Genomic DNA, 288,358 nt, shown 5'->3' on the forward strand with positions numbered 1-288,358 from the left:
CATTGGTGCCAGGACCGGCAGGTCAACCCGCTGTCGTGCCCCTTGGCCAACGTGTTGTCATTTTTACAGATGTTGATGGACAGGAGCCTGGCCTTCAGTACTGTTAAATCCTATGTGGCAGCTGTTTCTTCTGGTCACCAGGGGTTCGGGGATTGGTCTGTTTTCAGCCACCCCCTTACCAAGCGGTTTCTGTAAGGAGTGAAACGCCTCAGACCGGTGCAGCGTTCACTAGTCCCTCAGTGGGATTTGGGAGTGGTCTTACGCGACCTCGCGTTGGCCCCGTTTGATCCACTGGATCAGGCTTCTCTGAGATTTTTGTCTCTTAAAACAGCCCTCTTGTTGGCGCTTACGTCTTTTAAGAGGGTGAGCGACCTGGCTGCCCCATCTGTGGTCCCATCCTGCCTCAGGATCCGGGATGACGGGGTTTGGCTGTTTTGTGTCCCAAACCAGCTCCTTTAGGTCCAGATCCATCACATTGGAGGGATTCTTTCCCCCTCCTCACAGCTTGCAGAAGGAAGCGGCATCTCATTTGTTATGCCTGATACGAGCTCTCAGACATTATGTTCCTGCACCGCTGCCCTTCGCCACACGGATCACTTGTTTGTGCACTATAGGGAGAGTTCCCTTGGCCAGCCCCTGCCTTCACAGTGTCTTTCTCATTGGTTATGTGATGCCATCTCGCTCACGTATGTCTCTTCAGGATTGGACCAACCGGAAAAGCTGAAGGCTCACTCGACGAGAAACGTATCGTCTTCTGTGCCGCTCCAAGGAGGAATGTATGTCTCTGACATCTGTTTAGCGGCTTCATGGGCTTCACCCTGCTCCTTCGTGAGGTTCTACCTGAAAGACATGTCCAGCACCTCTGCTTCCAGCGCAGTGCTTGGTAATGTTTATGTTTATTTATTCATTTAGCAGTCGCTTTTATCCAAAGCGACTTACAATTTATAACCTATAGGGTATGTTGTTGTGATGTGATTGTGATCAGTATGATTTCGATCTGCAGGTGTCATCGATTTGGCAAATGCCTCCTTTCTCACACGTGCTGCTGCCATGGTCAGGGTTAGAGTCCTGCACTGAAGCCCTAGGCCCTCCGGTCAGGTTGGCCCAATGGCCCTTGGGCCGGGCTTCGTGCCAATGACTGAGTAATTAGCTCGGACACGGGCCGGGCGCCTTTATTTTTAATCAAATTCATAAAAAAAATTGAAACACTAAACCACTCAAGAAAAGATTCACATCTGAACAACTGAGCTGGACACTGCTCAGCACAGCTCACTGTCAGCGTGTACTACATAAGGTGCACAGCGAGCTGAAGATGTGGAGAGGGGCTTGGAGCGCGTCGCAGAACCAGAGCGCATGCGGGAAGATTCCTCCGACTGAAGCGAGTGTTTTCCAAACCCTGTCTTTCAGAGAGACTTGTCACTTAGAAAATGTTCCCTGATTATGAAACTTTGGCTGAATAGTGCTTGTTCCTGTCTCCAATGTGGCGACACATCCAGGAGCTGTCTGAGGAGAAGCCCAGAATCTCACATCCTCTTCAGCTACGGAAGCGCCTATGATTACGCACAAGCGTGACGCGTCAACCCGGTCTCACAGTAAGACTGGGTTGGACCTGTTCAGGTTTACGCAGACAATCTTTACATTTAGAATTGGCATACAGATATAAAATTAATGCAGTAAAATATAAAGCCTTTTATTTAAATATCCATTCATTATTTTACAAGCACAGAGAGCCGCGTCAGATGGATGGAAGAGCCGCATGCGGCTCCAGAGCCGCGGATTGCCAACCCCTGACTGAAACGCAGCAGTAGAGCCCTGCGCGGGACTGTTTTCTTCATCCCGCTCCTGCCCGCTCCCGCTGAATTTCTGACAATTACCGCCCACAACTGCAACATGTGTCTTACACTCCCGCCCGCAACCGCACAACTCGGAGAAATTATTACCTCACAATAAAAGAGATGTATTGAGTTTGCGTCCTCTCTGTTCCTGGAGAAAACATGTCATTTTATAGGCTATACCAGGGGTCGGCAACCCGCGGCTCTTCCATCCATCTGATGCGGCTCTCTGTGCTTGTAAAATAATGAATGGATATTTAAATAAAATGCTTTATATTTTACTGCATTAATTTTATATCTGTAAGTCAATTCTATGTAAAGATTGTCTGCGTAAACCTGAACAGGCCCAACCCGGTCTTACTGTGAGACCGGGTTGACGGGTCACGCTTGTGCGTAATCATAGGCGCTTCCTTAGCTGAAGATGTGAGATTCTGGGCTTCTCCTCAGACGGCTCCTGGATGTGTCGCCACATTGGAGACAGGAACAAGCACTTTTCAGCCAAAGTTTCATAATCAAGGAACATTTTCTAAGTGACAAGTCTCTCTGAGAGACCGGGTTTGGAAAACACTCGCTTCAGTGGGAGGAACCTTCCCGCATGCGTTCTGGTTCTGCGACGCGCTCCAAGCCAATCTCCACAACTTCAGCTCGCTGTGCACATATGCACTGAGCAGTGTCCAGCTCAGATGTTCAGATGGGATGTCACGATCTGCCCCCTCCCTCTTGACTGTGTCTCTCTCCTGCCCCGATTAGTCCATATTGTTTTCACCTGTCCCTCGTTAACCTGCCCATGTGTTCCCAATCAGCCTTGTGTATTTATACCACATGTTTTGTTCCTGTCCTTCGTGAGATCATTGTTGTTTGTTGTCACCGTTGTGTTTGTTCCTGCCGTTCCCGTTCTGTGATTAAATTCGTTTTTACGTTCTCCGTGCCTGCTCTTCTGCCTCCGGAACCCACCACCACACATGGTCCACCATCTCCAGCCACACATCGCGACATGGGAATCTTTTCTTGGGTGATTTAGCTACATCTGTGATGTGCGTAGAATAAAATATCAGTTTGTCTGCATGCGTCAGGGTAATTATTTCTATTCTTTCTCCGTCAAAATAAACGGTCAAATACGGGAACTGTCCGGTCAACACAAGCCCTGCTTTTAACTGTTCTGTTTTCTTGTGAAAACTGTTGGAAAGAGATAAAAGCGTCTTTGGGTGTCTAGAAAAGCGCTATATGAGTTCAATGCATTATTATTATTATGAAAATTTAACTTGATTACCACCAGAGCCAGTGTGCCGTTATCTCCGTGACGGTAAACGAGGGAAAAACAAATTGATCGGATCCTGCACGTCTTTTAACACATTGGTCAGGATTGACACACTTTGTTTTAATTTAGTTGGTTAAAAAAAGTCGGGCTAGGGTCGGGCCAGAGAATCCTGAAAAACTTTTCGGACCGGGTCGGGCTGGGGCTCCACCCCCTCGGGCCGGGCCTGACACGGGCTCAGATTTTAGGCCCGTTGAGGGCTCTAGTCAGGGTTATGTTAATGTGTTCCCGTTATCCCCCGTTGTTATCACATGTTGCTATTAGCAGCTTATGTTACCACCCGTTGCGCTGCGGGGGTCAGCGAGATGTTATTGAACCTTTTCCTCAATGAACCTTGCTGTTCTCCACCTATTGTATGTGGTGTTGATTCTTCATCCCATTGTTCTCTGGCTCATTACCAGATGACCTCTGGATAACCCCACCCTCCCCCACGCAGTCTTCCCTCACAGCTGCTCATCTTATCTTACGCCCGCCGGCAGCTGTGTTAGGATGTTGGGGGCTTTTTATTAACCAGTGGGCATTACTACATCATGCTCCGCCTTTAACCCAATAGGCGAGGCTTAAAGGGCGGAGCCATACGACACAGAACGTTGGTTACCTTTGTAACCCCAGATTCTATAAGTATGGCAGAGCCCTTTAAGCATCTGGGCCCACTGGTTCTGGGGTTCTTTGAATTTTTGGAGACGATCCTTGGTCCTCATACCCCTTTAGGGCCAGGGCTCACCTGATAGGCGGGCGTACATTAAAGCTCTTCAGTCATTGGTTGTTGTCGGGGACTAACTCCCAATAGGTGAGACTTAAAGGGCTCCGCCATACTCAGAATCTGGGGTTACAAAGGTAACCAGCGGTCTATTTGCTGCATCGTGTCGAGCCGCGCAACGCTCGGTGCAGACTACTTGCTGGTGAGTTTGAACTTAGTTTGCCCACGAGGGCTTTCTTCATACAATTTACGAATAAAATGCTCCTTCTTAAACTGAAAACAGCCAGTTAGTTTGAACAAAGGGCGTTCCCGCGAGGTCTTAAAAAGTCTAAAAGGTCTAAAATTCATATATTCAAATTTAATGTCTTAAAAAGTCTTAAAAATGACTGTATTTTTACCCAAACGTCTTCAATTTTATTAGATCAAGTCTTTAATTTTTAGGTTGTTTAATCTCGGGAAGCGTTTGCCATATAAAATAATAATATTCGGTTATCTAGTGTCTGCTTTTTTCTTAAGGGGCTGTGTTGGTACGTTGTGAATGAATTACAAGTCTCGCGACAACTGCAGGTTATAAGAGTTTGTAGCTTGCTGCTAGCTAAAATCTGATGAGTTAAATCGACTGCTTGTCCCCAAAAGTATGTTCAAGGAGAGCTCGCTGTGAATCAATGCGAAGCTCGCTGTTAACTTTACAAGAGGACCATCCAGTTAGGGACCTTGGGTGTGAAGACACTCGAGTCTCACTCGCTCGTATTTTGTCTGACGAACGTTAAAGTAAGAATGCTCATTCTGGCATGTGAGAATGGGTTTATTAACGATGTTCTCTCTCCATTCAAACTCCAGTTCTCCAATCCAAGGAGCTAAAGCCTTAGCGAAAACATCCTGTTAACCACAGACTTAATAAAAAGTAGACCCTGACATTGCAGCCGCCTGAGGCAGTAGCTGGCAGTGTGACATCTACTTTTCTATGTCTATGCAGTGTGGAGGACGGTCGTCGTGGTGAGTGCCACATACCTCGGAAAATATACAACTGCACGTAATATTGATTTTAGATGCATTTTATAATATATATATGAAAAAAAAGAACTACGAACTGTTCATGTTTGGAACAGTGAACTTAGTTCTAACATTTTTAAATTATGAACTAAGGAATAGTTAATTACCTATTTAACTAGTTAATAAAAAAAAACTGTCCTGCGTGTTTCCACACCATGGCGATACATTGACCATATGCAGTTATTGCTCCTACATACAGTCCTTCCTCTCTACGTTTTAGCTCAAGCAGGAAACGTGCAATTGTTTTTATAAAGGCTAAGCAGCATATGTGTGACACACTACAAAGCTTTCTGCTTGATATGTGAATTAGCCATGTTACACACCATATTCATGTTGAATTTAATGAGAGCTTTATCAGTCAGAGAAGGAAACTATTTCTATTCTAAATTTACTGTAATAGTTTTCTAATAAAAAAAAAGTCGTCTAGGAAACCTGGGGCAACAAAAGAATCTACTCTCTGTGGTTCAGAATGTAACGCAAAGTTTTTAACAGAACAGGGCCCAAAACACGAATACTAAACACAATGCGATCGGCGACAAAAAAACATTGAAACAACTATTTAACCTCTAATTAGCCAAATTAATACAAAATACCGAAAGATCATCGGTGGGATTCTGCCACCTGTGATTAACCTTAATTATAAAAGATTAGAGTGTAGGGCTGTCCCTGCACAAAAAAAGCAAAGCGGCTAAAAGAGATTCACAAGTGCTGAGCTTCCCCAGCACAGAATTAATTTTATTTATTTATAAGTTTATTTATATAGCGTTAAATCACGACAAGAGTCGTCTCAAGGCACTTCACATAATAAACATTCCAATTCAGGTCAGTTCATTAAGCCAATCAGAAATAATGTTTCCCATTTAAGGAACCCAGCAAATTGCATCAAGTCACTGACTAGTGTCAGTGACTTGATGCAATCCTCATACTAAGCGAGCATAAAGCGACAGTGGAGAGGAAAACTCCCTTTGAACAGGAAGAAACCTCCTGAGGATCCTGGCTCAGTATAAGCAGCCATCCTCCACCACTCACTGGGGATCGAGAAGACAGAGCAGGCACACACACACACACACACGCACAAAGACAAAGTAATGTGTCTATAGGTACATTGTGATTTCTTAGTAAATATTCTATTTGGTGAAAGATAAACTTTATTGTATTTATCCTAGTGCAGGGATTCCCAAAGTGTGGTGCAGGGGTGCGCGAGCTGCCGCTAGGGGGTGCGCGAGGTGAAAAGTGTAATGGCTGCGGAGCTCAGAGAAGTCTGTCATATGTCACCATTAGCGTAGAAACTCATTTGTGGGTGGGCCAAAGAAAAAGTAAGTGAGCCCAATAAATGTAATTGAAAACAAGTATATTTTTGCGCGCGAGCGCGTGTCCTCCACATGTGCCCTAGCTTCATAATAACAATGCGCCGAGCTTCAGCACTCTGGCCTGCGCACGCAGATATGTTCCGTCGCGCTCGTGCGTATCCTCCACATGTGCCCTAACTTAATAATAATAATAATGCGCCGAGCTTCAGCACTCTGGCCTGCGCACGCTGATATGTTCCGTATTTGATCATTTTTAACGATGTTGGAGGAATCTGAAGGTGGTGAGTCATTCTGGCAGATTGTAATTAACACCTGTCTCATGCAGGTGTTCTGACATTGTAAACCTCACACACAGGACATTGTGGACGTAACAAAATAACAAGAAATGATTCCCATTCAGGCTATTAACAGCGCGCTGAAGATCTGAAGTTCAGAGTGCGTCTGTCAGAGGTCAGACGCGTTCCGGCTGAACCACGGTTCACGGGTGCACAAGTGAGCACATCTGGGCTGGGCAGAAGTCATTTTACAACATTGGTTTAAATAGCGCGAGACGCGGTGACTTGAGCGGCTGTGCCGCGCGCGCATGCGCGCGCACACACACACACACAGATTCAATAAGCGCACACGCTGCTTTAACTCCGGCGCGCCGTCAGACTGAAGGCAGAAATGAACGCTGCCTCCTCCGTGATAAAAACTTTTAAGAGGTTATTTTTCATTCAAGGTCAAATTAAGATATTAGCTTCTGGGATGAGTCGGGTCCACTACAGCCAGTGACTCCTCATGAACCTGACCACATCTCATGTTACTGCAGCATGTGTTATTCCAGTCCGCATGACAGCGGATCACAGATTCAGCCACACCATAAAACAGCAATAAGTCGGTCTGAGGTAAAAGTGAACATCATGGCTATATCTTGTCCCCTATTGACATTTGATTACGCACAAGTAGGTGATCAGCTCAGGTTTACGCAGAACAGAAGGCAGGAGAGCGCTCTGGCCGCACAGGTTAAACGTTCCTACTTTAAGAAAACCGTTAAATTGCATTGTTTATGTGCTACCTGGGCACTCTAAATATTTATTTAAAATGAAATCAAAGGAAATTGTAATGTATCGAATGTTTATTAATTACTATTTAAAAAATGAAAGTGATGGGGAATTTTTTTAACCCTGTCTGTTTAGCTTGACATCTGATATATATATATATATATAGCCATGCCCTGATGTGGGGGCCGAGTGGGGGGGGGTTGGGGGGGGGATGCGTCGACATGGTCGGGACATAGAAGGGGGTGCGCGGCTAAATAAGTTTGGGAACCACTGTCCTAGTGGATCTATAATTAAATGGATAAACTAGTAGTAGCACATCCAATGTCAAGGAAAGCAAAATGTTATCAGGAGAGAGTGAATGTTTAAGTGGTTAGCAGCATTGTGCTAGACGATGGCCCCCTCCATGAGGCCACCACAGCTCAGCAGAACATCGTTGTAGCTTCTTCTGGGGAGAAAAACACTTAGAGAAAAAATAAAGTTAACAGCTGAAATAGCAGGAAATAGAACAGTTAAAGAGCAGATTGTAGAAGAAAGCAGTAGAGTGTGAAAAGTGGTCAGTGTATCCTCCAGCAGTCTAAGCCTATAGCAGCATAACTACAGAGATAACTCTGGATAATCTATCCTATTTAGATGGAGGCATGTTGGAGTCAGGGCAAGGGAGAGCCGTCTTTACCGACTGTACACTCCACCTCCCTCTACTCCCCCACTTGTCCAGATTTAGGCTAACATCAGATTTTAACCATAGGCCCTATCAAATAAAAATGTTTTAAGCCTATTCTTAAAAGTAGACAAAGTGTCTGCCTCACGGACTAAAGCTGGGAGCTGGTTCCACAGGAGAGGAGCCTGATAACTAAAAGATCTGCCTCCCATCCTACTTTTAGATAATCTGAGAATTACACAAAGTTGTTACACAAAAGGTGACTTTAAGTGACTAAATCAAAGCTCGCCGAGGAGACAACAGATCAGAGACAACACCTCTGGTCTACTGCTCCCTGAAAATGTGAGCCAGGAGGGTTTTATGCCTCCAGTCCTCAATCAGCAGGTGATCTCCCAACAGCTTGGTGCTTCAGGGTGGAGCAGGGCAGGGTGGAGAGAGCCAGGTGCTGCAAATCAGCTCCTCAGGTACAATACAAGGAGGAGAAATATTAAACACAAAAGCCAAGCAGCGGTGAACGTAACAAAAAAGAACAAAATCAAATAGATTGATAATGAAATACAGACATTGGATATTTTTATTACACTTTGTCAGATCATTTTAGCGTGCTGCCAGTTTTGTTTCTCCAAAATGTTTTGCTTTAACTGAAAATGTTTTCCACAAAATTGAAGTGTTGAAACCTAATGAATCTGTTATGCACATACAGAGGGCTTTTTATAACTAAATATATATTTGAAATTGTTTCAAATATTGCTTAATGTGTTATTTACTGTTGTGCTGATAGCTTTCTCTTTCTATTATCACTAGTTCTATTAAACATGATATTCTGACATGTTCTGAGTGAGTAACATTTTCTGATTTCTCCCATTTATTTTGTGTTTTTGACTCTTGCAGACTTTTACCTACTTCTGTTGTAAACTGCAGTCTGGCTGTTAGTTGGTAAGTACACATATTCCAATTTATCATATTTAACACACAGATATTATAAATTATTTATAACTGCTTTTGATTTGATTTACAATGGTGCAGTGCAGTAATTTGAAATTATGTGTTTTTTTTATGTTTGTCCAGTTGTCTCTGTCTAGTTTATGTGGCAATGTAAAGACTGTGGTAGTGAGGTAGCTAGGCGCTCAGATCTTCTTAAACATTATAGGTTAAAACATCACCATGTTGGACGTGGTCATCATATTAAGTGCTATTATTCAGAGTATCCATGCACCTTTAAGACTTGGAATGCACTTCGGACACATTTGTCAAGAAAACATTACCAAAAATCCTCAGACAAAGTTGAAGGCTTTCGATGTCATTTATGCGGTTGCCTTGGCCTTGGAACATAAGATGATTATTTTGTACATCTAAGCCATCATTTAAAAAACAATGAGACTGTAACATGCATGTTTAAAGGATGTGATTACAAATCAAATGTTTACAGTAGTTTCAGATCACACAAGAGTCGAAAGCACAGCTCACATTTGTTGTTAGACTTTAAAGATGGCATTGTCCAAAGAACTTTGGTAGCTGAAACAGAAGAATTGGAAAACTTAAATATTACTGAAGAGCTTGATTTAGAACTGCCTGATGGTTTTTATTGTGAAACATCAAATGATGATGAAGATATAGTTGAAAAAATACTTGCAGCCATCTTGTTAAAATTGGAAAATATTTTTCACGTGCCTAGTGCTGCAGTTGATGAATTTCTTGAGGAGCTTCAGTATTTGCTCAGTACAGGTTATTTGTCTAGTACAGAGAAAATAATTAAAGAGTCACTACATAATAATAAGCTACAAGTTGATGACTCAGTCATTACAGAGTTAATCTGCCCCGTGTACAAACAGTCCAGTGTAAAGGTGGTTCCCTGGCTACATCGTTTAAACGCAAACAGTTCTACAAATACAATTTTAAATTTGTGGAACCCACAGAATATAAATTGGATGAAAAGGCTAAGAAAACCTTTCAGTATGTTCCAGCTTTAAAGGTTTTACAGCAACTGTTTACAGACTGTGGTCTGCTTAATAAAGTTTTGGATAATAGTTTACCATCAGAGCAAAGTGAAAAACAGGAAATATATAGGTCTTTTAGAGATGGTTCATTTTTCAAGGAATACACCTTTTCATCAGGAGATGAACTGCGTGTGTTACTTAATTTGTACATTGATGATTTTGAAATTTGCAATCCACTTTGTACATCTCGTAAGAAACACAAGATTTCTGCTGTGTATTGGACGCTTGGCAATTTACCACCTGGTTGCCATTCATCGTTATCTTCTATTCACCTAGCTATACTCAGCAAATCAGATGATGTCAAAAGTTGTGGATATAAACAAATTTTGATGCCATTGTTGCAGGACCTTGTGACTTTGGAAAGTCAGGGGCTTTTTATTGCACAACTCGGAAATTCTGTCAAGGGCAAAATACAGTGTGTCATTGCAGACAACTTGGCAACACATAGTTTTTCTGGATATACTGAGAGCTTTTCTGGTGAATACATCTGCAGATTTTGTGATGCCAAAAAATGTGATATACAAGAAAAATAAGTAAGCTCAGGAGCATTTACTCTTCCAAGCAAACAGCTGCACGAGATGCATGTGAGCACTGCAACAAGCAATGCAAAACCACGCTATGGTGTTAAAAGAGCATGTGTTCTCTCTGAAAATCTTTCCCATTTTAATGTTTGTACTGGCTATCCGCCAGATGTTGCACGTGGCATCCTTGAAGGCATGTTACCTGTTGAGTTGGCACATTGCCTGAGTTTGTTAATTTCCAAAACGTATTTCACCTTTGAGAACCTCAAAGAAATGTACAATAGACCCCTTGGATGTTACTGTTTAAGTCTGGGTAATTTCAAAAGCGCACTACGGTGGGGAGCAAAAAGGCTGTCTCCAGTTGTGTCCAGAGCTGTATCTGCAGGATTTAAGCTAACAAAATAAAACCTATGGACTTTGATTTTACAAATTTAGATCTACATGCCACACTGGTGTTATCAGGTTCACACACATTTATTTCTCAGGAATGATCTGCAACAGGATCATCTCTCTGATAGGTTCCCTCAGTCAATGCTTTCTCCCAAGGCTACTTGTGCCCTTGAGCTGTGCATAATTTCACAAGAAAAGATCTAAATAATTAGATGGCTATTACTTGTTTATGTTTGGATGTGAGAGGCAAATAGTTTACTTTCTTATTTAGATATTAGACTTAGGCCCCACGGTGTGGATCGATCATCCACTAGAACTCCAATACTGTGATATGTTATAGTTTTTCCCTGGCATGGTTTTCCCCCAGTGCTTTATTGCATGGTCACCCACAAGGCTAAGCAAACATAGACAAACTTGTGTAACTTGAGATAGAGAACTATGGAGCCGACGAGTCTGGCAATAGAAATCACTCAACCTTCGACTTGCTAGCTGAAGACGCTGGAGGTGCAGGTGGAGGAGGAGGATGAGGAGGACCGGCTGGCTCAGGCGGAGGCACCTGGGCAGCCGGTGCTTCACGAACCGGTGCAATGGCTCGAGTTAGGTGCCCCCCGACATTGTGGACTGAGTCCCCTAGAAAGGTCAACCATGCGGAGAAGTGACGGAACAGGAAAAATGACAAACCCCACGACGAGCAGAGGTTTAGGCATGCAGTGAATATCACGACAGAATCAGTGGAGGACCAGGAGTAAGACACTGGTTGAAAACTGAGACTGGGATCTGCCGACAACTAATGCAGCACTCTGTTCACCACACCCACCCGAACCATGGTTGGACCATCGAATGTAACACGATCAACCGTAGCTGGAGAAAGAGCAAAGGAGATGTTATCATAAAAAGGAGAAAACTCCACTTCAAACTTATGCTCACCAGGATCCAAGTAATATAGAGAGACCTCACCTACATGAACCGTAGCACCACGTGGAACTGTTACCCATAGGGTTTGAGAGGGAAGCACAACTCGTGTAGACACACCATGATGCTCATAGAAAACATCAGCTTCTCCAGCAGGGTTATTAAGTAACCAACGGTTACCAACAACAACAGCTGTACTATGAACAACATGTGAACGTGGAGTCACAGTCATAGGACATTTAGAATCACCTGACAACTCATCAATGCCACATACACCACCGGCACCGCCACGCAGAAAAGGTGTACCTGGACACAAGAAGTGTAGGCCATGTGTGAGAGAACACACGCACAGGTCCGGGGCTAACCTGACGTGCGGCGTGTCCTCATGGTACACGACGACCGGAGGCGTATGCAACTTGACATGAGTGTCGTCAACCCAGTTACCTACATTCACCACATCTCTTAATCTATAGATGTTATTTGGGGACACAATAGGTAAGTTGATGATGAAGGCTCGCTCTCTAGCATCTGGATTGACATCTAACAGGATAACACTGCCCAATGAGAAAGCCAGGTGAGTCTGAAGAGCTATTGGGACCTTTGAGGTCACCCGAGCAATCGCAGACCTGACCATGTCCAGGGACACGAGGTATGGAGGGATCCTCCTCCCCATGAGGAGGATATCGATCGAGGGGCTCACGTCACGACCATAGTCGGACAGGCAAGTGGTCAGCATCTGTGTATGAGCACAATCAACATTCACAAAGGAACGCAACTCATTCACAGTGGAAGTTGTTTTACGCAAAATGTCGCTATGAGTGTTGAGTACCACCGTAGTCTGTTTTTCAGACATGCCCAGCTGTCTCAGGGCGTGCCGCTGCTGTAGTACCTGCTTACGCAGAGCCGGATATTCTCTGTTAAACTCATCAACATGTCGACGAACTGTGTTAATCTCATTCGAGTTGACTGAAGAGAATCCGAAATTTAAAATATTGCCAATTGTATTAGCAACTGAGAAAAATCCATCCAGGAAAAGCTTTGGCCTAATGCTGGTACTGGAAAGGTTACTGTTTGAAACTGTGAATTTAAGTGCCTGCATTAGAATGTGACTGATATCAGCTCCTGCATGCTGTGTCAGGGTACTAGTCCAGTGGGCCCCCGTTTCCGAGAGGTTGCCGAAGGCATTCGTCATCTTATCAGTACACGCCATTGCGGGGTCCAATTTGACGAAAATCTTTTGTGTAAATAGACGATAGTTAGTCATTAGTAGACCTGGGCGGTCTCGGAGTGTGATACCCGAAGAGGGCCCAGGTTCATACAGACGCGTTAGAGGTGGCTGAGGATGAATCTCAACTGCAGTTGATAGCAGACTGAAACAGGCAGCTAACAAAATGTATTTTATCAGACCTGAAAATGGGAACCAGGAACGTTGTAGGTTGTAGACTGATGCAACCTTGTGAGGGTTCGGTGGGGGTGGGCGCTCCGGAGGGCCCTCGGTTGACGCTTAGGTGCAGTCAGAGAGATCGGGGTCAATCAGTAGTGGTACAGGGCACCGGTCAACCTCGTCTTCGGTAGGTGAGCCACCAACCTCTGGGCTAAAGGTCACCAGTGCCTGCTGTAGTGCAGTAGTGTCAGCGAAATCATCAGCCTGTCCTTCGGCAGGAGGAGTTCCAACCGCAAGGTTCTGGGCTTCAGCCGGAGTATCAGCGCCACCATCAGTCCCCCCTTTGGTAGGTGGTGTCCCCACCGTAGGGTGCGGAGTCTCAGGTGGTGTGTCACTGCAACCGCCAACTCCCACTAGGGTAGGCGGTTTCCCCACCACGGTGTGGAGTGATGATGCAGAGACGACGCAGACTCTCTGGATGTCACTAACCTTACTGTTACTGGATTGACCGACCAGGTTGGCGGCACTGTTAACACTGCCTGAAAAGTTAATGAGGTGCTCAAGGGACGCCAAGGGCATCGTTTGAGTCAACAGAGTTTGGAGTGTCCAATCACGGAGTGAAATGACAGCTTTTAAGCATTGGAGCAGGTCCCTTCCCAACACGAAAGGAAACGCTTCAACGTTAGTCACAAACACTGGATGGCTCACAAACATGTCTCCCACTGTGAAGTTGATGGACATCACATTTGACAAGGGAATTTGGCCTGAAGAGTACGGATGGATGTCCATAGCGCAGGGAGTGAGTCCCAAGACGCGACCCTGTGCAGCTGCAGCCATGCGGACCAGCTCCCAGAGAGAACTGGACATGATGGTGAAATCTGAACCGGAGTCCAGGACACCCTCACAGTCCAGCGCCCACTCCAGGGTCACCGGAATGTGAGGTTTATCCATGGGACCATGACAGATGATACTGCAGAGAACCCTTCGTGGAAGTCTCATCGGTGAGCTAGGTTGGCCAGGTCCGGTTGCAGGTTCTGTGGGTGGTAGAGGACTAGCACTGACAGAAGCGACCATAGCAGGTCTCACCGAGACCTCGGGTGTCGGTGAATGCACCGTTGTGGCAGGTTCCGCCTCTGCAGGACCTGCTTCTACAACCGAGCCACAGGCAGGTTGAGAAGGTTCTACTGCAGAGATGCACAGAACCGACTCACGTTCTGTCGAATCTTTTAACAGGTCAAGAAGTGCGGCTCCCAGGGCATGAATTTTTCCAGGAGATCAGCTCCCAGAATCAATTCTCTGCCTTGGGGCAGGACTGTAGTCCTTGCAAGCACTACGCAGTGACTTTTGGCCAGAAGGAGTGCGTCTCTCGCCTGGGCGAGGTGACTTTCTCCTGTAGGAGCCTGGCGAACCCCCTTTCTCTTTGAAAGAAACACGACGTTTATCGCGGCCTGGTCATGGTGACTTAGGGTCCCCTCCAAGGGGTCCGTGGTCTGTTTGGATTTTAAGGCTTGTTATTTGGAAAGCCTTTTGGCTTGAAGTTGTTATTAGATTTCTGGGCCTGTTGTTTAGATCAATTGTTTCAGTTTTTATTTTTATAAGTCCCTGATGCAGTCCCCTCGAGTCGCAGCGAGGAGGGTTTTGCCTCCACCGCCAAAACTGATGGACTGTGCGAACTCTTACTGGATTTTCCAAATCGTGTAAAGATACAACTCGCCATTCTTCTGAGCTCATCCATGGGTGTGGTTTTAAGGTCTACGGTACCCATGTATGGGCTACACTGGCCATGTAGATTCTCAAGGAAGAGTCCCTTGAAACCTTTTTCCTCTGCCATCCCATCCTTACATTCCAAACCAAAGTACGCGTTGAAGAGGCGTAGATCGAAGACTTGTGGGTCTTTAGTAGGACCCTGTTTGACTGACAAAGCCAACTGTATATCAGCCTCCTGAGCACTATGAATGTACTCTTTCCGAATCGCAGCTTCCAGCTTTTCATAGTCATTTGCGATCAAATTATGCTTGCGATCAATAAGCGAGCCCACGGCATCGGAGGTCAACCTCATCACAAAGATGTTGTCCTCCAGGGTCATTCCCGGACATCGCTGAAAGTGATGTCAGAGGTCACTCAGATATATGCAAACCGGGTACGAATTACCTGGTTGAGGGTTGAATTTCTTGATGCTCCGAGACATCCTGTAGATGTCAGATATGGGCACAGGTGCATTCAGTTGGACTGGCTGCGAAGCTGGCACACCCATTGCAGCAGCACCAGTAGGTGCAGCAGAAGGGTATTGTTGCTGTGCAACCAGAAGGTGTGTAAGAGCATCAGTGCCATGTGTATGGGCTGGAGGTGGCAACGGATGAGCTGGAGGAAGGAACGGATGAGCTGGAGGTGGGTGAAAGTGGCCTTGTTGAGGAGCCAGGTAGCCAGGATGAGAGACTGGAGTCGGAGCAAACTGGCTTGGCTGAAGAGCTGGGTGTAACTTGAGGTGCTGGGCTCACTCCAGCTGCAGCAGGTGCAACCCCACAAGCAGCACTAGCAGCCGGTGGAGCAGCAACCATAGCCACAGCCGGAGGTGGAGGGGGTGATGGAGAAGGAGGAGGAGATCGTTGGAGCGAGGGGTTTTCCCTTTCTCCTCTGAGTGCAGAAATCTGTTATTTTAAATCATCAATTTCAATTTCTCAGTTGCATACCCGAGATGTAAGGTTAATGCCATCAACCCTTAAAGCATATTTCTCATTCTCCAAGATGGTAATTTTACCTTCCAGCTGAATCTTGTCGTGTAGCAATTTTGCAACTTCGGTCTGAGCTTCTGTCAGCTGTTCCTGGGCTTCCGTCAGCTTCTCCTCTGAATCAGAACCACAGGCTTCATCATTTTGCTGTTGTTCAGAAAGTGTACGCCTTTTATTTTGTGTTTCAATATGAGCAGTTACTTCTCTGTCCCAGAGGTGAGCTAACAGGACCGCAAACTCCACCCGGTTGTCTGTGTGGGCTGCTGGCTTAGGTTTACCTCCTCTGGGCAGTTTTCCAATATGGGTTTGTAGCATATTCATCAGCTCATTAGCTGGACAGTTCTGCAAACCTTCACCATAACCATGGTTAGTCAAGCTCTCCTGACCTACACAAGATTCTACAGCATCAATAACCTGTCTTCCTACTGAGGGAAGGCTTAACTGTTCCCCTTCTGACATGTTGTAAAATCAGAAATTAGGCTTTTCACCAAAGTGAATGTGATGAACAGAAATGTTCGCTAGATGGCAGCAGAACACCAATGGTGGGTACGGGCGGGGGTGCTGACGTCACCCGTGTATCTGCTCTGCTCCCAAAATGGCGGTGAGTTGATGACGTCACCGGAAAGTTTTGAACACCAAAGTGAATAAAAACACTGCTTAAACTGCTCGAATAAGGTCGGAGTTTTACCCGTAGGCGTAGTGGATTTAGAGACACAGAAACGCTGCGTCAAACGGCTTGACAGGTTGTCGGAACGCGTTTACCGACTGTCTAAAGCCGGGTCCACTAGTTATCCGCTGGTTGTGCTAAGCTAGTGGGGCCTGTCACTAACAGGCTCTGTAGGTCCAATTCTGTTAGAATTGGACCAGTCCGAGTAACTCAAACATTTGTGTGTGTTCGTGTTTATATTTCGGACTGATAGTGCATGCAATTCGTGTTTGCAACGATGCTCTTCCATGTTAAAAGCTTAGCTATTAGCAGCTAGTGCTAGTAAACTCAAACGGGCTGATAACCGGTGATCAAGCGGCTATCGGAGAAAGCTAACTTCCAGTGGGGATATTTCTGTATCTCCGTTACACAAGAAATAGTAACACAGTGCCACAAACACTCAAAAAAGGACATAAAAATATACAGTATTCACCTTAAAGACGTGGTAATGCCCCCCTCAGAGTCTTACTCCACCCACGTATCAATTTTAAAAAATGCAACATTAGTAGGCGTTGCCTGGAGGACCGAGAGGGTGGAGCCGCGGCAGTGACGAAGACGATGGCTAACTAGACGATGCTAGCTCCCTTCATTCTGAGCAGTTATTAGAAGTGGAGGACATTTCTCCCCCTCCTTACCCAGACACTCGAGAAGAAAGGGACCAAGTCTATTTGGAGGAGACAAGCAGACCTGAGGCTTATTGTTTTGAGCTTGTGAGTTGCCTGAAATTACCGGAACCGACCCAACTGAACCAGCTCTGAATGGTAAGTAGCCGTTAGCCATAGCATCAGATTAGCTACAGGGTTTGTCTCCACGACCCTAGAGCTAGTATTTAGCATGTTTTAGAGGTTTATCTGCTTCAACACACCTGGTTTTAATCAGCAACAAATAGCTGAGCTGCTTAACAGCTAATCTAACCTGTTAAAGCAGGAAAATCCACTGAAACGTGCTGGATAGCAGCTCTCAAGGAGCCCTGGGCTCAAGCTACAATCTGCTGCATAAAGTTATGAAAATATCCCATGAGAAAGTTATTCTGTAATGTGTTCAGCCCACTAAAACTTCCCTGATTTCATTATTTATTTACTGATACTAGCTGCTCTCTTGGTTGCAGGTGATCCTCTGGTGTCTGCAGCTGATCTCCCGCTGGTGTCGTCAGGATCAGGAGCTTCCGGAAGAATGTGCTTTTCAATGACTCTTTCCCCCTTATTTGTTATATTAATTAAATAAATCTCAATTTATATATTTCCTGTTTTTGTTCATGTCCATAAATACTTAAACATGCTTGAAATTAAAACGAGCTTTAACAGTGAGGTGCTAGTTTAATTAATCACAATAGAGCTAGTTAAACGTGCAACAATGTGATAATTCAATTAATGTAATTTATAAATATTCATTAAAATATCAAAACTGGAATCTAAATGAGATATTTGGCAGCACAAAAAACTTCTCAAACACAATATTTATTATAATAATTGTAGGCAGACAGGAGACAGAGCTGATGGAGGTTCTCAGTCATCGAAGGATGGCTAAAGGCTTTCCAGGAACAGGAGATGTGGTGTTGTCTCCTCTCTCTATTCTGCCAGATGAGCTGATAGGTTACAGGTGTGTGAGGACATCCTCATGCTGTCATAACCAGATGACAGGAGTTATCAGGTGATCAGCCAGACTAATGATGAGATGCACAAAGAAAACAAATCCAGGACAGTGTACAATAATATGTGGTGTTGCTCACCTTATGTGCTCTTATAGAGTATTAACGTGTGCCTGCCTCATGGTGTAGAGTCCATATTTTGCTGAGTGTCCTGCAATAATGCAGGTTATTAGTTAATTTACTTTTGATAGCAAAAACAAAATATTTAATGTAAAAGTTATTTACCAGGTGAATCAGCTCACACGTCACCACCAAGTGTCACAGGGCCAGAATCAGTAGCCTCCTTCATGATGTCATGATGTAATCACATACTTGTTTAATTGTTAATATCTTAAAAATTCAGAAATGTTTTAAATTTTTTTACCTTGAACAGTTCACTGAGCTTGCACTGTCACTGAGGTGGAAGCTGGATTCGACAGCAGACACCTCACATCTTGGTCTTGTCAGGGGTGTGGACGCTGCTCTGGGTTTCTCTGGAAGATGAATTTCTGTTATGGTCCCTGTGTCACCAGACACACTGAGGCTATGAGCTCTAATCTGGCTGGCTATGTAAAAACAAAGAAGCAGCACATTTATAAATGTTTAAAAGAGCATAAAATCACGTGTAACAATAATCTGTAAAACAAATTAAAACTAGAAGGTGATGATAAAATGTTTACATAGAAGATCATTAAAAATAATTCACCTTTGCTACGGGTAAGGCTTCACATCAGCCTCGACAAGTACATTCTTGCAGCTAAATCAGTATGACAGCCAGTGTCTTGGGTAGATTTAGCCTGAAAAAAAAAAATAGAAGCACATTGTTGTTGGGAGTTTATAAAGTCAGATAATATACAAAAGAAACTGTCAGATATAAGCGCTTTATAACATTCCTAGTGTGTGATCGTTGTTATAACGTAAAAGTCAGTCACACATGATGTGGAGAGCCTGAAATGCGACCTCCTGAACAGAATTCCTCACAGAACCGGATCACAAGCTGGATTTCATGCTCTAATGCTGTCTGTCTAGTGCTGCATCAGTTAGAGCCACTGTTGCAGAATTACCGACTGACTAGCTAAAGGAAGTGAACCACATCTCTCAGACTTTGCATTTAGGTAGGGAATTGTCTTTAGAAGATGTTAAACGATTTATTTAGCTGACTCACCTCAGACTGGAGCCCGCCCTGGTGGGGGAGCAGAGTCGTGGGCTGCATCTAAATCGCGGAAGAGCCACGGTGGGCACAGCCTCCCTCTTCAAACGGAGATGTGCAGAAATGCCCACAGAGCCACCGCAACCATACTACACTACACCTACTCACCATACTAACACGATATGGAGCACTAAACCCGAACTACTTTCCCAATTACACTAACAGCCAAACACTAACTAAACTACAATATCCAACAACCAAACTAACACTAAATAAGTATTTATAACACTAAAAGTTATGCTAAAGACTAGGATATGCTAATGCTATATGCTGAACTACCGCTAACCACCTAGCGTAGTGGTTTTATGCTCTTTTGTGAAAGAGGAACCATGCTACGTATTAATTCGGAATATTAATTTTTAATAAATCAATAACCAAATTTCATATTGCTCAGAAGACTCAAATGTTGTTTTCATCGATAAACTGCCGATAATATCTGAGTGTCTGTGTTTCAGTTCAATGAGGAAACCAGTTTGAAGGATTAAAAGTTTTAATTCTTCAAATTAAACTAATGATTTTGAAAATTGACAAACAGGAAATAACAATCACATTGGCAACTTTGTGGGACAATCTTTTAACAGTTTATATGCTGTTCTTGCTCAAATAGACCTTCTGGTGAATTTATGAAGATTGAGAATGTTGTGAGTTGTGAGAGTGATATGAGGTGAGATGGATGCGTGTGTGCATCTGATTTTGCTTCAGGAAGAAACAGGTGTCTGAGTGAAAAGTGATGGTTTGAATAAACTTAGGTTAGTTGGAAAAGATGCATCCAAACGCTAGACACCGTGTTCTGTCTCACCGAATTCTTGTGGACCCTCTTTCGGATCCGGGCCGTGGAGGATGTTGTGATTCATCCAGATGACACCGGCGGCTGACAGGAGACGTAGGTGTCGAACGGAACCGGTCCAGAGTTGCCCTCTGTACACGTTGATGGTAAAGCGTTTTGTCGACGCGCTTTCTTAAGTTAATTCACTCAGAAATCAAAAGACTCGGTAATGAGTCTGCGTTAGAAGTTGCGATTCAGCTATTCTGTCTGGCTGACAGAAACAGCGTGAAAGGGGGGGAGAACGAGCCAGCCGGCTCTGCCCCCCCTTTGGTTTTCAGGTCCACTCTCTTCCGTAGTCCAACACGAACTGAATCAAAAACTGAAAACTTACCAAAAACCTTTCTCTTCTCAAAGCAAACATGTGCGTCATCAAATGTGTCTGGAGTTTACTGTGGGAAGATGTGTGTGGGTGTGTGTGAATGTTTGTGTGCTTGAGTGTGAAGGTCAGTACCACACATTCTCAACATTATTTAAGAATGGATTCATTAATCCATTATAATTACCCCAAAGCATAATAGTCATTCATTTGATTAAAACACATTTATAATGAGCAAAATGATAATGGTTACTTTAACATTAAAATCAAGAAAAAGAAGTTTAAACTTTATGTTTTGACTTGGTCTGGGTACAACTCAAGTAAACACATCTTCTGGTAGACTGCAGGTGGCTGATGTTATGGTTTCCTCCCAGACTCGCTGGCGTTCAGGTCTTAATCTGTGGGTGAAAGTTCTCAATGACCCAGCTTTGACCCAGCTGAGTCCAGGACCACCATTGTGCCAGAAAACCCATATTTCCTCACGTTACATTCCCCCCTTTTGTGACGACATGGTGGTCAACAGAGGCCACCTGACGTCACAACCTCAATAACGTGATGCACTCGTGAAGGTAGACATCCCAGATGAAGGCAGGAATGATGAAGCGTCACCACAGGTCTCGTGTAGAAGGTAGTCTATCCTGATCAGATGATCAAGGCCAAAACTGTTGCAATCATTGTAAAGTAATCCACTTAGGAAATCTTGAAAGCAGAGCTATGCCAATAGCAGTTAATTTCATCAGCAATAATGCAAAGGTATTCAAAGGATAAGCAGCTCGTGTGCCACACGGAGCTGGGCAGGTGATGTGTTCCTCAGGCGTAGTCCAGGCGAAGTCCAGCGCAGACCTCGACCCATCTCGAACCACGACCGAAGCCCCATGCGACAGGAAACCAGCTGAAGGATGGTGAAGACGACCCCTCTGATGGGATGTAGTCCATACGAGCTCGGAGAAGGAGACAAAGTGAGACAGCCCACACGATATATAGCATTTGATGCAAATCAAAGAAATCAATCAAAACCTATCTATGGGTGCCTCTGGGAAAATGTGGATGCCTTTTGTGAATTATCTAAAGAAGAAATGTTCTGCACCCTGCTCTACATGTCATGTAAAAACGTGATGCAGTGAAAACACAAATAAAAGAAAGTAAATCCTAACTGATATGTGAAACTCAGCAGGCTGCACTAATTAAAGGCATATATATAAAAGAAATAATCATGAAAATGAAGGGCAAATTGGCTTGTGGCCCTTTAAGGGAAATAGTAACAAAATAAAATTAACTTTGTAATCAAATATAATCATGCTACACAAAGCACTAATAAAAAAAATAGAGATGTAAATCAGTTCTAAAAATGTAAATCAGTAGGTTAGTAATCCCTAAAGATGTGAGTTAGTAACAGGACCCTGGCTGGAGGCAGGTAACCTGAAAAAAAAATTCAAAGGATATCACATTTGTTAAAAATTCATCCCACAAATGAGAGAATTTGTAACGGTCCACCAGATAGCGGAAAAGAATCCGGTCAGAATAGAGTTGGTCAGAATAGATTTGGTCAGAATAGAGTTGTTCAGTAAGCGTTTTGAATCTGGTATTGCGGACCCACAGAGACACGAGTTTGGACGTATCTTTGGGAGCAGGCTCATAAGCGATTTGGTTATCAAACTGTTTGTATCTTGTGTTACGAACCCACAGGGAAACTTGTTTGAATTTACCTGAGGGTTCCGTTTGGAACTGGAGCGAAGCTGATGGTTTAGCTGTTAGATCAGAACCTGATTTTACCTGCTCAAAGTTGGGTGGCAGCTTTACAGAGGCGACTTTGTTGTGATCAGAAATAGTAGTGAACTGGAAATGTGAAAATGATGCTCGCAAAGCAGGAGGAGGCTCCCCACCCCCCTTTTGTTGCTCAAACTTAAGCCGTGTCTGTGAGACAGGAGAAGCATAACAAAGAACAGTTCTTAAGCTTTTAAAAGCCCTATTACCAAGAAGATGCACATTGTCACCTGAATCGTGCTGAAAGAGTAGGTGTTCAGATGTCCAAAGACCTGGAGGTGTTGGACTTGGAGGTTCTGAAAAGGAGTGATCCAAGGATGGTTGTGTCACGGGTGTCAAAGCAAACGTAGCCATGTTTAGAATCAGATACAGACATGACACTAGCTTTAGGAACATGGTCTGTCCTGAAAACTGAAGCCAAGAATACTTTATTCCCAAGAATGATGGAGGTGCCCACACAGAATCAGAAAAACCCGGTTTAACCAGAGAAGTCACAGACTGACTAGACCGCCGCCCCGTAGAAGGTGCCACACCTATCTCCGGGTCGGAGGTCAATGTTGTCAGCTGAATTGGTGGAAGGTCAGTGTCGATTTCTGCAATGACCCGCCCGCTCGGAGGAGGCGTTCCCCCGAACTGGTTGAAGTCCGCAATGGAAAACTCAGTGCCACTCGGCACCCCCCTTTTGTCAGGAGGGGCCCCGAGCAGAGCATCACTGCACGCACCTACTGCTCGCGGGCCGGGTGGCCTTCCCGAGCCCGTGAGAGAGGTGTGCGCAGCAACCACCGAGCCACCTTCAATATCGCCACTGACCACTTGACTACTGGAACCCGCAGGGTTTTCTGCATCGTCGTGGTCACCTGTAAGAGAAATCACAGGAAAGAGAACACAGAGGCCAGAGACTAAGTCACACCCCTGTGAAAGGAGAAAGGAATTGGCCACCGTATTAGCAGAGGTCACAAACTGAAAAGTGACAAGGTCATTCACATAAAGGTCAAGATGTCCGGGCACAAACCCCTTAAATGGCATGGTAGCTCCGTCCGGAGACCACAAGTGTTTCACGGCGGCTGACGTTTCCATCACGCCCCGATAAAGAAGCTGGTTTGTGCATGAGGCGGACTGACGAGTAAAGCAGACCCCTGACTGAAGCGGTGGATCACAGCCTGAAGATTTCACACCCATGCTGGAGAGATGTTCAGCCTCTAACATGGATGACAGAGAAGAAGCATCAGGAACCAAAGGGTTAAGCACAACCTGTTTGTCAGAGAGGTTAACCATAGGCTCAAGAGATTTATTCAGCTTAAAAGCAGCAGAGAAAGTGTTGTTTATTTCAAACCTTGATATTGATGGTGGGTTTTTGACCCCCTGGAAGAAATAAATGTAAAGAAAAAGCGTTATGACTGTAAACAGCATGTTGCTTGAATTCACGTCATGAATTGCAGACCAGAACCACCTCCGACCCAGTGCAGCTGGCACCGAACCGCTGCCACTAGTCCCCACCGTCCCCGACCGGCGGCACCAGCGTAATGCGGGCCCGTTCGGGCGGGTGGAGGGACCATCGAGGCTCGGCCGGTAAGCAGTCTCCTGCGTCTTGGCATGTTCTGGAAGCAGAACGTCAGAGAACCTTACATCAGGTGTAACAGTGCAAGAAAGATTTTGTCGTGTCTCGTCCATCTCTCATTAAGTTCAGAGCAACTCGCGTTTTCACCTTCTGAGCCGACGTAAAACTCCGGGCAGATTCCTTAATTTGTCTCACAAACAAGGACTGTCCGTAGCTTACTTAACTTTATGACACAGGGTAAAACAAGGAATTGTTGATAGAGAAATGAATACACACAACTTCACAAGATGGAAGAAAAAGGCATGGATCCGAGCAACGGGCTGCGAAAGCCGACCCGCTCACCGGTCCAAAATAAAAAAAAATAATAATAATAAACCCTACGCTGCCGAGATGTTATCAGACGGACAAACGTAGCAAACTGTAGATTCTACACACCGTAGTGAATTACAAGAATCACCGCCAATGCGGGTTTTGTGAGGACACAGACTAACTGTGTCAGAAATGGTTTGACAATTTAACGGGACGCGTTCCCTTTTTTGTCCAACTGTGGCCTGCTAGCTTAGCTCTCCGGCTAGGTCTAGCGTCCTTTGTCTGTAGCGACCAGACTTAAATTTTCCCGATTAACAAGCAGGCATCTCGCTCCGCTTGTAAAAACGGACTTTTAAAGCGTACGCAATCTGAATGCAGTAACGCGTGACGGCCATGCTTCGCCTTACGAAGTTTACCGAGCGATCCAAGCTACGGTAGGTGTCACCGAGCATTCCGTTTAGATTCGGCTGTGATCAGTCGCCCATGCAATGGAAATACTTTCCACAATAGCTCGCCCACAGTGTCAACACACTGAGACGAAAGGTGTCTGAGAATTTAGTTTCGGTTCGGAGAATTTAGTTTTAATGTTAGGACTGAGGATAAGCTGCTCACGGTAGCTCACCCAGCAAGTTCAGAGCGGAAATGTCGCTTTCCGACCTGAAGAGGTTAGAGACGCGGCGCGCGTCAAAATGGACAGAATTTAGTCAAAAGCACAACTCACACGTTCGCTCCGAAGGCGAAGATGGGATAAATCAAAGTTAGGTCTGTAATTTGCGGTCAATTTGAGATCGGAGATCTTCCCCGTCAAGTTTCCACCAGTACGTCTCCCGGAAGAGTGACTTCAGCGGAATAATTTCCGGTGTTTTTCAAAATAAGACATCAAAGTGAAACACAGAGAAAAGCGCTGTTCGTAGCTTTTAGATGTTAGAAATCAGATAAATCGCAGATATAGAAGTCTGGATATGCTCGCCATTAATGTAGCGTAGTGGTTTTATGCTCTTTTGTGAAAGAGGAACCATGCTACGTATTAATTCGGAATATTAATTTTTAATAAATCAATAACCAAATTTCATATTGTTCAGAAGACTCAAAGGTTGTTTTCATCGATAAACTGCCGATAATATCTGAGTGTCTGTGTTTCAGTTCAATGAGGAAACCAGTTTGAAGGATTAAAAGTTTTATTTCTTCAAATTAAACTAATGATTTTGAAAATTGACAAACAGGAAATAACAATCACATTGGCAACTTTGTGGGACAATCTTTTAACAGTTTATATGCTGTTCTTGCTCAAATAGACCTTCTGGTGAATTTATGAAGATTGAGAATGTTGTGAGTTGTGAGAGTGATATGAGGTGAGATGGATGCGTGTGTGCATCTGATTTTGCTTCAGGAAGAAACAGGTGTCTGAGTGAAAAGTGATGGTTTGAATAAACTTAGGTTAGTTGGAAAAGATGCATCCAAACGCTAGACACCGTGTTCTGTCTCACCGAATTCTTGTGGACCCTCTTTCGGATCCGGGCCGTGGAGGATGTTGTGATTCATCCAGATGACACCGGCGGCTGACAGGAGACGTAGGTGTCGAACGGAACCGGTCCAGAGTTGCCCTCGGTACACGTTGATGGTAAAGCGTTTTGTCGACGCGCTTTCTTAAGTTAATTCACTCAGAAATCAAAAGACTCGGTAATGAGTCTGCGTTAGAAGTTGCGATTCAGCTATTCTGTCTGGCTGACAGAAACAGCGTGAAAGGGGGGGAGAACGAGCCAGCCGGCTCTGCCCCCCCTTTGGTTTTCAGGTCCACTCTCTTCCGTAGTCCAACACGAACTGAATCAAAAACTGAAAACTTACCAAAAACCTTTCTCTTCTCAAAGCAAACATGTGCGTCATCAAATGTGTCTGGAGTTTACTGTGGGAAGATGTGTGTGGGTGTGTGTGAATGTTTGTGTGCTTGAGTGTGAAGGTCAGTACCACACATTCTCAACATTATTTAAGAATGGATTCATTAATCCATTATAATTACCCCAAAGCATAATAGTCATTCATTTGATTAAAACACATTTATAATGAGCAAAATGATAATGGTTACTTTAACATTAAAATCAAGAAAAAGAAGTTTAAACTTTATGTGGTACCACTTTACAATAAGGCTCCCTTATAAATGGCTAATAAATGGTTTGTAAATGTCTTATTAATCAATCTATAATGCCTTATATATGACTAATAAACATTTATTATGCATTAATTAAGGGTGAAAAAGACACTAAACTTACTAGTTTCTTGCCAAATAGTGAACCAAATCTGTTGACTTATGTACTTTATCAAGACTTCATATATTAAACATTTCAAACTAAGAAACTACCTTTTAAGCACTATTAGCATTTGTAAACAAGGTTTTGGGCAACTAATAATGTACCTTATAACTGCATTATAAATACAATGATTAAAGGGAGGCTTATTGTAAAGTGTAAAATATGTCTTTATTCATTAATAGTTAATAAACATTTATAAATACAAACTGGAGCCTTATTGTAAAGTGTAAAACATGTCTTTATTTATTAATGATTAATAAACATTTATAAATACAAACTGGAGCCTTATTGTAAAGTGTAAAACATGTCTTTATTTATTAATGATTAATAAACATTTATAAATACAAACTGGAGCCTTATTGTAAAGTGTAAAATATGTCTTTATTTATTAATAGTTAATAAACATTTATAATTACAAAAGGGAGCCTTATTGTAAAGTATAAAACATGTCTTTATTTATTAATGATTAATAAACATTTATAAATACAAACTGGAGCCTTATTGTAAAGTGTAAAATATGTCTTTATTTATTAATAGTTAATAAACATTTATAATTACAAAAGGGAGCCTTATTGTAAAGTATAAAACATATCAGTGTTTATTAATGACTCTTAAACATTTTTAAATGTAAAATGAAACTTTTTTAGTATGAAACTAGTTAACATTTATTTATAACCAGTAAACTTTTTGAAGACTAGGGGCCTTACTATGAAAAGTATAACAAGCTGCCTTATAACATTAGACAATACTCTATCTTAACATGTGCAGTTGTTTTGGTTACACTTAGGACACACAAAACCTTCTAAACAAAAATGACAAGAAAAATCTTTGTTGTGTGGAAACTGAACACATAACTGAACAGATCGTTAAAAAATTACCAGTTTCACACACATTTGTTCTATAGCTAAATATGCTGAAACAGAACAAGTCAGATAACTGAGTAGGCTTTCAGACAGACTTGCCTCTTCGAATTGGAAGCAAAGATCCATCAGCCTTCATGCTTTCTATTTTGTTTTTCACTTCATCATTGCTTTGAATCTCTTCCTCACATCGCTTAGCAAAATGGAGTACCGTCTCTCCACTGGGCTTGTTGGAGATCAGCTCCTGGTAAACAAGAGGAGCTGCGATAGCGAGCTCAGCAACTGATGCCGTGGACACAACTGTGTTTCTGTCAATCCCATGCTTCTGAAAAGCTTTGGACAAGGTCTTCATCTTTGGAAATGTCTTGAGGAGGGACTTGTATCTCTGCACAATCTCACTTGGTGTTCGGACTGAGAATCAAATTAAAACTAAGAAAACTGTTAGAAACAAATGCTCATGGCACACAATACAATCTGTTACTATAATTTACACACACACATGCATATACGTGTGTGTGTGTATGCATTTCTAAAAATGCGCATCAGTCCAAACCTTATATTCAAGTTTGGTGTCAAATACAATGTAGTTTGAAGAAAATGTTTAAATGGTAATTTTATCTCCAAAGAACATATCTTCTAGCCTGGCCTGCCAGACTAGACTTCTGCACAGAGAGTCTGGTAACTCACAGGCAGAGAGGCACATGAGGGGCGGGATTAGCCAGCTCAAAAATGACCAATCAAAAAAAAAAAAAGTGGAAATGCCAACTGTACCATGTGACGCAGTAGTTTTTTTAGCTGTAGTAAAAAATGGAGCCTGGTAATGGCGCAAACATCTTTCTTTAGAAGAAAGATTTTTAGCGGTTCTTGTTGTGGTTTCAAAGACATGTCCAAGTCATTTACAACAGAGGAAAGAGCCGCGGTGAACTCCGCTTCAGACATAATTGTTTATGAGAATTTGAGCTTCACTGTGTGTGTGACATACGCTGCTCAGTGATGATTGGTTTGGTTAGCATTTTCATTTGGGTGGGGTTATTTACATAGGAGAGTTACCAGACTCTTTCTCTGTGCAGAATTCAACAGAGGAGGAGTCTGGCAGGCCAGGCTACATATCTTCTGAATATAAGTATTTTGCTCACCACGCTGCCGGAACTTCTTTTCCTCCTTCTTGTATTTCTTGGCTTTTGAATGCTTGTTTTTGAATTTGCGCTTTTGCTTCTTTGGGGGTGAAGATGAGGATGAGGATGACCACTCAGATGATGCAGATGAAGATGTGGAAGATGAATCCAAGTTTTCAGAAGGATTGTTGATAAACGTATCATTTAATGGTTCGTCTTTAGGTTGCGCTGCAGAAAAAAATGGATGAATTTAGAATTTTTTTTAACACATATCAGGTAACACAGAGTGAAACAAACATGCAAAGTAGCTGCCAATTTCATTTCATTACACAATGGATGATTTTGTCAGCTTATGTGCTTTGACAGAATGAGAATGATGCACCCTTCTGAGTGAAATAATATACATGTGGCTGGGCAAATCTAATTTTTGTAGACTATAGAATAATAAAACAGTATAATGACTGAGTGTTGTTGTCCAATACAACATTAAATGTCAATAATTGGCAGTAATTACCTATTACCGTGGTGTTTAAAGGAGAAAAAGGGGAAAACTAAGTTGCTGGTACTAAGAGATAAAGTGGCACAACTACAAACCATCTAAATGAACACTTTGATGTCGAAATGTGTATTTTAAATTAATTATTAAAGTATGTAAATGAAAATGTATTTATTCGTGAGAGCACAGACAACTGTAAGAAAACAGATAATAAACAGATAATAGGTAATGGCATAATACATGCCAATTAATTAATCAATAGGTTTAAACCCAATTAGAACAAGTTATTTTTAAGAGTTAACTGGCATAACACCAAAGAGTAACTATTTTTTTATCAACACAGTGACAATAAGGGATCTTCATGTATATTTATAAATTATCTGATTTTTATCACAATAATCTAAAATTAAACAATGTTTATGAAACTAGTTTAATGTCATACTTGACAGAGATGATAGCTGACTTCGGAGGAAATCCCTCTCTCCTTCCAGTTCTTCAAGTCTCATCTTTTGCCACTCCAGCTTCTCCTTAAGAAAAGCAACTTCCTGTCTCTCCTTATTAAGAAGCACAGTTGCAGTAGGGGCAAGGCCAGAAGAAGTATCTAAAAAAAACAAAATTTAGACACACATTAACAACAGTAGCAGAATCTCTAATCTAAACTAGGCAAACTAAATGACAGCAGAAACAAAAATATCTACTTTAAATGGTAACAATACAAATGTAAAAAAAGTTCTGAGACAAACACCTGTTGTAGAGCAGACACTTCCAGAACAAAATAAATTACTCCTCCATGTTACCACACTGGGGTTATTCATAATGATATAAATGTATATACATAAACTATTAAAAAATATAAAACTTTGTGAGGTTTCACTTTCGTAATAATTAATAGTACCAGAGATAGCTAGGCACTGTAGCAGCCAAATGGTTCATTGTTAGCATTAAAACATTCCTCACCATCACGTTTCTCTGTTGACAGCGTTGGTTTAGTGTTAACGTTATCCACTCGCTGCTTTTTGTTTTTCTTTGAACGCGTGCTGACCGCAGGTGTCGCAGTGGAACAGGAATCTTTCTCTTCAGGTCCATCCATGGCGCTGCCGTAGCTAGCTAGCGTCAGTCCGTGTCGGTTTGACTGGTGGATCCACCTCAGCTCCGACGCACACCGATGGGAGGGACTTCCGTATTAAGATTCACTGTGATTGGATGTTTGCACTAAGCTCATCTCTGTATGGCTAATTTTCGTTTTATTCCCTTTGGCGCGACGATGGCTAGTTTTCATATGCAACCTAAAAATCCAGCGGGAAACGCTTCATAACTGAGTCCAATGCACTATAAGAGGTGAGCAAATTGTTTTATTTTTTGTATGCAGGGTTGTTCTTTTAATTATAATTCACTTTTAAATATTACTTTAGCTGATGAAGAAAAATCATTTTTAAGAATGAAAATGTTTTGTGTAAATGTAGCATGTTTTGTATTAACTTAACTAAATATTCTTGTTCCTGTTGTGTTAGCCATTTTTACATTTTTCTTTGAAAATTATCAGCATTTACAAGTTCGCTTGAAGGGAAGAGTAGTCATAAATAATGATAATTAACATATTTATTAAAAACCCATTTATCTTTCTTTTTTTGGTCATTCTTAGTAAGTCAACATAATTATAAATTCAGGTTTTTATTTAGCAAGTGTTACTTCCTGTTGAGCTGTGTATTGTAAAAAGAAAAAAAAACAACACAAATAGATTGCAGAGGCAATACAGTTTGTAACTGTATGTGCTGTGTTTTTTAAGTAAGTAAAATAAACTGGAACTAGAAATGTTTATATCTTGATTTTTTTTTGTGTGTTGAATTTTTTGGTCAAATTAATGGTTTTACATTTTTCCTTGACTTTTCAAAGAATGCTTCAAGAATTATACAAAGACTTGATCTGTTGCTATATCAGTGACCTTTTTTTACCTATGACATTCTGAAGATACCAGTATTTCAATGTAATAATATAATTAAATACATCTATAATTTTTCCTACTAGAATGCCTCTTGGGATGAAGTTGTGCACTCATACAGAGCGAAAACAAACTAAAAAGAAGACTCTGAGGCTGATTAAATGGCTGCAAAAGAAACACCTTCTAAAGAAGAAGCTGAGATGCCCTGTTTGCCACCATAAGATGAAAATGATATCTGTGGTGAAGAAAGACCAATTTATGTGGTATGAATGCATGATAATGTAGAACATTTAACATCACATTCTGATATTAAAGGCAGGGTACGTAAGTTGGAATTGTTAAAATAATTTTGACCATCTGACCTTGTTCTATGAGAAAAAGTGTGATCTTTCATATTTTATTTTTCTCCTAAGTCCCTCCCCTGGCTTTACAGCTAAACTAATAATTTCTGCAAGCCTACCACACTGGCTAATAGCACTGCATTTCAGATGTTCTCTCACTTGACTCGGCTTTCCCTGCGTGTGCACGTTAGGAGGCGTGGCTTTCGGCTCATTCAGGAAGGTCGGGGATAGAGCAACAGCCCTTCAAATTTTAAAAGCAAGACACAGTGCTAACTTTATCTCAATATTTATTTATTTTTTAATATAATTTTGTGATAATGTTTATAGGTTCATTTATTTACCTCACTTTTTGGTTTGTTCTCAGGTGCTGCAAAAGAGCAAGTCATAGAAAAGTCTCCAGAACAATTAGAACTGGCTCCCTCTTTGAGAAATCAAAATCTTCTCTTTTCAGTTGGATGAAGTTCATCTACAGGTAGCCTGTGTGTATGAATGTCAACAGGAATAGCAGTTAATAATAGGGCCTCAGTGAGTTTTGATTGGTTTTCATTTCTGTCGCAGATTTTCACAAGGGCTCAGGCTCAGGCAGATAGATATGATTGATGATGATGTGGCTGGCAGCTCCAAAACATTAAGTGCCATGGCAAAGCGTATTCGACAAGTCTGCATCAGTGCAATGGAAAGACACGGAGTAAATAAAGGGCACTGTCTTGGTGGTCACAAAGAATTTGTGGTTATGGATGAAAGCTGTCTCCGTCATCAGCGAAAGGTTGTAAACTCTCAGACCCCTTTGTTATTATCAGTCCAGATCTGAACATGTCCCCTAAACATATAAGTTTTAAGTTTTTACCATTACATTTAAGAATCAATATAGTAAAACTGTTACAACCAAACAAAAACAATCTGTTAATAAACATATTATTATATCAATTACTATGATGATTTGAATCACTTGAGTCAGAATTTAACAAAATTAAAGTTTGTAAAAGTAGTCAATTAATCCATAAAGGAAATGAATGACAGAAAACAGCTTTTTTATTCAACATCTTTGTCATGCTGTTAATAAAGTTAAAATACAATTTACTTTAATAACAGCAATACAATTAAAATGTTAAGATGCAAACTGCATTTAAGAATATACTTTGTAAATATTCTGTTTAACCTTAATCTTTTTTTATTTTCAGTATGCACGTGGACGCTTCGGAAATGCTTGGAAAAGAAAGAAATGGGTCTTTGGACTGATGGGTGTGAAAGACAAAAGGCGAAGGCTCGTGTTAAAACTTGTAGAGAAACGAACAAGGCGTCACCTTGTTCCTCTGATCAGACAGCATGTTAAGTCGGGTAGTGCCATTATCAGTGATGAGTGGAGAGCCTACAAGAATGTCTTGACAAACATGGGGTACAAACATTACACAGTAAATCACAGCAGGTGGTTTGTTGATCCTCACTCGGGCAGTCATACACAACATATTGAAAGAGCTTGGATGACAATTAAAGGACATATTCGCAGACTAAGAGGAAATCGTACAGAGATGTTGTTGGAGGAACATCTTAAAGTTCTCGAATGGTCATCTTGGCTTGGTTCAAAACATCCTGATGGACCACTGGGACGCTTATTCAAGGACATATGGAAATCATTCCCAGTTTAACCTGAATCTCTTCTACAACAGTTTTTTTTAGGGAGGGGGTATTTGGTGTGTTTGATGAGTTTGGATGTTAAATGTGCTACACTTACAATACATGACCATTTTTGACAGTAGTTAACATAGTTTGTACAAATATTTTAAGCATTTAGTGTAACTCTGAAGTTTAACAAATTTAAACATTTAAGACTAATTTTTGGTATTTATAAATGTTTGTTAGTCATTAATAAATAAAGATATGTTTTATACTTTACAATAAGGCTCCAGTTTGTATTTACAAATGTTTATTAATCATTAATAAATAAAAACATGCTTTGCACTTTATAATAAGGCTCCCTTTTGTATTTATAAATGTTTATTAATCATTAATAAATAAAGAAATGTTTTACACTTTACAATAAGGCTCCAGTTTGTATTTATAAATGTTTATTAATCATTAATAATCATTAATAAATAAAGACATGTTTTACACTTTATAAGAAGGCTCCAGTTTGTATTTATAAATGTTAATTAATCATTAATAAATAAAGACATGTTTTACACTTTACAATAGCGCTCCCTTTAATCATTGTAAGTATTTATAATGCAATTATAAGGTACATTAATTATTTGCCCAAAACTGTGTTTACAAATGCTAATAGTGCTTAAAAGATAGGTTCTTAGTTTGAAATGTTTAATATATGAAGTCTAGATAAAGTACATAAGTCAACAGATTTGGTTCACTATTTGGCAAAAAACTAGTAGGTTTAGTCTCTTTCTCACCCTTAATTAATGCATAATAAACATTAATTAGTCATATATAAGGCATTATAGATGGATTAATAATACATTTATAAACCATTTATTAGCCATTTATAAGGGAGCCTTATTGTAAAGTGGTACCCTTTATGTTTTGACTTGGTCTGGGTACAACTCAAGTAAACACATCTTCTGGTAGACTGCAGGTGGCTGATGTTATGGTTTCCTCCCAGACTCGCTGGCGTTCAGGTCTTAATCTGTGGGTGAAAGTTCTCAATGACCCAGCTTTGACCCAGCTGAGTCCAGGACCACCATTGTGCCAGAAAACCCATATTTCCTCACGTTACAGCTCGCTTGCAAATCCAACTCCCAACTCGCCACAAGGCGTGGCCGAGACGCTCGTTGCTTTTATAACTTTGACACAGAGCTGCTACGTAGTACTCTACTGGTTTACGTAGTATCTTAGTCTTTAGCCATTGGCTAAAATTTATTCAAAATAAGTCAAATTCTATGTTTTAAGCTGAAGGTGGAGCTATACTGTGGCATTTAGGCAGAATTTTTAATTTTTAAAGAAAATGCACCAAAATGCTAAAATAATGAATACACACATTTAAAACACTATTAGACACTCATTTATACAGTTCATCAGCAAAAAAAAGTTAATTTAGATGTTACTTGCTCTTTAAAGAAGCAGGAAATATCCTTCCAGATATGAGTGTGCTATGAAACTCAAAAAGGGCACCGTGACAAGTCAGCCTTAAGATGATTTGAGATGAAACAGTGCCTCCTGTGGAGGATGACTGGTGTCAAACCCCTTTTATCTAAATGGAGATGCTGCTCTCTAGTGGTGGATTACGAGATAGTCTCGTTTTCAACCAGAAGCATCAAATTTTTAATTTCAGAGTGTTTTTAAATGTTTAATATGTCTCAGACGTAGCACAAAGTGTCAAGAATGTGCAAATACTGGGCAATGGCTCACCATTATGTAAAAGAAGTTAATTTTTGTCTAATTAATGACCCGTGAGACATTAAGATTCCATAGTGGATATGAAATCAATCTTTCGAACCGCTGAGTTATTTAACCAGAAGATTGGAACTTTTTATTGCAGGGATTTTGTAACACTTTGTATTAACTGAGAGACAAGAGAAGAATCAGACCTTTAAAACGTTTAAGATGATTTATTTCTAAGACTGACTCTAACTCTAATGATGGATGGATCTGGTGTGAATGAGATGTGAGATGGATGGTGTGTGTGAGAGTGGTGTTATTATCAGAACTCTCGTATCCGGAGAAGCAAGTCTGAATGATGTAATGATGTTTTGCTCCTAGCTACGATCAGAGTTTGACCGGAGTGTCATAAAAACATGAGACGCCATTTTTGTCGCTCCACACATACCCTTGATGAGACCTCCGTACAGATCCAGATTGCCAGGTCCTTGGACCCTCCTTTGGTACTGGAGCCGATGGAACAGCGTCAGCAGTACGGCAAACTAGTCTTTGGATCGTCTCCAGGTAAAAAGTGACAGGTGGTTCACAGCATCAAAAGGGACCCTCCTTGGGTCAGTGAGTTCAGCTTTTATTCTGAAAGGAACCATTGCTTGGTTGGTAAAATGCAACGGATTTTATCCAGCTTGGTGGTTCTCAGCTTAAAAAGGGAAGTCCAGATGGCCGGTCCGTTACTTCGCTTAGCACGCGGTGAACTCCAGTGAGAGCTTGAGAACTCAACTAAGATGGCATTGGAACTGGTTTAATTAATTAATTATTAATTTGAATTCTGGTCGAATCAAAGCTGGCAGATTTATAAACACCACAGAGACTATGCCACGCTTCAGAAAGGAAGGTTCTGATTGGATCAGTAACAGCAATGTGTCCTGCATTTACATTATGTGTATCAGTGTGTCTAGTAAACTAGATTAAAGTAATTTACTTATTAAAGCATATTAATCATAACATTGTTATTTCACAGATCGGTCAACATTGTATTATTGACTAACACTTTGTTTTGATTAGCTTTATTAAAAATAGAGTTCTCTGATTTATTAAAAGAAAAGAGTCTATCTTCATTCTTCTTTTGCTGTAAAGAAAACAGCTTTAGAAGCAAATGCATGACCTTGAGGCAGTCTCATGCACCCTGGTACTGTGTCAGAGGCGTCTGTGGAGAGAGGTTAAAAAAGCTTTGAGGAATAGCTCCTTCATCACGTTACAACACCGTCGTCGTCATCTTTCTCCGCTTATCCGGGTCCGGGTCGCGGGGGCAGCATCTCAACCAGGAGCTCCAGACCGTCCTCTCCCCGGCCTTCTCCACCAGCTCCTCCGGCAGGACCCCAAGGCGTTCCTGGACCAGATTGGAGATGTAACCTCTCCAACGTGTTTTGGTCGACCCGGGGGCCTCCTGCCGGCAGGACATGCCCGAAACACCTCCCCAGGGAGGAGTCCAGGAGGCATACTGACCAGATGCCCAAACCACCTCAACTGACTACTTTCGATCCGGAGGAGCAGCGGTCCTACTCCGAGTCCCTCACGAATGTTCGAGCTCCTCACCCTATCTCTAAGGCTGAGCCCGGCCACCCTATGGAGGAAACTCATTTCGGCCGCTTGTATCCGCGATCTCGTTCTTTCGGTCATTACCCAAAGCTCATGACCATAGGTGAGGATTGGGACGTAGATCGACCGGTAAATCGAGAGCCTGGCTTTCTGGCTCAGCTCCCTCTTCACCACGACAGATCGGCTCAGCGTCCGTATCACTGCAGATGCTGAACCAATCCGCCTGTCGATCTCCAAATCCCTCCTACCCTCACTCGTGAACAAGACCCCGAGATACTTAAACTCCTCCACTTGAGGTAGGACCTCTCCCCCGACCCGGAGTTTGCAAGCCACCCTTTTCCGGTCGAGAACCATGGTCTCAGATTTGGAGGTGCTGATCCTCATCCCAGCCGCTTCACACTCGGCCACGAACCTACGCAGCAAGAGCTGAAGGTTCTGAGCTGGATGAAGGTAGGAGGACCACATCATCCGCAAAAAGCAGAGACGAGATTCTCCTGCCACCAAACTCGACACACGCCACACCACGGCTGCACCTAGAAATTCTGTCCACAAAGGTAATGGACAGAACCGGTGACAAAGGGCAGCCTGGCGGAGTCCAACCCTCACCGGGAACAGGTCCGACTTACTACCGGCTATGCGGACCAAACTCACGCTCCTCTGGTAAAGGGACTGAAAGGCCCTTAACAGAAAGCCACCCACCCTATACTCCTGGAGCATCCCCCACAGGGTGCCCCTGGGGACACGGTCATAAGCCTTCTCCAAATCCACAAAACACATGTGGATTGGTTGGGCAAACTCCCATGCCCCCTCCATCACCCTTGCAAGGGTATAGAGCTGGTCCACAGTTCCACGGCCAGGACGAAAACCACATTGCTCCTCCTCAATCTGCGATTCAACTATTGATCGGACCCTCCTCTCCAGTACCTTGGAGTAGACCTTTCCAGGGAGGCTGAGGAGTGTGATCCCCCTATAGTTGGAACACACCCACAGGTCACCCTTCTTAAAGATGGGGACCACCACCCCGGTCTGTCACTCCACAGTAACTGCCCCCGATGACCACGCAATGTTGCAGAGACGTGTCAACCATGACAGCCCTACGACATCCATAGCCTTGAGATACCCAGGACGAACCTCATCCGTTCTCGGGGCTCCGCCGCTGTGTAGTTGTTTGACTACCTCAGCAACTTTTGCCCCCGAGATTGGACAGTCCATCCCCAGGTCTCCCGGCACTGGTTCCTCCTCGGAATGCGCATAGGTGGGATTGAGGAGCTCCTCAAAGTATTCCTTCCACCGTCCGACTATAGCCCCTGTTGACGTCAGCAGCTCCCCATCCCTACTGTAAACAGTGTGAGCAAGTTGCTGCCTTCCTCTCATGAGGCGCCGGATGTTACAACAGCAGTTGTTTTAACCATAGGCTGTACAGAAACTGACATAGTTGCTCACTCTACATTGACTTTGTAGACTGAAGAGACCCGTTTAATATGGTAGCGGTGCTGTTACGCTGTCCAGAGCCCAATGGGGCGTCTACGTATTACATTACATACGTCTATGGAGGAACCCCTGGGATTGACGCAAATTTGATGACGACTTATTTTCATATCTATTTGGGTGGTGGCTCTGTCCGAGGCTCAAAAGTTGCAATTTATTTCAGAGACCCTCGATCATAGGCAGAAATCCCAAGGGGACAGCATAAAGTTGTCCCCCAGAATACAAACGATCAAATACTAAACCGCTAAACGTGTTTTTAATCATTCAAAGATCATGATCCCGCTCTCCTAATCCTCCAATTGGTACAGTCCACACAAGCTTTTCTGATCATGCGTTGCTGTCTGCTCTGCTTCTCCCAAAGCTGTTCAGCAGGAGGATAGAATAACAAAACTGTGTCTAATTCCATTTTTGGCTCTTTTTAAAACACAGGAAAGTTTTTCTTTACCTTTGCTAACGTTTCGTTTGCGGCTGCAAACATCCTCAGAGCTGACGCTGATGGTGGCAACACTTCCTGCTCCGTTTATCCATGGGCAGCCTGTCTTTTAAAAAGAACCAAAAATGGAATTAGAAACGAAACACAGAAAGAACACACCAAAGATGAACAAAGCGGTGTGCTGCTGAAGTAGTGTTGCCACATTAGTGCCAGCACAGTCGGTGCTTGTTGGGGCTGAATGGCATGAATTCGATGTCAAACAGGTGGTGTAGGGTTCTCATATGAATCTTAAGGACTTCTCAGGAATGTGGAAATCCCAGAGTCCGTGGGCGGCGTCTAATACGCGTGGGAAAGTCTGCGGTGTCCTCCATAATAAGATAAATAAAGGCGGGGCTTTTGGAGACCTAACGACATTTTTTTATTAATTTGTTGTGTGTCCTTCTCATAATCTTGTCCTCAGGCTGCTACTGTGGGCCACACACACTGCTCTCTCCTCTGAGCATCTGTCTGTCGGCTCGCTGGGAGAAGAGCTCCGATGCAGAGGACAAGAAGACACACACGCATGGCTCTCTCTCTTCTCCTGTTCCCACTGAGTGGCAGCTTCGTGCTACAGACAGAAGGTTGCTCAACAGCATCCAGCATGAAAATGAATCACGCATGCGGAGCTGGTTGGTGCAATTTCAGCCAGCCAATCAGTCAGTAGTGTCTACTCATTCGCAGTCTGACCGCTGGCGAGGTCTGAAAAAGAGTGTCCTCGGAAACGAAAATGCATATCTGACCTGTGTGTGAAGCCAAATTCCAGTCCCGTATGGTACTTTAATGTCACTTACACATTAGAGTCAATACAGTCTTTTAAGGTGCCAGACGGGATTTTGGTTCCAAGGCAACACTTTTTTTTCAGACCTACTCCTCAGCGGTCGGAGTGGGACCGAGGTGACACTATGGACTGATTGGCTGGCTGAAATTATGCCTACTGCCTCCTATTAGTGAGTAGAATCAGCCAGCGAGGGGGTTCCCGCATGCGCAATTCATTTTCATGCTGGATGCTGTTGAGTAAACCTGTCTGTGGCACAGAGCTGCTGCTCAGTGGGAACGAGAGAAGACAGAGGTATGTGTGTGTCCCTGTCCTCTGCATCGGAGCTCTTGTCCAAGCGAGCTGACAGACAGCTCAGAGGAGAAAGCAGTGTGTGGGTGTGTGGCCTGCAGCAGCAGCCTGTGGACAAGATTATGAGGACACAGAAAATAAATAAAACAATGTGATTCGGTCTCCAAATGCTACACCGCACATGCCCGCCTTTGTTTATCTTATTATGGAGGACACCGCAAACTTTCCTGCATGTATTAAACGCCGCCCACAGTCTTGGGGATTTCCACAGTACTGAGAAGTTAGGGCTGGGTTATGTATTTAAAATATATTATTGAGGCGCATGCGCTGACGGCCGATCACCGGATACACGGCAGCGTTTGAAGCTGATGGCAGCTCGTTAACAAACATCCACAAACAATTAAGACACATTTTCGCCTAATTTATTTACTGACAACGCAAAAAATAATCTGGTAAGTATAACTCACTCAATCTGGAGGTAAGTGAAGAAAATTCAGAAAGTTTTCTAAATTATATTGACGAAGTTTTTGAGTTATTCGTCATGGGTCCGAAGAAATCAGCAGCTGAGGCTGAAACACCTGCTGGGACCAAGAGGAGCCGTCCTCAGGACTCGCCTGAGGCCTCATCTCCCCGTAAGGACATATTAGAATTATTAGATTCTATTGATAACATAGGCGTCATTTTAACCGGGGACGCCGGGGACATGTCCCCAGCAAAATTTGTGATTGGCAGCTGTGTCCTCCCCACTTTAAAAAAGCCTGCTGATGAGGATTTTTGTTTTACCAGCTCAGATCTTATACCAGGGGTCGGCAACCTGTTCCCATCAAAGAGCCATTATTACCCGTTTCCCACAGTAAAGAAAACACTGGGAGCCACAGCGGCCGCAGCGTTGTGGGCGGGGCCTACCCTCAGACAGCAGAGCGCTGCTCACAACATGACAGCAGCTGGTGTTGTGCCATAAATCGACTCACTGCCAAAAAATGATTAGCTTAGTTTTGTCCAGTTCGGAAGTTGTTTTAAGTGTTGCTATTTGTCTTAAACGTTCACAATGAGGATATGTTAATCCTTTTTGCAATATTTGCGATTGAAAGATGGTTTGTGGTAAGAACTGGCTTTCTTTATGTTACAGCCTTGATACTAAAAAATAAATAAACAATGTAAAATGGCGCCGTGTATTGAATGTAAACGTTGTATAAATGTAAATAAACAATTCTCCAGCGATTTGATTTTTTCCCCTTCCTTTCTTTAGTGGCTAATCATTTTTTGGCAGCGAGTCGATTTATGGCACAACACCGGTACCGGTCGCTCGCATGGGCGTCGCACCCGTGGGGGATTCAACACCCACACTTTTCCAGCTGTTTTGCTCACCTCCACACCAGTCTGGTTTCTTTAGGTCACACTCACTCTGTTTGCCTCATCTCCTTCTTCACCTCCGCTTCTGACAGCCGATGTCGGGTTTCCAGGAGAGCAGGAGAGGGAGGGACGGAAGAGCTCGACTGAATTCATAATTTTACATCTTGACATTAGCTGTACAAAGTCTGAGTTTGATAAAGTGAAGAACAACAATTTGCAGAGGTTTATAACAGGCGCGGCGCCAGGTTTTCATTTTTGGGTGGGCCACGGTAATTCTGGACGGACCTTAATAAGCAGCGACTTCAGTGAAGCAGGCAGGTCGCGCTAGAAAATTTAGTTTAAAAAGACGTCATAAATGTTTTCCCCCGTCATTTTTATTTCTAAAATATGAAGTAAAAACTCACAATTTAATTTTCATTCATTTGTCATTAATATGTAGTCTACACCCGTGCGTTAAGTGGACCATCTTCCAGTAAAAACAAAGCTTCCAGCCCACCTCTCCAAATGCGTAAAATGTGCATCAGCCTCTAGTTAGGTGCGCCGCGTGCACCGTCAGCCCAGTCAAGAGCAGAGCAACTAGAGACAGAATAGAGGATAATTGTGTCTGGATGTGGATGGAGATTACATTTTACAGCAGCCTGATCATCATTTAAATACGTAAACCATCACCTGTCTTCTAGTCCATGCTATCAGCATTATTTTAATTGGTTTGTGTGTGTGTGTGTGTGTGTGTGTGTGTGTGTGTGTGTGTGTGTGTGTGTGTGTGTGTGTGTTTTCCACTTCAAACACTGGTCTAACCAACCAGACCAGCGTGTCCAGTAACACATTAATGTTAGAATTAAACAGTTTCACTTCATGTAGGCTAGGAACGTTTCACCTGCCGTGGCCCGGCCGCTTCTGCTCCACATAAACTTTGTGCGTGATCAAATGTCTCTACGCGTCATGCGTCTCCATATTAGAGACGGGAACAAGCGCTGTTCTGCCAAAGTTTCATAATTTCATAAAAAGAACATTTTTCCAGGTGACACATCCCTCAGAGAGACCGGGTTTCCAGAACGCTTCAGTGGGAGGAAATCGTATCGCATGCACCGGGGTTCTGCGCTGCGAATCCCTCTACAGATCTTCAGCCCACTGTCCACCGTGGGCGCGCCGAGCCGCACTGAACACAGTGTCCAGTATAAAGCTCTGATGTTCTGATGGGAATCAAGTTACCTCTGTGATGTGCATATTAAAATGTCAGCTCATGCATGCGCATCAGTGTGCGTCGGGGTAATTCTTTCAAAACAACCAACATCCTTGAGTTTATCCGTCAATATGTGGCAAGATGGAGAAATGAGGGCCCGGGCGGGATTCGATCCCCAAACTACCGGGTGAGAGTCATATGCTCTAACCAGTCAGCCAAAGAGATATTCCGTTGGCTAAGTAGCCAGGGCGCATGATCTATCGGGACACTGTGACAGGACACTCACACTGCCACACCTGATTATGAAACTTTGGCTGAATAGCGCTTGTTCCTGTCTCCAATGTGGCGACGCATCCAGGAACCTGTCTGAGGAGAAGCCCAGAATCTGACATCCTTCAGCTCAGGAAGCGCATATGATTACGCACAAGCGTGACGCGTCAACCCAGTCTCACAGTAAGACTGGGTTGGACCTGTTCAGGTTTACGCAGACAATCTTTACATTTAGAATTGGCATACAGATGTAAAATTGATGCAGTAAAATATAAAGCTTTTTATTTAAATATCCATTCATTATTTTACAAGCAAAGAGAGCGCATCAGATGGATGGAAGAGCCGCATGCGGCTACAGAGCCGCCGACACCTACTTTATTGTCCCCAGCAATTTTTAAACCCCACTCAAGTGTATGGTTATTGTCCCCAGCAATTCTGAAAACAAACTGACGCCCTTGATTGATAAACGGCTTCTGGGATTTGAGGGGCGACTTCATCTGCTCGAGGTTCTTCACCAGGAGTTTCAGAACCTCCGAACATCTCTGGAGTTCAGCCAGGAGCAGGTTGAGCGGCTCGCTGCTGAGAACGCGTCTCTGCGGGAGTCCGTTTCTTCCCTGGAAGAGGGAATGACGCGGATCACCCAGGACAACAAGACTCTGAAGGAGATGGTTTTGGACCTTCAGGCCCGCAGCATGAGGGATGATCTGGTGTTCGCAGGTCTGCCGGAGCAGACGGGAGGGGCGGAGAACTGCGAACATACAATCAAGAACTTTCTCCAGACAGAAATGAAGATTCCAGAAGAAACGATAAAAAACATCACATTTCACCGGGTACATCGCCTTGGAGCTAGACGAGTGGAAAGCAGAAGACCTCGTCCCATCGTGGCTAAATTTGAACATTTTAAGCAGAAAGAGCTTGTTAAAAATCACGGAAGAGAGCTCAAAGGAAAAGATTTCAGCGTGAATGATCAGTTCCCGAAGGAGATTCTGGATCGACGCCGGGTCCTCTTTCCGCTGCGTAAAAAGTTTATCCAGGATGGGAAGAGAGCTGTCATCGCGGTGGATAAGCTTTATGTGGACAATAAACTTTACAAGGAGCGAGGAGTGACTGACTGGCTGTATTAGCCCAACATCAGGTCAGACATTTATTATTCTTATCAGGATTCACTGGGTTTGATCACGTCAGGATTAAACAGCTGCTAAATCCGTTTTCTAGATGATAAGATCACCTGTTCTCTACCACTTCACACCCCATCACCCCTTCTTTTTAGTTCTTTCTTCTTTTTTAACCTGTATCTGTACTTTCCCTTCCTCTTTACTTGGTTCTGTTCCTTTACACCTGTATGGCAAAACCAAACAACTTTCCAACACTGCGTCAGACTCGACACACACACACACACACACACACACACACACACACGCACACACACACACGCGCACACACACAACACACGCACACGCACAGCACACGCACACATGCAAACACACATGCACACACACATGCACACGCACGCACACACACACACACACACACACACACACACACACACACACACACACACACACACACACACACACACACACACACACACACACACACAGATATATTAAATTCATAGCACAATATCATAATTTATGCGTCAAATAATACAACCACAAACACTGTTGGATCTTCATTATTATTATTATTATTATTATTATTATTTACTTTTTTTGTTATTTATTAACATACTATTTATACATTTATATACTTATTCCATCCTATTCACATGAAGGCGTCATATTTTAGCTACTCACACACACATCTATGGGTGCAGTAAGGTTTGTCTCATGGAACGTACATGGGACTGGCTCTAGAGAGAAGAGATTAAAAATCTTTGATCAGTTAAAGAGAGTGCAAGCAGACGTAATATTGTTACAAGAGACTCATAGATCTGCCACATCCGCAGATGAACTTAAGACACCTGAGTTTCCCAGCATGTTCTCTGCCTGCTATAACTCTAGGCAAAGAGGTGTAGCTATTTTAATACACAAAAACATCAATTTCATAGTATTGGACACAGTTTCTGATCCAGAGGGTAGATTTATAATGTTAAAAATATCTATACAGAACCAACGCCTATGTATCGTCAGCATATACTGTCCAAATATTGATGACCCTCCATTCTTTCATAATTTTTTCTCTGTACTCTCCGAACACTTGGACTGTTCACTTATACTTGGAGGTGATTTTAATTTTTGGATGAATGCCTTAACAGACTGGCTCAGTACAGCTGGGACTCAGCGCAATTGGCAATCCACTAACATAGTTAAACAGTACATGAGTGATTATGGGCTTTGTGATGCATGGCGATCTCTTCATCCTAACCGTAGAGAGTATACTTTTTTTTTCGCACGTCCATCACTCTCACTCACGTTTGGATTATTTTCTAGTCAGCAACTCATTGTTGGCTGACATTTCAGACACTGAGATACACCCCATAGTTGTCAGCGACCATGCTCCGGTTTCTTTAACTCTGGTAAATAAGAAGACAATCCCACCAAACAAAAACTGGAGGTTTAATACATAACTGCTTAAAGACGAAGGTTTTATAGATTTTTTTTAAAAAGGAGTGGGCTTTATATTTAGAACATAATGACCTGCCTGGAACATCAGCATCTATTCTTTGGGAGGCAGGAAAGGCAGTGATGAGAGGTAAAATAATCTCTTTCTCATCACATAGGAAAAAAACAGAAAACAAACGTATTCAGGAGTTAGAGGAAATCATCAAGTCTTTAGAGGCATCCACAGAAGAAGAGTCAATGAGCAAATTACGTAAAGCTAAATTAGAACTTCATGGAATTATTGACAAAAAGACACAATTTTTAGCACAAAGACTACGAATAGAAAACTTCGAACATAGTAATAAATCAGGTAAATTCTTAGCTAGCCAATTAAAAATTAATAAAGAGAAAACTACCATATCTGCTGTTAAAGACTCAACCGGGAATATAGTTAATGACCCTGAAAGAATAAACAACACCTTCAGAGACTTTTACCAAACTTTGTACTCACCACAGATAAACCCATCAGATAATGAGATCAATGAGTTCCTTGACAGGATAACACTTCCTAAATTATCAGACAGCCAAGTTACAGTCCTGGACTCACCACTAACATCAGCGGAGCTCCAGGAAGCCCTTAAATCCATGACTAATAGGAAAGCTCCAGGTCCAGACGGGTTCCCAGTAGAATTCTACAAAGAATTCTGGATCATTCTGGCTCCAACATTTTTCAGAATGGTGAGGGAAATCGAAGAGAGCGGCAGATTACAGCCAAACATGAATTCAGCCAATATTAGTCTCTTGTTAAAACCAGGCAAAGACCCAGCATTTCCAACCAGCTATCGCCCAATTTCTCTTATTAATGTTGATCTCAAAATAATTTGTAAAGCCCTGGCCAAAAGATTAGAGAAGTTAACCCCCTTCATAATACACCCTGACCAAACTGGTTTCATTAAAGGTAGACAGTCATCCACAAACTCACGTAGATTACTTAATTTGATAGATTTCTCTTACAGTAGAAACATAGAAACTAGTATATTATCTCTAGATGCAGAAAAGGCTTTTGATAGAGTTAACTGGAAGTTCTTATTTGCAACTTTACATAAATTTGGCTTTGGGAACTTCTTCATAAACTGGCTAGAAACATTATACAGTTCACCAACAGCACGTGTCAGGACGAACGACCAAATATCAGCTAGCTTCTGTCTTCAGAGGGGGACCAGGCAGGGATGCCCACTCTCCCCCTCACTGTTTGCTATCTTTATCGAACCACTAGCAGCAGCAATTAGGCACACAACAGATATTAAAGGGATAAAGTGTAAGAAAATAGAACATAAGATCAGTCTTCATGCAGATGATGTTTTACTCTTTCTCCAGAATTCTCAATCCTCTCTCTCCCAAGCAATAGAACTGATAAACTCTTTTTCAAGAGTTTCAGATTACTCTATAAACTGGTTAAAATCCACAGTTCTACCAATTAATTTCTCATTTGTCAATTTGCTTAATACACAATTGGAGTCAGGGAATATATCACATACCTGGGAATTAATATCTCTCCCAAGTTAGCAGATCTAATCAAACTAAACTACATCCCACTTTTAAGGAAAGTGGAAGATGATCTTGCAAGATGGAAATCCTTACCAATATCACTCATGGGGAGAGTGGCTACAATTAAAATTATGGTCTTACCCAGAATAAATTACTTATTCTCGATGATCCCAAACAAACCACCAGCTGACTGGTTTAAATCTCTGGACTCCTCAATTACTAAATTCCTTTGGCAGGATAAACCTCCACAAATTAGCTTAAAAACGCTTCAGAAGACCAAAGACAGAGGAGGACTGGATTTACCCAACTTTTATTATTATTTCTTAGCCAACAGGCTGCAATATATACCAAGATGGTTGCAAGATAACCCATTAGACGAGTCCTGGTTAGATATAGAACAGACACTTTGCAATACGATAGAGCTTTCAGACTTACCATTTATTAGCTCAAGCATAAGAAAACATGAAAGCTTCAAAAGTATTAGTATCAGCACCTCTCTGACAGCATGGTGGGAGTATCTTAAAATGACAGAGTCTTCACTAGTACCATGCAGACGCACACCTATCTGGAACAATCCTGACATTTTGCAAAACAACAAAATGATGAACCTTCCGGACTGGAAAAATAAAGGAATCCTATACCTGGAACACATATATGAAGGATTGGACTTCATCCCATTTAATCAAATAGTCTCCCAATTTGGAATGGATAAGAATAGCTTTTTAGAATATCACCAAATTAAATCTGTAGTCAAACAAAAATTTAAGCTCAATAAAATAGAATTACAACACCACCAAGGGTGTATTAGACTTTTATAATCTCAAACCCCCCAAACTACTGTCTAAAGTATATAAGACACTGTCCAAAATAGACGATAAAATTGCAATCCCTATTGAAAAATGGGAGGTGGATCTATCAGTTAGCTTTGACCAGGATTTTTGGTCCCAAACTTGTTTAAAAACTTTTAAAATGATCAGACACCCCAATTTACAATTAATTCAGTACAAAATTCTACACAGAGTACACTATACAGGTCATTGGATGTTCAAGATGGGGTTTGTGTCGTCTGACACCTGTACACACTGCATAAAACAACATTCCTGACAATTACATTCATGCACTGTGGTCCTGCCCACCTGTCCAGGAATTTTGGGGTAGAGTATGTGAGGATCTGTCAAAATGTCTGAAATGTCATATCCCAACTTCCCCCTCTCTTTGTTTACTGGGGAAGCTGGACGATGTCCCGATTGCAACATCTTTGGTTCACGTGGTTCTGACTGCCATATGCATCACTAAGAAAACTATCCTCTTGAATTGGAAAAATAGAGAAAGTCTCTGCATTAACCAGTATAGAAATCTTTTGTTAGATCATATTGCACTTGATATAGCCTCTGCTTCCACTTCAGATGGATCTCTCTGGGCTCCTTTGATCGGTTCCATCACATAGCGAGGGTGGGGGGCCGTTGATGTTGTCCTGTGGGATGGTGTGGGTGGGGGGGTGTGGGGTCTGAGTTTGGAGTATCCGGATGTTCCCTGGAGGTGGGTTCACTGGGGGTGTCTGGGACTGGGGGGCCGTTGCCCCCCTCTGGAGGTGCTTGGGTTGCCTCGGGGGGTGGACTGCTGGCGGTTGTGAGTGGGGCCTCTTGGGGATCTTGGCGGCAGCCATGGGTCACTGCCTGGCGGCTGCAATGCCCCTGGGCGGGTCTGGGTGGGGGCCTGGGGGCTCGGGGTTTGGGGGTGGCCGGCCCCGTGTGGGGATCTGGGCGGGGCCTTGGGGGTCGGGTCCTGACATGTATGCTGCCGGGAAGAAGGCAGGGACACCCAGCAGTGCCTGGCCCGGGTTCGGGGGCCTCAGGTAGACCTTGGCTCCTCTGCCGTTCCATCACAGGGGAGGGGGAGGTCCAGGAGGGGGAGGACCCAACCTTACCTGGATATCCCATGTCTTATATATTCTGGAAGTTGTGCAAATGCAGGGGTGGGCATAGATATTCTGCTGGGGTGGGGCTGGGTTGGTGCCCTCGGACTCCGTGAGGCTCTGTAATGCTGCTGCTTTGGGCCCTGGCAGGATGGGCTGGGGTCTCCATGCCCTGGGTGTCGGTTGGACAACAGAGGTGCCTATTGGGGCCAGTAGGGGAGCTGGCTCCCTGGAGGGCTAAGCCCAACCAGCCATTCCTCCCCATCCCCGCATATTTCTCTCCTCCTGCTCCCTCACATCATCACACAAACATACACATAGGACCTTGGGGGGTGGGCAAGTCAGGGAGTGCGGGTATGGACCCCATTTCCGCATTCCTGTGGAAACCTGCCCCCCAATTTTATTTGCACCTTATACACTTCCACTGACGACATTCCACACAAACACACACTTAGGGCCTTGGGAGTGAGCACATTCAACGGCATTTGGCAGGGGGATATTTCAGCCTCCTCCCGAGTGCCGGTGCCCACTTCCAATTTTAAACCGCACTTAGACACTGATGGCTGAGGGTGTAAGTGGGGTGGTGCGGTGGCATCAGCTGGCATATGCTGGATGATGCCCGCACTGCCCACTCACCACAGCCATGGAATACACCTCTTGATCACACAACACTATATTGGAGCAGGCGGAGGGAGACTAGGGGTCTTAGCCACCTCTGTTGTTGCTGGGCTTCCTGGGGCTGGAGGCTAGGAGGGAGATTTGGCCGTCTGGTTGGGGTCTGGGGTGGTGGGTTGCTGTGCTCAGCGTTGGGCGGGGGAGCCTGCTCATCAGCACCCCAGCAGAAAGGGTCATACTCTGGTTACCGGTGATGGTTGTACCCAATGTGCAGCAGTACCGGGACCAGAGTGAATAGGGTGTGTATGGGGAGCATGAGTGGGTGTCCGGCGTGCATTTTTGTAAGTCTTGGGTTGTATGTGCATGTGTGAGCATGAGGGAGGGAGCGTGTGACTGTGTTTGTGTATGACTGTATATGTCAGGTGGGGCCTTTGGGTCCTCCCCTCTCCTGGAACTTCTCTTGATGATATAGATCTCTGTCCCCCCTCCCCCTGCCACACCTGGTGTGGGGGCTTGTGCCTTGGTCTGCCTGAGTGTTCGTGGCAACCGGGTCTGGGGGTTTAAAGATTTTGGCATCTGCCTGTTAGATCCCGGTGGCTGCCTGGTGGGGTCTGGGTCCCTGGGCTCTGCTGGGTCCCCGGCGGGGGTGGTCGCCCCTGGGTCCCGGGTCGCTGGGTCCCGGGCTCGGCCGGCTAGGGGGTGGGAGGCTGCGGGCGGGCCTGTGGGCTTGCCACTGATATCTCCGGGGACTCTGCCGGCTGCTGGTTGTGGTCCCCCGGGGCGATCCTCTGTGCCTCTCGAGGGGGGTGGGGGCCTTCCTGGTTGCAGTCTCCTTGGGGTTCCTGCGTTCTGGGGCAGCGCCTGGATCTCTGGGACTTGGAGCTCCCCCCGTCTCCTGCGCATCTTTGGGGGGCAGATCTATGGTCCCTCACACTCTCTGTTGGGCGCTCCTATAGAAAAACCTTAAATAAACAAGCGTGTGTACACACACAGGTGCTCACATGGTGCTCTCAAAAGAATTGACTTGGGCACGTTAAACACAGGTCTTAAGACTATGGTGGGCACTTAATATGTTGTGATTTATTATCGTGATTCTTCAGTTAAGCAATGTTGATTATATATATATATATTTTTTCTTTTCATCAAGTTGACGCAGTGAGAGGTAGATCTTGTTGTATTGTTGTTGTGTCCCTTTGTTTTTTTTGTCTTTTTTCTGCAGGTCTAGAAGCAGACTCTTGTTCATTATTGTTTATTTTTGTGGAAACCCCCCCCCCCCCCCCCCCCCTCTCTCCCCACCTTTTCTTTTCCTTTCTCTGTCACCTCTGTCTCCATGTCTGGTCGGAATTACAAAGCATTCAGCAACAATAACAATAAAGTTTTAAGTATCAGGCGTGACATTAAAAGCAAACGCTTTGATGCTCCACCTGAGAATAAATCTGTAAGGCTTGTCACCAGCATTCAGACATCAATTCTGCTTGCTTCACAGCCAGACAGGACACAGTAAAAAAAATAAATAAAATAAAATAATAAAATAAAATATATTATTGAAATTTCTGACATTTATCAATATTGTTTTCCGATGTCAATAAATTAGATATTATAAAACATAAAAAGATGTGTGGAGGATGGTGAAATTCATGTCTCTTTAAGAAGCAGTACCACCTCCAGTCTCATGACGTGACTACACGTAATTCACATGACAGCCGCATCTAGTGGACAACTTATTTTTTGCACATACATGTAGTTATCATCAGTGATGCCAGTAACGCGTTACTTAGTAGCGAAAATGGCTTTTCTCTGTAACGAGTAATCTAACGCATTACTATTCTCATATCAGTACTTAGATTAAAGTTACTTTTCCAAGACACAGTGCATTCTCTCAGCAGAGAACGGACGGAGGACGGAGCATGCGCTGACGGCCGATCACCGGATACACGGCAGCGTTTGAAGCTGATGGCAGCTCGTTAACAAACATCCACAAAAAATTAAGATGCATTTTTGCCTAATTTATCGAATGACAATGCAAAAAATAATCTGGTAAGTATAACTCTCTCAATCGGGAGGTAAGTGAAGAAAATTTAGAACGTTTACATAACTATATTGACGGAGTTTTTGAGTTTTTCACCATGGGTCCGAAGAAATCAGCAGCTGAGCCTGAAACACCTGGGACCAAGAGGAGCCGTACTCAGGACTCGCCTGAGGCCTCATCTCCCCGTAAGGACATATTAGAATTATTGGATTCTATAGATAAACGGCTTCTGGGATTTGAGGGACGACTTCATCTACTAGAAGTTCTAGACCAGGAGTTTCAGAACCTCCGAACATCTTTGGAGTTCAGCCAAGGGCAGGTTGAGCGGCTCGCTGCTGAGAACGCGTCTCTGCGGGAATCCGTTTCTTCCCTGGAAGAGGGAATGACGCGGATCACCCTGGACAACAAGATTCTGAAGGAAACGGTTTTGGACCTTCAGGCCCGTAGCATGAGGGATAATTTGGTGTTCGCAGGCCTGCCGGAGCAGGCGGGAGGGGCGGAGAACTGCAAGAATACAATCAAGAACTTTCTCCAGACCCAAATGAAGATACCCGAAGAAACGGTAAAAAACATCACCTTTCACCGGGTACACCGCCTTGGAGCTAAAAGAGGGGACAGCAGAAGATCTCGTCCCATTGTGGCTAAATTTGAACATTTTAAGCAGAAGGATCTTGTTAAAAGTCACGGAAGAGAGCTCAAAGAGAAAGACTTCAGCGTAAATGACCAGTTCCCTAAGGAAATCCTGGATCGGCGCCGAGTCCTCTTTCCGCTGCGCAAAAAGTTTATCCAGGATGGGAAGAGGGCTGTCATCTCGGTGGATAAGCTTTATGAGGACAATAAACTTTACAAGGAGCGAGGAGTGACTGACTGGCTGTATTAGCCCAACATCAGGTCAGACATTTATTATTCTTACCAAGATTCACTGGGTTTGATCACGTCATGATTAAACAGCTGCTAAATCCGTATTCTAGATGAAAAGATCACCTGTTCATCACCACCTCACACCCCTATCACCTTTTCTTTTTAGTTCTTTCTTCTTTTTTAACCTGTATCTGTATTTTCCTTTCCTCTTTACCTGCTTCTGTACCTTTACACCTGTACGGCACAACCACACAACTTTCCAACACTGCGTCAGACTCAACACACGCACACACACACATGCACACACACACACACACACACACAAATATATATATTAAATCCGCAGCTCAATATCATAATTTATGCGTCAAATAATACAACCACAAACACTGTTGGATCTTTATTATTATTTATGTTAGGTATTTTATATGCGCCACCTGAAATAACACACCTTACACAATTAGAAACAGAGGGGAGAGAGAGAAGGCCCAAACCCCCTCCGGAGTTTTCCACCGTCTCTCTCCCATATTACCTCTCCTCTTTTACCTTAAAGAAAGTCAAAGCACATACAGATAATTTGGTAAATTGTAACAAACCTCAAAATACATTACAAACCTCCCTTTGCAACGGGTGAGGGAAAGGCACAGAGACACACCAAAGTCAGAAGCCATGTTTCCTCTCACAAAGAGCCGAAGCTTGTGAAGAGCTTTTATTTGAACATACACACCCACAAATTCCACAAACACCCTCCTTGTCCTCAGAAAACAAATAGCGTGAAACCCCTGTCTGACTAGTTTGGCTTCAACTAATGGAGCAAAACACCTCGAGCAGAAAGGAGTTTTCTGAAAACACCCAAACGTAAACAAGTACCAAGGGTGAGTGAACTCTGCTTGATAATTAGGTCAGGGTTTTTCCTAACAATTTACTTTTCTGTTATTTATTAACATACTATTTTATACATTTAGTTACTTATTCCATCTAATTCACATGAAGGCGTGATATTTTAGCTACTCACACACACATCTATGGGTGCACTAAGGTTTGTCTCATGGAACGTACATGGAGCTGGCTCCATAGAGAAAAGATTAAAGATATTTGATCAGCTAAAGAGAGTGCAAGCAAATGTAATATTATTACAAGAGACTCATAGATCTGCCACATCCGCAGTTAAACTTAAAACACCTGAGTTTCCCAGCATGTTCTCTGCCTGCTATAACTCTAGGCAAAGAGGTGTAGCTATTTTAATACACAAAAACATCAATTTCACAGTATTGGACACAGTCTCTGATCCAGAGGGTAGATTTATTATGTTAAAAATATCTCTACAGAACGAAAGCTTATGTATTGTCAGCATATACTGTCCAAATATTTATGACCCTTCATTCTTTCATAATTTTTTCTCTGTACTCTCCGAACACTTGGACTGTCCACTTATACTTGGAGGCGATTTTAATTTTTGGATGAACACTTTAACAGACAGGCTCAGTACAGCTGGGACTCAGCGCAATTTGCAACCCACTAATATAGTTAAACAGTACATGAGTTATTATGGGCTTTGTGATGCATGGCAATCTCTTCATCCTAACCGTAGAGAATATACGTTTTTCTCACACGTCCATCACTCTCATTCACATTTGGATTATTTTCTAGTCTGCAGCTCATTGTTGGCTGACATTTCTGACACTGAGATACACCCCATAGTTGTCAGCGACCATGCTCCGGTTTCTTTAACTCTGGTAAATAAGAAGACAATCCCACCAAACAAAAACTGGAGGTTTAATACATAACTGCTTAAAGACGAAAGTTTTATTGGATTTTTTTTAAAGGAGTGGGCTTTATATTTAGAACATAATGACCTGCCTGGAACATCAGCATCTATTCTCTGGGAGGCAGGAAAGGCAGTGATGAGAGGTAAAACAATCTATTTCTCATCACATAAGAAAAAAAAACAGAAAACAAACGTATTCAGGAGTTAGAGGAAATCATTAAGTCTTTAGAGGCATCCACAGAAGAAGAGTTACTGAGCAAATTATGTAAAGCTAAATTAGAACTTCATGGAATTATTGACAAAAAGACACAATTTTTAGCAGAAAGACTACGAATAGAAAACTTTGAGCATAGTCATAAATCAGGTAAATTTTTAGCTAGCCAGTTAAAAATTAATAAAGAGAAAACTACCATATCTGCTGTTAAAGACTCAACCGGGAATATAGTTTATGACCCTGAAAGAATAAACAACACTTTCAGAGACTTTTACCTAACTTTGTACTCACCACAGATAAAGCCTTCAGATAATGAGATCAATGAGTTCCTTGACAGGATAACACTTCCTAAATTATCAGACAGCCAAGCTACAGTCTTGGACTCGCCACTAACATCAGCTGAGCTCCAGGAAGCCATTAAATCCATGACTAATAGAAAAGCTCCAGGTCCAGACAGGTTTGCAGCAGAGTTCTACAAATAATTCTGGATCATTCTGGCTCCAACATTTTTCAGAATGGTGAGGGAAATCGAAGAGAGCGGCAGTTTACATCCAAACATGAACTCAGCCAATATTAGTCTCTTGTTAAAACCAGGCAAAGACCCTGCATTTCCTACCAGCTATCGCCCAATTTCTCTTATTAATGTTGATCTCAAAATAATTTGTAAAGCCCTGGCAAAAAGAGTAGAGAAGGTAACCCCCTTCATAATACACCCTGACCAACCTGGTTTCATTAAGGGTAGACAGTCATCCACAAACTTGCGTAGATTACTTGATTTGATAGATTTCTCTTACAGTAGAAACTAGTATATTATCTCTAGCTGCAGAAAAGGCTTTTGATGGAGTTAACTGGAAGTTCTTATTTGCAACTTTACATAAATTTGGCTTTAGGAACTTCTTCATAAACTGGCTACAAACATTATACAGTTCACCAACAGCACGTGTCAGGACAACCGACCAAATATCAGCTAGCTTCTGTCTTCAGAGGGGGGGGGGCAGGCAGGGATGCCCACTCTCCCCTCACTGTTTGCTATTTTTATCGAACCACTTGCGGCAGCAATTAGGCAAGAAACAAATATTAAAGGGATCGAGTGTAAGAAAATAGAACATAAGATCATTCTTTATGCAGATGATGTTTTACTATTTCTCCAGAATTCTCAATCCTCTCTCTCCCATGCAATAGAATTGATAAACTCTTTTTCAAGAGTTTCAGATTACTCAATAAACTGGTTAAAATCCACAGTTCTACCAACTAATTTCTCTTTTGTCAATTTGCTTAATACACAATTGAAGTCAGGGAATATCACATACCTGGGAATTAATGTCTCTCCCAAGCTGGCAGATCTAACCAAACTAAACTACATCCCACTTTTAAAGAAAGTGGAAGATGATCTTGAAAGATGGAAATCCTTACCGATATCACTCATGGGGAGGGTTGCTACAATTAAGATGATGGTCTTACCCAGAATAAATTACTTATTCTCGATGATCCCAAACAAACCACCAGCTGACTGGTTTAAATCTCTGGACTCCTCAATTACTAAATTCCTTTGGCAGGATAAACCTCCCCGAATTAGCTTCAAAACGCTTCAGAAGACCAAAGACAGAGGAGGACTGGATCTACCCAACTTGTATTATTATTTCTTAGCCAACAGGCTGCAATATATACCAAGATGGTTGCAAGATAACCCACTAGATGAGTCCTGGTTAGATATAGAACAGACACTGCAATATGATAGAGCTTTCAGAATTACCATTTATTAGCTCAAGCATAAGAAAACATGAAAGCTTCAAAAGTATTAGTATCAGCATGGTGGGAGCATCTAAAAATGACAGAGTCTTCACTAGTACCATGCAGACGCACACATATCTGGAATAATCCTGACATTTTGCAAAATAACCAAATGATGAACCTTCCGGACTGGAAAAATAAAGGAATCCTATACCTGGAACACATATATGAAGGATTGGACTTCATCCCATTTAATCAAATAGTCTCCCAATTTGGAATAGATAAGAATAGCTTTTTAGAATATCACCAAATTAAATCTGTAGTCAAACAAAAATTCAAGCTCAATAAAATAGAATTACAAACACCACCAAGGGTATTAGACTTCTACAATCTCAAACCCCCCAAACTACTGTCTAAAGTACATAAGACACTGTCCAAAATAGACGATAAAATTGCAATCCCTATTGAAAAATGGGAAGTGGATCTATCAGTTAGCTTTGACCAAAACTTCTGGTCCTAAACTTGTTTAAAAACTTTCAAAATGATCAGGTACCCCAATTTACAATTAATTCAGTACAAAATTCTACACAGAGTACACTATACAGGTCATTGGATGTTCAAGATGGGGTTTGTGTCATCTGACACCTGTAAATACTGCACAAACAATGTTCCTGACAATTACATTCATGCACTGTGGTCCTGTCCACCTGTCCAGGAATTTTGGGGTAGAGCATGTGAAGACCTGTCAAAGTCTCTGAAATGTCATATCCCAACCACCCCCTCTCTTTGTTTACTGGGAAACCTGGACGATGTCCCGATTGAAACATCTTTGGTTCACGTGGTTCTAACTGCCATATGCATCGCTAAGAAAACTATCCTCTTGAATTGGAAAAATAGAGAAACTCTCTGCATTAACCAGCACAGCAAGTCGGAGATTGTAAACAGTGGGAGTGCTTTTGCTGTTTCATCAGCCCGACCTGGCGGTACCGGGCCCGGCAGCGCCGAACCCGGTGTGGTAACGCCGGCCCAGCCCAGCGGCACCGAGCCTGACGTTGTTCTACCGGCCCGACCCAGTGGAACCGGGCCCAGCGTGGTTCCATCCGCCTGGCAAGGCAGCGCTACACCCGGCGCCGGCCCAGCCGAGCGGCACCGAGCTTGACGTGGTTCTATCGGCCCAACCCAGTGGCACCGGGCCCGGCGTGGTTCCATCTGCCTGGCCCGGCAGCGCCGAACCCAGCGTGGTTACGCCGGCCCAACCCAGCGGCACAGAGCCTGACGTGGTTCTACCGGCCCGGCCCAGCGGTACCGGGCCCAGCGGTACCGGGCCCGGCGCGGTTCCATCGGCCCAGCCCGGTTCCACCGACGGGGCCTAACAACACCGACTCCGGAGGGGTCCTGCTGAGCCAGGCCCAACAACATTCATCGCGTCGCGGTGAGCATGGGACCAGAGGACGAGGGTTGCAGATGAGAGGAAGAGATGCCAGGAGGAAGAGTTTAGTGTTCTATAGTGTATTATTTACATGCAGAGTGTATTCGGATTGCTACCGCATTGTCTGGGTGCTTCAGCTTGATTAGAACCATTTTGCCTTCAGCCAAACTAACACGTTTACATGCAATTAAAAAACAATGTGAGTCTTTTTAGGGCAATACTTCGGTTTTCTGGTGTACATGTAAACCCACTGAATGATCAAGCAAGTACTTCTCTCCACTCACAACTCCAACACAGGCTGTAAAATATTAAATCCTATATACCCTTTTTATGAGTCATTTGGTAGAAAAAATATAAATGAATATTTATTTAATATTTTGTGTTTCATCCATAGGACAGCCAGTGTGACGACATCCAGAGGGACATGGAGAAGCATACCATCGGCATTTATCTCATTGAAAGGGAAGGTGGTGATGACGGACAACTTGCAGATATTGGAATATTTGTTGAAGGTGTGACCATGGTAGACAACACTGAAACTCAAGCCAAAGCATGTTTTGCCATGCTTGGAGTCATCCATGCCAGTGGTTCCCAAACTTATTTAGCCGCACACCCCCTTCTATGTCCCGACCAAGTTGACGCACCCCCCAGCCCCACATCAGGGCATGGCTTTATGTATATATATATATATCAGACGTCACGCTAAACCAGGTGTCGGCAATCTGTTCCCATCAAAGAGCCATTATTACCCGTTTCCCACAGTAAAGAAAACACCGCAGCAGCCGCGGCGTTGTGGGCGGGGCCTACCCTCAGACAGCAGAGCGCTGCTCACAACAGGTGACAGCAGCCGGTACCGGTCGCTCGTGTACGTCAAAGCTATCTTTCATAAGAAAATAATCAATAAAACGATTTATATAAAGTGGATCCAGAAGTTGTAGCCCGTCTCTGCCTACAATATTTAGATATTTTTCACCCTGTTGATGGTTTTACTGAGCAGGTGCCACTTTTGTCATACGTTTCTTTTTAAAACATGTTTAGACTGTTCAGAATACAAATCCAGGCTCTGTCATGTTTGATTGTTGTAATTAAACTTTGTAGGTGGGGAAGGTCAGAAAAGGATCCGATCAATTAGTTTTTCCCTCATTTACAGTGACGGAGATAACGGCGCAGTTAAACAGAAAAGTTAAAAGCAGGGCTTGTGTTTACCGGACAGTTCCCGTATTTGGCCGTTTATTTTGACGGAGAAAGAATAGAAAGAATTACCCCGACGCATGCAGACGAACTGACATTTTATTCGTTTCGCAAATCGCAGATGTAGCTAAATCACTCAAGAAAAGATTTCCTTCTGAACATCTGAGCTTGACATCGCTCAGCGCAGCTCACTGTCAGCGCGTACATAAGGTGCACAGCGAGCTGAAGATGTGGAGAGGGGCTTGGAGCGCATCGCAGAACCAGAGCGCATGCGGGAAGATTCCTTCCACTGAAGCGAGAGTTTGCCAAACCCGGTCTCTCAGAGAGACTTGTCACTTAGAAAATGTTCCCTGATGATGAAACTTTGGCTGAATAGTGCTTGTTCCTGTCTCCAATGTGGTGACACATCCATGAGCCTGTCTGAGGAGAATCCCAGAATCTCACATCGTCTTCAGCTCAGACAGCGCCTATATGATTACGCACAAGCGTGACGCATCAACCCAGTCACACAGTAGACCGGGTTGGACCTGTTCAGGTTTACGCAGACAATCTTTACATTTAGAATTAGCTTACAGATGTAAAATATATGCAGTAAAATATAAAGCATTTTATTTAAATATCCATTCATTATTTTACAAGCACAGAGAGCCGCATCAGATGGATGGAAGAGCCGCATGCGGCTCCAGAGCCGCGGATTGCCGACCCCTGAGCTAGGGCATGTGCGGAGGGGACACACACACACACACACACACACACACACACACACACACACACACACACACACACACACACACACACACACACACACACACACACACAAGCAAAATATACTTGTTTTCAATTACATTTATTGTGCGCACTTACATTTTCTTAGGCCCACCCAGAAATGAGTTTCTGGCTACGTTAATGGTGACTTTTGACAGACTTCTCTGAGCTCCGCAGCCATTACACTTTTCACCTCGCGCACCCCCTAGTGGCAGCTCGCGCGCACCACACTTTGGGAATCCCTGATCTATGCCATCAATCTGGTTTATCCCAAGGAGCTGCGGTACTTTTATGAATTCATTCAGAAAGTTGTAATGCGAATGAATGGGGATAAGATTTCACCAAAGGTCCTTGGGCTCAAGAATAAAATAAGCACAGGACATTAAGAGTAGGGCCCGACCGATATGCTTTTTTTTGGGACCGATACCGATATAAAACTTTTAACAAAGGCCGATAGCCGATATAATGGCCGATAAATCTCCCTCTCAAAAAAATAAATACAAATGTTCTTAAGATTAAACCCTTCATTCTCTGCCTTTTTGATGCTAACTTGTTTCTATATTGCACACCAAAGAACTGTCTCAATAACTCACTAGGGTTTCCAAGTAATGCAAATAAGATTTATTTTGCAATCTCAAAAACAACAGAACACACAAACTACTACTGAAGATGAGCAGATGCTGCAGATGACATCACCGGATGGATCTTTAGTGAAGTAGGCCCACACCTTACTACGACCCTCTTTTTCCATCTGTAATAAAATAATCAGCATAAAAGTACAGTTATATATCTGTTGATACCAAGACAAAGTAAAATACATTAAATGTGGCATGTTTATACTTAAGTTTAAAAATTATCATGTAAATAAATGATATCAGGCATTGTGGCTCAAAACCAATGGCTCTGTTTTTGTTTGGTTCCCCAGCTGTTAAGGTTTTCTCATTTAGTATTCAAGTCTTTTTTTTTCCTTCCACTGAATTTTCTACTCCGTTTGTTGTCAGGTTTTTATTTCTAAATATTCTTCTTTCCCTTTTAGGATTCTTTCTTCTTTAAAAATATTTTCATTTATAGTTCCTCCCATGTTCCCCTGCTGTCCTCTGCTCCCACTCACAGCTCCTCCTCATAACTAGTCCTCTGTCATCTCTCACTCCTCAGTGCATACGGTTCAGTCATACTCTGCTGGTTTCAGCGTCCTAGCTACCTGTTTTTATTTCTGTCACCTGATTTTTGGCATTAAAATACTTTTGAGTTTTACACTTTTACACAAAGCCGACAGTATTAGGAAAATACAAATAAGATACTTTAAATGACTAGTATGTGGCAATGTATAAGCCTTATGTAAAATATAAGGCTGAAAAATACAATAGATTTATTCTATTGTAGAGAGGGATGTTTATTTTCTCGTATTACCGCCCCTACTCCTCTCCCAGCTAGGGAGAGGTGGGGGGACTGCCTGCACAGCGTTTCATTGCTTTTTTGCCAACCCCCTCTCGCCCGTCCTCAGCTGCGATAACGGTCGTGTGCCGCCGAAGCGACGCGAAAAGGGGACCACGGCCGCCTTCATTCGTCGGCCACATGGGCCACTGAAGCGCTGCACGCCGGCGTTCCAGCCCGCACCATGCAGAGCTAGTTTTGGCGTCTGCACATTTTTTTTCGCAAGCCGCGGGTGAACCGAACCGCGTGAATTTGAAAAGACTGCTGAAGAAGAGCGGAGGAAATTGTCTGAGAATATTCCAGAATGTCTTCAAGAAAAAGGCCAATGTTACTTACTTACTGCCCAGCATGACTAAAGGGGAAGCAGCGTGAGCTCTGCATAGAGCTTAATGCTGCGGCAGTTTTTATTTTTTCAGGTTAACTTTTCAATACGAGGCCACGAGGCACACAATAAACTTAGGAAGCATGATGAGGGGAAACATACTTTTATCATTGCTTATTTTACCGTTCAACTTACCACTGACACAACAAATATGCTTAAAACTGAAGACTTACCCCTACTTCCTCATCACCGTCTCGTCTCTGCTTGACTCTGCTGCTCCGCCTCCGCTGCATGTGTGCTGTGACGGTGGCTCCACCCCCCGAGGAGTGGAGCCCACAACATGAGTTCATAAAGCTGGCGCCATCTGCTGGATAGGTAGCGCTATATCAGCCATATCGGCCGTCTTTTTGGCCGATAGCCGATAGAGTTAATGACCCCTATATCGGCCGATAATATCGGTCGGCCGATATATCGGTCGGGCCCTAATTAGGAGCACTGAAGCACAGCTTCTGGACATGACTGAACTGTGTCATACCATTCAGAAACCCATGTTGGGAACAAAATAAAACAAACAATGAAAGACTTAAAACTTACAGTTCAAGACCCGGATGTGATGTAATATACTGTAGTGGGTTTGATGTCCTTTATTTTTGAAAGTCGCCCCTGGGTCCCGGGTTGCTGGGTCCCGGGCTCGGCCGGCTAGGGGGTGGGAGGCTGTGGGCGGGCCTGAGGGCTTGCCGCTGATATCTCCCAGGACTCTGCCGGCTGCTGGTTGTGGCCCCCCGGGGTGATCCTCTGTGCCTCTCGAGGGGGGCAGGGGCCTTTCTGGTTGCAGTCTCCTTGGGGTTTCTGTGTTCTGGGGCAGCGCCTGGATCTCTGGGACTTGGAGCTCCCCCCGTCTCCTGCGCATCTTTGGGGGGCGGATCTGTGGTCCCTCACACTCTCTGTTGGACGCTCCTATAGAGAAACCTTAAATAGAAAAGCGCATGTACACACACAGGTACTCACATGGTGCTCTCAAAAGTATGGGCTTGGGCACTTTAAACACAGGTCTTAAGACTATGGTGGGCACTTAACGCACTGTGATTTATTATCGTGATTCTTCAGTTAAGCAATGTTGATTATATATTTCCTCATCAAGTTGACGCAGTGATAGCTAGATCTTTTTGCATTGTTGTTGTGTCCCTTTTTTTGTCCTTTTGCTTTTTTTTGTCTTTTTCTGCAGGTCTAGAAGCAGACTCTTGTTCATTGTTTATTTTTGTGGACCCCCCCCCCCCCCCCCCCCCTCCCCACCTTTTCTTTTCCTTTCTCTTTCACCTCTGTCTCCGTGTCTGGTCGGAATTACCAAGCATTCAACAACAATAACAATTAAAGCTGCAAGCAGCGTCGTTCGGCCCTCGCAGCTCCGCGCCGCTCCGGCCTGGCTGGCAGTCCGGGGCACCAGGGCACGTCTGGCAGAACAGAAACGTCAACCACCCCGACACCAGAAACCGCAAAAGGCCTCCTAGTCCGCACCTCACACTGACTCAGCATCCCCTCTGAGCTCACCATTAAATTGAATTGTAAGGTTACGGCGTTACGCCAGAATTCGCCATGGCATCAAAGCCCCTCCCTTTCTGGAAAGCTATCAGATCTGAATGGTCATTACAGCATCATGAAGACAGTGCATGACCTTGGTGTCATGTTGACTAAATTAGAGGGGACAAATATGGGCATTTCAGCATAAAAAATAACTTCCTGTAGTCAGGGGGCGGGGCTTAGGTGATGTCAGCTGTCCACATTGTCATTGTTTACAGATATGGTCAATGATCACACAGACAAAGTTCGAAAAAGATCTGATCATGCACATGGGAGTTATTAAGTCAAGTAAAGTAATGGCGAAAGGTCAAAGTTTGAGGCTTACCCACGCCCACACCTTTCAACTTTTGAAAAATCCGACGGTTGAATTTTTTCCCCTACGTCTTAAGAGTAAATTGCAGAAGCTTGAAGGCGACTGGTGAAAAGGGCGACGGAGCATCACTCTCCAAACAATGTGTGCGAAAACCACTAAATCACGTACTTGGACCAAAATGGCCGACTTCCTGTGCAACTTTGCGCTTGGCTCCAAGAGACTTTTTTGTAGGTCCTGAGACCCCACATTAGTGTACCAAATTTCGTAATCCTCAGTCAAAGCATGGCTTGGGGCTATTAGTTTAAATGGTCCTAGGGGGCGCTATTTAAGAAAATAGGCCACGCCCACAAATTTCAGCTGTGTATATCTCTTGGGGGTCAGACTAGGATCACTCACAAGAAGTTTCATAGCGATATCACGATAACTGAAGAAATGAGAGGCAAACGTATTTCCATGGCGTGATGGCGATTTTCGCCATGCTGCCAAAGCCCCGCCTTTACTCGAAACCTGCCAGTACTGGATACCAAGTGACCTCACGTTGTCTACTGCTATTTGCCAGAGATTATTGGTGATTGGGTAAAAGGAGTCCAATAGGAAGCTGTGAAAACAAGAGTGGCGTGGCAAAAGGGCAAAGTTTGAGGCTTAGCCACGCCCACACCTTTCAACTTTTGAAAAATCTGACAGTTGAATTTTTCCCCCTATGTCTTAAGAGTATATAGCAGAAGTTTGAAGGCAATTGGTGAAAAGGGCGATGGAGCATCACTCTCCAAACAACGTGTGCGAAAACCACTAAATCGCGTACTTGTACCAAAATGGCCGACTTCCTGTGTGACTTTGCTCTTGGCTCCAGGAGACTTTTTTGTAGGTCATGAGACACCACATTAGTGTACCAAATTCCGTAATCCTCAGTCAAAGCATGGCTTGGGGCTGACAGTTTTAATGGTCCTAGGGGGCGCTATTTCAGAAAATAGGCCACGCCCACCAGATGTTCACATCAGATCTTTTGGGGGGCCGGACTAGGATCACTCACAAGAAGCTTCGTGGCGATATCTTTAGAAATGATGAAATGGGAGGCAAACGTAAGGCCACGGCGGTACGCCTGACTTCGCTGCGCCGCCACAGCCCCGCCCTCTGCCGAAAACTCCCATAAAGTGACGCCAAGCAACCCCCACTTGTCTTGAGTTACCAGCTACAAATTTGTGGTGATTGAGTGAAATGGGGCTATTTGGGACCTTTCACAGTAAAACTTGACCTTTTTGGTCCTGAGGGGGCGGGGCTTCTGTGATGTCATCATCCGACCATTCAATTTACTTTGTGGGTGGATGACAAATGACCACAGATAGTTTGGTAACTCTATTCCATACAGATATGAAGTTAAAGCAGTTTAAATTTTTTCGGCGAGTAGTCAAACTTTGAGGCCTGGCCCCGCCCCATCATCATATACAAAAAGTCAGAATCCTTGTCTCATTTTGTTTGCCCATCCCTTCTGAGCAATTTTACACAGTTTTTGAGACGATCGTGCGAAAAATGATCGAGCAATCCAACCAGAAACGGACCCTAAAAACGGCAAAACGGCTAAAAATCGCCATTTCAATCCAAAATGGCTGACTTCCTGTTTGATATTGACCATGCTTGCAAGAGACTTTTCTGTGCGGACTGTGGAGTACTACAAGTGTACCAAATTTCATAACTGTACGATAAACTAAGTTTTATGGAGAGGTTTTTTTTCACCTTCTAGGGGGCGCTGTTCAGCCATTTTCTTTGCGATTTTTTTGGGACCTTTAAAATATCAAATTTTTCACCAGGCCTGACAAGTTTGCAAAATATTGTGAGTTTTGGGGTATGTTAAGGTCCCCAAAAAGCCATTCATTTCGCGCACGGAATAATAAAGAAAGAATTAAAGCTGCAAGCAGCGTCGTTCGGCCCTCGCAGCGAAGCTGCTCGCCGTCCTTCCGCACCCCCTCCGCTCCATCCCCGACGCTCTCCAAACCCATCTCCGCGCTTCTCCATCCTGGCCGACAGCCGAGGGCACCAGGGCACGTCTGGCGGAACAGAAAGTCAAGCACCCCGACACCAGAAACCGTGAACGGCCTCCTCGTCCACACCTCACCCTGACTCAGCATCCCTTCTGAGCCCACCATTACACGTCTCACCACTAGGAGATACTCTATCGTTACCACACTGGTGATGTGATGTTCAGTCTCGGGCAAATCGGAGGCTGTTTGTGGAAGTTACAGTCAAACGTAAGGTCACAGCGTCACAACAGAAATCGCCATGGCATCAAAGCCCCTCCTTTTCTGAAAAGCTATCAGATCTGAATGGTCATTACAACATCATGAAGACAGTGCATGACCTTAGTGTCATCTTGACTAAATTAGAGGGGACAAATATGGGCATTTCACCATAAAACAGTAGACTTCCTGTATTCAGGGGGCGGGGCTTAGGTGATGTCAGCTGTCCACATTGTCACTGTCTTCAGATGTGGTCAGTGATAACACAGACAAAGTTTGAAATTGATCTGATCATGCACATGGGAGTTATTAAGTCAAATAACGTAATGGCGACTGGTCAAAGTTTGAGGCTTAGCCACGCCCACACCTTTATACTTATTTAAAATCCAACGGTTGAATTTTTTCCTCTATGTCTTAAGAGTATATAGCAGGAGTTTGAAGGTGATCGGTGGAAAGGGCGACGAGACATCATTCTCCTAATAACGTGTGCGAAAACCACTAAATCGCGTACTTGGACCAAAATGGCCGACCTCCTGTGCGACATTGCACTTGGCTCCAAGAGACTTTTTTGTAGGTCCTGAGACACCACATTAGTGTGCCAAATTTCGTGATCCTCAGTCAAAGCATGGCTTGGGGCTGACAGTTTTAATGGTCCTAGGGGGCGCTATTTCAGAAAATAGGCCACGCCCACAAACTTCAGCTGTCCAATTCTATTAGGGGTCAGAGTAGGATCACTCATCAGAAATTGTGAGGCGATGTCACAATGATTGAAGAAATGAGAGACAAACGTATTTCCATGGCGTGATGGCGAATTTCGCCATGCTCCCAAAGCCCCGCCTTTATTCGAAACCTGCAAGTACTATAGACCAAGTGACCTCAACTTGTCTGCTGCTATTAGCCAGTGATTGCTGGTGATTGGTTAAAAGGAGGCCAATAGGGAGCTGTGAAAAAAAGAGTGGCGTGGCGACAGGTCAAAGTTTGAGGCTTAGCCACGCCCACACCTTTATACTTATTTAAAATCCGACGGTTGAATTTTTTCATCTATGTCTTAAGAGTGTATAACAGATGTTTGAAGGTGATTGGTGAAAAGGGTGATGGAGCATCCTTCTCCAAACAACGTGTGCGAAAACCACTAAATCGAGTACTTGGAGCAAAATGGCCGACTTCCTGTGCGACTTCGCACTTGGCTCCAAGAGACTTTTTTGTAGGTCCTGAGACACCACATTAGTGTACCAAATTTCGTACTTCTCAGTCAAAGCATGGCTTGGGGCTGACAGTTTTAATGGTCCTAGGGGGCGCTATTTCAGAGAATAGGCCACGCCCACCGGATTTTCACATCAGATTCTTTTGGGGGCCGGACTAGGATCACTCCCAAGAAGTGTCGTGGCGATATCTCTAGAAATGACGAAATGGGAGGCAAACGTAAGGCCACGTCGGTACGCCTGATTTCGCCGCGCCGCCACTGCCCCGCCTTCTGCAGAAAACTCCCATAAAGTGACGCCAAGAAACCCCAACTTGTCTTCAGTTACCTGCTACAAATTTGGGATGATTATTTGAAAGGGCAAATTTTGGAAAATTTCCCAGTAAAACTTGACCTTTTAAGACCTGAGGGGGCGGGGCTTATGTGACATCATCAATCGACCATTCATTTGTCTTCGGGGGTGATGACGATTGTCCTTAGAACATTAATTTAACTGTAATTCTTTCATTTATGAAATTATAGCAATTTTAATTTTCTTGGCGAGTGCTCGAAGTTTGAGGCCTGGCCCCGCCCCTTCAGTATTTACGAAAAGTCAATTTTATTTTCTCATTTGAATTGTCCATTGCTTCTGTTCGATTGCACACTATTTTTGAGACGATCGCGCGAAAAATGACGAAACTGTTCAACCAAATATAGACCCTAGAAATGGCCAAAATGGCTAAAAATCGCCATTTCAACCCAAAATGGCCGACTTCCTGTTTGATATTGACCATTGTTGCAAGAGACTTTTCTGTGCGGACTGTTGAGTACTACAAGTAAACCAAATTTCATAACTGTACGATAAACAAAGCTTTATGGAGAGGGGTATTTTTCACTTTCTAGGGGGCGCTGTTCAGCAACTTTTTTCGAACTTTCACATCGCCAGTGAAATACGTAAATTTCACGCACTTTCTATATTGGGCCAGATTTTGGTGACTTTTTGGATATGCTAAGACCCCCTAAAGGCCATTCAAAGACGCGGAAGAAAAAAGAATAATTAAAGCTGCAAGCAGCGTCGTTCGGCCCTCGCAGCTTTGCGCCGCTCCGGCCTGGCCGGCAGCCCGGGGCACCAGGCTACATCTGCGAAACAGAAACGTCGACCACCCCGACACCAGAAACTGCTAACGGTCACCTCGTTCACACCTCTCCCTGTCTCAGCATCCCCTTTGAGCCCACCATTATATTTTAGCTCTCACCACTAGGGAATCTTCTATCTTTACCACACTGGTGGTGTTATGACAGTGACCAACTTTATTGCTATTCTGACCATGTTTTTTAAAGTTATCGAAGGATAACGTTATCTAGGGGGCCCTGTGACCAACTACAGAAAATGTCCCATTGAGGTCAGCTTTGGTGACATTATACAACATTCACCAACCATTTGTGCCTCATTGGCTAAAGGGCATGATTGTTCATTGCCATGTTCAGTTTCGGGCAAATCGGAGGCCGTTTGTGGAAGTTACAGTCAAATGTAAGGTCATGGCATCACACCAGCATTCACCATGGCATCAAAACCCCTCCCTTTCTGGAAAGCTATCAAGTCTGAATGGTCATTACAACATCATGAAGACAGTGTATGACCTTAGTGTCATGTTCACTAAATTAGAGGGGACAAATATGGGCATTTCACCATAAAACAATAGACTTCCTGTTGTAAGGGGCGGGGCTTAGGTGATGTCAGCTGTCCACATTGTCGTTGTCTTGAGATGTGGTCAGTGATCACACAGACAAAGTTTCAAATAGATCTGATCATGCACTTGGGAGTTATTAAGCCAAGTAATCTAATGGTGAAAGGTTAAAGTTTGAGGCTTAGCCACGCCCACACCTTTCAACTTTTGAAAAATCCGACGGTTGAATTTTTTCCTCTGTGTCTTAAGAGTATATAGCAGAAGTTTGAAGGAGATTGGTGAAAAGGACGATGGAGCATCACTGTCCAAACAACGTGTGCGAAAACCACTAAATCAAGTACTTGGACCAAAATAGCTGACTTCCTGTGCGACTTTGCGCTTGGCTCCAAGAGACTTTTTTGTAGGTCCTGAGACACCACATTAGTGTACAAAATTTCGTAATCCTCAGTCAAAGCATAGCTTGGGGCTGACAGTTTTAATGGCTCTAGGGGGCGCTATTGAAGAAAATAGGCCACGCCCACAAATTTCAGCTATCTATTTCTCTTGGGGATCAGACTAGTATCACTCACCAGACGTTTAGTAGCAATATCAAGATAACTGAAGAAATTAGAGGCAAACGTATTTCCATGGCGTGATGGCGATTTTCTCCATGCTCCCAAAGCCCCGCCTTTTTTCAAAACATACCAGTACTGGATACCAAGTGATCTCAAGTTGTCTACTGCTATTTGCCAGAGATTCCTGGTTATTGGGTAAAAGGAGTCCAATAGGGAGCTGTGAAAATAAGAGTGATGTGGCGAAAGGTCAAAGTTTGAGGCTTAGCCACGCCCACACCTTTCAACTTTTGAAAAATCCGACGGTTGAATTTTTTCCCCTACGTCTTAAGAGTATAAAGCAGAAGTTTGAAGGTGATTGGTGAAAAGGGCGACGGAGCATCACTCTCCAAACAACGTGTACGAAAACCACTAAATTGCGTGTTTGGACCAAAATGGCCGACTTCCTGTGCGACTTTACGCCTTGCTCCAAGAGACTTTTTTGTAGGTCCTGAGACACCACATTAGTGTACCAAATTTCGTAATCCTCAGTGAAAGCATGGCTTGGGGCTATTAGTTTAAATTGTCCTAGGGGGCGCTATTTCAAAAATTAGGCCACGCCCACATTATTCAGCTGTCTATGTCTCTTGGGGGTCAAACTAGGATCACTCACCAGAAGTTCCGTAGCGATATCACGATAACTGAAGAAATGAGAGGCAAACGTATTTCCATGGCGTGATAGCGATTTTCGCCATGCTCCCAAAGCCCCGCCTTTTTTTTTAACCTACCAGTACTGGAGACCAAGTGACCTCAAGTTGTCTACTGCTATTTACCAGAGATTCCTAATGATTAGGTAAAAGGAGTCCAGTTGGGAGCTGTGAAAAAAAGAGTGGTGTGCCGACAGGTCAAAGTTTGAGGCTTAGCCACGCCCACACCTTTCAACTTTTGAAAAATCCGACGGTTGAATTTTTTTCCCCTACGTCTTAAGAGTATATAGCAGAAGTTTGAAGGCGATTGGTGAAAAGGGCGACGGAGCATCACTCTCCAAACAACGTGTGCGAAAACCCCTAAATCGAGTACTTGGACCAAAATGGCCGACTTCCTGTTCGAATTTGCACTTGGCTCCAAGAGACTTTTTTGTAGGTCCTGAGACACCACATTAGTGTACCAAATTTTGTAATCGTCAGTCAAAGCATGGCTTGGGGCTGAAAGTTTTAATGGTCCTAGGGGGCGCTATTTCAGAAAATAGGCCACGCCCACCGGATGTTCACATCAGATCTTTTGGGGGGCCAGACTAGGATCACTCACAAGAAGTTTCGTGACGATATCTTTAGAAATGACGAAATGGGAGGCAAACGTAAGGCCACGGCGGTACGCCAGACTTCGCCGCGCCGCCACAGCCCCGCCCTCTGCTGAAAACTCCCATAAAGTGATGCCAAGAAACCCCCATTTGTCTTGAGTTACCAGCTACAAATTTGTGGTGATTAAGTGTAATGGGGAAATTTGGGACCTTTCACAGTAAAACTTGACCTTTTTGGTCCTGAGGGGGAGGGGCTTGTGTGATGTCATCATCGGACCATTCAATTTACTTTGTGGGTGGATGACAAATGACCACAGAACGTTTGGTAACTCTATTCCATTCAGTTATGAAGTTATAGCAATTTATATTTTTTTGGCGAGTAGTCAAACTTCGAGGCCTGGCCCCGCCCCTTCATCATATACAAAAAGTCAGAATCCTTGTCTCATTTTCTTCGCCCATCCCTTCTGAGCAATTTTACACAAGTTTTGAGTCGATCGTGCGAAAAATGATCGAGCAATCCAATCAGAAACGGACCCTAAAAACGGCAAAAACGGCTAAAAATCGCCATTTCAACCCAAAATGGCCGACTTCCTGTTTGATATTGACCATGCTTGCAAGAGACTTTTCTGTGCGGACTGTTGAGTACTACAAGTGTACCAAATTTCATAACTGTACGATAAACTAAGCTTTATGGAGAGGGGTATTTTTCACCTTCTAGGGGGCGCTGTTCAGCCATTTTCTTTGCGATTTTTTGGGACCTTTAAAATATCAAATTTTTCACCAGGCCTGACAAGTTTGCAAAGGGGCACGAGAATAATAAAAAATTAAAGCTGCAAGCAGCGTCGTTCGGCCCTCGCAGCTCCGCGCCGCTCCGGCCTGGCCGGCAGCCCGGGGCACCAGGGCATGTCTGGCAGAACAGAAACGTCAATCATCCCGTCACCGGAAACAGCAAATGGCCTCCTAGTCCGCACCTCACCCTGACTAAGCATCCCCTCTGAGCTCACCATTAAATTGAATTGTAAGGTTACGGCATACGCAAGAATTCGCCATGGCATCAAAGCCCCTCCCTTTCTGGAAAGCTATCAGATTTGAATGGCCATTACAGCTTCATGAAGACAGTGCATGACCTAGGTGTCATGTTGACTAAATTAGAGGGGACAAATATGGGCATTTCAGCATAAAATAATAACTTCCTTTAGTCAGGGGGCGGGGCTTAGATGATGTCAGCTGTCCACATTGTCATTGTTTACAGATATGGTCAATGATCACACAGACAAAGTTCGAAAAAGATCTGATCATGCACATGGGAGTTATTAAGTCAAGTAATGGCGAAAGGTCAAAGTTTGAGGCTTAGCCACGCCCACACCTTTCAACTTTTGAAAAATCCGACGGTTGAATTTTTTCCCCTATGCCTTAAGAGTATATAGCAGAAGTTTGAAGGCGATTGGTGAAAAGGGCGACGGAGCATCACTCTCCAAACAACGTGTGCGAAAACCACTAAATCGCGTACTTGGACCAAAATGGCCGACTTCCTGTGCAATTTTGTGCTTGGCTCCAAGAGACTTTTTTGTAGGTCCTGGGACACCACATTAGTGTACCAAATTTCGTAATCCTCAGTGAAAGCATGGCTTGGGGCTATTAGTTTAAATGGTCCTAGGGGGCGCTATTTCAGAAATTAGGCCACGCCCACATATTTCAGCTGTCTATGTCTCTTTGGGGTCAGACTAGGATCACTCACCAGAAGTTTCGTAACGATATCACGATAAATGAAGAAATGAGAGGCAAACGTATTTCCATGGCGTGATGGCGATTTTCGCCATGCTCCTGAAGCCCCGCCTTTTTTTGAAACCTGCCAGTACTGGAGACCAAGTGACCTCAAGTTGTCTACTGCTGTTTGCCAGAGATTCCTGCTGATTGGGTAAAAGGAGTCCAGTAGGGAGCTGTGAAAAAATGAGTGGCGTGGCGACAGGTCAAAGTTTGAGGCTTAGCCACGCCCACACCGTTTAACTTTTGAAAAATCCGACGGTTGAATTTTTTCCTCTTTGTCTTAAGAGTATATAGCAGACGTTTCAAGGAGATTGGTGAAAAGGGCGACGGAGCATCACTCTCCAAACAAGGTGTGCGAAAACCAGTAAATCGCGTACTTGGACCAAAATGGCCGACTTCCTGTGCGACTTTGCACTTGGGTCCAAGAGACTTTTGTGTAGGTCCTGAGACACCACATTAGTGTACCAAATTTTGTAATCCTCAGTCAAAGCATGGCTTGGGGCTGACAGTTTTAATGGTCCTAGGGGGCGCTATTTCAGAAAATAGGCCACGCCCACCAGATGTTCACATCAGATCTTTTGGGGGGCCAGACTAGGATCACTCACAAGAAGTTTCGTGATGATATCTTTAGAAATGACGAAATGGGAGGCAAACGTAATGCCACGGCGGTACGCCTGACTTCGCCGCGCCGCCACAGCCCCGCCCTCTGCCGAAAACTCACATAATGTGACGCCAAGCAACCCCCACTTGTCTTGAGTTACCAGCTACAAATTTGTGGTGATTTAGTGAAATGGGGCAATTTGGGACCTTTCACAGTAAAACTTAACCTTTTTGGTCCTGAGGGGGCGGGGCTTGTGTGATGTCATCATGCGACCATTCAATTTACTTTGTGAGGTGATGACGAATAACCACAGAAAGTTTGGTAACTCTATTCCATTCAGTTATGAAGTTATAGCAATTTAAAAATTTTTGGCGAGTAGTCAAACTTCGAGGCCTGGCCCCGCCCCTTCAGTATTTACGAAAAGTCAATTTTATTGTCTCATTTTGTTCGCCCATCTCTTCTGAGCAATTTTACACAATTTTTGAGATGATCGTGCAAAAAATGATCGAGCAATCCAATCAGAAACGGACCCTAAAAACGGCCAAAACTGCAAAAAATCGCCATTTCAACCCAAAATGGCCGACTTCCTGTTTGATATTGACCATGCTTGCAAGAGACTTTTCTGTGCGGACTATTGAGTACTATAAGTGTACCAAATTTCATAACGGTACGATAAACTAAGCTTTATGGAGAGGGTTTTTTTTCATTTTCTAGGGGGCGCTGTTCAGCCATTTTCTTTGCGATTTTTTTGGGACCTTTAAAATATCAAATTTTTCACCAGGCCTGACAAGTGTGCAAAATATTGTGAGTTTTGGGGTATGTTAAGATCCCCAAAAAGCCATTCAAAGCGGCACCGGAATAATAAATAAAAAAAATAATAAACGGAGCAAAAACAAGAGGCCTTCACAGCGCTTTCGCTGCTCGGGCCTAATTAAAGCTGCAAGCAGCGTCGTTCGGCCCTCGCAGCGAAGCTGCTCGCCCTCCTTCCGCACCCCCTCCGCTCCATCCCCGACGCTCTCCAAACCCAGCTCCGCGCTTGTCCATCCTGGACGGCAGCCGGGGGCACCAGGGCACGTCTGGCAGAACAGGAAGTCAACCACCCCGACACCAGAAACCGTGAACGGCCTCCTCGTCCACACCTCACCCTGATTCAGCATCCCCTCTGAGCCCAGCATTACACGTCTCACCACTAGGAGATACTCTATCTTTACCACACTGGTGATGTGATGTTCAGTCTCTGGCAAATCGGAGGCTGTTTGTGGAAGTTACAGTCAAACGTAAGGTCACAGCGTCACGCCAGAAATCGCCATGGCATCAAAGCTCCTCCCTTTCTGAAAAGCTATCAGATCTGAATAGTCATTAGAACATCATGAAGACAGTGCATGACCTTAGTGTCATGTTGACTAAATTAGAGGGGACAAATATGGGCATTTCACCATAAAACAGAAGACTTCCTGTAGTCAGGGGGCGGGGCTTAGGTGATGCCAGCTGTCCACATTGTCACTGTCTTCAGATGTGGTCAGTGATCACACGGACAAAGTTTGAAATTGATCTGATCATGCACAAGGGAGTTATTGAGTCAAGTAACGTAATGGCGACTGGTCAAAGTTTGAGGCTTAGCCACGCCCACACCTTTATACTTATTTAAAATCCGACGGTTGAATCTTTTCCTCTATGTCTTAAGAGTATATAGCAAGAGTTTGAAGGTGATCGGTGGAAAGGGCGACGAGACATCATTCTCCTAATAACGTGTGCGAAAACCACTAAATCGAGTACTTGGACCAAAATGGCCGACCTCCTGTGCGACATTGCGCTTGGCTCCAAGAGACTTTTTTGTAGGTCCTGAGACACTACATTAGTGTGCCAAATTTCGTGATCCTCAGTCAAAGCACGGCTTGGGGCTGACAGTTTTAATGGTCCTAGGGGGCGCTATTTCAGAAAATAGGCCACGCCCACAAACTTCAGCTGTCCAATTCTATTAGGGGTCAGAGTAGGATCACTCATCAGAAATTGTGTGGCGATGTCACAATGATTGAAGAAATGAGAGACAAACGTATTTCCATGGCGTGATGGCGAATTTCGCCATGCTCCCAAAGCCCCGCCTTTATTCGAAAGCTGCCAGTACTATAGACCAAGTGACCTCAACTTGTCTGCTGCTATTTGCCAGTGAATGCTGGTGATTGGTTAAAAGGAGTCCAATAGGGAGCTGTGAAAAAAAGAGTAGCGTGGCGACAGGTCAAAGTTTGAGGCTTAGCCACGCCCACACCTTTGTACTTATTTAAAATCCGTAGGTTGAATTTTTTCCCCTTTGTCTTAAGAGTCTATAGCAGAAGTTTGAAGGTGATTGGTGAAAAGGGCAATGGTGTAACAGTCTCCAAACAACGTGTGCGAAAACCACTAAATCGACTACTTGGACCAAAATGGCCGACTTCCTGTGCGACTTTGCACTTGGCTCCAAGAGACTTTTTTGTAGGACCGGAGACACCACATTAGTGTACCAGATTTCGTACTCCTCAGTCAAAGCATGGCTAGGGGCTGACAGTTTTAATGGTCCTAGAGGGCGCCATTTCAGAAAATAGGCCACGCCCACAAACTACAGCTGTCCAAATCTATTGGGGGTCAGACTAGGATCACTCACCAGACATTTTGTGGTGATGGCACGATAATTGAAGAAATGAGAGGCAAACGTATTGCCATGGCGTGATGGTGAATTTTGCCATGCTCCCAAAGCCCCGCCTTTTTTCAAAACCTGCCAGTACTGGAGACTAAGTGACCTCAACTTGTCAGCTGCTATTCGCCAGAGATTGCTGGCGATTGGGTAAAAGGAGTCCAATAGGTAACTGTGAAAAAAAGAGTGGCGTGGTGACAGGTCAAAGTTTGAGGCTTAGCCACGCCCACACCTTTATACTTATTTAAAATCCGACGGTTTAATTTTTTCCTTTAGGTCTTAAGAGTCTATAGCAGAAGTTTGAAGGCGATTGGTGAAAAGGGCGATGGAGCATCACTCTCCAAACAACGTGTGCGAAAACCACTAAATCGAGTACTTGGACCAAAATGGCCGACTTCCTGTGCGACTTTGCACTTGGCTCCAAGAGACTTTTTTGTAGGTCCTGAGACACCACATTAGTGTGCCAAATTTCATAATCCTCAGTCAAAGCATGACTTGGGGCTGACAGTTTTAATGGTCCTAGGGGGCGCTATTTCAGAAAATAGGCCACGCCCACCGGATGTTCACATCACATTTTGTGGGGGGCTGAACTAGGATCACTCCCAAGAGGTTTCGTGGCGATATCTCTAGAAATGACGAAATGGGAGGCAAACGTAAGGCCTAAGCGGTACGCCTGACTTCGCCGCGCCGCCACAGCCCCGCCTTCTGGAGAAAACTCCCATAAAGTGACGCCAAGCAACCCCAACTTGTCTTCAGTTACCCGCTACAAATTTGGGGTGGTTATTGGAAAGGGCGAATTTTGGAAAATTTCCCAGTAAATCTTGACCTTTTAAGTCCTGAGGGGGCGGGGCTTATGTGACATCAACAATCGACCATTCATTTGTCTTCGGAGGTCGATGACGATTGTCCTTAGAACATTTCTTTAACTGTGATTCTTTCATTTATGACATTATAGCGATTTGAATTTTTTTGGCGAGTGCTCGAAATTTGAGGCCTGGCCCCGCCCCTTCAGTATTTACGAAAAGTCAATTTTATTTTCTCATTTGAATCGTCCATCGCTTCTGTTCGATTGCACACTGTTTTTGAGACGATCGCGCGAAAAATGACCAAACTGTTTAACCAAATATAGACCCTAGAAATGGCCAAAACGGGGTCAAAATCGCCACTTTAGTCCAAAATGGCCGACTTCCTGTTTGATATTGACCATGGGTGCAAGAGGCTTTTCTGTGCATATTGTTGACTTCTACAAGTGTACCAAATTTCATCACTCTACTATGAAAAAAGGTCAAAGCGGAGGGGTATTTTTAATTTTCCAGGGGGCGCTGTTGAAACATTTTTTTACCAACTTTCACGTTGCCAGTGAAATATGTAAATTTCACTCACTTTCTATATTGGGCCAAAGTTTAGTGAGTTTTTGGATATGCTAAGACCCCCTAAAGGCCATCCAAAGACGCGGAAGAAAAAGAAAGAAAGAAATAATTAAAGCTGCAAGCAGCGTCGTTCGGCCCTCGCAGCTCCGCACCGCTCCTGCCTGGCCGGCAGCCCGGGGCACCAGGGCACGTCCGCAGAACACAAACGTCGACCACCCCAACACCAGAAACTGCTAACGGCCACCTTGTCCGCAACTCACCCTGACTCAGCATCCCCTTTGAGCCCACCATTATATTTTATGTCTCACCATTAGGGAATCCTCTATCTTTACCACACTGGTGGTGTGATGACAGTGACCAACTTTAATGCTATTCTGACCATGTTTTTTAAAGTTATCGAAGGATAACGTTATCTAGGTGGCGCTGTGACCAACTACAGAAAAGTCCCATTGAGGTCAGCTTTGGTGACATTATATAACATTCACCAACCGTTTGTGCCTCATTGGCTAAAGGGCATGATTGTTCATTGCCATATTCAGTTTCGGGCAAATCGGAGGCCGTTTGTGGAAGTTACAGTCAAATGTAAGGTCATGGCGTCACGCCAGCATTCACCATGGCATCAAAGCCCCTCCCTTTCTGGAAAGCTATCAGATCTGAATGGTCTTTAAAACATCATGAAGACACTGTATGACCTGAGTGTCATTTTCACTAAATTAGAGGGGACAAATATGGGCATTTCACCATAAAACAATAGACTTCCTGTTGTCAGGGGGCGGGGCTTAGGTGATGTCAGCTGTCCACATTGTCGTTGTCTTGAGATGTGGTCAGTGATCACACAGACAAAGTTTGAATTAGATCTGATCATGCACATGGGAGTTATTAAGTCAAGTAATGTCATGGCGAAAGGTCAAAGTTTGAGGCTTAGCCACGCCCACACCTTGATACTTATTTAAAATCCGACGGTTGAATTTTTTCCCCTTTGTCTTCAGAGTACATAGCATAAGTTTGAAGGTGATCGGTGTAAAGGGCAACGGGCCATCAATGTCCAAACAACGTGTGCGAAAACCACTAAATCGAGTACTTGGACCAAAATGGCCGACCTCCTGTGCGAAATTGCGCTTGGCTCCAAGATACTTTTCTGTAGGTCCAGAGACCCTACATGAGTGTACCAATTTTCGTAATCCTCAGTCAAACCTTGTCTTGGGGCTGACAGTTTTAATGGTCCTAGGGGGCGCTATTTCAGAATATAGGCCACGCCCACAAATCTCAGATGCCCATTTCTATTGGGGGTCAGACTAGGATCACTCACCAGACATTTTGTGGCGATGTCACGATAATTGAAGAAATGAGAGGCAAACGTATTGCCATGGCGTGATGGAGAATTTCGCCATGCTCCCAAAGCCCCACCTTTTTTCAAAACCTGCCAGTACTGTAGACCAAGTGACCTCAACTTGTCAGCTGCTATTTACCAGAGATTCCAGGTGATTGGGTAAAAGGAGTCCAATAGGGAGCTGTGAAAAAAAGAGTGGCGTGGCGAAAGGTCAAAGTTTGAGGCTTAGCCACGCCCACACCTTTATACTTATTTAAAATCCGACGGTTGAATTTTTTCCTCTATGTCTTAAGAGTATATAGCAGAAGCTCGAAGGCGATTGGTGAAAAGGGCGACGGAGCATCACTCTCCAAACAACGTGTGTGAAAACCACTAAATCGCGCACTTGGACCAAAATGGCCGACTTTCTGTGCGACTTTGCACTTGGCTCCAAGAGACTTTTTTGTAGGTCCTGAGACACCACATTAGTGTACCAAATTTTGTAATCCTCAGTCAAAGCATGGCTTGGGGCTGACAGTTTTAATGGTCCTAGGGGGCGCTAATACAGAAAATAGGCCACGCCCACAAACTTAAGCTGACCTTTTCTATTGGGGGTCAGACTAGGATCACTCACAACAATGGTCGAGGTGATATCACGATAAATGAAGAAATGAGAGGCAAACGTATTTCCATGGCGTGATGGCGAATTTCGCCATGCTCCCAAAGCCCCGCCTTTTTTCAAAACCTTCCAGTACTGGAGACCAAGTGACCTCAACTTGCCTGCTGCTATTTACCAGAGATTCCTGGTGATTGGGTAAAAGGAGTCCAATAGGGAGCTGTGAAAAAAAGAGTGGCGTGGCGAAAGGTCAAAGTTTGAGGCTTAGCCACGCCCACACCTTTATACTTATTTAAAATCCGACGGTTGAATTTTTTCCTCTATGTCGTAAGACTATATAGCAGAAGTTTGAAAGTGATTGGTGAAAAGGGCGACGGAGTATCACTCTCCAAACAACGTGTGTGAAAACCACTAAATCGCGCACTTGGACCAAAATGGCCGACTTCCTGTGCGACTTTGCACTTGGCTCCAAGAGACTTTTTTGTAGGTCCTGAGACACCACATTAGTGTACCAAATTTCGTAATCCTCAGTCAAAGCATGGCTTGGGGCTGACAGTTTTAATGGTCCTAGGGGGCGCTATTTCAGAAAATAGGCCACGCCCACCAGATCTTCACATCAGATCTTTCTGGGGGCTGGACTAGGATCACTCACAAGAAGTTTCGTGACGATATCTTTGAAAATGACGAAATGGGAGGCAAACGTAAGGCCACGGCGGTACGCCTGAATTCGCCGCGCCGCCACAGCCCCGCCCTCTGCCGAAAACTCCCATAACGTGACGCCAAGCAACCCCCACTTGTCTTGAGTTACCAGCTACAAATTTGTGGTGATTAAGTGAAATGGGGCAATTTGGGACCTTTCACAGTAAAACTTGATCTTTTTGGTCCTGAGGGGGCGGGGCTTGTGTGATGTCATCATCCGACCATTCAATTTACTTTGTGAGTGGATGACGAATGACCACAGAAAGTTTGGTAACTCTATTCCATTCATTTATGAAGTTATAGCAATTTAATTTTTTTTGGCGAGTAGTCAAACTTCGAGGCCTGGCCCCGCCCATTCAGCATTTACGAAAAGTCAATTTTATTGTCTCATTTTGTTCGCCCATCTCTTCTGAGCAATTTTATACCATTTTTAAGAGGATTGTGCAAAAAATGATCGAGCAATCCAATCAGAAACGGACCCTAAAAACGGCAAAAACGGCAAAAAATCGCCATTTCAACCCAAAATGGCCGACTTCCTGTTTGATATTGACCATGCTTGCAAGAGACTTTTCTGTGCGGACTGTTGAGTACTATAAGTGTACCAAATTTCCAAACTGTACGGTAAACTAAGCTTTATGGAGAGGGTTTTTTTTCATTTTGTAGGGGGCGCTGTTCAGCCATTTTCTTTGCGATTTTTTTGGGACCTTTAAAATATTAAATTTTTCACCAGGCTTGATAAGTGTGCAAAATATTGTGAGTTTTGGGGTATGTTAAGGTCCCCAAAAAGCCATTCAAAGCCGCACCGGAATAATAAATAAAGAAAAATAATAATTAAAGCTGCAAGCAGCGTCGTTCGGCCCTCGCAGCTCCGCGCCGCTCCGGCCTGACCGGCAGCCCGGGGCACCAAGGCACGTCTGGCAGAACAGAAACGTCAACCACCCCGACACTAGAATCCGCGAATGGCCTCCTAGTCCGCACCTCACCCTGACTCAGCATCCCCTCTGAGCTCACCATTAAAATGATTTGTAAGGTTACGGCGTTACGCCAGAATTCACCAAGGCATCAAAGCCCCTCCCTTTCTGGAAAGCTATCAGATCTGAATGGTCAATACAGCATCATGAAGACAGTGCATGACCTTGGTGTCTTGTTGACTAAATTAGAGGGGACAAATATGGGCATTTCAGCATAAAAAAATAGAATTCCTGTAGTCAGGGGGCGGGGCTTAGGTGATGTCAGCTGTCCACATTGTCATTTTTTACAGATATGGTCAATTATCACACAGACAAAGTTTGAAAAAGATCTGATCATGCTCATGGGAGTTATTAAGTCAAGTAAAGTAATGGCGAAAGGTCAAAGTTTGAGGCTTAGCCACGCCCACACCTTTCAACTTTTGAAAAATCCGACAGTTGAATTTTTTACCCTACGTCTTAAGAGTATACAGCAGAAGTTTGAAAGTGATTGGTGAAAAGGGCGACGGAGCATCACTCTCCAAACAACGTGTGCGAAAACCACTAAATCGCGTACTTGGACCAAAATGGCCGACTTCCTGTGCGACTTTGCGCTTGGCTCCAAGAGGCTTTTTTGTAGGTCCTGAGACACCACATTAGTGTACCAAATTTCGTAATCCTCAATCAAAGCATGGCTTGGGGCTATTAGTTTAAATGGTCCTAGGGGGCGCTATTTAAGAGAATAGGCCACGCCCACAAACTTCAGCTGTCTATTTCTCTTGGGGGTCAGACTAGGATCACTCACCAGAAGTTTCGTAGCGATATCACGATAACTGAAGAAATGAGAGGCAAACGTATTTCCATGGCGTGATGGCGATTTTCGCCATGCTCCCAAAGCCCCGCCTTTTTTCAAAACCTGCCAGTACTGGAGACTAAGTAACCTCAAGTTGTCTACTGCTGTTTCCCACAGAATCCTGGTGATTGGGTAAAAGGAGTCCAGTAGGGAGCTGTGAAAAAAAGAGTGGCGTGGCGACAGGTCAAAGTTTGAGGCTTAGGCACGCCCACACCTTTCAACTTTTGAAAAATCCGACGGTTGAATTTTTTCCCCTATGTCTTAAGAGTATATAGCAGAAGTTTGAAGGAGATTGGTGAAAAGGGCGACGAAGCATCACTCTCCAAACAACGTGTGCGAAAACCACTAAATCGCGTACGTGGACCAAAATGGCCGACTTCCTGTGCGACTTTGCACTTGGCTCCAAGAGGCTTTTTTGTAGGTCCTGAGACACCACATTAGTGTACCAAATTTCGTAATCCTCACTCAAAGCATGGCTTGGGGCTGACAGTTTTAATGGTCCTAGGGGGCGCTATTTCAGAAAATAGGCCACGCCCACCGGATGTTGACATCAGATTGTTTGAGGGGCCAGACTAGGATTACTCACAAAAAGTTTCATGACGACATCTTTAGAAATGACGAAATGGGAGGCAAACGTAAGGCCACGGCGGTACGCCTGTCTTCTTCGCGCCGCCACAGCCCCGCCCTATGCCGAAAACTCCCATAAAGTGATACCAAGCAACCCCCACTTGTCTTGAGTTACCAGCTACAAATTTGTGGTGATTAAGTGAAATGGGGCAATTTGGGACCTTTCACAGTAAAACTTGACCTTTTTGCTCCTGAGGGGGCGGGGCTTGTGTGATGTCATCATCCGACTATTCAATTTACTTTGTGGGTGGATGACAAACGACCATAGAAAGTTTGGTAACTCTGTTCCATTCAGTTATGAAGTTATAGCAATTTAAATTTTTTTGGCGAGTAGTCAAACTTCGAGGCCTGGCCCCGCCCCTTCAATATATACGAAAAGTCAGAATCCTTGTCTCATTTTGTTTGCCCATCCCTTCTGAGCAATTTTACACAATTTTTGAGTTGATCGTGCGAAAAATGATCGAGCAATCCAATCAGAAACAGACCCTAAAAACGGCAAAAACGGCTAAAAATCGCCATTTCAACCCAAAATGGCCGACTTCCTGTTTGATATTGACCATGCTTGCAAGAGACTTTTCTGTGCGGACTGTTGAGTACTACAAGTGTACCAAATTTCATAACTGTACGATAAACTAAGCTTTATGGAGAGGGTTTTTTTTCACTTTCTAGGGGGCGCTGTTCAGCCATTTTCTTTGCGATTTTTTTGGGACCTTTAAAATATCAAATTTTTCACCAGGCCTGACATGTCTGCAAAATATTGTGAGTTTTGGGGTATGGTAAGGTCCCCAAAAAGCCATTCAAAGCGGGCTAAGAATAATAAATAAAAAGAAAGAATAAACAGAGCAAAAACAAGAGGCCTTCGCAGCGCTTTCGCTGCTCGGGCCTAATAAACAGAGCAAAAACAAGAGGCCTTCGCAGCGCTTTCGCTGCTCGGGCCTAATTAAAGCTGCAAGCAGCGTCGTTCGGCCCTCGCAGCTCCGCGCCGCTCCGGCCTAGCCGGCAGCCCGGGGCACCAGGGCACATCTGCGGAACAGAAACGTCAGCCACCCCGACACCAGAAACCGCAAACGATCACCTCATCCGCACCTCACCCTGACTCAGCATCACCTCTTATCCCGCCATTATATTACACGTCCCACAACTAGGGCATACTCTACCTTTACGACTCTGGTGGTGTGATGACACAGACCAACTGTAATGCTTTTCTGACCACGTTTTTTGAAGTTATTGTAGGTTAAACTTATCTAGGGGCTCTGGAAAGCTTTCAGATCATGACAAACATCGGCATTTCACCATAAAACAATAGACTTCCTGGAGTAGGGGGCGGGACTTAGGGGATGTCAGCTGTCCACATTGTCATTGTCTTCAGATGTGGTCAGTGATCACACAGACAAAGTTTGATATAGATCTGATCGTGTACATGGGAGTTATCAGGTCAAGTAATGTTATGGCGACAGGTTAAAGTTTGAGGCTTAGCCACGCCCACACCTTTCTACTTATTTAAAATCTGACGGTTGAATTTTTCCTCTATGTCTTAAGAGTGTATAGCAGAAGCTTGAAGGTGATTGGTGAAAAGGGAGATGGAGCATCACTCTCCAAACAACGTGTGCGAAAACCACTAAATCGAGTACTTGGACCAAAATGGCCGACTTCCTGTGCTACTTTGCACGTGGCTCCAAGAGACTTTTTTGTAGGTCCTGAGACACCACATTAGTGTACCAAATTTCGTAATCCTCAGTAAAAGCATGGCTTGGGGTTGACAGTTTTAATGGTCCTAGGGGGCGCTATTTCAGAAAGTAGGCCACGCCCACAAACTTAAGCTGACCATTTCTATTGGGGTTGAGACTAGGATCACTCACAACAAATTTCGAGGTGATATCACGATAAATGAAGAAATGAGAGGCAAACGTATTTCCATGGCGTGATGGCGAATTTCGCCATGCTCCCAAAGCCCCGCCTTTTTTCAAAACCTTACAGTACTGGAGACCAAGTGACCTCAACTTGTCTGCTGCTATTTACCAGAGATTCCTGGTGATTGGGTAAAAGGAGTCCAATAGGGAGCTGTGAAAAAAAGAGTGGCGTGGCGAAAGGTCAAAGTTTGAGGCTTAGCCACGCCCACACCTTTATACTTATTTAAAATCCGACGGTTGAATTTTTTACCCTATGTCTTAAGAGTATATAGCACAAGTTTGAAGGAGATTGGTGAAAAGGGCGACGGAGCATCACTCTCCAAACAACGTGTGCGAAAACCACTAAATCGCGTACTTGGACCAAAATGGCTGACTTCCTGTGCAACTTTGCACGTGGTTCCAAGAGACTTTTTTGTAGGTCTTGAGACACCACATTAGTGTACCAAATTTCGTAATCCTCAGTAAAAGCATGGCTTGGGGCTGACAGTTTTAATGGTCCTAGGGGGCGCTATTTCAGAAAGTAGGCCACGCCCACAAACTTAAGCTGACCATTCCTATTGGGGGTGAGACTAGGATCACTCACAACAAATTTCGAGGTGATATCATGATAAATGAAGAAATGAGAGGCAAACGTATTTCCATGGCGTGATGGCGAATTTCGCCATGCTCCCAAAGCCCTGCCTTTTTTCAAAACCTTACAGTACTGGAGACCAAGTGACCTCAACTTGTCTGCTGCTATTTACCAGAGATTCCTGGTGATTGGGTAAAACGAGTCCAATAGGGAGCTGTGAAAAAAAGAGTGGCGTGGCGAAAGGTCAAAGTTTGAGGCTTAGCCACGCCCACACCTTTATACTTATTTAAAATCCGACGGTTGAATTTTTTCCCCTATGTCTTAAGAGTATATAGCACAAGTTTGAAGGAGATTGGTGAAAAGGGCGACGGAGCATCACTCTCTAAACAACGTGTGCGAAAACCACTAAATCACGTACTTGGACCAAAATGGCCGACTTCCTGTGCGACTTTGCACTTGGCTCCAAGAGACTTTTTTGTAGGTCCTGAGACACCACATTAGTGTACCAAATTTCGTAATCCTCAGTCAAAGCATGGCTTGGGGCTGACAGTTTTAATGGTCCTAGGTGGCGCTATTTCAGAAAATAGGCCACGCCCACCGGATGTTCACATCAGATCTTTTGGGGAGGCGGACTAGGATCACTCACAAGACGTTTCGTGGCGATATCTTTAGAAATGACGAAATGGGAGGCAAACGTAAGGCCACGGCGGTACGCCTGACTTCGCCGCGCCGCCACAGCCCCGCCCTCTGCCGAAAACTCCCATAAAGTGACGCAAACCAACCCCCACTTGTCTTGAGTTACCAGCTACAAATGTGTGGTGATTGAGTGAAATGGGGCCATTTGGGACCTTTCACAGTAAAACTTGTCCTTTTTGGTCCTGAGGGGGCGGGGCTTGTGTGATGTCATCATCCGACCATTTAATTTACTTTGTGGGTCGATGACGAATCACCACAGAAAGTTTGGCAACTCTATTCCATTCAGTTATGAAGTTAAAGCAGTTTAAATTTTTTTGGCGAGTAGTCAAACTTCGAGGCCTGGCCCCACCCCTTCAACATATACGAAAACTCAGAATTTTTGTCTCATTTTGTTCGCCCATCCCTTCTGAGCAATTTTACACCATTTTTGAGACGATCGTGCAAAAAATGATCGAGCAATCCAATCAGAAACGGACCCTAAAAACGGCAAAAACGGCTAAAAATCGTCATTTCAACCCAAAATGGCCGACTTCCTGTTTGATATTGACCATGCTTGCAAGAGACTTTTCTGTGCGGACTGTTGAGTACAACAAGTGTACCAAATTTCATAACTGTACGATAAACTAAGTTTTATGGAGAGGGTTTTTTTTCACTTTGTAGGGGGCGCTGTTCAGCTATTTTCTTTGCGATTTTTTTGGGACCTTTAAAATATCAAATTTTTCACCAGGCCTGACAAGTGTGCAAAATATTGTGAGTTTTGGGGTATGTTAAGGTCCCCAAAAAGCCGTTCAAAGGGGCACCGGAATAATAAATAATAATAAACAGAGCAAAAACAAGAGGCCTTCGCAGCGCTTTCGCTGCTCGGGCCTAATAATAAACAGAGCAAAAACAAGAGGCCTTCGCAGCGCTTTCGCTGCTCGGGCCTAATTAAAGCTGCAAGCAGCGTCGTTCGGCCCTCGCAGCGAAGATGCTCACCCTCCTTCCGCACCCCCTCCGTTCCATCCCCGACGCTCTCCAAACCCAGCTCCCCGCCGCTCCATCCTGGCCGGCAGCCCGGGGCACCAGGGCACGTCCACGGACTGAAACGTCCACCACCCCGACACCAAGAAAAGCTAACAGTCACCTCGTCCACACCGCACCCTGAATCAGCATCCCCTCCGAGCCTACCATTATATTACATGTCTCACCACTAGGGCATACTTTATCTTAAGCACACTGTTGGTGTGATGACACAGACCAACTTTAGTGCTTTTCTGCCCATATTTATTAAAGTTATCGAAAGTTAAAATTATCTAGGGGGCGCTGTGATCAACTACCGAAAAATCCCATTGAGGTCAGCTTTGGTTGACAAAGACAGTTTTCTGTTATTTTGGCATCAAACGGACGTTGTGTGTGTTATCTAAAGCCAGTGAGCTGAAAGGGGCGGAGCTACAGGGATTTGAACCAACAACCACATCAATGTGTTTGGTGCAGTCACGTGATGTCACAAGCCAAGTATAATGCCATTCTGACTTTGACTTTAGAAGTTAATAAAGTTTGAACCCATCTAGGGGGCGTTGTGACCATTTACAAGTAAATGCCATAGAGGTCATCTTTGGTCATCAAAGACGGTTTTCTGTTAGTTTGGAATCAATCAAACGTTGCATGGGTCATCTAGAGACAAAAAGCTGTAAGTGGGTGGAGTTAAAGTGAATTGAACAAGTGATCACATACATGTGTGTATTGCAGATGTGTGATGACTCCCACAATGTTTGATGTAGTTTGGAGCTTTTTTGCAGAAGTTACAAAGGTTTTTTGTATCTAGGGGGCGCTGTCCCAAATTTAAGAATTATTCCATGAAGAAGTTTGTAGGTTGATGACAGTCATTTGTGTGCAGTTTGGTGTGAATTGCATCATGCATGTGTTATTCAGGGCCTAATATCTGTCAGGGGGCGGAGCTAAAGCAATATCAACAACTTACCACAGGATTGTGGTGGGTGCCATTGTGTGAGTACACATAGCAAGTTTGGTGCAGTTACGACCTCGTCTGTAGGAGTTATTACAGTTTTAATGGTGTGTAGGGGGCGCTGTGGTGACATTACACAACGTTCACCAACCGTGTGTGCCTCGTTGAATAAAGGGCATGATTGTTGATTGCCATGTTCAGTCTCGGGCAGATCGGAGGTTGTTAGTGGAAGTTACAGTCAAACGTAAGGTCACGGCGTCACGCCAGAATTCGCCGTGGCATCAAAGCCCTTCCCTTTCTGAAAAGCTATCAGATCTGAATGGTCATTACAACATCATGAAGACAGTGCATGACCTTAGTGTCATGTTGACTAAAGTAGAGGGGACAAATATGGGCATTTCACCATAAAAAAATAGACTTCCTGTAGTCAGGGGGCGGGGCATAGGTGATGTCAGCTGTCCACATTGTCATTGTCTTGAGATGTGGTCAATGATCACACAGACAGAGTTTGATATAGATCTGATCATGCACATGGGAGTTGTTAAGTCAAGTAATGTAATGGCGAAAGGTCAAAGTTTGAGGCTTAGCCACGCCCACACCTTTATACTTGTATAAAATCCGACGGTTGAATTTTTTCCTCTATGTCTTAAGATTATATAGTAGGAGTTTGAAGGTGATAGGTGGAAAGGACAACGAGACATCATTCTCCTAATAACGTGTGTGAAAACCACTAAATCGAGTACTTGGACCAAAATGGCCGACTTCCTGTGCGACTTTGCACTTGGCTCAAAGAGACTTTTTTGTAGGCCCTGAGACCCCACATTAGTGTACCAAATTTCGTACTCCTCAGTCAAAGCATGGCTTGGGGCTGACAGTTTTAATGGACCTAGGGGGCGCTATTTCAGAAAATAGGTTACGCCCATTTGATGTTCACGTGAGATCTTTTGGGGGGCCGGACTAGGATCACTCACAAGACGTTTCGTGACTGTATCTATAGAAATGACGACATGGGAGGACAATGTATGGCCACGGCGGTACGCCTGACTTCGCCGCGTCGCCACAGCCCCGCCTTCTGCAGAAAACACCCATAAAGTGACGCCAAGCAACACCAACTTCTCTTCAGTTACCTGCTACAAATTCGGGCTGATTATTCGACAGGGCAAATTTTGGAAAATTTCCCAGTAAAACTTGACGTTTTAAGTCCTGAGGGGGCGGGGCTTGTGTGACATCATCCAGCGACCATTCATTTATCTTCGGGGGGCGATGACGATTATTCATAGAAAGTTACTTTAACTGTAATTCTTTCATTTATGAAATTATAGCAATTTGAATTTTTTTGGCGAGTGCTCGAACTTTGAGGCCTGGCCCCGCCCCTTCAGTATTTACGAAAAGTCAATTTTATTTTCTCATTTGAATCGTCCATCGCTTCTGTTCGATGGCACACTATTTTTGAGACTATGGTACGAAAAATGACGAAACTGTTCAACCAAATATAGACCCTAGAAATGGCCAAAACGGCTAAAAATCGCCATTTCAACCCAAAATGGCCGACTTCCTGTTTTATATTGACCATGGTTGCAAGAGGCTTTTCTGTGCGGACTGTTGAGTAGTACCAGTATACCAAATTTCATAACTGTACGATAAACTAGGCTTTATGGAGAGGGGTATTTTTCACTCCTTAGGGGGCGCTGTCGAGCCACTTTTTTATCAACTTTCACATCGCCAGTGAAATACGTAAATTTCACGCACTTTCTATATTGGGCCAGAATTTGGTGAGTTTTTGGATATGCTAAGACCCCCTAAAGGCCACCCAAAGACGCGGAAGAAAAAAGAAAGCGTAATAATAATTAAAGCTGCAAGCAGCGTCGTTCGGCCCTCGCAGCGAAGCTGCTCGCCCTCCTTCCGCACCCCCTCCGCTCCATCCCCGACCCTCTCCAAACCCAGCTCCGCGCTTCTCCATCCTGTCCGGCAGCCGGGGGCACCAGGGCACGTCTGGCAGAACAGAAAGTCAACCACCCCGACACCAGAAACCGTGAACGGCCTCCTCGTCCACACCTCACCCTGACTCAGCATCCCCTCTGAGCCCACCATTACACGTCTCACCACTAGGAGATACTCTATCTTTACCACACTGGTGATGTGATGTTCAGTCTCGGTCAAATCGGAGGCTGTTTGTGGAAGTTACAGTCAAACGTAAGGTCACAGCGTCACGCCAGAATTCGCCATTTTATCAAATCCCCTCCCTTCCTGAAAAGCTAGCAGATCTGAATTGTCATTACAACATCATGAAGACAGTGCATGACCTTAGTGTCATGTTCACTAAATTAGAGGGGACAAATATGGGCATTTCACCATGAAAAAATCGACTTCCTGTAGTCAGGGGGCGGGGCTTAGGTGATGTCAGCTGTCCACATTGTCATTGTCTTGAGATGTGGTCAATGATCACACAGACACAGTTTGATATAGATCTAATCATGCACATGGGAGTTGTTAAGTCAAGGAATGTAATGGCGAAAGGTCAAAGTTTGAGGCTTAGCCACGCCCACACCTTTATACTTATTTGAAATCCGATGGTTGAATTTTTTCCCCTTTGTCTTAAGAGTATGTAGCAGAAGTTTGAAGGCGATTGGTGAAAAGGGCGATGGTGCAACACTCTCCAAACAACGTGTGCGAAAACCACTAAATCGAGTACTTGGACCAAAATGGCCGACTTCCTGTGCGACTTTGCACTTTGCTCCAAGAGACTTTTTTGTAGGTCCTGAGACACCACATTAGTGTGCCAAATTTCGTGTTCCTCAGTGAAAGCATGGCTTGGGGCTGACAGTTTTAATGGTCCTAGGGGGCGTTATTTCAGAAAATAGGCCACGCCCACAAACTTCAGCTGTCCATTTCTATTAGGGGTCAGAGTAGGATCACTCATCAGAAATTGTGTGGCGATGTCACAATGATTGAAGAAATGAGAGACAAACGTATTTCCATGGCATGATGGCAAACTTCGCCATACTCCCAAAGCCCTGCCTTTATTCGAAACCTGCCAGTACTATAGACCAAGTGACCTCAACTTGTCTGCTGCTATTTGCCAGTGATTGCTGGTGATTGAGTAAAAGGAGTCCAATAGGGAGCTGTGAAAAAAAGAGTGGCGTGGCGACAAGTCAAAGTTTGAGGCTTAGCCACGCCCACACCTTTATACTTATTTAAAATCCGATGGTTGAATTTTTTCTTCTATGTCTTAAGAGTGTATAGCAGATGTTTGAAGGTGATTGGTGAAAAGGGTGATGGAGCATCACTCTCCAAACTACGTGTGCGAAAACCACTAAATCGAGTACTTGGACCAAAATGGCCGACTTCCTGTGCGACTTTGCACTTGGCTCCAAGAGACTTTTTTGTAGGACCTGAGACACCACATTAGTGTACCAAATCTCGTACTCCTCAGTCAAAGCATGGCTTGGGGCTGACAGTTTTAATGGTCCTAGGGGGCGCTATTTCAGAAAATAGGCCACGCCCACCAGATGTTCACATCAGATTCTTTTGGGGGCCGGACTAGGATCACTCCCAAGAAGTGTCGTGGCGATATCTCTAGAAATGACGAAATGGGAGGCAAACGTAAGGCCACGTCGGTACGCCTGACTTCGCCGCGCCGCCACAGCCCCGCCTTCTGCAGAAAACTCCCATAAAGTGACGCCAAGAAACCCCAACTTGTCTTCAGTTACCTGCTACAAATTTGGGATGATTATTTGAAAGGGCGATTTTTTGAAAATTTCCCAGTAAAACTTGACCTTTTAAGTCCTGAGGGGGCGGGGCTTATGTGACATCATCAATCGAACATTCATTTGTCTTCGGGGGGCGATGCCGATTGTCTATAGAAAGTTACTTTAACTGTAATTCTTTCATTTATGAAATTATAGCAATTTGAATTTTTTTGGCGAGTGCTCGAACTTTGAGGCCTGGCCCCGCCCCTTCAGTATTTACGAAAAGTCAATTTTATTGTCTCATTTTAATCGTCCATCGCTTCTGTTCGATAGCACACTATTTTTGAGACGATCGTGCGAAAAATGACCAAACTGTTCAACCAAATATAGACCCTAGAAATGGCCAAAACGTCTAAAAATCGCCATTTCAACCCAAAATGGCCGACTTCCTGTTTGATATTGACCATGGCTGCAAGAGACTTTTCTGTGCGGACTGTTGAGTACTACAAGTAAACCAAATTTCATAACTGTACGATAAATTAAGCTTAATGGAGAGGGGTATTTTTCACTTTCTAGAGGGCGCTGTTCAGCCACTTTTTTATGAACTTTCACATTGCCACTGAAATACGTAAATTTCACGCACTTTCTATATTGGGCCAGAATTTGGTGAGTTTTTGGATATGCTAAGACCCCCTAAAGGCCACCCAAAGACGCGGAAGAAAAAAAAAATAATAATAATAATAAATAATAATAATAAACGGAGCAGATACAATAGGCCTTCGCAGCTTCACTGCTCGGGCCTAATTAAAGCTGCAAGCAGCGTCGTTCGGCCCTCGCAGCGAAGCTGCTCGCCCTCCTTCAGCACCCCCTCCGCTCCATCCCCGACGCTCTCCAAACCCGGCTCCGCGCTTCTCCATCCTGGCCGGCAGCCGAGGGCATCAGGGCATGCCTGTCGGAACAGAAAGTCAGCCACCCCAACACCGGAAACCGTGAAAGGCCTCCTCGTCCACACCTCACCCTGACTCAGCATCCCTTCTGAGCCCACCATTACATGTCTCACCCCTAGGAGATACTCTATCTTTACCACACTGGTGATGTGATGTTCAGTCTCGGGCAAATCGGAGGCTGTTTGTGGAAGTTACAGTCAAACGTAAGGTCACAGCGTCACGCCAGAAATCGCCATGGCATCAAAGCCCCTCACTTTCTGAAAAGCTATCAGATCTAAATGGTCATTACAACATCATGAAGACAGTGCATGACCTTAGTGTCATCTTGACTAAATTAGAGGGGACAAATATGGGCAGTTCACCATAAAACAATAGACTTCCTTTAGTCAGGGGGCGGGGCTTAGGTGATGTCAGCTGTCCACATTGTCACTGTCTTCAGATGTGGTCAGTGATCACACAGACAAAGTATGAAATTGATCTGATCATGCACATGGGAGTTATTAAGTCAAATAAAGTAATGGCGACTGGTCAAAGTTTGAGGCTTAGCCACGCCCATACCTTTATACTTATTTAAAATCCGACGGTTGAATTTTTTCCTCTATGTCTTAAGAGTATATAGCAGGAGTTTGAAGGTGATCGGTGGAAAGGGCGAGGAGATATCATTCTCCTAATAACGTGTGCGAAAAACACTAAATTGAGTACTTGGACCAAAATGGCCGACCTCCTGTAGGACATTGCTCTTGGCTCCAAGAGACTTTTTTGTAGGTCCTGATACACTACATTAGTGTGCCAAATTTTGTGATCCTCAGTCAAAGCATGGCTTGGGGCTGACTGTTTTAATGGTCCTAGGGGGCGGTGTTTCAGAAAATAGGTCACGCCCACAAACTTCAGCTGTCCAATTCTATTAGGGGTCAGAGTAGGATCACTCTTCAGAACTTGTGTGGCGATGTCACAATGACTGAAGAAATGAGAGACAAACGTATTTCCATGGCGTGATGGCAAATTTCGCCATGCTCCCAAAGCCCCGCCTTTATTCGAAACCTGCCAGTACTATAAACCAAGTGACCTCAACTTGTCTGCTGCTATTTGCCAGTGTTTGCTGGTGATTGGTTAAAAGGAGTCCAATAGGGAGCTGTGAAAATAAGAGTGGCGTGGCGACAGGTCAAAGTTTGAGGCTTAGCCACGCCCACATCTTTATACTTATTTAAAATCCGACGGTTGAATTTTTTCATCTATGTCTTAAGAGTGTATAGCAGATGTTTGAAGGTGATTGTTGAAAAGGGTGATGGGGAATCCTTATCCAAACAATGTGTGCGAAAACCACTAAATCGAGTACTTGGACCAAAATGGCCGACTTCCTGTGCGACTTTGCTCTTGGCTCCAAGAGACTTTTTTGTAGGGCCTGAGACACCACATTAGTGTACCAATTTTCTTACTCCTCAGTCAAAGCATGGCTTGTGGCTGGCAGTTTTATTGTTCCTAGGGGGCGCTATTTCAGAAAATAGGCCACGCCCACAAATTACAGCTGTCCAGTTCTATTGGGGGTCAGACTAGGATCACTCACCAGACATTTTGTGGCAATGGCACGATAATTGAAGAAATGAGAGGCAAACTTATTGCCATGGCGTGATGGCGAATTTCGCCATGCTCCCAAAGCCCCGCCTTTATTCGAAACCTGCCAGGACTAAAGACCAAGTGTCCTCAACTTGTCTGCTGCTATTTGCCAGTGATTGCTGGCGATTGGTTAAAAGGAGTCCAATAGGGAGCTGTGAAAAACAGAGTGGCGTGGCGACAGGTCAAAGTTTGAGGCTTAGCCACGGCCACACCTTTATACTTATTTAAAATCCGACGGTTGAATTTTTTCCTTTATGTCTTAAGAGTGTATAGCAGAAGTTTGAAGGCGATTGGTGAAAAGGGCGATGGAGCATCACTCTCCAAACAACGTGTGCAAAAACCACTAAATCGAGTACTTGGACCAAAATGGCCGACTTCCTGTGCGACTTTGCACTTGGCTCCAAGAGACTTTTTTGTAGGTCCTGAGACACCACATTAGGAAACCAAATTTCGTACTCCTCAGTCAAAGCATGACTTGGGGCTGACAGTTTTAATGGTCCTAGGGGGCGCTATTTCAGAAAATAGGCCACGCCCACTGGATGTTCACATCACATTTTGTGGGGGGCCGAACTAGGATCACTCCCAAGAGGTTTTGTGGCGATACCTCTAGAAATGACGAAATGGGAGGCAAACGTAAGGCCACATCGGTACGCCTGACTTCGCCGCGCCGCCACAGCCCCGCCTTCTGCAGAAAACTCCCATAAAGTGATGCCAAGCAACCCCAACTTGTCTTCAGTTACCTGCTACAAATTTGGGGTGATTAGTTGAAAGGGCGAATTTTGGAAAATTTCCCAGTAAAACTTGACCTTTTAAGGCCTGAGGGGGCGGTGCTTATGTGACATCATCAATCGACCATTCATTTGTCTTTGGGGGGCGATGCCGATTGTCCATAGATAATTACTTTAACTGTAATTCTTTCATTTATGAAATTAAAGCAATTTGAATTTTTTTGGCGAGTGCTTGAACTTTGAGGCTTGGCCCCGCCCCTTCAGTATTTACGAAAAGTCAATTTTATTTGCTCATTTGATTCATCCATCGCTTCTGTTCGATCGCACACTATTTTTGAGACAATCGTGCGAAAAATGACCAAACTGTTCAACCAAATGTAGACCCTAGAAATGGCCAAAACGGGGTCAAAATGGCCACTTTAGTCCAAAATGGCCGACTTCCTGTTTGATATTGACCATGGGTGCAAGAGGCTTTTCTGTGCGTATTGTTGAGTTCTACAAGTGTACCAAATTTCATCGTTCTACTATGAAAAAAGGTCAAAGCAGAGGGGTATTTTTAATTTTCTAGGGGGCGCTGTCGAAACATTTTTGTACCAACGTTCACGTTGCCAGTGAAATACGTAAATTTCACGCACTTTCTATATTGGGCCAGAATTTGGTGAGTTTTTGGATATGCTAAGACCCCCTAAAGGCCACCCAAAGACGCGGAAGAAAAAGAAAAAAAAAAAAGAAAAAAAAAAAAGAATAAACGGAGCAGATACAATAGGCCTTCGCAGCTTCACTGCTCGGGCCTAATTAAAGCTGCAAGCAGCGTCGTTCGGCCCTCGCAGCGAAGCTGCTCATCCTCCGTCCGCACCCCCTCTGCTCCATCCCCGATGCTGTCCAAAACCAGCTCCCCACCGCTCCTTCCTGTCCGGCAGCCCGGGACACCAGGGCACGTCAGCGGAACAGAAACGTCCACCAGAACAGAATTCGCCATGGCATGAAAGCCCATCCCTTTCTGAAAAGCTATCAGATCTGAATGGTCATTACAACATCCTGAAGACAGTGAATTACCTTAGTGTCATGTTGACTAAATTAGAGGGGACAAATATGGGCATTTCACCATAAAAAATAGACTTCCTGTAGTCAGGGGGCGGGGCTTAGGTGATGTGAGCTGTCCACATTGTCATTGTCTTGAGATGTGGTCAATGATCACACAAAGTTTGATTTAGATCTGATCATGCACATGGGAGTTGTTAAGTCAAGTAATGTAATGGCGAAAGGTAAAAGTTTGAGGCTTAGCCACGCCCACACCTTTATACTTATTTAAAATCCGACGGTTGATTTTCCCCCCTTTGTCTTAAGAGTATATAGCAGAAGTTTGAAGGCGATTGGTGAAAAGGGCGATGGTGCAACACTCTCCAAACAACGTGTGCGAAAACCACTAAATCGAGTACTTGGACAAAAATGGCCGACTTGCTGTGCGACTTTGCACTTGGCTCCAAGAGACTTTTTTGTAGGTCCGGAGACACCACATTAGTGTACCAGATTTCGTACTCCTCAGTCAAAGCATGGCTAGGGGCTGACAGTTTTAATGGTCCTAGGGGGCGCCATTTCAGAAAATAGGCCACGCCCACAAACTACAGCTGTCCAAATCTATTGGGGTTCAGACTAGGATCACGCACCAGACATTTTGTGGCGATTGCACGATAATTGAAGAAATGAGAGGCAAACGTATTGCCATGGCGTGATGGTGAATTTTGCCATGCTCCCAAAGCCCCGCCTTTTTTCAAAACCTGCCAGTACTGGAGACTAAGTGACCTCAACTTGTCAGCTGCTACTCGCCAGAGATTGCTGGCGATTGGGTAAAAGGAGTCCAATAGGTAGCTGTGAAAAAAAGAGTGGCGTGGTGACAGGTCAAAGTTTGAGCTTTAGCCACGCCCACACCTTTATACTTATTTAAAATCCGACGGTTGAATTTTTTCATCTATGTCTTAAGAGTATATAGCAGAAGTTTGAAGGCGATTGGTGAAAAGGGCGATGGAGCATCACTCTCCAAACAACGTGTGCGAAAACCACTAAATCGAGTACTTGGACCAAAATGGCCGACTTCCTGTGCGACATTGCACTTGGCTCCAAGAGACTTTTTTGTAGGTCCTGAGACACCACATTAGTATGCCAAATTTCATAATCCTCAGTCAAAGCATGACTTGGGGCTGACAGTTTTAATGGACCTAGGGGGCGCTATTTCAGAAAATAGGCCACGCCCACCGGATGTTCATATGAGATCTTTTGGGGGGCCGGACTAGGATCACTCACAAGAAGTGTCGTGGTGATATCTTTAGAAATGACTAAATGGGAGGCAAATGTAAGGCCTAAGCAGTACGCCTGAATTCGCCGCGCCGCCACAGCTCCGCCTTCTGCAGAAAACACCCATAAAGTGACGGCATGCAACCCCCACTTCCCTTCAGTTATCTGCTACAAATTTGGGGTGATTATTTGAAAGGGCGAATTTTGGAAAATTTCCCAGTAAAACTTGACCTTTTAAGTCCTGAGGGGGCGGGGCTTGTGTGACATCATCTATCGACATTTCATTTGTCTTCGGGGGGCGATGACGATTGTCCTTAGAAATTGTTTTAACTGTAATTCTTTCATTTGTGAAATTATAGCAATTTGAATTTTTTTGGCGAGTGCTCGAACTTTGAGGCCTGGCCCCGCCCCTTCAGTATTTACGAAAAGTCAATTTTATTGTCTCATTTTAATCGTCCATCGCTTCTGTTCGATCGCACACTATTTTTGAGACGATCGTGCGAAAAATGACCAAACTGTTCAACCAAATATAGACCCTAGAAATGGCCAAAACGGCTAAAAATCCTCATTTCAACCCAAAATGGCCGACTTCCTGTTTTATATTTACAGTGGTTGCAAGAGGCTTTTCTGTGCGGACTGTTGAGTATTACCAGTATACCAAATTTCATAACTGTACGATAAACTAAGCTTTATGGAGAGGGGTATTTTTCACTTTCTAGGGGGCACTGTCGAGCCACTTTTTTATGAACTTTCACATCGCCAGTGAAATACGTAAATTTCACGCACTTTCTATATTGAGCCAGAATTTGGTGACTTTTTGGATATGCTAAGACCCCCTAAAGGCCACCCAAAGACGCGGAAGAAAAAAAATAATAATAATTAAAGCTGCAAGCAGCGTCGTTCGGCCCTCGCAGCGAAGCTGCTCGCCCTCCTTCCACACCCCCTCCGCTCCATCCCCGACGCTCTCCAAACCCGGCTCCGCGCTTTTCCATCCTGGCCGGCAGCCGAGGGCACCAGGGCATGCCTGGCGGAACAGAAAGTCAGCCACCCCAACACCGGAAACCGTGAAAGGCCTCCTCGTCCACACCTCACCCTGACTCAGCATCCCTTCTGAGCCCACCATTACATGTCTCACCCCTAGGAGATACTCTATCTTTACCACACTGGTGATGTGATGTTCAGTCTCGGGCAAATCGGAGGCTGTTTGTGGAAGTTACAGTCAAACGTAAGGTCACAGTGTCACGCCAGAAATCGCCATGGCATCAAAGCCCCTCACTTTCTGAAAAGCTATCAGATCTGAATGGTCATTACAACATCATGAAGACAGTGCATGACCTTAGTGTCATCTTGACTAAATTAGAGGGGACAAATATGGGCATTTCACCATAAAACAATAGACTTCCTGTAGTCAGGGGGCGGGGCTTAGGTGATGTCAGCTGTCCACATTGTCACTGTCTTCAGATGTGGTCAGTGATCACACAGACAAAGTATGAAATTGATCTGATCATGCACATGGGAGTTGTTAAGTCAAATAAAGTAATGGCGACTGGTCAAAGTTTGAGGCTTAGCAACGCCCATACCTTTATACTTATTTAAAATCCGACGGTTGAATTTTTTCCTCTATGTCTTAAGAGTATATAGCAGAAGTTTGAAGGTGATCGGTGGAAAGGGCGAGGAGATATAATTCTCCTAATAACGTGTGCGAAAACCACTAAATTGAGTAATTGCACCAAAATGGCCGACCTCCTGTGCGACATTGCGCTTGGCTCCAAGAGACTTTTTTGTAGGGCCTGAGACACTACATTAGTGTGCCAAATTTTGTGATCCTCAGTCAAAGCATGGCTTGGGGCTGACTGTTTTAATGGTCCTAGGGGGCACTGTTTCGGAAAATAGGCCACGCCCACAAACTTCAGCTGTCCAGTTATATTAGGGGTCAGAGTAGGATCACTCATCAGAAACTGTGTGGCAATGTCACAATGATTGAAGAAATGAGAGACAAACGTATTTCCATGGCGTGATGGTGAATTTCGCCATGCTCCCAAAGCTCCACCTTTATTCGAAACCTGCCAGTACTATAGACCAAGTGACCTTAACTTGTCTGCTGCTATTTGCCACTGTTTGGTGGTGATTGGATAAAAGGAGTCCAATAGGGAGCTGTGAAAAAAAGAGTGGCGTGGCGACAGGTCAGAGTTTGAGGCTTAGCCACGCCCACACCTTTATACTTATTTAAAATCCGACGGTTGAATTTTTTCATCTATGTCTTAAGAGTATATAGCAGAAGTGTGAAGGCGATTGGTGAAAAGGGCGACGGAGCATCACTCTCCAAACAACGTGTGCGAAAACCACTAAATCGCGCACTTGGACCAAAATGGCCGACTTCCTGTGCGACTTTGCACTTGGCTCCAAGAGACTTTTTTGTAGGTCCTGAGACACCACATTAGTGTACCACATTTCGTAATCCTCAGTCAAAGCATGGCTTGGGGCTGTCAGTTTTAATGGTCCTAGGGGGCGCTATTTCAGAAAATAGACCACGCCCACCGGAATTTCACATCAGATTTTTTTGGGGGCCGGACTAGGATCACTCACAAGAAGTTTCGTGGCGATATCTCTAGAAATGACGAAATGGGAGGCAAACGTAAGGCCTAAGCGGTACGCCTGAGTTCGCCGCGCCGCCACAGCCCCGCCTTCTCCAGAAAACTCCCATAAAGTGACGCCAAGCAACCCCAACTTGTCTTCAGTTACCTGATACAAATTTGGGATGATTATTCGAAAGGGCGAATTTTGGAAAATTTCCTAGTAAAACTTGACCTTTTAAGTCCTGAAGGGGCGGGGCTTATGTGACATCATCAATCGACCATTCATTTGTCTTCGGGGGGCGATGATGATTGTCCATAGAAAGTTACTTTATCTGTAATTCTTTCATTTATGAAATTATAGCAATTTGAATTTTTTTGGCGAGTGCTCGAACTTTGAGGCCTGGTCCCGCCCCTTCAATATTTACGAAAAGTCAATTTTATTGCCTCATTTTAATTGTCCATCGCTTCTGTTCGATCGCACACTATTTTTGAGACGATCGTGCGAAAAATGACCAAACTGTTCAACCAAATATAGACCCAAGAAATGGCCGAAACAGGGTCAAAATGGCCACTTTAGTCCAAAATGGCCGACTTCCTGTTTGATATTGACCATGGATGCAAGAGGCTTTTCTGTGCGTATTGTTGAGATCTACAAGTGTACCAAATTTCATAACTGTACGATAAACTAAGCTTTATGGAGAGGGGTGTTTTTCACTTTCTAGGGGGCGCTGTTCAGCCATTTTTTTATGAACTTTCACATCGCCAGTGAAATACGTAAATTTCACGCACTTTCTATATTGGGCCAGAATTTGGTGACTTTTTGTATATGCTAAGACCCCCTAAAGGCCAGTCAAAGACGCGGAAGAAAAAAGAAAGAAAGAAAGAAAGCGTAATAATAAACGGAGCAGATACAATAGGCCTTCGCAGCTTCACTGCTCGGGCCTAATTAAAGCTGCAAGCAGCGTCGTTCGGCCCTCGCAGCGAAGCTGCTCGCCCTCCGTCCTTACCCCCTCCGCTCCATCCCCAATGCTCTCAAAACCCAGCACCCCGCCGCTCCTTCCTGACCAGCAGCCCGGGACAACAGGGCGCGTCAGCAGAACAGAAACGTCCACCAGAACAGAATTCACCATGGCATCAAAGCCCCTCCCTTTCTGAAAAGCTATCAGATCTGAATGGTCATTACAACATCATGAAGACAGTGCATGACCTTTGTGTCATGTTGACTAAATTAGAGGGGACAAATATGGGCATTTCACCATAAAACAGTAAACTTCCTGTAGTCAGGGGGTGGGGCTTAGGTGATGCCAGCTGTCCACATTGTCACTGTCTTCAGATGTGGTCAGTGATAACACAGACAAAGTTTGAAATTGATCTGATCATGCACATGAGAGTTACTAAGTCAAGTAACGTAATGGCGACTGGTCAAAGTTTGAGGCTTAGCCACGCCCACATCTTTATACTTATTTGAAATCCGACGGTTGAATTTTTTCCTCTATGTCTTAAGAGTATATAGCAGGAGTTTGAAGGTGATCGGTGGAAAGGTCGACGAGACATCATTCTCCTAATAACGTGTGCGAAAACCACTAAATCGCGTACTTGGACCAAAATGGCCGACCTCCTGTGTGACATTGTGCTTGGCTCCAAGAGACTTTTTTGTAGGTCCTGAGACACTACATTAGTGTGCCAAATTTCGTGATCCTCAGTCAAAGCAAGGCTTGGGGCTGACAGTTTTAATGGTCCTAGGGGGTGCTATTTCAGAAAATAGGCCACGCCCACAAACTTCAGCTGTCCAAATCTATTAGGGGTCAGAGTAGGATCACTCATCAGAAATTGTGTGGCGATGTCACAGTGATAGAAGAAATGAGAGACAAACGTATTTCCATGGCGTGATGGCGAATTTCGCCATGCTCCAAAAGCCCCGCCTTTATTCGAAACCTGCCAGTATTATAGACCAATTGACCTCAACTTGTCTGCTGCTATTAGCCAGTGATTGCTGGTGATTGGTTAAAAGGAGGCCAATAGGGAGCTGTGAAAAAAAGAGTGGCGTGGCGACAGGTCAAAGTTTGAGGCTTAGCCACGCCCACACCTTTATACTTATTTAAAATCCGACGGTTGAATTTTTTCATCTATGTCTTAAGAGTGTATGACAGAGGTTTGAAGGTGATTGGTGAAAAGAGTGATGGAGCATCCTTCTCCAAACAACGTGTGCGAAAACCACTAAATCCAGTACTTGGACCAAAATGGCCGACTTCCTGTGTGACTTCGCACTTGGCTCCAAGAGACTTTTTTGTAGGTCCTGAGACACCACATTAGTGTACCAAATTTCGTACTCCTCAGTCAAAGCATGGCTTGGGGCTGACAGTTTTAATGGTCCTAGGGGGCGCTATTTCAGAAAATAGGCCACGCCCACCGGATGTTCACATCAGATTCTTTTGGGGGCCAGACTAGGATCACTCCCAAGAAGTGTCGTGGCGATATCTCTAGAAATGACGAAATGGGAGGCAAACGTAAGGCCACGTCGGTACGCCTGATTTCGCCGTGCCGCCACTGCCCCGCCTTCTGCAGAAAACTCCCATAAAGTGACGCCAAGAAACCCCAACTTGTCTTCAGTTACCAGCTACAAATTTGGGATGATTATTTGAAAGGGCGAATTTTGGAAAATTTCCCAGTAAAACTTGACCTTTTAAGTACTGAGGGGGCGGGGCTTATGTGACATCACCAATCAACCATTCATTTGTCTTCGGGGGGCGATGACGATTGTCCATAGAATGTTACTTTAACTGTAATTCTTTCATTTATGAAATTATAGCAATTTGAATTTTCTTGGCGAGTGCTCGAACTTTGAGGCCTGGCCCCGCCCCTTCAGTATTTACGAAAAGTCAATTTTATTTTCTCATTTGAATCGGCCATCGCTTCTGTTCGATCGCACACAATTTTTGAGACGATCGTGCGAAAAATGACCAAACTGTTCAACCAAATATAGACCCTAGAAATGGCCAAAATGGCTAAAAATCGCCATTTCAACCTAAAATGGCCGACTTCCTGTGTGATATAGACCATGGTTGCAAGAGACTTTTCTGTGCGGACTGTTGAGTACTACAAGTGTACCAAATTTCATAACTGTACGATAAACTAAGCTTTATGGAGAGGGGTATTTTTCACTTTCTAGGGGGCGCTGTTCAGCCAATTTTTTACGAACTTTCACATCGCCAGTGAAATACGTAAATTTCACGCACTTTCTATATTGGGCCAGAATTTGGTGACTTTTTGGATATGCTAAGACCCCCTAAAGGCCATTCAAAGACGCGGAAGAAAAAAGAATAATAATAATTAAAGCTGCAAGCAGCGTCGTTCGGCCCTCGCAGCGAAGATGCTCACCCTCCTTCCGCACCCCCTCCGTTCCATCCCCGACGCTCTCCAAACCCAGCTGCCCGCCGCTCCATCCTGGTCGGCAGCCCGGGGCACCAGGGCACGTCCACGGACTGAAACGTCCACCACCCCGACACCAAGAAAAGCTAACAGTCACCTCGTCCACACCGCACCCTGAATCAGCATCCCCTCCGAGCCTACCATTATATTACATGTCTCACCACTAGGGCATACTTTATCTTAAGCACACTGTTGGTGTGATGACACAGACCAACTTTAGTGCTTTTCTGCCCATATTTATTAAAGTTATTGAAAGTTAAAATTATCTAGGGGGCGCTGTGATCAACTACAGAAAAATCCCATTGAGGTCAGCTTTGGTTGACAAAGACAGTTTTCTGTTATTTTGGCATCAAACGGACATTGTGTGTGTTATCTAAAGCCAGTGAGCTGAAAGGGGCGGAGCTACAGGGATTTGAACCAACAACCACATCAATGTGTTTGGTGCAGTCACGTGATGTCACAAGCCAAGTATAATGCCATTCTGACTTTGACTTTAGAAGTTAATAAAGTTTGAACCCATCTAGGGGGCGTTGTGACCATTTACAAGTAAATGCCATAGAGGTCATCTTTGGTAATCAAAGACGGTTTTCTGTTAATTTGGAATCAATCAAACGTTGCATGGGTCATCTAGAGACACAAAGCTGTAAGTGGGTGGAGTTAAAGTGAATTGAACAAGTGATCACATACATGTGTTGATTGCAGATGTGTGATGACTCCCACAATGTTTGATGTAGTTTGGAGCTTTTTTGCAGAAGTTACAAAGGTTTTTTGTATCTAGGGGGTGCTGTCCCAAATTTAAGAATTATTCCATGAAGAAGTTTGTAGGTTGATGACAGTCATTTGTGTGCAGTTTGGTGTGAATTGCATCATGCATGTGTTATTCAGGGCCTAATATCTGTCAGGGGGCGGAGCTAAAGCAATATCAACAACTTACCACAGGATTGTGGTGGGTGCCATTGTGTGAGTACACATAGCAAGTTTGGTGCAGTTACGACCTCGTCTGTAGGAGTTATTACAGTTTTAATGGTGTGTAGGGGGCGCTGTGGTGACATTACACAACGTTCACCAACCGTGTGTGCCTCGTTGAATAAAGGGCATGATTGTTGATTGCCATGTTCAGTCTCGGGCAGATCGGAGGTTGTTAGTGGAAGTTACAGTCAAACGTAAGGTCACGGCGTCACGCCAGAATTCGCCGTGGCATCAAAGCCCTTCCCTTTCTGAAAAGCTATCAGATCTGAATGGTCATTACAACATCATGAAGACAGTGGATGACCTTAGTGTCATGTTGACTAAAGTAGAGGGGACAAATATGGGCATTTCACCATAAAAAAATAGACTTCCTGTAGTCAGGGGGCGGGGCATAGGTGATGTCAGCTGTCCACATTGTCTTTGTCTTGAGATGTGGTCAGTGATCACACAGACAAAGTTTGAATTAGATCTGATCATGCACATGGGAGTTATTAAGTCAAGTAATGTCATGGCGAAAGGTCAAAGTTTGAGGCTTAGCCACGCCCACACCTTTATACTTATTTAAAATCCGACGGTTGAATTTTTTCCCCTTTGACTTAAAAGTACATAGCATAAGTTTGAAGGTGATCGGTGTAAAGGGCAACGGGCCATCAATGTCCAAACAACGTGTGCGAAAACCACTAAATCGAGTACTTGGACCAAAATGGCCGACCTCCTGTGCGAAATTGCGCTTGGCTCCAAGAGACTTTTTTGTAGGGCCAGAGACCCTACATGAGTGTACCAATTTTCGTAATCCTCAGTCAAACCTTGTCTTGGGGCTGACAGTTTTAATGGTCCTAGGGGGCGCTATTTCAGAATATAGGCCACGCCCACAAATCTCAGATGCCCATTTCTATTGGGGGTCAGACTAGGATCACTCACCAGACATTTTGTGGCGATGTCACGATAATTGAAGAAATGAGAGGCAAACGTATTGCCATGGCGTGATGGCGAATTTCGCCATGCTCCCAAAGCCCCGCCTTTTTTCAAAACCTGCCAGTACTGTAGACCAAGTGACCTCAACTTGTCAGCTGCTATTTACCAGAGATTCCAGGTGATTGGGTAAAAGGAGTCCAATAGGGAGCTGTGAAAAAAAGAGTGGCGTGGCGAAAGGTCAAAGTTTGAGGCTTAGCCACGCCCACACCTTTCAACTTTTGAAAAATCCGACGGTTGAATTTTTTCCCCTATGTCTTAACAGTATAAAGCAGAAGTTTGAAGGAGATCGGTGAAAAGGGCGACGGAGCATCACTCTCCAAACAACGTGTGCGAAAACCACTAAATCGCGTACTTGGACCAAAATGGCCGACTTCCTGTGCGACTTTGCACTTGGCTCCAAGAGACTTTTTTGTAGGTCCTGAGACACCACATTAGTGTACCAAATTTCGTAATCCTCAGTCAAAGCATGGCTTGGGGCTGACAGTTTTAATGGTCCTAGGGGGCGCTATTTCAGAAAATTGGCCACGCCCACCGGATGTTCACGTCAGATTTTTTGGGGGGCCAGACTAGGATCACTCACAAGAAGTTTCGTGACGACATCTTTAGAAATAAAGAAATGGGAGGCAAACGTAATGCCACGGCGGTACGCCTTACTTCGCCGCGCCGCCACAGCCCCGCCCTCTGCCGAAAACTCCCATAAAGTGACGCCAAGCAACCCCCACTTGCCTTGAGTTACCAGCTCCAAATTTGTGGTGATTAAGTGAAATGGGGCAATTTGGGACCTTTCACAGTAAAACTTGACCTTTTTGGTCCTGAGGGGGCGGGGCTTGTGTGATGTCATCAACCGACCATTCAATTTACTTTGTGGGTCGATGACAAATGACCACAGAAAGTTTGGTAACTCTATTCCATTCAATTATGAAGTTATAGCAATTTAAATTTTTTTGGCGAGTAGTCAAACTTTGAGGCCTGGCTCCGCCCCTTCAACATATACGAAAACTCAGAATCCTTATCTCATTTTGTTCGCCCATCCCTTCTGAGCAATTTTACACAATTTTTGAGACGATCGTGCGAAAAATGATCGAGCAATCCAATCAGAGACGGACCCTAAAAACGGCAAAAACGGCAAAAAATCGCCATTTCAACCCAAAATGGCCGACTTCCTGTTTGATATTGACCATGGTTGCAAGAGACTTTTCTGTGCGGACTGTTGAGTACTACAAGTGTACCAAATTTCATAACTGTACGATAAACTAAGCTTTATGGAGAGGGTTTTTTTTCACTTTGTAGGGGGCGCTCTTCAGCCATTTTCTTTGCGATTTTTTTGGGACCTTTAAAATATCAAAATTTTCACCAGGCCTGACAAGTGTGCAAAATATTGTGAGTTTTGGGGTATGTTAAGGTCCCCAAAAAGCTGTTCAAAGGGGGCACGGAATAACAAAAAATAATAATAATCAGAGCAAAAACAAGAGGCCTTCGCAGCGCTTTCGCTGCTCGGGCCTAATAAGAAGACGAAACGGAGCAGATACAATAGGCCTTCGCAGCTTCACTGCTCGGGCCTAATTAAAGCTGCAAGCAGCGTCGTTCGGCCCTCGCAGCGAAGCTGCTCGCCCTCCTTCCGCACCCCCTCCGCTCCATCCCCGACGCTCTCCAAACCCAGCTCCGCGCTTGTCCATCCTGGCCGGCAGCCGGGGGCACCAGGGCACGTCTGGCAGAACAGAAAGTCAACCACCCCGACACCAGAAACCGTGAACGGCCTCCTCGTCCACACCTCACCCTGATTCAGCATCCCCTCTGAGCCCAGCATTACACGTCTCACCACTAGGAGATACTCTATCTTTACCACACTGGTGATGTGATGTTCAGTCTCTGGCAAATCGGAGGCTGTTTGTGGAAGTTACAGTCAAACGTAAGGTCACAGCGTCACGCCAGAAATCGCCATGGCATCAAAGCTCCTCCCTTTCTGAAAAGCTATCAGATCTGAATAGTCATTACAACATCATGAAGACAGTGCATGACCTTAGTGTCATGTTGACTAAATTAGAGGGGACAAATATGGGCATTTCACCATAAAACAGAAGACTTCCTGTAGTCAGGGGGCGGGGCTTAGGTGATGCCAGCTGTCCACATTGTCACTGTCTTCAGATGTGGTCAGTGATCACACGGACAAAGTTTGAAATTGATCTGATCATGCACAAGGGAGTTATTGAGTCAAGTAACGTAATGGCGACTGGTCAAAGTTTGAGGCTTAGCCACGCCCACACCTTTATACTTATTTAAAATCCGACGGTTGAATCTTTTCCTCTATGTCTTAAGAGTATATAGCAAGAGTTTGAAGGTGATCGGTGGAAAGGGCGACGAGACATCATTCTCCTAATAACGTGTGCGAAAACCACTAAATCGAGTACTTGGACCAAAATGGCCGACCTCCTGTGCGACATTGCGCTTGGCTCCAAGAGACTTTTTTGTAGGTCCTGAGACACTACATTAGTGTGCCAAATTTCGTGATCCTCAGTCAAAGCACGGCTTGGGGCTGACAGTTTTAATGGTCCTAGGGGGCGCTATTTCAGAAAATAGGCCACGCCCACAAACTTCAGCTGTCCAATTCTATTAGGGGTCAGAGTAGGATCACTCATCAGAAATTGTGTGGCGATGTCACAATGATTGAAGAAATGAGAGACAAACGTATTTCCATGGCGTGATGGCGAATTTCGCCATGCTCCCAAAGCCCCGACTTTATTCGAAACCTGCAAGTACTATAGACCAAGTGACCTCAACTTGTCTGCTGCTATTTGCCAGTGATTGCTGGTGATTGGTTAAAAGGAGTCCAATAGGGAGCTGTGAAAAAAAGAGTGGCGTGGCGACAGGTCAAAGTTTGAGGCTTAGCCACGCCCACACCTTTATACTTATTTAAAATCCGTAGGTTGAATTTTTTCCCCTTTGTCTTAAGAGTCTATAGCAGAAGTTTGAAGGTGATTGGTGAAAAGGGCAATGGTGTAACACTCTCCAAACAACGTGTGCGAAAACCACTAAATCGACTACTTGGACCAAAATGGCCGACTTCCTGTGCGACTTTGCACTTGGCTCCAAGAGACTTTTTTGTAGGACCGGAGACACCACATTAGTGTACCAGATTTCGTACTCCTCAGTCAAAGCATGGCTAGGGGCTGACAGTTTTAATGGTCCTAGAGGGCGCCATTTCAGAAAATAGGCCACGCCCACAAACTACAGCTGTCCAAATCTATTGGGGGTCAGACTAGGATCACTCACCAGACATTTTGTGGTGATGGCACGATAATTGAAGAAATGAGAGGCAAACGTATTGCCATGGCGTGATGGTGAATTTTGCCATGCTCCCAAAGCCCCGCCTTTTTTCAAAACCTGCCAGTACTGGAGACTAAGTGACCTCAACTTGTCAGCTGCTATTCGCCAGAGATTGCTGGCGATTGGGTAAAAGGAGTCCAATAGGTAGCTGTGAAAAAAAGAGTGGCGTGGTGACAGGTCAAAGTTTGAGGCTTAGCCACGCCCACACCTTTATACTTATTTAAAATCCGACGGTTGAATTTTTTCCTTTATGTCTTAAGAGTCTATAGCAGAAGTTTGAAGGCGATTGGTGAAAAGGGCGATGGAGCATCACTCTCCAAACAACGTGTGCGAAAACCACTAAATCGAGTACTTGGACCAAAATGGCCGACTTCCTGTGCGACTTTGCACTTGGCTCCAAGAGACTTTTTTGTAGGTCCTGAGACACCACATTAGTGTGCCAAATTTCATAATCCTCAGTCAAAGCATGACTTGGGGCTGACAGTTTTAATGGTCCTAGGGGGCGCTATTTCAGAAAATAGGCCACGCCCACCGGATGTTCACATCACATTTTGTGGGGGGCTGAACTAGGATCACTCCCAAGAGGTTTTGTGGCGATATCTCTAGAAATGACGAAATGGGAGGCAAACGTAAGGCCTAAGCGGTACGCCTGACTTCGCCGCGCCGCCACAGCCCCGCCTTCTGGAGAAAACTCCCATAAAGTGACGCCAAGCAACCCCAACTTGTCTTCAGTTACCCGCTACAAATTTGGGGTGATTATTGGAAAGGGCGAATTTTGGAAAATTTCCCAGTAAATCTTGAACTTTTAAGTCCTGAGGGGGCGGGGCTTATGTGACATCATCAATCGACCATTCATTTGTCTTCGGAGGGCGACGACGATTGTCCTTAGACCATTTCTTTAACTGTAATTCTTTCATTTATGAATCTATAGCAATTTGAATTTTTTTGGCGAGTGCTCGAACTTTGAGGCCTGGTCCCGCCCCTTCAGTATTTACGAAAAGTCAATTTTATTGTCTCATTTTAATCGTCCATCGCTTCTGTTCGATCGCACACTATTTTTGAGACGATGGTGCGAAAAATGACCAAACTGTTAAACCAAATATAGACCCTAGAAATGGCCAAAACGGGGTCAAAATGGCCACTTTAGTCCAAAATGGCCGACTTCCTGTTTGATATTGACCATGGGTGCAAGAGGCTTTTCTGTGCGTATTGTTGAGTTCTACAAGTGTACCAAATTTCATCACTCTACTATGAAAAAAGGTCAAAGCGGAGGGGTATTTTTAATTTTCCAGGGGGCGCTGTTGAAACATTTTTTTACCAACTTTCAGGTTGCCAGTGAAATACGTAAATTTCACGCACTTTCTATATTGGGCCAGAATTTGGTGACTTTTTGGATATGCTAAGACCCCCTAAAGGCCATCCAAAGACGCGGAAGAAAAAAAAAGAAAGAAAGAAAAAAAAAATAATAATAAACGGAGCAGATACAATAGGCCTTCGCAGCTTCACTGCTCGGGCCTAATTAAAGCTGCAAGCAGCGTCGTTCGGCCCTCGCAGAGAAGCTGCTCGCCCTCCTTCCGCACCCCCTCCGCTCCATCCCCGACACTTTCCAAACCCAGCTCCGCGCCGCTCCGTCCTGGCCGACAGCCGTGGGCACCAGGGCACGTCTGGCAGAACAGAAAGTCAACCACCCCGACACCAGAAACCTTGAACGGCCTCCTCGTCCACACCTCACCCTGACTCAGCATGCCCTCTGAGCCCAGCATTACACGTCTCACCACTAGGAGATACTCTATCTTTACCACACTGGTGATGTGATGTTCAGTCTCGGGCAAATCGGAGGCTGTTTGTGGAAGTTACAGTCAAACGTAAGGTCACAGCGTCACGCCAGAAATCGCCATGGCATCAAAGCCCCTCCCTTTCTGAAAAGCTATCAGATCTGAATGGTCATTACAACATCATGAAGACAGTGCATGACCTTAGTGTCATGTTCACTAATTTAGAGGGGACAAATATGGGCATTTCACCATAAAACAGTAGACTTCCTGTAGTCAGGGGGCGGGGCTTAGGTGATGTCAGCTGTCCACATAGTCACTGTCTTCAGATGTGGTCAGTGATCACACAGACAATGTTTGAAATTGATCTGATCATGCACATGGGAGTTATTAAGTCAAGTAACGTAATGGCGACTGGTCAAAGTTTGAGGCTTAGCCACGCCCACACATTTATACTTATTTAAAATCCGACGGTTGAATTTTTTCCTCTATGTCTTAAGAGTATATAGCAGGAGTTTGAAGGTGATCGGTGGAAAGGACGACGAGACATCATTCTCCTAATAACGTGTGCGAAAACCACTAAATCGAGTACTTGGACCAAAATGGCCGACCTCCTGTGCGACATTGTGCTTGGCTCCAAGAGACTTTTTTGTAGGTCCTGAGACACTACATTAGTGTGCCAAACTTTGTGATCCTCAGTCAAAGCATTGCTTGGGGCTCATAGTTTTAATGGTCCTAGGGGGAGCTATTTCAGAAAATAGGCCACGCCCACAAACTTCAGCTGTCCAATTCTATTAGGGGTCAGAGTAAGATCACTCATCAGAAATTGTGAGGCGATGTCACAATGATTGAAGAAATGAGAGACAAATGTATTTCCATGGCGTGATGGCGAATTTCGCCATGCTCCCAAAGCCCCGCCTTTATTCGAAACCTTCCAGTACTATAGACCAAGTGACCTCAACTTGTCTGCTGCTATTTGCCAGTGATTGCTGGTGATTGGTTAAAAGGAGTCCAATAGGGAGCTGTGAAAAAAAGAGTGGCGTGGCGACAGGTCAAAGTTTGAGGCTTAGCCACGCCCACACCTTTATACTTATTTAAAATCCGACGGTTGAATTTTTTCATCTATGTCTTAAGAGTGTATAGCAGATGTTTGAAGGTGATTGTTGAAAAGGGTGATGGAGAATACTTCTCCAAACAACGTGTGCGAAAACCACTAAATGGAGTACTTGGACCAAAATGGCCGACTTCCTGTGCGACTTTGCACTTGGCTCCAAGAGACTTTTTTGTAGGTCCTGAGACACCACATTAGTGCACCAAATTTCGTACTCCTCAGTCAAAGCATGGCTTGGGGCTGACAGTTTTAATGGTCCTAGGGGGCGCTATTTCAGAAAATAGGCCACGCCCACCGGATGTTCACATCACATTTTTGGGGGGGCCGGACTAGGATCACCCCCAAGAAGTTTCGTGGCGATATCTCTAGAAATGATGAAATGGGAGGCAAACGTATGGCCACGTCGGTACACCTGACTTCGCCGCGCCGCCACAGCCCCGCCTTCTGCAGAAAACTCCCATAAAGTGACGCCAAGCAAACCCAACTTGTCTTCAGTTACTTGCTACAAATTTGGGGTGATTATTAAAAAGGGCGAATTTTGAAAAATTTCCCAGTAAAACTTGACCTTTTAAGTCCTGAGGGGGCGGGGCTTATGTGACATCATCAATCAACCATTCATTTTTCTTCAGGGGGCGATGTCGATTGTCCATAGATTGTTACTTTAACTGTAATTCTTTCATTTATGAAATTATAGCAATTTGAATTTTCTTGGCGAGTGCTCGAAATTTGAGGCCTGGCCCCGCCCCTCCAGTATTTACGAAAAGTCAATTTTATTGTCTCATTTGAATCGTCCATCGCTTCTGTTCGATCGCACACTATTTTTGAGACGATCGTGCGACAAATGACCAAACTGTTCAACCAAATGTAGACCCTAGAAATGGCCAAAATGATTAAAAATCGCCATTTCAACCCAAAATGGCTGACTTCCTGTTTGATATTGACCAGGGTTGCAAGAGACTTTTCTGTGCGGACTGTTGAGTACTACAAGTATACCAAATTTCATCACTGTACGATAAACTAAGCTTTATGGAGAGGGGTATTTTTCACTTTCTAGGGGGCGCTGTTCAGCCACTTTTTTACGAACTTTCACATCGCCAGTGAAATACGTAAATTTCACGCACTTTCTATATTGAGCCAGAATTTGGTGACTTTTTGGATATGCTAAGACCCCCTAAAGGCCATTCAAAGACGCGGAAGAAAAAAGAAAGAAAGCGTAATAATAATAAGAAACGGAGCAGATACAATAGGCCTTCGCAGCTTCACTGCTCGGGCCTAATTAAAGCTGCAAGCAGCGTCGTTCGGCCCTCGCAGCGAAGCTGCTCGCCCTCCTTCCACACCCCCTCCGCTCCATCCCCGACGCTCTCCAAACCCGGCTCCGCGCTTTTCCATCCTGGCCGGCAGCCGAGGGCACCAGGGCATGCCTGGCGGAACAGAAAGTCAGCCACCCCAACACCGGAAACCGTGAAAGGCCTCCTCGTCCACACCTCACCCTGACTCAGCATCCCTTCTGAGCCCACCATTACATGTCTCACCCCTAGGAGATACTCTATCTTTACCACACTGGTGATGTGATGTTCAGTCTCGGGCAAATCGGAGGCTGTTTGTGGAAGTTACAGTCAAACGTAAGGTCACAGCGTCACGCCAGAAATCGCCATGGCATCAAAGCCCCTCACTTTCTGAAAAGCTATCAGATCTGAATGGTCATTACAACATCATGAAGACAGTGCATGACCTTAGTGTCATCTTGACTAAATTAGAGGGGACAAATATGGGCATTTCACCATAAAACAATAGACTTCCTGTAGTCAGGGGGCGGGGCTTAGGTGATGTCAGCTGTCCACATTGTCACTGTCTTCAGATGTGGTCAGTGATCACACAGACAAAGTATGAAATTGATCTGATCATGCACATGGGAGTTGTTAAGTCAAATAAAGTAATGGCGACTGGTCAAAGTTTGAGGCTTAGCAACGCCCATACCTTTATACTTATTTAAAATCCGACGGTTGAATTTTTTCCTCTATGTCTTAAGAGTATATAGCAGAAGTTTGAAGGTGATCGGTGGAAAGGGCGAGGAGATATAATTCTCCTAATAACGTGTGCGAAAACCACTAAATTGAGTAATTGCACCAAAATGGCCGACCTCCTGTGCGACATTGCGCTTGGCTCCAAGAGACTTTTTTGTAGGGCCTGAGACACTACATTAGTGTGCCAAATTTTGTGATCCTCAGTCAAAGCATGGCTTGGGGCTGACTGTTTTAATGGTCCTAGGGGGCACTGTTTCGGAAAATAGGCCACGCCCACAAACTTCAGCTGTCCAGTTATATTAGGGGTCAGAGTAGGATCACTCATCAGAAACTGTGTGGCAATGTCACAATGATTGAAGAAATGAGAGACAAACGTATTTCCATGGCGTGATGGTGAATTTCGCCATGCTCCCAAAGCTCCACCTTTATTCGAAACCTGCCAGTACTATAGACCAAGTGACCTTAACTTGTCTGCTGCTATTTGCCACTGTTTGGTGGTGATTGGATAAAAGGAGTCCAATAGGGAGCTGTGAAAAAAAGAGTGGCGTGGCGACAGGTCAGAGTTTGAGGCTTAGCCACGCCCACACCTTTATACTTATTTAAAATCCGACGGTTGAATTTTTTCATCTATGTCTTAAGAGTATATAGCAGAAGTGTGAAGGCGATTGGTGAAAAGGGCGACGGAGCATCACTCTCCAAACAACGTGTGCGAAAACCACTAAATCGCGCACTTGGACCAAAATGGCCGACTTCCTGTGCGACTTTGCACTTGGCTCCAAGAGACTTTTTTGTAGGTCCTGAGACACCACATTAGTGTACCACATTTCGTAATCCTCAGTCAAAGCATGGCTTGGGGCTGTCAGTTTTAATGGTCCTAGGGGGCGCTATTTCAGAAAATAGACCACGCCCACCGGAATTTCACATCAGATTTTTTTGGGGGCCGGACTAGGATCACTCACAAGAAGTTTCGTGGCGATATCTCTAGAAATGACGAAATGGGAGGCAAACGTAAGGCCTAAGCGGTACGCCTGAGTTCGCCGCGCCGCCACAGCCCCGCCTTCTCCAGAAAACTCCCATAAAGTGACGCCAAGCAACCCCAACTTGTCTTCAGTTACCTGATACAAATTTGGGATGATTATTCGAAAGGGCGAATTTTGGAAAATTTCCTAGTAAAACTTGACCTTTTAAGTCCTGAAGGGGCGGGGCTTATGTGACATCATCAATCGACCATTCATTTGTCTTCGGGGGGCGATGATGATTGTCCATAGAAAGTTACTTTATCTGTAATTCTTTCATTTATGAAATTATAGCAATTTGAATTTTTTTGGCGAGTGCTCGAACTTTGAGGCCTGGTCCCGCCCCTTCAATATTTACGAAAAGTCAATTTTATTGCCTCATTTTAATTGTCCATCGCTTCTGTTCGATCGCACACTATTTTTGAGACGATCGTGCGAAAAATGACCAAACTGTTCAACCAAATATAGACCCAAGAAATGGCCGAAACAGGGTCAAAATGGCCACTTTAGTCCAAAATGGCCGACTTCCTGTTTGATATTGACCATGGATGCAAGAGGCTTTTCTGTGCGTATTGTTGAGATCTACAAGTGTACCAAATTTCATAACTGTACGATAAACTAAGCTTTATGGAGAGGGGTGTTTTTCACTTTCTAGGGGGCGCTGTTCAGCCATTTTTTTATGAACTTTCACATCGCCAGTGAAATACGTAAATTTCACGCACTTTCTATATTGGGCCAGAATTTGGTGACTTTTTGTATATGCTAAGACCCCCTAAAGGCCAGTCAAAGACGCGGAAGAAAAAAGAAAGAAAGAAAGAAAGCGTAATTAAAGCTGCAAGCAGCGTCGTTCGGCCCTCGCAGCGAAGCTGCTCGCCCTCCTTCCGCGCCCCCTCCGCTCCATCCCCGACGCTGTCCAAACCCAGCTCCGCGCTTCTCCATCCTGGCAGGCAGCCGGGGGCACCAGGGCAAGTCTGGCGGAACAGAAAGTCAACCACCCCGACACCAGAAACCGTGAACGGTCTCCTCGTCCACACCTCACCCTGACTCAGCATCCCATCTGAGCCCACCATTACATGTCTCACCACTAGGAGATACTCTATCTTTACCACACTGGTGATGTGATGTTCAGTCTCGGGCAAATCGGAGGCTGTTTGTGGAAGGTACAGTCAAACGTAAGGTCACAGCGTCACGCCAGAAATTGCCATGGCATCAAAGCCCCTCCCTTTCTGAAAAGCTATCAGATCTGAATGGTCATTACAACATCATGAAGACAGTGCATGACCTTAGTGTCATCTTGACTAAATTAGAGGGGACAAATATGGGCATTTCACCATAAAACAGTAGACTTCCTGTAGTCAGGGGGCGGGGCTTAGGTGATGTCAGCTGTCCACATTGTCACTGTCTTCAGATGTGGTCAGTGATCACACAGACAAAGTTTGAAATTGATCTGATCATGCACATGGGAGTATTTAAGTCAAGTAACGTAATGGCGACTGGTCAAAGTTTGAGGCTTAGCCACGCCCACACCTTTATACTTATGTAAAATCCGACGGTTGATGTTTTTCCTCTATGTCTTAAGAGTATATAGCAGGAGTTTGAAGGTGATCAGTGGGAAGGACGACGAGACATCATTCTCCTAATAATGTGTGCGAAAACCACTAAATTGCGTACTTGGACCAAAATGGCCGACCTCCTGTGCGATATTGCACTTGGCTCCAAGAGACTTTTTTGTAGGCCCTGAGACACCACATTAGTGTGCCAAATTTCGTGATCCTCAGTCAAAGCAAGGCTTGGGGCTGACAGTTTTAATGGTCCTAAGGGGCGCTATTTCAGAAAATAGGCCACGCCCACAAACTTCAGCTGTCCATTTCTATTAGGGGTCAGAGTAAGATCACTCATCAGAAATTGTGTGGTGATGTCACAATGACTGAAGAAATGAGAGACAAACGTATTTCCATGGCGTGATGGCGAATTTTGCCATGCTCCCAAAGCCCCGCCTTTATTTGAAACCTGCCAGTACTATAGATCAAGTGACCTGAACTTGTCTGCTGCTATTTGCCAGTGATAGCTGGTGATTGGTTAAAAGGACTCCAATAGGGAGCTGTGAAAAAAAGAGTGGCGTGGCAACAGGTCAAAGTTTGAGGCTTAGCCACGCCCACACCTTTATACTTATTTAAAATCCAACGGTTGAATTTTTTCATCTATGTCTTAAGAGTGTATAGCAGAAGTTAGAAGGTGATTGGTGAAAAGGGCGATGGTGCAACACTCTCCAAACAACGTGTGCAAAAACCACTAAATCGAGTACTTGGACCAAAATGGCCGACTTCCTGTGCAACTTTGCACTTGGCTCCAAGAGACTTTTTTGTAGGTCCTGAGATACCACATTGGTGTACCAAATTTCGTAATCCTCAGTCAAAGCATGGCTTGGGGCTGACAGTTGTTATGGTCCTAGGGGGCGCTATTTCAGAAAATAGGCCACGCCCACCCGATGTTCACATCAAATTTTTTGGGGGGCCGGACTAGGATCACTCACAAGAAGTTTCGTGGCGATATCTTTAGAATTGACGAAATGGGAGGTAAACGTAAGGCCACGTCAGTACGCCTGACTTCGCCGCGCCGCCACAGCCCCGCCTTCTGCAGAAAACTCCCATAAAGTGACGCCAAGCAACCCCAACTTGTCTTCAGTTACCTGCTACAAATTTGGGAAGATTATTTGAAAGGGCGAATTTTTGAAAATTTCCCAGTAAAACTTGAACTTTTAAGTACTGAGGGGGCGGGGCTTATGTGACATCATCAAACGACGATTCATTTGTCTTCGGGGGGCGATGACGATTGTCCATAGAAAGTTAAGTTACCTGTGATTCTTTCATTTATGAAATTATAGCAATTTGAATTTTTTTGGCGAGTGCCGAACTTTGAGGCCTGGTCCCGCCCCTTCAGTACTTACGAAAAGTCAATTTTATTGTCTCATTTTAATCGACCATCGCTTCTGTTCGATCGCACACTATATTTGAGATGATCGTGCGAAAAATAACCAAACTGTTCAACCAAATATAGACCCTAGAAATGGCCAAAACGGGGTCAAAATGGCCACTTTAGTCCAAAATGGCCGACTTCCTGTTTGATATTGACCACGGGTGCAAGAGGCTTTTCTGTGCGTATTGTTGAGTTCTACAAGTGTACCAAATTTCATAACTCTACTATGAAAAAAGGTCAAAGCGGAGGGGTATTTTTAATTTTCCAGGGGGCGCTGTCGAAACATTTTTTTACCAAATTTCACGTTGCCAGTGAAATACGTAAATTTCACGCACTTTCTATATTGGGCCAGAATTTGGTGAGTTTTTGGATATGCTAAGACCCCCTAAAGGCCACCCAAAGACGCGGAAGAAAAAGAAAAAATAATTAAAGCTGCAAGCAGCGTCGTTCGGCCCTCGCAGTGAAGCTGCTCGCCCTCCGTCCGCACCCCCTCCGCTCCATCCCCGATGCTCTCCAAACCCAGCTCCGCGCCGCTCCGTCCTGGCCGGCAGCCGGGGGCACCAGGGCACGTCTGGCAGAACAGAAACGTCAACCACCCCGACACCAGAAACCGTGAACGGCCTCCTCGTCCACACCTCACCCTGACTCAGCATCCCCCTCTGAGCCCAGCATTACACGTCTCACCACTAGGAGATACTCTTTCTTTACCACACTGGTGATGTGATGTTCAGTCTCGGCTAAATCGGAGGCTGTTTGTGGAAGTTACAGTCAAACGTAAGGTCACAGTGACACGCCAGAATTCGCCATGGCATCAAAGCCCCTCCCTTTCTGAAAAGCTAGCAGATCTGAATGGTCATTAAAACCTCATGAAGACAGTGCATGACCTTAGTGTCATGTTGACTAAATTAGAGGGGACAAATATGGGCATTTCACCATAAAAATAGACTTCCTGTAGTCAGGGGGCGGGGCTTAGGTGATGTCAGCTGTCCACATTGTTATTGTCTTGAGATGTGGTCAATGATCACACAGACACAGTTTGATATAGATCTGATCATGCACATGGGAGTTGTTAAGTCAAGTAATGTAATGGCGAAAGGTCAAAGTTTGAGGCTTAGCCACGCCCACACCTTTATACTTATTTAAAATCCGACGGTTGAATTTTTTCCTCTATGTCTTAAGAATATATAGCAGGAGTTTGAAGGTGATCGGTGGAAAGGGCGACGAGACATCATTCTCCTAATAACGTGTGCGAAAACCACTAAATCGAGTACTTGGACCAAAATGGCCGACCTCCTGTGCGACATTGCGCTTGGCTCCAAGAGACTTTTTTGTAGGTCCTGAGACACTACATTAGTGTGCCAAATTTCGTTATCCTCAGTCAAAGCATGGCTTGGGGCTGACAGTTTTAATGGTCCTAGGGGGCGCTATTTCAGAAAATAGGCCACGCCCACAAACTTCAGCTGTCCAATTCTATTAGGGGTCAGAGTAAGATCACTCATCAGAAATTGTGTGGCGATGTCACAATAATTGAAGAAATGAGAGACAAACATATTTCCATGGCGTGATGGCGAATTTCGCCATGCTCCCAAAGCCCCGCCTTTATTCGAAACCTGCCAGTACTATAGACCAAGTGACCTCAACTTGTCTGCTGCTATTAGCCAGTGATTGCTGGTGATTGGTTAAAAAGAGCCCAATAGGGAGCTGTGAAAAAAAGAGTGGCGTGGCGACAAGTCAAAGTTTGAGGCTTAGCCACGCCCACACCTTTATACTTATTTAAAATCCGACGGTTGAATTTTTTTCTCTATGTCTTAAGAGTATATAGCAGAAGTTTGAAGGCGATTGGTGAAAAGGGCAACGGAGCATCACTCTCCAAACAACGTGTGCGAAAACCACTAAATCGCGCACTTGGACCAAAATGGCCGACTTCCTGTGCGACTTTGCACTTGTCTCCAAGAGACTTTTTTGAAGGTCCTGAGACACCACATTAGTATACCAAATTTCGTAATGCTCAGTCAAAGCATGGCTTGGGGCTGTCAGTTTTAATGGTCCTAGGGGGCGCTATTTCAGAAAATAGACCACGCCCACCGGAATTCCACATCAGATTTTTTGGGGGGACAGACTAGGATCACTCACAAGAAGTTTCGTGGCGATATCTTTAGAAATGACGAAATGGGAGGCAAACGTAAGGCCTAAGCGGTACACCTGACTTCGCCACGCCGCCACAGCCCCGCCTTCTACAGAAAACACCCATAAAGTGACGCCAAGCAACCCCAACTTGTCTTCAGTTACCCGCTACAAATTTGGGGTGATTATTGGAAAGGGCGAATTTTGGAAAATTTCCCAGTAAAACTTGACCTTTTAAGTCCTGAGGGGGCGGGGCTTATGTGACATCATCAATCGACCATTCATTTGTCTTCGGAGGGCGATGACGATTGTCCTTAGAACATTTCTTTAACTGTGATTCTTTCATTTATGACATTATAGCGATTTGAATTTTTTTGGCGAGTGCTCGAACTTTGAGGCCTGGCCCCGCCCCTTCAGTATTTACGAAAAGTCAATTTTATTTTCTCATTTGAATCGTCCATCGCTTCTGTTCGATTGCACACTGTTTTTGAGACGATCGTGCGAAAAATGACCAAACTGTTTAACCAAATATAGACCCTAGAAATGGCCAAAACGGGGTCAAAATCGCCACTTTAGTCCAAAATGGCCGACTTCCTGTTTGATATTGACCATGGGTGCAAGAGGCTTTTCTGTGCATATTGTTGACTTCTACAAGTGTACCAAATTTCATCACTCTACTATGAAAAAAGGTCAAAGCGGAGGGGTATTTTTAATTTTCCAGGGGGTGCTGTTGAAACATTTTTTTACCAACTTTCACGTTGCCAGTGAAATATGTAAATTTCACGCACTTTCTATATTGGGCCAAAGTTTGGTGAGTTTTTGGATATGCTAAGACCCCCTAAAGGCCATCCAAAGACGCGGAAGAAAAAGAAAGAAAGAAATAATAAGAAACGAAGCAGATACAATAGGCCTTCGCAGCTTCACTGCTCGGGCCTAATAAACGGAGCAGATACAATAGGCCTTCGCAGCTTCACTGCTCGGGCCTAATAATAAACGGAGCAGATACAATAGGCCTTCGCAGCTTCACTGCTCGGGCCTAATAAATAATAATAAACGGAGCAGATACAATAGGCCTTCGCAGCTTCACTGCTCGGGCCTAATTAAAGCTGCAAGCAGCGTCGTTCGGCCCTCGCAGCTCCGCACCGCTCCTGCCTGGCCGGCAGCCCGGGGCACCAGGGCACGTCCGCAGAACACAAACGTCGACCACCCCAACACCAGAAACTGCTAACGGCCACCTTGTCCGCAACTCACCCTGACTCAGCATCCCCTTTGAGCCCACCATTATATTTTATGTCTCACCACTAGGGAATCCTCTATCTTTACCACACTGGTGGTGTGATGACAGTGACCAACTTTAATGCTATTCTGACCATGTTTTTTAAAGTTATCGAAGGATAACGTTATCTAGGTGGCGCTGTGACCAACTACAGAAAAGTCCCATTGAGGTCAGCTTTGGTGACATTATATAACATTCACCAACCGTTTGTGCCTCATTGGCTAAAGGGCATGATTGTTCATTGCCATATTCAGTTTCAGGCAAATCGGAGGCCGTTTGTGGAAGTTACAGTCAAATGTAAGGTCATGGCGTCACGCCAGCATTCACCATGGCATCAAAGCCCCTCCCTTTCTGGAAAGCTATCAGATCTGAATGGTCTTTAAAACATCATGAAGACACTGTATGACCTGAGTGTCATTTTCACTAAATTAGAGGGGACAAATATGGGCATTTCACCATAAAACAATAGACTTCCTGTTGTCAGGGGGCGGGGCTTAGGTGATGTCAGCTGTCCACATTGTCGTTGTCTTGAGATGTGGTCAGTGATCACACAGACAAAGTTTGAATTAGATCTGATCATGCACATGGGAGTTATTAAGTCAAGTAATGTCATGGCGAAAGGTCAAAGTTTGAGGCTTAGCCACGCCCACACCTTTATACTTATTTAAAATCCGACGGTTGAATTTTTTCCCCTTTGACTTAAAAGTATATAGCATAAGTTTGAAGGTGATCGGTGTAAAGGGCAACGGGCCATCAATGTCCAAACAACGTGTGCGAAAACCACTAAATCGAGTACTTGGACCAAAATGGCCGACCTCCTGTGCGAAATTGCGCTTGGCTCCAAGATACTTTTTTGTAGGTCCAGAGACCCTACATGAGTGTACCAATTTTCGTAATCCTCAGTCAAACCTTGTCTTGGGGCTGACAGTTTTAATGGTCCTAGGGGGCGCTATTTCAGAATATAGGCCACGCCCACAAATCTCAGATGCCCATTTCTATTGGGGTCAGACTAGGATCACTCACCAGACATTTTGTGGCGATGTCACGATAATTGAAGAAATGAGAGGCAAACGTATTGCCATGGCGTGATGGAGAATTTCGCCATGCTCCCAAAGCCCCACCTTTTTTCAAAACCTGCCAGTACTGTAGACCAAGTGACCTCAACTTGTCAGCTGCTATTTACCAGAGATTCCAGGTGATTGGGTAAAAGGAGTCCAATAGGGAGCTGTGAAAAAAAGAGTGGCGTGGCGAAAGGTCAAAGTTTGAGGCTTAGCCACGCCCACACCTTTATACTTATTTAAAATCCGACGGTTGAATTTTTTCCTCTATGTCTTAAGAGTATATAGCAGAAGCTCGAAGGCGATTGGTGAAAAGGGCGACGGAGCATCACTCTCCAAACAACGTGTGTGAAAACCACTAAATCGCGCACTTGGACCAAAATGGCCGACTTCCTGTGCGACTTTGCACTTGGCTCCAAGAGACTTTTTTGTAGGTCCTGAGACACCACATTAGTGTACCAAATTTTGTAATCCTCAGTCAAAGCATGGCTTGGGGCTGACAGTTTTAATGGTCCTAGGGGGCGCTAATACAGAAAATAGGCCACGCCCACAAACTTAAGCTGACCTTTTCTATTGGGGGTCAGACTAGGATCACTCACAACAATGGTCGAGGTGATATCACGATAAATGAAGAAATGAGAGGCAAACGTATTTCCATGGCGTGATGGCGAATTTCGCCATGCTCCCAAAGCCCCGCCTTTTTTCAAAACCTTCCAGTACTGGAGACCAAGTGACCTCAACTTGCCTGCTGCTATTTACCAGAGATTCCTGGTGATTGGGTAAAAGGAGTCCAATAGGGAGCTGTGAAAAAAAGAGTGGCGTGGCGAAAGGTCAAAGTTTGAGGCTTAGCCACGCCCACACCTTTATACTTATTTAAAATCCGAAGGTTGAATTTTTTACTCTATGTCTTAAGACTATATAGCAGAAGTTTGAAAGTGATTGGTGAAAAGGGCGACGGAGTATCACTCTCCAAACAACGTGTGTGAAAACCACTAAATCACGCACTTGGACCAAAATGGCCGACTTCCTGTGCGACTTTGCACTTGGCTCCAAGAGACTTTTTTGTAGGTCCTGAGACACCACATTAGTGTACCAAATTTCGTAATCCTCAGTCAAAGCATGGCTTGGGGCTGACAGTTTTAATGGTCCTAGGGGGCGCTATTTCAGAAAATAGGCCACGCCCACCAGATGTTCACATCAGATCTTTTGGGGGGCTGGACTAGGATCACTCACAAGAAGTTTCGTGACGATATCTTTGGAAATGACGAAATGGGAGGCAAACGTAAGGCCACGGCGGTACGCCTGAATTCGCCGCGCCGCCACAGCCCCGCCCTCTGCCGAAAACTCCCATAAAGTGACGCCAAGCAACCCCCACTTGTCTTGAGTTACCAGCTACAAATTTGTGGTGATTAAGTGAAATGGGGCAATTTGGGACCTTTCACAGTAAAACTTGATCTTTTTGGTCCTGAGGGGGCGGGGCTTGTGTGATGTCATCATCCGACCATTCAATTTACTTTGTGAGTATATGACGAATGACCACAGAAAGTTTGGTAACTCTATTCCATTCATTTATGAAGTTATAGCAATTTAATTTTTTTTGGCGAGTAGTCAAACTTCGAGGCCTGGCCCCGCCCATTTAGCATTTACGAAAAGTCAATTTTATTGTCTCATTTTGTTCGCCCATCTCTTCTGAGCAATTTTATACCATTTTTAAGAGGATTGTGCAAAAAATGATCGAGCAATCCAATCAGAAACGGACCCTAAAAACGGCAAAAACGGCAAAAAATCGCCATTTCAACCCAAAATGGCCGACTTCCTGTTTGATATTGACCATGCTTGCAAGAGACTTTTCTGTGCGGACTGTTGAGTACTATAAGTGTACCAAATTTCCAAACTGTACGGTAAACTAAGCTTTATGGAGAGGGTTTTTTTTTCATTTTGTAGGGGGCGCTGTTCAGCCATTTTCTTTGCGATTTTTTTGGGACCTTTAAAATATTAAATTTTTCACCAGGCTTGACAAGTGTGCAAAATATTGTGAGTTTTGGGGTATGTTAAGGTCCCCAAAAAGCCATTCAAAGCGGCACCGGAATAATAAATAAAGAAAAATAATAATAAACAGAGCAAAAACAAGAGGCCTTCGCAGCGCTTTCGCTGCTCGGGCCTAATAATTAAAGCTGCAAGCAGCGTCGTTCGGCCCTCGCAGCGAAGCTGCTCGCCCTCCTTCCGCACCCCCTCCGCTCCATCCCCGACGCTCTCCAAACCCAGCTCCACGCTTCTCCATCCTGGCCGGCAGCCGGGGGCACCAGGGCACGTCTGGCAGAACAGAAAGTCAACCACCCCGACACCAGAAACCGTGAACGGCCTCCTCGTCCACACCTCACCCTGACTCAGCATCCCCTCTTAGCCCACCATTACACGTCTCACCACTAGGATACACTCTATCTTTACCACACTGGTGATGTGATGTTCAGTCTCGGGCAAATCGGAGGCTGTTTGTGGAAGTTACAGTCAAACGTAAGGTCACAGCGTCACGCCAGAAATTGCCATGGCATCAAAGCCCCTCCCTTTCTGAAAAGCTATCAGATCTGAATGGTCATTACAACATCATGAAGACAGTGCATGACCTTAGTGTCATCTTGACTAAATTAGAGGGGACAAATATGGGCATTTCACCATAAAACAGTAGACTTCCTGTAGTCAGGGGGCGGGGCTTAGGTGGTGTCAGCTGTCCACATTGTCACTGTCTTCAGATGTGGTCAGTGATCACACAGACAAAGTTTGAAATTGATCTGATCATGCACATGGGAGTTATTAAGTCAAGTAACGTAATGGCGACTGGTCAAAGTTTGAGGCTTAGCCACGCCCACACCTTTATACTTATTTAAAATCCGACGGTGGAATTTTTTCCTCTATGTCTTAAGAGTATATAGCAGGAGTTTGAAGGTGATCGGTGGAAAGGACGACGAGACATCATTCTCCTAATAACGTGTGCGAAAACCACTAAATCGAGTACTTGGACCAAAATGGCCGACCTCCTGTGCGACATTGTACTTGGCTCCAAGAGACTTTTTTGTAGGTCCTGAGACACTACATTAGTGTGCCAAATTTCGTGATCCTCAGTCAAAGCATGGCTTGGGGCTGATAGTTTTAATGGTCCTAGGGGGCGCTATTTCAGAAAATAGGCCACGCCCACAAACTTCAGCTGTCCAATTCTATTAGGGGTCAGAGTAAGATCACTCATCAGAAATTGTGTGGTGATGTCACAATGATTGAAGAAATGAGAGACAAACGTATTTCCATGGCGTGATGGTGAATTTCGCCATGCTCCCAAAGCCCCGCCTTTATTCGAAACCTGCCAGTACTATAAAGCAAGTGACCTCAACTTGTCTGCTGCTATTTGCCAGTGATTGCTGGTGATTGGTTAAAAGGAGTCCAATAGGGAGCTGTGAAAAAAAGAGTGGCGTGGCGACAGGTCAAAGTTTGAGGCTTAGCCACGCCCACACCTTTATACTTATTTAAAATCCGTAGGTTGCATTTTTTCCCCTTTGTCTTAAGAGTCTATAGCAGAAGTTTGAAGGTGATTGGTGAAAAGGGCGATGGTGCAACACTCTCCAAACAACGTGTGCGAAAACCACTAAATCGAGTACTTGGACCAAAATGGCCGACTTCCTGTGCGACTTGGTGCTTGGCTCCAAGAGACTTTTTTGTAGGTCCTGAGACACCACATTAGTGTACCAAATTTCGTAATCCTCAGTCAAAGCATGGCTTGGGGCTGACAGTTTTAATGGTCCTAGGGGGCGCTATTTCAGAAAATAGGCCACGCCCACCAGATTTTCACATCATATTGTTTGGGGGGCAGGACTAGGATCACTCACAAGAAGTTTCGTGGCGATATCTTTAGAAATGATGAAATGGAAGGCAAATGTAAGGCCTAAGCGGTACGCCTGACTTCGCCGCGCCGCCACAGCCCCGCCTTCTGCAGAAAACTCCCATAAAGTGACGCCAAGAAACCCCAACTTGTCTTCAGTTAACTGCTACAAATTTGGGGTGATTATTTGAAAGGGCGAATTTTGGAAAATTTCCCAGTAAAACTTGACCTTTTAAGTCCTGAGGGGGCGGGGCTTATGTGACATCATCAATCGACCATTCATTTGTCTTCGGAGGGTGATGACGATTGTCCATAGAACATTTCTTTAACTGTAATTCTTTCATTTATGAAATTATAGCAATTTGAATTTTTTGGGCGAGTGCTCGAACTTTGAGGCCTGGTCCCGCCCCTTCAGTATTTACGAAAAGTCACTTTTATTGTCTCATTTGATTCGTCCATCGCTTCTGTTCGATCGCACACTATTTTTGAGACGATCGTGCGAAAAATGACCAAACTGTTGAACCAAATATAGACCCTAGAAATGGTCAAAACGGGGTCAAAATGGCCACTTTAGTCCAAAATGGCCAACTTCCTGTTTAATATTGACCATGGGTGCAAGAGACTTTTCTGTGCGGACTGTTGAGTACTACAAGTGTACCAAATTTCATAACTGTACGATAAACTAAGCTTTATGGAGAGGGGTATTTTTCCCTTTTTAGGGGGCGCTGTCGAGCCACTTTTTTATCAACTTAAAATGACCAAACTGTTGAACCAAATATAGACCCTAGAAATGGTCAAAATGGGGTCAAAATGGCCACTTTAGTCCAAAATGGCCAACTTCCTGTTTGATATTGACCATGGGTGCAAGAGACTTTTCTGTGCGGACTGTTGAGTACTACAAGTGTACCAAATTTCATAACTGTACGATAAACTAAGCTTTATGGAGAGGGGTATTTTTCACTTTTTAGGGGGCGCTGTCGAGCCACTTTTTTATCAACTTTCACATCGCCAAGGAAATACGTAAATTTCACGCACTTTCTATATTGGGCCAGATTTTGGTGACTTTTTGGATATGCTAAGACCCCCTAAGGGCCAGTCAAAGACGCGGAAGAAAAATAATAATAATAATAATAATAAATAATAATAATAAACGGAGCAGATACAATAGGCCTTCGCAGCTTCACTGCTCGGGCCTAATTAAAGCTGCAAGCAGCGTCGTTCGGCCCTCGCAGCTCCGCGCCGCTCCGGCCTGGCCGGCAGCCCGGGGCACTAGGGCACGTCCGCGGAACAGAAACGTCGACCACCCCGACACAGGAAACCGCAAACGATCAACTCGTCCGCACCTCACCCTGACTCAGGATCCCCTCTGAGGACACCATTATATTACACGTCTCACAACTAGGGCATACTCTACCTTTACGACTCTTGTGGATCTGATGACACAGACCAACTGTAATGCTTTTCTGACCACGTTGTTTGAAGTTATTGTAGGTTAAACTTACCTAGGGCCGCTGGAAAGCTTTCAGATCATGACAAATATGGGCATTTCACCATAAAACAATAGACTTCCTGTAGTAGAGGGCGGGACTTAGGGGATGTCAGCTGTCCACATTGTCATTGTCTTCAGATGTGGTCAGTGATCACACAGACAAAGTTCTATATAGATTAGATCATGCACATGGGAGTTATTAAGCCAAGAAATGTAATGGCGAAAGGTCAAAGTTTGAGGGTTAGCCACGCCCACACCTTTCAACTTTTGAAAAATCCGACGGTTGAATTTTTTCCCCTATGTCTTAAGAGGATACAGCAGGAGTTTGAAGGCAATTGGTGAAAAGGACGATGGGGCATAATACTCCAAACAATGTCTGCGAAAACCACTAAATTGAGTACTTGGACCAAAATGGCTGACTTCCTGTACGACTTTGCACTTGGCTCCAAGAGACTTTTTTTCCTGAGACAACACATTAGTGTACCAAATTTCGTAATCCTCAGTCAAAGCATGGCTTGGGGCTATTAGTTTAAAAGGTCCTAGGGGGCGCTATTTAAGGAAATAGGCCACGCCCACAAACTTCAGCGGTCTATTTCTCTTGGGGTCAGACTAGGATCACTCACCAGAAGTTTCGTAGTGATATCACGATAACTGAAGAAATGAGAGGCAAACGTATTTCCATGGCGTGATGGCGATTTTAGCCATGCTCCCAAAGCCCCGCCTTTTTTTGAAACCTGCCAGTACTGGAGACCAAGTGACCTCACGTTGTCTACTGCTATTTGCCAGAGATTCCTGCTGATTGGGTAAAAGGAGTCCAGTAGGGAGCTGTGAAAAAAAGAGTGGCGTGGCGACAGGTCAAAGTTTGAGGCTTAGCCACGCCTGCACCTTTCAACTTTTGAAAAATCCGACGGTTGAATTTTTTCCCTTACGTCTTAAGAGTATATAGCAGAAGTGTGAAAGCGATTGGTGAAAAGAGCAACGGAGCATCACTCTCCAAACAACGTGTACCAAAACAACTAAATCGCGTACTTGGACCAAAATGGCTGACTTCCTGTGCGACTTTGGACTTGGCTCCAAGAGACTTTTTTGTAGGTCCTGAGACTCCACATTAGTGTACCAAATTTCGTAATCCTCAGTCAAAGCTTGGCTAGGGGCTGGCAGTTTTAATGTTCCTAGAGGGCGCTATTTCAGAAAATTGGCCACGCCCACAAATTTTAGCTGTCCATTTCTATTGGGGGTCAGACTAGGATCACTCACAACAAATTTCGAGGTGATATCTCGATAACTTAAGGAATGAGAGGCAAACGTATTTCCATGGCGTGATGGCGATTTTCGCCATGCTCCCAAAGCCCTGCCTTTTTTCAAAACCTGCCAGTACTGGAGACCAAGTAACCTCAAGTTGTCTACTGCTGTTTGCCACAGAATCCTGGTGTTTGGGTAAAAGGAGTCCAGTAGGGAGCTGTGAAAAAAAGAGTGGCGTGGCGACAGTTCAAAGTTTGAGGCTTAGCCACGCCCACACCTTTCAACTTTTGAAAAATCCGACGGTTGAAATTTTTCCCCTATGTCTTAAGAGTATATAGCAGAAGTTTGAAGGAGATTGGTGAAAAGGGCGACGGAGCATCACTCTCCAAACAATGTGTGCGAAAACAACTAAATCGCGCACTTGGACCAAAATGGCCGACTTCCTGTGCGACTTTGCACTGGCTCCAAGAGACTTTTTTGTAGGTCCTGAGACACCACATTAGTGTACCAAATGTCGTAATCCTCAGTCAAAGCATGGCTTGGGGCTGACAGTTTTAATGTTCCTAGGGGGCGCTATTTCAGAAAATTGGCCACGCCCACAAATTTTAGCTGTCCATTTCTATTGGGGGTCAGACTAGGATCACTCACAACAAATTTCGAGGTGATATCTCGATAACTTAAGAAATGAGAGGCAAACGTATTTCCATGGCGTGATGGCGATTTTCGCCATACTCCCAAAGCCCCGCCTTTTTTCGAAACCTGCCAGTACTGGAGACGAAGTAACCTCAAGTTGTCTACTGCTGTTTGCCACAGAATCCTGGTGTTTGGGTAAAAGGAGTCCAGTAGGGAGCTGTGAAAAAAAGAGTGGCGTGGCGACAGGTCAAAGTTTGAGACTTAGCCACGCCCACATCTTTCAACTTTTGAAAAATCCGACGGTTGAATTTTTTCCCCTGTGTCTTAAGAGTATATAGCAGAAGTTTGAAGGAGATTGGTGAAAAGGGCGACGGAGCATCACTCTCCAAACAACGTGTGCGAAAACCACTAAATCGCGCACTTGGACAAAAATGGCCGACTTCCTGTGCGACTTTGCACTGTCTCCAAGAGACTTTTTTGTAGGTCCTGAGACACCACATTAGTGTACCAAATTTCGTAATCCTCAGTCAAAGCATGGCTTGGGGCTGACAGTTTTAATGGTCCTAGGGGGCGCTATTTCAGAAAATAGGCCACGCCCACCTGATGTTCACATCAGATTTTTTGAGGGGCAAGACTAGGATCACTCACAAGAGGTTTCGTGACGATATCTTTAGAAATGACGAAATGGGAGGCAAACGTAAGGCCATGGCGGTACGCCTGACTTCGCCGTGCCGCCACAGCCCCGACCTTTGCCGAAAACTCCCATAAAGTGACGCCAAGCAACCCCAACTTGTCCTGAGTTACCAGCTACAAATTTGTGGTGATTAAGTTAAATGTGGCAATTTGGGACCTTTCACAGTAAAACTTGACCTTTTTGCTCCTGAGGGGGCGGGGCTTGTGTGTTGTCATCATCCGACCACTCAGTTTCCTTTGTCGGCCAATGACGAATGACCACAGCATTTTTTGTAACTCTGTTACATTCAGTTATGAAGTTAAAGCAATTTATATTTTTTTGGCAAGTAGTCAAACTTTGAGGCCTGGCCCCGCCCCTTCATCATATACGAAAAGTCAGAATCCTTGTCTCATTTTGTTCGCCCATCCCTTCTGAGGAATTTTACACAAGTTTTGAGTCGATCGTGCGAAAAATGATCGAGCAATCCAATCAGAAACGGACCCTAAAAACGGCAAAAACGGCTAAAAATCGCCATTTCAACCCAAAATGGCCGACTTCCTGTTTGATATTGACCATGCTTGCAAGGGACTTTTCTGTGCGGACTGTTGAGTACTACAAGTGTACCAAATTTCATAACTGTACGATAAACTAAGCTTTATGGAGAGGGGTATTTTTCACCTTCTAGGGGGCGCTGTTCAGCCATTTTCTTTGCGATTTTTTTGGGACCTTTAAAATATCAAATTTTTCACCAGGCCTGACAAGTTTGCAAAATATTGTGAGTTTTGGGGTATGTTAAGGTCCCCAAAAAGCCGTTCAAAGGGGCACGAGAATAATAAAAAATTAAAGCTGCAAGCAGCGTCGTTCGGCCCTCGCAGCTCTGCGCCGCTCCGGCCTGGCCAGCAGCCCGGGGCACCAGGGCACATCTGGCAGAACAGAATCGTCAACCACCCCGACGCCAGAATCCGCAAATGGCCTCCTAGTCCGCACCTCACCCTGACTCAGCATCCCCTCTGAGCTCACCATTAAATTGAATTGTAAGGTTACGGCGTTACGCCAGAATTCGCCATGGCATAAAAGCCCCTCCCTTTCTGGAAAGCTATCAGATCTGAATGGTCATTACAACATCATGAAGACAGTGTATGACCTTAGTGTCATGTTCACTAAATTAGAGGGGACAAATATGGGTATTTCAGCATAAAAAATAGACTTCCTGTAGTCAGGGGGCGGGGCTTAGGTGATGTCAGCTGTCCACATTGTCATTTTTTACAGATATGGTCAATGATCACACAGACAAAGTTTGAAAAAGATCTGATCATGCACATGGGAGTTATTAAGTCAAGTAAAGTAATGGCGAAAGGTCAAAGTTTGAGGCTTAGCCACGCCCACACCTTTCAACTTTTGAAAAATCCGACGGTTGAATTTTTTCCCCTACGTCGTAAGAGTATACAGCAGAAGTTTGAAAGTGATTGGTGAAAACGGCGACAGAGCATCACTCTCCAAACAACGTGTGCGAAAACCACTAAATCGCGTACTTGGACCAAAATGGCCGACTTCCTGTGCGACTTTGTCTTTGGCTCCAAGAGACTTTTTTGTAGGTCCTGAGACACCACATTAGTGTACCAAATTTCGTAATCCTCAGTCAAAGCATGGCTTGGGGCTATTAGTTTAAATGGTCCTAGGGGGCGCTATTTAAGAGAATAGGCCACGCCCACAAACTTCAGCTGTCTATTTCTCTTGGGGGTCAGACTAGGATCACTCACCAGAAGTTTCGTAGCGATATCACGATAACTGAAGAAATGAGAGGCAAACGTATTTCCATGGCGTGATGGCGATTTTCGCCATGCTCCCAAAGCCCCGCCTTTTTTCAAAACCTGCCAGTACTGGAGACTAAGTAACCTCAAGTTGTCTACTGCTGTTTCCCACAGAATCCTGGTGATTGGGTAAAAGGAGTCCAGTAGGGAGCTGTGAAAAAAAGAGTGGCGTGGCGACAGGTCAAAGTTTGAGGCTTAGCCACGCCCACACCTTTCAACTTTTGAAAAATCCAACGGTTGAATTTTTTCCCCTATGTCTTAAGAGTATATAGCAGAAGTTTGAAGGAGATTGGTGAAAAGGGCGACGGAGCATCACTCTCCAAACAACGTGTGCGAAAACCACTAAATCGCGTACTTGGACCAAAATGGCCGACTTCCTGTGCGACTTTGCACTTGGCTCCAAGAGACTTTTTTGTAGGTCCTGAGACACCACATTAGTGTACCAAATTTCGCAATCCTCAGTCAAAGCCTGGCTTGGGGCTATTAGTTTAAATGGTCCTAGGGGGCGCTATTTAAGAGAATAGGCCACGCCCACAAACTTCAGCTGTCTATTTCTCTTGGGGGTCAGACTAGGATCACTCACCAGAAGTGTCGGAGCGATATCACGATAACTGAAGAAATGAGAGGCAAACGTATTTCCATGGCGTGATGGCGATTTTCGCCATGCTCCCAAAGCCCCGCCTTTTTTCAAAACCTGCCAGTACTGGAGACCAAGTAACCTCAAGTTGTCTACTGCTGTTTCCCACAGAATCCTGGTGATTGGGTAAAAGGAGTCCAGTAGGGAGCTGTGAAAAAAAGATTGGCGTGGCGGCAGGTCAAAGTTTGAGGCTTAGCCACGCCCACACCTTTCAACTTTTGAAAAATCCGACGGTTGAATTTTTTTCCCTATGTCTTACGAGTACATAGCAGAAGTTTGAAGGAGAATGGTGAAAAGGGCGACGGAGCATCACTCTCCAAACAACGTAAGCGAAAACCACTAAATCGCGTACTTGGACCAAAATGGCCGACTTCCTGTGCGACTTTGCACTTGGCTCCAAGAGACTTTTTTGTAGGTCCTGAGACAGCACATTAGTGTACCATATTTCGTAATCCTCAGTCAAAGCATGGCTTGGGGCTGACAGTTTTAATGGTCCTAGGGGGCGCTATTTCAGAAAATAGGCCACGCCCACCGGATGTTCACATCAGATCTTTTGATGGGCCGGACTAGGATCACTCACAAGAAGTTTCGTGACTATATCTTTAGAAATGACGAAATGGGAGGCAAACGTAAGGCCACGGCGGTACGCCTGACTTCGCCGCGCCGCCACAGCCCCGCCCTCTGTCGAAAACTCCCATAAAGTGACGCAAAGCAAACCGCACTTGTCTTGAGTTACCAGCTACAAATTTGTGGTGATTAAGTGACATGGGGCAATTTGGGACCTTTCACAGTAAAACTGGACCTTTTTGGTCCTGAGGGGGCGGGGCTTGTGTGACGTCATCATCCGACCATTCAATTTACTTTGTGGGTGGATGACGAATGACCACAGAACGTTTGGTAACTCTATTCCATTCATTTATGAAGTTATAGCAATTTAAATTTTTTTGGCGAGTAGTGAAACTTCGAGGCCTGGCCCCGCCCCTTCAGTATTTGCGAAAAGTCAATTTTATTGTCTCATTTTGTTCCTCCATCTCTTCTGAGCAATTTTACACAATTTTTGAGACGATCGTGCGAAAAATGATCGAGCAATCCAATCAGAAACGGACCCTAAAAACGGCAAAAACGCCAAAAAATCGCCATTTCAACCCAAAATGGCCGACTTCCTGTTTGATATTGACCATGCTTGCAAGAGACTTTTCTGTGCGGACTGTTGAGTACTATAAGTGTACCAAATTTCAAAACTGTACGATAAACTAAGCTTTATGGAGAGGGGTTTTTTTCATTTTGTAGGGGGCGCTGTTCAGCCATTTTCTTTGCGATTTTTTTGGGACCTTTAAAATATCAAATTTTTCACCAGGCCTGACAAGTGTGCAAAATATTGTGAGTTTTGGGGTATGTTAAGGTCCCCAAAAAGCCGTTCAAAGCGGGCTAAGAATAACAAAAAAGAAAGAATAATCAGAGCAAAAACAAGAGGCCTTCGCAGCGCTTTCGCTGCTCGGGCCTAATAATTAAAGCTGCAAGCAGCGTCGTTCGGCCCTCGCAGCTCCGCGCCGCTCCGGCCTGGCCAGCAGCCCGGGGCACCAGGGCACGTCTGGCAGAACAGAAACGTCAACCACCCCGACACCAGAAACCGCAAATGGCCTCCTAGTCCGCACCTCACCCTGACTCAGCATCCCCTCTGAGCTCACCATTAAATTGAATTGTAAGGTTACGGCGTTACGCCAGAATTCGCCATGGCATCAAAGCCCCTCCCTATCTGGAAAGCTATCAGATCTGAATGGTCATTACAGCATCATGAAGACCGTGCATGACCTTAGTGTCATGTTGACTAAATTAGAGGGGACAAATATGGGCATTTCAGCATAAAACAATAGACTTCCTGTATTCAGGGGGCGGGGCTTAGGTGATGTCAGCTGTCCACATTGTCATTGTTTAAAGATATGGTCAATGATCACACAGACAAAGTTCGAAAAAGATCTGATCATGCACATGGGAGTTATTAAGTCAAGTAAAGTAATGGCGAAAGGTCAAAGTTTGAGACTTAGCCACGCCCACACCTTTCAACTTTTGAAAAATCCGACGGTTGAATTTTTTCTCCTAAGTCTTAAGAGTAAATAGCAGAAGTTTGAAGGCGATTGGTGAAAAGGGCAACGGAGCATCACTCTCCAAACAACGTGTGCCAAAACAACTAAATCGCGTACTTGGACCAAAATGGCCGACTTCCTGTGCGACTTTGCACTTGGCTCCAAGAGACTTTTTTGTAGGTCCGGAGACACCACATTAGTGTACCAAATTTCGTAATCCTCAGTCAAAGCATGGCTAGGGGCTGACAGTTTTAATGGTCCTAGGGGGCGCCATTTCCGAAAATAGGCCACGCCCACAAATTTTAGCTCTCCATTTCTATTGCAGGTCAGACTAGGTTCACTCACAACAAATGTCGAGGTGATATCTCGATAACTGAAGAAATGAGAGGCAAACGTATTTCCATGGCGTGATGGCGATTTTCGCCATGCTCCCAAAGCCCCGCCTTTTTTCGAAACCTGCCAGTACTGGAGACCAAGTAACCTCAAGTTGTCTGCTGCTATTTGCCAGAGAATCCTGGTGATTGGGTAAAAGGAGTCCAATAGGGAGCTGTGAAAAAAAGAGTGGCATGGCAAAAGGTCAAAGTTTGAGGCTTAGCCACGCCCACAACTTTCAACTTTTGAAAAATCCGACGGTTGATTTTTTTCCCCTATGTCTTAAGAGTATAAAGCAGAAGTTTGAAGGAGATTGGTGAAAAGGGCGACGGAGCATCACTCTCCAAACAACGTGTGTGAAAACCACTAAATCGCGTACTTGGACCAAAATGGCCGACTTCCTGTGCGACTTTGCACTTGGCTCCAAGAGACTTTTTTGTAGGTCCTGAGACACCGCATTAGTGTACCAAATTTCGTAATCCTCAGTCAAAGCATGGCTTGGGGCTGAGAGTTTTAATGGTCCTAGGGGGCGCTATTTCAGAAAATAGGCCACGCCCACCGGATGTTCACATCAGATATTTTGTGGGGGAGGACTAGGATCACTCACAAGAAGTTTCGTGGCGATATCTTTAGAAGTGATGAAATGGGAGGCAAACGTAAGGCCACGGCAGTACGCCTGACTTCGCCGCGCCGCCACAGCCCCGCCCTCTGCCGAAAACTCCCATGAAGTGACACAAAGCAACCCCCACTTGTCTTGAGTTACCAGCTACAAATTTGTGGTGATTGAGTGAAATGGGGCCATTTGGGACCTTTCACAGTAAAACTTGACCTTTTTGGTCCTGAGGGGGCGGGGCTTGTGTGATGTCATCATCCGACTATTCAACTTACTTTGTGGGTGGATGACAAATGACCACAGAAAGTTTGGTAACTCTACTCCATTCAGTTATGAAGTTATAGCAATTTAAATTTTTTTGGCGAGTAGTCAAACTTCGAGGCCTTGCCCCGCCCCTTCAACATATACGAAAAGTCAGAATCCTTGTCTCATTTTGTTTGCCCATCCCTTCTGAGCAATTTTACACAATTTTTGAGTTGATCGTGCGAAAAATGATCGAGCAATCCAATCAGAAACGGACCCTAAAAACGGCAAAAACGGCAAAAAATCACCATTTCAACCCAAAATGGCCGACTTCCTGTTTGATATTGACCATGCTTGCAAGAGACTTTTCTGTGCGGACTGTTGAGTACTACAAGTGTACCAAATTTCATAACTGTACGATAAACTAAGCCTTATGGAGAGGGTTTTTTTTCACTTTCTAGGGGGCGCTGTTCAGCCATTTTCTTTGCGATTTTTTTGGGACCTTTAAAATATCAAATTTTTCACCAGGCCTGACAAGTGTGCAAAATATTGTGAGTTTTGGGGTATGTTAAGGTCTCCAAAAAGCCGTTCAAAGCGGACACGGAATAATAAAAAATAATAATTAAAGCTGCAAGCAGCGTCGTTCGGCCCTCGCAGCTCCGCGCCGCTCCGGCCTGGCCGGCAGCCCGGGGCACCAGGGCACGTCCGCAGAACACAAACGTCGACCACCCCAACACCAGAAACTGCTAACGGCCACCTTGTCCGCAACTCACCCTGACTCAGCATCCCCTTTGAGCCCACCATTATATTTTATGTCTCACCACTAGGGAATCCTCTATCTTTACCACACTGGTGGTGTGATGACAGTGACCAACTTTAATGCTATTCTGACCATGTTTTTTAAAGTTATCGAAGGATAACGTTATCTAGGTGGCGCTGTGACCAACTACAGAAAAGTCCCATTGAGGTCAGCTTTGGTGACATTATATAACATTCACCAACCGTTTGTGCCTCATTGGCTAAAGGGCATGATTGTTCATTGCCATATTCAGTTTCGGGCAAATCGGAGGCCGTTTGTGGAAGTTACAGTCAAATGTAAGGTCATGGCGTCACGCCAGCATTCACCATGACATCAAAGCCCCTCCCTTTCTGGAAAGCTATCAGATCTGAATGGTCTTTAAAACATCATGAAGACACTGTATGACCTGAGTGTCATTTTCATTAAATTAGAGGGGACAAATATGGGCATTTCACCATAAAACAATAGACTTCCTGTTGTCAGGGGGCGGGGCTTAGGTGATGTCAGCTGTCCACATTGTCTTTGTCTTGAGATGTGGTCAGTGATCACACAGACAAAGTTTGAATTAGATCTGATCATGCACATGGGAGTTATTAAGTCAAGTAATGTCATGGCGAAAGGTCAAAGTTTGAGGCTTAGCCACGCCCACACCTTTATACTTATTTAAAATCCGACGGTTGAATTTTTTCCCCTTTGACTTAAAAGTACATAGCATAAGTTTGAAGGTGATCGGTGTAAAGGGCAACGGGCCATCAATGTCCAAACAACGTGTGCGAAAACCACTAAATCGAGTACTTGGACCAAAATGGCCGACCTCCTGTGCGAAATTGCACTTGGCTCCAAGAGACTTTTTTGTAGGTCCTGAGACACCACATTAGTGTACCAAATTTCGTAATCCTCAGTCAAAGCATGGCTTGGGGCTGACAGTTTTAATGGTCCTAGGGGGCGCTATTTCAGAAAATAGGCCACGCCCACCAGATGTTCACATCAGATCTTTTGGGGGGCCGGACTAGGATCACTCACAAGAAGTTTCGTGACGATATCTTTGGAAATGACGAAATGGGAGGCAAAAATAAGGCCACGGCGGTACGCCTGAATTCGCCGCGCCGCCACAGCCCCGCCCTCTGCCGAAAACTCCCATAAAGTGACGCCAAGCAACCCCCACTTGTCTTGAGTTACCAGCTACAAATTTGTGGTGATTAAGTGAAATGGGGCAATTTGGGACCTTTCACAGTAAAACTTGATCTTTTTGGTCCTGAGGGGGCGGGGCTTTTGTGATGTCATCATCCGACCATTCAATTTACTTTGTGGGTGGATGACGAATGACCACAGAAAGTTTGGTAACTCTATTCCATTCAGTTATGAAGTTATAGCAATTTAAATATTTTTGGCGAGTAGTCAAACTTCGAGGCCTGGCCCCGCCCCTTCAACATATACGAAAACTCAGAATTCTCATCTCATTTTGTTCGCCCATCCCTTCTTAGAAATTTTACAGAATTTTTGAGACGATCGTGCGAAAAATGATCGAGCAATCAAATCAGGAACGGACCCTAAAAACGGCAAAAACTGCAAAAAATCTCCATTTCAACCCAAAATGGCCGACTTCCTGTTTGATATTGACCATGGTTGCAAGAGACTTTTCTGTGCGGACTGTTGAGTACTACAAGTGTACCAAATTTCATAACTGTACGATAAACTAAGCTTTATGGAGAGGGCTTTTTTTCACTTTCTAGGGGGCGCTGTTCAGCCAATTTTTTTGGGACCTTTAAAATATCAAATTTTTCACCAGGCCTGACAAGTTTGCAAAATATTGTGAGTTTTGGGGTATGTTAAGGTCCCCAAAAAGCCGTTCAAAGCGGGCTAAGAATAATAAAAAATAATTAAAGCTGCAAGCAGCGTCGTTCGGCCCTCGCAGCTCCGCGCCGCTCCGGCCTGGCCGGCAGCCCGGGGCACCAGGGCACGTCCGCAGAACACAAACGTCGACCACCCCAACACCAGAAACTGCTAACGGCCACCTTGTCCGCAACTCACCCTGACTCAGCATCCCCTTTGAGCCCACCATTATATTTTATGTCTCACCACTAGGGAATCCTCTATCTTTACCACACTGGTGGTGTGATGACAGTGACCAACTTTAATGCTATTCTGACCATGTTTTTTAAAGTTATCGAAGGATAACGTTATCTAGGTGGCGCTGTGACCAACTACAGAAAAGTCCCATTGAGGTCAGCTTTGGTGACATTATATAACATTCACCAACCGTTTGTGCCTCATTGGCTAAAGGGCATGATTGTTCATTGCCATATTCAGTTTCGGGCAAATCGGAGGCCGTTTGTGGAAGTTACAGTCAAATGTAAGGTCATGGCGTCACGCCAGCATTCACCATGGCATCAAAGCCCCTCCCTTTCTGGAAAGCTATCAGATCTGAATGGTCTTTAAAACATCATGAAGACACTGTATGACCTGAGTGTCATTTTCATTAAATTAGAGGGGACAAATATAGGCATTTCACCATAAAACAATAGACTTCCTGTTGTCAGGGGGCGGGGCTTAGGTGATGTCAGCTGTCCACATTGTCGTTATCTTGAGATGTGGTCAGTGATCACACAGACAAAGTTTGAATTAGATCTGATCATGCACATGGGAGTTATTAAGTCAAGTAATGTCATGGCGAAAGGTCAAAGTTTGAGGCTTAGCCACGCCCACACCTTTATACTTATTTAAAATCCGACGGTTGAATTTTTTCCCCTTTGACTTAAAAGTACATAGCATAAGTTTGAAGGTGATCGGTGTAAAGGGCAACGGGCCATCAATGTCCAAACAACGTGTGCGAAAACCACTAAATCGAGTACTTGGACCAAAATGGCCGACCTCCTGTGCGAAATTGCGCTTGGCTCCAAGAGACTTTTTTGTAGGGCCAGAGACCCTACATGAGTGTACCAATTTTCGTAATCCTCAGTCAAACCTTGTCTTGGGGCTGACAGTTTTAATGGTCCTAGGGGGCGCTATTTCAGAATATAGGCAACGCCCACAAATCTCAGATGCCCATTTCTATTGGGGGTTAGACTAGGATCACTCACCAGACATTTTGTGGCGATGTCACGATAATTGAAGAAATGAGAGGCAAACATATTGCCATGACGTGATGGCGAATTTCGCCATGCTCCCAAAGCCTCGCCTTTTTTCAAAACCTGCCAGTACTGTAGACCAAGTGACCTCAACTTGTCAGCTGCTATTTACCAGAGATTCCAGGTGATTGGGTAAAAGGAGTCCAATAGGGAGCTGTGAAAAAAAGAGTGGCGTGGCGAAAGGTCAAAGTTTGAGGCTTAGCCACACCCACACCTTTATACTTATTTAAAATCCGACGGTTGAATTTTTTCCTCTATGTCTTAAGAGTATATAGCAGAAGCTCGAAGGCGATTGGTGAAAAGGGCGACGGAGCATCACTCTCCAAACAACGTGTGTGAAAACCACTAAATCGCGCACTTGGACCAAAATGGCCGACTTCCTGTGCGACTTTGCACTTGGCTCCAAGAGACTTTTTTGTAGGTCCTGAGACACCACATTAGTGTACCAAATTTCGTAATCCTCAGTCAAAGCATGGCTTGGGGCTGACAGTTTTAATGGTCCTAGGGGGCGCTAATACAGAAAATAGGCCACGCCCACAAACTTAAGCTGACCTTTTCTATTGGGGGTCAGACTAGGATCACTCACAACAATGGTCGAGGTGATATCACGATAAATGAAGAAATGAGAGGCAAACGTATTTCCATGGCGTGATGGCGAATTTCGCCATGCTCCCAAAGCCCCGCCTTTTTTCAAAACCTTCCAGTACTGGAGACCAAGTGACCTCAACTTGCCTGCTGCTATTTACCAGAGATTCCTGGTGATTGGGTAAAAGGAGTCCAATAAGGAGCTGTGAAAAAAAGAGTGGCGTGGCGAAAGGTCAAAGTTTGAGGCTTAGCCACGCCCACACCTTTATACTTATTTAAAATCCGACGGTTGAATTTTTTCCTCTATGTCTTAAGACTATATAGCAGAAGTTTGAAAGTGATTGGTGAAAAGGGCGACGGAGTATCACTCTCCAAACAACGTGTGTGAAAACCACTAAATCGCGCACTTGGACCAAAATGGCCGACTTCCTGTGCGACTTTGCACTTGGCTCCAAGAGACTTTTTTGTAGGTCCTGAGACACCACATTAGTGTACCAAATTTCGTAATCCTCAGTCAAAGCATGGCTTGGGGCTGACAGTTTTAATGGTCCAAGGGGGCGCTATTTCAGAAAATAGGCCACGCCCACCAGATGTTCACATCAGATCTTTTGGGGGGCCGGACTAGGATCACTCACAAGAAGTTTCGTGACGATATCTTTGGAAATGACGAAATGGGAGGCAAACGTAAGGCCACGGCGGTACGCCTGAATTCGCCGCGCCGCCACAGCCCCGCCCTCTGCCGAAAACTCCCATAAAGTGACGCCAAGCAACCCCCACTTGTCTTGAGTTACCAGCTACAAATTTGTGGTGATTAAGTGAAATGGGGCAATTTGGGACCTTTCACAGTAAAACTTGATCTTTTTGGTCCTGAGGGGGCGGGGCTTGTGTGATGTCATCATCCGACCATTCAATTTACTTTGTGGGTGGATGACGAATGACCACAGAAAGTTTGGTAACTCTATTCCATTCAGTTATGAAGTTATAGCAATTTAAATATTTTTGGCGAGTAGTCAAACTTCGAGGCCTGGCCCCGCCCCTTCAACATATACGAAAACTCAGAATTCTCATCTCATTTTGTTCGCCCATCCCTTCTTAGCAATTTTACACAATTTTTGAGACGATCGTGCGAAAAATGATCGAGCAATCCAATCAGGAACGGACCCTAAAAACGGCAAAAACTGCAAAAAATCGCCATTTCAACCCAAAATGGCCGACTTCCTGTTTGATATTGACCATGGTTGCAAGAGACTTTTCTGTGCGGACTGTTGAGTACTACAAGTGTACCAAATTTCATAACTGTATGATAAACTAAGCTTTATGGAGAGGGGTTTTTTTCACTTTCTAGGGGGCGCTGTTCAGCCATTTTCTTTGTGATTTTTTTGGGACCTTTAAAATATCAAATTTTTCACCAGGCCTGACAAGTTTGCAAAATATTGTGAGTTTTGGGGTATGTTAAGGTCCCCAAAACGCCGTTCAAAGCGGGCTAAGAATAATAAAAAATAATAATTAAAGCTGCAAGCAGCGTCGTTCGGCCCTCGCAGCTCCGCGCCGCTCCGGCCTGGCCGGCAGCCCGGGGCACCAGGGCACGTCTGGCAGAACAGAAACGTCAACCACCCCGACACCAGAAACCGCAAATGGCCTCCTCGTCCGCACCTCACCCTGACTCAGCATCCCCTCTGAGCTCACCATTAAATTGAATTGTAAGGTTACGGCGTTACGCCAGAATTCGCCATGGCATCAAAGCCCCTCCCTATCTGGAAAGCTATCAGATCTGAATGGTCATTACAGCATCATGAAGACCGTGCATGACCTTCGTGTCATGTTGACTAAATTAGAGGGGACAAATATGGGCATTTCAGCATAAAACAATAGACTTCCTGTATTCAGGGGGCGGGGCTTAGGTGATGTCAGCTGTCCACATTGTCATTGTTTAAAGATATGGTCAATGATCACACAGACAAAGTTCGAAAAAGATCTGATCATGCACATGGGAGTTATTAAGTCAAGTAAAGTAATGGCGAAAGGTCAAAGTTTGAGACTTAGCCACGCCCACACCTTTCAACTTTTGAAAAATCCGACGGTTGAATTTTTTCTCCTATGTCTTAAGAGTAAATAGCAGAAGTTTGAAGGCGATTGGTGAAAAGGGCAACGGAGCATCACTCTCCAAACAACGTGTGCCAAAACAACTAAATCGCGTACTTGGACCAAAATGCCCGACTTCCTGTGCGACTTTGCACTTGGCTCCAAGAGACTTTTTTGTAGGTCCGGAGACACCTCATTAGTGTACCAAATTTCGTAATCCTCAGTCAAAGAATGGCTAGGGGCTGACAGTTTTAATGGTCCTAGGGGGCGCTATTTCAGAAAAATGGCCACGCCCACAAATTTTAGCTGTCCATTTCTATTGGGGGTCAGACTAGGATCACTCACAACAAATTTCGAGGTGATATCTCGATAACTTAAGAAATGAGAGGCAAACGTATTTCCATGGCGTGATGGCGATTTTCGCCATGCTCCCAAAGCCCCGCCTTTTTTCAAAACCTTCCAGTACTGGAGACAAAGTAACCTCAACTTGTCTACTGCTGTTTGCCACAGAATCCTGGTGTTTGGGTAAAAGGAGTCCAGTAGGGAGCTGTGAAAAAAAGAGTGGCGTGGCGACAGGTCAAAGTTTGAGGCTTAGCCACGCCCACATCTTTCAACTTTTGAAAAATCCGACGGTTGAATTTTTTCCCCTATGTCTTAAGAGTATATAGCAGAAGTTTGAAGGAGATTGGTGAAAAGGGCGACGGAGCATCACTCTCCAAACAACGTGTGCGAAAACCACTAAATCGCGCACTTGGACCAAAATGGCCGACTTCCTGTGCGACTTTGCGCTTGGCTCCAAGAGACTTTTTTGTAGGTCCTGAGACACCACATTAGTGTACCAAATTTCGTAATCCTCAGTCAAAGCATAGCTTGGGGCTATTAGTTTAAATGGTCCTAGGGGGCGCTATTTAAGAAAATAGGCCACGCCCACTAAATTCAGATATCTATGTCGCTTGGGGGTCAGACTAGGATCACACACCAGAAGTTTCGTAGCAATATCACGATAACTGAAGAAATGAGAGGCAAACATACTTCCACGGCGTGATGGCGATTTTCGCCATGCTCCTGAAGCCCCGCCTTTTTTTGAAACCTGCCAGTACTGGATACCAAGTGACCTCAAGTTGTCTACTGCTGTTTGCCAGAGATTCCTGCTGATTGGGTAAAAGGAGTCCAGTAGGGAGCTGTGAAAAAATGAGTGGCGTGGCGACAGGTCAAAGTTTGAGGCTTAGCCACGCCCACACCGTTAAACTTTTGAAAAATCCGACGGTTGAATTTTTTCCTCTTTGTCTTAAGAGTATATAGCAGACGTTTCAAGGAGATTGGTGAAAAGGGCGACGGAGCATCACTCTCCAAACAAGGTGTGCGAAAACCAGTAAATCGCGTACTTGGACCAAAATGGCCGACTTCCTGTGCGACTTTGCACTTGGGTCCAAGAGACTTTTTTGTAGGTCCTGAGACACCACATTAGTGTACCAAATTTCGTAATCTTCAGTCAAAGCATGGCTTGGGGCTGACAGTTTTAATGGTCCTAGGGGGCGCTATTTCAGAAAATAGGCCACGCCCACCGGATATTGACATCAGATCTTTTGGGGGGCCGGACTAGGATCACTCACAAGAAGTTTCGTGACGATATCTTTGGAAATGACGAAATGGGAGGCAAACGTAAGGCCAAGGCGGTACGCCTGAATTCGCCGCGCCGCCACAGCCCCGCCCTCTGCCGAAAACTCCCATAAAGTGACGCCAAGCAACCCCCACTTGTCTTGAGTTACCAGCTACAATTTTGTGGTGATTAAGTGAAATGGGGCAATTTGGGACCTTTCACAGTAAAACTTGATCTTTTTGGTCCTGAGGGGGCGGGGCTTGTGTGATGTCACCATCCGACCATTCAATTTACTTTGTGGGGGGATGACGAATGACCACAGAAAGTTTAGTAACTCTATTCCATTCAGTTATGAAGTTATAGCAATTTAAATATTTTTGGCGAGTAGTCAAACTTCGAGGCCTGGCTCCGCCCCTTCAACATATACGAAAACTCAGAATCCTTATCTCATTTTGTTCGCCCATCCCTTCTGAGAAATTTTACACAATTTTTGAGACGATCGTGCGAAAAATGATCGAGCAATCCAATCAGAAACGGACCCTAAAAACGGCAAAAACGGCAAAAAATCGCCATTTCAACCCAAAATGGCCGACTTCCTGTTTGATATTGACCATGGTTGCAAGAGACTTTTCTGTGCGGACTGTTGAGTACTACAAGTGTACCAAATTTCATAACTGTACGATAAACTAAGCTTTATGGAGAGGGGTTTTTTTCACTTTGTAGGGGGCGCTGTTCAGCCATTTTCTTTGCGATTTTTTTGGGACCTTTAAAATATCAAATTTTTCACCAGGCCTGACAAGTGTGCAAAATATTGTGAGTTTTGGGGTATGTTAAGGTCCCCAAAAAGCTGGTCAAAGGGGGCACGGAATAACAAAAAATAATAATAATCAGAGCAAAAACAAGAGGCCTTCGCAGCGCTTTCGCTGCTCGGGCCTAATAAACAGAGCAAAAACAAGAGGCCTTCGCAGCGCTTTGCTGCTCGGGCCTAATTAAAGCTGCAAGCAGCGTCGTTCGGCCCTCGCAGCTCCGCACCGCTCCTGCCTGGCCAGCAGCCCGGGGCACCAGGGCACGTCCGCAGAACACAAACGTCGACCACCCCAACACCAGAAACTGCTAACGGCCACCTTGTCCGCAACTCACCCTGACTCAGCATCCCCTTTGAGCCCACCATTATATTTTATGTCTCACCACTAGGGAATCCTCTATCTTTACCACACTGGTGGTGTGATGACAGTGACCAACTTTAATGCTATTCTGACCATGTTTTTTAAAGTTATCGAAGGATAACGTTATCTAGGTGGCGCTGTGACCAACTACAGAAAAGTCCCATTGAGGTCAGCTTTGGTGACATTATATAACATTCACCAACCGTTTGTGCCTCATTGGCTAAAGGGCATGATTGTTCATTGCCATATTCAGTTTCGGGCAAATCGGAGGCCGTTTGTGGAAGTTACAGTCAAATGTAAGGTCATGGCGTCACGCCAGCATTCACCATGGCATCAAAGCCCCTCCCTTTCTGGAAAGCTATCAGATCTGAATGGTCTTTAAAACATCATGAAGACACTGTATGACCTGAGTGTCATTTTCACTAAATTAGAGGGGACAAATATGGGCATTTCACCATAAAACAATAGACTTCCTGTTGTCAGGGGGCGGGGCTTAGGTGATGTCAGCTGTCCACATTGTCGTTGTCTTGAGATGTGGTCAGTGATCACACAGACAAAGTTTGAATTAGATCTGATCATGCACATGGGAGTTATTAAGTCAAGTAATGTCATGGCGAAAGGTCAAAGTTTGAGGCTTAGCCACGCCCACACCTTTATACTTATTTAAAATCCGAAGGTTGAATTTTTTCCCCTTTGACTTAAAAGTACATAGCATAAGTTTGAAGGTGATCGGTGTAAAGGGCAACGGGCCATCAATGTCCAAACAACGTGTGCGAAAACCACTAAATCGAGTACTTGGACCAAAATGGCCGACCTCCTGTGCGAAATTGCGCTTGGCTCCAAGAGACTTTTTTGTAGGGCCAGAGACCCTACATGAGTGTACCAATTTTCGTAATCCTCAGTCAAACCTTGTCTTGGGGCTGACAGTTTTAATGGTCCTAGGGGGCGCTATTTCAGAATATAGGCCACGCCCACAAATCTCAGATGCCCATTTCTATTGGGGGTCAGACTAGGATCACTCACCAGACATTTTGTGGCGATGTCACGATAATTGAAGAAATGAGAGGCAAACGTATTGCCATGGCGTGATGGCGAATTTCGCCATGCTCCCAAAGCCCCGCCTTTTTTCAAAACCTGCCAGTACTGTAGACCAAGTGACCTCAACTTGTCAGCTGCTATTTACCAGAGATTCCAGGTGATTGGGTAAAAGGAGTCCAATAGGGAGCTGTGAAAAAAAGAGTGGCGTGGCGAAAGGTCAAAGTTTGAGGCTTAGCCACGCCCACACCTTTATACTTATTTAAAATCCGACGGTTGAATTTTTTCCTCTATGTCTTAAGAGTATATAGCAGAAGCTCGAAGGCGATTGGTGAAAAGGGCGACGGAGCATCACTCTCCAAACAACGTGTGTGAAAACCACTAAATCGAGTACTTGGACCAAAATGGCCGACTTCCTGTGCGACTTTGCACTTGGCTCCAAGAGACTTTTTTGTAGGTCCTGAGACACCACATTAGTGTACCAAATTTCGTAATCCTCAGTCAAAGCATGGCTTGGGGCTGACAGTTTTAATGGTCCTAGGGGGCGCTAATACAGAAAATAGGCCACGCCCACAAACTTAAGCTGACCTTTTCTATTGGGGGTCAGACTAGGATCACTCACAACAATGGTCGAGGTGATATCACGATAAATGAAGAAATGAGAGGCAAACGTATTTCCATGGCGTGATGGCGAATTTCGCCATGCTCCCAAAGCCCCGCCTTTTTTCAAAACCTTCCAGTACTGGAGACCAAGTGACCTCAACTTGCCTGCTGCTATTTACCAGAGATTCCTGGTGATTGGGTAAAAGGAGTCCAATAAGGAGCTGTGAAAAAAAGAGTGGCGTGGCGAAAGGTCAAAGTTTGAGGCTTAGCCACGCCCACACCTTTATACTTATTTAAAATCCGACGGTTGAATTTTTTCCTCTATGTCTTAAGACTATATAGCAGAAGTTTGAAAGTGATTGGTGAAAAGGGCGACGGAGTATCACTCTCCAAACAACGTGTGTGAAAACCACTAAATCGCGCACTTGGACCAAAATGGCCGACTTCCTGTGCGACTTTGCACTTGGCTTCAAGAGACTTTTTTGTAGGTCCTGAGACACCACATTAGTGTACCAAATTTCGTAATCCTCAGTCAAAGCATGGCTTGGGGCTGACAGTTTTAATGGTCCTAGGGGGCGCTATTTCAGAAAATAGGCCACGCCCACCAGATGTTCACATCAGATCTTTTGGGGGGCCGGACTAGGATCACTCACAAGAAGTTTCGTGACGATATCTTTGGAAATGACGAAATGGGAGGCAAACGTAAGGCCAAGGCGGTACGCCTGAATTCGCCGCGCCGCCACAGCCCCGCCCTCTGCCGAAAACTCCCATAAAGTGACGCCAAGCAACCCCCACTTGTCTTGAGTTACCAGCTATAAATTTGTGGTGATTAAGTGAAATGGGGCAATTTGGGACCTTTCACAGTAAAACTTGATCTTTTTGGTCCTGAGGGGGCGGGGCTTGTGTGATGTCATCATCCGACCATTCAATTTACTTTGTGGGTGGATGACGAATGACCACAGAAAGTTTGGTAACTCTATTCCATTCAGTTATGAAGTTATAGCAATTTAAATATTTTTGGCGAGTAGTCAAACTTCGAGGCCTGGCTCCGCCCCTTCAACATATACGAAAACTCAGAATCCTTATCTCATTTTGTTCGCCCATCCCTTCTGAGCAATTTTACACAATTTTTGAGACGATCGTGCGAAAAATGATCGAGCAATCCAATCAGAAACGGACCCTAAAAACGGCAAAAACGGCAAAAAATCGCCATTTCAACCCAAAATGGCCGACTTCCTGTTTGATATTGACCATGGTTGCAAGAGACTTTTCTGTGCGGACTGTTGAGTACTACAAGTGTACCAAATTTCATAACTGTACGATAAACTAAGCTTTATGGAGAGGGTTTTTTTTCACTTTGTAGGGGGCGCTGTTCAGCCATTTTCTTTGCGATTTTTTTGGGACCTTTAAAATATCAAATTTTTCACCAGGCCTGACAAGTGTGCAAAATATTGTGAGTTTTGGGGTATGTTAAGGTCCCCAAAAAGCCGTTCAAAGGGGCACGAGAATAATAAAAAAAAAGAAAGAATAATAAACAGAGCAAAAACAAGAGGCCTTCGCAGCGCTTTCGCTGCTCGGGCCTAATTAAAGCTGCAAGCAGCGTCGTTCGGCCCTCGCAGCTCCGCGCCGCTCCGGCCTGGCCGGCAGCCCGGGGCACCAGGGCACGTCCGCAGAACACAAACGTCGACCACCCCAACACCAGAAACTGCTAACGGCCACCTTGTCCGCAACTCACCCTGACTCAGCATCCCCTTTGAGCCCACCATTATATTTTATGTCTCACCACTAGGGAATCCTCTATCTTTACCACACTGGTGGTGTGATGACAGTGACCAACTTTAATGCTATTCTGACCATGTTTTTTAAAGTTATCGAAGGATAACGTTATCTATTCATTTTGTAGGGGGCGCTGTTCAGCCATTTTCTTTGCGATTTTTTTGGGACCTTTAAAATATTAAATTTTTCACCAGGCTTGACAAGTGTGCAAAATATTGTGAGTTTTGGGGTATGTTAAGGTCCCCAAAAAGCCATTCAAAGCGGCACCGGAATAATAAATAAAGAAAAATAATAATAAACAGAGCAAAAACAAGAGGCCTTCGCAGCGCTTTCGCTGCTCGGGCCTAATAAACAGAGCAAAAACAAGAGGCCTTCGCAGCGCTTTCGCTGCTCGGGCCTAATAAACAGAGCAAAAACAAGAGGCCTTCGCAGCGCTTTCGCTGCTCGGGCCTAAAAAATAATAAACGGAGCAGATACAATAGGCCTTCGCAGCTTCACTGCTCGGGCCTAATAAACAGAGCAAAAACAAGAGGCCTTCGCAGCGCTTTCGCTGCTCGGGCCTAATAATAAACAGAGCAAAAAAACAAGAGGCCTTCGCAGCGCTTTCGCTGCTCGGGCCTAATAAACAGAGCAAAAACAAGAGGCCTTCGCAGCGCTTTCGCTGCTCGGGCCTAATAATCAGAGCAAAAACAAGAGGCCTTCGCAGCGCTTTCGCTGCTCGGGCCTAATCAGAGCAAAAACAAGAGGCCTTCGCAGCGCTTTCGCTGCTCGGGCCTAATAATAAACAGAGCAAAAACAAGAGGCCTTCGCAGCGCTTTGCTGCTCGGGCCTAATAAACGGAGCAAAAACAAGAGGCCTTTGCAGCGCTTTCGCTGCTCGGGCCTAATAAGAAGAAGAAACGGAGCAGATACAATAGGCCTTCGCAGCTTCACTGCTCGGGCCTAATAATCAGAGCAAAAACAAGAGGCCTTTGCAGCGCTTTCGCTGCTCGGGCCTAATAAAGTTTTAAGTATCAGGCGTGACAGTAAAAGCAGACGCTTTGATGCTCCACCTGAGAGTAAATCTGTAGGGCTTGTCACCAGCATTCAGACATCAATTCTGTTTGCTTCACAGCCAGACAGGACACGGTAAAAAAAAAAAAAAAAAAAAAGTCATTTGACTTCTTTGTATAGTTTCTTAGTGAAAATGTATACTAGAGTATATTATTTTTACTTTTGACCCAGAGGTACTGCTTTGATGTTTTAAGTCAGCACTCTATTTGAGCAATTTCAGTTAGTTAACTTTTCATTCCGACGGTTTATAGTTGTGGCTTGGATTTGGTTTAAGTTATAATCTGTATAAGTCCTGTATTATTACAAATCATAGTATAAAAGTTATAACAGACAAGAATTTTAATGTTAGATATAAACTTTAATTATTTTACGTATACTCAACGCATGTCCAATGTATTAATACATACAAGCTGCTTTATTTTTTATTTTAATTTTTTTTTCAGCAGACCAGTGCAACTTGATTTGCCGGTATTTTTGAGTGAATATTAATATGTTAACTGGTGCTGGTAACTGTTTTTTGTTTACAATAGATTATTTGCAGTAATGAGAACAGCACTATTATGGAGACAATGCACATGCATTTCCAGGCGCACTTTTTTGTGTAGTTCAGTCGTTTGTTCAATTTTGAAGTTAAGGTTTGTTTTACATAAGCCTTTTCTGTACTTTGTAAAACAAAGTTAAGTAAACCTTCCTGTCTGCTTTTTAAAGGAGATGAAGAGGATTGTTGAAAAATTTCTAATTTGTATATTTGAGAAAAAATATACTTCATCCGAGTTAAGATTTTGACAAAAACTGTTGTAAAACAATTTTATAACTCAGTTTATGTTTATGTATTTAGCAGACGCTTTTGTCCAAAGCGACATACAAGTGATAATCGGCATATTGCCCTTGAGGCTAACAACAACAATAACAACTTGACATCAATCATGGAGAGGAGGGAACAAAGGAGTGGTTGGTAGAGAGGGGGGGCGGGTGCAGGGAAGGTGCTAGTTAAGAAGATGCTCTCTGAAGAGCAGGGTCTTCAGGAGTTTCTTGAAAATTGAAAAGGAGGCCGCTGTTCTGGTAGTGCTTGGTAGGTCATTCCACATTTGTGGAACGATGCATGAGAAGAGTCTGGATTGCCCTGAGCGTGGTGTAGGCACTGATATCCGACGATCCTGTGATGACCGGAGCGGCCGGGCCGAGACGTAAGCCTTTGCAAGAGGATTCAGGTAGATGGGAGCCAACGCCGGGACACACCGGCCGCAGAAGCGCCGCGGAGCACCGAGAAGCAAGTTGCTCACGAAATTCGGCCGCTGCTCGCCGCTCCTCAGTTCAGATCAGACGCGTCCCAGTCGAGGCGCGCCTCGACTCTGCTGTAGTTTTTCTTTTAAACACTTGGTGTCCTCCATTTCCTCTCTGCCTTTTCTCAACTCTTTTCCTCTACGTTTGGGTGTACGTGTGTGTGTGTGTGTGTGTGTGTGTGTGTGTGTGTGTGTGTGTGTGTGTGTGTTGTGTGTGAGGTATGAGTTGTTTCTGCCAGTTGAATCTCTTGGAACCCGCTCCAATTCTGCTGCTGTATCCTAGCAGTTTCTTCCGACATGGGAACGTAAATAACCATGTTTTTCGGGGATCGTACAGCTCCTTGTGTTTCTCAACTTCCATAATTAATTTAAAGTCATCCATCTTAACTGCTTGCCTCAGACTTTCTGCCTCTCTGTCCTGTCTCCGGTGAAAAGACACCCAAAACCACACACCCCTTCACGCGCTCACACACTCACACAAGTTCGATGTGTGTGTATGTCTGTGTGTGTTCGTGTGGTTTCTCTGCAGTGTCTGATTACGAACACATTTGCTTATTACGGAATTTTAATTTGAAATGCTTTATTTTGTCAACGTTACCGGCCTGCCTCTTATGTCTAGGTTTGACTTCCTGCCAGAATTGACGCGACTCACCCGCGGCTCGCGAAAAAAATGGAGCAGACGCCGAAATGATCACTGCACGGCGCGGGCTGGAGCGCCGGCGCGAGGCGATTCGCGGCACTTTGGCGGCCCATGTGGTCTATAGAATAGCTTAACAAGGGCGCCAAATGAAGGCGGTCCCATTTTCGTGGCGCTTCCACGGCCGGTGTGTCCCCAGCGTTACCATCTTGGACTTTGTATGCTAGTGTTAGCAATTTGAATTTGATGCGTGCTGCTAGCGGTAGTCAGTGGAGCTCAATGAACAGAGGGGTGGCGTGTGCTCTTTTTGGCTGATTGAAGACCAGACGCGCCGCTGCGTTCTGGACCATTTGAAGAGGTCTCACAGTACTGCTTGGAAGACCAGTTAGAAGGGCATTGCAGTAATCGAGGCGGGAGGTGACAGTAGATTGCACCAGGAGCTGGGTGGCATGTTGTGCTAGGTATGGTCTGATCTTTCGTATGTTATACAGCGCAAAGCGGCATGAACAAGCAACAGAGGAAACATGATCTTTAAAGGTCAGGTGTTCATCAACCACAACAACCAGATTTCGAACTGCCTTTGAAGGAGCCAGAGATAGGAAGTCATTTTGGATTGAGATATTGTGCTGTATGGATGGTTTTGCTGGGATGACAAGTAGTTCAGTTTTAGAGAGGTTGAGTTGGAGATGGTGGGATTTCATCCATTTTGATATGTCAGAGAGACAGTTTGATATTCGTGCAGAGACAGTGTGGTCGTCCGGTGGAAATGACAGATAGAGCTGGGTGTTGTCTGCATAGCAGTGGTAGGAGAAGCCATGTGATCGGATGATCTCACCCAGTGAGGTGGTGTATATGGCAAAGAGAAGAGGTCCTAGTATAGAGCCCTGGGGGACTCCTGTGGCAAGATGGTGCACGGTAGAGGATTGTCCAAGCCAAGATACACTGAATGATCTTCCTGTGAGGTACGATTCAAACCAGGCGTGTGCTTTCTCTGTGATGCCCATGCTAGAGAGTGTGGACAAAAGGAAGCCATGGTTGACAGTGTCAAATGCAGCCGATAAGTCGAGCAGGATAAGCACTGAGGATTTGGCAGTCGCTCTAGCTTCTTTTAAGGATTCCGTCACTGCTAACAGAGCAGTTTCAGTGGAGTGGCCCTTTTTGAACCCAGATTGGTAAGGGTCAACCAGACAGTTTTGTGAGAGGTATTCTGCGATCTGCTTGAAAGCCACCCTTTCAATGATTTTGGACAGAAAAGGGAGGAGAGAGATAGGTCGGTAGTTCTCCACATGATTTGGAGGAAGAAATGTTTTTTTAGCAGCGGTTTAACCTGAGCATGCTTGAGAGAGGTGGGAAATGTACAAGATGTCAGTGAAGCGTTGATCAAATGTGTGACTGCTGCGGCTACTGTAGGAGCAATAGCTTGGAGCAGCTTAGTCGGAATGGGGTCCAGTGGGCATGTAGTAGGGCGGCTGCACGTGAGATGCTTGGACACACAGTTCTCAGTGACAGGGGCAAAAGAGGAAAATTAAGCAGTAGGGCTTGAGATGGTTGGGCTGGAAGGGGTTTGTGATAGCGAATGTTCAGGAGTGGCCAGTTGAGTAAACTGTTTGCTTATAGCTGCCACTTTGTCAGTGAAGAATGAGGCAAAGGTGTCAGCTGATAGATTGTTGGTCGGAGGTGGAGATGGAGGGTTGAGCAGAGTTTTGAATGTTGAAAATAGTTTCTGAGAGTCAGTAGAGCACAGCATTTTGTCAGTGTAGAAAGCTTTCTTTGCATCAGTGATGCTGGCAGAGAATGAGGACAGTAATTCATGAAATTTCAGTTGATCACCAGGATCTTTTGTTTTGCGCCATTTCCGTTCCACAGCTCTAAGATTGGTGCGTAGAGACCGGAGGGTATCATTTAGCCAAGGGTGCGACTGAGAGGATCTAACTGGTCTAGTGGCTAAAGGGCACAAGTTATTAAGACAAGAGCAGAGTGTGGAGCAGAGTGATTCGGTGGCTTCATTCACTTCATGAGCAGAGAATGTGCTGGGAGATGGAAGCGTGGAGGCAACAAGAGAGGAGAAGTGGTTGGGTACCAGATTACAGAGGTTGCGGCGGAATTAGACCATTGGGGAGGAAACTGTGGACCTTCCATGTAGAGTCATGCTGAAACGAATGAAGTAATGATTGGAAAGATGCAGCGGTGTGACAGAGATTGTGTCTATGACACAGTTTCTGGTGAAAACGAGGTCAAGTGCTTTTCCAGCTTTGTGAGTTGGATGACTTTGTACTAGTTTTAGATCAAATGATGACATTAGTGATAGGAAGCCTGATGAGCTGGGATTGTCCAGGTGAATATTCATGTCTCCAAGGACCATTGTGGGACAGTCGTGCTCAGGAATGGAGGAGAGCAGGGTGTTGAGTTCATCAAGAAAGTCTACGAGTTGACCTGGTTGGCGATATATGACAACCAAAAAGAATTTTTTCGGTACAGTTACCTGGATGGCATGGTATTCCAAGGAGTTGTATTTAGTGATGGGTAGCAATTGACTGTATATCCATTTGTTGGAAATTAACATATAATCAGTTGTTGTAGAGTATTGTAATGAAAGTCATTTAAAAATGTTTTGTGTGTGTAACTGCGAACATCAAAGTGTTGACCATTTTCATTGGGGGAAAAATGTATTTCATCTAATAGTAGAAATTTTAAATATACGATTAAATAATACGTATGTTGGATAAGATTAAAAAAACAAATACTTTCAGGGAAATCTAGTCAGATTTCAATAATTAAAGCAAATTTAAAGTTATTTTGGATTTACAGCATTTAGTTATTTAAAAAAATTATGTTAGACTTAATTAAATTAACTACAATAACTTTGAAATAATTAATTTGGAATTGTTTAATTAAATTATTTGCAACACTCTTATATTTTATACTTAATATATATACTTAAGATATACTTAATTAATTAAGTCCAATACTTTTAAAATATTCAAGTTGGATTTAGTTAATGTTATTATGTGCAACATTCATAATATTTTAGTTGAATTTACTTAGTTAAATTACGTGCAACACTGTTGCCATAAAAAAATTAAGCAAATTCAACTAATCATTATTTTCAGTGTGCAGACCCTGCGTTGCATCTCATGGCCGGGGAAGCTGAACTGTGAGGAAGTTACTAATCTCTGAGGATCGTGGTCTCAACGTCTGGTGACCTCACCACTCTGACAGCAACCCTCCGGACCGCCGGTAGCAACTCATACAAGGGTATGGTAGACCTGCATATGGTGTCTGATGCTGTTTTATTAATAATCAACTCTCTAGCTTATAGCAGACCAAAAAATTCTTTACACCCATAATTCACAATCTCTGTCATACGAAGGTTCTGATCATACATCACCACATTCCATACTCACACATCACTACTTGACGCATCAACACACATCACCATTCCATCACATAAATGTTAGTCATAGCTTGTCATGTATATAATCAGTCTAGAAAATAAAGTTTATTTATCATTATATCCTTGACTCTGTCTGAAATAATATGAAGTGTGTTATGGTCCCTGATTAAGCAAAGAATCCTAAATTCTTCTCGTTAAAAATTCAAAGATCAATCAGGGTGATATCCTGTGTTTATATAGAATCATCACATCTTATTGGTCATAGTTTAACCCCAAATCTCACATTGTAATCCCTAACAGCTGCAAGTTTTATTCTGCCTGCATTATGTCAGCTGGCTGGATTTTAATATCAGAGCTTTAGCTTACATAAACATTTATGTGTGTGTGTGTGTGTGTGTGTGTGTGTGTGTCAGAGTCAGGTAGCAGCTGTCTAAGACAGAAAAGTGGACATGAGAGGCTTCAGAAATAAAGTCAGAGAAACTCACAAAAAGAATCACATATGTTAATATTTCCCCACTCTAGATTCTCTGAGTCATAACTTCTGAATGCCTGATCGAAATGTAATTCCAACGGTTTCTAAAAGTGCATTAAACAAGCTTTCAAACAAGCTATTGCATGATGTAATTCATGTAACGCCAAATATCGCTAGAGGGAAACCAGCTTTTCATCACAGAAAGAAACAGAGCAAACCGTGACGGGAGAGCAGAGAATGAAACAGAGGAGATAGTCTGATCATCTGCATCAGCAGCTTTTATAAAATTATGTAAATGTCACAAAGAAAATCTACCTGGTTGATCAGGTGTTCCAGACGGCTGTTTCTGTAGATGGTGACATGAGGAGGGACAGATTAGTCACACTAGTTTTTATATGAACAACACTTTGGGGTGCTGAACGGTAGGGCTGGGCGATATGACGATTTTAGACCGTTTTACGATCTACACATCTGACGGTCTGTCATTTTTGAGAGACCGTTTTATCACGATTCACAGCTCTGCTGTTGAATTTCTGCCTCTGAATGAAAAGGGAACTTACCCCAGGCGAATGACACGCCTTTGTTTGACCCTTAACCAATCAGAGTGAGTCAGTAATATATTAGTGCCCCGCTTGTTTTCACCTTCACCTGTGTGTGAACAAACATGGCTTCGCCGCGGCTGAGCGACAACGAGGTTTTCGTTCCGACGAGGAACGCAGGGTTTCCTTAGCGCGCGGCGCTAACAACTTAGCGACGTGACATGTCTCGGAGAAAGCGTAAAAACACGTTGGACGCTTCTTCTGAAGCAGGAAAATAACACAGCTTCTTAAGCAGAGCACGACGTCGCCTCGGCTCGTTCACCCTCTGCCGAGCCGGTGTCGGTACCGACTGAGCTCGGTCACTGGGTCGATGGAGCTGCCCCGTGACTGCCTGATGGAAAACCAGCGGGTTTCATCAGACTCGTAAAGTTTCTTGTTTTTGTTAGGGACCTCTGTATTTTACCGCTCCCTCCTGCAGTCTTCCCCTATTACAATTTAAAATGATTCTGTAAATTCCGTGTATCAATAGAAACAATCTCTGCCTCTGCCAGCTGCAGTAAATGTAGTCTCTAAATAATAAGAGGTGCATTCATCTGTGTATCTCCTTTGATCCGCATTAGTGATATTCTCAGCACCAGAACAGGGAAGCAAAGAAAGATTCCTGAGTTTGTTAGTAATTTTATTTATTAGGTGCATCTAACCTGTTCTATTTTTCTCTGAAATGAGATCAAATCAGTGCTTCTATGGGTTGTCTCCAATCTGCACTGGAAAATTTTACTTTATTTAGAGACTTGTTGCAGAAAATATTCAGAATGCGCAGTTATTTGCTACCACAAGTGATCTCTGGTCCAGCCGCACATCAGAGCCGTATTTGAGCTTAACTATCCACTACATGAGCAACTGGGAGCTACATAGTATTTTGAACAAGTTAATGTTTGCACAATACGTTTGCAATTGACATGTTTGCACTTTAAATATGTTTATGATTTTAATTTATGTTAAGTTACTTGAAAAATGAGAAAAACTGATTTTTGTAATTGTTTCTCTCAGGGCTTTTATCATCTCTGGTGTGAGTTTAAAATATAAGTGTGTTAGCACTGTGCTGATTATCCCTAATATGAATAAATGTCTATTTATTCAATGTTTCTCTTCTTTAATACGCAATTGAAGTTATGCTATTCATGGATAAAAAAATCGTGATAAAATCGAAATCATGATAAAATATTGGAAAAATCGTGATATTCTATTTTTGCCATATTGCCCAGCCCTATTGAACGGACACAACACCCTCAGATGGTTTGGAGGTGGACGCATTAGCAGCCTGAGCTCGAGTCACGACACACACACGGGGTGGGTCAGACCGAGAAGACACATCCTCAGGGAGCCACAAGGGGTTGAAGACCCATGGGGTACCCTCGGCCGCACCTTGTTTGGCAAGAGAGTCTGCAAGATCGTTCAAATCCTTATCAGTTCCGGGTGCACGAGAATATCCTTTGACTTTACGCCAATTGACGAGCATGTCATGTGACGTCGCTAGGGCGTCACAAGCCTTGAAGAGGTCCTGATGTTTAACGGGCTTCTGGTTTGAGGTCAGGAACCTGTTACTCTTCCAAGAAGGTAGATGACAAATGAAACTGAGGCGTGCATAGTCCGAGTCGGTGCAAATCACCAGCTCACAGACTCCACGGTCCACAGGAAGTTGTAGTACTATCAAGATCCCAGCCACTTCTGCAAACTGTGAGGTCTTAGGACCCAACCAGTAACACCGGGAGTCCTTCCGGCCAAAATGCAGCCAGACGACACCCACTCCTGAACCTGGTGCATCACCGTGTCGAAAAGAACTGCCATCAACGTACACGGTCGGGAAGTCCACACAAAGAGACTGGTCAAAGTAGTGGTGGTTGGGGTTTAGAAGAGTCTGAGGAGGGCTAGCTGGCAGGACTGACGTGACAGCGTCGTCCGAGCAGTGTTGGCACGCAGCCAAACCCATGCCAAGAGGGCTACGGCGGTTCTGGGCGTAGCGTACTTTGATGTCGAAGCTTTGAAGAGACAGCAGCCATGACACAATTTGTGCATTGGTCATCACACCATCTCTGATGTGCTGACTGTTAAGGAAGGTCACTGGCTGATGTTGAGTTTCAATGATGATTTTCTGTCCACCGATGTAGCTAGAAAAGTGTTTAACTGTCCACATGGTGGAAAGCAAAGCTTTTTCACAGCCAGAGTGCTTTAACTCAGGACCGGACAAGAGCTTACCAGCATAGGCTACGACACGCTTGTCACAGTTATATATTTGGTAGAGACCGGCACTCAAACAGTGAGATGAAAAACCGACCTCAAGGTGGAACTCCTTGTCACAGTCGGGGAGCGCCAAGCATGGAGCTGAGCATAACACGGCCTTCAGACCATCCATGGCCTGTTGCTGCTGCTCAGTCTACTCGAAAGGCACACCCTTCTTCAGCAGGTTAGTCAGAGGTCTTGCTATCTCGGCGTAGTGTTCTACGAACTGGCACGAGTAGTTGCACAACCCTAAGCTCGGAGACATTCGTAGGAGGTTTGATGGTGGCCACACCTTGAATTCTGCCAAGTTGAGGCTGCACTCCCTGTTGTCCCACAAGGAGTCCAACAAACTGAACCTTTGACCTGCACCACTAACCTTTAGCGAGAGAAATCTTTGCAACAACATCTGCGAGCTGACCCATGACGTGGTCCAGCTCGGACAGGTGGTCATCCAAGGTACGCTTACGAACAAGGATGTCGTCGACATAGATGAGGGTACCTCGCTGTCGAGCATCAGGGCAGGCTTTGTCCAAGAAGATGTTGAACTCAGCTGGTGAGCTGGAATAACCAAAACAACACCGAGTGAAGGTGTACTGGCGGTTGGCAAAGGAGAAGGCTAGTTTGTGTTGGTCTGATTTATGGACAGGAATTGTCCAGAATCCAGACGAAATGTCAAGGGTGGAGAAGTATTTAGCGTCTTTCACTTTCGGGAGTTCTTGTTCTAAGCGGGCTATTGGCCACCTAGACAAGGGAACCTGTTTGTTGAGTTGCCTGTAGTCAATGGTTAGTCACCACTTACCATTAGGCTTCTTTACTGGCCACAATGGAGCCTAGTAGGTGCTGTTGCAGGGTCGGATGATCCCTTTCGCCAAGAGGCTTTCAATGATTTCCTGGACTGGTCCGTGGGATGCCAGGGGAATCTTGTACTGACCCACAAAAGTCGGCGCAGCGTGTTGCAGTTTAGAAACCCTGACTTCATGGATATTGGTTAGACCACAGTATTTTAACAAAAGTTGTTGTAACTTATCTTGCTCGACATCGTTAGTAAGAGCATCTGCTTGGTCCACGACCTGTTCAATTTGAGAGAAAACATCAGAGGGGATCTCTGATGGAGATTCTGAGCTCGGCAGTGAGCATGCAGTTTCCCCATGCTCAAGGTAACCAACCGCAAGGCAGCGAGAGTCGGGGTCAGAAGGCAGGGGTTTTCTAACACCTACCCTCACTTCCCCTTGTCCAAGGTCGATAAGAGCTTCAAAGCGCTTCAAAAGATTGACGCCAATGAGCAAAGGCATGGTTTCACTCTCACAGATGTACACGGGGTATGTCAAGCTCATAGGACCAATCGTGAATTAGAGCAGAGTCTTGGAAGACAAGAATACTGTAGAGGGAGAGAAGACATGGATAGCTAATGCACAAGGGATCAGTTCTGGAGGTCGTACGCCTCCACCTACATCCAGGCAGACGTGGTCGAAAAGAGACTTGCTCATGATTGTAAAATCTGAACCAGTATCCAGAAGTGTGTTGCAGGGATGCCCCTGTTGCAATATCACAGATACCGTGGGCTTACCCCCACCCCACAAGGCAGGAGAGGTCCCAACAGTAGGTCATCAGGCTCGACACCAGGGGACGCCGGGCCACTGTCCGTGGAGGTTGCACTTATCATCAGTGTGGATGGAGCAAAAGACATTTTGTGTGATTCCTGTAGGTCAGAGCCAATCTGTACATCCGGTTGCAGCACTTTCGTCTTATCTGGAGACAAATCAGCAGAGCACAGGGTTAACACCCCTCCCTCACGGGAGGCATTTCCAATAGCTTGGACCTTTGTGACTTCCTGTTGCAGATTAGAAAACTGTTTCATTTCAGAAAGCTGCATCTGCATGTGGGTGCATTTGCATCTCATTTTTCATCTGGAAAATGAGAGAAGCTAAATGGTTATTTTGGTCTGAAGCCATTGTACTGATGCCACAGATCCTTTAATTTGTGATAAAATTAATGGAAGCTGAATAGGAAACCCTTGCTGAACTGGATGAATGAAAATGAGCTAATTTACAGGTCAAATTGCAGTTTTTGAATCACCAGATTCAGAAAACACCAGAATTGTAATGTGCAGGAGATGCCACATGGTGGCGGCAAAGCCGGCGGTGGGTGCGGACCTCACCAAGATGGTGGTCCGAGAGGTTGCGTGGGTAGACCCAGGCAAGATGGCGGCACGTGTGCGCATGTGCCTTATCCCCAAAATGGCGGTTAGCCAAGATGGCGGAACTTGAACCGTTTTCCTCACTAAAAGTTCAGAAAACGCCACTAATTTTGCTCGACCAGTGTCGGAGCTTGTCCCATAGGAAATAGCGGACTTTGGGACACAGAATCGCTGTGTAGTTGATCGACAATCTGTCGGGATCGCGACTCCCTGTTGTCGAACCGAGAGCTAGGAATTAGCAGCTTAAGGCGTGCTAAACTAGCGGGGCCTGTTAGCTAAACAGGACTTTTGGTCTAATTCTCTCATAGAACTGACCCGCCCGACTAACCAAACCTTCGTGAGATGTTCATGTTAATTTTTCGGACAAATAGCGTGTGCAGTTCGTGCTGCAGCAGCGCTCTTCCGTTTTAAAAGCTCATAAGGACTGTCGCAATTGAATGCTAGTCAAGCTAACGGGTGATTACCAGTTGATCAGTTCCGGCAATCGGGAAGCGATCTTCCGTTGGAGAAATTCTTTATCTCCGTACACAAGAATAATACACAGTGGTCACGAATCCACTCAGAAAAGACATAAAAGTGCAGCAAAATACATGCACTTACCTTTTAAAAGTGGCAGAAGGAAAACCTGTGCTATTAGCTTTGGCTTGCGAAACTCCCAAAACGGCAGCTAGAGATGAGTCGGCGCTAGGTGAAATGAGATGAATCAGCGCTTCCTGTCGGAGGTGACTGGTTAGACTTTAAATGGATGTCGGCTGCACTCTAGTGGCTGATAATGATATTGCCTCTTTTCAACCAGAAACATCAAATTTAAAATAAATTTTGAGTGTTTTGGTCTCAAAAATGACTCAAAGTCAACACAGTGTCAAAAATGTACAAATAAACGGGCTGGCACCGCCATATTCTGTTCATGACACTACACAGGCAACAACTGCAGAGCATTTAAGCTTCTTTCCGGAGTATTTCTCTTATCCAATGGCACCATCTAGTGCCTGACAAGCGTGGCACACAAAACCGCTGCTCCTCTGTCTTTTTAAGATGGCGACTTCACGTTTCTGTTTATAAATGCCCTTACGAAAAAGAAGTATACTTTAAGTATATAATTTCAAGTATACTTAAGTGTACAGAAGTTTATTTGCATACTTGTTCTTAAAGTTTACTTAGAAGTATACTCCTTGGGACTAAATTGGGCCGCTAAAAGTATACTTGAAGTATACTACAAGTATACTTCAAAGTAATAATTTAAGTTTATTTGTAGTGTACTTCTGATATAATTGAGTATACTTTTCTCTTTGAAAGTATACTTAAAGTAACCTCACAAGTTTACTTGTAGTGTACTTCTGATATAATTGAGTATACTTTTCTCCTTGGAAGTGTACTTAAAAGTAACAATATAAGTTTACTTGTAGTGTACTCCTGATATAGTTGAGTATACTTTTCTCCTTGAAAGTATACTTATAAGTTTACTTGTAGTGTACTTCTGATATAATTGAGTATACTTTTCTCCTTGGAAGTATACTTAAAAGTAACAATATAAGTTTACTTGTAGTGTACTCCTGATATAGTTGAGTATACTTTTCTCATTGAAAGTATACTTAAAAGTAACAGTATAAGTTTACTTCTAATAAAATTGAGTTAACTTTTGCCCTTGAAAGTATACTTAAAAATAAACTTTAAGTAACATTATAAGTTTACTTGTAGTGTACTTCTGAAATAATTGAGTATACTTTTCTCTTTGAATGTATACTTAAAATTATACTTAAAGTAATAATATAAGTTTACTTGTAGTGTACTTCTGATATAATTGAGTATACTTTTCTCCTTGGAAGTATACTTAAAAGTAACAATATAAGTTTACTTGTAGTGTACTCCTGATATAGTTGAGTATACTTTTCTCCTTGAAAGTATACTTATAAGTTTACTTGTAGTGTACTTCTGATATAATTGAGTATACTTTTCTCCTTGGAAGTATACTTAAAAGTAACAATATAAGTTTACTTGTAGTGTACTCCTGATATAGTTGAGTATACTTTTCTCATTGAAAGTATACTTAAAAGTAACAGTATAAATTTACTTCTAATAAAATTGAGTAAACTATTGCCCTTGAAAGTATACTTAAAAATAAACTTTAAGTAACATTATAAGTTTACTTGTAGTGCACTTCTGAAATAATTGAGTATACTTTTCTCTTTGAAAGTATACTTAAAATTATACTTAAAGTAATAATGTATGTTTACTTGTAGTGTACTTCTTATATAATTGAGTATACTTACAGTTTTGAAAGTACACTTTACAGTAAACTTGACGTAATATTCTTTTAGTACATTTAAGTATCTCTATTTTTTCTATAAACACATACTGGAAGTAACATTTAACATCTGCTATTTGCTTACTACCAATACATTTACTTTCCACTATTTACTGATACTTCGTCTTTATGCAGAGAAAAAAAAATTAAATAAAATAGCTAAGTCATTTTGTTTAAATTTATTAAACAGAGAGAATTAGAACAGAACAAAAACAGACCTGTTTACCAGGATTAATCAAAGATGAGAACGCAAACTGTTCTGAACATGTTTAACGCGTTTATTCTGTCCATTTTGAAAGACTTTTAAAAATGCCTTTAAAAAATCAGTCCATTTTATGGATCCACTTGCTTGGTTGTTGATGCCTTTTTGAAGTTTTCATTGTTGCATTTCTTTCGTATTATTTTTCTTACATCTTGAACGCGCAGAGATGGAAACTTCAACTGAGCATGCCCTGTGAACACACAAAGCAAAAAAATGAACACTTGAACTGTTAGGTGAACTCTGACACCACAAAATCTTTACAGTTCGTACACTGTAAACCCGAATAAGTAGGCAGAACTCAAAAAATGTAAGGCAATCAGTTGCCTATATTTTCTGAGTTTATAAACTCAGATATTTGAGTATATCAGACCATAAATAAACTTAAATATTTGGAGTTTATATTAAATATATTTTCAAATTATGATCAAATTAAAGTTACTGATTAAGCCAACTCAAACAGAAAATAAAACAAAATTTGAAAGAAACAATTACAAACGCACACTTTTGAAAACTGGACAACAGCAGTGTGTAGTCTTTCTTTGAGTAGGTGGTTTAAAGCAACATCAGGATGCACATCGATTCAACATTAACAAAATATGAATTACACTAACCACTATCAAGTAAGTCAGTGAGTACTTTATGCCATTTGGCATAAAACCAGTTGAGTATTGAATCGGATTAGCCTATGGGCTAATCCGATTCAATTATTCACGCTAAACTAAAGCCACAAATGGAGTTGCCAGACTCAGAACGGCTGGACGAACAGAGAAAATGTAAAACTCAACTGTTCCTCCCACTGTCTTTATGGGTGACCCCGAGAGGAAAGTTGACCATTGAGCAGGGTTGATGGTTTATCCCTTGAGGTCCACGTGACGGGGTGAGGAGTGAGCACCACCTCACCCCTGCCACGTGGACCTCAAGGGATAAACCATCAACCCTGCTCAATGGTCAACTTTCCTCGCGGGGTCACACCCATTAGGACAGTGGGAGGGTTAACTCAAGGAGAAGTGGAAAATGAACATATTTGCCCAAATGGTGGTGTGTTACTTTAACATCAACAATTAAACAGCAGACAAATAGTAAATTACATTGTGGATGTGGACAATGCTCTAACAGAGTTAGCCATCTGAATCCACCACTCTTTCAGATTTTGAGTTACACATGTAACATCAGGTCATTTTTGGCTCTGCAGCTTGGGTGATAGTTTAGACTCATCAAGACCAAGTAAGATTTTCTGCGTGAACTCAAATGTGTTGGTCAGTCCCTTCGGATAATCTAGATGTAAGGCATAGATGAGGCCGAACATTACCAGGAAGGCATCAGGAAGCCTGGAGAGGTCGACAATCACATCACCCTCTAGGATAACAGATTCTCACTGGGTCGTACGTAACTGGACTCTCGGCATCATCGGTGATGGTTGTCAGGAGGACAACTGCTGCATCCCTGAGGTCCGGCTCATTGGTATCATCCTTACAAAAATGAAAGGGAGATCATACACTAATCACATCTGAACTGAAACTCTGACTGTGGACATTTTTATTTCAGTAGATTTTCATGTAAATAACAATAAATGCAGTCTGATAGACTCCTGTTTAGGGCTGGGCAACATATCAAAGATTTATCATTATCCAAGTTCTTGTCTCTCATCCAGATAATTTTTCCCATGTCAATAAATTTGATAATAAAAAAATGAAAAGATGTGTAAGTTGGCCACATTTATGTCCCTTTAAGAAGCTGTAGCACCTTGAGTCATGTAAAATTTTAGTCAATGTAATACATGAGACAGCCCCATTTAGTGGACAAATATTGTTGCTACGCATTCCTGTAGTTATCGTCTACTTATCGTTATCGAGGTGAGATCTTCAATATGTGGTGATATTGATTTTAGGCCATATCGCCCAGCCCTACTCCTGTTCATTCTGTTGCTTTGTGCTCTCATTTACGAATAAAGTGAGATGGCTTCCGTGTGTGCCAGTGTTATGCTAATGAAAGCTGCTTGAATTCTTTGCAGTGATTATTGATTTTTCTCAGTGCCTTAAAGCCTGCCACACATGAGGGCCATTTGCTGAGCAAACGGCCTCGAATGACCGCTTGCTCAGCAGATACCTCGCCATGTGCGCCTGATTTTCACTGAGTTTTCCGCCTCACGAGACACTGAGGTGAATATCTGACCAGTTAAGATATTTTCCGCCTCACAGGGGAAAAAACTCGCCGTGTGCGCATTACCGAGCTGCTGGTTGAGCTGAAATATTCTAGTGGCCAACCAAAGCACGTTCTCCGCTCACATGACCCCAAGATGGCAGCCCCCTGTCTGCATGTCAGAAAAGAAACACAGAGACAGAGCTGGAAACGGAGGAAATGCCTATCCTTTTTTGTTGATGAAACGTCGCCACCACCGGCATTTGAAGGTTAGGAAAATATGGGTACAGTAGCTGGAAAGATGGACCAGGCAAGGAGTTTATGCCAATTTACTCCAAGAGATGCACCTGGAAGACCCAGAATCCTTCCGAAAGGGTAATGGAAACAGTGGGCCCATCGATCCGCAAGGTACCGTTTTGTTTATTTTTCAGACACGCAGACAGGGTAAGGGGCTGTATCTGAATACATCTTGGGGTCATGTGAGCGGAGAAAGTGCTTTGATTGGCCACTAGAATATTTCAGCTTAGCCAGCAGCTCAGTAGTGCACACACAGCAAGTTTTTACCCCTGTGAGGCAGAAAATATCTAACTGGTCAGATATTCACCTCAGCGTCTCGTGAGGCAGAAAACTCAGTGAAAATCAGGCGCACATGGCGAGGTATCTGCTGAGCAAACAGTAATTCGAGGCCGTTTGCTCAGCTGATTGCTCTCGTGTGTGGCAGGCTTAAACATCTTGCCAAAGGTTTGTAGTTGAAACAATGCCACTTTTTCCAAAATGTTCATGTGCGTTGTCCTTGTGTTGTCTTTATGCATAAATAAATAGAATGATTTGTTCAAATTTACAATACTGGGACTTACCACACATGTCCTCAAAAATCCAGAGGTTTCCTCACGTAGATAGACAGGAAGGGCATGGAGAACAGTGGTACGCCTTGTGTGGACATCATGTAATTCCTAAGGATTAAGAGTGTAAATACTGTCAAGTTTACTAATCAAACTCAATGCCAAACTGCTCTGACCAATTTTCCAAGACAGTGATATCTGCATCTAAATCCAATGATAAACTGCTGAATTCAAAAGTTAATTTGAAGTGTTTAACATTACATAATACGGAGGGGTATTAGGGCCACTGAAGAAGAAAAAATTCTGAAAATAAATAAAGTCAGAATTCTGACATTTATCTCAGTATTCAATTGTTTCCTTCAGTGGCCCTAATACTGCCTTATTGCCTAAGAGTATTAGAGTCACTGAAGAAAAAGAAAAGAAATGAGAAAAAAAAAGTCAGATAATTTCAAAATTCTGGGATTAAAGTCAGAATTCTGACTTTTTTCATGAACCCAAAACCAAACAAACAAAAAACTATTTAGGAATTGTTTTTGTTAAAAAAAATCAAAACAAACAAAAAAAGCCTGAATTTTAAGATTTAAGTCAGAATTCTGATCCCCCCTCATAATCTTCCCCAATTTCCCCCTTTTTTTGTTTTAGGTACCAGTCAGAACTCTGAGATTAAACTCAGATTTATGACTTATTTTCTCAGAATTCTATATTTTTTTTTCCATCAGTGGCTCTAATACTCATAGCATAAAGGTATTACCTGTAAATTGTATATTCACCAGTTTTAAAAGACAAATCTGTAAACATATATACATACATACATATATAGTCATGTTATTTAGGATGTGTCATCAAAAATGCAGATTGTGAGAATTACTCACCAGTGGTCTCACTTGTATGAACCTCTTGGGGGTCAACAGCAGCATGCCATCAATCTTGTGTGCAGAGAGTGGGGTTGGATCATTGAAGTCTGACCGCAGATTCATAGACAGGCTTCCCGGTGTGGCTGACAGCTCATAGGAACGCAGATGCTCTACATTTACACATCTACACCAGGAAGCATAATCAGTAGAGAAAACATTGTGAATCACAAGGTAGATCTGTGTTAGGCCGGGGACACACCGGCCGCGGAAGCGCCGCAAAGCGCCAAGAAGCGAATCGCTCACGAAATTCGGCCGCTGCTCGCCGCTCCTCAGTTCAGATCAGACGCGCCCCAGTCGAGGCGCGCCTCGGCTCAGCTGTAGTTTTTCTTTTAAAACACTTGGTGTCCTCAATTTCCTCTCTGCCTTTTCTCAGCTATTTTCCTCTACGTGTGTGTGCGCGCGCGCATGTGTGTGTGTGTGTGTGTGTGTGTGTGTGTGTGTGTGTGTGTGTGTGTGTGTGTGTGAACCTATGGTATGAGTTGTTTCTGCCAGTTGAAACTCTTGGAACCCGCTCCAATTCTGCAGCTGTATCCTAGCAGTTTCTTCCGAAATGGGTACGTAAATAAACATGTTTTTCGAGGGTCGTACAGCTCCTTGTGTTTCTCAACTTCCATAATTAATTTAAAGTCATCCATCTTAACTGCTTGCCTCAGACTTTCTGCCTCTCTGTCCTGTTTGCTCCGGTGAAAAGACACCCAAAACCACACCCCCCTTCACGTGGTCACACACGCACACAAGTTCGATGTGTGTGTGTGTTCGTGTGGTTTTTCTGCAGTGTCTGATTACGAACACATTTGACTATTGCGGAATTTTATTTTGAAATGCTTTATTTTGTTAACTTTACCGGCCTGCCTCTTATGTCTAGGTTTGACTTCCTGCCAGAATTGACGCGATTCACCCGCGGCTCGCGAAAAAAATAGAGCCGACGCCGAAATGATCGCTGCACGGCGCGGGCTGGGGCGCCGGCGCGAGGCGATTCGCAGCGCTTCGGCGGCCCATGTGGTCTATAGAATAGCTCAACAAGGGCGCCGAATGAAGGCGGCCCCATTTTCGCGGCGCTTCGCGGCGCTTCCGCGGCCGGTGTGTCCCCGGCGTTAGTCTGCAAAATTTAGGCAGTCCTCCACTATATATATGAAGCTAAATCATTAATCATCTAAATTGTGTGTGTGTGTGTGTGTGTGTGTGTGTGTGTGAGTGTGTGAGGAGATTCAAGTGTAATTTGACTTATCCACACAAAGCTAAAAACATAACATTTAAGAATCTGGAGTAACAGTGTACAGTAAGAACAAAATTACAACACTAAAATACTGTGAAATTAATAGAAACAGCGTTCTGCGGTTCAAGATATGTGCAACTGAGCACTATTTAAAAAAACTATGGAGGGGACAAAATGGAGGGAAGGAGGGAACATAGCATCGAGATACAGCACCGCTTTATCTTTTGCAGTCACAATCCTCTTCTACGGTTAAAAAAAGCAGGCTGCTTGCAAAGCTGTCGCACGGGTGCTACGGGGAAATAGTTTACAACACAGACTGATTTTTTTATCGCTGTACAAGAGACCACTGCTCATTTACTTTTAATAAGTGGACGTTTAAGTTTGACTTGGTGGCGCTGAGCTCCCGCTTTTATTTTTTTCTCAGAACGTCACGTTTAAAAAATTATGATGGAGGGGACAAAAATGGAGGGAATAAGTCTCTAGAAGTCTAATAAAAAAGTATCTAAAGTAATGCTAACCTTTAATAATGAGATAGCGCTGCTCGTTTCATTTAATAAACGGACTTTAGTCACACACAAAGTTAATAACACAGCTAACTCATGCAATGACTTAGCATATTAGCTTGCTACGTGGCCAACATTACTCACCATGTCCGTCTTAAAAACATTTAAGCAACTTTTATGGAGGCTACTTACGTTTAGCTCAGTGGTGCAGAACCAGTGACTGTCAAGTGCAGATGCAGAACAGAAGCGCGACCTCTGACGGTTAATGCTCCTCTGACCCTTGCTCTTCTTCTCGGTCTGCTGAGAAGCTTCGAGAGCTGACTGAGCAAATGCTACAAAATAAAAGCACTTCCTGTGCGTGTAATTTCACAATAATTCGTAATTTCATGCTTAATATGTTATTTAGGACAGACAGACAGAGTAGTTATTTCAAAATAAGGCAAAGTTTCAAGCAAGGATAAACTTAATATGGAGGAAGTGATTATGTTAAACAGAAAGGACATGTCAAAAAGGACTGATTTCAAAATATATAAAGCTTTACAACAGGATTTGATTGTTAAGAATATAGATATTAAAGAAAAATGGGAACTGGAAGTGAACATAATGATAACAGATGAGGAATGGGAGGAAACACTTGAAGCAGGCCATAAACTAACTAATAGTCCGTCTTGGAGGGAATTTGAATGGAAGGTGAAGATGCATGCTTTAAAACTCCACTTATCATGTCTAAATAGTAACGTTTCAAATTTATGTTGGAGAAAATGCGGGCTAGTGGGAGACTTTTCACATATACTTTTGGACTGCCCTAAATTCATACCATTCTGGGAAGGTGTTAGGGAGAAATTGAAAGAACCTGGAAGGTGAAATTACAATTTAAGTTAAAATGGTTTGTACTGGGAATGCTGTACCAAAAATCATACACACATAATGGAGACATACGTAATCAGAATTCTGCTTATGACTGCCAAGAAGTGTATTACAGTTTTATGGCTGGACACAGAACCCCCAAGGGTGGCACAGTGGAGAGACAGAGTTAGACAGGTCTACAAAATGGAACAAATTAATGCAAGACTGGGACTAGGGAAATTTAAAAAATTTGGGAACCAATAAAACAAATGTTAGAAAGATAGTACTCTCATGTGAAAATTATTATTATTAATTTTTATTTTTTTTATTTATGTTTTTTTGTCTTTTGGGTGAGTTATTTAGCTAGATCAAAGTAAAATGTAGAATGTAGAAGAGAGCAGATACGATGAATACAGAGAAAGCTTGTCAGAACTATATGTACTGATTGGTGACTTGGTTAAGTTGGATAGATCTCATGGCCACAAGGAAATTCGAACTTTGTTCAGGGAAACACTGCCCTGGAGAAGGGAAGAAGAAACTCAAATGCATCTCCATGTAAATGTTGTTCTAATTCAAAAATAAAAAGTTCCAAATATATATATCTATATATATCTCTATATATATCTATCTATCTATATATATCTCTCTCTCTCTCTCTCTCTCTCTCTCTCTCTCTATATATATATATATATATATATATATATATATATATATATATAATAAAGACATTAAAGAACCGAACTTCATGAATGTTTTTTGTGACAAAGAAGTATCTGTTCCAATCACTCTATCAGAGAAAAATCAGAGTTTTAGAAATAACGGGACACTCAGTAGAGCCATTATATTATATTTTTTACAAGTGTATGTAAACTTCTGACCACAACTGTATGTATGTATATATATATATAAGTATATATATATATATATATACTTATATATTATATATAAGTATATATGTATATTTATATATATATATATATACTTATATATATATATAAGTATATATATATATATATATATATATATATATATATATATATATATATACTTATATATATATATATATACTTATATATTATATATAAGTATATATATATATATTAAGTATACTTATACATTACTTGGTGAAATATACTTCTGATAGAGTCAAGTACAAGTATAGTCTAAATGTAAGTAAACTTTAATGTAAGTATGTATTAAAGTATACTTAGTAGTATTTAAAAAATGTACTCGGATAACTATACTTCTAATAAGTACATTGAAAGTAAACTTGGAAGTATACTGTATTCATTTTTAGTATACTTCAAGTATACTTCAGTGTACTTCTTTTTGGTAAGGGTGTGCTTCTGTAGTCGGCAGTACTGTCCATGAAAAGTTCATCAACTCGCGCTCAGTTTCCTATTGCACGGAGCTCTGCCGAGCAGGGGGCGTGCTTGGCAAAAAAAAAAAAAAAGAAAAAAGGATGTATTGCTTATATTTTATCACAGTACATGATAAGATATTCACTTTTACGGATTTCTGATCGTACATCATTTCTGAAAGGGGAAAAATCGGGAAAGCAGCTTTAAGTGTCCAGCCGGTTTCATCTGCATGGAATATTATATTCTTCCCCGTATAAAAACAGTCCCCTGTTTACCGTTCCTAACATCGCCATCTGGGAAGAGTCGAAACAATCCCATCTCCTGACTTCCTTTATGCCACCAGTGCCTGTAAAAACACGTCTGCATTCCTACTACGTTATGGAACGATTACGGCCAGGCTGGGGAGGGCAGGCAGAGCCAATGCTTGTGTGTAAGTGGCATTTGTTACATCATCATTCATTTTTCCACTATATATGATTGTAACAGTTTAACAAGAAATATAAAAATGTATTATAATAAATGCACCATCAACACCACACACAATAATATTTTAAATAATTTGCTTTTTATTGCTTGAAACTTAAAAATAAATGTCTTAATTCAACACAGGGTATCCGCGGGTCCTTAAAAAGTCTTAAATTTGCTTTTCCAAATTTAAGGCCTTGAAAATCCTTAAAAATGACAAATAATCCTTAAATACAGTTTCTGAAGGTCTTAAAATACCAAAGACCCAATAAACAAGATTATTTTATTTTTATAAAATTTTTATGAATTTCTAGTTTGTGTTCAGAATTTTTTGTGTACGATGTTGGCGTAAGCGGAACCGTACACATTCAGTTGGTTTTGAAAGGGGGCTATTTTTAGATGAGCACATTAGCTGGTTAAGCTAGTGGGAGCTTGCGCCGTGGGGAAGTGCAAGTTTAATGGTATCTAGATGGCTAATCACACGTTCACAACGTGGTTGGTACCAGTTCCAGGCAATAGCTGGAAATTATAGCTTATATTTTATTGAAAAAATTGCTTAAATTTGGTCAAAGTGGCCTTAAAAAAGGTCTTAAAAAGTCTTAAATTTGGCTCCCTTAAACCTGCAGATACCCTGTCAACATAAACTGTACCATATGGATAAGAAACGACTAAAACAATTGATCTTTGAATTCAGTTGATTAATGGAAACACTGAAATAGTGAGAAATAATTATTTCTCTAAAACTAAGTTGTCTAAAGAGTTATCTAAAACATGTAAATTGATAGTTTCTCATATTCTGTTACATTAAATCTACAATCGTTACACCTATATTCCTGGTTAGTGTTCATTCTAGCTAGATGCAGTTAGCTGTTATCTGTAAAAGTACTCATCCTGATAACACATCATTCAGTAAAGTGTAAACACCCCACCTTCCTACACTCTGCTAGCTGTACACTTGTTCCTCAGTGAGTCACCTCAGTAGGAACTCCAGCAGCAATGGTTCTCCCGACTGTGACATAAAGAAAACCCTTCCAGCTTGTGGTACTTTTTGCTAACACTTTACACTATTTTACTTATAACACGCTTATTCGATAGTTTTTACTAGTTTCTTTAAACATCATTGACCTTTCGGACATTAAATTGCAAATGAGATGTGACCCTTGCATACTTCAGAGGCTGAGGCAGCCCAGGCGGGTACATCTACACTCCCTACACATCTCTACACACAGGCCCTAAGGCAGCAGTATTAGCACCAAATTGGTGCATCAACTAGATGTGACAGTGGGAGTTATAAAATTGCATTTTGTAAGATCAGTGTTTCCCCCTTCTCTCCTGTCCCTCAGAACTTCAAAATGAGATCATTGCTCAATTTGTGGTGATGTGATAAGTCTTAGTCTGGATCTGTGTTAACCACTCGTTGACATAAGATAGAAGAGGATGAACACTGGACCATCTTGGGGGCCAAACACATAGCTTTGATGTGGCCATAATCACTGCAGAATGTTCCAATTTCTGTCCTGTCAAGGACACATAATCATCATCTTTATAACTCTTAAACTGTGTCAGCCAGGGACATCACTAGCATTGAAAAACAAGGGTGGCTTAGCCTCCACAACTGTAGAAAGGGTTATGAATATCAAGGCTGAATATTTTTCACCAAACCTGAAAAAGCTAAAGCAGATTCCAGGAAAAACATCAGACATCTCTGTCCAGAGATGTGCAGTTATTGTGTAACGTAGGAGACGGCCATAACATTTGTCAACAACCTGCTCTGCCAGTGGGCAGGGGTCACCACATACTGAAGCTTCTTTTCGGAGTATTACTCTTATCCGATGGCACCATCTAGTGGCTTACAAGCATATCACACAAAAAATATGTTGCTCGTGACTTCACGTTTCTGTTTATAAATGTGTTTCTTTAGCCGACAAACAGAGCCAAAACACGTTTTACGAGTATTATTCTCATGTCATGTTGTGTTCTCATATATTTATATATTAGAGACTTTCTTGTTCGTAAAAAGGTCATCAACACTGCATCAGCCGAGATATTCCTTAAATTTGAAGCAAGTAAGCGGTAGTCTAACGCTATTGGTTACTTCTGGTCGGCGCTCAGTTTCCTATTGCACGGAGCTCTGTGGGGCAGGGGGCGTACTTAGCAAAGAATAAAAGATTTATCACGCATTTTATCACAGTATATGATGTGACAATCGCTTTTACAGATTTCTGATCACACATCATTTCTCAAAGGGGAAAACTCCGGAAAGCAGCTTTAAGTGTCCAGCAGGTTTCGTCTGCCTGGAATATTATGTTCTTCCCCGTATAAAAACAGTCCCGTTTACCGTTCCTAACATCGCCATCTGGGAAGAGAGTCAAAACAATCCCATCTCCTGACTTCCTTTATGCCACTATTTACCAGTGCCTGTAAAACCCAAGGTCCTCCATATGGAGAAGGAAGACTTTACTCTTCAGAAAACGATTCTGATTCTGTCTCATAAATGAATTCTTCACTTTACAGGTCTTAACTTAATAATGACTTGACTGCTTCACAGTAATTGCATGAATCAACATAAATGTTTAGTATTTTATGCCTTATTTCAGGTCTTAACCCTTCCACTGTCCTCATGGGTGGCCTCGCTAGGAAAGTTGATCATTGAGCAGGGTTGATGGTTTATCCCTTGAGATCCACGTGGTAGGGGTGAGGTGATGCTCACTCCTCACCCCTGCCACATGGACCCAAGGGATAAACCATCAACCCGGCTCAATGATCAACTTTCCTAGCGGGGTCACCCATGAGGACAGTGGGAGGGTTAAATACACCAAATGAGTCTACCTGATAATATAATATGGATTTATTATCAGTTATGTCACATATTTATATCTGCATATTAGCTTTTATGGAATATTAAATTTTATTGATTACCTTTATTATGGAACTATAGAAAGTCTGGTATTAATGCTCAGCCTGATGCATGTGTGTTCAGTTACATCTTGTGTGGGATGGTCTAGTCTGGAAGTCTGCTGCCCATTATTGTTCAGCTGGATAAACTCTATGTTCACTAATGTAAGCAATGCTTTGGAGCTTCTACTATAGAGCTAAACTGTAGCTACATGTTAGTAAATCTGTACACATCACTAAAGCAACAAGACCTACAAACATGATAGAAAATCAGCACAAGTTATGATCATAATTAAATGGAAATGAGCAAGCAGACCTCTAGTAGTGTTATTTCTTGTTCCAGTTGCCCTTGATGCTCACTGTTAATATTTATAAACTATTTTAATTTAAAAAGTAGCTCTGATCATGTTTTCATTGCTCCTATGAACAACAAAGCACTTCCTCCTGTTACAGCAAATGTTGCTTCATTTACTATTTTCTGTAATGTTCTACATGTAATAGTTGTTAACCATCTCCCCTTCTTCCTTCTGTGTAGGGAGAAGGAAGAGGATCTCTGAAGACCAGCTAGTCATCATGGCTTGGTGGGCACAAGCAGAACGTTGGTTGCATATTGTAACCCCAGATTCTATGAGTTTAGTTGCAGCCCTTAAGCGAGCTGCTATTGGAAGGATGATCTCCGCATCAGCCAATCATGAAGAGCTTAAATGTACGCCCACTAATAGTGGGCCCCCTTGTGGGTATATAAGTGGAGCGACTCCACTGTTCGCCTCCGATGGCTCTTAGACCTAACAGAACCAGCTGCGACTAGACTCATAGAATCTGGGGTTACAATACGTAACCTACGTTCTATTTCATCTAGTCTTCAGAGCTGGATTAACGCAAAGGCAAAGTAGGCACGTGCCTAGGGCGTGATTGGCTGGATGGGGCCCAGACAGAGGAACAAAATTAAAAATAAATAAATTAAAAATTAAATGTACAAATGTCCTATGATAGAATTTGTAGATAGGACTCCTATCTACAATTTGTTTCAAAATTAATTCATTAACTAAAAATAATGACAATGTTTATCTTAACCATAGACCGTTTCATTGGTTACGTCACATTAAGGCGCCACCCAATTAAGGACATCAGAGAAGCGGTCAGAGTCAGAGCGAGACACAACAAAGCTAGCAGGTGTTTTTGAGTAGGCTAACTTTCACGATGCTTTCGGGTGCGGCAAAACGTAAAAAAATAAAATAAATGAAGAGGAACAAAAGAAGAGACAGCGGGGGGCCTTACAGAAGTTTCTGTCGGGCTGCTCGGGCAGCCGTCCGACAGCTATGAACCTGCTCAAGTCAGCAGAGCCAGAGGCCGGGCCCAAGTCAGAACCGGAGGAGACACGATCCGAAGACGCAGTGGAAGATGCGGCGGAAGACGCTGTAGCGCCAACGCCGTCAACATCAACGTCCTCACAGAAGGACAAACTGGAAGAACAGCAGCCAGCCAGAAGTGAGCCCAATATAGTCTTACAGCAGGAGCCTCTAGACCAGTGTTGCCAACTCAGCGACTTTGTCACTGTTCCTAACGACTTTTTGACCCCCCTCAACGACTTTTTTTCCAAAAAGCGCCTAGCGACAAACTTAGCGACATTTCTCAGGACCCGTTTCTACTTTCTGTAGAACTTTCATGTAGATATTCCATACAGATTAGCAACAAAGAAACCATTTGCACTCTGAACCGTTCTTCCGGGAGAAGAGAGAACGATAATCTGCACATGTGCAGGATTGACCAATCATAAACCGTTTTCGGCCGGGCCGATTCGCTGAAGACAGAGTACAGCTGCTTTCATATTGCTGCAGGCTCACGCTTCTATTAGAGACGGCGCGGGCGTCAACCTGCCATCTCTGGTTCTGCAGCCGTCAGACACTTTGGCTTTTCCTGCATTTGGCAAATACAGTCATCAGGAGTTTCAACTACCGTCCCGTTTACACACGCAGCTCTGTGGCTCATCTGAATTTCCTTCAGTGACACAGGGATGGTTATACCATGAGACAGTCGCTCCCTTTTGCTCGGTGCGCCGTTATTATCGCGATGGAGAGAATACACAACAGAGGTGTAAAAAACTGCTTTTTAGGAAAATGTGAGAATGAGGAGAGCAGGAGGTCTGAGTTATATCCTACAACAGAACTGTTTGGATCACCACACCATATCTGTCTTAATGTCACTTTATTGATACTTTTGGAATTTATTGTACATATCAAAGCAATTTGGGCCATTTTAATCATACTAATTAATAACTGTAACATATAACATAGTTTTTATTTTCCTCCCTTTTAGTCCTTATATATACATATATTAGATGCTATGGGGAAAACGAACGCTAATGTGGCATGATGACGTCATCAATATGTAAATTAGCACGTGATGTCATCTGGCGACATCTAGTGACTTTTGGGGGGAACTTCAGCTACTTTCAGTCAAAAACAGTTGGCAACACTGCTCTAGACTCAGAAAGGGTGTTAACAACTAGCTACCCATCTGATCCTGCAGTGGTACCAAACTGATGACATGATGCGTGAGTACTTTGCACTAAACCATCCCTCTCAAAATATTGGATATTCTTCAGCATCACAGAGGAAATCTGGAGACATAAACCGAAGCTTAACCAAGGAACATTTCTTTAGACATGTTTCTGCTGTGACTGAGGCCTGTGATGCTGGAAGGCTGAAGATGATCCTGGAGTGGAGCATGCTAAATGGTTTCCTTGGTAAGTGTTGCTGGTTTTATTAAATATTTTTAAATAATTTTATTAATGTTCAAATAGCAAAACAATAAGTTCACACTCAGAAAATTGACGCAGAATTTCTGATTCAGCAGAGGCAAAAACAGGCTGAGTGAGCATAAAGCAAGATCAAAACTTAAGATAACGCTTTCATTTTATTAAAATACTTTCTTTTAAGATTATAGATTGTATAAAATTTATACTGTAATAATTTAAGCTGCATGTTTATAGATTGTTTTTGTGCCTTTAAAACATGCTTCAGTCCATTCAAATTAATCTATTTATTCTTGAATGTCTTTTCACTATCATGTGATTCATTTGTCAACATTTATAAATGTTGTAAGCTATTGTATTTAGCAGAAAATCTTTTTAATTAAATGTAGTGATTAAATATAAACAGCAAATAAGAGACACATATTTGCTCTGTTTACATAGTTTAATGACACCTAGTGGTTATTTACTGGTACCGCCTTGACTATGACACTCCCAATCGATAAGATGAGGATAATTCATTAGCATTTAATACAGCTGTGTAATGGTGTATAAATTACTAATATCAAAAAATTGTCTGATAGAATGTTTTACATACAACACATGACTTATTTTGGCATACAAACAACCAATTTGTAACCAAAGACTAGACTATGTAAAATGTGAATGAACTTTTATAAGTAACTTTGGTAAGTTTCAGATTTCAATTCATTAAATAACATCGATGGAGGGGGGGCCCAAAAATGCAGCCTGCCTAGTGTAGTCCGTTTATTTAATCCGGCTCTGCTAGTCTTAGCCCTTAAGCGAGCTGCTATTGGAATAATGCGCAGCTGGATGGGTTTACGCCACACTGGTTAGCTCAACCAATGCACACCCCCAACACGCCTTTTTTTTATTTTACTTTTTTTTTTTTAGGGAGGGACACTCAGCCAAAAATAAGAGTGGAGCCCCCCACTAAAAATATCCACAAAAGGATGAAAATCATTCAAGCAGGGCTGATGAGATGCCATAAAGCGTTCATTCAGCCTGCTGAGGTCCAAGCACTGAACGAGTGATGGAACCTGAAGACACATCTCGTAATCAATAACGAGTAAAAGAACAGGGTGATGCCCATGAAGCAGCCTGACAAATGTCTTCCATCGACACACCACTGAGGAGCGCCATAGAAGAGGAAATCCCTCTGGCTGAATGAGCCCTGACTGTCTCAGGAGGATCCCGCACTGATGATGTGTACGCGAGTGAAATGGCATCACATAGCCAGTGTGAAAGACGTTGGGTCGACAGCGCTTGCCCAAGGGAAGAATCTCTGTAGTGCACAAACAGGCTTTGTGAGCGGCGAATCCCCGAAGTGCGTGACACATATCGTGCGAGCGCACGCACCGGGCAGAGAAGATGGGAAGCCGCCTCCTCAGAACTATGGGGAGGAGGAAAAAGTCCAGCCAATGAAATTGACCTGGATTTGAAGGAAGCAGTAATGTTTTTGGGCACAAAGCCTGGGTTGGGGCATAAAACAGCAGACCCGGATCCTGAGGCATGCGGGAGCCACTGAGAGGGCGGCCAGGTCGCTCACTCTCTTGACTGATGCCAGGGCCAGCAGCAAGGCCGTTTTGAGTGACAGGAACTTAAGTGAGACCTGGTCCAGGGGTTCAAATGGGGCTTTAGACAAGCCATGCAGAACCACCGTGAGGTCCCACTGGGAAAATAGCGGCCGGGACACAGGTCGGTTCCTTCTGACGCCTATTAGAAAACGTTTCGTGAGGGGATGACTGAAAACAGATCTATCTCCAAAGCCCTGATGACAGGATGAGATAGCTGCAGCATATGTTTTAATAGTGCTGAATGCGAGACCCCTGTCCATCAGTATCTGCAGAAACGATAGGACATCCGCCAGCTGGCAGGAGAGCGCTTGAACATTCCGCTCTGCGCACCAGTTCTGGAAAGCTGCCCATTTAGCTGCGTAAGATGCCACGGTAGAGGGCGCTCACGCACTCTGAATCGTGGTCACCACATCATGCGGCAGCCCAGAAGCCTCTAAGCATGACCGCTCAGCAGCCAGACCCAAAGCCTCTGGCCTATTTCGGGAGGATGTCTGATTATTCCATCTGCCTGGAGAAGGGCATCCTCCCCCCACGGCAGCCTCCACGGGGAGCCGGACACTAGCGTTTGCAGGTCCGGAAACCATGACGCGGACAAGCGTCTGGGAGCCACCAGAATCACCGAGAGCTGTTCTGACCAAACTCGGACCAGGAGCCAGGGAATCAGAGGGACTGGTGGAAACGCATAGAGGAGCATTCGAGGCCAGGGCTGGTGTGAGAAGGCGTCCGCCCCGAGTGGGGGATGGTCCCGGGGGCTCAGGGAAAACCACAGGCGACACTGAGCGTTTTCGCGAGCTGCGAACAGATCCACAGAAGGTACCCCGAACCTGATCCAGATCTGCGATACCAACGCAGGATGCAGACGCCAGTCGGAGTCGCGGGGTCCCCCTCTCGACACGATGTCGGCTGCTACATTCAGGACCCCCGGGATGTAGGTGGCCTTGATGGACAGCAGGTGGACATGTGCCCAATGCAGTAAATCTGTGGCTACACGCAACAGAGGGAGAGACCGAACTCCCCCTTGGCGATTTATGTAGGCTGCCGCCACCCGGTTGTCCATGTGAATTTCGACATGACGGCCCTCGAGAAGGGCAGCAAAGTGTCTGATCACATTCCTCACTGTCATCAGCTCCAACACATTTATGTGCTCGTGTGTGTGGAAGGGCCAGCGATCTGCCACCGTACGGGACAAGCACGTGCCCCCCCACCCCAACAGTGACGCATCCGTAAACACAGACACGTGTGACGCAGGACATCCGATGGGAACTCCGTGTGAGAGGGTGCAGGGGTTCCCCCAGTGAGTGAGGTCCCCGCCCACTGAGGGGGGAACCCTCAACATACATTCCTTCTGACGTATTGGGTGCACCCAGAGGCGGATGAACCAACGTTGTAGGCGCCTCAAGTGCAGCAACCCTAGCGGCATCACAGCGTGGGCTGCAGCCATCATGCCCAGGATTTTCATGATTAACAGGGCTCTCACGATCCTGCGGGGTTGCACGCGGGAGATAACCGCGATGAGATCTGCCGCTCTCACCGGCGACAAACGTGCTCTCATCAGCTCGTTCATCTCCACCCCGAGAAACACAATCGACTGGGACGGAAGGATGGAGCTCTTTTCCCAGTTAATAGAAAACCCCAGGGTTGACAGATGCTCTGTTAACTGCCTGGTCTGTTCCGACGCCTCGTCCTCGGGCCGAGCACACAGGAGCAGGTCGTCCAGGTAAAAGAAAACTCTCATTCCCGCCGTGCGCAGCGGCTGCAGCGCGGTCTCCAGACATTTGGAGAAAGTGCGCGGGGCTAGCGAGTAGCCGAAAGGGAGGCGATTGAACTGGTATTGAACTCCCTTGAATGAGAAGCGCAGGAACATCCGGTGGCTGGGAATTACCGGGATGTGGAAGTATGCGTCTTTCAGGTCTATTGACGTGAACCAGTCCCCTGAACGCACGTATTCCAGGACTTGCCTCATTGTCAACATGCGGAAATGCATCACTGCTATGGAGCAGTTGAACAGGGAAAGGTCGAGAATCGGTCTCATTCCTCCCGACTTCTTCGGTACTACGAAGTAGCGGGAATAGAAACCTGAGAGCTCTTGTCCACGAGGGACTCGGGAAATAGCGTCCTTGGACAGAAGTTCCCGCAGCTCCAGCTCTAGGGTCTGAGACTGAACTTGTGATGTGAACGTCGTCTCCACTATCCCGTTGAAGGGAGGAGGAGCAGCCTGAAAATGGAGTGAGTGACCGTAATGAATGGTCGCCGATATTCATTTGCTCATGGCACAAAGGCGGCGCCATTCGCCGACGCGTGTTCGCGGTCACGTGAGTAATGTCTGAAGACTGAGTATGCGCCCTTACCGCCGTCGCTCGCCCCAGAGGACTGGGGGCGACCCATGGAGGGCTGTGCTCGAAAGGGCGAGTGTGAACCAGCTGGAAGAGGCTGATCCGCACCGCGGGGCGTGGAGACCAAAGGAGCAGGGCGAGTGGGAGCCGGGCCCATACACGGGGACGGCAAAGTGCCCGCGGACGGAGCCGCGTACTGTGCCGCCGCGTGTGACCGCACCATGACGTTCCGTCCCACCCAGCGTTGTCGGGAAAACGGGATGTGTTGGGCCTGGCCGGAGGCTGGGGCCGGTGCGTGAATGGAGCGCACCTTTACAGCTGTCCGTAAGACATGGCTGACTGCGGGAATACGTATATGTGCCGCAGTGCTTGATGTGGGGAACGTGTGTGAAGAGTCGGCAGAGGACTCTGCAGAGGACTGTAGGTTTGAGCTCTTTGACGTTTTTTGGGTTTTATTTCAAAACCAACATCAACAGCAGCATCAACAGCATTACACTCATGTACACACACATTCCCCCCAAAGAGTCATTTTCGTGGCTGCTTCCGGCGAGGCTCCTGCGCCTGCGACTGCCACGATGGCGTCTGCTGGCTCCGTCAAACCCGTTGGCCGCCAACTCGCTGGTCTCGCTGAGGTGGAGCCGAAGCGGGAGGCTGGCTCCATGGAGCGGGCGGCACAGCCGGGCGCCTGAAGTTCCCACGCCGTTCGTCCCATCTTATTTCACTTAATATATGGAGTATGTCTGTTAAACATTCATTTGTTAATATACTGATATTATTAAGTGAATGTAACAGATATTTAAAGGCCATCTTCCACTTTAAACCCATCTAAGCATTTTTGAATAGCTTGACCTATATAAAGTATTTTGAATGTAATTACGACTGAGTTCCAATTATAAAAGCATGCTTTGGTGCCTCCTAGTGGGTTTCTCGTGACCTGCTTGAAAAACAGCACCTTCTAGTAAAAGACCGGAAGTGACATAGGAGGGAGAAGTTGTTCGCTTCATTAGTTGCAGTTTACAAGAGGCTTTACCAGAATTCGCCCACAATTTTGGTGCTGAAGGCCGACAACTGCATAATTTTGAGCCAACTGCGACATCTAATGCTGGCAGTCAAGAGAGGAATGATTTAAACTGTGTTTGAAGGGATATTGAGTCAAAGGAAAGTCAAAATGAGCACAGACTGGGCAACGTGAACTAGTAAGTGAATTTCCAAAACATAGTTTTATTTACAAGTAAGGAGTTGCCTAATGTAATTAAATGTGTATAAACACTGCTCTATAAAGCATAGGGACTGGGAAGTTTATTGAGTAGTTGAAGTGCTTCCTACTTTAATGATCATACATCCAAGCAGTTGTTTTTATTTAGCTGTATATTAGCTATTTGCTATATGCTAATGTTCAGTAATAATCATCCAAATTTTCCTGATTTTACTTTCTAATTTATGTCATCTCCATTGTTCAGGTGTCAGTGTGGCAACTGTGAAGCAATGGCATATCCGTTGTGTTACAGGCCATTCTGGATGTGAGGGCTGCTGTTTGAGCCCCTTTGTTCTAAGTCTGGCATACCACTTGTTTAAAGAGCAACATGGGCTCATAAATCTGCAGTTTAATGAGCAGGGACTCGTTTTAATGAAAATTAAATGTGTTGTAATTTACATTAAGACTGAACAACAAATCTCTGGTTTTTATATAAAAGATTTCATTAAGTAAAATGCCGCATTGTGCTGCTTTTGGATGTAATTTCCAGTCAGAGGTCAACAAGGGGAGTGATGTGAGTTTACACAGCTTTCCCACTGGCAAGAAGAGGAGAAAGCAGTGGGAAGATGCCTGTGGACGGACACATCTTCCCAAAGATCCACGGCTGTCTTCCCAACTTTTTCCTCCTGATGCGTTTGAGGCTTATAGTCGACAACAACTACTTAAAGAGCTCACCAGAGCGGCTGGGTTTAAGAAAAGACGGAAACTAAACGCTTAACCGACTATTTTCCCAATCAACTCTCTAGTTTATAGCGGACAACAAACTCTTTTTCACCCAGATTTCACAATTTCTTTCAGATACAAAGATTCTGATGAACATCTAACTCACATCACACCACCTCACACATCACATTCCATCACCGCATATCCACTCCATCACATCTCATTATTCATATCTTGTCATGTATAACCATTAGTTTAGAAAATAATAAAACTTCTTTTTAACTATATGCTGACTCTGTCTGAATTGATACAAAGTGTGTTTATGGTCCCTGAACAAGCAACGAACCCTAGACTCTTCTGATTAAACATTCAAAGATCAATCAGATTGATATTTCATATTCATATGGAATACTCACATCTTATTGGTCATAATTAAAGTGCAGTCGTCACGCTATAAAGTGTGACTGCTACGATTGAAAGAGCTTGAATTTACAGTAATATTACCCATGTCTAATATTTTACTCTCTTCCTCATTATTTTTAAAAGGGCATTATGGAAGTTTGACAGCCAAAACATGTGTAGAAATAATAAATGTCTTCTTCATACATTCTCCTGCAATGCCCTGGTCCTGTAGAATGAGCCCTGGCATTTTTACTGTGATTGCCTGTTTTTCTGTAAAATCACAGAAAAAGAGAGCTGCTCGGGTCGAGCAGGCTGCTTCATGCGCATTCACGCTCAGGCATAGCCCGTAGCATTTGCTATCCGTAGCTTTAGCAGCATAGAGAGAGAGGCAGTGCCACTTTGTCGCTGTTCCTAACGCCTAGTGACAAAGCTAGCTATATTTCTGAGGACCCTTAGCTACTTTCTGTAGAACTTTCTTCTAGATATTTCCTGCAAATTAGCAACAAAATAGCCATTTTCACTCCGAACCATTTTTTGAACGTTGTTTCAGCTGTCATCAAGGATATAAAAGTTACAGATACAAAAGATGTCACTGTTGCTTTAGCGCACCTATTAAGACGTCGGATTCTCGTGCAAAAGATCTGGGTTCGATTCCGGATGTGAGTTAATTTTTTACATTAATGGTATATTTTTTTACAGTAAGATGCCCAAATTTTTATTTGAGACTTGCCGAATGGCATTGAATTCACAGATAAAAAAGATGTGGGTTCAACTTTCATTTTGGAACAATTTTTCAAGCAAGGGAAGGGAATGATCTGAGCATGCAGGAGGACTGACCCACCATAAACCTTTGTCGGCTGTGCTGAAGAGAAAGGTACAGAACCAAATTATTTAATTAATTAGCTGCGCGTTCTCTTGTCCTCCGGGCCACACACACACACACACACACACACACACACACACACACACACACACGGGACTGTTTCAGCTGTTATTTTCGTTAAGGAGTGTACACGTACAGCATGCTCGCCTCGTGCACGAGCCTACTACTGAAGCTGCCGTTATGCTTTTGGCCTGAGGGGGCAATTGCGAGCATAAAAATTCAAAACTCCAAGTCCCTTTAATTAAAAAAATGCTTTGAGGGCACATTTTCCTGAAAGATTAAAATGCGCTTAATTTAGATAAATTATTTGCAAAACCTCTAATTACTTTGATTAATTTTTAATCGATTCCCACCCCAAGTATTTAAATTCTCTGTGCTGTTCTTGTTACCGGCCTGTTGTTTTTGTTTTGTCCCATTCCTGCCCTGTAATGAAAGTAATTGCTGATTTGGCACCAAAAATCCCCCCACTAAGGGCCAATAAAAATAATTTCTAGTCAATTCAAAAGTAGAATTTTCATAACTTTGTAGTTCAACCACCTCCGAATGTCCTGTCTCAGACCTCCCACATATGATATGGATGTTATTATTCAGGTGTTGTTCTACATGACATGACTTCAAATAATGTGCCTTACTGTGTGTCATTTTGTTTTAAGACAGAGCTAAACACAAGGAGAAGAGAAATGATACAAATTGTAATTCTGGTTCAGTTCAAAGCAGCAGTAAGTGGACAACACAGAAGTGCAAGTAAAACCCATATCCTTTTTTTCTTGCTGTGATGAGGTGCTGTGTTAGCAGGAAATAGGGCTTTGCTGGTCAGCCAGACTCATTTAGTTGAAGTAACCCCAATTCACAATATTGTTACAGTGAAGGTCAGACTAAACACAAACACAAGTGAAGGTCAGACAACTAAAGAATGAGTATCTGAAAGAGCCAGAGAGAACTGTAGCAGTGTGTGTGTGAGTGTGCGCGCACACGTGTGTGCTAAACTAGGATTGCAGGACTGCTTCTCATCTACTGTATGGGATATATTCTCCAGCCACAACCTCCAGGGGTACACGGACACTGTGCTCTCGTACATCAGGAACTGTGTTGATAATGTCACCGTCAACAAAAGGGTAAGGGTGTTCCCAAATCAGAAACCCTGGATGAATAGCGAAGTGCAAGCCCTCCTGAGAAGTCGCAACACTGCCTTCAAGTCAGGGGACAAGGCTGCGTATAGGGCGGCCAGGGCAGACCTGAGTAGAGGCATCAGGAAAGCTAAGGCTGCCTATAGGAGAAGGATTGAAGATCACTTTGCTGACAACGACCCCAGAAAAATGTGGCAGGGGATTAATCACATAAACCAAGCACAGAAGCAATAACCTGGCGACATCTAGTACTGATGCCTCGTGAGCTGAGGATCTAAATCGTTTCTTCGCCCGTTTTGAGATGTCCAGGCCCTCAGATGTAACTCCATCTACACCCGTCCCCAGCACCGGCACACTGACACTTGGGGAGCATCAAGTGAGGTGTGTTCTAATGTCAGTGAATCCCAGGAAGGCGGCAGGTCCTGATGGAATACATGGAAAGGTGCTCAGGGCATGTGCTGATGAACTGACCGAAGTCTTCACTAAAATCTTCAACCTTTCCTTGTCACTAAACACTGTCCCGCCCTGTCTCAAAACCTCCACCATCATCCCCGTCGCTAAAAAGTCAGCAGTGGTCAGCCCAAATGACTACAGGCCTGTTGCACTTACTCCTGTAGTGATGAAGTGCCTGGAGAGGCTGGTCTGTCAGTACATCAGGGCCAGTCTGTCTCCCACTTTGGACCCCCATCAATTTGCCTACAGGACAAATAGATCCACCGAGGACGCTATCACCATAGCGCTCCACACTACGCTGAGTCACCTGGAGCACAGAGGAAGCTATGTGAGAATGCTCTTTCTGGACTTCAGCTCAGCATTCAATCACATAATCCCTGAGATCTTGGTCCAGAAAATGTCTCACCTCGGACTCTCCACCCCCATCTGCCTCTGGATTAAGGACTTTCTGACAAATAGATAGTCTGTCAGACTCGGCCCACACCTGTCCAGCACCATCACACTCAGCACCGGGGCTCCACAAGGATATGTTTTGAGTCCACTCGTGTTTACACTCTACACATCCGACTGCTCCCCTATCCATCTCTCAAACACCATTATAAAGTTTGCGGATGATACCACCGTGGTCGGACTCATCTCGAAGGGGGATGAGACGGACTACAGAGATGAGGTTAACAGACTGGCGGAATGGTGTTCAGTGAATAACCTACAACTGAACACCACGAAAACTAAAGAACTTATCCTCGACTTCAGGAAGGGCAGAGCAGACCCGGCCCCACTGTACATTCATGGGAACTGTGTGGAGAGGGTGCACTCCATGAGGTTTCTGGGCGTGCAGATCTCTGACGATCTCTCCTGGACCGCAAATACCACGGCAGTGGTAAAAAAGGCCCAGCAGCGTCTCCACTTTCTGAGAGTGCTCAGGAGGAACAACCTGGAGAAGAGGCTGCTGGTGACTTTCTACAGAGCCACCATAGAAAGCATCATAACGTACAGCATAACAGCATGGTACGCAGGGTGCTCAGCTGCAGACAGGAAAGTACTGCAGAGGGTCATCAACACAGCCCAGAAGATCACTGGCTGCTCTCTGTCCAGCCTGGAGGTCATTGCAAACTCTCGGTACCTCAGCAGAGCGAGTAATATCATCAAGGACCAGTCTCACCCCAGCAATCAAGTCTTTCAACTATTACCATCAGGTCGACGGTACAGGTCACATAAAACCAGGTCAAACAGATTCAGGGATAGCTTCTTTCCCAGGGCGATCTCTATAGTAAATAAGCATAAAACAGTTAAAACTGCTTAGCGACTGTCAAGGTCACCGTCAACTATTATGCTGCTATTCTAATGCCATTTTATACGTAACATTTTAGCTGGTATTCTGTATATATTGTGCTATTCGGTATATATTGTACTTACTATTGTTTTGTTTTAGGGGACCTTTTATATTTATAAGTATTATTGTATTGTGCACCAAGGGAGTGGCACTCCAATTTCGTTGTATCCTGTACAATGACGATAAAGGCTATTATTATTATTATTATTATTATTATTAATAAACTATAGCATAAGAATCTTTTCTTTTCTTTTTTTTTTTAAGAATGAATGTAATGTTCTCACCCTGCTTTTTAAACTTATTCAATGTTTGGGCCAGAATTTTTGGAGAAGTGGCTGTCTCTCCTTGACACGGTGAATATATACCACCTACTTCCTGCCTGAGCCCCATGCTCACTGCTCTTTACTCAATGTCCTTGGTTTTTGCAGTTTCCAATAGCAACCAGCTGAACTAAGAAGGATTTTTCAGTGACACATTATTATGAAAGACATTTTTCTCCAATCCCACTGCATTCTGGCTCTGTAGACCATCATGGAAGATGGTGTACATTTGTTCTCTCAAGCTCAGTGAGTTTCTCTGAGAGGAAGGAGCTCTGCGGATGCACAAAAAGGAGAGGGAGGGCATGCTGTTGCACATGTCTGTTGCCATGGGGATTCTGGCGCAGTGACTATGTAGTAATGTGGCTGCAGAAACTGAGGATTTGTTTTCGAAAGGGAGGTTCAGTGAAAAAAAGAAAAGAAAATAGTGAGCATGTGTTGTAGCTTCAGTACCCAATTATATAAAAAGACTTGTATTTAAAAAAGAGAGTTAGCACAGCTTTTAGAGCCAGGTGCTGCCTCAGAGACCTTTAATGTTTTCATACTGCCCAAGCATCCAGACTAAATTAGGGCTCCCTCCACGAGTCACTAAGGGAAAAATCTATTTCAATATGGGGGAAACAATGGAGAGCTAATGGGGGTGTCATAATTGCATGTTCCCAAGATAAATGTGTTAATCAAAAACAAGGCTTGCATATAAAATAGTAATTTACTGTTTTAGAAGATGAAGTAATTCAGAATATTGCCATTATAATCACTGGAACAGACAAATTAATTCTAATTAATAGTAAATAAACTCTCTCCTTAATTTGCAAGTTGTAAAATTGAAGATCTGGCCCTCATCAAAGTTGTAAATGGCTTTCATGCTAATTTAATGTTATTTTTATTCTTTTAAATTAATACTAAAAGTTCAAACAATTATTTGTAAAGTTGACAACAGGGCTAGTTCAGGTTTCAGACACATGGCAGCATGGTTAAGCTGGGCGTACACTGTGCGACTTTTTCACTCGTAGCACTCAGCTTCAGCTCAAACTGTACGACTTCCTCGCAGGGCAGATCTCACGAGTCATGTGCTCACACTGCACGACCCAGTTCTCGGATGCAACCTGACTGCTCACACTGTACGTCTGGTAGCAACACGTCGGCCCTAAAAAATATGCTAAAAATAGCAGTTTTTACACAACACGTCAGACTTTTTTGTCTTGTTTTGCCTGTTGTCCTTCGGGAGTGCTGCAGGAGGACACGCAATGATTTATGGGGGTTGAATGAGGAAAACGAAATAAAGTAAATCTGTGTTTTGTGATCAGTTTAATTAGACATGAACACGAAAAACACGCTTTCTTGACAATCTTTGTGAGTAAAACAACATATAGAAATAAAAACGAACAACGTGTGTTATTAGGGAAATAGCGGGTGAGCTGTGTTGATGCAGGATTGCGCATGCGCCGTGAGCGGTTCTGATACTTTTTGGGTCGCAGCTGCTCGCAGCGCCGCTTCAACAGTGCGATACCCTCACGAGGAACGAGCAAAATTTCAAACACGCCATAAGTTTGTGCGAGCTCACGATTGCTGATCGGCAGCTGGTCACGTGGTGTTAATCGCCTCTCATAACCCCCTGTACACTACACGACGCTCGGCGCAAAACTCGCCCCGATCTCGTGGATTCTCGCACGAGTGGAAAATTGGCTCAAAAAAGTGAAAAAGTCGCACAGTGTACGCCCGGCTTTAGATGTTGAAAGGAACTGATGTTTTTAAAATACCTAGATTTAGAACCAAACTTAAAGACTGTAGTATTTCCGTATGTTGTGTAAGATTATGGAAAAACCTTCACAGGGAAACAAAAGAATCAAAATAACTCATTATATTTAGAAAACATACTAAAGTAAGTGTATTAAGTAATCATGAAAAAGTAAACAAAACTATGATTAATTAAAAAAATTTAGGCTAAATTAAAATTTAGAGTTTGTTATTTTATTTTATTTTTTTTAAATTCTCGTCTCTCGCCTTCTTCCGCCTATCTGGGTCTGGGTCCGGGTCCGGGTTCGGGTCGTGGGGGTAGCATCCCAATAGGGAGTTCCAGACCGTCCTCTCCCCTGCCACCTCCACCAGCTCCTCCGGCAGGACCCCAAGGCATTCATGGGCAAGTTTGGAGATATACTTTCTCCAACGTGTCCTGGGTTGACCAGGAGGCCTCCTGCCGGCAGGACATGCCTGAAACACCTGCCTGGGGAGGCGTCCAGGAGGCATCCTGACCAGATGCCCAAACCACCTCAACTGACTCCTCTCAATAAGAAGGAGCAATGGTTCTACTCCGAGTCCCTCCTGAATGTCCAAGCTCCTCACCCTATCCCTATGGCTGAGCCCACCCACCCCGTGGAGAAAACTCATTTCGGCCGCTTGTATCCGTGATCTTTTTCTTTCGGTCATTACCCAAAGCTCATGACCATAGGTGAGGATTGGGCGGTAGTTCGACAGATAAATCAAGAGCCTTGCTTTCCGCCTCAGCTCCTTCTTCACTACAACAGACCAGTTCAGCGTCCGCATCACTGCAGACGCTGCCCCAATCTGCCTGACGATCTCTTGCTCCCTCCTTCCCTAACTCATGAACAAGACCCCGAGATACTTGAACTCCTCCACTTGAGGCAGGACCTCTCTCCCGACCCGGAAATGGCAAGCCGCCCTTTTCCGGTCGAGAACCATGGAGGTGCTGATCCTCATCCCAGCCGCTTCACACTCGGCTGCAAACCTCCCCAGCAAGAGCTGTAGGTCAGAGCCCGATGAAGCTAGGAGTACCACATCATCCGCATAAAGCTGAGATGAGATTCTTCTGCTGCCACCGAACTCCACACTAGAGCCCTGCGCGGGACTGTTTTCTTCATCCCGCTCCTGCCCGCTCCCGCTGAATTTCTGACCATTACCGCCCGCAACGTGTGTGTTACACTCCCGCCCGCACCCACAGTGTGCATGTCCACTCCCGCCCGCAACCGCAAAACTTGGAGAAATTATTACCTCACAATAAAAGAGATGTATTGAGTTTGTGTCCTCAACATGTCATTTTATAGTCTATGGGATCGGCAACCCTCGGCTCTTCCATCCATCTGATGCGGCTCTCTGTGCTTGTAAAATAATGAATGGATATTTAAATAAAAAGCTTTATATTTTACTGACTTAATTTTATATCTATGTTGATTCTAAATGTAAAGATTGTCTGCGTAAACCTGAACAGTTCCAATCCGGTCTTAAGACCGGGTTGACGGGTCACGCATATGCGTAATCATATCGGCGCTTCCTGAGTTGAAGAGGATGTGAGATTCTGGGACTCTCCTCAGACAGGCTCAGGGATGCGTCGCCACATTGGAGACAGGAGCAAGCGCTATTCAGCCAAAGTTTCATAATCAGGGAAATTTTTCTAAGTGACAAGTCTCTCTGAGAGACCGGGTTTGCAAAACACTATCTTAAGTGGGAGGAATCTTCCATGCGCTCTGGTTCTGCGACGTGCTCCAAGCCCCTCTCCACATCTTCAGCTTGCTGTGCACCTACACGTGCTGACAGTGAGCTGCGCTGAGCTCAGTGTCCAGCTCAGATGTTCAGATGGGAATCTTTTCTTGGGCGATTTAGCTACATCTGCGTCAGTTCATATGCGTGCGTCGGGGTTATTCTTTCTATTCTTTCTCCGTCAAAATAAATGGTCTAATACGGGAACTATCCGGTCAACACAACACAAGCCCTGCTTTTAACTGTTTTGTTTTCTTGTGAAAATTGTTGGAAAGAGATAAAATTGAACTTGATTACCACCAGAGCCGCGCACTGCGCCGTTATCTCAGTGACTGTAAATGAGGGGAAAACAAATTGATCGGATTCTGCAAATCTTTTAACACATTGGTCAGGTTTGACGCACTTTGTTTTCATTTAGTTTTTAACCCTTTAATGCCGATGCGTCACCATCACCGGTGACGCCTGGCGCATTTGATTTCAAACAACTCCTCGCTACTTAAACTATAAAATTCTTTAAAAAAATAAAGGAGCTACTGTGTGGTGCTTAAAGGGTTAATGAAGTCAAGGCCGTTTCATATTATATTCTCCTCTCTAATCAGGCAGTGATCGGGGTTGCTATTCTAAGAGAGACCTGAATGAGAAATATTAACACAATCGGAGAAACTCCTCCAAATGTCTGACTTGCCTTTCTTTGGTTTTTGTGTCATAAAGACCTTGTTTCAACTTCTTTTCAACATCAGTTGCCGACTCCATCATACTCATCCCGATCCCGCACTGTTACTTTTAGCCGACCGTTCCCGCCCGCAGCAAAGTTCACACCGCCCGCTCCCGCAAGATTTGTGTTGGGTCCCGTGGGACCCAATCCCGATGCAGCCCTCTACTCCACACCCTCAACACCACGGCTGTGCCTAGAAATCCTGTCCACAGACATTATGAACACGACCGGTGACAAAGGGCAGCCCTGGAGTCCAACCTCACTGGGAACAGGACCAACTTACTGCTGACAATGTGGACCAATCTCACACTCCTTTGATAAAGGGACTTATTGGCCCTTAACAAAAGACCATCCACCCCAAACTCCTGGAGTGCCCCCCACAGGGTGCCTCTGGGGACATGGTCATAAGCCTTCTCGAAATCCACAAAACACATGTGGATTGGTTGGGCAAACTCCCATGACCCCTCCATCACCCTAGCAAGGGTAAAGAGTTGGTCCACAGTTTCACGGCCAGGACGAAAACCACATTGCTCTTCCTCTATCTGAGGTTCACCTATCGACCGGACCCTCCTCTCCAGTACCTTGGAGTACATGTTTTCCGGGAGGCTGAGGAGTGTGATCGTCCTATAGTTGGAACACACCCTCTGGTCCCCGTTTTTAAAAATTGGGGCCACAGGAACTGCCCCTGATGACCATGCAATGTTGCAGAGATGTGTCAAACAAGACAGTACAGCATCCAAAGTCTTGAGATACCCATGTCGGATCTCATCCACCCCAGGGTTTCCACCGCTGCATAGTTGTTTCCCAGCTCTGGTTCCTCCTTGGAATGCGTGTCTGTGGAATTGAGGAGCTCCTCAAAGTATTCTTTCCACCGCCCGACTATAGCCCAGGTTAATGTCAACAGCTCCCACATCCCCAATGTAAACAGTGTGAGCAAGTTGCTGCCTTCATCCCCAGAGACTCCGGATAGTTTGCCAGAACATTTTTGGAGCCGATCGATAGTCTTTCTCCATGGTCTCGCCAAATTCCTCCCATTTTGCCTCGGCAAGAGACTGCTGTCTCTGGAGACCCACAGACCAGCCACACCCTTTAGGCTTCCTTCTTCAGCTTGAAAGCTCCCCTAACCTCTGGTGTCCACCAGCGGCTACGGGGTTACTGCCATGATTGGCACTGGCCACCTTGCGACCACAGCTAGCAACAGTTGTCTCAGCAATTGCAGAGTGGAACAAGGCCCATTCTGACTTAATGTCCCTCACTGTTCTCAGGACGTTGTCAAAACTCTGCCGGAGGTGGGAGTTGAAGACCATCTAGACAGGTTCGCCTGCCAGGCATTTACAGCAGACCCTCACAATACGTTTGGGTCTACCAGGTCTGTGCAGCATCTTCCCCTGCCTGCTGATCCAGCTTACCACCAGGTGGTGATCAGTTGACAGCTCCGCTCCTCTCTTTACTCGAGTGTCTAAAACATACGGTCTCAGGTCAGATGACAAAACTACAAAGTCAATCATTGACCTGTAACCTAGGCCGCCCTGGTACCAGGTATACCGATGGGCATCCTTATGTTTGAACATGGTGTTTATTATGTCCAAACTGCGACTTGCACAGAAGCCCAATAACAGAACAGCACTCGAGATCAGATTGGGCGGGCCGTTCCTCCGAATCACGCCACTCCAGGTCACGCTATCATTGCCAACGTGAGTACTGAAGTCCCCCAGCAGGACTATAGTCAGAGCACCATCTAGTACTCGTCCCAGGGACTCCAAAAGGGGTGGGTACTCTGAAACGCTGTTTGCTGCATAAGCAGAAGCAACAGTCAGGACCCGTTTCCCAACCCAAAGGCGCAGGGAAGCTACCCTCTTGAGAAAACCCCAACATTATTGGTTTGTTTATTTATTTTTTTGAATGGAATAAAAGTGTTTGAAAAAGCAACTGGACATCTTGAATATCTTAATTGTAAAACTTTTCACCTCTGTGCAGCACCACATTCAAAACGGCGAAAAAGCATTGATATGCCCCTTAATTTCATATTAGACTAACTGAGCCAGAGGCTGAATTAATAGAGAATTTTGTACTTACCAACATTCAGAGACTGCCTGAGGAGCAAAATTCTGAGATATCAGATTTTTAAACGCATTTATGTTTGTTGCACATTTTAACTTGGTTAAAGAGCAAGTAACATCTAAATTAACTTTTTTTTTGCTGATGAACTGTATAAATGAGTGTCTAATAGTGTTTTAAATGTGCGTATTCATTATTTTAGCATTTTGGTGCATTTTCTTTAAAAATTAAAAATTCTGCCTAAATACCACAGTATAGCTCCACCTTCAGCTTAAAACATAGAATTTGACTCATTTTGAATAAATTTTAGCCAATGGCTAAAGAGTAACCCTTACCAAAAAGAAGTACACTGAAGTATACTTGAAGTATACTAAAAATGAATACAGTATACTTCCAAGTTTACTTTCAATGTACTTAATAGAAGTATAGTTATCCGAGTACATTTTTTAAATACTACTAAGTATACTTTAATACATACTTACATTAAAGTTTACTTACATTTAGACTATACTTGTACTTGACTCTATCAGAAGTATATTTCACCAAGTAATGTATAAGTATACTTAATATATAGATATATATATATATACTTATATATAATATATAAGTATATATATATATACTTATATATATACATATATATAGTATATAAGTATATAAGTATATATGTGTATATATATATATATATATATATATATATATATATACTTATATATTATTTATAAGTATATATATATATATAAGTATATATATATATATATATATATATATATATATATATATATTAAGTATACTTATACATATATATATATATACATGTATATATATATACATACAGTTGTGGTCAGAAGTTTACATACACTTGTAAAAAATATTATATAATGGCTCTACTGAGTGTCCCGTTATTTCTAAAACTCTGATTTTTCTCTGATAGAGTGATTGGAACAGATACTTCTTTGTCACAAAAAACATTCATGAAGTTCGGTTCTTTAATGTCTTTATTATATATATATATATATATATATATATATATATATATATATATATATATATATATATATATAGAGAGAGAGAGAGAGAGAGAGAGAGAGAGAGAGAGAGAGAGAGAGAGAGATATAGATAGATAGATATATATAGAGATATATATAGATATATATATTTGGAACTTTTTATTTTTGAATTAGAACAACAACATTTACATGGAGATGCATTTGAGTTTCTTCTTCCCTTCTCCAGGGCAGTGTTTCCCTGAACAAAGTTCGAATTTCCTTGTGGCCATGAGATCTATCCAACTTAACCAAGTCACCAATCAGTACATATAGTTCTGACAAGCTTTCTCTGTATTCATCGTATCTGCTCTCTTCTACATTCTACATTTTACTTTGATCTAGCTAAATAACTCACCCAAAAGACAAAAAAAAACATAAATAAAAAAAATTAAAATTAATAATAATAATTTTCACATGAGAGTACTATCTTTCCAACATTTGTTTTATTGGTTCCCAAATTTTTTAAATTTCCCTAGTCCCAGTCATAGTCTTGCATTAATTTGTTCCATTTTGTAGACCTGTCTAACTGTCTCTCCACTGTGCCACCCTTGGGGGTTCTGTGTCCAGCCATAAAACTGTAATACACTTCTTGGCAGTCATAAGCAGAATTCTGATTACGTATGTCTCCATTATGTGTGTATGATTTTTGGTACAGCATTCCCAGTACAAACCATTTTTACTTAAATTGTAATTTCACCTTCCAGGTTCTTTCAATTTCTCCCTAACACCTTCCCAGAATGGTATGAATTTAGGGCAGTCCAAAAGTATATGTGAAAAGTCTCCCACTAGCCCGCATTTTCTCCAACATAAATTTGAAACGTTACTATTTAGACATGATAAGTGGAGTTTTAAAGCATGCATCTTCACCTTCCATTCAAATTCCCTCCAAGACGGACTATTAGTTAGTTTATGGCCTGCTTCAAGTGTTTCCTCCCATTCCTCATCTGTTATCATTATGTTCACTTCCAGTTCCCATTTTTCTTTAATATCTATATTCTTAACAATCAAATCCTGTTGTAAAGCTTTATATATTTTGAAATCAGTCCTTTTTGACATGTCATTTCTGTTTAACATAATCACTTCCTCCATATTAAGTTTGTCCTTGCTTGAAACTTTTCCTTATTTTGAAATAACTACTCTGTCTGTCTGTCCTAAATAACATATTAAGCATGAAATTACGAATTATTGTGAAATTACACGCACAGGAAGTGCTTTTATTTTGTAGCATTTGCTCAGTCAGCTCTCGAAGCTTCTCAGCAGACCGAGAAGAAGAGCGAGGGTCAGAGCAGCATTAACCGTCGGAGGTCGCGCTTTTGTTCTGCATCTGCACTTGACAGTCACTGGTTCTGCACCACTGAGCTAAACGTAAGTAGCCACCATAAAAGTTGCTTAAATGTTTTAAATGTTTTTAAGACGGACATGGTGAGTAATGTTGGCCACGTAGCAAGCTAATATGCTAAGTCATTGCATGAGTTAGCTGTGTTATTAACTTTGTGTGTGACTAAAGTCCGTTTATTAAATGAAACGAGCAGCGCTATCTCATTATTAAAGGTTAGCATTACTTTAGATACTTTTTTATTAGACTTCTAGAGACTTATTCCCTCCATTTTTGTCCCCTCCATCATAATTTTTTAAACGTGACGTTCTGAGAAAAAAAATGAAAGCGGGAGTTCAGCGCCACCAAGTCAAACTTAAACGTCCACTTATTAAAAGTAAATGAGCAGTGGTCTCTTGTACAGCGATGAAAAAATCAGTCTGTGTTGTAAACTATTTCCCCGTAGCACCCGTGCGATAGCTTTGCAAGCAGCCTGCTTTTTTTAACCGTAGAAGAGGATTGTGACGCAAAAGATGAAGCGGTGCTGTATCTCGATGCTATGTTCCCTCCTTCCCTCCATTTTTGTCCCCTCCATAGTTTTTTTAAATAGTGTTCAGTTGCACATATCTTGAACCGCAGAACGCTGTTTCTATTAATTTCACAGTATTTTAGTGTTGTAATTTTGTTCTTACTGTACACTGTTACTCCAGATTCTTAAATGTTATGTTTTTAGCTTTGTGTGGATAAGTCAAATTACACTTGAATCTCCTCACACACACACACACACACACACACACACACACACACACACACACACACACAATTTAGATGATTAATGATTTAGCTTCATGTATATAGTGGAGGACTGCCTAAAAACGCCGGGGACACACCGCCGGGGACACACCACGGAAGCGCCGCGAAAATGGGGCCGCCTTCATTCGGCGCCCTTGTTGAGCTATTCTATAGACCACATGGGCCGCCGAAGCGCTGCGAATCGCCTCGCGCCGGCGCCCCAACCCGCGCCGTGCAGCGATCATTTCGGCGTCGGCTCTATTTTTTTCGCGAGCCGCGGGTGAATCGCGTCAATTCTGGCAGGAAGTCAAACCTAGACATAAGAGGCAGGCCGGTAAAGTTAACAAAATAAAGCATTTCAAAATAAAATTCCGCAATAGTCAAATGTGTTCGTAATCAGACACTGCAGAAAAACCACACGAACACACACACACATCGAACTTGTGTGCGTGTGTGACCACGTGAAGGGGTGTGTGGTTTTGGGTGTCTTTTCACCGGAGCAAACAGGACAGAGAGGCAGAAAGTCTGAGGCAAGCAGTTAAGATGGATGACTTTAAATTAATTATGGAAGTTGAGAAACACAAGGAGCTGTACGACCCTCGAAAAACATGTTTATTTACGTACCCATTTAGGAAGAAACTGCTAGGATACAGCTGCAGAATTGGAGCGGGTTCCAAGAGATTCAACTGGCAGAAACAACTCATACCATAGGTTCACACACACACACACACACACATGCGCGCGCGCACACACACGTAGAGGAAAATAGCTGAGAAAAGGCAGAGAGGAAATTGAGGACACCAAGTGTTTTAAAAGAAAAACTACAGCTGAGCCGAGGCGCGCCTCGACTGGGGCGCGTCTGATCTGAACTGAGGAGCGGCGAGCAGCGGCCGAATTTCGTGAGCGATTCGCTTCTTGGCGATTCGCTTCTTGGCGCTTCGCGGCGCTTCCGCGGCCGGTGTGTCCCCGGCCTAACACAGATCTACCTTGTGATTCACAATGTTTTCTCTACTGATTATGCTTCCTGGTGTAGATGTGTAAATGTAGAGCGTCTGCGTTCCTATGAGCTGTCAGCCACACCGGGAAGCCTGTCTATGAATCTGCGGTAAGACTTCAATGATCCAACCCCACTCTCTGCACACAAGATTGATGGCATGCTGCTGTTGACCCCCAAGAGGTTCATACAAGTGAGACCACTGGTGAGTAATTCTCACAATCTGCATTTTTGATGACACATCCTAAATAACATGACTATATATGTATGTATGTATATATGTATACAGATTTGTCTTTTAAAACTGGTGAATATACAATTTACAGGTAATGCCTTTATGCTATGAGTATTAGAGCCACTGATGGAAAAAAAATATAGAATTCTGAGAAAATAAGTCATAAATCTGAGTTTAATCTCAGAGTTCTGACTGGTACCTAAAACAAAAAAAAGGGGGAAATTGGGGAAGATTATGAGGGGGGATCAGAATTCTGACTTAAATCTTAAAATTCAGGCTTTTTTTGTTTGTTTTGATTTTTTTTAACAAAAACAATTCCTAAATAGTTTTTTGTTTGTTTGGTTTTAGGTTCATGAAAAAAGTCAGAATTCTGACTTTAATCCCAGAATTTTGAAATTATCTGACTTTTTTTTTTCTCATTTCTTTTCTTTTTCTTCAGTGACTCTAATACTCTTAGGCAATAAGGCAGTATTAGGGCCACTGAAGTAGGGCTGCAACAACGAATCGATAAATTCGATGTAAATCGATTACTAAAAGCGTTGGCAACGAATTGCGTCATCGATTCGTTGTGTCGCACAACTCTTCCAAAAGCGCACCCCCCCCCCCCCCCCCCCCCCCCGCCCGCCGTTGCGCGCAGACCAGAGCAAGTCAGATCAGCGCTAGGGAGAGCCGCAGATCAGCGCGAGGGAGAGCCGCAGATCAGCGCGAGGGAGAGCCGGCAGATCAGCGCGAGGGAGAGCCGCAGATCAGCGCGAGGGAGAGCCGGCAGATCAGCGCGAGGGAGAGCCGGCAGATCAGCACGAGAGAGAGCCGGCAGACTTGCGCTGCTGCGAACCGGTTCCGCATTGTTGCACAGCGATCCAGGCATGCTGCTTCCAGCGCACGGTCCATTCTCAAAGTGGCGCAACCAAAAAACTATAATTAGCACACGATCGTTCATGTCCGCACATGTTCTCTATTTTCTGTCTTATTTGTGTCTGAAGCTCGCTACTGCGGAGCTCATCACCTGTGCTGTGGTGATGTCACCTCACGCAGCATCGAAAACGCGCTCTGCGCTTTTCGGTCAGGAGATCCCTTTGATCTGCTCAAAAGTAACTGATGAGGTGAAAAGGTAAGAATCCAGGCAACAGATTTTCTTGAGAATCAAGAGGAGATGCAGGAAGATGAGAGAAAGACAGGACAGGAAAATAGTTCAATAAAAACAAGAAAACAAAACAAAGTGTTGAAAAGTAAAATGTAGGTAGAGTTATCTCCACTACACGTTTTTACCAGTAAAAAACAATAAGTTATACACATGTCATATTTATACATCTGATACAATTCAGATCACCTTCCAAACTCAGTCACACACCCAGGGCCGTTTCAAGACATTTTGGGGGCCAAGGCAAAATGCCCCCCGCCACCCTCCCAATAACTGGGCTCCCCAGAAGCCTCTGTGTAATTCATACCCTCTCCAGTAGTGTTAGTTATATGGTGTTTATAAAAGCTCCTCAGACATTACTGACATGTTCTAATATTATCAGATGAAAAACTAAATTATCAGACATGCTGTCTCATCTGCTGCTTTTATAAACTTGCAAAAAGTAACAAAACCATTTGAAAGCCACTATTTGTGGATTCTCTGAAAGTTTCCATGGAGTGTGTGACAACTTATTTTTTCATTGATCCTATCGTCTAATCTCACAGCTGAAACAAGCATCCTTAATAATCTGTGCACAGGAAGCTTATGCTGTAGTAAAACAAAAGGTATAATAATTTATTATTAATAAAACCTTGTTGCAGCACTAAAGCAGAAAAATTAGATTTTGCATTAAATATGCAAAATATTTACATATGAATTGTTTTAGAGCCCTTTTATTGGCAGAATCTGATATTAATTTAGTTCTTACAAAAAATGGGTCCCAACATGGTTTGTGTGGCGTTGCCATAGTGTGACGTCATAGGCACAGATCCCCTGTCCTCTTGTTTGGAAATGGAAATATGGTCACCCTATAAACAACAAACTGTCCACCCGGGCTTTTGCGCTGCACAGAGACGCTTCGCTGCCTACGACTGAACGTCAGTTGAGAGTCAGTCTCATGCAGACTGACCAATGAAGAGAGGGCCTCAAGTTAAGACCCTCTCCTCATTGGTCAGTCCACACGAGGTGGGTAAAAGGTTACTCTGGGCGGGTTACGTGTTGTCAGGCATTCAAGTATTGAGTATATTTACTGCATATTACAGTAAAATATTCTGTATGTGACCACATTATGGTGATCCTTGGGTCGTGATGATGGAGCCCTTGAATATTGTTGCCCAGGGTACAACAAAGTGTTAATCTGGCCCTGGTTCTGCCGTCACATTCCTGCAGAAACTGGTTGATCACACCGGGGCCAGACTACTAGCGTGTGGTTTTACAACCACAATATCCTCAGAAGCAAAAACGCTTTTAAAAGGGAGGGAGGAGTCCTAACTGTTGCTGCAGGCGTGTTGTGTGAGAGTGCAGTTATATACTGGTTAATATATTTTTGGGTTCAGTTGCTTTCATGTGGCCTAATGTGAGTCTATTTGGGATCATTGGAATGATCAGCAGCATTTCTTGATGTGACTTTATGGCAGTTGCCCAGGGCATCATCGCAAGGAGGATGGCATTCATTTACTTTTGTTTTATTTGGTATTTTTTCAGTCATTTTTGGAAATAGTGATCAATTTTGATTAATTCACAGCCTATGTTTAATTACATTTAAAATAAATGTCAACAGATGAGATCAAACAAAACAGATGAGAATTGCCCTTAAGCTGTTTAACTTGGACCAAGCATTTTAGGTCACAGATAGATGTAGCTTAGGGTCTCTGTCTATACACCTTTTAAGACAATTTAGGTGATGGCATGTTGTTTTTCTGCTATTGAACTGTTTTCTAATAATGTTGTGTTAAATAAAGTGAAGGAAGGAGAGAAATAATGTTTCCCTAGCAGTTTTTAAAAATTTCCCCATGTAATCCGATTAATCGATTAATCGTGTCGAGACCCCATCCGATTAATCGATTATCCAAATAATCGTTTGTTGCAGCCCTACACTGAAGGAAACAATTGAATACTGAGATAAATGTCAGAATTCTGACTTTATTTATTTTCAGAATTTTTTCTTCTTCAGTTGCCCTAATACCCCTCCGTAATATGTAATGCTAAACACTTCAAATTAACTTTTGAATTCAGCAGTTTATCATTGGATTTAGATGCAGATATCACTGTCTTGGAAAATTGGTCAGAGCAATTTGGCATTGAGTTTGATTAGTAAACTTGACAGTATTTACACTCTTAATCTTCTTAGGAATTACATGATGTCCACACAAGGCGTACCACTGTTCTCCATGCCCTTCCTGTCTATCTACGTGAGGAAACCTCTGGATTTTTGAGGACATGTGTGGTAAGTCCCAGTATTGTAAATTTGAACAAATCATTCTATTTATTTATGCATAAAGACAACACAAGGACAACGCACATGAACATTTTGGAAAAAGTGCCATTGTTTCAACTACAAACCTTTGGCAAGATGTTTAAGCCTGCCACACACGAGAGCAATCAGCTGAGCAAACGGCCTCGAATGACTGTTTGCTCAGCAGAATGCTCGCCATGTGCGCCTGATTTTCACTGAGTTTTCTGCCTCACGAGACACTGAGGTGAATATCTGACCAGTTAGATATTTTCCGCCTCACAGGGGTAAAAACTCGCTGTGTGTGCACTACTGAGCTGCTGGCTAAGCTGAAATATTCTAGTGGCCAATCAAAGCACTTTCTCCGCTCACATGACCCCAAGATGTATTCAGATGCAGCCCCTTGCCCTGTCTGCGTGTCTGAAAAATAAACAAAACGGTACCTTGCGGATCGATGGGCCCACTGTTTCCATTACCCTTTCGGAAGGATTCTGGGTCTTCCAGGTGCATCTCTTGGAGTAAACTGGCATAAACTCCTTGCCTGGTCCATCTTTCCAGCTACTGTACCCATATTTTCCTAACCTTCAAATGCCGGTGGCGGCGACGTTTCAACAAAAAAGGATAGGCATTTCCTCCGTTTCCAGCTCTGTCTCTGTGTTGTTTCTTTTCTGACATGCAGACAGGGGGCTGCCATCTTGGGGTCATGTGAGCGGAGAACGTGCTTTGGTTGGCCACTAGAATATTTCAGCTCAACCAGCAGCTCGGTAATGCGCACACGGCGAGTTTTTACCCCTGTGAGGCGGAAAATATCTTAACTGGTCAGATATTCACCTCAGTGTCTCGTGAGGCGGAAAACTGTCAAAATCAGGCGCACATGGCGAGGTATCTGCTGAGCAAGCGGTCATTCGAGACCGTTTGCTCAGCAGATGGCACTCAGGCAGGCTTTAAGGCACTGAGAAAAATCAACAATCACTGCAAAGAATTCAAGCAGCTTTCATTAGCATAACACTGGCACACACGGAAGCCATCTCACTTTATTCGTAAATGAGAGCACAAAGCAACAGAATGAACGGGGGTAGGGCTGGGCGATATGGCCTAAAATCAATAACACCATATATTGAAGATCTCACCTCGATAACGATAAGTAGACGATAACTACAGGAATGCGTAGCAACAATATTTGTCCACTAGATGGGGCTGTCTCATGTATTACATTGACTAAAATTTTACATGACTCAAGGTGCTACAGCTTCTTAAAGGGACATAAAGGTGGCCAACTTACACATCTTTTCATTTTTTTATTATCAAATTTATTGACATGGGAAAAATTATCTGGATGAGAGACAAGAACTTGGATAACGATAAATCTTTGATATGTTGCCCAGCCCTAAACAGGAGTCTATCAGACTGCATTTATTGTTATTTACATGAAAATCTACTGAAATAAAAATGTCCACAGTCAGAGTTTCAGTTCAGATGTGATTAGTGTATGATCTCCCTTTCATTTTTGTAAGGATGATACCAATGAGCCGGACCTCAGGGATGCAGCAGTTGTCCTCCTGACAACCATCACAGATGATGCCGAGAGTCCAGTTACGTACGACCCAGTGAGAATCTGTTCTCCTAGAGGGTGATGTGATTGTCAACCTCTCCAGGCTTCCTGATGCCTTCCTGGTAATGTTCGGCCTCATCTATGCCTTACATCTAGATTATCCGAAGGGACTGACCAACACATTTGAGTTCACGCAGAAAATCTTACTTGGTCTTGATGAGTCTAAACTGTCACCCAAGCTGCAGAGTCAAAAATGACCTGATGTTACATGTGTAACTCAAAATCTGAAAGAGTGGTGGATTCAGATGACTCACTCTGTTAGAGCACTGTCCACATCCACAATGTAATTTACTATTTGTCTGCTCTTTAATTGTTGATGTTAAAGTAACACACCACCATTTGGGCAAATATGTTCATTTTCCACTTCTCCTTGAGTTAACCCTCCCACTGTCCTAATGGGTAGGACCCCGCGAGGAAAGTTGACCATTGAGCAGGGTTGATGGTTTATCCCTTGAGGTCCACGTGGCAGGGGTGAGGTGGTGCTCACTCCTCACCCCGTCACGTGGACCTCAAGGGATAAACCATCAACCTTGCTCAATGGTCAACTTTCCTCTCGGGGTCACCCATAAAGACAGTGGGAGGAACAGTTGAGTTTTACCTTTTCTCTGTTCGTCCAGCCGTTCTGAGTCTGGCAACTCCATTTGTGGCTTTAGTTTAGCGTGAATAATTGAATCGGATTAGCCCATAGGCTAATCCGATTCAATACTCAACTAGGTTTATGCCAAATGGCATAAAGTACTCACTGACTTACTTGATAGTGGTTAGTGTAATTCATATTTTGTTAATGTTGAATCGATGTGCATCCTGATGTTGCTTTAAACCACCTACTCAAAAAAAGACTACACACTGCTGTTGTCCAGTTTTCAAAAGTGTGCGTTTGTAATTGTTTCTTTCAAATTTTGTTTTATTTTCTGTTTGAGTTGGCTTAATCAGTAACTTTAATTTGATCATAATTTGAAAATATATTTAATATAAACTCCAAATATTTAAGTTTATTTATGGTCTGATATACTCAAATATCTGAGTTTATAAACTCAGAAAATATGAGGCAACTGATTGCCTTACATTTTTTGAGTTCTGCCTACTTATTCGGGTTTACAGTGTATGAACTGTAAAGATTTTGTGGTGTCAGAGTTCACCTAACAGTTCAAGTGTTCATTTTTTTGCTTTGTGTGTTCACAGGGCATGCTCAGTTGAAGTTTCCATCTCTGCGCGTTCAAGATGTAAGAAAAATAACACGAAAGAAATGCAACAATGAAAACTTCAAAAAGGCATCAACAACCAAGCAAGTGGATCCATAAAATGGACTGATTTTTTTAAAGGCATTTTTAAAAAGTCTTTCAAAATGGACAGAATTAACATGTCATGTTCAGAACAGTTTGCGTTCTCATCTTTGATTAATCCTGGTAAACAGGTCTGTTTTTGTTCTGTTCTAATCCTCTGTTTAATAAATTTAAACAAAATGACTTAGCTATTTTATTTAATTTTTTTTTCTCTGCATAAAGACGAAGTATCAGTAAATAGTGGAAATTAAATGTATTGGTAGTAAGCAAATAGCAGATGTTAAATGTTACTTGCAGTATGTGTTTATAGAAAAAATAGAGATACTTAAATGTACTAAAAGAATATTACGTCAAGTTTACTGTAAAGTGTACTTTCAAAACTGTAAGTATACTCAATTATATAAGAAGTACACTACAAGTAAACATACATTATTACTTTAAGTATAATTTTAAGTATACTTTCAAAGAGAAAAGTATACTCAATTATTTCAGAAGTGCACTACAAGTAAACTTATAATGTTACTTAAAGTTTATTTTTAAGTATACTTTCAAGGGCAAAAGTTTACTCAATTTTATTAGAAGTAAACTTATACTGTTACTTTTAAGTATACTTTCAATGAGAAAAGTATACTCAACTATATCAGGAGTACACTACAAGTAAACTTATATTGTTACTTTTAAGTATACTTCCAAGGAGAAAAGTATACTCAATTATATCAGAAGTACACTACAAGTAAACTTATAAGTATACTTTCAAGGAGAAAAGTATACTCAACTATATCAGGAGTATACTACAAGTAAACTTATATTGTTACTTTTAAGTATACTTCCAAGGAGAAAAGTATACTCAATTATATCAGAAGTACACTACAAGTAAACTTATATTATTACTTTAAGTATAATTTTAAGTATACATTCAAAGAGAAAAGTATACTCAATTATTTCAGAAGTACACTACAAGTAAACTTATAATGTTACTTAAAGTTTATTTTTAAGTATACTTTCAAGGGCAAAAGTTTACTCAATTTTATTAGAAGTAAACTTATACTGTTACTTTTAAGTATACTTTCAATGAGAAAAGTATACTCAACTATATCGGGAGTACACTACAAGTAAACTTATATTGTTACTTTTAAGTATACTTCCAAGGAGAAAAGTATACTCAATTATATCAGAAGTACACTACAAGTAAACTTATAAGTATACTTTCAAGGAGAAAAGTATACTCAACTATATCAGGAGTACACTACAAGTAAACTTATATTGTTACTTTTAAGTATACTTCCAAGGAGAAAAGTATACTCATTTATATCAGAAGTACACTACAAGTATACTTTCAAGGAGAAAAGTATACTCAATTATATCTGAAGTACACTCCAAGTACACTTGTGAGGTTACTTTAAGTATACTTTCAAAGAGAAAAGTATACTCAATTATATCAGAAGTACACTACAAATAAACTTAAATTATTACTTTGAAGTATACTTGTAGTATACTTCAAGTATACTTTTAGCGGCCCAATTTAGTCCCAAGGAGTATACTTCTAAGTAAACTTTAAGAACAAGTATGCAAATAAACTTCTGTACACTTAAGTATACTTGAAATTAAATACTTAAAGTATACTTCTTTTTCGTAAGGGAAGATACTACGTAAACCAGTAGAGTACTACGTAGCAGCTCTGTGTCAAAGTTATAAAAGCATCGGGAGTCTCGGCCACGCCTTGTGGCAAGTTGGGAGTTGGATTTGCATGCGAGTGTAGGAGGTTAGCCGCAGTTCAGCATTAGCATATAGCATTAGCATATCCTAGTCTTTAGCATAGCTTTTAGTGTTATACATACTTATTTAGTGTTAGCTTGGCTGTTGGATATTGTAGTTTAGTTACTGTTTGGCTGTTAGTGTAATTAGGAAAGTAGTTCGGGTTTAGTGCTCCATATCGTGTTAGCATGGTGAGATGGTGTAGTGTAGTATGGTTGCGGAGCTCTGTCGGGTTGCACTCCTTTCCGCTGGACTTAGAAATTAGGTGCCAGTGGTTGCGTGTCTGGAAAAGATGCAGCTCCCGCCTGGTGCTGTAGTTTGCAACCAGCATTTTACCCGCGATTCTGAACGTCTCCGTTCCAAGAGGGAGGCTGTGCCCACCATGGCTCTTCCGCGATTTAGATACAGCCCACCGACTCTGCTCCCCCACCATGACGGGCTACAGTCTGAGGTGAGTAAGCTAAATAAAAGTTTTAACATCTTCTAAAGACAATTCCCTTCCTAAATGCAAAGTCTGAGAGACGTGGTTCACTCCATTTAGCTAATATCAGCCTGCACTGCCTTTGGGCTGATTTGTCAAGTTCACAAAATGTGGAACGGGATGTAAGGTTAGAATCAGCGGCGAATCGGAACATATCTCGAAGCCCTGGACGACAAAACGGTCCACATGACTGTCAGGCTCAGAGAAAATTCAGGTTGTTTTTGTGTCAGTCGGTAATTCTGCAACAGTGACTCTAACTAATGCAGCACTAGTTGACAGACATCATTACAGCATGAAATCCAGCACAGCGTGACCCGGTTCCGTGAGGAATTCTGTTCAGGAGGTCGCATTTCAGGCTCTCCACATCATATGTGACTGACTTTTACGTTATAATAACATCACACACTAGGAATGTTATAAAGCGCCTATATGGGACAGTTTCTTTTGTATTTTATCTGACTTTATAAACATCAATGTGCTTCTATTTTTTTTTCAGGCTAAATCTACCCAAGACACTGGCTGTCAGACTGATTTAGTAATCTGCAAGAATGCACTTGTCCAGGCTGACATGGTGTTACCCGTAGCAAAGGTGAATTATTTTTAATAATCTTCTATGTAAACATTTTATTACCTTCTAGTTTTAATTTGTTTTACAGATTGTTACACGTGATTTTATGCTCTTTTAAACGTTTATAAATGTGCTGCTTCTTTGTTTTTTATAGAGCTCACAGCCTCAGTGTCTTGTGACACAGGGACCATGACAGAAATTCATCTTCCAGAAGGTCCCAGAGCATCCACACCTCCTGAAAAGACCAAGATGTGAGGTGTCTGCTGTTGATTCCAGCTTCCACCTCAGTGACAGTGCAAGCTCAGTGAACTGTTCAAGGTAAAAAAAATTAAAACATTTCTGAATTTTTAAGATATTAACAATTAAATAAGTATGTGATTACATCATGAAGGAGGCTACTGATTCTGGTCCTGTGACACTTGGTGGTGACGTGTGAGCTGATTCACCTGGTAAATAACTTTTACATTAAATATTTTGTTTTTGCTATCAAAAGTAAATTAACTAATAACCTGCATTATTGCAGGACACTCAGCAAAATATGGACTCTACACCATGAGGCAGGAACACGTTAATAACTCTATAAGAGCACATAAGGTGAGCAACACCACATATTATTTTTATTACTGTACACTGTCCTGGATTTGTTTTCTTTCTGCATGATTTGTTTTCTTTCAGCATCTCATCATTAGCCTGGCTGATCACCTGATAACTCCTGTCATCTGGTTATGACAGCATGAGGATGTCCTCACACACCTGTCATCTGGTTATGACAGCATGAGGATGTCCTCACACACCTGTCATCTGGTTATGACAGCATGAGGATGTCCTCACACACCTGTAACCTATCAGCTCATCTGGCAGAATAGAGAGAGAAGAGACAACACCACATGTCCTGTTCCTGGAAAGCCTTCAGCCTTCCTTCGATGACTGAGAACCTCCATCAGCTCTGTCTCCTGTCTGCCTACAATTATTATAATAAATATTGTGTTTGACAAGTTTCTTGTGCTGCCAAATATCTCATTTTGATTCCAGTTTTGATATTTTAATGGATATTTATAAATTACATTAACTGAATTATCACAGTGTCGCATGTTTAACTAGCTCTATTTTGATGAATTAAACTAGCACCTCACTGTTAAAAGCTCGTTTTAATTTCAAGCATGTTTAAGTATTTATGGACATGAGCAAAAACAGGAAATATATAAATTGAGATTTATTTAATTAATATAACAAATAAGGGGGAAAGAGTCATTGAAAGGCACGTTCTTCTGGAAGCTCCTGATCCTGACGACACCAGCAGGAGACCAGCTGCAGACACCAGAGGACCACCTGCAACCAAGAGCAGCTAGTATCAGTAAATAAATAATGAAATCAGGGCAGTTTTAGTGGGCTGAACACATTACAGAATAATTTTCTCATGGGCTAGTTTCATAACTTTATGCAGCAGACTGTAACTTGAGCCCAGAGCTGCTATCCAGCACGTTTCAGTGGTTTTCCTGCTTTAACAGGTTAGATTAGCTGTTAAGCAGCTCAGCTATTTGATGCTGATTAAAACCAGGTGTGCTGAAGCAGATAAACCTCTAAAACATGCTGAATACTAGCTCTAGGGCCGTGGAGTCAAAACTTGCAGCTAATCCAATGCTATGGCTAACGGCTACTTACCATTCAAAGATGATTCTGTTGGGTCGGTTCCGGTAATTTCAGGCAACTCAAAAGCTCAAAACAATAAGGCTCAGGTCCGCTTGTCTCCTCCAAATAGACTTGGTCCCTTTCTTCTCGAGTGTCTGTGTAAGGAGGGGGAGAAACGTCCTCCACTTCTAATGACTGCTCAGAGTGAAGGGAGCTAGCTTCGTCTAGTTAGCCGTCGTCTTCGTCACTGCCGCGGCTCCGTCCTCTCGGTCCTCCAGGCAATGCCCACTAATGTTGCAGTTTTTAAAATTGATACGTGGGTGGGGTAAGACTCTGAGGCACACTTGACATGCACTTTAAGAAAAAGAGTATTTTTTGACAAGTTGTGCTGTTTATACATAAACAAATGTAGCATGAATTCCCTCTTAAATCTGTCTGTACACAACATATTCAGTGGCGGCTAGTGAAAAATATTTTTGGTGGGGCTGTGCTATTTTTTTTTTAAAACAAACTTGTGCTTTCTGAGCTTTGTGCACAACTCCACTATTTCCTGAATTAAGCACAGCTCTTTTATTTCCTGTCTTACATCATTGGACAAACTGATTAATCCAGGTGTGTCTGACTATTGGCACGCTGCCTTGCGGGCCAAGGTTGAAAAATACTGCATTAAATTGCACATAAAATAACATGACCATAAATGGTTAATAGGCAATGCAAGAGGCAAGTAACAAAAACATTTTCTTTAATTTCAACATTTGAGTGAACACAAAAAATTATGAGCAGGTCACTGTTACAGTAATGGTAGTAAACACTACTTAGACAAAATGCCAGAAATTTACACTGTTAGGACTTATGGAAAGTGGAAACACTTTCATAGGAACTAATGTCATCAGTATCTTCTTACAAATGTCATATTTCCCACTTTTTGGGACAACAAAACATTTCTGGTTCTCAATGAGATGTTTTTACATTTGAAGTAAAAACATCTCATTGAGAATCAGAAATGTTTTATTGTCCCAAAAGCTGGGAAATTTGTTTGCTGCAGCAGATGTGTAACAAGTGAAATGGAATCAGATTGATGTATGTACAAATTTACATGAAATACACATTTACATGATTAAATATGTATAATAGGTATGTGTGTTGAAATTAGTTTTTACAGTTATTGCACATTAAACAATGTACATGTTATTAAACAAATGTCCCGGTTTGTGGGACAACCAAGGATTTCTGATTCTGATTGTCTCGTTTACAGAAATGTAATGTACAGCTTACCTCTGCACCCAGCTGCTGTTGTTCTCCCTGTCCAAACGTCCTCCCTTTCTTTGTTGGCTGCTGCACTGATGCGCTGCATTCCTCAGTCAGAGAATGAATGGAGTCCCCAATGAGACACAAGTTCCACATCCACCTTCTGTGGATCCCAGCCGTTTGGAATAACATACACAGAAAGCAAAATAACGCATTAGCGTGATTGCATCCAGCTAGCCACTGCTTCCTGGTGTACCAATTTCAGGAGAAGCCTCGTGTGTACAGTTTACCCTTCTCCTTGTCCAGCTGGCTTATCTTTACGTCGGGCTGATCTGGTCCAAGCTCTTTGACATTAAGTTTTTCCACCATAGTTCTCCTCTCGAACGGATACTGGAGAAGAGACCGAACTGAATTCAGTGGCTGCTGAGATCCGGTATCCATGTTGTAGGCGCACTGGCGTCCATGTCTACGTCTGCGTCACGACCGTCACGAGTCACGACCAAAAACGTGCTGGAGTCGAGACTCTCCGAGTTCTACCGAACACCAACGAAAGCCTTGGCGGTAGCTCTGTCGCCCATCATGCTTCTGAAACGTTCTGAAACAACGTCGACGCTGATTGGATACATTCCCATTCCTACCCTTTGATTTTCTTGTCAGCATTTGGACAACTGGTCCCGTCTTGTTTGGGCGATTGAAAAACAGCACACAGCCTCCACCGCTTGGCAGAGACCGAAAGAGACTGGCAGAGACCAATATATATATATATATATATATATATATATATGATTTAATTTTGTTACAAAACACACAATTAACTTAGAATATGTGATTATTGTTAATTTTATTTATTTATTTTTAAAGATAAAAATTAAAAACACAGGGGAAACTGGGAGGGCAGCGCCCTATCGCCCTCTACTGGCCAGCCGCCACTGAACAGATTAATGAATTTATAAGATTCACCCAAATTTCTCTCTCAGTAAATTAAACCATGTTTACTTGCCCACTGCCAGTGCCTTGCAGCCACAGAATTTTGTTATTTTATTTACTCTGAGGTTTCTCAGTAGGTTTCAATTACTGGTGAGCTATGTTTTTAGCTGAAGTAAATTAAACTCAGGTTAACTATTGCTGACGAAAACATTCAGAACCGTTGGCAAACTGTTAAAGGTAATGTTAGAAAAACTTACAAAAAAAGCAGACTGAGGGTTTTACACAAATATCTATCAATTTTAATCAAGCTTCCAATTCTATTACAAATCAGTGCTTGAAACTATTGAAAGCATTGAATATTTCTTGGTATTTAAATATTTTGAAATTAAAATGCATCACCAATGTTAGGTGTTTGACAATCTTGAAAAACAGACCTTTAAGGTGTTTACTTCAAAATGCTTCAGTTTGATTTAGGCAAAACATTGAAAATTATGAAAATCACATGACAAGTCACAAGCACTGTGGTGCACGTGCGCACAGTGGTGTTTGTTTGGATGTCTTTGGGGCAGTTGAAGCAGACAGAACGGTTAATCTGGGTGCCATAATACGCCAGAGCCGTGTTACTCTGCAGCAAGATGGATGTGGTGGTGGTGTTTGTTGCATGTTAGACTGCATTTGCTTACTCACCAAAGTGGACAGGCAGGGAGAAAAGAGACATGTGACACAAATGGAAAGATGGGAAGGGGGAAATGGAGGGAAAACATTATGCAACAAATAGACAACCGACAACAAACACAGGCAGGATAAAACAGTGGAGTCATCATATAAAAAAAAAGAAACAAATCAACGAGAATAAATAGAATAGAAACTGTTAAAGTCCATCTTTTGAGTTGTTTTAAAATCATAAGCATTTATTTGGTGAAAAAATAAAGTTGATCACACTTTTCAGTGTTTGATTAACTCTCAGATGTTATAACTTGTCTTTAGCTGTGCAACAAGGCAGCTTCAACAACAATCTAGCAAATTTCTGTCTTGTGACGTCGTGACATAGGAGAGGCAAGACAGCGGAGACTATCACTATCAACACAGCGTTAGCATAAAGCTCACAAAAGTATTGAAATCAGTCAAAATGGTAAACATTTGTGCATGTGGAAGTTGTTCTAACTGCTGTCTGTCTGGACATGAGTTCATCGATTTGTATTTTGAGCATGGGTGAGGTTTGTTCAAGTTGGTAGGCAAGAGTATCTTCTTGCTCCGTAGTGTATAGTGAGAATTTTCACGAGGAGGACTACAATGAATGTGACTTGAGTGAGCAGAAGATGGGTTTCAAAAGCAAGGATAAGGTCAGGCTGAAGCCCACTGCAGTACAGTCAGTACACAGCCGAGGCTGTCTACAGCGGGAGGACAACAAGGAGGTGAGACCGCATCCACAACAGTGGCTCCTCCTGAGTACAGCAACAGCAGATTCAAGACTCCACGAGGAACTACCGCTGGGAAACCTGAAGTTTGTCGGGTAATTATTACTTTTACACCTATTTATTTACTTCTGATATACTGTAGTGATATAGTGTGATTTAGCATTGATTTTAATTCAAAATATCTCTGTCTATTACTGTTTACTCATGTAATGAATTAGATTACAGGTTATTTAATAAGCCATAAGGCGTGGGATTCCATAGGAAATATGAAATCCACCTTACGGATCTGTGAGGTTATTTAAACCAGAAGATTGGAACTTTTTAATGCAGGGATTAGAAAACTGCTACGTATTCACTCAGAGACAACAGAAGAGAGAGAGTTAAGTTTAAAAGTTAAGAATTTTATTACTAACAAATTAAACTAGACTGACCTTAAAACTAAATGTATGGCGTAACTAATGTAGATGAGACGGTGAATGGATGACGTGTGATGTTAATCAGAACCAGCAAATCTGAAGAAGCGATTATTCTGACGGGTGATATCTTCGCATTAAGCTTTGGTTAGGAGGTTCATAAACACATGAGACACCATTTGCCGGTCTACCTACCCTTCAGGAAGTCCCCTTTAGATCAGGAATATCGAGGTCCAGCTTGACCCTCTCTGGAACCGAGCCGGTAGGAAAAGCAGCGGTTGCCAATTAATCCAGTCTGAGTTACTTCCGGGTCACGGCACTTTGTTGGCATCTGGTGAGACCCAAGCTTGGGTCTTGATGGTTCAGCTTTTATTCTGAAAGGAACTGTTGCCGCAGTTGGTATACCAACGAATTTTTCAGCTCGTTGTTGGTTCTTTCGGGTGAAGAGTATAGATCAGGATTGGCCACTCCGTCACTTTCTCTGGAACGCTTTGAACTGGCGTTAGAGATAACATGGCATAGTTTTATACTTCGGATGTTATGGTTTATTGTCGAATGAAAAATCACCAAACACCATCAAAACCACGCCTCCGTCAGATCTGTAAGATTCTGATTGGATCAGTGAAAGCAATGTGTTATGTCTTTTAACACTACGTGAAATGAGTCCTGTTGGAACATTTAAAGTCATATTACTTATTATGTTCTATAGGATCATAATAAAGTGATTAATATTCTGATTTCACAGATCGGTCACATCTTATTCATTGACTAACACTGATGGATTAGCTTTATTAAAATAGAGTTCTTTGATTAATTAAAAGAAAAGAGTTCATTCTTCATTCTTCTGTTGAGCTGAAAATAAGCAAGTTAGAAGGAATGCATGAGACCTTGAGACCATATCTCATGCAGACTAGTCTTGTGCAGAGGAGGGAAAAAAACAGTCATTTCATTCCGTTACACTCAGAAGAGAAGCTCATTAGCATCTGGGTGAGCTGCCATGGGCTAAGGATTGTGTAGCTGTAGCCTGTAGGACGTGACTAGTGAACAAAGACAATGCAAAGTCAGCGCCTAAAAGTGAAAGAAAAGACAGAGGACACTGTGAATGGCATTGTGACAATAAGGCACCAAATATTTCAGTTGTGTATTTTGCTAACATCATAGCTGCGCTGCTAATAATGCTAGGCAGGTTCTGACTGCCATGAGAGAGGGTAAGCTCCTGCGGAAATTCAGGGGAATAAAACAGCCTGGCCAGCCAGACCCATGCTTCCTTATGGGAAGCAGTTACGTTCTCTGTGTAGAATTAAACCGAGTCTGGCAGGCCAGGCTAGAAGAAAACAGCCCGGTAAGCTGGTCCTACACATGCAAATATACATAATGAGCTAGATCTTTTTCTGTTACTATGGTTGGTCTATATTTCTAAGCTAGAAAAATAAAAAACAACGTTCATTATATATTATATACATTATTATAACCAGTGCTTAATTTGTAAATCAAACATTCCCGGAACGCAAACACTGATGTCAAACCAAAGTTCACTAAAGTCATAACAGATGCCGGAACATGCCTGTCAGCTCAAAATAATCCCCGGAGAGTCCACATAGATAATGTAATATAAGTAGAACCAGGATCTTTGTCGGGCTCCCCCTGGGTGTGTCGAGGGCTTCCAGGAGCTCCCTAGCTCACCTGTAATTTGGACCCTGCGTATAGCACAAGTTTGTCCCGTGGGTTGCCGGATCCTTGCAGACAGTTGCCGGCACAGTCCTTTCAAAATAAGATAGTTCCTGGATCTTGTTCTGGCAAAAATGAAAATGTGCTTTCTTGATCTGTGGTCGCCATGTCATTGGCGGAGTGCTGCAACAGCCGGCTAATGTATATGCATGAGATCCACAAGGCACTTTGCATGGACTATTTATGGCAGTAAGTGGGCGTGGTGAGGGCGGGATGTGACTAAAATGCAGCCGAGAAACATTCTTGTTAGGCTTCGACTTATGAAGCGGAGATTGCGTGCAGCTGTGCGTACTCCATGTTTGATAGATCACAAACCTACTTGGCGTAAGTACTTTTTTTTTTTTTTTTGCTGAGCTTCAGTACGATTTTAGTAAGGATTCTACAAAATGTTTGATAAATGAGACCCCTGGACATTTCTGGATATGTTGGAGACACTTAGCCTCTCATCCCAGAGGCTTCTTCCAGACTTTGGTTGTGGTCAGAAACAAACACACTGGTTGGGCTGCAAGTCTTTTTTTTTCTTTTTACCATGTCCTGTCTGGCTGTGAAGCAAACAGAATTGATGTCTGAATGCTGGTAACAAGCCTTACAGATTTCAATTCAATTCAATTTTATTTATATAGCACCAAATTACGACAAGAGTCGTCTCAAGGCACTTCACATAATAAACAATCCAATTCAGGTCAGTTCATTAAGCCAATCAGAAATAATGTTTCCTATATAAGGAACCCAGCAAATTGCATCAAGTCACTGACTAGTGTCAGTGACTATACAGCAATCCTCATACTAAGCAAGCATAAAGCGACAGTGGAGAGGAAAACTCCCTTTTACCAGGAAGAAACCTCCAGAGAATCCTGGCTCAGTATAAGCAGCCATCCTCCACAACTCACTGGGGATCGAGAAGACAGAGCAGACACACACACACACACACACACACACACACACACACACACACACACACACACACACACACAAGACAAAGTAATGTGTCTATAGTTATATTGTGATTTCTTAGTAAATATTCTATTTGGTGAGAGATAAACTTTATTGTATTTATCCTAGTGGATCTATAGTTAAACAGGTAAACTAGTAGTAGCACATCCAATGTCAAGGAAACAAAAAGTTATTATCAGGAGAAGGAGAATGTTTAAGTGGTTAGCAGCAGTGTGCTAGACGATGGCCCCCTCCATGAGGCCACCACAGCTCAGCAGAACATCATTGTGGCTTCTTCTGGGGAGAAAAACACTTACCCCAAAATTCCACTACCTCCACTCTGCTCCGCCCCCGCCTTCCACAGCCGCTCGCTTCCGAACTCAATTTTTACTGGTACCCGCTCTACAATGGCTCCGCTCCGGTGCGGAGACCTGAGGTGCGCAAACAGGCATACACAGGATTTTCGAGATCTTGTGATACAGTCCGAGCAATAAACGCGGAAGTTAGATCCACACACCCGTTGTGTGGGAGAAGCATCGAAATGAACTGTTTAATCTGCCCATTATTTGTGTTGAGAGATCAGCAGTGTTTGGATCAACAAAGGGCGACTACTTTGATAGTGGAAAAAGGAAATCCTACAAACCTGTTTAACCTGGGGTTTGAATGACATGTCCTGGTCAAAGATAACGGTGGTTACGTATTGTAACACCAGATTCTATGAGTCTAGTCGCAGCCCTTAAGCGAGCTGCTATTGGAAGGATGAACTCCGCATCAGCCAATCATGAAGAACTTAAATGTACGCCCACTAATAGTGGGCCCCCTTGTGGGTTATATAACTGGAGCGACTCCACTGTTCGCCTCCGATGGCTCTTAGTCCTAACAGAACCAGTGGGGCCAGTGGCTTAAGGGCTGCGACTAGACTCATAGAATCTGTGGTTACGATACGTAACCAACGTTCTATTTCGTCTAGTCTTAGCCCTAAAGCGAGCTGCTATTGGAAATAAAGCGCAGCTGGATGGGTTTACGTCACACTGGTTAACACAACCAATGGACACCCCCAATCAAATCTCCTCTAGTGGGGGACGTTCAGCCTCAGACCAGGCTTAAGACTGAGGCAGGCACGATAAGAGAGGGGCCCCCACTAAAAAACATCATCCACAAGAGGATGAAATCCATCTCAGCAAGGCCAATGAGGTGCCATAAGCATTCATTCAGCCTGCTGGGGTCCAAGCACTGAAAGAGTGATGGAACCTGAAGACACATCTCGTAAATAATAACGAGTAAAGGAACAGGGTGAAGCCCATGAAGCAGCCTGACAAATGTCTTCCATTGACACACCACTGTGGAGCGCCATCGAAGAGGAAATCCCTCTGGCTGAGTGAGCCCTAAGTGCCTCAGGGGGATCTTGCCCTGATGATGTGTAAGCGAGGGAAATGGCATCACATAGCCAGTGTGAAAAACGCTGGGTCGACAGCGCCTGACCAAGGGAAGACTCCCTGTAGTGCACAAACAGGTTTTGTGAGCGACGAACCCCTGAAGTGCGTGACACATATCGTGCAAGCACGCGCACCGGACAGAGAAGGTGAGAAGCCGCCTCCCCAGCAGAATTATGGGGAGGAGGAAAAAGTCCAGCCAATGAAATTGACCTGGATTTGAAGGAAGCATTAATGCTTTTGGGCACAAAGGTTGGGTTGGGGCATAAAACAGCAGACCCGCCATCCTCCCGGATCCTGAGGCATGCGGGAGCCACTGAAAGGGCGGTCAGGTCACTCACTCTCTTAACTGATGCTAGCGCCAGCAGCAATAGAGTTTTAAGTGACAGGAACTTGAGTGGGACCTGGTCCAAGGGTTCAAATGGGGCTCCAGGTAAGCCACGCAGAACAACCGTTAGATCCCATTGGGGAAATAGCGGGCGGGACACAGGTCTGTTCCTCCTGACACCTTTTAGAAAACGTTTTGTGAGGGGATGATTGAAAACAGATCTATCTCCAAAACCCTGATGAAATGATGAGATAGCTGCAGCATATGTCTTAACAGTGCTGAAGGCGAGGCCCCTGTCCATCAGTATCTGCAGAAACGATAGGACATCCGCCAACTGGCAGGAGAGCGCTTGAACATTCCGCTCTGTGCACCATTTCTGGAAAGCTGCCCATTTAGCAGCGTAAGACGCAATGGTAGAGGGCGCCCGCGCATTCTGAATCGTGGCGACAACATCATGCGGCAGCCCAGAAGCCTCTAAGTGTGACCGCTCAGCGGCCAGACCCACAGCCGTTGGCCTATTTCCGGAGGATGTCTGATTATCCCACCCGCCTGGAGAAGGGCGTCCGCCCTCCACGGGGAGCCGGACACTAGCGCTTGCAGGTCCGGAAACCAAAACGCGGACAAGCGTCTGGGAGCCACCAGAATCACCGAGAGCTGTTCTGACCGATTTCGGTCTAAGAGACGGGGAATCAAAGGGACTGGTGGAAATGCATAAAGGAGCGTTCGAGGCCAGGGCTGGTGTGAGAAGGCGTCCGCCCCGAGCGGGGGTCCGTCCCGGGGACTCAGGGGAAACCACAGGCGACACTGAGCGTTTTCGCGAGCCGCGAACAGATCCACAGACGGTTCCCCGAACCTGATCCAGATCTGTGATATCAGTGCAGGATGCAGACGCCAGTCGGAGTCGCGGGGTCCCCCTCTCGACAGGATGTCTGCTGCTACATTCAGGACCCCCGGAATGTAGATGGCTTTGATGGACAGCAGGTGGACATGTGTCCAACACAGTAAATCTGTGGCGACACGCAACAGTGGGAGGGATCGAACTCCCCCTTGGCGATTTATGTAGGCTGCCGCCACCCGGTTGTCCGTGTGAACTTCGACATGACGGCCATCGAGAAGGGCAGCGAAGTGTCTGATCACATTCCTCACTGTCATAAGCTCCAACACATTTATGTGCTCATGCGTGTGGGAGGGGGCCAGTGATCTGCCATCGTATGGGACAAGCACGTGCCCCCCCACCCCGACAGTGACGCATCCGTAAACACAGATACGTGTGACGCAGGACGTCCGATGGGAACCCCACGTGAGAGGATGCAGGGGTTCCCCCAGTGAGTGAGGTCCCCGCCCACTGAAGGGGGAATCCTCAACATACGTCTCTTCTGACATACCGGGTGTACCCGGAGGCAGATGAACCAACGTTGCAAGCGCCTCGTGCGCAGCAAGCCTAGCGGCACCACCGAATGGGCTGCGGACATCATGCCCAGGAGTTTCATGACTAACAGGGCTCTCACGATCTTGCGGGGTTGTACACGGGAGATCACCGTGGAGAGATCTGCCGCTCTTGCAGGCGACAAACGTGCTCTCATTAGGGAGGCATCCAACTCCACCCAGAGATACACAATCGACTGGGATGGAAGGATGGAGCTCTTCTCCCAGTTTATAGAAAACCCTAGGGTTGACACGGGCTGGGTTCTATGCTTCCTGCATACCGTCACCCAGCCGGCCTGAGGTCCCGGCTGCTCGGGTTCTGCTAGAGGATCACTACGGGGTGGTTCTGAGCTAGTTAGCCCCGCACTAACTAAGTAGCTATGGCTGTTTACGGGTTTTTCAACAGCGCGGACTCCAATTCCGACACCCTCACCTCCAAAGCTTAAAAAATGCTACATTTATTACACGTACCATTACCACTAAAGGAGGCAGAGGAGTAACTAAACATCTGACACAGAGAGCAAGAAATAGGAGACGGAGAAGCAGAGACAGAAGTAGCCATAGCCGTGCTGAGGCTAAGCTAACTGGACGAGCAAACTGTTCAACACCAAATAAACTGCGTGCAAACTCAAATGGTTCCCTAAAAGCTAGGTGGAACAACAAGAAATGTGTGTTTTAGCCATGAACATTGATATACTGGACAATTCGTTTCCATAGGCTCCAATAACAAGTTTTTGGTCTACAATGGGAGGTGGCCACCACCGCCGTTTTGACCGTGTCACAGGTTCCGTCAAGCCCAGAGAATTCAAGAAAAGTGAGGAGAGGAGGAGCTGAGGGTGGGGCTGTAAGGCTGGGATCAACTGACGACACCCGGTTGAACTAGCTACAAGCTAACCTGAAGCTAACCCTGGCTAACCCAAAGCTAACGCGGAGGTGGGAGCCAATCTAACGGATGTAGCCACCTAGCTTCAACCCAACCGGAGCTAACTGTGTAACACCCATTAACCTGAACCTCACACGAAGTTTAGGTGGAGGTTTTCGGCGCTTTTTCGTGAAAAGTACCTTGATTAAAAAAATATTAAATCAGTAAGTTTATAATTTATTTCCGTAATGAAAATCCCATTCAATCCCTCCCAGCGGGCAAGGAGAGCTCATTCCTGGGCTGGAGCCGGCCCTCAGCACCCCGCCACAGGCTCCAGCAGATGCTGGCGGTGTTTGAAACCCTCCCAGCGGGACAGGGGAAGTCATTCTTGGGTCGGAGTCGGCTCGCAGCAGCGCTCCACGTTCTCAAGTAGAGGATGGCGGTTTTTGAAACCCTCCCAGAGGGACAGGGGAACTCATTCTTGGGTCGGAGTCGGCCCGCAGCAGCGCGGTGTAGCCTACATATTTTGTTATATAAGTCGCTCCGGAAGTAGCAGGACCGTCCAGACTATGAAAAAAGGTACGATTTATAGTCCGGATAATACGGTAGTTATTATTATTTGAGATAAATTAGCAGGCTAAATACATTTCATATATTTCCAAAACGTAATACTTCTTTGTTTCTTGTACAGCCAAGTAGCCTTTATTCTGGACTCCAGAATTCTTTGTAGAACTCTGCTGGAAACCCGTCTGGACCTGGAGCTTTCCTATTAGTCATGGATTTAATGGCTTCCTGAAGCTCAGCTGATGTTAGTGGCGAGTCCAGGACTGTAACTTGGCTGTCTGATAATTTAGGAAGTGTTATCCTGTCAAAGAACTCTGGGACGTAATTTTGGGGGGGGGGGGGGGGGGGGGGGGGGGACCGGTGGGACATTTCCCCCCCACTTTTTCAAAAGGCAGTTTTGGTCCCTTGCACTTTTTTCCATCCAAAAACAATTTTACGCTCCATTAAATGGATTTGGTTGAGCACTAGGACTGAAACGGAAACCGGTTTCCTATTAGACCCGCCCAAAAGCTAATCTATTGGCTCTGCTGATACTTGCTAACGTATTATTGGCTGTTGCTGCTGTCACTCAAGTTGTAAACAGTCAGAACGTGCTCACGTTGTTTTGCTAGTTTGGAGCCGCTAGGGAACACCGGTACTGAGTCACATCGTCAACTAGACGCTGTGTAATATCAGAGCTCATCTCAGCTTCCATTACATAACATTTGAATAAGTGTTCATTTGTGAGTCTTTGGTAGTTAGGCACAGCCAGGAGGCAGCATGTCAAGAAAACGAAAAGTGGATATAAGAGACTTCTTTCAAAGTCAAAACGTAAGTTGGAACATGTGACACCCCTGCATTAAGCTCAGACTCACCTCCTCCTTCACAAACATACTCAAAACTAACTTTTACAAACTCATCTCCTCTACATAACTGACTCCTCAGACACAATTTGTTCGTATTATTATAATTATTATTTTTTTTATTATTACTATTATCATCATAATTATTATTACTAGTAGTAGTAGAAGTGTAACTTCAAAACTTTTATCATTTAACTTTATTGTAAACTTATCTATTGCAATGCATATTTTCACATTAAAAAGCTCTGAAAAATTAACAGTATCATCATCGTCAACAGGATTTTTAAGCTTAATGTCAAAGATGTACACTTTTCATTAGATTTATCTTATTTTTTCCATTTATTTTTTGTGTGTTGAAATGCAACAACTGTTTAAACACTTTTAAGGGGAAAAACATATTTAATATGTTTTTATACACTCAAATGTTAGGGTGATGATCATGTGTAAAACATTAGTTCAGCATGTCCTCTAACACAGCAAATGAACAAACGGCCAGATCTCAGGAGGACCGTTTATGTATTAATAATTTTTATACTTTTGACTAGGCCTGGGAAAGTAACAAATTTTGCTGGACGATATTTTGTCCAACAAATTGTTGATGATAAACGATATCATTGTCAACATTATCTAGACCAAAATAACCACTAATATAATGTTAATATATCATAATAATGCAAGTACACCCTTTAAAATGCAACAAATAAACCTTCATTTAACATTGAAATGTCCAGAACCAGAACTTCTAAATGAATAAAAATAACAAACAAAAATTTAATAAAAAAGGAATCTCACTCCCTGTTAGAAAATGTTGCACCAAAAACAATAAAAAAAGACCCAAAACAATAAATACAATGGCCTATCCATTGTCAACAGCCAAAACTGCACTTCAATAATGATAATAAATAAAAATAATAATAGAGTTGTAAATTTTTTAACTTTGATATATATATATATATATATATATATATATATATATATATATATATATATATATATATATATATATATATATAGAGGATGGAAAAATTATTGAGATGGGCACGTGACGTGTCAAGGGGTCTTTACATAACACCCCCCACCCCAAATCTGCACAAGCCTGCTGTGTCCCCCCCACTTCTGAAATCAAAATTTCGTCCCTGAAGGAACTCATTGATCTCGTGATCTGAAGGGTTTATCTGTGGTGAGTACAAAGTTTGGTAAAAGTCTCTGAAAATGTTGTTTACGCTTTCTGTCATGATCAGTGCTGCATAACCATCTCTGCTGAGTGTTTTACAGGTGGGTGTGTCTGGAGAGCCCAGCTGTGCCAAATCAGCTCATCAGCGATCAGGGGATTTAAGGAGCAGCTGGACATCTCACCATTGCCAGATGATACTCAGTCTTGGGTAGTTTCTAGCCCTCCTTTTGACCTTCCTAAAACGATTTTAGAATTTGTTTGTCTGCTTGTTCCTGCCCTTCTGGCAGTTAACCTGCTCTGCCCTCCTGATTCCTCCAGGTTCCAGTCATCTGTTCATCTCCACTCTCTGCTATATCTTTGGAACCATCTACCACATTCCAGTCCTGCTGTTTGCCCCTGATCGCCAGCTCTCCGTCACCCCACCTATCCACCTGCAGCTCCTCGGTCTCCCCATCCAGCCAGGTCTGACTAACCCCCCCACAAAATACCGGATCATCCAGGAAACAGTAAGCCTTCTTATTTTTTCATCATCGTCTCACGTTGCTCCAGACTCTGACCTCTCTTCCTCTCTCAGACCCCACGGATACCCTCCAGTCCTGCAGAAGCTTCGGCTATCTCTCCCATTCAAAATAAATCATTTAAACTTACCTTCTGTCTCTCGGTGGTGATTCTTCATGTCGTGGGTCAAGAAATTACCCTCAAACATGACACTTTCAGGGTCATAAACTATATTCCCGGTTGAGTCTTTAACAGCAGATATGGTAGTTTTCTCTTAATTTTTAACTGGCTAGCCAAAAATGTACCTGATTTATTACTATGTTCAAAGTTTTCTATTCGTAGTCTTTGTGCTAAGAATTGTCTTTGTCAATAATTCCATGAAGTTATAATTTAGCTTTACGTAATTTGCTCATTAACTCTTCTTCTGGATGCTTCTAAAGACAATGATTTCCTCTAACTCCTGAATATGTTTTCTGTTTTTTTCTTATGTGATGAGAAAGAGATTATTTTACCTCTCATCACTGCCTTTCCTGCCTCCCAGAGAACAGAATCTGATGTTCCAGGCAGGTCATTATGTTTTAAATATAAAGCCCACTTCTTTTTAAAAAATTCTATAAAACTTTCATCTTTAAGCAGTGATGTATTTAACCTCCAGTTTGTGCTTGGTGGGATTGTCTTCTTGTTTACCAGAGTTAAAGAAACCGGAGCATGGTCGCTGACAACTATGGGGTGTATCTCAGTGTCTGAAATGTCAGCCAACAATGAGCTGCTGACTAGAAAATAATCAAAACGTGAATGAGAGTGATGGACGTGTGAGAAAAAAGTATACTCTCTATGGTTAGGATGAAGAGATCGCCATGCATCACAAAGCCCATAATCACTCATGTACTGTTTAACTATATTAGTGGATTGCCAATTGCGCTGAGTCCCAGCTGTACTGAGCCTGTCTGTTAAGGAATTCATCCAAAAATTAAAATCACCTCCAAGTATAAGTGGACAGTTCAAGTGTTCGGAGAGTACAGAGAAAAAATTATGAAAGAATGAAGGGTCATCAATATTTGGACATTATATGCTGACAATACATAAGCTGTGATCCTGTACAGATATTTTTAACATTATAAATCTACCCCGTGGATCAGAGACTGTGTCCAATACTGTGAAATTGATGTTTTTGTGTATTAAAATAGCTACACCTCTTTGTGTAGAGCTATAGCAGGCAGAGAACATGCTGGGAAACTCAGGTGTTTTAAGTTCATCTGCGGATGATGGTATCAGTGAGGCGGCTTTGTCTAGGCTTCAGCTTGTTCAGAATTCTGCAGCAAGGTTCTTGACTGGAGCTGAAAGAAGACACCACATCTCACCTATTCTTAAAACGCTTCACTGGTTGCCCGTTAAATTCAGGATCAATTATAAAATTTTACTTCTCACGTTCAAATCCTTGAACGGTCAAGTGCCTCCCTATCTGTGTGATCTCCTTCATTACTACCACCCTCCTCGTGCTCTTAGGTCTGAAGATCAACTCCTCTTAACTGTCCCTAAGGCATGTTTGAAGACTCATGGGGAAAGGGCTTTTTCAGTCTGTGCCCCAAAGTTATGGAACTCATTACCACTGCAGGTTAGGCAAGCTTCCTCTATCGCCGTTTTTAAATCTCGTCTGAAGACCCTCTACTTCACTTACGCATTCAATCCCTAATTCCATAACTCCTTAGCTCATCCATTGTCCCACCTAGTCAATTCAATTTTAATTTTGTGTTTTTATATTCTGGTTTTATTTGCTTTTACTGTTAATAGTCTGTTGTTTTTATTTCTTTTGCTCCTTTTTACATTTTCCATCTACCTGACTATTTTAACTTGTGTTTTCTTGCTTGTTTTTTGTGCAGCGCTTTGTATGGTTGTAATGCTGTGGTGAAAGCGCTATATAAATAAAGTGGTACGGTATGGTATGGTATGGATTTGGCAGATCTATGAGTCTCTTGTAATAATATTATGTTTGCTTGCACTCTCTTGAGCTGTTCAAAAATCTTTATAAATAAATAACAGAAAAGTAAATAATAATAATAATAATATAATAATAATAATAATAATAATAATAAAGATCCAACAGTGTTTGTGGTTGTATTATTTGACGCATAAATTATGATATTGTGCTGTGGATTTAATATATATATTTGTGTGTGTGTGTGTGTGTGTGTGTGCGTGCGTGTGTGCCAAGTCTGACGCAGTGTTGGAAAGTTGTGTCGTTGTGCCATACAGGTGTAAAGGTACAGAAGCAGAGAAAGAGGAAAGGAAAATACAGATACAGGTTAAAAAAAGAAGAAAGAACTAAAAAGAAAAGGTGATAGTGGTGTGAGGTGGTGATGAACAGGTGATCTCATCATCTAGAAAACGGATTTAGCAGCTGTTTAATCCTGACGTGATCAAACCCAGTTAATCCTGATAAGAATAGTAAATGTCTGACCTGATGTTGGGCTAATACAGCCAGTCTGTCACTCCTCGCTCCTTGTAAAGCTTATTGTCCACGTAAAGCTTATCTACCGAGATGACAGCCCTCTTCCCATCCTGGATAAACTTTTTGCGCAGCGGAAAGAGGACTCGCTGCCAATCCAGGATTTCCTTAGGGAACTGGTTCTTTACGCTGAAGTCTTTTCCTTTGAGCTCTCTTCCGTGGCTTTTAACAAGATCCTTCTGCTTAAAATCTTTTTTTCTCCAAAACATGTTTTTGTCTAAAATTCATGTTGAATTTAAGATTATTTCATCAAGTAGGACCTATGGTTAGCTAGCTCATGTAAAGCATGTCATGCCGTGAAAGAATCGGAATCGGGAATTGATAGGAACCCGAATCGAAACAAGGAATTGAAATCGGAATTGTTCTAAATCAAACAATGCCCTACCAGTCATTCAGCTAAACAGCTGTTCTGTCTGCTGGTCATTCATCCTTTTCCTTCTTTACATATAAAAACCCACTAAACCACAGAGAAGTAACAACATGTTACAGATCGCTCCAATATTTGCCTCACTATTTACTCCGCAGCTCCGTGACATGTGTGGAAGCAGTCCATAGTGAACCATCTGTACTGGACCGCTGCATCCACACCTGATGGCAACCCTGATATGATGGAGGTATTGTTATTATTATTATTAAGTTTATTTTGAGACATAAAAAAAAGAAAATCAAAAAATATAGCACATATACATACAGCCACCTTACCGTGGTGGAGGGGTTTGAGTGTCTCAGTGATCCTAGGAGCTAAGTTGTCTGAGGCTTTCTGCCTCTGGTAGGGTCACCCATGGCAAATACGTCCTAGGTGAGGGATCAGACAAAGAGCACCCCGAAGACCTCTTATGATGAATTATATAAATGGAAACCGTGTTCCCTCGCCCGGACGTGGGTCACCGGGGCCCCCCTCTGGAGCCAGGCCTGGAGGTGGGGCACGTTGGCGAGCGCCTGGTGGCCGGGCTTTCGCCCATGGAGCCTGGCCGGGCACAGCCCAAAGAGGAAACGTGGGTCCCCCTTCCCATGGGCTCACCACTCATGGGAGGGGCCAAAGGAGTCGGGTGTAGTGTGTGACGGGTGGTAATCGAGGGTGGGGACCTTGGCGGTCTGATCCTCGGCTACAGAAGCTGGCTCTTGGCACATGGTATGTCATTTCTCTGGTGGGGAAGAAGCCTGAGTTGGTGTGTGAGGTTGAGAGGTTCCGACTAGATATAGTCGGACTTACCTCAACACATGGCTCTGGCTCTGGAACCAGTTTCCTTGAGAGGGGTTGGACTTTCTACCGCTCTGGAGTTGTTCCCTCTGAGGGGCGCCGAGCAGGGGTGGGCATACTAGTTGCCCCCCATCTTGGTGCCCGTACGTTGGGGTTTACCCCAGTGAATGAGAGGGTAGCCTCCCTCCGTCTATGTGTGGGGGGGACGGGTTCTGGCTGTGGTCTGTGCTTATGCACCTAACTACAGTTTAGAATACCCTCCCTTTTTGGAGACCTTGGGGGGGGGGGGTGGGAGTGGGGGGGGGGGGGGGGGGGGCTGGAAAGCGCTCCTTCCGGTGACTCCCTCGTTCTGCTGGGGGGACTTTAACGCTCACATGGGCAACGACAGTGAGACCTGGAGAGGTGTGGTTGGGAGGGACAGCCCACGTGATCTGAATTCGAGTGGTGTTTTGTTATTGGACTTTTGTGCCAGTCATGGATTGACCATAATGAACACCATGTTCAGACATCAAGGTGTCCATATGTGCTCTTGGCATCAGGATACCTTAGGCCACAGCTCGATGATAGACTTTGTTGTTGTTTAATCTGACCTGCGGCCGCATGTCTTGGACACTCGGGTAAAGAGGGGTGGAGCTGTCAACTGACCACCACCTGGTGGTGAGTTGGCTCAGATGGTGGGAGAGGATGCCGGTCAGACCAGGCAGGCCTAAACGTATCGCGAGGGTCTGCTGGGAATGTCTGGCAAAGTCTCCTGTCAGAAGGTGCTTCAATTCCCACCTCCGACAGAACTTCCAAAATGTTCTGGGGGAGGTGGGGGACATTGAGTCTGAATGCAGTGCGCTGCTGACACTATCTATAGTGGGGATGGTATGCTGCTGACCTCTACTCAGGATGTTGTGGATCAGTGGGCAGAATACTTCGAAGACCTCCTCAATCCCACCGACACGTCTTCCAGTGAGGAAGCAGAGTCTGGGGACTTTGGGTTGGCCTCTCAAATCTCTGGTGATGAAGTCACTGTGGTGGTTAAAAAACTCCTCTGTGGCAAGGCTCCAGGGGTGGATGAGATCTGCCTGGAGTTCCTTAAGGCTCTGGATGTTGTGGGGCTGTGTTGGCTGACACGGCTCTGCAATATCGCGTGGACATCGGGGGCAGTCCCACTGGACTGGCAGACTGGGGTGGTGGTCCCCTTATTTAAAAAGGGGGGCCGCAGGGTGTGTTCCAACTACAGGGGGATCACATTCCTGAGCCTTCCTGGTAAGGTCTATTCAGGGGATCTGTAGAGGAGGGTCCATCGGATTGTTGATCCTCAGATTCACGAGGAGCAATGTGGTTTTCTTCCTGGTCGTGGAACACTGCACCAGCTCTATACCCTTAGGGGGATCATGGAGGGTGCGTGGGAATTTGCCCAACCAGTCTACATGTGTTTTGTGGATTTGGAGAAGGCGTTTGACCGCATCCCTCGGGGGGCCCTGTGGGGGGTACTCCGGGAGTATGGGGTACCATGCCCTCTGATACGCGCTGTTAGGTCCCTGTATGACCGGTGTCAGAGCTTGGTCCGCATTGCCGGCAGTAAGTCGGGCTCGTTCCCAGTGAGAGTTGGACTCCGCCAAGGCTGCCCTTTGTCACCGATTCTGTTCATAACCTTTATGGACAGGATTTCTAGGCACAGCCAAGGTGTGGAGGGCATCCGTTGTGGTGGCCTGAGGATCAGGTCTTTGCTTTTTGCAGATGATGTGGTCCTGTTGGCTTCATCAGAACGTGATCTTCAGCTTTCGCTGGAGCGGTTTGCAGCCGAGTGTGAAGCAGCTGGGATGAGAATCAGCTCCTCTAAATCTGAGACCATGGTCTTGATTTGGAAAAGGTTAGAATGCCTTCTCCGGGTCAGGGATGAGGAGTTTAAGTATCTCGGGGTCATGTTCACGAGTGAGGGAAAACTGGAGAGTGAGATCGATAGGCGGGTTGGTGCTGCATCTGCAGTGATGCAGGCATTGTATCAATCTGTCGAGGTGAAGAGAGAGCTTAGTCAGAAGGCGAAGCTCTCCATGTACCGGTCGATCTACGTTCCTACCCTCACCTATGGTCATGAGATTTGGGTAGTGACTGAAAGAACGAGATCGCGGATACAAGCGGCCGAAATAAGTTTTCTCCGAAGAGTGGCTGGGTTCTCCCTTAGAGATAGGGTGAGAAGCTCGGTCATTCGGGAGAGGTTTCGAGTAGACCCGCTGCTCCTCCACATCGAGAGGAGCCAGTTGAGGTGGCTCGGGCATCTGGTGAGGATGCCTCCTGGACGCCTCCCTGGGGAGGTTTTCCGGGCACGTCCAACCGGGAGGAGACCTTAAGGTAGACCCAGGACACGGTGGAGGGACTATGTCTCTCACCTGGCCAGGGAATGCCTACGGATTCCCCCGGAGGAGCTGGTCCAAGTAGCTGGGGAGAGGGAGGTCTGGGCCTCTCACCTTAGGCTACTGCCCCCACGACTCGACTCCGGATAAGCGGATGAAAATTGATGGATGGATGGATACATACATACAGTATGTACATCATACAGACAAAACAAAACTGAACTAAATAATAGAAACAATCATGCACACCGATCATTGATCGAAAAGGAGCGGGAGGAAGAATAACTTATTTAATCCCACCCCTTATTATATCCGCCATAGTTATCTCAATATTACTTCAATCAACACCGTATCAACACTATAATAAATTCAATTTACACTCCTATACACAATTTATTTTATAAAAATGCCTATGATAGTTACAACATCAGTATTAATCCTGGAGACATTGTACACAATATGTTAAATCCATAACTGTCAATAGCAATCAAACACCAGCTTTCTCACTGTTATATTGTAACAAAATCATTTTCTTGTATTTGAGTTTAAATGTATAAATATTTGGACATTGCTTGAGCTGTAGCACCCAGTCGGTTCCAAAGTTTGACTCCACATATGGACGCACAGACTTGTTCTTATAGTTCTTACGGCCTGAACTGTACAGAAAAAAATCAAAGAGAAAACAACACAAATGGGGGTGGGGGGGTAGACCAATGTCAACAGCAAATCTATGCCAATGAGAATGGTTACTGGATTTAAACAATTTAACAATTCTACTTCAAAAAGTTTGACATTGCAACATTTTTTTTGCAGGAGGTATAAAGTTAAGTTTCACAGCCAACTGATTTTTTCTCTGATTTTTTATCTGATTTGGTGCTAAATACTGATAAGGTCATTGTAGTGGGGGATTTTAATATTCATGTGGACATTGAAAATGATTGCCTCAATGTAGCTTTTAGTAATATCTTAGACTCAATTGGTTTCACTCAAAAAATACATAGCTCCACGCACTCCTGCCATCATACATTGGACCTTGTGCTGACTTATGGCATTGAGTGTGAGGAAATAACGATCTTTCCACATAATCCAGTCCTCTCGGACCACTTTCTGATAACCTTTGAGTTTTTTATAACTGAGTTCTCGAGACATGAAAGTAAATTTCACTATAGTCGGTCTCTTTCTGACAACGCAGTTGCGTCTTTTAAATCAACTGTTCCATCTTTACTGTCCTCTGCGTCTCAGAGGCATGAAGCAGAGGGCAATATTTTCAGTTCTAGCCCCTCACAAATTGATGCCTTAGTTCATCATGTTAATTCCTCTTTACGTGTGGTATTAGATGATGTAGCCCCTTTAAAAAAGAAGGTAATTAGGGACAGGAAGTTGGCTCCCTGGTTTAACTCTCATTTACGAGCCTTAAAACAAAATTCTAGGAAATTGGCGAGAACATGGCGCTCTACCCATCACGAGGAGGCCTACCTATCCTGGAAAAATAGTCTTGTGCTTTATAAAAATAAGCTTCAGCAAACTAGAACTGCTTATTTTTCAGCATTAATTGAGGAGAATAAGCATAATCCTAAATTTCTTTTCAGTACAGTTGCTAAACTTACACAGAATCATAGCTCTGAGCCATCTATTCCCTTAGCCCTCAGCAGCAATGACTTCATGGGATTTTTTACAAGTAAAATTAATTGTATTAGAAACAAAATCTTAAGCATCCTCCCTAATGCGATTTCTTCTTCCTCAGTAAGTGAGGCAGCTTCAGAGGTGACTGTGGAACCTCATCTGTGCTTGAACCGTTTTGATCCAGTTGAGCTTTCAGAGTTATCAAAAATATTAGCTTCATCTAAACCTTCAACTTGCATTTTGGATCCAATCCCAACCAAATTATTTAAAGATGCATTTCCTTTGGTTACTGCCCCCATTCTAGATACAATTAATCTATCCTTAGTAAATGGGTATGTACCACAAGATTTTAAGGTTGCTGTAATCAAACCTTCACTTAAGAAGCCTTCTCTGGATCCAGATGACCCAATGAATTATAGACCAATATCTAACCTTCCATTTTTATCCAAAGTCCTGGAGAAAATAGTGGCCATCCAAGTATGTGAGCATTTAAACACTAATGCTCTGTTTGAGGAATTTCAGTCTGGTTTTAGAGAGTATCACAGCACTGAAACTGCATTAGTGAGAGTTACAAATGATATTCTCATGGCCTCAGATAAGAATCTTGTGTCTGTTCTAGTCTTGTTAGATGTCAGTGCTGCCTTTGATACAGTTGATCACAATGTTCTTTTAGAAAGACTTGAACATGTTGCAGGGATCAAAGGAACAGCGCTAGGCTGGTTTAAATCCTACCTGTCTGACAGATTTCATTTTGTAAACGTACATGACAAATCGTCTTCATACTCAAGGGTTACTTGCGGAGTACCACAGGGTTCAGTGCTTGGACCAATTCTTTTTACTATATATATGCTCCCAATTGGTAAAATTATTAGACAGCATGGGATAAACTTCCACTGTTATGCTGACGATACTCAGCTATATTTATCCATTAACCCTGATGAACCTAATCGGTTGGGTACATTACAGGCTTGTCTTGAGGACATAAAAAATTGGATGACTCTAAACTTTTTGCTTTTAAACCAATACAAGACGGAAGTTCTCATCTTTGGACCAGAAAACCAGAAAAGGAAATTGCTTAGCCAATCGCCTGACCTGAATGGCATTACATTAATCTCCGCGAACAAAGCAAGGAACCTTGGTGTTATTTTCGACCAGGACATGTCATTCAAATCCCAGGTTAAACAGGTTTATAGAATTTCCTTTTTCCACCTTCGGAATATTGCTAAGATTAGAAGCATACTTTCCAGGAGTGATGCTGAAAAACTAGTTCATGCATTTATTACATCAAGACTGGATTACTGTAATCCCTTACTCTCAGGAAGTCCACAGAATGTAGTTAAAAGTCTTCAGCTTGTCCAAAATGCTGCAGCTAGAGTTCTGATGAGAATTAAAAAGAGAGATCATATCTCTCCTGTCTTGGATTCCCTACATTGGCTACCTGTTAAATTCAGAATAGATTTTAAGATCCTTCTTCTCACATATAAAGCTCTTAATAATCAAGCTCCATCATACATCAGTGATATGATTGTTCCATACGTTCCTAACAGAGCACTTCGCTCTCAGACTGCAGGTCTACTGGTGGTTCCAAGAATATCTAAAATTAGGATGTGAGGCAGATCTTTTAGTTATCAGGCTCCTCTCCCGTGGAACCAGCTCCCAGCCTTAGTCCGTGAGGCAGACACTTTGTCTACTTTTAAGAATAGGCTTAAAACATTTTTATTTGATAGGGCCTATGGTTAATATCTGATGTTAGCTTAAATCTGGACAAGTGGGGGAGTGCAGGGAGGTGGAGTGTACAGTCGGTAAAGACGGCTCTCCCTTGCCCTGACTCCAACATGCCTACATCTAAATAGGATAGATTATCCAGAGTTATCTCTGTAGTTATGCTGCTATAGGCTTAGACTGCTGGAGGATACACTGACCACTTCTCACACTCTACTGCTTTCTTCTACTATCTGCTCTTTAACTGTATTATTTTCTGCAATTTCAGCTGTTAACTTTTTTTCTCTGTAAGTGTTTTTCTCCCCAGAAGAAGCGACTGACATTCTGCTGAGCTGTGGTGGCCTCATGGAGGGGGCCATCGACTAGCACACTGCTGCTAACCACCTAAACATTCTCTCTCTCCTGATAATAACTTTTTGGTTTCCTTGACTTTTGATGTGCTACTACTAGTTTATCCGTTTAATTTTAGATCCACTAGGATAAATACAATAAAGTTTATCTTTCACCAAATAGAATATTTACAAAGAAATCACAATATAACTGTAGACACATTACTTGTCCGTGTGTGTGTGTGTGTGTGTGTGTGTGTGTGTGTGTGTGTGTGTCTGCTCTGTCTTCTCCATCCCCAGCGAGTCGTGGAGGATGGCTGCTTATACTGAGCCAGGATTCTCTGGAGGTTTCTTCCTGTTAAAAGGGAGTTTTCCTCTCCTTTGTTGCTTTATGCTTGCTTGGTATGAGGATTACTGTATAGTCACTGACACTAGTCAGTGACTTGATGCAATTTGCTGGGTTCCTTATATAGGAAACATTATTTCTGATTGGCTTAATGAACTGACCTGAATTGGAATGTTTATTATGTGAAGTGCCTTGAGACGACTCTTGTCGTGATTTGGCGCTGTATAAATAAACTTGAATTGAATTGAACTAATGGATCTGAAGACAAGCTGCTTGATGCAACTTGACAATATGGCTTGTCCATTTACAGAGGGAGAAAAATAACAAGCAAAGTAGCAACCAGCAAGTTTGTGCTTGAAGCTGTAACCTCTTAAGGTGAATGCACAGAGCAGGGGCGGATTTAGGACTGAAGAAGATCCGGGGCTTAACACACACACGCGCACACGCACACACACATGACACGCACTAGTCAACATCATATTTGTCTTGTACCACATAATTTTTAATCTGAAGCTACATATTAAGCATATTCAGGGCAGAGTATTGTTCCTGTTTGTGTTTAGTGTGAGATGATAGTAAATATTCCCGTTCTTTCTCCAACAACTTTACCTGATAAGCTAACTTTAGGCAAACCAGCAGCACAACAAATATTTTCAAATAAGACTCACAAACCTGAGTCAGCACCAGTCTCATCAAAGCTGGGGTTCTGTCGTTGTACTTTTGGTCTAAAAAACGTCCTTATGTCCATCTTCACTCATGCGTTTCAGGCAGAGAGTGTAGAAGAAGCCGGCTGCTGAAGGGCTTCTTCAGTGGTGGAGGCTCAGGCAGGCTGTATACAAACTACTGCCAGCTGCTCCCTCTCTGTTGGACTTTGGTACTGCATGTTACTTCCGCGATTTAGATCCGGGGCTCTTGATGAAACATCCGGGGCTTCAGCCCAAGTAGCCAGGCCTAACGCCGCCCATGGCACAGAGTAGTAGGGAATGACGTGTGTGCACTTGCAGGGGCCAAAGAGGTTCTTATCGTTATAAGCACCACTGCAGCAGTCGTCACTGTGCAGAACATCCTGCACTGCATCTGCTGCACTAGTATAAAACTGTTGCATGTGTGCAAGCAGGGGAGGGGGGCATAGCAGAGCACAAATCTACATGAATGAAGGTAACAGGTTATCTGCTGTTGTGCCCCCAGATTCTGGACCTCTCTCCCTCTGAGCCTGAGATCCTTGTACTCAGTGTTCTTTAACCCTCCCACTGTCTTAAAGGGTGTGACCGCACAAGGAAAGTTGACCATTGAACAGGGTTGATGGTTTATCCCTTGGGTCCATGTGACGGGGTGAGGAGTGAGCACCACCTCACCGCTGCCTTGTGGACCTCAAGGGACAAACCATCAATCCTGCTCAATGGTCAAATTTCCTCTAGGGGTCACCCATACAGACAGTGGGAGGGTTAAAAAGCAGCTGAAAACCTGTTCAAGCTGACTTCCTACTATACATTCTTCACTATCTTCTCATTCAGCGATTTCTACTAATCCAGTCTCTCTAATTCGTTTTCTCTTTCCTTTGCCTCTAAGTTTTTTTTCTCAATTTTTTTTACTTCTCCCAATTTTATGTATTTTTTAAATCTTTTTATTTCTTTTAAAATATTTGTTCTTGTGAAGCATCTTGTAATTTTTATCTAGAGAGGCACTATATAAAATATTTCTTCTTTTTCGTCTTCTTCAGCTCTTTTCCGCACACTGGCTGCTCAACCCACAGCATCAATAAGCCCTCAATCACGCTCTGTTCATTCTGCTACCCTGGTCCAGTATTCATCTTTTACAATTCCCTGGTTCCAGATCTCCTGCAACAGTATTTAGTTTTCATTTTTAAAAATGAAAACATTACCCATACCAAATATCTGAACTTATAGGCCAGTTTTAATAACATTTTTGGTTTGAGTTTAGAATGCCCAATCAGTTGTTTTTTACAATGATTATTAGCCACCATGAAGTCTTCCAGCAAGCAGACTCCCTTTAATGATACACTAGGGATAAAATCACTAATCCTTGCAAAATAGCGGGGAAAAATGAAGAGTTGTAATTTGCACAAGTACATGTTTCTTTGATAATTAACATAATGTGATCTATTTACAAAAAAGTGGTGCTTGTCTGTAGTGTGCTGAGGCTCCAATAGGAAATGGGATACAAGGAGAAATGTCATTGTTTAAAAAAGCTCTAAATGTGAGCAGATCAATGAAAATTAATGCTTCTGAAGTATGCAGAAAATTAGGAATCACACTTCCTCTTTGCATGTCTAAAACTGCAAGCTGTAAAAGTTGGCGCAAAGAATCTAGAATAAGTCAATCAGAGCTGTTTTGATGATAGTCAAAGACAACAAAACCATCTAAATTTGTGAAATGATGTCAAAGCTAAAAAAAGAGAAAGGAAGAGTGGGTAAGTGGCGTCAGCTCTTTTTGCATTAAGTAGTATATTTTTGTTATTGAAGAGGAGCCTCTATCAGGGATGTGCAGACAATTACACCAAATGCTCCCATGCATGAAATCCCAGCTGGTTGTAATTGATAAATTTCCAAACACCTCCAAAGACTTTTCAAATTACCTGTCTCCCTTATTAAAACTTTACTGATGCATTTCATTTTTCCTAACCTTTGCAACTCTCCATGCTAAAACCCCCACTCCTCACCCTCCTACCCATTTTATTCTGCAAAATAATTGTTGTTTGATAGTGCTGGATGAAACAAGGGAACTGTACTCAATGGGGGTGTGGGGTTGGGTGTGTGTGTGTGGGGTGGGGGGGGGGTTGCAGAGGTAGAGATTATGAAAAATAGAAGAAAAGACAGTGTAACATGCTGGACTAACAAACTGCATCCTTGTATCTCTCGATAGAGCATTGATGGACAGGGCTTCTGTTACATCCCCGACAGGAGGTGTTAGAATGTGAAGGAGGGGCTAACATAAGAATTGTGACAGTGGATTTAAAATGGGTTTAATTGTGATAAAAGGTTGTAAAAACAAATACAAACAGATGGTGAGCATTATTAAAATAATGCAAAACGAAAAATACACTATAAGGTTAACAGTTAAAAGACAAATTATCAACTACATAAAACACCTGGTTAAAACTTTATTAAAAGTTTTACCTAAACTGAAGGTGTTTTAACACAACGAAGTTGATAAAAGTCTAAAAACTAAATCCGAGTTAACCTTAAAACACAGTCAACACTAGGTGACATGCACAAAAGATCCATGTTGATCACTCAGAGTTAAAACTACCAAAGTTAAAACTCTTCAACTCGAAGGGGTTGAAAACAAAATGAGGCCTGGAGGACAGCAGAACCCCTGCACTGCTGCCTCCCAGACTGCTGAAGGCACAGCCTTTTTATCCAGGTGTGGATCATCAGCAGGATTCAGATCAGCTGTGCTCCTCAGCAGCCTGGAAGAGAGGAGGAGGAGGGGTGGTGTCAGGCTGATGACCGGGGCTGGGCGATCCTGGCTCCTGCATCCCAATGGCCAGGCTGGTAGCCATAAGATTCATTAGGAGGAGGGAAGCAAAAAAACACATTGGCGTCGGAACCATTATGTCAGAAGGGAACGTACCTCCCCCTACTTTTAATAATGACACATTTGGTCCGCCTTTTGCTCTTTCGATCTTTACGTTTTGAGAAATCCATTCCATTTGATTCAGTGGAAATTACTCCCGTCTGTTGAAATCCATTCCTTGTTTTCCTGATTGCTCTCCTCTGGTGCACACATGGAGAGAAGGGTATCGCTGCAGACCTGGAGACTGCAGCCATACACTATTATAGGCCATTCCAATCTGTACCTGGTCGGCCCTGCACGGATAGCATAGCTTGCTTACGTATCTCAGTGGCCTGGTATTTTTCCGGGTGCACCAAGGCTCGTTTTCAGCCCTCTTCTCGAGGGGGTTTGCTTCAGGCCAACCAGGTTCAACACGCCCACTCTCCACCGATTGGTCAAGTGACACGTTACCCTCACCTTAAATCAAATCTTCTGATTGGCCTTGCAGTGTTTGTGTAAAGATGTCACAGAATCAGTCTTCAGCATCACCATTTTCCACTTGTGTTCTCCAGCGTCGACATGTCTTCTCCCTGCTCGCAGAGCTCAGCTTCGACCCCCTGGAGCAATGAGGAGGTTAAAATCTTCCTCTCTTTGCTCGCCGATGACAGAATCCAGCACGAACTGGACAGTTCTGTGTGGAATGAAAATATCTGTCAGGGGCTTGCACTGGCAATGTCCACCCTTGGCTACAAACGCACCTCCAAACAGTGCCGTGAAAAAAAAAAACTCAAAGCTGAGTACAGGTTTGTCAAGGACCACAACAACAGGAGTGGTGCAGATCAGCAGCACTGGAAATGGTTTGCCGACATGGATGCCATTTATGGTGGTAGGCCTGCGAGTAATGGCTGGGAGAGAAGCGTGGACAGCCACTCCAGCTTACATCGGCCCTCAGGACAATGGTGAGTGAGCACTTATCATGATGATTAATAAAATGACCTCCGTTTGTGCTACACTGTACTATAGTGCGAACAAAATGCTGTGCTAGCTTTGGGTAGCTCTGATATGCAAACAAAAGGCTAGGCTAACTTCAGGCTAGTTGTGGTATGCCTACTAGCAGGCTAGCTTGTCCATTAACGTCTTTGGTTAGTTATTTAACCCATTTTGTGTTTGTGCATATTAAGTTATTTATTTTATTCTCTTTATTGTTGTGTTGGACTCTTGAATAAACTCCGCACAAGCAATAACGTGGAGCAACAACCACCTTTTATTTTAGCCTCCCAAGCTGTTCACCTGCCACACATCTTCTCTAGCTTGTGAGTACTGCCCCCTAGTGGCGTATGAATGTATATCAATATAGATTACACCACATCCCCCTTACTGAAGTTAGGCTGGTACATTCTTTTGCTCTCCAAACAAAACACAACTGTATTTTCATAACACTTTCTTTTCTCTTGTAACACTCAAACCGTATTCCCTTTTGAACATTCTATTATCAAAAACAAAACTTAACATTTCAAAATACAACTTTTTCCATTCCCAACAATTAACTTCACAAATTAAGTCTTATTGGTTTAATCACTTCCCTACCAGACCGGGTTCTAAGCACGCCTGGTGTATGGGCTGCGCTTGGCTCAGAAACAGCCTCTGTAGGAGTGGACTGGATCTGTTTTGCTTCGTTTTGAGTCTCTGTTTGTGGGATCGGCACAAGATGACTGCGGTTCCTTCTGATTGTCCCTTGGGGTCCACTGATGATGTACGATCGTGGAGTTGGGTGGACTGATGTCACTGTGCCCTGTGCTTTTGCATCCTTGATCCAGACTGGTTCCCCTGGCAACATCTTAACCAGTTCTCCTGTTCTGTGTCTTTTGTTGAACCATTCGGTTTGTCTCAGTCTTTTCTCTCTCTCAGAACGACAAAGCTGCTGAAAATCCGGCAGACATGGCTCTAAGGTTTCAGGAAGCATTGGTATAGTAGTGCGAAGCCTGCGCCCCATGAGAAGTTGAGCCGGGCTGTAGCCATTCGCCAGTGCTGTTCTTCTGTACGCCAGCAATGCCTTGTAGGGATCACTAGCCTTCTTGAGGAGATTTTTGATGGTCTGGACGCCTCTCTCCGCTTCGCCGTTGCTCTGCGGGTACCTGGGACTACTGGTTACATGCTCAAAACAGTAGTCCTTTGCAAAGTCTCTCATTTCTTGACATGCAAATTGTGGGCCATTATCGGTAATCAATACTTCAGGTATTCCATGGCGTGCAAATATTGACTTTAAATGCACAATCACATTGGCTGAACGAGTTGGGCTGAGTTGAGCAATCTCGACATATCTCGAGAAATAATCTACTACCAACAGATATTTTTTGTCTTTTAGCGTGAACAAATCAGCTCCTAAATTCTGCCATGGCCTCTCAGGTAAACGTGTGGGCATAAGAGGTTCCCTCACATTAACTCTCTCCTGTATGCACAGCCTGCACTTAAGGACAAGTTCACTGATCTGATTACTTAAGCCTGGCCACCATAACGCTTGTCGGGCACGTTCTCGACACTTAACTACCCCTTGGTGACCCTCGTGTATTTTGTCCAAAACTGCATTTCGCATGTTTGCAGGAATGACCAACCTTGTGCCTCGCAGTAGTAGTCCATTGTGTACACTCAAAACTGCTCTTTCTGACCAGTAGTGTTTTACTACTCCCTGCAGCTGGTTCCTGTCAGGCCAGCCCTCTGCACAGAACTTCATGACTTGCGAACAAACGCTGTCCGACTGTAGCTGCTCACGGAGATCTGCAAGGTATTTGCTGCTAAAAGGAAGGCCCTCCAGCACTGCATCAACGTAAATATCGGTGTCCTCCATAAGATCATTGTCTTTGGGTGTCACGCTGCCTGCCAGCGGTAACCGTGACAGCGTGTCGGCTGTAGTGATGCTTTTGCCCGGAATGTGCCTTATAGTGTAAGAATACCTCATTAGGCGCATACGGAATCTCTGTATCCGTGGTGGAAGCAAATCCAAGGCTTGCCCTCCAAGTAGGCTCACGAGTGGCTTATGGTCGGTCTCAAGCTCAAAGTGTAGCCCTAGAATAAAGTCACTGAATCTTTCACAGGCCCAGGTGAGCGCCAGCGCTTCTTTTTCCAGCTGCGTATAGCGCTGCTCTGTAGGTGTCAATGATCGTGAGGCATACGCGACTGGTGACCATACGTCATTGTCTTTCTGTAACAAAACTGCCCCCAACCCATATGAAGAGGCGTCCGCTGAGATCTTTTGGGGTTTGTTTGGGTCGTAAAGCTGTAGTACTGGAGCAGATGACAGTTCTTCTTTTAAACTGCTAAACGCTTTTTGTTGCTCGTGCCCCCAGTACCACATGTTTTTAGTTGAAAGCAAGTCTCTCAGTGGTTTGTCTTTTTCGGAGAGGTTTGGGATGAATTTCCCCAGCTGATTCACCATTCCTAAGAAGCTCCTTAGCTCACTCACGGTGCTTGGCTCTTTCATATTCTGCACTGCACTAGTTTTGTCAGGGTCAGGGCTCATGCCTTCAGATGACACAATGAATCCTAAGAATTTCACTGCTCTTTTGCCGAACTCACATTTTGACATGTTCAGGGTGATGCCCGCCTTCTCTGCATGGTCGAGGACAGCGTGGAGTCTCACGTCGTGCTCCTCTCTCGTGGATCCCCAGACCAGGATGTCGTCCATGTGGCACACGACCCCCGCGAGGCCGGCTGTCACCTCCGTCACCATCATGTTTTGGAAATGCTCCGGTGCACTGGAAATACCAAATGGCAAATGACTGAAATGGTATCTACCAAATGGCGTAATAAATGTGGTGAGGAGAGCAGATTCTTTGGACAGCGGTATTTGCCAAAAGCCCATGTTAGCATCGAGCTTGGAGAAATACTGCGCACCTGTGAGCATGCCTAGTGTTTGCTCTACAGAGGGGAGGATATATCTTTCACGACACACCGACTCATTTAATGGTGTCATGTCCACACAGATGCGGACGTTCTCTTTGTCCTTTTTGGGGGCTACAACCATGCCGCAACACCAGTCTGTGGGCTCTTCCACACGACTGATTACTCCCAACTGTTCCATCCTCTCCAGCTCTGTTTTGACCTTGCCCAGTAGTGGCAGTGGAACATGCCTCAGCACTTTCAGTGAATAAGGTTTAGCGTCAGGCTTCAGCTTAATGGCGTATGGTTTTTGAACAAGCCCGAGCCCATCACATAGTTTCGGGTACGCTTTCCTCACTGACTCAAGGTCAACATTGTCCATTCGGGCAATTAGTTTCAGTCTCACCGAAGCTGTCCTGCTTAAGAGAGCTACACGCAGGTTTCTGACTACATAGATTGTCTCTGTAGTGCCCCTGTCACTGTAGGAAATGTCCTCCCTTGTGGACCCAATTACGGTCAATGCTGCGCCTCCTGGTCCATACAGTGGCTTTTCGGCTTTTTGCAAATGTTCATTTGGCTGCTTAATGTCTTTGAATGTCTCCTCTGAGATAGCTGTGACATCTGCCCCCCGAGTCTAATTTAAATGTCACGCTTTTGCCTCTCACGCAGATGTTAGCAATCCACAGGTCTTCTCCTGAATCCAGTTCACCTAGGAAGAGACCATCTGCACTGTCTGCCACCTCATGCACAGTTGTAGACCTACAAACTCTCCCGTAGTGTCCACGTTTCCCACAGTTGTGGCATTCTGCATTTTTAGCTGGGCACTGTGCTGTTGGGTGCATCTGTGCTTTTCCACATCTAGAGCATGCTTTATTCTCTCGTTTTGTTATTTGTGGTTTTTGTGGCTTGAACTGCTTTTGGTCTCTGCTTCTGAATTTATTTGGCTGTGATTTTTTGACATGCACGGCATCCACGGCTGTTTTGCCCGTGCTGATTTCCCCTCTTAAGTCAGTTTGTTGTCTTTTTATTTCCTCAGATTGTCTCGCCATTGTGATAGCTTTGGTTAGGGTCAAATCTTTATCGAGCTGCATTCTCTCTGACAGTGATGAATCTTTGAGACCCACAACGAGCCTATCCCTCAAAAGTTCATCGTGAAGTCCACCATATTCACAGTTTTCAGCGAGAGCATATAGAGCTGTTATGAAGGAGTCAACTGTTTCTGCTGGTTGTTGTACTCGCTTATTAAACTTTGCTCTCTCATAGATCAGATTCTTTCTGGGGACAAAATGTCTATCAAATGCGTTTCTGACCGCATTGTACTGCTGGCGCTGCTCGTCAGTTAGGTCAAGTCCCCTTAGCACGTCGTCAGCCTCGTCTCCCATGCAGTAAACTAATGTGTTCACTTGGTTAGCATCTGTTGAACTGTCCAGATTACTTGCCATTCTGAAACGCTCGAAACGTCTGATCCACTTCTCCCACTCCTGGGGCTTTGCGAAGTCGAACGGTTCCGGTGGCTTGATGGTGAAAGTAGCCGCTGGCGGAGCTGCCATAGCCGGGCCTGTTGCCGCCGGTACAGCTGCTGCTTGCTCCGTCATGTTTGTCGTTGGCCATTCGCCCAAATCTACTTTTTCTTCGTTTCCTCAGTTCACCGCTTAGAGCGAGTGCACTTCTGACACCATGTTGTGTTGGGCTCTTGAATAAACTCCGCACAAGCAATAACGTGGAGCAACAACCACCTTTTATTTTAGCCTCCCAAGCTGTTCACCTGCCACACATCTTCTCTAGCTTGTGAGTACTGCCCCCTAGTGGCGTATGAATGTATATCAATATAGATTACACCACATTTATAAAAGAGATAACTCTGGAACTGTGCGCCGGTGAGAGCCAGGATGTGCCCGACACCGGGGACATGAATGCTGGGCCCTCATCTGTTGAAAGCGGCCGTAGCTGCAGCCTATGCATCTCAGTGTCATCCGTGGACAACAGACCAAGCTACGGTGAGTTCATTTGCAACAACGACATCAAAATATGACAAGCATGTGTAATTCCATATACATCTTTTTGGCGTTTATTTAGGAAAAAGGAGGCGGGGGAGCAGTATCGCATCCCCGTTGTTGGAGATGCTGGTGGAGAGTGATGCGGGGTTCCTCTAGGCTGCGAGGAAAATGAACTGTCTAATGGAGCAGCACATTGAATCAGAAACGGAAGACAGACACCTGGAGAGGGAGGAGAGACTTCAGGAGAGGACAAAACAGCGGGAATTCAACCATGCATTCTTGGATGTGCTGCGTAGTTTGGTGTCTGCGGTCGAAAAAATTACAAAATAAATGACCTGAATATGTTTTGTTTTTTTGAATAGATGTGCAATAAAGTGTTTGACATTGCAACATGTAATCCATCACTGTATCCATTTCAGAGAATGTGAATTATAATTTCAATATAAAAATATATGTGCTAAAATAACATAAACCAGCCTTGGATATTTGCTTTATTCAACTTTGAGATTTATATAGGAAAATATACCAGGTAGGTGTCAGTGTAGGCAAGATTAGGTTATATGTCAGCAGGAGTGTAGAGAAGGATCAGAAGCTCAAATGTGCACTCCACACTTGGCTAAATAAGAACTTTTGTCAGTCAGGCATCAATGTAAACAAGAGTCCAAATATTTATTTGCACTTGCCTTAATAACCAGACTTGAGACACATGGCTACATGGCTAAGCCCTGGATGTGCATAAAAACAATTGCTTAAGTCAGCTTTATCTAGCTGATCTGCATTAATTTGGACATGATGTCCATATCATTTGGATTTAAAAGATGGTAGTTTTTTTTTATTATTTTTGTCAGCAGGCGTGTTTAGAAGGGTCAGAAGCTCAAATGTGTACAGTCCACACTTGACTTAATACAAACTCATGAAATATATTTGCTCATGTTTACAATTTTTAGGTGGTGATGCATAAAAAAGTTCAAAGGTCAAACATTCGCTGAGTGGACCAAACTTTATTGGAGCTATACATACAGTAGGATGTAATCCAATCACTACTGCCCCAGCAGGTGCATCATCAAAGCGTCACGCTTTGCTTTCCCTCCCACATCTCCTGTGTTGTGTGGTGGTGGTGGTGCAGCCACAGGTTCAGGGTATTCTGTCTCAGTTGTCCACACATTGTCATAATTCTCCCCGTGGCTCTCACACAGATTATGCAGGGCACAGCAGGTCAGAATCATGGAACGCACCAGACTGACAACACAGTCATTCCTTTTAAGTAGGCAGCGCCACCTCCCCTTCAGCCTACCAAAGGCATTTTCAACCACCGCACATGCCCGGCTGAACTTCTTGTTAAAAAGAAGTTGCTGCTCTGTCAGTCACCCTGTGTCTGTGAATGGTGTCAGAAGCCAGTCTTGCAGCGGATAAGCAGAGTCACCCAGGATGCAGTATCCAAAGTCAACGTCAGCCATTTGGATTGAATGATCAGGGAAGAGATTTCCACAGCTTGCCAAATCCCAGATGGAGGAAAGTCTCAGTACCCTCGCGTCATGCATGCTCCCTGGAAGCCCTGCAAAAACGTTCCAAAACAGCCCCTTTCCATCAACCACAGCTTGTAAGATGAGAGAGTGTCACCCTTTCCGGTTGAAATAGTCTGTGTGAAAGTTTCTGGGTGCTATGATGGGGATGTGTGAGCCATCAATAGCACCCACACACTGTGGCAACCCCCACCTGCTCTCAAAATAGGACGCTATCTCCCGAAATTTACCTTCATCAGGTAAATGAATCAGTTCTGGCAACAACAATGCTTCTGCAGCAGCACAAAAGTCCTTCACACACTTGGCAACAGTTGAGATGCCAACACCAAACAAAACACTGATGGGTCTGTAATCTGAACGTGTAGCAAATTTCCACAAAGCAATAGCCACAATCTTCCTCAGAGGCACACAGTCATATAAGAAAGTGTCTTTTCGCTGCAATGCTGGCCGCAGTTTGTTGCACAAGAAAATGAAAGTCTCCTCAAACATTCTGAAGTGCTTCAACCACTGCGCTTCCATGTAACGAGGCACGCAATTATCCCACCACTCAGAGGATCGGCTGAGTGACCAGATTGCGCGTCTGCAGATGGAGCCTTCCAAAATAGCCATCTAAAACGAACGAAACGTATTTTATTAACTTGAAGTGTATTAAACACTCACATTAGAATTAGAATTTTAGCATTTAACACGAAGTGCGTCGTCTGCGTTGTCGTAATCACAGCAATGTGTTGTGCTGCTTCAGAATGGCTTCCTCATGTCTCGGCGACGCTTTGCAGATTTACTCCTTCTCTCAACCCTCCTCAGCTGGCGAAGACGACGCCTTTCGGCCTGTCTAGCGCGGAGTATGGTCCCCAAAATGAGCCATAAGTGCAGAATCAAGAAAAATAACACCACGAAGTTCTCCACTGTTTACAACACTACACACGTATCAACACAGGGCAGCTCAAATGGTCGCTGATATATGACATCACTGACATCTTATCGCCAATTTCTGCTGCCGATTTCTGGAGACCGCCCGCATGCTCAGTCATGTCTGCATTCCAGAGCAAAGACAAGAGGAAGGTGAGGAATCACTCGGGCCGGCTGTGGTGAACGATTAGTTCTATTTTGTCTAGTCTAAGCCCTTAAGCTAGCTGCTATTGGAAGGATGATCTCAGCATCAGCCAATCATGAAGAGCGTAAATGTACATCCACCAATGGTGGGCACCCCTGTGGGTATATAAATGGAGCGACTCCACTGTTTGCCTCTGTTATCTCTTCAAGCCAAGCTTAAGAGCTTGCTTTAAAGAGCAAACTTTCGAAGAAACAACATTCAACTCACCAGCCATGTCCAGCGACGCCAGAACCTGCCCGGCCTGCCAGACGGGCTCCATCTCCAGCGGCGACCTGCACGCAAAGTGTGAGGTCTGTCTCGGGGCTCATCACGCTGGCCTGGCCGTGACCCCCCAGGCCTCATGCCCGTTTTGTGCCGCTCTGCCTGTGGATGAAAAGATCCACTGGGTCGAGTACTTTACCCCTGCCGCCGACGAGGAATTTCCGATGGCTGACACGTACTCGCTGGACAAGGCCTTACAGTTCTTCAACGTCGGCCAGGAGCCGGCTGGCTTCAACCGACTGGACGATGTCATCGAGAGTGAGGAGTACGACGAGGCTGGCTGCCATAGCCCTTCTTCCCTCCTGGACAACACGGAGGTCGACAAGCCTCGCTCAGCGGGTCCTTCTGCTCCAGTGACTTCTCGCTCCTCCCTGCCAGCAGTTAGAGCACTGCTCCAGGAGCTGCCTGCCATCATCTCCGCTGCTGCGGTCCGCAAGGGGCCAGCCATGCCAGAACGGGCTCCGCCTGAAGCAGATGATTTGGCGGGAATTTTTGGGGCAACACAGACATGCTGTCCAGATCCCATCTGGCCGCGCTTCCCCGCTGCAATGAGCTGCTGGTCCACTGCCTTCTCCGAACCTGCTAAGCTCAAGACGCCAATTTCCACATATGCACCCATTACCAAGGTCAAGGGCTTTTCCGACCAAGGCTGGCCTTCCGTTCCTCCACTGGAGCCAGACTTGGCCTCGCTGTTTGGCGCCAAGAACCACCTCGCTGGCCCGCGAGCAGTTCCCGCTTCTAAGCATGACCAACTGCTGACACGGCTCACCGGCCGCGCACACCAGTGCGCCTTCCAGACCGGCACTGCAGGAAATAACATCGCCCTTCTTGCCTTTGGCGTTTCCAAAATGGTGGAATAGCTTGACGCTCCAGACGAGTCAAAAACCATCATTACTAAAACTGCTGATGCTATTCTCAATCTGTGCACTGCTGTACTCACCGGTTCTGCTCGCATTGCTGCCTGGCAGACCCTTATCCAGCGGGTCTTCTGGCTCAAGGCCCTGCCCTCCATTCCTGAACACCTGCACAGGGAGATGCTGGAAGGTCCCATCACCTCTGACGTTCTGTTTGGTCCCCATCTTAGGAGCGTCATCAAGATGGCTCAGAAGACAGCTGAACTGTCAGCCACGGTGCAAGACCTGGTCCACCCTCGGTCAGCCTCGCACTCTGGCCGTTCCTCCTGAGGATGGGACGATTGGCACGGAAACTTCAGACGCCCAGCTGCACCGCCCGCCCCACGGAGCCGGCCTCTCGCTTCGGCTCCACCTCAGCGGGACCAGAGAGTTGGCGGCCAACGGTTTCGAAAGAGCCAGCAGACACCGTCTTGGCAGTCACAGTCGCAGGAACCTCGCCGAAAGCAACCACGAAAATGACTCGTTGGGGGGAATGTGTGTGCTTATGACTGTAATAACTCTGTGAATGATGTTGGTTTTGAAATAAAACCCAAAAAAACGTCACTTAGAGAGCACAATCCTACAGTCCTCTGCAGAATCCTCTGCCGAATCCTCACACATGTTCCCCACACCAAGCACTGCGACACATCTGCATGTTCCTGCAGTCAGTCATATTACACGGCCAGCTGTATGGGTGCTCTTCATTTGCGCACCGGCCCTAGCTTCCAGCCAGGTCCAACACCTTCCGCTTCCCCCACAACGTTGGGTGGGACGGGATGTCATGGCTCTGTCGCGACTACGCGCTTCGACACAGTGCGCGGCTCCATCCGCTGGCACTTTGTCGTCCCCGTGCATGGGCCCGGCTCCCAGTCATCCTTTAACTTTGGACTCCACGCTCCGCGGTGCAGATCAGCCTCTTCCAGCTGTTTCACACTCGCCCTTTCGAGCACAGCCCTCCATGGATCGCTCCAAGTTCTCTGGTGCGAGCGACGGCGGTAAGGATGCGAACCCAGTCCTCAGACGTCGTTCACGTGACCTTGAACACGCATCCGCTGTCGGAACGCACGCAAGAATGGCGCCGCCTTTGTCCCATGAGCAAATGGATATCGGACACCATTCATTACGGTCACTCACTCCATTTTCAGTCCGCTTCTCCCTTCAACGGGATCGTGGAGACGACGTTCACGTCACAGGAACAATCTCAGGCCCTGGAGCTGGAGCTGCGGGAACATCTGTCCAAGGACGCCATTTCCCAAGTCCCTCACGGACAAGAGCTCTCAGGCTTCTACTCCCGCTACTCTGGAATTCTCTCCCCCTGAGCCTGAGATCAGTGGACTCAGTGGTCTCCTTCAAAAACAGCTGAAGACTCACTTGTTCAAGCTGGTTTTTGTATGACCTTCTTCAACCACTCTCTCTTTATTCTGCTCTCCCCACCTATTCCACCTTCCTCAGGATCCACTGATTTCCCTCTTTCCTATTCACTCTCTCTCTTTCTTAACATTTTTTTTCTTTTAAATCGCAATTGCTTATTTTTTGCTCATTTTAAATATATTTTTAAACATTTTCTAAATGCTTTGTTATATATTTACATTTTTATTTCTTTATTTTTTGTTTTTATGAAGCGCCTCGTGATTTTTATCTTGAGAGGCGCTATAGAAATGATATTTTCTTCTTCGTAGTAGTAGTAGTACCGAAGAAGTCGGGAGGAATGAGACCAATTTTCAACCTTTCCCTGTTCAACTGCTCCATAGCAGTGATGCATTTCCGCATGTTAACAATGAGGCAAGTCCTAGAATACGTGCGCTCCCGGCACTGGTTCACGTCAATAGACCTGAAAGACGCATACTTCCACATCCCAGTAATTCCCAAACACCGGAAGTTCCTGCGCTTTTCATTCAAGAGAGTTCAATACCAGTTCAATCGTCTACTTTTCGGCTACTCGCTAGCCCCGCGCACCTTCTCCAAATGTCTGGAGACGGCCCTGCAGCCATTGCGCGCGGCGGGAATGAGGGTTTTATTATACCTGGACGATCTGCTCCTATGCGCCCGGTCCAAGGAAGTTTATAGAGCATCTGTCAACTCTGGGGTTTTCCATAAACTGGGAAAAGAGCTCCATCCTTCCATCCCAGTCGATTGTGTTTCTCGGGGTGGAGCTGAACGCCTCCCTAATGAGAGCACGGTGGTCTCCGGTGAGAGTGGCAGATCTCACCACGGTGGTCTCCCTGTTTGTCATGAAACTTCTGGGCATGATGGCTGCAACCCATGCTGTGGTGCCGTTAGGTTTACTGCACACGAGACGCCTACAGCGTTGGTTCATCTGCCTCTGGGTACACCCGATATGTCAGAAGAGACGTATGTTGAGGGTTCCCCCTTCAGTGAGTGGGGACCTCGATCACTGGGGAAATCCCTGCATCCTCTCACACGGGGTCCCCATCGGACGTCCTACGTCACATGTATCTGTGTTTACAGATGCGTCACTGTTGGGATGGGGGGGGCACGTGCTTGTCCCATACGGTGGCAGATCGCTGGCCCCCCCACACGCACGAGCACATAAATGTGTTGGAGCTTATGACAGTGAGGAATGTGATCAGACACTTCGCTGCCCTTCTCGAGGGCCGTCATGTCGAAGTTCACACAGACAACCAGTTGGTGGCAGCCTACATAAATCGCCAAAGGGGAGTTCGATCCCTCCCACTATTGCGCGTAGCCACAGATTTACTGTGTTGGGCACATGTCCACCTGCTGTCCATCAAAGCAACCTACATTCCGGGGGTCCTGATTGTGGCAGCAGACATCCTGTCGAGAGGGGTCCCCGCGACTCTGACTGGTGTCTGCATCCCGCACTGATGTCACAGATATGGATCAAGTTTGGGGAACCCTCTGTGGATCTGTTCGCGGCTCCCGAAAACGCTCAGTGTCGCCTGTGGTTTTCCCTGAGTCCCCGGGACCACCCCCCACTCGGAGCAGACGCCTTCTCACACCAGCCCTGGCCTCAGACGCTCCTGTATGCATTTCCGCCAGTCCCACTGATCCCCCGTCTCCTGGACCGAGTTCGGTCGGAACAGCTCTCGGTAATTCTGGTAGCTCCCAGACGCTTGTCCATGTCATGGTTTCCGGACCTGCAAGCGCTAGTGTCCGGCTCTCCGTGGAGGGCGGACGCCCTTCTCCAGGCGGATGGGATAATCAGACATCCTCCAGAAATAGGCCAACGGCTGTGGGTCTGGCCGCTGAGCGATCACGCTTAAAGGCTTCTGGGCTGCCGCATGATGTGGTCGCCACGATTCAGAGTGCACGGGCACCTTCTACCGTCACATCTTATGCTGCTAAATGGGCAGCTTTCCAGAAAAGGTGCGCAGAGCGGAATGTTCAAGCGCTCTCCGGCCAGCTGGCGGATGTCCCATCGTTTCTGCAGATGCGGACAGGGGCCTCGTATTTAGCACTATTAAAACATATGCTGCAGCTATCTCATCCTGTCTCCAGGGTTTTGGAGATAGATCTGTTTTCAATCATCCCCTCACAAAACGTTTCCTAAAAGGTGTCAGAAGGAACAGACCTGTGTCCTCCCCGCTATTCCCCCAGTGGAACCTAACGGTGGTTCTGCGCGGCATATCTGAAGCCCCATTTGAACCCTTGGACCACTTCTCACTCAAGTTCCTGTCACTCAAAACTGCCTTGCTGCTGGCGCTAGCATCAGTCAAGAGAGTGAGCAACCTAACCGCCCTCTCAGTGGCTCCTGCATGTCTCAGGATCCGGGAAGATGGCGGGTCCACTGTTTTATGCCCGAACCCAGCCTTTGTGCCAAAAACATTAATACTTCCTTCAAATCCAGGTCAATTTCATTGGCTAGACTGTTTCCTCCTCCCCATAATTCTGACGAGGAGGCAGCTTCCCACCTTCTCTGCCCGGTGCGTGCGCTCGCACGATATGTGTCACGCACTTCAGGGATTCGCCGCTCACAAAGCCTGTTTGTGCACTACAGAGATTCTTCTCTTGGGCAAGCGCTGTCGATCCAGCGTCTTTCACACTGGCTATGTGACGCCATTTCACTCGCTTATACATCATCAGGGTGGGATCCTCCTGAGACACTCAGGGCTTACTCAGCCAGAGGGATTTCCTCTTCTATGGCACTCCACAGTGGTGTGTCGATGGAAGACATTTGTCAGGCTGCTTCATGGGCTTCACCCTGTTCCTTTACTCGTTATTATTTACGAGATGTGTCTTCAGGATCCATCACTCGTTCAGTGCTTGGACCTCAGCAGGCTGAGTGAAAGCATTATGGCACCACATCAGCCCTACTTGAATGAATTTCATCCTCTTGTGGATGAGATTTTTAGTGGGGGCCCCACTCTTCTCTCTGGCTGCCTCAGCCTTTTAAGCCCTGGGCCGAGACTGAGCGACCCTCACTAAAAGGAGACATGTTGGGTGTGTCCATTGGTTGAGATAACCAGTGTGTCGTAAACCCATCCAGCTGTGCATTATTCCAATAGCAGCTCGCTTAAGGGCTAAGACTAGACGAAATAGAACGTTGGTTACGTATTGTAACCCCGGATTCTATGAGTCTAGTCGCAGCCCTTAAGCAAATGGCCCCACTGGTTCTGTTAGGACTAAGAGCCCTCGGAGGCGAACAGTGGAGTGGCTCCACTTATATACCCACAGGGGTGCCCACCATTGGTGGGCATACATTTAAGCTCTTCATGATTGGCTGATGCTGAGATCATCCTTCCAATAGCAGCTAGCTTAAGGGCTGCGACTAGACTCATAGAATCTGGGGTTACAATACGTAACCAACGGTATTGAGTTAACGTTTTACTACTGTAGGTAAAATAGGTGTAACAACCTGTGTAAATGCACCAGAACGCAGGACACCATTTAAATTTTTTTATGCTTCTGATGCACATGAGTAAACCAATCGTATTTGAGTCTCCTCGGTACTCAAGGTGCGTTGCTCTGCATTAACACAAGCCAGTTCTCTTTACATGGCTGAATGAAATTCTAGTCAAAACCATCTGAAGGTTAAATAAATAGCTATACTCCAAGAAATGTAAAAAAATCTTCATTATCTAATGTTCACTGGCTCCTTCCAGGATAGGTCTACTTATTAGAAGTGACAGCTTCATTTCACAGAATGGAGACAAACAACTAGCATAAATGGAACGTAACCTAAATTATTTTTTTCCATCAGCAAAGAACCTCTTTAGTCCGTGACTAGGGCTTAGACTCTTTAAAAAAAAGTGTCTTTTTTAAAAAAAAACGTAACAGCTCACTGTGACTCCGGCACATTTACTTTAAAAAAGGCGATGGTTTTATTGATCCTGGTAACTCACATTTCAATAAGCCATTCTTCCATGTTGCCAAAACAGACAAATTTATCCTTCATCCAGTAAAACACCTGTGATTGCTCCCATTGTTCATAAACAACCATCTGGCTATTCATGCTGGATTTCCAGTTTCTTTGATGTCCTTAGTGGAATAGAGCATGTTTCTTGCCTTGCCCTTGAACGTAATTTGTTCTGCTTTTTTCTCCTCTCCTCCCTATCTTATCCCAAGGCTCTTTGTCCTTTCTTGTGTGCACAGTGCTTTCTGCATTTTTTCTGGAAACTGGAAATTATTAAAAATGGATCTGGTCAGTTGATCTCTCAACGCGATTGACAAAATGTTTTCAACAATGAGAACAGGAGAAGGGGCTCCCAGATGCCCCTCTGGGACAGAGCCCGCTGGGTATATCATGGACTCCCGGATAAAGTGGAAACTGGCTGCACGCACTGAAGTGAGGAGAGTCGGTCCGTGTACATGACGGCCATCCTATTTTACTTTGGAAATAAAAAAATCAAAAAAAATGAAACGAGCCGTTTTGCCGATCACCAATCAAAAAACAAAAGAATGTAAACGAAAGTCTACTCGTTTTTTGTTTTTCTATTTTCAACATAAAAAAGGAAAACGGAAAACAATTTTTTTTTGTTTTTCGATTGTGTATTTCAAGATGAAACTTTTAAATCAGAAAATAAGGCGAAATAGTTCATTTTCTGCCTTAAATTTACCTTTTTCGCTGTGACCCGGAAGTTTACCTGCAAAAATACAAGCGAAGAAGAAAATCGGAAGTTTACTGCAAAAACACGAGAAGGAAAAACAATTACGTTAGCGGCTATCAAAAGACCGGTTTATATTTGGATCATATGTGCGCGAAAGAATGGACGTAGAAACTTTTGTTCTCTTTCGTGGAGGAAAACGAGTCACCATGAGTGGCGGTGACATGTCAGTGGACAAGATATGCAGGATTTTCCAGGTATTCAAACTTTGAAACTGTTAAAGTCTTGAGTAATTAACATGCACCACAACATACTAACTACGATTGGCTAGCTAAACATACACTTTAGCTAGTAATGTGTGTTTTAATCGTCTTCAGCAGACATTACTCAGTGCAGTAAAAATGTATACACGAATATTTCATTGTATTTTATCACATTTACTCAAAATGTATAAATTTGTTCTAAAGTTACATGTTGTATGTGGATACGTTTTCTTAACGTCTTTGTTTATTCTGTTAAATTTGGCAGGTCACTGGAAATAGCCTGTACATTACTGATGACATGAATACAGCAATATTTCCAGATCCTTCTGGAAATTTCACCACCCTCAGTCTCCAACATCGGGGTCATTATGAGGTTCATGGAGATTCAGAACAAGTTCAAAGCCCTCCAATCAGAGCCCTTCCCTCTGCTGCTCCCTTTGCCTTTATGCGCAGAGCCTCGGCTTCTGCATCCACCGAAACACATGCTTCTGCAACTTCTCGATCTAATTTTCCACCCAGACAGTTCCAAAGGTATTTTTTCCAAAAATATAAATAAAAGGAACTTTTGTTTTGGAAAAAATATTTAAGTAATTTTAACTGTAGTTATATCTTTCTCCTAGGTCAGTGCATATTGCAGAAATTGTCAACGACAAACTAACAGCTGCCAGGACAGTGGTCATTCGCTTCTTGGAATCTGATGCAACAGTTGAAAGAATGGCTGTTAAGGTGAAGGAGGCTTTGGGCTGTGTTGAGGAGATTACATTGACAGACAGCCAAGGAAATGAAATTGTGGACTCAGAGGGTACAAGAAGTGAGTTTTTATCATTTGTCATTTAGTATTGGTTAGATGTGAATACCTGTTTTGCAGATGTCAAATTAGTCTTTCCATTCCCAAAGGCTCCAGTTACTGGAAGCAAAACTCCAGAAAAATCTATGCCATCTTTGAGGATGACTTTGTGGAGTTTCAAAATGGTCGAAGACAGAAAACCAGGTATGTAAGCACACATCTAAATTATTTATTTTGTTCAGGGGCAGCAGTAACTCAGGAAGTAGAGCGGATTGGCCAGTGACCAGCAGATTGTGAGACCGATTCCTGGTCCTGCCAGGGTATACTGCTGTTGTGTCCTTGGGCAAGACACTTCACCTGACTTACTTGTGTTGTTGGTGGTCAGAGGGGCTGATGGCACAAAATTACAGCCTCACTTCTGTCAGACCACCTCTGAGTTGGCTGTAGCTACAAAGTAGCTTTCCATCATTGGCATTGTGTGAATGTGTGTGTTAAGAATGGAAAGTGCTTTGAGTGCCTAGAAAAGCACAAACTAAATTTACTCCATTATTTATCCACTACATTTACTGTGTGATACACAAATCCTTTGTTTTGTACTCTTCTAATTAATAGTTGTACTTTATGTCAGTAATATTCAAAATGAAATTGTTTTCTGAATTGTTTCATGGTTATTGTTAAAAAAAAAGTTTCTGAACTAAAATTTAACACACGTTGTAAAAATAAACAATACATCAGTGGTTTACGACACTAAACGACTCACTTAATATTAACTCAACCCTTACAGGCAAAGGTCTGAAGAAACTGGGATCCTTCAAGAGGTTATTGGAAAAATTGATCAGCTTAAGCAAGCTACTGAGACCCTCCAAAATGTCACTGAAGCAATAAACCTGCTGTCTGACCATGCAAAAGTTAAAAGCACAACAGCACGACAAGATGAGCAACTGCACCTTGTCATGGATGCCTTCTGCTGTCATGTTTGCAAAAGTGTGTATAACACAAACAGTAATTGTATTGCATATTCAGTAATTTTTAATATTTTCACTGCATCTAATAATGCTTTTGTTTATTCAATCCTGTTTAGGTCTGATGTCCAAGCCAATGTTTTCCACATGCTGTCAGTCTCTACTGGGATGCCAAACGTGTGTGGAGCAGTGGCTGTTGAACACAAACTACTGTCTGAAATGCAGAGCAGAAGACTTTGAGTTCAAGGTACATGAGGTCAAAGGTCTTAGTGCCGTTTTAGCCTTTTTCAAAGAGGTGCACACAGAATAGTCACTGATGGAACAGTCATTCATTTTCTCAGGAAAAATGTCGCCAAAAAGCTTAAAACAATGTTTTCCCCATCTTAAAACAAATAAGCTAAAGTTTATGGCTCCTTGTTCTTCCATATCACAACCAGTTTATTCTGTGGTTCTAAAATGTAATGTTGTGGTGTAAGGTCTAACCACGTTTTAGGTTACATTCCTCTACTGGAGATGTTAAAAGCACTTTCAAAGTTACTTGAATGTTTTTATTGCACTTAAAACAGTTATATGAAACTGTATTAAACATTTTGTTCTGTAACAGCTTTTACAGTTAATAAACATTTTGTTATTAACCTGATCTAAGCATGTGTAACACAGGCTCTACAACTCACACACATCTTCTGGTGGTATCAATGAGAGATCTTACTGCATCCTGGAAAGGTTCATAATTATGGTTTACCACGTTTTGATATAGTGATGCTAAGTCAAAGTGGGAACCAAACTCTGTTTCAGTCTGTTGCCTGGAGGCTTCTGAGGTAAAAGGATCACACCCAAAAATGGATTCCCTTTTCAAAGCAGATCCAGTTTCCTGTTGATACAGATCAGCTGCAGCAGCTCCAAAAGGCAGAAGATCCTCAGGGACTCTTGCAGGACACCCTTCCTTCGCCAGCTCATTTGGTATTCCTTTCCCTGCACGTATAAGAAGGTTAATGTGGCTTAATAATGAAAACAGTATATACTTGTTTGAAAGTTAATCCAAAATGTGCTAAATTAGGCAACAAAAACAAATCTATGGTTGCAAGTGTAAATACATTTGTATAACATATTGCAAATGTCATTTCATACACCTATAATTGATGGGGTATTTATGTGAAGCTCAAAATTAGTCATTTAATATCCGATAGGTAGAATTATCAGTACACGAAGTTGAGACAAGGCTGGAAATTATTCAGACATTCTACCAATCAGATATTAAATTACTAATTATTTTTGACCCTTTATACCCTGTCATCAATTGTAGGAGGTGTATAAAGTTCCATATGTTATAAAGATTTATTTATATTTGCAACCACATTTCTTTTGATATTGGATTAGCCATTTTAAAAAGATTCAAGCCAATATGTACTAGAAAAAGTCAGATTATTTATGATGAAGAAAAAACACCTGGGATCCTATGTGCGTTCCATGCCTCGATGACATTTGTGATGCCAAGTCCTGCCATTTGACATGTTAGGTTTGACACACAATATTTGGATGTGTTGTCCTCCATGTCTAGGTCCTCCATGTCCACCAGCTGGACCAAAGCTGTCTTTAATGGGTAGTTGACTCTGGCATTTACTTCTGATCACATTCTCTCAATCACATGGTTCTGAGAAAGATACAAAGAGTTTACTCTGTATATGTACTGCCATACACATCTGAATAAGGAGGAATTGATGTTACTCGAGTAGAAGGTGTCTGAACAAACGGCCGCCTTTCATGATTGTGTCTGTGTCCTGCCAGCTTTTCCTGGATGAATAAGGAAAGATAAAACTCTGTGCCACAGTCAACTCTCATCTGGTCCCATAGTCCATAAGAAAGCACTGCAGATCTGATTTAAAAAAGCACACAAATATTTTAAATATGAATGGTGGAAGGACACTGGAACATTTATATTCAAAGAGCAGTTTCCTTGTTTAAATGTAAGACACAGTAAAGTAAAAATGACTGATGAATGTATGTTGTGATTTAAGAAATTTATTTTGATTAATATAACCCACTATCATATGTAATAGTTTTATCTAGGTAGATAGTCAGTTCTGGGTCCTGTATTGAACATCTTTGGTTTGGGAGTGGGACCCAAAATTATTTCATATTTTACCTGTAAACTTCCTCGTAAATAATCAGGTTGTTTTTTATCGGCATAGTGGAATGACCAACAACCTTCTTGCTGAAACCATCAATAGCCATTACATGGGTCACTCCAAACATAACCAGCTTCTCATTTTGATCAACATGGAGCTTGTGACCCATGTATTCTGCATTGTAGGGCACAGGATTCAGATTTCGGGCTCCCTAAATAACACAAACGATTCAAATAATTTACAAACAAAAACAAACATTTCTAAATTACACCAATGATATTTATCACTTCTTTTTCTCTACCTGCTGCCTCATGGTGTGGTAGGGTTGATGAATGCTTCTCAGGATTCTTCCCACTCTGCCCTCAGCAGCTTTCAACCCCTTAGCAGACAAGTATCCGGTCATCATTTTTCGACCAAAGGAGGATCCGGTCTGAAAAAGGTTTATTCACTTTCAACATGAAATTATACATTAAGTGTTGCGTGTAATTAAAAATTAGGGTAGGCTAAGCAATTGTATATATCACAACAACGCATTTTTATAATTAATCAACCTATATAGGCTACATAAATAAATTAAATGCATACCTCGGAAATACTTTGTGCTATTTCAATTTCCAGCCGGTTGTCAGGACAAAATTCTTTAACAAGTCCTTGTTCAGCGCACCACCTCCTCACATTTCTCTCAGAAAATCCCCGCCGTGCCGTTCCAAACTCATGGCATAAAGCAGCAGCGATGTCGCCACATGACATTCCAGTTATCCTTTTTGCTTTGATAAAATCAGCAAACTCGTGCAACGCCATTATTGTACAAGTTGTGGATTAATCCAGATTTTATTTATCTACATGCATGATAACTGATGTCTTCTGATAACGCAATTGTTTTTCCTTCTCGTGTTCTTCTTCGCTTGTATTTTTGCAGGTAAACTTCCGGGTCACAGCGAAAAAGGTAGACAAAGGCAGAAAATGAACTATTTCCCCTTATTTTCTGATTTAAACGTGTCATCTTGAAATACACAATCGAAAAACAAAAAAAAGTTTGTTTTCCGTTTTCCTTTTTTATGTTGAAAATAGAAAAACAAAAAACGAGTTGACTTTCGTTTACATTCTTTTGTTTTTTGATTGGTGATCTGCAAAACGGCTCGTTTCCCTTTTTTTGTTTTTTTATTTCCAAAGGAAAATCGGATGGCCGTCATGTACACGGACCGAGAGTCCCCAACCCTACCTCCCCACCTAGTGGACACTTATGTTGTGTAATGTCTGAAGTCTGTGTGCATACCTGTCTGAGGTGTTTTTTTGCATAGCAAAGCTGCCCTCCCTGTGGAGGTAACTCTGAAGTGCCTTTTTTCCCTCCCCCTGACTCTATCCTCATATAAACCATCATGTTCTATTACGGTTGCGCGACTCGGGTTGCGAATGACCACAGTCACCAATTCTTGTCATGTGTCTATGTCATCAACATACATATATGGACAATGGGTTTCCATAGTCTCCAATAACACGTTTTTGTGCTAAATTTCCTTTGGTTACTGCCCCCATTCTAGATATAATCAATCTATCCTTAGTAAATGGGTATGTACCACAAGATTTCAAGGTTGCTGTAAACAAACTGTTGGGTATTTTAATTTATACTATTGTTCTTATATTACCTTAAAGGAAGTCAGAATTAGATTCTTAATTTGGTAAATTGTAACAAACCTTTAAACAGACAACAAACTCTGCAAAGTGTGACACTTTGCAAAGTGCATAACATACGTTACAAAGCTCGCTTTGTAACGGGTGAGAAAGAATCAGACCATCAGACACGGCGGCCATTTTCCTCTCACAAAGGAGCCGAAGCTCGTGGAGTCAATTTATTGAATACATAAACCACACCCACAATTTATGAACCACCCTTCTTTGCCTTAGGAAGTATACAAAAAGCACAAGAGAAGTTTCTAGAGTTGAGCTAATTCCTTACCTGACTAGTTCGCTTTTAACTAATGGAAAACCCCTTGGTCTTAGAATGCACAGGACAAAGGAATTCTTCCGATACTAGATCTACAAGTTTCTTGGTCTGGCAGAAACTCCCTGGTTTGGCTGGTTTGGCCTCAAATAATAGAACAATATGCCTAAAGCAGAAAGGAGGTGCTGAAACATACACAGTAAACAAGTAAGGGTTTTTCCTAACAACATTTCACAAAGGAAAAGATTTCACAACAAAGATGAACAATTAAAAATACCTAACAATCCCTCCTGATGTTCATTTTTGTTGTTTTAACAAATCAGAATAAGATGTCACTAACCCAATAATCAAAAAACACGAATTATGAATCAATACAGTGATTTTAGCTTAACAATAACCCAAACACCAAAATCTACTTTATCCTGTGTGCCTAGTTTTATTAAGATAACCATAACAGGTGCAAGAAACTTGAACACGAGTTGACACCAATTATCAGATACCAGCCAACTCAGTCGATCCGTTGGATTTCAGGAAGTTGCTAGAGGGGGAAAGTTGATGTTAAAACAATGTTTTCCATAGAATGGTGTTGCCCTTTCGTCGAGATGAAACAGAAGGCTCATCACAGACCCAGACTCTTTCTTCAGCTCAAATGTCCTCGTAAGGACGCCCATCTTCAAGCAACGTGAAGTGGGGGGTAGGGAGCCAACCTGCACTTTGGGCCACACCAGTTGTGTGGCAGGAGAGAGAGAGATTCTGAGAGATGGTGAGGGGATGTCTTTTGGACAGGGAGCCATGAAACCAGACGGGAGATTTGGGGTACTGGATACGTCGTTGGAGGCAGGTCACAGTGTCGTGTGGACGGACCCAGGAGCGGTCTCAAACACCAGATGCTGATTCCGTTGTTCCTCCCAACTGCTGCTATTCCTCTCGTTCCATCAGAGGCTGAGGGGCAGTTTCAGAGCAAAGTGCAATCCCCCACCATCAGCAGCGACATGGTGGATTGGCCCTGCAAGCTTAAGGCAGATCGTTTACTTATCTGCCGTCCTCGGCGAGCCTGCATGCATTTCATCCGATGATGGTCAGTTGTAGAGGCCCTCTCAGCAATATGCAGCAGCGGGAGGGATGAGATGAGTGACCTTGATGCCTCATTTGTGGTGGTATCACGGGCAACAGGACCCCAAACTCCTTGGTTCTATGGCCTGCGGTGAGAAAGAGCAAAAGGGTCATTGTGGCTTTTTGACATATTCAGCAACAACCATTCAGTATACAGTCCAGTTTGGATTCCAAATGGGGCCAAAAGTCACCTGAAATTTACCATCATTATCCTTAAGCTGGAATCAACTCATATAATTATCAGCAAACTATACCAAACTACATTCATCAATTCATCTTCCATGTTGTATTAAACAACCCACACCCTTAGTTTATGTAACCCAATAACTGGTTGATAAGACTCATTTAACAAGAAGTTTTTAGGTTTATGAAAAAGCCAAACACCTTTATGTAAAAACAGTAAGTCAAATTATTATGGCCAGATATGTCACCTTGGCCAAGAGTCTGCTTATGACAAGAATCCAAGAAATAAAAACAAAATCTCACATCAGGATGTTCTTACTTGTTTACGGATCAGGCAACTTAAAGGCAAAATAAAACATTTAAACAACAGTCATAGTAAAAGAAAATATGTAAATATATCAATCCAGGAGTTAGAAAACCAAACTGAATAAACTCAAACAACTTTAACTTATTATAACACAAAATCATTAGATTTGAAAAGACTATTCAGCAAAAGAAAGGAACAGAGCTTTAACAATTAACCCTAAGAAATCTATGTATACCAGGCTGAGATCACTGCTTTTTGCTTCAGGGTGAGCCAAAGGCCAAAATAACAAAGAATAAACGTAAATACTCAATAACCCTCGAAGTACCATATATCTGCCTAGCTTATCAAACAAGCAAAGGGTTAAACAGAAATGGCAGCTCACCCTTACTATAGCAGTATTAAAACACAATTTACACCAAGCAAAACGTCCTTAATTAGAAGTTAGTGACTGGGTCAGAACATTTCTGTCTCTTTTGTCCTTTACTGATAAAGATCTGAGACAAACCTTTGTTGGCTCAGAGCCAGAAAACACTTATCTGATTAGCATAAGCAGCTCAACCAGTTTTGAGCTGGACTGACTCTTTCAGCAGCAGCAGACTTTGAAAAACAAATCAAATGAAGATTTAACAGAATATCAGGGAACCAGGGAAATTCAAACGATGACAACCATTATTTTGGAATGCTCAATCTGTAGTTTTGTATGCAAACCGGCACTACAGCCTTTTAATACCCGGGTTTTAGGTTGTCACCCCCTGAAATCTGGATATGTAGGTTTGGTAAATTCGCACTCCCAGAAAGTAAAAAGTAAAGATAAACCCAATATACAATTAACTGCAAATAAAAGAACATAGGATGGAGTCAGAGTACTTTAAACCAAGCTTTTCATATGTCTCATGCACTGCACTGTGCAGAATTCTATACATAGACTAGGCCTCCCAGCTACTCTGCCTCCACAGGAACTCGAATCTAGTAAAACCAGATCTGTGTTAGAATTTGCACAAAGGAAAAGAGTTTATCACTTGAAAATGGCAATAAGGCACCTTCTTTACAGTTATACATCATATGAAAAAACCAAGCAGAAACTATTCATGGGGCTTTGTACCACATTAATACCAAATCATACTTTACAGTAAAGGCACCTTCTAATTCTGTAACTCATTCATCACAAAAGAGAAATCTAAACCCTACGTGATCTATTCGTGTCAACCACAAACCCTGGAAAATCTAGTTTCTAACAGGAAAATAATAAATTGCAGGGATCTGGTTTAAGTTAACCCTCTTACTCATTCGTCAACACCACAAAGTCAGTTTGTCACTTCAAAGATTCTATCAGCAGTCACACACCCATGGAGATAACAGCAAACTTTTAGCCACACCAACCATTCTCATGTCATCCTTTATGGGGAAAATAGAAATTTTAACGCTGACATGAGGTCTCTGCCTAGAAGATTTAACAGGCAGCCTGATGATTGACAGGCTCACGGCTAGGTCGGCTCCTCTATGTTTGGAAACCCCTGCCTCTTGTGGGGACCCTTATTGGGCTCTGTTATCTGGGCCATCTGACTAGGAGGGACAGTCACATGACATGTGACCTTGACCTCCACAAGTCCAACAAATGAGTGGCTGTGAGTGGTCTAGTGAGGACCACTGTCTCTGATTGCTGTTACGTCCACCCCTCTGGGGATTAAACTTTCCTCTGTAGCTACCCTGTTGGTACTAAACAGCTTTCTTTTTTTCCACACACACACTCACACACACACACACACACACACACAATTGAGCACACCGTTTCAGAATTGCCTCTAGATTCATACTTTCTCATACATGCACAGACAGACATTCTCATACTTGCACAGACAGACAGACAGACAGACAGAAAAACAGATAGACAGACAAACAGAGAAACAGACAAACAGACAGAACAGACAGAAAGACAGAACCGGTTCAAAACTTCAAAATTGTAGCTACACAATCACAATTAGAAGAACCTGCAGGTTTCATACACTCAAAAACTCAGATATGCACACACACTGATGCTCAGAACTGCAGTTGAGTTTTACAACATTCCTGAAGTCCTAAGGCACGCATACCTACACAGCAGCTTTCACACACACAGAAACACAATGAGTCGGCAGACGCACAGAATGACAAGGAGTGACTTTTAGAACGGTTTGGATTCTTTTAGCCAATTATAACGATGATTACTCTCTGCACCATGAAATTTTATTTAACATCCCAGTGACAGTGTGATTTTTAGCATCTATCCTTTCCACTCGACACCAGCACATGGGCTCCGTGCTGCGTGTATATGGGTTCACAACGGTTTTAGGCCCACTACACATTCACCTGTATTTACCACCCACAGCATTGTGGGCTGCCTGTGCCCCGCAGACACAAACGAATTACAACCTCCTTTTCACAAGTCCAGGTCTACAGCCAGGGTTCACGTCTCAGTGCTACCTCTACGGTTCACACGTGTAACCCTTAAATGGACAAGAAAACATCTTTTCGTGCGTGAATGCCTAGTCACCACACTCAGCTTAAAAACACACTGCCAACTAGTTATTTAGGAAAAGGGTGCAATTTAATTTAGGTACTTACTTGGCGTTCCTCGTCCTGGTAGAGCGAGAGCCATAGGCGGAAGCTCGCCTGCGGAGCAGCCGGCCGGAGAGCAATTCAGCTGGCCGGACATTAATGAGGAAGTGAACATGCGGCTCCCCGAAGGCGATCTCCCATCAGAAGGCATCTGCTACCCTGCTCGAAGGACCATTAACTGTTAGGTATTTTTATATGCGCCACCTGAAATAACACACCTTACATAATTAGAAATTGAGGAAAGAGGGAGAAGGCCCAAACTCCCTCCGGAGCTTTCCATCGTCTCTCTCCCATATTACATCTCCTCCATTACCTTAAAGGACGACACACACAGAGAGAGAGAGTGTAGATTGATTATTCGTAATTTCCATGACCCTGAATCGATATGCAAGAGCTGGGCGCAGAAAGCCCGTCCATGGAGCCAAACGGAGGCTCACCCCCACTCAGCTCACAGACAAAACCCTCAGCTCACCAGCTCTGCATGCCCGCATTCTCCACCAATATAGTGGGTATTTTAATTTATAATATTGTTCTTATATTACCTTAAAGGAAGTCAGGATTAGATTCTTAATTTGGTAAATTGTAACAAACCTTTAAACAGACAACAAACTGCAAAGTGTGACACTTTGCAAAGGCCATAACATACGTTACAAAGCTCACTTAACGGGTGAGAAAGAATCAGACCATCAGACAGGGCGGCCATTTTCCTCTCACAAAGGAGCCGAAGCTCGTGGAGTCAATTTATTGAATACATAAACCACACCCACAATTTATGAACCACCCTTCTTTGCCTTAGGAAGTATACAAAAAACACAAGAGAAGTTTCTAGAGTTGAGCTAATTCCCTACCTGACTAGTTCGCTTTTAACTAATGGAAAACCCCTTGGTCTTAGAATGCACAGGACAAAGGAATTCTTCCGATACTAGATCTACAAGTTTCTTGGTCTGGCAGAAACTCCCTGGTTTGGCCTCAAATAATAGAACAATATGCCTAAAGCAGAAAGGAGGTGCTGAAACATACACAGTAAACAAGTAAGGGTTTTTCCTAACAACATTTCACAAAGGAAAAGATTTCACAACAAAGATGAACAATTAAAAATACCTAACACAAACCTTCACTTAAGAAGCCTTCTCTGGATCCAGATGACCCAATGAATTATAGACCAATATCTAACGTTCCATTTTTATCCAAAGTCCTGGAGAAAATAGTGGCCATCCAAGTATGTGAGCATTTAAACACCAATGCTCTGTTTGAGGAATCTCAGTCTGGTTTTAGAGAGTATCACAGCACTGAAACTGCATTAGGGAGAGTTACAAATGATATTCTCATGGCCTCAGATAAGAATCTTGTGTCTGTTCTAGTCTTGTTAGATCTCAGTGCTGCCTTTGACACAGTTGATCACAATGTTCTTTTAGAAAGACTTGAACATGTTGTAGGGATCAAAGGAACAGCGTTAGGCTGGTTTCAATCCTACCTGTCTGACAGATTTCATTTTGTAAATATACATGACAAATCTTCATACTCCAGGGTTACTTGCGGAGTACCACAGGGTTCAGTGCTTGGACCAATTCTTTTTACTATACCGTAAATCCTCTAATACAGGCCGGTATTCAATTAAAGGCCGGGTCTCCAATTCTGGCCGGTGTCTGAGTCAGCGGAGGTAAATAATGGCCGGTCTCTTATTGTGGCCGGATGGCATGTGGTAACAAGCAAGTACGAGCGTCCCAGCGGCAGGGTTATAGTTCCCAAATCAACCAGCAGGAGGCAGTAGAGGTTCACGCAGACCTTTATTAGGCCTTTTCTTCAACGCTTTGTAACGCTACAGACACGATCCTCTATCACGCTCCTACCACACAGAGTCACGGTGTCAGTTAACTATGCTAATTCAACCCGCTCCACAGAACACACATCACCTTCCCTGTGGCTTACATAACACTCACACAACACGCAAATCAGCACATAGGAACTAGCAGAACGATAGGAAACACATATAACACAATACCCAGAATGCACCTGGCTTACAACCCCAGCCAGGTCATTACACTATCAAGTTCAAAGAGAACGTGCTGATTATGCTGCAGAACCCTCTGGAGAGCAGCAGTAGGGGGTGTATGAACTACAGTAATCCCTCATTTATCGCGGTAGATGCGTTCCAGACCTGGCCGCGATAGGTGAAAATCCGCGAAGTAGGGACTCCCAGCATGCCCCTCGCGGGGATTCCCTTCACGTCGCACCTACGTCACAAACCGCGGCTATAAACGGAAGTCGCCTTTCCAGCTCACCACTCAGTCATCGTTTCTTCAGATTCACGATCAGAGTTTCCAACCTACCGATCAATCCAACGAACTATCAGCTCATAGTAAGTTATCTTACTTACTTCTGGAAAGCCCGGCATTTCCGTGTCACTTCGTTGACGCTCGAACGCTCGGGGGTTTCCAAGATCAGCCGGCGTTTCACCGACGCTCTCACTTCCGCGTCTGTGAAACCACGCTCCCTATTGAATTATCGTATGATCACATTCTCTTTTTGGGGGTAAAACTCAAGTGCCAGACCGTAGGTACTGACACGCGATCGTTCATGTCGGTTAATTTTTAATGTTTTCTGTCTTTTATTTGCGCCTGATGTGTATCGCTGCTGTGGAGCGGGGCGCATCAACTTGTCCTCCGACGCACAGATCACAGCAGGGAGCGCTCAGCTGTTTTCGCGGTCGGTAGATCTGCCTCCTGAGCACGGCCACAGTAACAATCAGGTGTCGCCACCTCAAAAACTAATTTAACACGCGATCGTTCATGTCAGTTCATTTCCTTTAATTTTTTCTGTCTTTTATTTGCGCCTGATGTGTTTCGCTGCATGCTGTGGAGCGGGACGCTGCGCGCATCACCTTGTCCTCCGACGCACTGATCACTGATACAGCCGCCAAACAGCAAGCGCTCCGCTGTTTTTGCGGTCGGTAGATCTTTTAGAACTGCAGTTCAAAGGTAACTCATGAGGTGAATATATATATGAACCCAGGTAGCAGTTTTTCTTTAGGATTGAGAGGAGATGCAGGAAGATAATAAACAGACAGGACAGAAAAATAGTCAAATAAAAACACGTTAGTTTTTGTACCTGCTGTTGCAACAAACAGACACCATTGAAGGTCATCAGAAGTGAGGAACAGAAAATGAAATAATTATTTTAATGTTTAGAGCAGCAGGAACTCCGAGAGGCTGCAGGCACATCAGTGAGTTTGTGGCCGCTGCGCAGGGGGAGAGGGGAGAGGGCTGAAGCAGGGGGAGGGGGGAGAGGGCTGAAGCAGGAACTACCGTTGTTAAAAGAAATGTGTTTAACTTTGAAAATGTGGGCGCACTTTTAATTGTCAAAAACTCCAGCGAACCATTAGTTCATTTTGCTCAAATAGAAATAGAGGCCTGCCTCTAATACTGGTCCTCCTTCCATTAAAGGCCTGGAGCTTGATGAGCTTGAGTCAAATACAGGCCCGGGCCTGTATTAGAGGATTTACGGTATATATGCTCCCAATTGGTAAAATCATTAGACAGCATGGGATAAACTTCCACTGTTATGCTGACGATACTCAGCTATATTTATCCATTAACCCTGATGAACCTAATCGGTTGGGTAGATTACAGGCTTGTCTTGAGGACATAAAAAGTTGGATGACTCTAAACTTCTTGCTTTTAAATCAAGACAAGACTGAAGTTCTCATCTTTGGACCAGAAATCCAGAAAAGGAAATTGCTTAGCCAATCGCCTGACCTGAATGGCATTACATTAATCTCTGAGAACAAAGTAAGGAACCTTGGTGTTATCTTTGACCAGGACATGTCATTCAAATCCCAGGTTTCACAAGTTTGCAGGATTTCCTTTTTCCACCTTCGGAATATTGCTAAGATTAGAAGCATCCTTTCCAGAAGTGATGCTGAAAAACTAGTTCATGCATTTATTACATCAAGACTGGATAACTGTAATTCATTGCTCTCAGGAAGTCCACAGAATGTAGTTAAAAGTCTTCAGCTTGTCCAAAATGCTGCAGCTAGAGTTCTGATGAGAATTAAAAAGAGAGATCATATCTCTCCTGTCTTAGCTTCCCTACATTGGCTACCTGTTAAATTCAGAATAGATTTTAAGATCCTCCTTCTCACATATAAAGCTCTTAATAATCAAGCTCCATCATACATCAGTGATCTGATTGTTCCATACGTTCCTAACCGAGCACTTTGCTCTCAGACTGCAGGTCTACTGGTGGTTCCCAGAATATCTAAAATTAGGATGGGAGGCAGATCTTTTAGTTATCAGGCTCCTCTCCTGTGGAACCAGCTCCCAGCTTTAGTCCGTGAGGCGGACACTTTGTCTACTTTTAAGAATAGGCTTAAAACATTTTTATTTGATAGGGCCTATGGTTAAAATCTGATGTTACCCTAAATCTGGACAAGTGGGGGAGTACAGGGAGGTGGAGTGTACAGTCGGTAAAGACGGCTCTCCCTTGCCCTGCCTCCAACATGCCTCCATCTAAATAGGATAGATTATCCAGAGTTTTCTCTGTAGTTATGCTGCTATAGGCTTAGACTGCTGGAGGATACACTGACCACTTTTCACACTCTACTGCTTTCTTCTACTATCTGCTCTTTAACCGTACTATTTTGTGCAATTTCAGCTGTTAACTTTATTTTCTCTGTAAGTGTTTTTCTCCCCAGAAGAAGCTAGAACAACGTTCTGCTGAGCTGTGGTGGCCTCAAGGAGGGGGCCATCGACTAGCACACTGCTGCTAACCACTAAAACATTCTCCCTCTCCTGATAATAACTCTTTGCTTTCCTTGACGTTGGATGTGCTAATACTAGTTTATCCGTTTAATTATAGATCCACTAGGATAAATACAATAAATTTTATCTTTCACCAAATAGAATATTTACTAAGACATCACAATATAACTATAGACACATTACTAGTCTGTGTGTGTGTGTGTGTGTGTGTGTGTGTGTGTGTGTGTGTGTGTGTGTGTGTGTGTGTGTGTGTGTGTGTGTGTGTGTGTGTGTGTGTGTGTGTCTGCTCCGTCTTCTCGATCCCCAGTGAGTCGTGGAGGATGGCTGCTTATACTGAGCCGGGATTCTCTGGAGGTTTCTTCCTGTTAAAAGGGAGTTTTTCTCTCCACTGTCGCTTTATGCTTGCTTAGTATGAGAATTGCTGTATAGTCACTAACACTTGTCAGTGACTTGATGCAATTTGCTGGGTTCCTTATATAGGAAAAATTATTTCTGACTGGCCTAATGAACTGTCCTGAATTGGAATGTTTATTATGTGAAGTGCCTTGAGATGACTCTTGTCGTGATTTGGCGCTATATAAATGAACTTGAATTGAATTGAATTGAAAATGGGAGGTGGCCACCACCGCCATTTTGACCGTGTCACAGGTTCCGTCAAGCCCAGACAATTCCATAAAAGGGAAGAGAGGAGGAGCTGAGGGTGGGGCTGTAAGGCTGGGATCAACTGACGACACCCGGTCGAACTAGCTACAAGCTAACCTGAAGCTAACCCAAAGCTAATGCAGAGGTGGGAGCTAAGCTAACGGAGGTAGCAACCTAGCTACAACCGGAGTTAACTGTGCACAACACCAGAGCTTCTGAGTCAGAGATACGCCGGGCTGACCGCTGGGTAAAACCGAGTGGAACACAGAGGTGGTCTTGGAGACCTCCACAAGCTGGCAGCCGCACAGCAGACAAGCGCCGCTGCGATCTGAGATGCGCAGAGCTGCTGCTGGGGAGAACCGGGTAGAAAGGTTTCCATCCCAGAGCTCCACAAGCTAGCAGCCCGCGCAGCAGTCAGAAGCCGTGATCAGACAGAGATGCACCGAGCTGCGGGGAGGGGAGAACCGGGTGGAAAACATCGGTCTCCCGAGAGCTCCACAAGCCGATAGTGGGAACCCAGCTCCACCAACATGTTATATTTCAACCCATTTTCTAAAGTGCAGCATTATGTTAAATGCACTGGGTTTTACCCTATTACATTTAAATTTCATGGTTAAACAGTACATGTTAAAATCTAAGCTCAGCTCGGCAGTGACCTAAAATACATAAATATAATTTTACTTACCGAAAAAAAGAAGTGGAGACTCCTTGGACAGTCTATTAGTGCAATTAATGCCACAGCAAGTCATTTTGTCCAACAATTGCTCAAATAATATCCAAAACAGAATACTCAAACACAGAGACTCAAAATCCCGGAACAGTTTCCAAGCCAGGCCGAGGCTCTACTGAGGCCTTTCCACGGAGCTAGCTCTGTGGTCACGTGGGTCAGATGCTCATTAATTATACAGAATTTTAGGCTTTTAATACACTTAAACAGAAGAGTGAGAAAAAAATTCACCCCCTCAGAGTTGCCATGAGTATAAACTAGATAATTTAAACCAAAAACATGTTTTGGTACCAGGCTGTAAACATGTTTATTTCTGCAGTGAAATTGGTATTTTTAACATGGGAGTCAATGAGGATTTGCTCGCTTCTGACACCAGCCCCAAGTGGATGAGGGTGGAACTGAAATTTTTGGTACTTCCGGGTTGGGACCAATTTTTGAGCCGCATTGTGGGGGCTTGGTCTATGTATGTATGTCTGATCTCAGAATTGTGTGTACTGAAACTCCAATTTCCCTCTGGGATTAATAAAATATTTTTGAATTTGAATTTGTTACAAATCAGTAAATGCATTTAGTCCTCAAGGGCTCCCGTAGCAGGAAATATGGCATCTAATATGGCATTGAGACTTAGACAAGTCCCCATGTATTTTGAGCCAGATTTTAATGGTTAGATCTTACGAAGCCAACAACTGGGCACCATTTCATTTATTTTCAACAACATTTTGCTAAACATTTCCAATGGTTAATGATAAAAACTAGACATTGTCCCTTTAATATCATGATTCCAGCGTTCCAGTCCCCAACTTCACACCAGACCATACCTTAAACTCCACTTCCCAGCATTCCCCGCACCGGTATCCGCAATCCCACGTCATCAGGCTCAGCCTATATCAGGAAGCCACCCACAACACTCATGACTCAGTCATCGCTCTGTCAGTGGCCTCAGCATTCCCATTTTGGGTCAGTTAACAGCGCCTAACACAGTAGGGTGTTTTGTTTTAGTTCAGCCTTTGCTTTTCCAGTGCGTCAGCTCACTCTGTCATGTTGCGCATTTAGAGCTCCCACACTCACTTCACTTAGTGGCTTCCTGACTGCTGCGGCTCATTATCCATGCCTGGTGATCAAAGCTTGCTCTGTTCCTGTCCAGTTCTCAGTTCCACGTCGAACATCTTAGAGCTCCTATGCCCACCTCATCCAGCTGCAACTTAAGCAAGCACCTCGGCTCAATAGGTCACACCGGAGCGCCCACAGCTTCCGCACCCACCCCATCCTTTAGCTCCCTATCTGTTCCATCTCGTTTAGTCACGCCAGATGGTTATGATTTTCAACTGGACCTGTCGTCGTGCCTTCAAGATTCACGCCAGTCGACCCAGAGCTTCCACGCCCACCTTAACCAGTTGCATCTGAACAGTAAGCCTGTTTTTCCACATTGACCCAAATATAAGACGAGGATATTTTTCATTGAAAATAATTTTAAAATGTGGGGTCGTTTTATAATCAGGGTCTAAGTATTTACACATGCTGATATTTATCTGGGGTCATTACACACCTGTAACAGCAGAGGGTGCCAGGCTGTGTGTTCTCAACAGGAGAAAAAAAAAATGGAGATGGGAGGTCCGGAGCAGCGTGGGCCAAAAGTGAGGCAAGTTAACAAGCTGAGGCAAAGTTATGCTAATTTTAAGATGACGGTGGTCAATTCAGCAGAGGTGTCAAAGATTGCATGCATGGATGTCCTGGATAACAGTGAGGATGACGTTCTGGGAGGAGCCGGCAGGACAGGTGTAGCGATATGATGGTACACCGCAGCAGCAAGAGAGTGAGTGAGTTCAGCGAGGCAGAGGGTAGCTGTCTATTTGACCTCTTACATTGCTGTGGACAAACAACCTTGTTGGCCTTTTCCAACGTTACAGGAGCATGACATTTAAATGCAAATATAGTTTGATGTATGAGCCTTTAAGAACAGGACAGGCTCGGCACTGTGAGAAGCCTTTTGTCGTAAGCCAAGCCACCGGGCTAACTATAGGTGTTAAATCTCAAGGCCTTGGCTCACAGTACCAGATGGTGGGATTGACCTCTGACTCCTCCTGACGAAACACCCTTACTCTGTGGAGAGATATTTTACCTTGTGCAACCTAGGCTTTTAATTCAGGTAAAATCACCTTTATTTTGCTGTAGGAACTCTTGCTGTATCAGAACACACTGCCGGAGCTCATCACGCTCAGAACAGATTCAGTCGGAGGAATCTTCCCGCTGATCTGAATCTGATGCGGCTCTCTGTGCTTGTAAAATAATGAATGGATATTTAAATAAAATGCTTTATATTTTACTGAATTAATTTTATATCTGTAAGTCAATTCTATGTAAAGATTGTCTGCGTAAACCTGAACAGGTCCAACCCGGTCTTACTGTGAGACCGGGTTGACGCGTCACACTTGTGCGTAATCATCGGCGCTTTCTGAGCTGAAGAGGATATGAGATTCTGGGATTCTCCTCAGACGGCTCCTGGATGTGTCGCCACATTGGAGACGGGAACAAGCACTATTCAGCCAAAGTTTCATAATCAGGGAACATTTTCTAAGTGACAAGTCTCTCTGAGAGACCGGGTTTGGAAAACTCTCGCTTCAGTGGGAGGAATCTTCCCGCATGCGCTCTGGTTCTGCGATGCGCTCCAAGCCCCTCTCCACATCTTCAGCTCACTGTGTACCTTAGTACACGCTGACAGTGAGCTGCGCTGAGCAGTGCCCAGCTCAGATGTTCAGATAGGAATCTTTCCTTGAGTGATTTAGCTACATCTGCGATGTGCTTAGAATAAAATGTCAGTTTGTCTGCATGCGTCGGGGTAATTCTTTCTATTCTTTCTCCGTCAAAATAAATGGTCAAATACGGGAACTATCCGGTCAACACAAGCCCTGCTTTTAACTGTTCTGTTTTCTTGTGAAAATTGTTGGAAAGAAATAAAATTTAACTTGATTAACACCAGAGCCAGTGCGCCGTCATCTCCGTGATGGTAAACGAGGGAAAAACAAATTGATCGGATCCTGCACGTCTTTTAACAGGAACAGTGTGTCAGGATTGACGCACTTTGTTTTCATTTAGTTGGTTAAAAAAAAGTCGGGCTTGGACCCGGGTCGGGCCAGAGAATCCTGAAAACCTTTTCGGATTGGGTCGGGCAGGGGCTCCACCCCCTCGGGCCGGGCCGGACACGGGCTCAGATTTTAGGCCCGTGCAGGGCTCTAATACCCCCAGCCCCCCCCCCCCCCCCCCCCCCCCCCCACACACACACACACACACACACACACACCCACACCCCGATCAGAACCAGCAACCACTTTTTTTCCACCCCTCCCACCTTCATGCATCATAATTTTTTCTCATTCTCCCGGGCTGTTACTTTTTTAATTATTGTCTTGAATCACAGGTCAGCTTCTTAACAGGTGGACTCATATTTTACTTTTACAGCACAAAAACTCCCCCTACACATTTGCAGGCCCATTCTTGATCTTTGTTGTTTAACGCCTCTTTGCCCAGCAGCAGGAAGCCCCCCTCCCGTTTCCTTTGTTCTCTCACACATGCAGTTCTCTTTTAGACTCCTCGCTCTGGTTTCTGAGAAGTCAGGCATGCAGCCTTGGTTCCGAAAAACCCAGTCTGCCTGCTCCTTTCTGAGTGCTGGAGGTCAGAGGTTTACACGCACAAAGAGGAGTTCGGCCCAGGCTTGAGTCATGTTATCAACGAGCCTGTCCCGAGTCTCCTCTCAACACCTTTATTTAAGTGTAATTCATCATCTCGTTGGTTGAGAGATTAATAGCAAAGGCAAATTAAATGCACCTTTTCACACATTTCACACATTTGATTTTGTCCCTTGGAAAAATAAATAAAGGTAAAATTTGATTAAAATAAATGGCTCTGCATGTTTCGCTCTTAAATATTTTCATGGTGAAGTCTTGTGAGGCGCAGAATACCACTGTTCAGAGTTACTTTGGAGAAGAGCACAATTCGACCTTATGGATGGGAACTTTTTTGCCTGAAAGCATAATAATGGCACCGCTTTGATGTCAGAGCACTACGTATGCGACAAAATGTTACATAAAACAGCAAGCCCATTTTAAACACTTTTGTATGTGTCACAAAGATGTACTGGGCTCCAGAGGCTGCTGCCTCTTGGGGGTTGGGGGGGGGGGGTTGGATAGAGTTTCACAGCATTTGTCTGCATTCCTTCCATTGTGGGGATTATTGCATGCAACTCCAAGGCTGCTTATGGTGTCAGATTCGATGACAGAACTTTGTTTGGGTCAGGCAGAGATCATTTTTCCTCTCCGCCTTAAGTCTGTATTGATCATTCAAGTCCTCCAGTGAAGCCAATTCAGTGATTAAACATCTCCATACCGTCAAGTGACCCTTTCCGAGATGATATCAATCTTGCGCGCTAAGACCGGTAACGCAGCTAAGACATTGTCCAGCTTGCGATTCACCTCGAGCAACGTCCCAGTCTGTGAGGTATCCACACGGACGTTGCCGTCCATGGTTGCGGGTCACCCTCCAATCGCTCCCGTCATCCCAATTTTACGGAAAGCCAGGTATCCTCCCACTCCAATCAGAAGAAATCCAGCGATCATCAGGCCAAATATCCACATATCTTCGACGTCCTCAATGGACAGCTGAGAGAGACAGATGATATTCCACTTCTTCCAGGAATCGAACATATATCCCGCTGCGTGTGTCCCTTGAGGGCAAGCACGAGCCCCCTCCTCTGTCCTCATTGTAGAAAAAATCTTATCAATCGCGTTGAATGACCAATTGATTAAATCCATGCTGAAAAATAGTGATTGCAGAGGAAATGCAGAGAAGTGCTCTGTAGGCAGACGGGACAAAAAGAGCCTTGGGAAAATACAGATAAGGGAGCAAAAGGCAGAAGCGACTGTTCCCTGTGAGTGCCGGAAGAAGTCAAGGTCTCATGCAGAAGCAAGACTCCTGCATTCTTCACTCTGGATAAAGTTCGTCGTCGTCGTCTTCCTCTGCTTATCCGGGTCCGGGTCGCGGGGGCAGCATCCCAACTAGGAAGCTCTAGACTGTCCTCTCCCCAGCCACCTCCACCAGCTCCTCCGGCAGGACCCCATGGCGTTCCCGGACCAGATTGGAGATGTAACCTCTCCAACGTGTCCTGGGTCGACCCGGGGGCCTCCTAACCCTAACCACCTCAACTGACTCCTTTCGATCCAGAGGAGCAGCGGTTCTACTCCGAAACCCTCCCGAATGTCCGAGCTCCTCACCATATCTCTAAGGCTTAGCCCGGTCACCCTATGGAGGAAACTCATTTCGGCCACTTGTATCCACGATCTCGTTCTTTCGGTCTTTACCCAAAGCTCATGGCCATAGGTGAGGATTGGGACGTAGATCGAACGGGAAATCCAGAGTCTGGCTTTCTGGCTCAGCTCCCTCTTCACCACGAGAGACCGGCTCAGAGGCAACATCACTGCAGACGCTGAACCAAGCCGCCTGTCGATCTCCTGATCCCTCCTACCCTCACTCGTTAACAAGACCCCGAGATACTTAAACTCCTCCACTTGAGGTAAGACCTCTACCCCGACCCAGAGTTGGCAAGCCACCCTTTTCCGGTCGAGAACCATGGTCTCAGATTTGGAGGTGCTGATCCTCATCCCAGCCGCTTCACACTCGGCCGCGAACCTACCCAGCAAGAGCTGAAAGTCAGAGCTGAATGAAGCTTGGAGGACCACATCATCCGTAAAAAGCAGAGGAGATTCTCCTGCCACCAAACTTGACACACTCCACACCACGGCTGCACCTAGAAATTCTGTCCATAAAGGTAATGAACAGAACAAAGGGCAGCCCTGGCTGAGTCCAACCCTCACCGGGAACAGGTCAGACTTACTACTGGCTATGCAGACCAAACTCACGCTCCTCTGGTAAAGGGACTGAATGGCCCTTAACAGAAAGCCACCCACCCCATACTCCTGGAGCGTCCCCCACAGGGTGCCCCTGGGGACATGGTCATAAGCCTTCTCCAAATCCACAAAACACATGTGGCTTGGTTGGGCAAACTCCCATGTCCCCTCCATCACCCTTGCAAGGGTATAGAGCTGGTCCACAGTTCCACGGCCAGGACGAAAACCACATTGCTCCTCCTCAATCTTAGATTCAACTATCGATCCATCCCTCCTCTCCAGTACCTTGGAGTACACCTTTCCAGGGAGGCTGAGGAATGTGATCTCCCTATAGTTGGAACACACCCTCAGGTCACCCTTCTTAAAGATGAGGACCACCACCCCGGTCTGCCACTCCACAGGAACTGCCCCCGATGACCACGCAATGTTGCAGAGACGTGTCAACCACGACAACCCTACAACATCCATAGCCTTGAGATACCCAGGGCGAATCTCATCCGCCCCCGGTGTTCCGCCGCTGTGTAGTTGTTTGACTACCTCAGCAACTTCTGCCCCCAAGATTGGACGGTCCATCTCCAGGTCTCCCGGCTCTGGCTCCTCCTCGGAATGTGCGTAGGTGGGCTTGAGGAGTTCCTCAAAGTATTCCTTCCACTGCCCGACTATAGCCCCAGTTGACATCAGCAGCTCCCCATCCCCACTGTAAACAGTGTGAGCGAGTTGCTGCCTCCCTCTCCTGAGGCGCCGGACAGTTTGCCAGAACCTCTTTGGTGCCGATCAATAGTCTTTCTTCATGGCCTCACCAAACTCCTCCCACGTCCGAGATTTTGCCTCGGTAACTGCCACTGCTGCACTCTAATGCCTCCGGAGATCCACAGACCAACTACGCCCTGTAGACCTCCTTCTTCATCCTGATGGCTCCCCGAACCTCTGGTGTCCACCAGCGGGTACGGGGGTTGCCACCACGACTGGCACCGGCCACCTTGCAACCACAGCTAGCAACAGCCGCCTCAACAATCGCAGAGTGGGACAAGGCCCACTCGGAGTCAATGTCCCCGACTGCTCTCGGGAAGCGGTCAAAGCTCTGCCAGAGGTAGGACAGGAAGATCGTCTTGACACGTTCTTCTGCCAGGCATTCCCAGCAGACCCTCACTATGCGTTTGGGTCTGCCAGGTCTACGCGGCATCTTCCCCTGCCATCTGGTCCAACTCACCACCAGGTGGTGATCAGTTGACAGCTCCGCTCCTCTCTTCACTCGGGTGTCCAAAACATACGGCCGCAGGTCAGATGATACGACTACAAAGTCTATCATTGACCTGCGACCTAGGCTGCCCTGGTACCAAGTGTACCAATGGGCATCCTTATGTTCGAACATTGTGTTCGTTATGGCCAAACTGTGGCTTGCACAGAAGTCCAATAACGAAACACCACTCGAGTTCAGATCGGCAGGCCGTTCCTCCCAATCACACCCCTCCAGGTCAAGCTGACATTGCCCACGTGAGCATTGGATTTCCCCAGAAGAACAATGGGGTCCCCTGATGGAGCACTATCTAGCACTCGGCCCAGGGACTCCAAAAAGGGTGGGTACTCTGAATTGATATTTGGTCCATAAGCACAAACAACAGTCAGGACCCGTTCCCCGACCCTAAGGCGCAGGGAAGCTACCCTCTCGTCCCCCGGGGTAAACCCTAACACACAGGCAGAGAGTCTTGGGGCTAACAAAAAGCCAATCCCAGCCCTCCGCCTCTCACCCGGACCAACTCCAGCAAAGAAGAGTGTCCACCCCCTCTCAAGGACTTGGGTTCCAGAGCCAATGCTATGTCTCGCTCACGGGTCCCAACCCCAGACCTGGCTCCATGATGGGACCCTGGTAACCCTCCGGGCCGGGTACTCCGACTCTGAATTTACATCCATGAAAGATCCTCTGAACCGTTCTTTGTCTCACCCTTCACCTAAGACTAATTTGTCATGGGAGACCCTACCAGGTGCACAAAGTGCCCCAGACAACATAGCTCCTAGGATCATTAGGGCACTCAAACTCCACCACGAAAAGGTGACGGTTCAAGGAGGAGTGGATGAAGTTAATCTTCCAGGAAGTTTATAACTTATAACTTGACTTTACAAATTATAGGTTGAAATAATCAAATGTGTTGAATGAACAAGATGTTTTAATATATCAGTATACTCATACACATTATAAGAAGAGTTTTATTAATGTTTAACATTCACTTCACATAAATGTTTAAACATTCTCATTTACACTAAGAGTCTCTGAATATCTGACTGAAGGCGTATGTCACGCTGAGGGTTGGAGGAGTTGGACCCAAAATGCAGATATCCAGAACGACATGAGGCAGGAGCGGATGAGAACAAAAACATTCCTTTATTAGGATGAAACCAAACCAAAATAGAGTCCAAATGGGCATGAAGCCAAAAAAAACCTAGAAAGCCTGGAGACCTGGAAAAACACAGAGGAGGGCAGACAAAACAACACTGACATGAACAATAGACCAACACCATACTGACAGTGTTATATACACAAGGGCTGGCTGATTAGGGAATTGTGCACAGGTGGGACCAATAAAACAGAGGAGAGCACAATGGAGCAGAGGAAGAAACCAGACCTAAAAATGAGGAAGGGGGCAAAATGAACTAGAGGGAGAAAACTGACTACATAAAACACTTAACAGAAGACTAATGACAAAAAGTGTGTAAGGGAAAAACCTAGAGAGCCTGGAGGGGGTTGGGGACACACAGGGAAACAGACACCTGGAGGGAACACCTAAGGGGAAAAAACCTGGAGTAGGCTGGGGATCACAAGGAGGCATTTGAGGAGGAATGCAGACAAGGAGACACATGAGGAACAAAAGGAGACACATAAGGGAAACTTAGAGAGGGATGGAGAACACAAGGGCACACATGAGGGAGACGCAGGGCACAGACATGACAGTAAACCCCCCCGATCCAGGGGCGGATAGCAGATGCCCACAAGACACAGACAAAATGAAAAACAAGGGGACGGGGACAAAGGGTTTTGAGGCTGAGGGGACAAAGACTCTGGAGGCTAAGGGGACGAGGACTCTGGAGGCTGAGGGGACGAGGACTCTGGAGGGTGAGGAAGGGACGAAGAGACTGGAGAAAGATGAGGGGACAAAGAGGCCCTAGGATGATGAAGGGACGAAGAGGCCGGAGCATGATGAGGGGCCACTGGAGACGGGGACACTGGAGGAGGAGGCTGAATAGGGGCCACTGGAGACAGGGACACTGGAGGAGGAGGCTGAAGAGGGGCCACTGGGGAAGGGGACTCTGGAGGAGGAGGCTGAAGAGGGGCCACTGGAGACGGGGACACTGGAGAGGATACTGGAGACGGGGACACTGGAGACTGAAGAGGGGGCACTGGAGATGGACACACTGGACATTGAAGAGGGGACACTGGAGACTGAAGAGGGGACACTGGAGACAGGGGCACTGGAGGAGGATGTGACGGGGCCACTGGAGATGGGGCCACTGGAGGAGGATGTGACGGGAACTCTGGAGATGGGAACTCAGGAGAGGAAGACTCTGCAGGAGGCGACTCAGGAGATGAAGACCCTGCAGGAGGCGACTCAGGAAGAGGCCACAGCATAGACTCTGGAAGAGGCCGCAGCGTAGACTCTGGAGGAGGCTCAGGAGCCGCTGGAAGCGAGGACACTTTAGACTCGTCTGGCGAGGGCACAGGAGACAAAGACTCTGGAAGAGGCTGCAGCGTTGACTGTGGAAGAAGCTGCAATGTGGACTCTGGAAGAGACTGCAGCGTGGACTCTGGAGTTGAAGACACTGGGGACTCTGCGGGCGTAGACCCAGCAGGCGTAGACCGGAACACTGCAGGTGTAGACTCCAGAGGCGGAGACACTAGGACAGGCTGAAACGGAGCCTCCTGGATGGGCTGGAGCTCGGACTGAACTGGCGGTGATGGCGGGTGGAGCTGGCAACGATTGCGACATTGTCAACGTGTATGGCTCATCGGAGGTGCCGCGATGGCGCCGGCAGAAGCAAAGGGAGATGAAGGGTGGCAGCCCACCAGAGAGGAGGAGGTAATACATTTATAATATAATAAATGTATTAATATAATAAATTTATTAATATATTTCTACTACTGTGATGATGCAGAACAAATGATAATTAAAGCTGCAAGCAGCGTCGTTCGGCCCTCGCAGCGAAGCTGCTCGCCCTCCTTCCGCACCCCCTCCGCTCCATCCCCGACGCTCTCCAAACCCAGCTCCGCGCTTGTCCATCCTGGCCGGCAGCCGGGGGCACCAGGGCACGTCTGGCAGAACAGAAAGTCAACCACCCCGACACCAGAAACCGTGAACGGCCTCCTCGTCCACACCTCACCCTGATTAAGCATCCCCTCTGAGACCACCATTACACGTCTCACCACTAGGAGATACTATATCTTTACCACACTGGTGATGTGATGTTCAGTCTCGGGCAAATCGGAGGCTGTTTGTGGAAGTTACAGTCAAACGTAAGGTCACAGCGTCACGCCAGAAATCGCCATGGCATCAAAGCTCCTCCCTTTCTGGAAAGCTATCAGATCTGAATAGTCATTACAACATCATGAAGACAGTGCATGACCTTAGTGTCATGTTGACTAAATTAGAGGGGACAAATATGGGCATTTCACCATAAAACAGTAGACTTCCTGTAGTCAGGGGGCGGGGCTTAGGTGATGCCAGCTGTCCACATTGTCACTGTCTTCAGATGTGGTCAGTGATCACACAGACAAAGTTTGAAACTGATCTGATCATGCACATGGGAGTTATTAAGTCAAGTAACGTAATGGCGACTGGTCAAAGTTTGAGGCTTAGCCACGCCCACACCTTTATACTTATTTAAAATCCGACGGTTGAATTTTTTCCTCTATGTCTTAAGAGTATATAGCAGGAGTTTGAAGGTGATCGGTGGAAAGGGCGACGAGACATCATTCTCCTAATAACGTGTGCGAAAACCACTAAATCGAGTACTTGGACCAAAATGGCCGACCTCCTGTGCGACATTGCGCTTGGCTCCAAGAGACTTTTTTGTAGGTCCTGAGACACCACATTAGTGTGCCAAATTTCGTGATCCTCAGTCAAACCATGGCTTGGGGCTGACAGTTTAAATGGTCCTAGGGGGCGCCATTTCAGAAAATAGGCCACGCCCACAAACTTTAGCTGTCCAATTCTATTAGGGGTCAGAGTAGGATCACTCATCAGAAATTGTGTGGCGATGTCACAATGACTGAAAAAATTTGAGACAAACGTATTTCCATGGCGTGATGGCGAATTTCGCCATGCTCCCAAAGCCCCGCCTTTATTCGAAACCTGCCAGTACTATAGACCAAGTGACCTCAACTTGTCTGCTGCTATTTGCCAGTGATTGCTGGTGATTGGTTAAAAGGAGTCCGATAGGGAGCTGTGAAAAAAAGAGTGGCGTGGCGACAGGTCAAAGTTTGAGGCTTAGCCACGCCCACACCTTTATACTTATTTAAAATCCGACGGTTGAATTTTTCCCCCTTTGTCTTAAAAGTATATAGCAGAAGTTTGAAGGTGATTGGTGAAAAGGGCGATGGTGCAACACTCTCCAAACAACGTGTGCGAATACCACTAAATCGAGTACTTGGACCAAAATGGCCGACTTCCTGTGCGACTTTGCACTTGGCTCCAAGAGACTTTTTTGTAGGTCCTGAGACACCACATTAGGAAACCAAATTTCGTACTCCTCAGTCAAAGCATGACTTGGGGCTGACAGTTTTAATGGTCCTAGGGGGCGCTATTTCAGAAAATAGGCCACGCCCACCGGATGTTCACATCACATTTTGTGGGCGGCTGAACTAGGATCACTCCCAAGAGGTTTTGTGGCGATATCTCTAGAAATGACGAAATGGGAGGCAAACGTAAGGCCACATCGGTACGCCTGACTTCGCCGCGCCGCCACAGCCCCGCCTTCTGCAGAAAACTCCCATAAAGTGACGCCAAGCAACCCCAACTTGTCTTCAGTTACCTGCTACAAACTTGGGGTGATTAGTTAAAAGGGCGAATTTTGGAAAATTTCCCAGTAAAACTTGACCTTTTAAGTCCTGAGGGGGCGGGGCTTATGTGACATCATCAATCGACCATTCATTTGTCTTCGGGGGGCGATGCCGATTGTCCATAGATAATTACTTTAACTGTAATTCTTTCATTTATGAAATTAAAGCAATTTGAATTTTTTGGCGAGTGCTTGAACTTTGAGGCCTGGCCCCGCCCCTTCAGTATTTACGAAAAGTCAATTTTATTTGCTCATTTGATTCATCCATCGCTTCTGTTCGATCGCACACTATTTTTGAGACAATCGTGCGAAAAATGACCAAACTGTTCAACCAAATGTAGACCCTAGAAATGGCCAAAACGGGGTCAAAATGGCCACTTTAGTCCAAAATGGCCGACTTCCTGTTTGATATTGACCATGGGTGCAAGAGGCTTTTCTGTGCGTATTGTAGAGTTCTACAAGTGTACCAAATTTCATCGTTCTCCTATGAAAAAAGGTCAAAGCAGAGGGGTATTTTTAATTTTCTAGGGGGCGCTGTCGAAACATTTTTTTACCAACGTTCACGTTGCCAGTGAAATACGTAAATTTCACGCACTTTCTATATTGGGCCAGAATTTGGTGAGTTTTTGGATATGCTAAGACCCCCTAAAGGCCACCCAAAGACGCGGAAGAAAAAGAAAGAAAAAAAATTAAAGCTGCAAGCAGCGTCGTTCGGCCCTCGCAGCGAAGCTGCTCGTCCTGTGTCCGCCCCCCCTCCGCTCCATCCCAGACGCTCTCCAAACCCAGCTCCGCGCTTCTCCATCCTGGCCGGCAGCCGGGGGCACCAGGGCACGTCTGGCAGAACAGAAAGTCAACCACCCCGACACCAGAAACCGTGAACGGCCTCCTCGTCCACACCTCACCCTGACTCAGCATCCCCTCTGAGACCACCATTACACGTCTCACCACTAGGAGATACTCTATCTTTACCACACTGGTGATGTGATGTTCAGTTTCGGGCAAATCAAAGGCTGTTTGTGGAAGTTACAGTCAAACGTAAGGTCACAGCGTCACGCCAGAAATCGCCATGGCATCAAAGCAGCCTCCCTTTCTGAAAAGCTATCAGATCTGAATGGTCATTACAACATCATGAAGACAGTGCATGACCTTAGTGTCATGTTGACTAAATTAGAGGGGACAAATATGGGCATTTCACCATAAAACAGTAGACTTCCTGTAGTCAGGGGGCGGGGCTTAGGTGATGTCAGCTTTCCACATTGTCACTGTCTTCAGATGTGGTCAGTGATCACACAGACAAAGTTTGAAATTGATCTGATCATGCACATGGGAGTTATTAAGTCAAGTAACGTAATGGCGACTGGTCAAAGTTTGAGGCTTAGCCACGCCCACACCTTTATACTTATTTAAAATCCGACGGTTGAATTTTTCCCTCTATGTCTTAAGAGTATATAGCAGGAGTTTGAAGGTGATCGGTGGAAAGGATGACGAGACATCATTCTCCTAATTACGTGTGCGAAAACCACTAAATCGAGTACTTGGACCAAAATGGCCGACCTCCTGTGCGACATTGCGCTTGGCTCCAAGAGACTTTTTTGTAGGTCCTGAGACACTACATTAGTGTGCCAAATTTCGTGATCCTCACTCAGAGCATGGCTTGGGGCTGATAGTTTTAGTGGTCCTAGGGGGCGCTATTTCAGAAAATAGGCCACGCCCACAAACTTCAACTGTCCAGTTCTATTAGGGGTCAGAGTAAGATCACTCATCAGAAATTGTGTGGCGATGTAACAATGATTGAAGAAATGAGACACAAACGTATTTCCATGGCGTGATGGCGAATTTCGCCATGCTCCCAAAGCCCCGCCTTTTTTCTAAACCTGCCAGTACTATAGACCAAGTGACCTCAACTTGTCTGCTGCTATTTGCCAGTGATTGCTGGTGATTGGTTAAAAGGAGTCCAATAGGGAGCTGTGAAAAAAACAGTGGCATGGCAACAGGTCAAAGTTTGAGGCTTAGCCACGCCCACACCTTTATACTTATATAAAATCCGACGGTTGAATTTTTTCATCTATATCTTAAGAGTGTATAGCAGATGTTTGAAGGTGATTGGTGAAAAGGGTGATGGAGCATCCTTCTCCAAACAACGTGTGCGAATACCACTAAATCGAGTACTTGGACCAAAATGGCCGACTTCCTGTGCGACTTTGCACTTGGCACCAAGAGACTTTTTTGTAGGTCCTGAGACACTACATTGGTGTAGCAAATTTTGTACTCCTCAGTCAAAGCATGGCTTGGGGCTGACAGTTTTAATGGTCCTAGGGGGCGCTATTTCAGAAAATAGGCCACGCCCACCAGATGTTCACATCAGATTCTTTTTGGGGCTGGACTAGGATCACTCCCAAGAAGTATCGTGGCAATATCTCTAGAAATGACGAAATGGGAGACAAGCGTAAGGCCACGTCGGTACGCCTGACTTCGCCGCACCGCCACAGCCCCGCCTTCTAAAGAAAACTCCCATAAAGTGACGCCAAGCAACCCCAACTTGTCTTCAGTTACCTGCTACAAATTTGGGCTGATTATTTGAAAGGGCGAATTTTGGAAAATTTCCCAGTAAAACTTGACCTTTTAAGTCCTGAGGGGGCGGGGCTTGTGTGACATCATCAATCGACCATTCATTTGTCTTCGGGGGGCGAGGACGATTGTCCTTAGAAATTGTTTTAACTGTAATTCTTTCATTTGTGAAATTATAGCAATTTGAATTTTTTTGGCGAGTGCTCGAACTTTGAGGCCTGGCCCCGCCCCATCAGTATTTACAAAAAGTCAATTTTATTGTCTCATTTGAATCGTCCATCGCTTCTGTTCGATCTCGCACTATTTTTGAGACGATGGTGCGAAAAATGACCAAACTGTTCAACCAAATATAGACCCTAGAAATGGCCAAAACGGCTAAAAATCGCCATTTCAACCCAAAATGGCCGACTTCCTGTTTGATATTGACCATGGTTGCAAGAGGCTTTTCTGTGCCGACTGCTGAGTATTACCAGTATACCAAATTTCATAACTGTACGATAAACTAAGCTTTATGGAGAGGGGTATTTTTCACTTTCTAGGGGGCGCTGTCGAGCCACTTTTTTATGAACTTTCACATCGCCAGTGCAATACGTAAATTTCACGCACTTTCTATATTGAGCCAGAATTTGGTGACTTTTTGGATATGCTAAGACCCCCTAAAGGCCACCCAAAGACGCGGAAGAAAAAAAATAATAATAATTAAAGCTGCAAGCAGCGTCGTTCGGCCCTCGCAGCGAAGCTGCTCGCCCTCCTTCCGCACCCCCTCCGCTCCATCCCGGACGCTCTCCAAACCCAACTCCGCGCTTGTCCATCCTGGCCGGCAGCCGGGGGCACCAGGGCACGTCGGGCAGAACAGAAAGTCAACCACCCCGACACCAGAAACCGTGAACGGCCTCCTCGTCCACACCTCACCCTGATTCAGCATCCCCTCTGAGCCCAGCATTACACGTCTCACCACTAGGAGATACTCTATCTTTACCACACTGGTGATGTGATGTTCAGTCTCTGGCAAATCGGAGGCTGTTTGTGGAAGTTACAGTCAAACGTAAGGTCACAGCGTCACGCCAGAAATCGCCATGGCATCAAAGCTCCTCTCTTTCTGAAAAGCTATCAGATCTGAATAGTCATTACAACATCATGAAGACAGTGCATGACCTTAGTGTCATGTTGACTAAATTAGAGGGGACAAATATGGGCATTTCACCATAAAACAGTAGACTTCCTGTAGTCAGGGGGCGGGGCTTAGGTGATGCCAGCTGTCCACATTGTCACTGTCTTCAGATGTGGTCAGTGATCACACAGACAAAGTTTGAAATTGATCTGATCATGCACAAGGGAGTTATTGAGTCAAGTAATGTAATGGCGACTGGTCAAAGTTTGAGGCTTAGCCACGCCCACACCTTTATACTTATTTAAAATCCGACGGTTGAATTTTTCCTCTATGTCTTAAGAGTATATAGCAGGAGTTTGAAGGTGATCGGTGGAAAGGGCGACGAGACATCATTCTCCTAATAACGTGTGCGAAAACCACTAAATCGAGTACTTGGACCAAAATGGCCGACCTCCTGTGCGACATTGCGCTTGGCTCCAAGAGACTTTTTTGTAGGTCCTGAGACACTACATTAGTGTGCCAAATTTCGTGATCCTCAGTCAAAGCATGGCTTGGGGCTGACAGTTTTAATGGTCCTAGGGGGCGCTATTTCAGAAAATAGGCCACGCCCACAAACTTCAGCTGTCCAATTCTATTAGGGGTCAGAGTAGGATCACTCATCAGAAATTGTGTGGCGATGTCACAATGATTGAAGAAATGAGAGACAAACGTATTTCCATGGCGTGATGGCGAATTTCGCCATGCTCCCAAAGCCCCGCCTTTATTCGAAACCTGCCAGTACTATAGACCAAGTGACCTCAACTTGTCTGCTGCTATTTGCCAGTGATTGCTGGTGATTGGTTAAAAGGAGTCCAATAGGGAGCTGTGAAAAAAAGAGTGGCGTGGCGACAGGTCAAAGTTTGAGGCTTAGCCACGCCCACACCTTTATACTTATTTAAAATCCGTAGGTTGAATTTTTTCCCCGTTGTCTTAAGAGTCTATAGCAGAAGTTTGAAGGTGATTGGTGAAAAGGGCAATGGTGTATCACTCTCCAAACAACGTGTGCGAAAACCACTAAATCGAGTACTTGGACCAAAATGGCCGACTTCCTGTGCGACTTTGCACTTGGCTCCAAGAGACTTTTTTGTAGGTCCGGAGACACCACATTAGTGTACCAGATTTCGTACTCCTCAGTCAAAGCATGGCTAGGGGCTGACAGTTTTAATGGTCCTAGGGGGCGCCATTTCAGAAAATAGGCCACGCCCACAAACTACAGCTGTCCAAATCTATTGGGGGTCAGACTAGGATCACTCACCAGACATTTTGTGGCGATGGCACGATAATTGAAGAAATGAGAGGCAAACTTATTGCCATGGCGTGATGGTGAATTTTGCCATGCTCCCAAAGCCCCGCCTTTTTTCAAAACCTGCCAGTACTGGAGACTAAGTGACCTCAACTTGTCAGCTGCTATTCGCCAGAGATTGCTGGCGATTGGGTAAAAGGAGTCCAATAGGTAGCTGTGAAAAAAAGAGTGGCGTGGTGACAGGTCAAAGTTTGAGGCTTAGCCACGCCCACACCTTTATACTTATTTAAAATCCGACGGTTGAATTTTTTCCTTTATGTCTTAAGAGTCTATAGCAGAAGTTTGAAGGCGATTGGTGAAAAGGGCGATGGAGCATCACTCTCCAAACAACGTGTGCGAAAACCACTAAATCGAGTACTTGGACCAAAATGGCTGACTTCCTGTGCGACTTTGCACTTGGCTCCAGGAGACTTTTTTGTAGGTCCTGAGACACCACATTAGTGTGCCAAATTTCATAATCCTCAGTCAAAGCATGACTTGGGGCTGACAGTTTTAATGGTCCTAGGGGGCGCTATTTCAGAAAATAGGCCACGCCCACCGGATGTTCACATCACATTTTGTGGGGGGCTGAACTAGGATCACTCCCAAGAGGTTTTGTGGCGATATCTCTAGAAATGACGAAATGGGAGGCAAACGTAAGGCCTAAGCGGTACTCCTGACTTCGCCGCGCCGCCACAGCCCCGCCTTCTGCAGAAAACTCCCATAAAGTGACGCCAAGCAACCCCAACTTGTCTTCAGTTACCTGCTACAAATTTGGGGTGATTATTTGAAAGGGCGAATTTTGGAAAATTTCCCAGTAAAACTTGACCTTTTAAGTCCTGAGGGGGCGGGGCTTATGTGACATCATCAATCGACCATTCATTTGTCTTCGGAGGGTGATGACGATTGTCCATAGAACATTTCTTTAACTGTAATTCTTTCATTTATGAAATTATAGCAATTTGAATTTTTTTGGCGAGTGCTCGAACTTTGAGGCCTGGTCCCGCCCCTTCAGTATTTACGAAAAGTCAATTTTATTGTCTCATTTTAATCGTCCATCGCTTCTGTTCGATCGCACACTATTTTTGAGACGATCGTGCGAAAAATGACCAAACTGTTCAACCAAATATAGACCCTAGAAATGGCCAAAACGGGGTCAAAATGGCCACTTTAGTCCAAAATGGCCGACTTCCTGTTTGATATTGACCATGGGTGCAAGAGGCTTTTCTGTGCGTATTGTTGAGTTCTACAAGTGTACCAAATTTCATCACTCTACTATGAAAAAAGGTCAAAGCGGAGGGGTATTTTTAATTTTCCAGGGGGCGCTGTTGAAACATTTTTTTACCAACTTTCACGTTGCCAGTGAAATACGTAAATTTCACGCACTTTCTATATTGGGCCAGAATTTGGTGACTTTTTGGATATGCTAAGACCCCCTAAAGGCCATCCAAAGACGCGGAAGAAAAAAAAAGAAAGAAAGAAAGAAAAAAAAAAATAATTAAAGCTGCAAGCAGCGTCGTTCGGCCCTCGCAGCGAAGCTGCTCGCCCTCCGTCCTTACCCCCTCCGCTCCATCCCCAATGCTCTCAAAACCCAGCACCCCGCCGCTCCTTCCTGACCAGCAGCCCGGGACAACAGGGCGCGTCAGCAGAACAGAAACGTCCACCAGAACAGAATTCACCATGGCATCAAAGCCCCTCCCTTTCTGAAAAGCTATCAGATCTGAATGGTCATTACAACATCATGAAGACAGTGCATGACCTTTGTGTCATGTTGACTAAATTAGAGGGGACAAATATGGGCATTTCACCATAAAACAGTAAACTTCCTGTAGTCAGGGGGTGGGGCTTAGGTGATGCCAGCTGTCCACATTGTCACTGTCTTCAGATGTGGTCAGTGATAACACAGACAAAGTTTGAAATTGATCTGATCATGCACATGAGAGTTACTAAGTCAAGTAACGTAATGGCGACTGGTCAAAGTTTGAGGCTTAGCCACGCCCACATCTTTATACTTATTTGAAATCCGACGGTTGAATTTTTTCCTCTATGTCTTAAGAGTATATAGCAGGAGTTTGAAGGTGATCGGTGGAAAGGTCGACGAGACATCATTCTCCTAATAACGTGTGCGAAAACCACTAAATCGCGTACTTGGACCAAAATGGCCGACCTCCTGTGCGACATTGTGCTTGGCTCCAAGAGACTTTTTTGTAGGTCCTGAGACACTACATTAGTGTGCCAAATTTCGTGATCCTCAGTCAAAGCAAGGCTTGGGGCTGACAGTTTTAATGGTCCTAGGGGGTGCTATTTCAGAAAATAGGCCACGCCCACAAACTTCAGCTGTCCAAATCTATTAGGGGTCAGAGTAGGATCACTCATCAGAAATTGTGTGGCGATGTCACAGTGATAGAAGAAATGAGAGACAAACGTATTTCCATGGCGTGATGGCGAATTTCGCCATGCTCCAAAAGCCCCGCCTTTATTCGAAACCTGCCAGTATTATAGACCAATTGACCTCAACTTGTCTGCTGCTATTAGCCAGTGATTGCTGGTGATTGGTTAAAAGGAGGCCAATAGGGAGCTGTGAAAAAAAGAGTGGCGTGGCGACAGGTCAAAGTTTGAGGCTTAGCCACGCCCACACCTTTATACTTATTTAAAATCCGACGGTTGAATTTTTTCATCTATGTCTTAAGAGTGTATGACAGAGGTTTGAAGGTGATTGGTGAAAAGAGTGATGGAGCATCCTTCTCCAAACAACGTGTGCGAAAACCACTAAATCCAGTACTTGGACCAAAATGGCCGACTTCCTGTGTGACTTCGCACTTGGCTCCAAGAGACTTTTTTGTAGGTCCTGAGACACCACATTAGTGTACCAAATTTCGTACTCCTCAGTCAAAGCATGGCTTGGGGCTGACAGTTTTAATGGTCCTAGGGGGCGCTATTTCAGAAAATAGGCCACGCCCACCGGATGTTCACATCAGATTCTTTTGGGGGCCAGACTAGGATCACTCCCAAGAAGTGTCGTGGCGATATCTCTAGAAATGACGAAATGGGAGGCAAACGTAAGGCCACGTCGGTACGCCTGATTTCGCCGTGCCGCCACTGCCCCGCCTTCTGCAGAAAACTCCCATAAAGTGACGCCAAGAAACCCCAACTTGTCTTCAGTTACCAGCTACAAATTTGGGATGATTATTTGAAAGGGCGAATTTTGGAAAATTTCCCAGTAAAACTTGACCTTTTAAGTACTGAGGGGGCGGGGCTTATGTGACATCACCAATCAACCATTCATTTGTCTTCGGGGGGCGATGACAATTGTCCATAGAATGTTACTTTAACTGTAATTCTTTCATTTATGAAATTATAGCAATTTGAATTTTCTTGGCGAGTGCTCGAACTTTGAGGCCTGGCCCCGCCCCTTCAGTATTTACGAAAAGTCAATTTTATTTTCTCATTTGAATCGGCCATCGCTTCTGTTCGATCGCACACAATTTTTGAGACGATCGTGCGAAAAATGACCAAACTGTTCAACCAAATATAGACCCTAGAAATGGCCAAAATGGCTAAAAATCGCCATTTCAACCTAAAATGGCCGACTTCCTGTGTGATATAGACCATGGTTGCAAGAGACTTTTCTGTGCGGACTGTTGAGTACTACAAGTGTACCAAATTTCATAACTGTACGATAAACTAAGCTTTATGGAGAGGGGTATTTTTCACTTTCTAGGGGGCGCTGTTCAGCCATTTTTTTACGAACTTTCACATCGCCAGTGAAATACGTAAATTTCACGCACTTTCTATATTGGGCCAGAATTTGGTGACTTTTTGGATATGCTAAGACCCCCTAAAGGCCATTCAAAGACGCGGAAGAAAAAAGAATAATAATAATTAAAGCTGCAAGCAGCGTCGTTCGGCCCTCGCAGCTCCGCGCCGCTCCGGCCTGGCCGGCAGCCCGGGGCACCAGGGCATGTCTTGCAGAACAGAAACGTCAATCATCCCGTCACCGGAAACAGCAAATGGCCTCCTAGTCCGCACCTCACCCTGACTAAGCATCCCCTCTGAGCTCACCATTAAATTGAATTGTAAGGTTACGGCGTTACGCCAGAATTCGCCATGGCATCAAAGCCCCTCCCTTTCTGGAAAGCTATCAGATTTGAATGGCCATTACAGCATCATGAAGACAGTGCATGACCTAGGTGTCATGTTGACTAAATTAGAGGGGACAAATATGGGCATTTCAGCATAAAATAATAACTTCCTTTAGTCAGGGGGCGGGGCTTAGATGATGTCAGCTGTCCACATTGTCATTGTTTACAGATATGGTCAATGATCACACAGACAAAGTTCGAAAAAGATCTGATCATGCACATGGGAGTTATTAAGTCAAGTAATGGCAAAAGGTCAAAGTTTGAGACTTAGCCACGCCCACACCTTTTAACTTTTGAAAAATCCGACGGTTGAATTTTTTCCTCTATGCCTTAAGATTATATAGCAGAAGTTTGAAGGCGATTGGTGAAAAGGGCGACGGCGCATCACTCTCCAAACAACGTGTGCGAAAACCACTAAATTGCGTACTTGGACCAAAATGGCCGACTTCCTGTGCAATTTTGTGCTTGGCTCCAAGAGACTTTTTTGTAGGTCCTGGGACACCACATTAGTGTACCAAATTTCATAATCCTCAGTCAAAGCATGGCTTGGGGCTATTAGTTTAAATGGTCCTAGGGGGCGCTATTTCAGAAATTAGGCCACGCCCACATATTTCAGCTGTCTATGTCTTTTTGGGGTCAGACTAGGATCACTCACCAGAAGTTTCGTAACGATATCACGATAAATGAAGAAATGAGAGGCAAACGTATTTCCATGGCGTGATGGCGATTTTCGCCATGCTCCCAAAGCCCTGCCTTTTTTTGAAACCTTCCAGTACTGGATACCAAGTGACCTCAAGTTGTCTACTGCTATTTGCCAGAGACTCCTGCTGATTGGGTAAAAGGAGTCCAGTAGGGAGCTGTGAAAAAAAGAGTGGCGCGGCGACAGGTCAAAGTTTGAGGCTTAGCCACGCCCACACCTTTCAACTTTTGAAAAATCCGACGGTTGAATTTTTTCCTCTATGTCTTAAGAGCAGATGGCAGAAGTTTGAAGGAGATTTGTGAAAATGGCGACGGAGCATCACTCTCCAAACAACGTGTGCGAAAACCAATAAATTGCGTACTTGGACCAAAATGGCCGACTTCCTGTGCAACTTTGCACTTGGCTCCAAGAGACTTTTTTGTAGGTCCTGAGACACCACATTAGTGTACCAAATTTCGTAATCCTCAGTCAAAGCATGGCTTGGGGCTGACAGTTTTAATGGTCCTAGGGGGCGCTATTTCAGAAAATAGGCCACGCCCACCAGATGTTCACATCAGATCTTTTGGGGGGCCGGACTAGGATCACTCACAAGAAGTTTTGTGACGATATCTTTAGAAATGACGAAATGGGAGGCAAACGTAAGGCCACGGCGGTACGCCTGACTTCGCCGCGCCGCCACAGCCCCGCCCTCTGCCGAAAACTCCCATAAAGTGACGCCAAGCAACCCCCACTTGTCTTGAGTTACCAGCTACAAATTTGTGGTGATTAAGTGAAATGGGACAATTTGGGACCTTTCACAGTAAAACTTGACCTTTTTGGTCCTGAGGGGGCGGGGCTTGTGTGATGTCATCATCCGACCATTTAATATACTTTGTGGGTGGATGACGAATGACCACAGAAAATTTGGTAA

General features: G+C 44.1%; 3 protein-coding genes across 3 annotated transcripts; 2 read left to right on the forward strand and 1 right to left on the reverse strand.

The window, feature by feature from the left end:
- Window positions 1–26,786: 26,786 nt before the first annotated feature.
- On the reverse strand, window positions 26,787–30,924 carry LOC129166731 (coiled-coil domain-containing protein 106-like). Its single transcript, XM_054749792.2, has 4 exons — window positions 29,895–30,924; window positions 29,380–29,538; window positions 28,463–28,669; window positions 26,787–27,737 (listed from the first exon to the last, which is right to left on the reverse strand). Exons 1-4 carry the CDS (start codon window positions 30,025–30,027, stop codon window positions 27,415–27,417), a joined length of 822 nt encoding a protein of 273 aa, XP_054605767.2. The 5' UTR covers window positions 30,028–30,924; the 3' UTR covers window positions 26,787–27,414.
- Window positions 30,925–30,963: 39 nt separating this feature from the next.
- Window positions 30,964–33,417, forward strand: LOC129160087 (uncharacterized). The gene is made up of 4 exons (XM_070548741.1): window positions 30,964–31,139; window positions 31,582–31,689; window positions 31,776–31,983; window positions 32,399–33,417. The coding sequence occupies exons 1-4, from the start codon at window positions 30,964–30,966 to the stop codon at window positions 32,861–32,863; spliced, it is 957 nt and encodes a 318-aa protein (XP_070404842.1). The 3' UTR covers window positions 32,864–33,417.
- A 229,621-nt stretch (window positions 33,418–263,038) lies between these two features.
- On the forward strand, window positions 263,039–264,014 carry LOC139066286 (uncharacterized; the record flags this gene model as incomplete). The annotated part of the gene is made up of 1 exon (XM_070548733.1): window positions 263,039–264,014. A coding segment is annotated over one exon (897 nt), but the record flags the coding sequence as incomplete, so codon positions are not given.
- Between the last annotated feature and the right edge of the window lie 24,344 nt (window positions 264,015–288,358).

Source organism: Nothobranchius furzeri, chromosome 2, assembly GCF_043380555.1.
Source record: "Nothobranchius furzeri strain GRZ-AD chromosome 2, NfurGRZ-RIMD1, whole genome shotgun sequence".
Classification (NCBI taxonomy): domain Eukaryota; kingdom Metazoa; phylum Chordata; class Actinopteri; order Cyprinodontiformes; family Nothobranchiidae; genus Nothobranchius; species Nothobranchius furzeri.

Coding starts and splice junctions, on each gene's coding strand:
- LOC129160087 (XM_070548741.1), top strand. CDS start 30,964: ATGCCTCTTGGGATGAAGTTGTGCACTCATACAGAGCGAAAACAAACT. Junction 31,690..31,775: donor TGGATGAAGTTCATCTACAG/GTAGCCTGTGTG, acceptor TTTCTGTCGCAG/ATTTTCACAAGGGCTCAGGC. Junction 31,984..32,398: donor GTCTCCGTCATCAGCGAAAG/GTTGTAAACTCT, acceptor TTTTATTTTCAG/TATGCACGTGGACGCTTCGG.
- LOC129166731 (XM_054749792.2), bottom strand. CDS start 30,027: ATGGATGGACCTGAAGAGAAAGATTCCTGTTCCACTGCGACACCTGCG. Junction 29,539..29,894: donor GTCAACAGAGAAACGTGATG/GTGAGGAATGTT, acceptor TGTTTTTTTTAG/ATACTTCTTCTGGCCTTGCC. Junction 28,670..29,379: donor TCAGCTATCATCTCTGTCAA/GTATGACATTAA, acceptor TTTTTTCTGCAG/CGCAACCTAAAGACGAACCA.